A 288,358-nucleotide genomic window follows, 5' to 3' on the forward strand; every position below is an offset into this window, starting at 1 on the left:
CAAACCTATTACTGGAATGGAAGATGCTTTGCTGCAGGCACTGTATCTAAAACTTTTTTTGATTGTTATTTAATGAATAAGATATATTTTAATAAAAAATCTTTTAGTGAGCAAAAAAGTACCATCTTTGTGTATCTTTGGGGGCCTTGAAATCATCTTAATATCCTACCTCTCTCACCTATGTAGTTCTGTCTGGTATTAATCCCAGTACTAGAGGAGAGCAATGACTTTTCTTCATGACTATACTCAGAAATGGCAAACAGTTACAGGATAGACACCATGACAACTTTATTTTAATCTTTCACACAGAGCACAAACCACAGGAACTGATCTCTCTGGTTAGAAACCAAAAAAAAATTATAAAAATAGTTCCTGGAGACAGAGAGCAGTGACAGAGACGGGTGTCAAAGCTGGTATGAAATGCCTAAACTTCCTGTCCTGAGAGCAAGTATGTATTTAGCAGTATCACCCACACAGAGTCACTTTGAGAGCAGAAGACTGTAGTGGAGACTTCAAATCTGCAGATACAGCAAAAATCAAAGCAAAAATCCACTTAATGGCATCAACACGTTTACAGAAGATCAAAGGGCTGAAGATGAATGAGGATATATATGCAAATTCAGGAATTACAACAGACAACACATCAACTCATTCAGACGACAGCAACGATTATGAGGACATCTACGCCAATGAAGATGTCCCAGAGACGGGTGTGACCAGAAGCCGTAAAGAAACTATGACCTCAGGTACACACACACACACACACACACACACACTAGTCCTATACCAAATGGTTCCCTGTGATCCTCTTTCAAAGCAGGAATTTGCTGACGAGAACTTGCAGGCCACTAGCAGGTTTTAAAGCTTACATTTTAGATGGACTCGTGCAACATCACAATCGACAGGTCATACAAGTGCAGGAACTGGTAGCTAAATACATTTTAGCTAATTTGTTGATCTACAGCAGCTCACTGTCACTCAATCAAAATGATCGAATGATCCATATAACATGAACTTGTGCCAAAGTACTTCAAAGGTTTAGATGTGTTATCTGCATAACACTAATATATTGAATGACTTTGTCATTGTAAGCTCTGCTTGTGCGTTTAATGTGGCAATGGCCCTGGGGAAGACGCTGTCTCTGAGTGTGAAGGTGCGTGTTTTGGCGAGCATGTAGCGCCTGCCAGAGGGCAACAGCCCAAAGAGATGGTGACCAGGGTGTGTGGAGTCTTTAGTAATATTGGCAGCCCTGCTAAGGTAGCATGAGGTGGCGATGTCCTCTAGGGACACCAGCGGGAAGTCAGCCTGCGTACCATACTGAGATACAGTAGGACAAAAAGCTCCTAATGGTGGCTCTGAAAAAGGCCACCGACAGCTTCTTCTCCATGTTGTTCCTCCTGAGAACTCTCAGGAAATGGAATCTCTGCTGTGCTCTCTTGACAGTTGCTATAATGTTGGCAGGCCAGAAGAGGTCCTCAGAGATAAGGACCCCCAGAAATGTAAAATTCTACACCGTCTCTACACAAACCCTATTTATACAGAGTGGGGCCAGGTCTGCTTCACGTTTCCTCCTGAAGCCCAGTATGATTTCTTTAGTCGTTGTGATGTTCAGATTCAGGTTATTCACTGAACACCACTCTGACGGTCTGTACACCTCATCCCTGTATGCTGACTCATCGCCCTCTGAGATGAGCCTGACGGTGAGTGTGATCAGCGAACTTAATAATGGTGTTGGATGGGTGAGCTGGTGAACAGTCATAGGTTTAGAGAGAGTAAAGCATGGCCGGTGGAGGAGAGGTGGGAGCCTAGTTGAACACTCTGTGAGTGATTTGTGAGAAAGTTATTAATCCAGGTGCAAACTGGGTAACGATGGCAGTGGTAATGGCATTCTCAGTGGACCTGCTGGCTCTGTAAGCAAACTGATGTGGAAAGAAGGAGCGAGGCTTTGATGTAATGCAGGACTAGTTTCTCGAAGCACTTCATGAACACTGGTGTTAGTGCCACTGGTCTGTAGTCATTCAGATTCCCAGGGATTGGCTTTTTAGGAACAGGAATGATGGTGGCTGATTTTAAACAGGATGGAGTCATAGCTTGTGACAGTGAGACATTGAAGATCTTGGTAAAGACCCCTGTGAGCTGGTCAGCGCATGCCTGCCATACTCTGCTCGGTACCCCATCCGGTCCAGGATGGACTTGGATTTACTGATCTCAGCACACACCTCACCTCCTGTTCCTGCAGTGTTAGTGTTTTGATATTAGAGACGTGTGGAGGTAGTACAGCTGTGGCAGGCCTGCTGGTCTCAAATCAGGTGAAGAAACTGTTCAGCTCTTCAGCCAGAGAGGCGTCTGCCTTCACAATGTTGTTGGTGCAGCCTCCGTAGTTGGTTAACTGCTGTATCCCTTGCAACACCCTCTGAGGGTCGTTATGTATCAGATGAATCCCGATTTTTCTTCTGTTGGCTTCCTTAGCCTTCTTAATTCCTCTCTTCAAGTTGGCTCTGGCAGCGTTGTACTGTGCTCTATCACCTGTCCTGAAGGCGGTGTTATGGTTTTCAGAAGCCTCTGGACCTCACTTGTCATCCAGGGTTTCTGACTGGATGTTTGTTGGTGCAGTTGACATTGTCAACACAACTTTTGAGCACAGTCTCTGTGAACTCCTTGAGATACTGCGACAGAGAGAGAGGGAAAGAGACAAGAGAGAGAGAGAGAGAGAGAGAGAGAGAGAAAAGGAAGAGGGAGGGCACGATAGAGAGAAGGGAGTGAGAGAGCGAGCCCATCATGCAATAGAGACAGAGAGAGAGAGAGAGAGAGAGAGAGAGAGAGAGAGAGAGAAAACAAAAAGGAAGAGAGAGGGCGCGATAGAGAAAGAGTGAGTATGCGGGTGAGAGAAAATGTGTGAATGTGTGAAATTTCTGTAAAAAGCTAAATCTCCTACATAAAAAACACTCATTTTAAAACAAGCCTAACCTGAACTTGTACATTAGATGTTTACTCAGTGTTTTGTAGAACTGGGCTGAGCCCCAGATCTTTACATAGCCAGCCTTCGTCCCTGATTCATGTAGTTTCTGTAAAGCATTACCCAATTTCATATATCACAGAAAAGTCATGCTTTTAGGTAAAGTGAACACACTGAATTTGTGAATATTACTGTGTATTTTTCTAGTTTCTGGAATCAACACAGCAGGAAGCAGATACTACAGACTGGCTGCAGTGTGTCTGGGGCTGCTGTGTGTTCTCCTGCTGGCTGCCATCACAGTGCTGTGGGTCAAGTTCAACAACCTGACTACAGAGAGAGACCAGTTACAGACCAGTTACACCAGCCTGACTACAGAGAGAGACCAGTTAAAGACCAGTTACACCAGCTTGACTACAGAGAGAGACCAGTTACAGACCAGTTACACCAGCCTGACTACAGAGAGAGACCAGTTACAGACCAGTTACACCAGCCTGACTAGAGAGAGAAACCAGTTACAGACCAGTTACACCAGACTGACTAGAGAGAGAGACCAGTTACAGACCAGTTACACCAGACTGACTAGAGAGAGAGACCAGTTAAAGGCCAATAATGACAACATGAAGAATGAGAGAGGCCAATTACAGAAGGAAAAGGAAATGTTCCAGAAGAAGCTGTCAGAATTAGGTGGGTACATAAAGCTCAAGTTAGTGATCATAGGAAACTACTCTGGAATTACTCTGCTAAGAACAGAAGCATGATTTACATCAATGTTCTCCAGTTTAATGTTTTATGCCTGAAGCCGTCTGATTACTGTCAGAGGTGATTTAATCTGCTAGTGGGCCCTGTGCTACAGGTGACTGGTTAAAATCCATGAAATCATAATGTTTCAGTCTCATTTATTGAAATTTGAAAAGGCAGGGTACAACTGCATAAAAACAGTGTTAAAACAGTGAAACCTGAAATGCGTCAAACATTACAGCACATCATAAGCAGGAACAAGTTAAAATTAGGATAAAATTAAGAGCATAAACCTTAAAACAACTAGGTCATTTAATTAAGTATGAGGAATAAAAGAAAGTTCATGTCTTTCAGTTCTGCTTGTTTGCACTAGATATTCCCTGCATCAGCAAAGTGAGTAATTGGGTGTTGAGGCTGTAGGCAGAAAATCATACAGGTGATTGGGTGAATGACCTTTGATGATGTTGCTAGGAATATAAGTTGGAATGCTGATGATTCTACAGTATGGATTTTGTATTCTCTCCAGTCCCTCTGAGAGGCCTTTTGTCAGCCCAACCCAAACTGGGCTAGCATACTCAGGGACTAATGAAGGTCATGTATATCTGTTTTAGAACATCACATAGAAAACTCCCTCTTTTGGCAACACTACGGTAATGAATCCATGGCCTTGTCTTTGAGAGCAAATAGTTAATGTAGGCACCCCGAGATAAATCAGATGATATCTGACCTCCAAGCAGATTAAAGGAGGAAACTCTACTGATGTTTTTTTCCAGAAATCAATGAAGACGGTGGAGAGGGGATGTAGTCTTGGCTCTGATTACCATATCCAGTCTTGGTTCAATTCATTGTCAGTTGATTTTTTTGGGAAAAGCTTTGACCAAAGTATCTTTATGTTTTTGGGAAGTGATTGTGTTGGATATGTGTATGAAAAACATTACATAACACAGACGCAGTTCTTCATGAAAAGTCTTTAAAACCCAAAAGGGAGTGCAGTCCGGTGCTTTCCCTGGATTAATTTTGCAGAGTCATCCTCCTCAGGTGGAATATTGTAGACCACTTGGTCCCATACTGAAGCAAAATGTTTGGCCAGAGAGTTACAAGGTGTTGGGGTCTTGAAGTACCACAGCCCATACCACATCATCACCACTGTTTTGAGCTACAGCACTGCAATTCCCCCACCTCATTCTAGTAGTATTGCTGCTTTGCTGTCTTGATTTTTTTTCTGACAATAGTCAGAATCTTATTAGTAATTGATCCTCTCTTTAGTGGGATAGCTTTATAAAGGATGGACCCAGATATGGAAGTGAAGGGTCAGTGGCCTCATAAATAAGGGTAGAGTCGGTAGTGTTCATAAGAAGGCCCAACTGCCTCATTGCCTCTGGTGTACATTTTCAGCACGCTGCATGTACTGTATGGGCTTGGAGGGCCAGTTACCAGCATTCCACATAATGGCTGGATAGTCAGAGGTGCCAACAGAGGGCAAAAGCACAGGAAGCTCATGCATGAAAGAAATGTTAGTACAAATTGCTGGTTTTCTTGATGCACAGATGATTTCAGACTTATACCTATTTGTGTCTCCAAATTCCTGGTCTACATGAGTCAGAGCAAGAACTAATGGACTCCCTGAATATTTATTATCCTTTTTTGCTACTGAGGAGATTTGAATGTAAGATTTAAGCTGATGTTTTATATTCACTGGTGGACAACAGTGAAGACTGCTGTGATACAGACTAATATGACTGACTTGGATATCGACATTGTCAGTGCCAGTTCCTCAGATGCTACAGCAGCCTGCCCCATTAGTACATAGTAACAGTCACTGCTATGACTTAAAGCATTATATCTCAATCCAACCAATTTTAAATCTGAAAGCTGCTTTGTGAAGCTGACAACTTGAACTACATTTTGATATAACTGGTTGGAGGTTTGTGTAGGAATTATTTCACATTTTAATGAAACGTCTGTGCAAAAATGATTATTGATTATAAAAATTATTTTTGTAACCTTTTTTTTTTACTATAGAGAACAATGAATTAGGAACTTTATTCACTTACATTTCTCTCTAATGATGTGTTTGACATTTTCATATTAGCTTAACCTTTACACTATAACTGGGCTAGTAATGCAGGTGACAAGGCATACAGGCAATTACAGAATATATGAGAGCAACAACCTCTCATGCTATATATAGTTCCAGACTGTACCACATAGTGTGTAGTGTATGTAATTGCACTCACACTGTGCATTGAGACTTCTGAGGAAAACCTAATTACACTATGTGTGAGTGGATATTTATAATTCACTTAAACTGATTTATCAAAATCTGCATAATTCAGTCATTAAGATGTAAACAAAGTCATTCATAGTGGTTTAATGTGAAATTGTGGTTCATTGTACACAAACATACCCACTTGGTTTTCTTTGTAAGGGAGTGAGAAGAAACAGGTCACACTCTCTCCAACACAAATATTGCCATTTTTTGCTGTCCAAAGTGTCAGATTATATATATACTCTTGATAAGAGTAAAACAGTGGTAAATCTGGGACATTTTTCTTCTGGTATTCTTTTGCCTTACAAGGCACTACTAAAAATGTCTTAGATCCAAAGCTAATATCAAATCTATTGTTAAATAGTGTCTCAGACATCAAGCAGCATATTTACAACCATTTCATATAACAGCTTTCTGCGATGTAGCTTTTAGAGGCAGTAAACACTTTGAATGAATAGCTCCTGTCACCACCACTGTGAATACTTCTGACTCGGTAACATTCATAAAGATGGAGCATTAACTTCTCAATGACTGAATTATCCAGAAAATCTGAAGAATCAGATGGAAGTTCCATTTAATTGAACTGATCTACTAATGCATGATTTTCTCTATTAAAGAGCAAAAACAGAGGTGTTTCCAAAATAGTTTCTACCACATCTCTACTGAGAAGAAGAGCTGGAGTGAGAGCAGACAGGACTGCAGAGAGAGAGGAGCAGACCTGGTGATCATAAACAGCAGAGAAGAACAGGTGAGAGAGAGAGAGAGAGAGAGAGAGAGAGAGAGAGAGAGAGAGAGAGAGAGATACTACTCTTCAGCTGTATATATTCACATTATTCTATACTGCACCATGTCAGGAGTTCATCACTAAAGCATCTGGCAGAACTGAAGCTTGGATTGGTCTGACAGACACTGACACAGAGGGGGTCTGGAAATGGGTGGATGGCTCAGCACTGGCCACTAAGTAAGAGACCACTGAACTGATCTCTGCTCATGATGCAGTTATTCACTTATTCTAAGAAGTTCTAGAAATGCAATAGTGAAGATAATCTGATTCTCTGTGTTTCAGGTTCTGGTGGACAGGGGAACCCAATAATTATGAAAATGAGGACTGTGCTATGACTGGCTATAGAGGTGCTGGATCTGAACATGCGTCAACCTGGGCTGATTATCCCTGTGGTTACCTTTTAGTTGGAATCTGTGAGAAAAGTCTGTAATTTAGTCTACATGAGAGTGAACAGTAAAAAAATGATTTTTCCATGTTAAAAATATTGGAATCATATATTGTAATATTTCACACTGCTAGCCTATTAGTACAGCATTGCCCTTAACAATATTTTGAACAAGATAGGGATTTAAGTAGAGAGTTGAGTGCAAAAATAACATTCAACTTTTTAAATCTATCTGGATGCTTTTATTCAAGGACTTAAGTCTTTGCTAAGCCCTGAGCCCTCAGTTACTGTCTGACAAGCTTTCGAGCCTGGCATTTTAACTACTAGCCCCAGTAAACACACACAGCCCCATATACACACACGGCCCGCTGCAGCATGGACATTTTTTCTATGCTGTCTTATGAAATTACACATTAAACAGTGTAATTCTGATTAATTCAACAGTGTTTGAAAACTGTTTCCCCTCATTTTATGACTCAAACACATGCATTTTAGAGCTCCCGTTGTGTGGACAGGGTCAGTTTATGGGGAACCTAGCCACTTCCTATCTCTCCCATTATAACAAAAATATGAGTGGACCCACATGTGAGTCCTCAAAAAGGAATAAATGGAGCTATAAATCAAAATGTAATATGTTTATAGCCATTTATGCTGAAACTTTCTTTCATGAACATACATAAGGCACTATATGCGATTTCAGACTGTGCCTTCAACATGTGGTGGTAATATGAGGGAAGACTGATTGAGGGTGAGGGAGAACTCTGAGAACTGGGGCTGGAGTTGAGGTCTGTTGAAGGCTAGGACTGTGTGATTTTCACATGATGAGAAAGGACAGAGGTCCAGAAATCTCTCTCCTGCAACAGCTGATTCTGAGGTGACAAGAACTATAGCAGCTTGGGTAGAGAATCTGGTACGAGTGTATGCCAGTGGAATATGGAGGAGCTGGATTCAGAATCAGGTGTTGTTCAGATGGTCTTGCATTGGGGTATCTGAGTTAGACAGAGTGCGCTAGGGTTAACAGGGCTTGGTGGAGAAGTTTAGCCTAGGAAGAAAAGAGAAGAATGAGATGAGAAGAAAAATGGAGCAGATAAATTAGATTCAGTGTCATATCTTGATGGTGGCATGGTGACATGCTGCTTAACAGACATCCAGGTCTGAAGCCCTGATGAGCAAGCTGAGGGTGACAGTGGCAAGGAAAATTTCCTAGTGAGGAAAAAAATATCGTGAGGAACCAGGACTCGACAGGGGAACCCATCCTCCTCTGGTCGACACTGGATTGTGTAGATTGTGTTAAACTTGGCAGGCAAAGGGGCTGGATGAGAGTAAAGCAGACTGAATTCTCCTGAACAAAATAAACATGGAGCAGGAATGGCTGTTAGAGGGCAGTTGCTGAGTTGATGGGTGTGATGAAGGAGGCAGTTGGAAGATGCTCTAGTCACTTGGCATGGAGTATCCTGTTGGCAACAGCATGGTCGTTCAGTTATAACATTGGATGAAAATCACTTGCTTCAAATTTAAGGCCCCAAAAAGCCAGCGATGGCAAAAGGACATGGCTCCCAGGGACAGAGGGCTGAATGGGATGAAGAATGGTCAAAATGGCTAGGAGAGCAGCAGATTACCGTGGCACAGGCAGCATCGTCACAAACAAACCGATGTTAGTCCCGTCTGGGGGAGTCGAAATAGAGCTGATCCAGTGAGCACTGTATTGGGCCCATACTCGATACCTGCATTGGTATCGATATATCCCTATTAGGAACCCATTCATTTTGGATTTGCTTTTCAATGTTTTAATTTTACAGCACATCTTAACTTTCGGCACACTGAAGCTGTATGGAAAACGCTGAGAATGGTATGTTGTAGTCTAAGGAAACCCCCAGCAAAGACAGTGGACAATTCTCTACCATAGTCGAACTTTTTGTTGATGTCCCTTAATTGTCCATTGTTTTAACAGTAGAAGTAAATAAATCATTATGTAAAATTGTTATTCAAATTAGTCCTTTCTAGTTCTCTGTGTGTTCTCTTACCCAACACAGTTATTATCACCTGTGGAACATTGTCATCATCTTCCTTTCCATTGTGGCTCAGTGTCCACTGGCAGCCAGGATCCACTGACTACCACAAATTTTATTGTTACAACACAACCACAATAGGAAACTGCACATTAATAATTTTCATTTTCAAGAGGAATAGATTTCCATTGTTGCTAAAAAGTGCATGTTAAAGCCAGTCATGATTTTCTTTTAACTATTATCTGTATTTTTCATGATGTTTTTACTATAAATTGGCAGAGAAAGAATGCTGTTTGTATTTTCTATTGAGAGATTTTTTAAATAACTTTTTCTGCTGTTTTCTTCAGTTCAGTTTGAGTTGGTTGTGACTAAATTGGAGAGGAGCGAAGTTGTGTGTTTTGCTGCAGGAGGCTCAGCACTGCCACTGTGTACATACCAAAATGTATTTCAAAAACAGTCTAAGGTCTTTTTATCCATAATACAAAATAATACAGCTTTAAACCACGTTTTTTATGTTATCCGCTGATGTCTTGCCTTCAACAATTTGAAAATATGTATTTGTCACTAGACGACACTGTTTTAAACAAATGTTTATCACTGCTATGAAGAACGAAAAGCTTTTTACTTAACCTAAGAAATGCCTGGATGAGAAACTATAAATGATTTCAATAAAATAATAAAGTGAAATTATTTCATTTGAGTGTGCATCTTATTTCCATAACTTGCACAGCTTGCACAAACTCACAAATGTTTTCAGAGTATTAACATTTTTTAATACGTTGTATATGATAACAAAATGAAATCAAAAAGGTAAATGGATAGCGATAAGATATGCAAGTGTAACTTCTGCTCATACACATTTTAAAACTTGCTTACCTTTATAGGCTACAACAAACAAGTCACAGGCCATTCCTATTTCCTACCATAGCAGAACTACAGTGAGTAATGCAATGTGAACTGCACAATCTGTGCCATGTTTGGCTTAAACGCACATCCCTTATATTGGTAATAAACTGAGTACATTAACCACTGATGTTGACTGTGAATGATACATATGGGCTGGGCAACGGCCTTCTCTCAACAGGAGCGACTACAACGTATATCACAGTTTTGAGACCTGATCAATGTGGGAGGTTGGGACTGTTCAAATTTCAGCTTCATTCTTAAGTTTAGTGGTTGATTAACTTAATATACTTTTTTAAAACCCACCAAAATGATGTCAAGATAAATGTCGAGTTTCCCTAAATCTAGCATTTAGATAAGAGACCAGATCATTACAGGAGGGAGTCAGAACTGTATGCGATGAACTGTTGCAAATGTTTTTAAACTTCTGTTTGAGTCAATGTAACACTTTTTAAAATATTCAGGCACTTTCTTTCTTACTTCTAAATTGATTCGAAAGGAAATACAGAAATGATCTGATAAGAAAACATCAGAGATTAGGGACACGTTTGTGTTAAAATTTCTTGTGATTACCAGATCCTCCTTCAAATCAAATGTCTTTAGAATTCTAATGAATTCTAATGCATTACTGCCTGATGGGCTATCACTATGTAAGTTAAAGTCCCCAGAAAGAAGAATTTTATCATAGCTTGTGGATACAACTGACATTAATTTCTCTTGGGAGGTCTATATATCACAATTAGTAACATAAAAGTATCACTAAAATGTTGATTTAAGACATAAATTCACCAATAGTGGTATTTTTCCACTTAGTCACTATCATAAATACATGCCACTCCTCCTCCTCGCCTGCCCAGTCTTACTGTATGCATAAAGCTGTAGCTTTCAAGAGCAGCTTCAAGTTTTGTGCCATTTTCACTTTGCCACATTTCTGACAGAAACAAATTCAAGCTTATGCTCTCTGATAAGATCTCAAATCAGAAGCGTTTTGTTATTTAGTGACCTTACATTGAGTAAACCAATCACAGACAATATGTCATAATCAATACCTCCATTGTGTTTACTACTTACCTGTCTGTTGTTTATTGCCATTATGTCCAGTCAGGCCTGGTATAGTACCTTCTCTAATGATAGACCTATGGCAGATTGGGTGTAATCCATCCCTGCAGTAGAAGGCCGGTCACTCCCAGAAAGCACTCCAGTTGCTCACATAGCCAATGCCATTGTTCTCACACCAGCCTTGGAGCCAACAGTGAACTGTGCAGAGCCTGCTGCAACACCTTGCATCCACTCCAGTAGGTGGACAGAGGTCCCGAGATGATGATCCTGGCCTCAGTCCTCTTCTTAACGGTGTGTAGAAGTAATCCAAAATGCTCCTTGCGTCATTCATTCCCACTTGAACGACCACAGTGCCAATGTCCTCGTATTTGCTCAGAGCAGCGGGAAACTGCCTGGAAATATTCAAGACCCGGGCGCCTGGAAAACGAGATAGCAGCATTACCTCTAGAGCCAGCTGCTTTCAGATGTCTGACGATGGAATGTCCGATTATTAGAACACTGTCCTGAGTCATTCTCCAAGGCGCTAGAGCAAGTGGACAGCTGAGGGCTTTGAACTGGTTACTGGAGGCAAAGTCTGCCAAAGGAGAAGTTGGTGAAGACCTTCTCTTTCCCTGGCCATGCTGGCGTTCCCAGACTTGCTCTGGTGTGGTCATGAAGTTGGGGAATCCTGGTGTTAGCTGTGAATGTAGTGCTGCGTCTGGACAAGTGAAAGTTGCCACCAGATGTGAAACCGCCGTATACAGGGCTTCCCAGGCTGCTTCGAAATGCATTTTCCACTTGTGGGGCTCGGTCTCCCACCCCAGGCAAGTCCTGATTTGCCGATCCAGCTGCTGCAGTTCTCTGGTCAACATCCAGAGCATGTGTTTAGCAGCTACCCCCATTTTCTCAGCATCCACTGAGAAAAGTAAAGGTTGGTTCAAACTAGAAAAAACTAAAAAAACTGTATAAAGGGGTGCAGCTATTAATGAATAAAAGTAATATTTATATATTCAGTTGTGATAAACATTAGTAGATAGTGATTCTCAACTTATCAGTCTTTAACTGATAAGTGTCTGTGCTTTATAAATTCACAGGACCTCAATATCAATAGATTTTACCAGCCAACCAGTTTAGCAGTCGGGCCCCAGTTTTTATGATTCAAACAATATTAGTCTCATAGCTCCAGCACAAAACTAAACAAGCACAGTTCGGACACAAAACATGTCTAGGCTGACTGTAACTCCATATTAATGCCCATGGTTTCGGATTGCGATGTCCAATAAGCTCATAGATGCATGCTGGTCAGGTGTCCACATACTTTTGGAAATATAGTGTATGACCCATCCAACTGAAAACAAACCTTTTTCAAATGTACTTAGATCCAAAATGCCCACCAGATGATCAGTTTTCACTACAGCAGAAGATCTAAACTCAAAAATGTAATAAACATGGGATCAAGATAACAAGATCAAAACCTTTAATATATATATACAGCTCTGCTTGTTCCATACCTGACGCAGACTACGCACAAGCCTCATTCAACTGTAACACAAACACAACAGCCCAGCCCGGCTTCCTAACTGCCCTTTAGTGTTATTCTACTGCAGCTTGTATTTTACAACAGCATCCTTAAGGCAGACTGACTTCCATACTGCCCTCTACTGCCATCTGTAAGTCAGAGTAGTGTAGTAGCAACATGCTAAAAAAAATGTACACATGTACATTCAACAAATTAGTTCATTAATTAAAAAAGTGATTCTTTTAAACAGTAGTGTGTAGTATATATATATATATATATATATATATATATATATATACATATATATATCATATTTACACACACACACACACACACATATATATATATATATATGTGTGTGTGTGTGTGTGTATCTTATTATTAAAGACCTTTTTCTCAAAAGTGGGCCACAACTGTTGGCTAAGTCTAACTGAATTATATTTGCATTCAATTTTATGTTTTAAAGTTCACCTGACTGATTACGAAGACTTAAATGGTCAGACATGACTACTTCTTCAATGGAGTATCAGGTCAATAATTAAGAACTGGAGATTAACAACTGGAGATGTTAAGATCTTTGGGAAGAGGACGCCCTGCACAGTGATGAGGATGGAGAAGATGGAGGATTGTTGTTTATTTAGTGGCGATGGTGTTTAGATGTTGTGAAGAAAAACTCCGCTGATACTGAGTTGCTAGCAAAAGATTTATTACATAGTAAAACAGCATCATATCAAGCACTATAAAGCACCTGAGAGAGGATCCGTGCCAATTCTAAATGTCCTCCCCCGAACAGACTGACCAACAGCATATATATATGGTTCTTGTTGTTGAAACAGGAGACAGAACATATGGTTCTTTTTAAAATGATCTCATCTATTTGGACCTAAGAGAAGGGAGAAAGTAAGAGGCCCTCTCCCAATAGACCTTTAAATTAAGGGGCTTTAAACCCAGAGGCCCCCCTGGTTCACATTCCTATCCCCTGCACAAACAGAGCACACAGGGAACTCCTAGATACTTCAGACATCAGCTTATACTCAACGTTAAGAGTGTTGTTGCCTTCTTTTATAAAACTACTTTTCCAAATACACTTCATTCCTCCCTTCGAGACTTACTCAAAGTCTCGAAAAACCCAAAAAAGTAGCACCTACATATTTGTAGTTATAACAAAATAACCCTTCTTCTTATAGCATAACCTTAGCAATGCAACAACTTTCTGGAGTGTGAGAGCGAAAAAACCTGTCAGGCAGCTATCATTCCTGAAATGTCCCTCTAACAATCTAGACAGGAAAAATTCTCTCACGGTCCCTCTGCCTTAGGCGACCACATAAAGTACTCCAGACCACTTCAAAAAGGAGGTATTCTGACAAATTGTATATGGATATGACTTAAGCAAATACATATGGAAACCTCAGAAAATAAAATCAAACCAATGTCCACATTCAGGCTGGTCGACCCATCGGACCTTCCAATGGACCTTTCCCTGCCTAACACCCTTATCCCTAAGCATCCGAAAAAAGAAAAAAACATCTGAGGTCCCAATGTACTTACCCCCTAACAGAAACCATCAGTCTTCAATCAATTTAAACCCCCTTACCATATAATATACTAAATCCCATACTATGCAAATATATATGAAGACATAAAAATGTATCACACTGCAGCTCCTCAGCAGCGTCGACTCTCAGTGTAGTGTCGATGATGTGTTGACTCTTGGGCATCGTATCACTGTGTCCTTATTTAAAGTCCTTCAGTCCCATCTTATTGTCCATGAACATCAGGGTCCCCAAAGATCCAGCCACTCTTGCAGTGGTCTTCCCCCAACATTGTTCTTGAAGAAAAGAAAGAAAACCACCAACCAGTATCTTTTGCAAAAACAACAGATGCAAAGTGAAACATCACATATGGGTTAACACCTTATAAGTAAATGTGAAATTCACAGTGTCATACATTCACCTTATTCCAAGTTATAAATCCCCTTTTTCATTTCCCCCTGCTATCATCCCACTCTATAGTAAGAGACTACTGAATACCCTAAATAGTAAAAGAAATAAATGTTAGGATTATAATAAGAGTAGATATTCAGAATGGATATTTCTCCATCAGTTCTCCTTCTATCACCACTTCTTCGTCATCGTCTGTGTCAGTCCTATATAATAATGGCATCTGAACCTGATCTCCAGGCATCACAACTCCAACCCCTCTCAATATCATTGCCTTTGCAAAAGTTAACACCCATGTACAGAAACACTCAATGATATAAGAACTGCTACCATAATCTGAACCAACACTGCTCCCAATGGTCCTAATTTCTCCTGCAACCAAGCATTTACCGACCATCCAGCTCCTTCCGCTGGGCCAAACACCCCCCTTATATGCTTCAATGCATCTATGACACTAGTCATCTTATCAGTACTCTCAGGAATCAAAGTATAACAAGCATCACCAGTTAAGTTCAGAGCCACACATAGGCCCCCTTGTTTGGCCAAAAGATAATCAAGAGCCATGTCATGTTTCAGCATCGTCAGTCTGTGACTCTTTTGAGTATTTGACAAGTATTCAAAACCTCTTATAGTCTCCTTTGCAAAACCCTGTAGGGTGTAGGTAATATTATCTGTGTGATCTGCCCAAAAATGTCACCCCATACCATGGAAATAATCCTTCTCTCCTAGACTTATCCTCCGATGATAGGACTCCAGATTATGAAATTGTGCTAGTTCCCTTTTCTTCCTACTTCCAGAAATAGCCTCTGATTGAACCTCATCAGAAACTTTTCCCTTCTGGACAGTAAAAACCTCATATGGCAGCTTCAACATTGCCATATAACAGCATCCTATCCACCCATACGGTAGACATATATATGCCTTATCACCACAAACCCCCTTTGTTTCCTTCCAACTGATCAGGGATTGCTGTTATCATATTTTCCTACTGATTGTCATGCATCCCTATGGCTCAGCGGTTTCCCTGGACTCCATCTTCCAGAATCCTCTGGGAGATCACATGACTCCTGAGTACTGATCTATTACACCTGTGACCTCTCACCAGCTTCAGTATAAACCTGGGCTTTTAGAACAGTTCAGTGCAAAGTATTGCTTCTTTCTAAAGCTACTGAACTTTTATTTCCTGTGTTGTGTTTTCCCCCTTTTTGACTATTCATCTGTATTTTGACTCACTCGTTTTTGCCTCAACCCTTTTGGATTGTTTTTGTCTGCCCTTGGGTCTGCGATTTGTAACTCCTAGAAATCAAATCCATATGCCTTCCACTTAGTTTCTCTCTTCTGTAATACACCCTACTAGTCAGTCATGTCCTCTCGTGTCCAGTCAAAGTCAAAAACCCCTCTTCCTCGTCTAAAATAGTCCTCTGAGCTGTCACAGATTAATCTGCATCATGCTCTTCCCCCTTCTGTTCTCTAGCTTCCAAAATCTCCTTACTACTATTCACACTAAGCTCTATTTTTAGCTTAGGTTTCTGAGTTGTATTTACTCCTTCTTTAAAGTTCAAAGATGTCATACCAGGTGTCTGTATCACCTTTTCTTCTGGCTCTCTTGACCCTTCAACATCTCCTCTCTTCTCTACCTTCCTCTGTAATCTTTCTCCTAACTTCTCCCTTGCAACATGAGCTGACCCCTGTGCCTCCTCAATCATCAGACCTCCCTCTGTGTCAGCACTGGCCTGCTGCTTCCTCTCTCTCTCTCTCTCTCTCTCCACATGCACTTTTCTCTCTTTTTCTCTCTCCTTGTCTCTCTCTCCTTCTCTCCTCATTCTCTTTTTATCCCTCTTTCTGTTATTCTTCTCTTTCCTTGTTTCTTCTTCTCTCTATCTTTATTTATTTATTTTTTTTTCCTCCCTCTTTCTCTTCCCCAATTCTCACACACCCCATAGGTGGATAAAGGAAGAAACCTATCAGAATTAAATATCAAATAAACTCACTAGGTATTTTTTAACCCCACAAAAGCCAATCTAATATGATTCACCCCTTTATCTGCCAACACTTAGGTCATTTTTATCTACACCAAATGTTCTCCTCCTTTGCATACCCAGTTATCATCAATATAGACATTTCTGTTTATTTTACTCTAATAACACCTCACATACTTATTCAATTTTCCTTTACCCACACACACAAACATCCTCACTGGTCTCTCCACTCCTCTCCAAAATTATAAACGTCCTTCTTGGGAGCTCATGAATGCTTTTAAATTAATTTATAAAAGTCCTCTTATTCTTCATGAGGCTCATAAATCCTTATAAAAACTTTATCTTAAATCTAAAAATGTTCCCCAGGAAAGTTCATGATATTTTAACCATCTAAAAACCGTCCTCTTTAGAGGCTCATATGTTTTTTTTTAAATTATCATTTATATAGTCTTAAAGCCATTTACGCAGCTGAAGCACAGCCAAGTCAAGCAACTCACACTCACAGAACCCCAGGTCCGCACACACACTAAGGGGTGGCCACTCCCCTCACACAGAAACACACAGCGCGCTCAGAACACACAGAAGACAAAGAACAACACTCAATCTGAAAGTCGACTCATTCATACTGATCCTATAGCATGCTTTTTCCTGCCGCTCCTTCTTTCCCTTTTTCTTCTAAATTTTTGCTACCTTTATGAGGTGTGAATATTCAATAAAAAGCTGCTTCAGACACTGTTCGTCAACTAGTGTTCGAGTGGGAACTTTATAATTGAACTTTCCTTCCACACCTCCAGTTCCTTTGAACTGACCCAGAAATTCACCTAGTGATTTTCCCGGATTTTAGGCCCATCTAAAACCGCCTCCCAGAGGGCTTTGGTCCTAATCTGCGGCTCCTTTTCTCTTTTAACTCATATCATCTCTATTCTCTTCCCTTTTCTTATTTCTCTTTTCACTCATATCATCACTATGCTCTTTAACTTCTTTTATTCTCTTTAACTCTCATCCTTTTCTATTCTTTTTAACTCTTCACTTTTCTTCTCTATTTTCTTTAACTTCTTTTTTTCCAGTAAACTATTTTCCCCTTAATCCAATTTCCCAGGGCCCTGGACTGTTACTTTTCACTTTTCACTATTATACTCCCCCCTTTTATTGCGATGTGCACAACGCTATAAACCCCCCAAATTTAGAACGGAGAAGCACTCCAAACATCCACACAGCATCGCTCACACACACCCGAGTCTTTACGGTGCAGCTAGACAGCAACCACTCAACAGCCTCCACGAAAAAACCAGCGCTCACCTGAATCGCCGGCCTGGAGCGGGAGTTAGTGCGCTGAGGCTGTCGGCGACACAGGCAGCCACAACACGATCCCATCCTCTTCACCAAATAATGTTGTTTATTTAGTGGCAATGGTGTTTAGATGTTGTGAAGAAAAACTCCACTGATACTGAGTTGCTAGCAAAAGATTTATTACATAGTAAAACAGCATCATATCAAGCACTATAAAGCACCTGAGAGAGGATCCGTGCCAATTCTAAATGTCCTCCCCCGAACAGACTGACCAACAGCATATATATATGGTTCTTGTTGTTGAAACAGGAGACAGAACATATGGTTCTTTTTAAAATGATCTCATCTATTTGGACCTAAGAGAAGGGAGAAAGTAAGAGGCCCTCTCCCAATAGACCTTTAAATTAAGGGGCTTTAAACCCAGAGGCCCCCCTGGTTCACATTCCTATCCCCTGCACAAACAGAGCACACAGGGAACTCCTAGATACTTGGAACTTCAGACATCAGCTTATACTCAACGTTAAGAGTGTTGTTGCCTTCTTTTATAAAACTACTTTTCCAAATACACTTCAGGATGAAGAAGAAAGCCTCTGCTGTGAAGGACCCTGTCAAGAACAAACTCAAGTGCCTAGACTTAGCCAGATGTTACTGCAACATTCAGTGGGAGCGTGTTCCATGGTCAGATGAGAGCAAAGCAGAGATTTTTTAAATGAAAAGACCCACCAGAGCTGGGTTTGGTTTCTGCCATGCAGAAAAGTACCTCATCCCCACTGTGAGGTATGGTGGTGGATCTGTGATGATGTGGGGCTATTTTTTCCTTCAAAGACCCTGGACAACTTTTGCAGATACACAGAATCATGGACTCCATCAAGTAACAAAGGATATTAGATCAAAACCCGACTGCCTCAGCCAGAAAGCTTAAACTGTGCTGTGGTTGGATCTTTCCCTCTAAATCACCTCAAAATCAGCACAAAAATGGTCCACTGATCACAGAATCAAGGTTTGGCCATGGCCACTCCAGTTCCCTGACCTAAACCACATAGAAATGAGCTAAAGAGGAGCATCCACAAGCGTAGGCCTTGGAATCTCAGATCATTTGTCATGTGTTCTCCAGTCTCATTAAGTATTACAGGAGAAGACTCAGAGCTGTTAAAACAGAGGCTGCACAAAGTATTAAAACAAGGGGTGCCAACAATTGTGGCACACATACATTTCAGAAAAATATTTATATCATATTAAGAAAAAAAATTAAACAAACATAGCTTGATAATTGTGTATGTATACAGTCGTATGTGAAAGTTTTAATACCCCTGGTCAAATTACAGCTTTCTTTAGTTTTCTAAGTGAAAATAATGCAACACGTTTCTGCAGGTTAGTTTGTTCTCTGTAGTGGACGTATCAACTTATTTTCACTTAGAAATCAACAAAACATCATTTGACCAGAAGTGTCCAATCTTTTGCGTATAACTGTGTTATTATCATTAATGAGTCTTTTCTTTCTTTTGGTTGTTAGCAAGCATCTGGGTGAGGACCACTTCAGAGCCAGTGTGTTGCTGCCAGAGCTGCTTTTTAAAAACTATTTTTAACTCTTAAGCAAGTGATTTGCAGCAAATAGTTAACGGCTCACTTCTGTCAGACATTTTCCCAGAGTCACTAAAAACAGCAGCCATTAGGTCACTCTTAAAAAAGAGAACTCTGGATGCTTCTGTATTAACCAACTACAGACCTGCCTTATTTTGACAAACTTCAGTCAGGTTTTCTACCTCACCACAATACTGAAACTGCCCTTATACAAGTGTTAAATGATATATGGCTGAATACTGACTCAGGTAAAATATTAGTACTGAAATTATTATATCTTAGTGCTGCATTTGACACTGTAGATCATAGAGGACTTCTACACAGGTTGGAAAATGGGTAGGACTTTCTGGAGCAGTCTTTATTCGGTCCAGGTCTTATTTAGAAGAGTTACTTCATCACTACTGGCAGCTGTGAATCGGACAGGGTGGCTATGACATTCTGAGTTCCTCATCGACCTGTTCGCAAACCTCTTTTGTTCAGTCTCTATATGCTCCCTTTGGGCCAAATCCTACTGAATAACAACACTGATTACCATAGTTATGTAGATGATACACAGATATACCTGGCTGTCTCACCAGCTGATAAAGCCCAACAGACCAAGTCAAATAAATAATTGGATGAGAAATTTTCTTCAATTAAACAAGGACAAAACAGAAGTTATGTGTTCGGCAACAAAGAGAAGAGACTTCATTAGTGAATACCTCAATTACTGGGCTCTAAAAAACGCAAAATCGTAACGTTCTAGACTCGGACCTCACCTTCACTAGTCATATTGAAGCAATCACTAAAACTGTCTATCATCTAAAAAAATACACATTTAGAAGTCCCATTTTTTAATAATGCCTTGAACTCCAGTTTTGTTTATTTACTTATTTATTTTTTCCCCACTTATTTTTGTCTAAACTGGAAAATTAATAGCTTGTACTTACTGGAAATTTTGACGGGAAATGAAATAAATTAAGGGTGTCTCAGACTTTTGCAGAGTGCTGTATCAGCAATATTTACCATGAATACAGGGGAAGGTTACATCCTCTTTGTAGTTTCGATGCTTTAAATAAACGTTCCTGTGTGACTTCCTCAATCTGTGGCATAAATGGAATACTGCCTCACAAAGAGAGTCACTTTGAGCTGGAGGGTCATAGATTTAAACCATTCAACCCAGACAGTTTAAACTACATCCTTTAAAGCTAAAGTACCCTTCATTATAAGATCAGGATTACTAGAGAGAGCAGAATGGAGATGTGTGAAGACGATTATGTAAATGCAGAGGTCCTGAAGAATCATATGACCAGAGTCAACCAGGAACCCAAGACCTCAGGTGCAGTATGTTTACATATATAAGTGCTTGCAGAAACATATACACGCACCAAAGCGACAAAATATACATATTTGCTCATGTATTCTGCATCATTAAAACATATGCAAAGTTCAAACTGTGATGCTATTTTAACAAATTTATTTATTCTATTTCATCACATCACATACATTACATTACATTACATTACTTGTTTTGGATGTCTACAGTAGTTTGGAAAAGAACATTTTGGGTAATGCTTTACAGTAACTACATGCACATGAAGTATTCATGGCATATTTGTAAGCTGTACAGCATCACTCCATCACAATTACACATCACAAGGGGTGGGGGAAAAAATAAATTCTTAGATGTATCGCGATGCGGACGTGGACGATTCTGAATCGATTCACAAAAGTCAAAAATCGATGTTCTAAATATTTAATTTATAACGTAATGTTGACGGAACGCAAAGGGCGGAACTTGGAAGTGGGAAAGTGCAGCGCCCGGACAGTCTGTGGCGGCACATAACAAAAACACTACTGGACGAGAGAGAAATCCGACCGGCTCCCTCTGCATTAAAGCCAGGTTAGATCAGGAGTCACAACACAAATGATAAGAAGAGCCAATATTGTCCTTTCAACAAAAATCAAACCACCTTGGGGGCCGCAACATGTAATGTTCAGTATGAGATAATGTCCTAGTTTAGGCTAAACAATATAAATGAGAGCACAGATTTACTCTGCTCTGTTTTAAGCTTTAGCTATAGCCGCTTTCCTCCCATCTCCGCCAGAAAACTTTTCCTCAAAAGTTCAATAGTTTCTTGTGAAATGTCTCTCGTTGTTCGGCTGTTTTACGAGGCTGAAGTCGCTTTTCACTCACCAGCTTCTTGATGAACTTGCCCGTTCAGACTGAGGCGCCGAATGTAAATGCGGCACCATTCAAGGTGGAACGGGAAAATTAGAAAGAGAAGTGAGTTCATCTTCGCAACATTTTAGTGTTTGACAGTCTCTCGTCGCAGATTTAACGTACCAGGAAACCAACTGCGCTGCTTATAAATGCGAATAAGTCCATTCATCTCCAAATGTTCGTCTTTCTTTCTCTTTTCCTTTTTCGTTCGCTACTAGCTCGGCGAAACCTCGTTGCTACGTGAGAAACGCCAGTTCTCAGTCGTGGCGAAACAGGGCTTTCGCGCTCCCCCCCTCTATCACGAGACCAAAACCGAAGTTATAAAATCACTGAATTAAACTGGTAGGACGGCTGTAACACGCTGCGTGGTCATCCATCACCACTGGATCTTATTTCACTGTAACAGCGCATTTTATCACAGATGAGTGGCAGCAGCGTCTCCAAACAAGAGCAGTGAATGAGAGCCTTCTAGTTCACTTGCCACATCACTTCCATTTGATTTCTTAATAAAAGATATTGGACATAAATGCATTATGGGTCATTACAAATACTTTGTTTTAAAACTACCAAGTCCTCAGACCGTAGGAAAATAGAAATCATGTATAGAAAAAAAAAGATGCATCGAGATGCATTGATAATCGTTTTATAATCGCATCGCAGCCCTCTAAATCGTAATCGAATCGAATCATGAGGTGCCTAAAGATTCCCACCCCTAACAATTCACATCATTTTAACACCTTCATTAAATAAAACTTGAGAATGTTAAAAAAGCATTTATAAAATTCATACACATTCATACATTTATACACAAAAATAACAATGACATTTTAAATTCATATATGGACCATTCTACCATATTAATTCAAACTGTAGTCCCACAGTAAAAAAAAAATAATTTGAAAAAAAAACAGGTTTGTGTTCAAAGCTTAGATATTTACAAGGATTATGTTATCATCTTTTCAAACCTCAGGCTTTCATTCAGACGTAAACTAAACTAACCAAAAATAAACAAAAGAATTATAATATTGTATTTTCTGTTGTCTGGCAGTATATTTCAGACCTTTTTTAAATGCTAATTAAATTGTGTATTTGCTACTGCATTTGGATCCTCACAATCAAACACCAGCTATATAGCTGCAAGTTGTTTGGGGGGGGGGAGTTTACCAGTAGAAAGCTAAGGTCAAGGACCAACAAACTCAAACCCCTGCAGTTTGACACACATTACAGGAACTTTCAGTGGGACTGTGTTTTACGGTCAGATGGGACCAAAATAGAATTTTTGCAACGAACACCAGAAGTGAGTTTGGCATGGACACAAAGACAGCCAGGCTCAGAGTGGAAGCTTAAATTGGGCCATAGTTTGGATCTTCCAGCAGGACAATAATCGAAAATTCAAATGCAAAACATGTACTTGTGATGCAACCAGACGAATCAGACGCTTGCAGTAAAAATCAAAAAGAGAGGCTTTATTGTCAAAGGCTTGGGCGAAACCCGTGGTCGTGAAACAGGCAGAGGTCAAATCCAAAAAAAATCCAAAGACAGAAAAGAAAAATCATAACAAACAGGCAACCAAATCCAAAGGGGCAGAGACAAGAAGACAAAGTCGAAAAATTCCAGGCAGACAAATCAGTAACAAGAAGATAATCAGAAAAACGCTCAGTAGCTCTTACTCGAAAGAAGCCATACCTTGCAAAGTAACTAGTCTAAAAGCCCTGGGCTTTATACTAAATCTAACTAGACACATGACAGAACAGGTGTACAACATTAGTATTCAGGAGAATGAGATCAATGATTGGAGTGCTGAGAAGAGTCATCGGTCATGTGATCCCCCAGAGGGTTCTGGGAGATTGAGTTCGTGGGCATCTCAGAGCCAGAGGGATGCGTGACAGTAGTTATCTTTGTGCAAAAAAAAAAGTTATTGTTAAATGGAAACACACGCATTACAGTGAACACTCTTTCTACCAGTGTTAAGATGATTTTAAAAACACCATGATTTTAGAAAACTCTGACAGTCCTGTGAGTGTCTGCCCAAAACTGGTCACAATGTCACTAATGCTGACAGCCACAAGCTCTGCTAGTCATTCAAGAATCACTTCCACACTCATGTCTAGCTCTGTGTCAGCACCACCAAAGTTTAGTCTTTGTTCATCACATGTAACTGAAAAAGGATGATTGTTTTCCAGTTTTAATTTGTCAGCGTGATGCCGTTAAGAAAATGAAATGTCAAAAGCACTTTGAATTTCCGTACAAAATTCTTCCAGGCATTTTTCACAGAAATGCAAACATACATACATATTTTGAGTTTGAATTGTGTCTTAAGTCATGCACACTGACATGAACAGCACAATTGTAAACGCACAATTTAATTAACATTTTCAAATTTGCCACTGAACTTGAAAAAAGCCCAGAATGTGCGGCCATAATATTGGGAGGTGTCTCTCCCGAACACTTACCCCAAAATCTCAACCTGTGAAAATAATACTTATATTTTTCATATTTGTTCAATGTTGTTTTTTAAAAGATATTTTTATTTTCCTTTTTTAAAGTAAATGTGTCAAAATCGGAAAACAATAATCAATTTTCAGTTACATGTGATGAACAATGACTAAACTTTGGTGGTGCTGACACAGAGCTAGACATGAGTGTGGAAGTGAATCTTGAATGATTAGCAGAGCTTGTGGCTGTCAGCATTATTATTATATATATAAAAACATTATGGTTGCATGCAACTGTCCAAAGCTGTGTTTGCAAATGTTATTTTAATCACTAGCTCTCTTTAAGTTCTGCTCAAAATTTGCTAAAATTGTCACCACTGAATGACTTGGTAACATTTTGTTAGTGTTAAGACTGTATTGGTAGTAACAAATGGAATGTTCAATCATTTGTTTTAACAAAATAAACATAATTATGGTATGATGTCACTCAAAGAAAAGGATTTCAGTCCAAGTCAGTTGAAAGTCAAAAAATTGTTCCTACCTCTTGACAGTTTTGGTAGGATGATACATGATTTTGTGAGTTTTGTGAGATGATCAGTTTGAATGTGTTATCTGTGTAACACTGTAATATACTGCACATATGTTCTGCCACTGGCTGTGTTCTGGGAATTTTGGGGCTATGCAAATAAGGTTCATGGGAAATGTGCATAGAGCCCCTAAAGAAAGAACTAATTGTGTTCTATTTATTTTATTTACTTATTTATTTTGTTGTTCCTCAGTTTGAGCATGAGTTACTGGGGTTATTTCTTGTGTGGGTGTGTGGGTTGGTGGGTTTTTCGTGTCCTGGGAGGGAGGTCACCCGTTCCCCACCCTGTGAGTTCTGTGCATATATGTTCCATTTTCCTCTCATTCTCAGTAAAGAGCAAAAGGCAGAGAAGAGAAAATGACCTGACTCTTCTGAGCATTGCTCATATAATTTAAGAGAGATAACTGACACAGCTTACTTAAACAGTCCTCATTCTCTAGTACTGTGAGACAATACCCTTACAGCTTCTAACAGGGACAAATCGGGGAGAACTAAGAGACTGTACAGTGCTCTGCTTGTTACTCATTAATTCATAATTAATATATTTAATGAATGATTCAATGTAATAATGTATTTGAAAGTTATTGTACTGCTTTTATACTGCATTATGTACACTGTGTATACTTTTTAAGGACACTTATCTCTATTTAGCAGCTATTGCATAGAATTGCACAATGGTTTAATTTGCACTCATTGCACACAGAAAATACATTCGGTTCTTATGCCTGTTTAAATGTCGCAGCTGAAAACACACACAGACTGTTATACTATATACAGTGCCCTCCACAAATATTGGTACCCCTGGTAATCATTATTTCTTTGAATCTTTCATTCAAAACATTAGCAAGAATCTGACCTTTATTTAAGGAGTAATGACTGACGGAGAAAACTAAATCTTGTCATGAAATAAATATTTTTTCTTAAATCTATGCCATCCCAAAAAACTGAAATCTAACTGAAGTATATTTCCATTTATATTTTATGTATTTAAATTAAATGGTCAGCCATGATTTCCTATTTTACTGGGGAATATATATGAGATGAAACACAGGCCGAATATCCCTCAGTCATCCATCACTATGAAAGACCACAGAATACAGCAATAATGTACAACAAAAGGTTGTTGAGCTGCACAAATCAGGAAACGGCTACAAGAAAGTATCTAAACAGCATGCCCACTAACAGGGCAATAATTAAGATGTTTAAAATAACTGGAGATGTTAAGAATCTATGGGAAGCGGGGATGCATGTCTATACTGACCCCACTCGCAGTGAAGGAGGATTGTTCAAATGAACAAAGAATCTATAAAGATCACAGATGGGGAGTTGCAGACATTAGTTAGTTGGGATCAGTATGTCTCCCAAATCACAATCAACCACCACCTATATAACCACAAGTAGTTTCAGGGAGTTGTCAGAAGGACACCTCTGCTGTCAAGGACCAACTCAAAAACTTAAGCTCCTACAATTTGACAAACCTTACTGGAACTTTCAGTGGGACCATGTTCTGTGGTCAGATGAGACCAAAATAGAGGTTTTTGGCAACAAACACCAGTTTGGTGTGGACACAAAGATAGCCATGCAGAAAAGTTCCTCATCCCCACTGTGAAGTATGGTGGTGGATCTGTGATACTGTCGGGACCAAAAGCTGCTTTCTCTGTGCCCAAGGTCCAAACATATGAGGTTTAAACTAAACTATTCTATACTATGGTTTTGTTCAGGATATAATCTAATTTCTCACACTATGACCAACAAAAATAAAATGTGTTCAGCAAAAAGAAATAGAAAGACTTCAGCCGCTGAGTTCTTGGAAGGAAGGAAAAGGCCTTCTTCTTTATTAAGCTTCAGGTGGCAAGATGGTTCCCAGACAACTACAATGCAAAAATCATCACAAAACAGCCTTTTTTATATCCTGTTTGGGGTGATGAAGTAATCACCCCTCCTTTTTACATAATTCCATATCATCTTAGTCCCCATTATGTCCTGATTCTGCACCTTTCTTGGAAACCCTTATTTCTAAACATACATGACATCAATTTTTTTTAAAACTTTCCTAGCTTGGCTGTACCAAACCGTTCCATCCTCTGAAGGCTATCAATTTAACTCTTGCTTTATTAACTGGCTCCAAAAACTGGTTTCTTCCGGTTCTTATCAGCTTAGTTTGCTCTTTGAGGGTCAGCTCGCCCTCATCTTTTACTGTGTCAGCAATGCTTACTGGCTTCTGGACGCTTCAATAGCTTCAGGGGCTCTTCAGTGTCCAAACTCCCTTACACAAGCAAATCAAGGCCTATCCTTAGTGAGAGGATTAATATTCTTTCATTAATCAACTTTATCTTGTATGATTATAACTCATTTAGTAATTTAAGGTAGTGATTTAAGGAAATATTTTATCAAAACTCCAACAATACTATGGGGCTGTTTTTCTTCCAGAGGTCCTGGACAATTTATTCAGATGCATGGTATCACAGACTCCATCAAGTACCAGCAGAAAAAAAATCAAAATCTGACTACCTCAGCCAGGAAACTGAAACTCTGTGATAGTTTGGATTTTCCAGCAGGACAACGATCCAAAGCACACCTCAAAATCAACACAAAAAATGGTTCACTGACCACAGAATTAAGGTTTTGCCATGGTCATCCCAGTTCCCTGACCAAAACTCCATAGAAAACCTGTGGGATGAGCTCAAAAAGAGAGTCTGGAGATTTTGTTTATGGAGTCTTTGTCATGTGTTCTCCAGTCTCATTAAGTATAGGAGAAGACTCAGAGCTGTTATCTTTGCAAAGGGAGGCTGCACAAAGTATTAAATAAAGGGATGAATAAAGGGATGAAAATGTTTATTCCTAGTTTTTTTAATCACTGTACCTCAAATAAAGGTTAGACTTTTGTTAAGATTGTTTTTACAGCCTGTTTTACTCGTGTTTACCAGGAGTACCAATAATTTTGGAGGGCACTGTAACATGTATTCTATATTTCTTTAATTTATATATTTTTCCTATTCTTCTAGTTTTGTTCTCTCTTTACTTTGTACTTAGTGTTCATACTGTGTTTGTTCAATAGTCCAGGAGGTAGTGCAGAGTAAGAATTTCATTGTATAGTGCAACTGTGTGTTTCTGTGCATGATAATAAACTCTTGATTCTTGAATCTTATGAATTCATGTACATGTAGATCCTGAAAACTTTATATATGACAGAAATGTCATACTTTCAGGTGAAGTGAATACACTGAATTGGTGAATATTACTGTCTGAATATTATAATCTTTCTAGTTTCTGCAAAGAACACCGCAGGAACCAGATGCTACAAACTGACTGCAGTGTGTCTGGGGCTGCTGTGTGTTCTGCTGCTGGCTGCCATCCCAGTGCTGTGGGTCAAGTTCAAAGAACTGACTACAGAGAGAGACCAGTTACAGACCAGCTACACCAGCCTGACTATAGAGAGAGACCAGTTACAGACCAGCTACACCCGCCTGACTATAGAGAGAGACCAGTTACAGACAAATAATGACAACATGAAGAATGAGAGGGCCAATTACAGAAAGAAAAGGAAACGCTCCAGAAGAAACTGTCAGAATTAGGTGAGTAAATAAAGCTCAAGTTAGTATCATAGGAAACTACTCTGGAATTACTCTGTTAAGCACAGACAGCATGGTTTACATAATATAATATTGGGTAAGTCACCATCTTTTTGAAAACTATTTTATTTCTTATTTCAAAATTTCTACAAATAAATGCATTTGTGGCCGTTTCTTCTCTTTTTAAAGAGACACACAAAAGTGACTTGTGTGCTAACAGCACCCCCTGCTGGAGAAACTGTAGACCATGTGCTTTACATATTTTGAAAAATGATTTAAATTAGTCCTTTTCAGCTCTCTTTCCCAACACAGCAGTTATCGCCTTTGAAGGATCATCTTCAGCCTACTTCTCAGTCATCAAAGACATCTGATTAAATCACCTACTTTACTGCTTTTAGTTACACCCAGAACCCATAACAGATCAATTCCTTTAAAGAGCTGAAAAATGAGCAATTTGTAAAAAGCACTGGTCAGCAACTTTTTCTGTTTTTCTGAAAATGTCATCAAGTAAGCTAAGACTACCAAACTCTGTCATATCAGAGATGCTTGTTGACTCTGAAGTCACATTTATTTACAGACGCTTTAGTCGTCCCTCAAAGCCAAAGCAACAACTAATGGACTCCCTGAATATTTCTTACCGTTTTTGCTGCTGAAGAGATGTAAAAGAATTAAGGTGAAAATGTGTGTTTGGCTTTAAAATGTACACATTTCTTAAAAGCCAGATATTTGAAAATGTGCCACATCAGCACTGGTGAACAAGTCAAGATGTGATTGCTGTGATAGCAGCACCCTGTCCTTTTAGTAATTAGTAATATCATTACTTAAAGCATTATTTCTTAATCCAACCAATTTGAAATCTGAATGCTGCTTTGTGAAGCTGACAACCTAAGCTACATTTTGATAGAATTGTTTGAGAGGTTTGTGTGGGAATTTATTTCACATTTTAATGAAATGTCACTGCAAAAAACACCTCACCACCTCAAAATGGGTGGGAAGGGAACACTGTATATGTAATTTAACTGGTCAGAGAAGAGACCTGATTGATGATTTGAGGAAGGACAGTTTTAAATCTTATTACCATGACTAGATCATATTTATACTTGGATTATCTGTTATACATGACATTTTCAGTGCTTACTTTCAACGCAATGAAAGTTGCCTCAATGCCTATATTAGCCTGTTGAACATTACATTCCAAAACCATCAGAGGTGGGAACAAGTCTCTAAGTTGCAGGTAACAAGTAAGTCTCAAATCTTGACACTCAAGTCTCGAGTCAAGTCCAAAGTCAAGATAGTCGAGCCTCAATTCAAGTCCCGAGTCAGTACAGGCGAGTCTTAATTCGAGTCATAAGTCCTAATCTTCAAGTCCTAAACAAGTCACTACGCATTCTTCGCTAATTTAAGGCCACAACACTGAATAATGGTAACAGTACTGCAGCCTTTTAATGACAGCATGTTAGCAGTGTATGGCTGTACATCATTATTTCATTTTATTTTTTTACCCTTCCAACTAAAATACAAAATCCATGGTACACAGATAACCATGACAGGCATACTGGTATACACAGAGAGTAACTACACATGAAAAGAATTTGAAAAGTACTACTGAACTAGCTCAGCACTAAAACTAGTTCAGCCACCTAAAAACAACTGCTTGTTTGAATTCAATTTCAATTACAACAGAAACCAAAATGACTGAGCTGAATAAAGTTTACAGAAAAGACAGCAAAATGATGGTGAATAAACAAAGCTGAAGTTGACTTTTTTGCCAGCAGCTCCTTATTTGAATTTTCCATTCCACCTTAAATGGTGCAGCAGTTACATTCCAGCACCTCACTGCTGCACCATTTAAGGTGGAACAATAAATTCCAATACAAAGCTGGCGAATAACAAGTTAACTTCAGCCTCATGGTGAATTTTGCACTTGTTTTCAACCTCATACATCTATTATTATCTTTATTATTTTGAGATGAACAGTGGGCAGAGCAAGACAACAATCTTTTAAGCCTTTTTACAAAAGACTATTTTGGTAAATAACTGATTGTCTTTTTACTATTGATAATGAATTAGGAACTTAATTTGCTACCTTTCTCTCTACTGATGTGTTTGCTATTTTTATATTAGCTTAACTTTTACACTATAGCTGGTAATGCAGGTGACGGCATACAGGCAATTACAGAATGTAAGAGGGCAAAAACCAGTCATGCTATATGTTGTTCCTTATTGTACCACATATTGTGTAGTCAGTGTAATCACACTTTGAGTAACTGCACATTGAGACCACTGAGACAAGCTTTATTACACTATGTATGAGTGGATATTTATAACTTATTTGAACTGACTTTTCAAAATCAGTGCATGATTCAGTCATTGAGATGTAAACCAAGCCATTCGGAGTGGTTTAATGTGAAATGGTTCATTGCAGAAATACCAACTTGGATTTCTTTTCAGTAGTGGTGATAGGAACCAGGTCCCACTATCTATACTTTTAAAAAAGATGGTTCTTCAAGGGATCTTTAGTATCTTTAGTATCTTTTTATTTAGAACCATGCGTTCTGTATCCAACCATTTTATGCTTAAATGGGTCTTTACGCCCTGAAAACATTCTTCAGATTGATGGAGATTGTGTTCTATATTGTCTTATATAGAGCTTTTTTAAAAGATTGCTCAACATAGCACCAAAAATTGGTTCTTCTATTGTTACAAGCTTTACATCATAACAATTGAAGAACGCTTTTTGATGCTATATAGAACTATTTTCAAAAAGGTTCTAAATAGAACCACATACAAAACATTCTGCATCAATCTGAAGCACAATTTAACCATGCAAAGAACCATTTAAGCATGAAATTCTAAATAGAACGATCCATTTACTAAAGAATCCTTGAAGAACGATCTCTTTTAAAAATGTACAACAAAAATATTGTCATTTTTTTCTATCCAAAATGTCAGAGTTTTATATTTAATACTGATAATAGTAAAACATTAGTAAACCTGAAATAGAACATTTTTCTTTTGGTGCTTTTTTTGCCTTACATGGCCCTACATGGCCCTCTCTGCCATGAATATACTATAAAAAATGTCTTAGATCAAAATCTAATCTCAAATCTATTGTAAAATTGTGTCTCAGACATCAAGCTGCATATTTGTAACAATTTAATGTAACAGCTTTCTATGATGTAGCTTTAAAAAGCAGTTAACACTTCCTATCAACACCACTGTGAACAATTCTGACTCAGTAAGTTAAATAAAGACAGAGCATTAACATCTTAATGACTGAATCATACAGAAGATCTGAAGAATCACTGGAGTTTCCCTTTAAATTAACTGACCTATGAATGCATGACTTTCTCTATGAAAAGAGCAAGAAAAGAAAACTTCCAGATACAGTTTCTACTACACCTCTACTGAGAAGAAGAGCTGGAGTGAGAGCAGACGGTACTGCACAGAGAGAGGAGCAGACCTGATGATCATAAACAGCAGAGAAGAACAGGTGAGAGAGAGAGAGAGAGAGAGAGAGAGAGAGATAGATAGATAGCGCACAACTATTCTTTAGCTGTTATCTAATCACATTATTCCATACTGTACCATGTCAGGAGTTCATCAGTACAGTATTTGGCAGCACTGAAGCTTGGATTGGTCTGACGGACATTGACACAGAGGGGGTCTGGAAATGGGTGGACAATTCAGCACTGACCACTGAGTAAGAGACCATTGAGCTGAGCTCTGCTTATGATGCAGTTATTCACTCTGTCTAACAAACTCTAGAGGTGTAATAGTGAAGATAATCTGATTCTCTCTGTTTCAGGTTCTGGTGGACGGGGGAACCCAATGATTATAATAGAAATGAGGACTGTGCTGTAACTGGATATAGAGGTGCTGGATCTGAACGTGTATCAACCTGGGCTGATTATCCCTGTGATTATCCTGCAGTTGGAATCTGTGAGAAAAGATTTTAATGTAGTCTACATGAGAGTGAACAGCAACTGATTTGTCTATACCTTTAACATTATACATTATATATTTTACACTGTAGACTTACTCATACAGCATTTATCTGATCAATATTTTTGAAAGAATATGGATTCAAGTACAGCAAAGATAATAGTAAATGTTTTAATTCTACCTGAACCCTTGTACTCAAGAAATCGAGCCTTCGCCAAGTCCTGAGCCATCAGTCACTGCCTGACAAGGTTTTGAGCTGGTATTCCGTCTTTAACTTATAGGCCTTCTTAGGATTAACTGATGTAATCAAAATATTTCATAAAATAACACATTAAACAGTATAATACTGAATAATTCAACAGTTTTTGAAAACTTTCACCTCATTTTGTGACTCAAACGTGCCTCTGGGAACAACTTCTAGTGTGACTATTCTTGATGATTCTTACTCAAAACTTTTATACTTGTTTACTGTTTACCCTCAGAGTGTTGTCTTTCTCCTCTCCTTTATATTATGTAGACCGATGAGTGTTATTCATTATAAGGTTGGTGGACGATACAGTGATTGTTAATCATTTATGCTAATGGAGCTGTAGTTCAGGACGTTGTGTCATGTTGTAATTAGTCATTTCTTCATCTGAATGTTATGAAAACAGAGGATATGGTTGTTAATTTTAGGAAGTCTTTACAGCCCCATATCTACAATCATGATTCTCATGTTAGCAGTGTTTATCTACTACTGTCGTACTGAAGAGCTCAGAGACTTTAAACCTGCCACTGTCATAAGACGCCACTTTTGCCACAAGACAGTTCATTAAGATTCTGCCCTGCTAGAACTGCACTGGTTAACTTTAAGTGCTATTATTATCATATGGAAGCTCCATATTAATGGCTTTGGAAATCAGATGTCCACCAACCTTATATAAGCTCTTTCACAGAGTGGTGAACCCATCCCCATCTTTACTTCTGAAAGACTCTGCCTCTCTGGGATGCTCTGTTTATACACAATCAGGTTACTGACCTGTGGCCAATGAACATAATAGCAGTGAGATGTTCCACCAGGTCTATTTTTTAGCAACTTTTCCAGTCTTTTGTTGCCTCGTTTCAACTTTATTAAAATGTGCTGCTAGCATTAAATTTAAAATAAGCACATATAAAAAAAAACAATAAAGGTGTATTAGTTTCAACTTTTGATATGTTGTTTTTGTCCTATTTTCAATTAAATATAGGGTTTAAATGATTTGCACATCATTGCATTCTGTTTTACATTTTGCACAGTATTACATTTACAGCACTAAGATACTGAATTAAAACTCAGTGTAACTGCCTACAAATTGAGGGTGCTTTATTGCTTTTAATGTAAATTAGGCATAATGTACTGAATTTACAAAAACAGGATTCCTTCTTTATTGCCTTGTACTGGCTCCCTAAAGCAGCTTGTATTTTACAAAAGCATCATTTTCAAGGCAGACTGACTTCCTTACTGCCCTCTAGTGCCACCCCAGTGAAACTCAACCCTTTAATATGTTGGACTCAAATTGTTGCTATTGAGCAATCTCAAAGAAACAGTGGGTAAAAAGTCCCAAAACAACTTTAGAGGAAATAGATAAGGTACAAAACCATCTCAATGGCTCAACAATGGATACACAATATGTGTACAATATAGTGCTAAAGGAACACAACACTTAAACTGCCTTTATAGCATGCAGTATTAAGTACAGTGTTTTCACAGATTTGACAGATGTTCACTTTTTTACATTCTCCTGAGGTGAGTAGTTACAACCAGTTAAACATACTTAGTTACCTGTACAAAGAACATGGATATGATAGATTTATATTTTTGAAGTATTTTCAAATACTACTTTTATGTATGCTCAAGTATACGTCTGAGGAAAGAAGTCTATTTTTACTCAGTCTTATTTACTCATTTATACTTTAAGCTCTTTGCCAAATGTATACTGCTTCATGCCGTATGTATTAGTGCTGTTATGTCCCATGGAGTTCTATAGAGGAGGTTTCTGATTACTTCTTTAAAATCCTAGTCTTTTTTCATTTCTGCTTACTCTTACTCTTACGCTTACTCTTATTTACAGCTCTACTTCTACACTTCTACTGAGTCATTATTTCATGGTGTTAATTGAATATGGCTACTCTACCCACCTCTGTCCTCTATTGATTAGAGATGATCTGAAGAACTGCTTAGTGAAGCTGAAGAGAGAAGAACTAGAGGGCACTGTGGTGGTTGTCTATGAGTGCATTGATACTATAAGAGGCAATGACTCCAACACAGAGAATGAGTACGCCAGCACAAGAAAGAAGAACCATGTATTATTAGTGTACTGTAGTGATCTCTATGTACTCTAAAAGTGTCATTCTAAATATCCATCTATTTGGTCTTCCTAGAGAAACCACAAAAATAGTTGAGCCTAAAAGCAGTACACCACACAAACTAACAGAGTGGGGCCACCAAATGCTGAAGTGCACTCCGTGTAAAAATCATATTTTTTGCATCACTCACTACAAGTTCCAAACTGTCTCTACAAGCAAAAATCAGCACAAATACTGGGCGCCAGGAGTTTCATGTGACGGTTTCCATGGGAGAGCAACTGTACACAAGACTAAGATCACTATGTGCAATGCCAAGCGTCATGAATCTGTCTTACTTTGTATCAGTTATTGTTTCAGGAGAAATCACTGAATATTTTGCTTTCCTTTTGTTCTACAAATTGAAAATTGCAAAGGTCCTTACATTTTTTTTTATACCAAAATACAAGACAAATCAGTGATTAACTGATATTTGGGTTTAAAGACTTCTTATTCACACTAATTAGGCAATTTCTACTTCTAGAACCTAGAGCACTAGTTCATACACCCACCTTATTACGCAGATTCGTTGGTCAAGCCTAGAAGGAGGATTACACTAAAACTTAGCATGTTTGACCAGCAGGGGGCAGCGGGTTTTTTTTTCTCTTATCCTTCAGGGACCTGTGGAAAAAAATAATCTACCAACTTCGAGCTCAAGACACGGCAATCATTAGCTTATTAGGTCTGACAATAGAACACCATGTATAATAGTGGCATGATATGTGATTTTAGAAATTTTGCTCTTTGGTGACTGGCACTGTATATTTGAATAGATCATCATGTACAGACAAAGCCTGCGATTATACGTGAAACACAGCCTGAAACACAAACAGCTCTGTCTACAGACAGTTTCAAATACAGCTCTCATTCAAAATCACACACTGCGCACCGAGTACAGAGCAAACTGGCTGAGAAACTGGGAAGCGCTGCTAACACTGCACTGAAGCTAAAAGCCAGACAGTGATGTACACAGTAGGACACTACAGTCTCTCAACAGCCTGCGTTCACTGTATTAATGTTTATACCTCACTATTCTCCACTGAAAAAGGACCATTAGAAACTAAACCAGGAGATAAAGAAGCTGAAGCAGACTGACAGGGCTGAAGGAGCAGCTCTGATCAGGTACTAATCAATAGTCTTTGTATTTGAATAGCATATTTAGAAGCTGCAGCTCATCTAAGAGAGAGACAAACATTTCTTAACTTCAGTATTGTTAGATCTTGATCTATGCCTGCTGAAAGAGGATGGATAACTTTTAAATAATAATAGATGTGTAACTAGATGAATTTTCTGTGTGTCAACTTCACCAAATAGTCTTTTTTATATTTTATGCTTATTGCCAAGCTAAGAGTTACAATGAACAGACATTTTGTGGCCATTTAAAAAAAACAGTTTGTGCATCTCATAGCAGGTTTATTCTACCATTAGGGGGTTCTGCAAACGCATGGTTAGGAGTAGTTCTAGGTATACAAATATTTTCACACACAAGAATAAAACCTTCTAATGTGCTTATGCATGATTGATGAATGCTTTCTTAGGTTTCTCTTGCATCGTGCTGATGGAAGGATCAGAATTTGGTGCAAGCAACATCTGGTTTGGTCAACAATACATGTTGAAGGTGCAGGATTATGGTGTGGGGAATGGTTTTCCTGGCACACATTAGGACGTATGTAATTGCTAACTAACTTCATCCCTTTATAGCTACAGTTTATCTACACTTGGATGGACACTTCCAGCCTTATAATGGACCATGCTACAAAGCACCAATTCTCACTGCATGTAAACATATTTACATATGCTTCAGATTGCTTACATATGCAGACAGATTGCTTCAATGGCTTGTACAGTCCCCAGGGACCCACTGCACCAACAGGTCTTAACCCCTACATTGGTTGTAGCTAAGACCAGTTTTCAGAGAGGTCTTTACAGCCAACCAAACTAACCAAAGTTATGGCCCAGGGGCAGGTCAGTCTTAGCCGTGTCCTTTCATATGAAAACACATGTAACAATAATGGCTGCTAAGCAACCTGGGTTACTAAGCGTACCTACTACCGGCAACTGACCAATTCATAGGATTCTAATGACGTCACGCCATCATGCTACCACTATTTCGGTAGACTTCCAAGTTGTGATAGAACTTCACCGTTCCTTCAGCAGCAGAATGTAGGTTTGATATGAGATAAAGTCATAACCAATCCTTTTTTGGGAATATTTACTTTAAAACTTTTTTTTTTTTAATTAACCAATAAATTTGAGTGTATCATCTCGTATTAATTTGTGTTGAGGTGATTTGCTGTATGACTGCTAAAATCTAAATGGATGAGATTTCCCAATGCATTACTTCTGCAGTCTCCCAAACGTTAGCACTAGCACACTAAATACTACGCAAAAAACAGTGCAGCACCATCAGAAGTGCACTCATTAGTGTAGTAGATAAAGGACAGAAGTGTGTGGTTTGGGACGCAGCATTAGATCAGCTAATGAGACGTGTTCTACAGTCCAGCAGCTCCAGTGGATGATTTTAGCTCTGCTGTGCTGCTCCTTAGCTGCTCATTAAAAATCCCCAAGTTAAAGTTTAACATATTTACTGATTAAGGATTCATTTATTGAGGTAAACTGGACACATTTTTCTGTGACATGATGTTGGCTTTTTATTCGCCAGCTTCTTTTCAGAAATTTGCTTTATGTATGAGGCACCTAAATGTAACTGCTGCACCATTTAAAGTGGACAGGAAAGTTCAAACAAGAAGCTGCTGCATAAGAAGCCTACTCCAGCTAAGTGTTTATTGATTAAGAGCTTTGGCAGTGTTTGTAAACATTTTTATTAGTTTTTATAAAGTCTCATGAAATGGAAAGTTCTGAACTCTGGAAATATGTAGGTTACACGGATTCAGTCCAACAGTCAAGCTGATGATCTTATTGTAAGGTTTTCTAGAGGTTGTATCTAGATGTCGACATATCTTTTTTATGGTCATTCCGGTCCACTTTGCTTGGTCTTCATCCACCTGTAGGGCTGTAGCTGCAGCCACAGTGACGGGATAAGCGATATCAGAGCACATTCAGTTACAGCTTGGCTTCCAAAATGGCGGCGGGGCCTTCTTAATGATGTAAATGAATTGTAGCTTGCATGTTGACCCCCTCACTCTCAACTCAACCCTGAGCTACTAACCAGCTACTGTTGATACACCAGAGGTGGTAAGTAACAAAGTAGAAGTACTTTGTTACTGTATTTAAGTAACTGTTTCAGGTATCTGTACTTTGAGTATTTCTGTCACTTAATATCTTTTACTCACTACATTTCAAAAGAAAAATCTGTACATTTTACTCACTACACTTCAGAACAGGCTTGTTACTTTAGTTTTATTGATCTATTTATCTATTTTATCTCTCTATCTACTTATATATGTTTTTTTTTCAATCAGGCAATTGTATTAGGGCACCTAATGAAACGCAAATCGACTCCCTACAAGGTGTGAGCAGAGTGAACCCATGATTGACTACTCTCAAGGCCTACAGGCCCCAGCAGTGAACACGCGGGAAGAGGAAGAAAAATGAACAGATAGGACAACGAAATCCACAGAAAGTGATAGCGTTGAGTCAGCACTTCATGTGAAAAATGTGTCTAAAAAAACTACATTCATGGCCTTATTTGGCGCCAGAGTGGGAAATCAGGAGATTCAAGAGAATTCCCAGTAGGCCTGTAGTGTTTCAGGCCAGATACTGTGAGATAATGAATAAACTCACGGTACAAGAACGCTCAGACTGTAAATGTTATATATAAGTGTATATCTGAAGTAATTAGTTGGTTAAACCAGCGGCCCCATCCCAGTGATACAGCCCCGGTTTACAGACTGTAATTGAGACTCGTACAGTGAATAGAGAGTGGATTTCCCATTCCACCTTAAATGGTGTTGCGGTTACATTCAGATGCCTGTACAGATGTTACTTCAGTGCATCGAGTCATTACAGGCAAGACAAATAGACCATAAACATGTTTTATGCCCGCTGTGGCAAAATGCTTTAGCTAGGATGATTAGGTTTAGGTATTTAAGACTGCTGCATTGATTATCTTTGTCTTCGTACATCAGCTGTTTGATTTAACTTTCATGTCGTCTTCATTTGAGTCTGCCTGCTGTGGTAGTAACCTGTGTTTTTGTCTTCAGTAATTATCAGGTTTTAAGTTTGCACATCTTTATAGTTTAACATTGTACATCCCAGCTGTCCGATTTCAACCTAGTTTTGTCATCTTTTCTATGTAGAAGTTGTGTCTGTGGTGAGTGGAAGGTGCTGCAGTATTGGTTGTTTGTGTGAATCCAGCTTTCTGATTTGTTGCTATTGTTGTGTGTCAGGGCAGAAATGTTGGAATATGACTGAACTGATGTTAGGAATAGCCTATTGTGTGAGGTAATAACACTGCAGGACATTAGTGCATTTTGTGATTGTGTATATGTGTGTGGAGTGTGGGCTGGTCTGCATCACATAACTTCCAGTCTGAAAACCCACTCTGGCCTTGGCCACACTTAAAGGAATTATTTGATCTGGTCTTCCATATTTACTGCTAAAAAACAAAACCAATGTTACTTTTCTTAGTACAGATTCCATCAATGTCCATCTCAAATTCTCATACAGGAAGTCAAACACGTAAAAGTGTATAGGTGCTCTAGATGAGTGCATTTTTGTGGATGATGCATGCAGTTCTAGTATAGACCATTATGTATGCTTAGTTTGATGATGTGCACCTCGAACCCTCAGTAAAAAAAAATATATCCTGTTAAAAAAACTGAATTACAAATGATTTTCAAAGAAATACTTTTACTCTTTTACTTATATTTATGAGCATGTTCTTCTACACTTCTACTGGAGTAAAAAATCTAAGTCATATGTCAACTTTTACTTTAGTATTTTTTTTTACTAATTGCTAGTACTTTTACTTAAGTAAAGAACTTGTGTACTTCTGCCACCTCTGTGATACAAGTTCTCAGTTAGTGAAATTGGCTGTTGAAGCGTTGCTGCTCACTGCACCAGTTAGAGACTTGATTTGCAGCAGAACAAAGTCTCTTACAGGCACAGTGTGCAGCAGTACTTTGAAAAGCATAGAATTAGCTTGTCTAAAGTAGTTATCAGCCTAGAATAAGTCTAGAAATTACAAAATGATAATGTATTTTTAATTCAGAGTGATGCTTATAAACATGCCATGAAGGGGCATCACCTGGCCTTCCGGGGTTGTAGCCCCAAATATTTATCAACCAGCCTCAAACCTTATAAGGTTACACAGGTGAACATTCACCCACTCCTCAAACTCAGAGAGCGAGAGAAAGAGAGAAAAGAAGAGAGTGCACAATACAGAGAGACAGAGAGAGAAGGCTGCAGTAGAGAGCATGAGGTGCCTAATATGACAAAAGGTGTGCGAGAAGGCACAAGAGAAAATGAACCTTTAGGACACAAAGGAGGTTGAAATACTACAGGAGACTGAAACTGCGTGACTGAGGTCAGGTGCGCGTGCACAAGATTTGGCCTAGAGAAAAGCTGTTTGCAAATGTCTTTTTATTTCAGCTACAATAGTCAGTCTGTTGGTAATTTGCTGGTAACCTACACTCATACATCACAATTTCAAGTGCACTTTGATGGGTTCCTACTCTCCTGAGTATTTTCACATGTTAATACTGTAACGAGGGGGGTTCTCAGAAGTGGAGACAAGGTACAAACTCGAGACACAGAAACAAACTAGCTGTTCCACAGAATCTGTGTTCCACAGTTTTTTTTTCCATTTTTTCACACCTGCATAAGAATCCTATGGATTACATTAGGCTGTTGCTCTTATTCACATCAATCAGTCACACACAAAAGGCAATTTAGGCTAAACTAAAATGATGATACGACCCCTGTATGGTGGTGTTTATTTTGTCTTTCAAGAAAGTCCTTAGCGTGCACAACATTTGTTTGGACAACAACTAGAATAACTTTCTGGGATGTTTGACTATAAAAGCTGAGTTTGGTTCTGGAATGATTAGCAATTATAATTTCTTACCAGCATGAATCATGTTAAGTCAGCGCTGCACAGGGCCGCATTAACTCGCCCACAACCAATGTGAGCCTAAAGCAGAGTCATGGACTGTGACGTTAGTTGCTAGACTAGACAGTTGCGCAGCACTGACTTAACGTGATGCATCCTAGACCTTAAACAATGCAAAGAAAAATAGCATGAGAATGAGAGAGAGGCATGATCGAGAGAGAAAAATGAGAGCTAGAAAGAGCTTGTGGTGCAAGAAAGAGAGAGAGGCATGATATACAAAGATAAAGGTGTGATAGGAAAGGAGAGAGACAGGCGCGATGAACACCCAGTGAGAATATTAATACACCTCCTTGTATTTTCACTCACTGTTCATTTTATCAGGTCCATTTACCATATAGCTGCAGTATGCATTTCTAAGATTGTAGTTCATCTGTTTCTCTGCATACTTTGTTGGCCCCTGTAACATGACAGTTTCAGCAAGACACTCACAAATGAAAAGAGTAATAGAAGCTTTAATGGTCACTCCATTATCCAAAGTCATCATCACAAAACAGGCAAGGGTCAAATCCATTAAAGACAAAACACAAAATAGATGAGCATAAAAAAGACCAGGCAAACAAATCCTGTAGGGAAGAGGTAAAAGGCAAAGTCAAAAAACAGAGTAGTAAAGTCAGAACCGGTATGGAAACAAACACAAGGAAAGAACACTCAGTAGCTCATAATAGAAGCAACACCTTGCAACGTCTAAGGCTAAAGGCATTCTCAGCAGTAACACTGCTGCAGTGACGCCTTTGTGGCCTTGGTGTGTTAGTGTGTGTTGTGCTGGTACGAGTGGACTGGTGACTGCTTCCTCACATTCTCCAAACTAGAGCAGTACATGAAGGTTTCACTGGGGGAAGCATTGCAGACCTCCTGCAAAATGCAGCACAAGGATGAGAAATTGAGGACAAAAACCTGGTGGTTGTATTTGCAGTAAAAAAAAAAAAATAATAATAAATCAAAATATCGCAATAAGTTTAAAATTGCAATAATATTGTATTGTGACTTAAGTATCATGATAGTATCTTATTGTGGGACCTTTGACAATCCCCACCTCTAGAAATGTGCAGAGGACTGTAATATCAGTGTTACTGGGGAAACATCTGTTCTCATGTTTCTGTTACAGTGTTGTTTATTTTTTTTAAGACATGCAAATCAACGTTGCTGAATCGCTGCACATTTTGTTGATGCATTCTTACATCCTTACATAAAAAAGTAGCAACTGCACATTTTACAGGATCATTAAAAAAAGAAAAACTGAATTGGTGAATATTATTGTGTATCTTTCTAGTTTCCAGCATCAACACTGCAGAGAGCAGATACTACAGACTGGCTGCAGTGTGTCTGGGGCTGCTGTGTGTTCTTCTTCTGGCTGCCATCACAGTGCTGTGGATCAAGTTCATCAACCTAAAAGAAAAGGAAACGCTTCAGAAGAAGTTGTCAGATTCAGGTGAGTAAATAAAGCTTTAAAAAGTTAGTGATCAGAAGGAAATTACTGGAATTACTGCTTACTGCTTACTTCTCTTTTTAAAGAGACACACAAAAGTGTCTAAAAAGTGCCAACAGCACCCTCTGCTGGAGAAACTGTAGACTGCCAAATTTTTACATATTTTGAAAAGTGATTTAAATTAGTCCTTTTCACATACAGCTATTATTATCTTTATTATTTTGAGATGAAGAGCCAGTAAACAGCCTTCTGAAACCCCTGACTTCTGAACATCTACATAACACATATGATGTGTGTGTGTGTGTGTGTGTGTGTGTGTATATATATATATATATATATATATATATATATATATAATATAATATATATTCACGTTATGTTATATTGTACCATGTCAGGAGTTCATCAGTAAAGTATTTGGCAGCACTGAAGCTTGGATTGATCTGACAGACATGGAGAAAGAAGAGGTCTGGAAATGGACAACTCAACACTGACCACTAAGTAAGAGACCACTGAACTGAACTCTTCATGATGCAATTATTGACTAAGAAGGTCTAGAAGTGTAATAGTGAAGACAATCTGATTCTGATCCCTGCCATCCGGACAAATGGACAGGACCAACCAAGTATCGCCCCTTCCAGCGCTTGGCCAATCAACTTTAATGTCCTTCGCTCTCTTCCTCTCTCTTCTTCTCTGCCCACCCCAATCAGCTCCAGAACTCGCAACAGACTCAGACTTGCATTGCTTAACTATCGTACTATCACGGACAAACCTTCTTTAATAAAATGACCTTATTGTCCAGAACAACTTTGACATGTTTTTTTCTTTCTGAGTCATGGCAGAAACCTGGAGATTACCTCCATCTCAATAGCTGCGTTCCAAAGCCTATGCTGCATTTCTCGGCTGCTACGTCATAGCAGGCCATTCCAAATTAAGGGATCCTTCGCCTACAGCCTAGAAATGCAGGCTATGTTCAGAGTTATTTCAAGGACGCATTAGATGTATCCTTTCAGGCCTTTGGTTACCCACAGTTCTCTGCGCACAAACACAGAAAAAAGCACCTCAAAAATGGCGGAAATCAAAGCCATTGGAGCAGAGCTTGTTTTAAAATGTAAATTGTTCACATACTTAAATTTGTCTTCGTTACCTTATAAATCGTAAAATCACTGATTAATTAAAGAATTCGTCCATATATTGTATTTTATTTATATGTAGTTTATCAAACTACATAAAAACATCTCCATGAAGAAATGAAAAAGCAACAAACACAATGCAACAGGCTCCATTTTCTGTCACCAGTTCCCTCACAAGTTTTGGGCCACTCTGGCAACATCTCTACACAGCCTCCTTAGGACTGTTCCATTTGTGTGACCAATAGGCTACTAAGGAGGAGTCTTCACAGGACAGTCCTACCGAGGACCCGCACTACCTCGGCTGCAGCCTAGGCTTTGGAACTCAGCTAATATGTTGCTACCTAATGGCTATAGTTATCTCGCTAAGCCTAGGTGTAACCAGACGCTCACAGATAAAATGAGGAAAGTAGTATTCAGGTGAAGAGGAGCGACGACTATGTGTGGATGGTGGTGTGATGATTGTGTGATCATCAAGGGAGTTCTAGGAATTGGAGTTCTGTAAAAAGTCATTTCCGGATAGATGCGTGACACTAGGTCCCAGGGAGAAGGTGGTGGTCTGGCTGTTGTCTTTAATAGTACACTCAAAATTGACCTCTTTCAGTTTCATGAAGTTACTTCTATTAAGTTTATGGCCCTGAAATTGATTGGTTCTGTTCCTGTGCTGTTTCTGCTAATTTACCACCTGCACAAATCTTCCTCAAACTTTCTGTCAGCGTTTAGTGAGCTACTCACTCTAGCCAGCTCTGTGTGTCCAGCTATGATTGTGCTATCCATGTTGACACTGACTGCTCATTTTCAATAGACATTTTGTCTGTTCTTAATTGTTTTAGCTTGATACAACCTGTTGGCCTTTCTACGCATTCACATGGACACACACTGGATTTAATCTGCTCTGCTGGTCTGCTTGTCACCTGTTTCTGGTCCTCTTGTTGGTGTTTCTGACCATAAGCTTGTTGAAGCTACAGGTAATATCTTATTCTCGCACCCTTGTACCAAGTCCTCAGTCTCTTTTCATAATATCAAAGCCATTGATTCTCATACTTTTGCTGCTCTTTTTCAGCCGTCTCCCCTTCCCTCCATTTCTCAATTCTCTTGTCCTGATGGTATTGGATCTCTATTTAAAGGCACCATTTCTGACGTACTTGACCCCGGAACTTTGTGCTATTAAAAGCCAAAGGCAGGCGCCTTTATAAAAAAACTGGTCTCACTGTTCATGCGTTAGCACATTCAGACCATATGCTTCGATATAAATGCTGCCCATTAACTGTATATTCTTTTGTCATTAATAGTACTGGATATAAGCCCAAAATACTTTTCTCTACTAATAATAATTTACTACTTCTTTACCCTCCCTCTCCTACCCCTCCCTGCACTGTTGACCAATGTAAAGTCATACATTTTTCAGACAAAATTAGCAAAATTTACCAACAGTTCCCCTCAAACTCATCAACATCTATAGTAACATCCCTCTTAACTCTGCTGCCAAATCCCTGTCTGTTTTATCCCCGATCTGCCAATCCAGCCACTGCAGTTCTCTGCTCAGTGTCTGGAGCTCGCGTTCAGCGGCGGCCGCTATTTTCTCAGCATCCACAGAGAAAAGGGTTCGTTAAAAACAAGAAAAAACTAAGAAAACTGTTATTAGGTATGAATATTAATTAATTAATGAATTAAGGTAATAATGAAATATTCAGGGAAAGAAGGTAACTTGAATGATTAAGAGCAAGATAGAAAAAGAAAATAGAAAATAGACTGTGTACAGGACTCATTCAACTGTAACACAAACACAACAGCCCACGAACTGTCCAGCTGTTGTTTGACTTAGAAGATACTGAATTAGCTCAGTTAGCAGAGCCCTAGAATTAGCCTAGTTAAAAACTTGCTGGACAGTGAATAAGTTATGTGTTAAGCATTTAAGCAAAGCCAAATAAAGCATAATTGCTTACCCAATGAGGGTAGGGCTGGGCAATAAGTCAATATTTATCATTATTGTCATAAATTATGTCACAATACTGCTTTTCTGACCATATTGTGAATATTGTTAGTGCATCTACAACACAACAATTACATGTTTCTTTACAAAGAGAACATATTTAGGCCTGTTTAACTGGAATTAGTGTAGCACAGTAGGTCAGACGTTAAATAAAAATCATTTGTACTCATATTTCTAATAGTATGTTTTAAACATGGTATTTATAGTTTTTAGACCTCAGAAAAACAAAATACTGTGGCATATTGTGCATTGTGAAACACTGACTTCATTACTGCCCTCTAATGGTGCCCTAGTGCAGCTTGTATTTTACAACAGCATACTTTTTGAGGCAGACTGACTTCCTTACTGCCCTCTAATGTGCCCTAGTGCAGCTTGTATTTTACAACAGCATACTTTTTGAGGCAGACTGACTTCCTTACTGCCCTTTAGTTCCCTCTGTAAGCTAGAGTAGTGTCATAGCATCATAATAGAATAATTTGTACCTTTATATAACATGTGCCATATAACATATTTTATTATTTTATTATTTTAAGTTTTATATTATTTATAAATTATATTATACAGTGACTCCTTTCAACAGTAGTGTGTGAGTGGTAACTCAGACCAAGCTAGCACTTGTCTGCCACACAGGGTATATGTACTGTTGAGAGATATTACCTGTTGATTTCCTACAGAAAGCATTATTTTCTGCTATTTCCATTCTGAAGTCTGGGGGGATAGTTCAGTCCCTGATCATGATCCTTTATCATAGCAAACCGGTACTACAGTGGTACCATGATATCCCCTACTGACATCAAAAACAGCCTGACTATAGAGAGAATATTGCAAATGGTGATTGTAACATGATTTTCTCACATTTATTACATAAAAATCTCAAAAAGTCAAATTGCTTGTGGGAGAGGACCCCACATCTCCCTTTAAAATCCACCTACAATGCCCTCCATAAATATTGGCAACCCTGGTAAAGATGAGCAAAATGGGCTGTGAAATATATTCCTTACTGTTTATCCGATTGATTTTGAATTCAAATTATTAACCAAACATAGAACCCTTATTTGAATTACAAAGAATTAAAGAAAAAAAATATATCATGAAAGAAATATTTTTCTCAAATGTGGGCCACAATTCTTTGTACCCCTAGAAATTCATATGAGTGAAATCTAACTAACTAATGTTTTAAAGTTCACCTGACTGATTAGTCAGTTAAATGGTCAGACATGACTTCCGGTTTCAAGGGAGTATCAGGTCAATAATTAAAAGTTTAAAATAACTGGAGATGGTAAGATCTTTCAGGAAGAGGACCCATGTCTATACTGACCCCATGCACAGTGAGAAGGATGGTTTGAGTGGACAAAAAATCTGCAGGAATTGCTGACATTAGTCAGGTCCTGTGGTCAGAACGTCTCCCAAAGCACAATTAAACACCACCTAAATAAGTTATGTTTTGGGGGGCTTGCCAGAAGAAAGCCTCTGCTGTCAAGGACTCTGTTAAGAACAAACTTAAGTGCCTACAGTTTGCCAGATGTTACTGCAACGTCCAGTGGGAGCGTGTTCTGTGGTCAGATGAGAGCAAAACAGAACTCTTTTGGCAACAAACACCAGAGCTGGGTTTGGTGTAGACACAAAGATAGCCATGCAGAAAAGTACCTCATCCCCACTGTGAATGGTCGTGGATCTGTGATGTTGTGGGGCTATTTTTTTCCTTCAAAGCCCCTGGACAACTTTTCAGATGCAAAGAATCATGGACTCCATCAAGTAACAAAAGGTATTAGATCAAAACCCGACTGCCTCAGACAAAAAGATTAAACTAGGCTGTGGTTGGATCTTTCCCTCTAAATCACACCTTAAAAATCAACCCAAAAACGGACCACTGACCACAGAATCAAGGTTTGGCCATGGCCACTCCAGTCCACTGACCTAAACCGGGATCCCAGATCAACAGGATAAGCAAGAAAGTATGTTTTTACACCCTGTTTTGCTCTTTTCTTACCAAGGGTGTCATTATTTGTGGAGGGCACTGTATTTCAGAAGTATAAAGATTAGCAGGTATGCAATCTGGTTAAAAAACAATATTCCAGTATTGTCTACCTGTCTGTACACAATAACAGCACTGTGGCATTGTTTGTTTTATAGGATCTGAACACAGTCTTTTAGTGGAGTAAGATTAAACTGAAAGTAACAGCTTTAGGCTTTCACAGCTCAACCACAACCGCAATCTCTAACGCAACACATTTCAAGATAAAACCACTTTGTGACGTATAAGTTCTCAAAACTGGCTTGTGGTATGTCGACTGTTATGACTGGCTAGTAGTTTGTACTCACAGGCAGCTTGTTCCCTTAATTAATTAATTAATTAGACAAATATAGCTTGATAATTGTGTATGTATACAGTCGTATGTGAAAGTTTTAACACCCCTGGTCAAATGTTTTGTAGGTTTTCTAAGTGACAATAATGTAACACATTTCTGCAGGTTAGTTTGTTCTCTGTAGTGGACGTATCAACTTATTTTCACTTAGAAATCAACAAAACGTCATTTGACCAGAAGTGTCCAATCTTTTGCGTATAACTGTGTTATTATCATTAGAGTCTTTTCTTTCTTTTGGTTGTTAGCAAGCATCTGGGTGAGGGCCACTTCAGAGCCAGTGTGTTGCTGCCAGTGCTGCTTTTTAACTCTTAAGCAAGTGATTTGCAGCAAATACTTAATGACTTAGTATTAGTACTGACACTGTAGATCAGAGAGGACATCTACACAGGTTGGAGAATTGGTAGGACTTTCTGGAGCAGTCCTTAATTGGTTCAGGTCTTATTTAGAAGGCCAGCGTTACTTCATCACTATTGGCAGCTGTGAATCGGACAGCGTGGCTATGACATTCTTGCCCATCGACAAGTTCGCAAACATCTTTTGTTCAATGTCTATCTGCTCTCTTTGGGCCAAATCCTACAGAATAACAACATTGATTACCATAGCTAAGTAGACGATACACAGATGTACCTGGCTGTCTCACCAGCTAATTAAAGCCCAGCAGAGCTCACCGTGTCAATGTATGGAGCATAAATAAATAATTGGATGAGACATTTTCTTCAATTCAATAAGTATAAATCAGATGTTATTGTGTTTGGCAACAAAGAGAAAAGACTTCATATTAGTGAATACCTTGATTACTGGGCTCTAAAAACAGTCCACGTCTTGACAAAATCATGGGATTCTAGACTAGGACCTCAACTTCACTAGTCATATCAAAGCAATCACAAAAGCTGTCTTCTATCATATAAAAAAATATGTAGCCAGAATCAAAGGATTGGTGTCCCTACAAGGCCTAGAGAAGCTCATTTGTGCTTTTATCTCCACCAGGGTGGACACTACTATAATGGTCTCTTAACTGGACTTTCCTAAAAAAAACATTAAACAGCTACATCTCATTCAAAATGCTGCTACAAGAGTTTTCACCAGGACCGAGCACATTACTCCAGTCCCCAAGTCTTTACACTGGCGTAGTTACAGAATAGATTTTAAAATGCTGCTATTTGTCTGTAAGTCACTGAATGGTTAAGGCCATTCAGTCATTATAGAATATATACCTAGTAGATCCCTAGTAGATTAGATGCATGAATACAGGTCAGCTAATACAGCCCAAAGTAAACATGGTGAACCAGCATCTAGCTGTTATGCTACATACACTGGAACAAAATGCGAGATCTTTTCAAAACCCACATTTCTCTTCTTGTGTGCCTATTCTCATTGCACTTTACCCTTAATGAGCGGATTTTAATTACGCTTAAGCTGTCTGTAACTTTCTTTTGTTTTATTTGATGTAGTCTTTAATTTTTATTTTTTTCACATTTATTTTTTCTTTTTAATATTACTTTTGCTTTTAATTAATTATTATTACCATTATTATATGAAATGTACCATAAAAATAAACTTGGCTTGCGTTGCCTTGAAGGATCGTTCTGGCATGACCGATGTTTTTGTTAAACATTAGTTTCACTAAAATGTAAAAAGTGTGTTCTGGCCAGGCTTTCACAGGCTGCAACAACATAGTGCATGTGCCTTGCTCAACACCCAAAGACTTGAGGGTGCTGACCATGTGCTGTGGAAACACACTGCAGAATCATTCAAAGAAACCACTAGACATGTCCTAATTTCCACTAAAATGGCTGCACACTGAATACAAAAAGTGTATTGAAGTGTTTTCAATGTAGAAAGCAGAAAAAATACTGTAGCTGTGTTCAGAAGAATCAGAAGAGTCAGGAGACCACTTTTATTTTAAAGACAGCAAAAAAGCCACTTTCTAACACCTGAAATAGCTGAGTAGGTCACCTACAGCCACCACCCGTCAGAGAAACCCACATTAAACACAAACACATCTCAAACTAACAAACAAGAACAGTCCCTTTCACCGAGGGCTCGGGCCTCCCATGATCCTCTGCTTATGGCCCTTTTTGCATGCACACTTGCAAATTCCAAAGTTAGCACAGCCAGTGTTGGAATGCCACACAGGCCTCCCCCTGAAGATCACTTGTCCCATTGACCCATGTTGCTCGAACAAAATCTTCAAATGACCTGGAAGGCATCACCCCCTATCGTGGTCTTCTTGCAGCAGGTGTCTCAGAATGTTGACTTTCATTCTGAGACACCTGGGGGGATGGGGGATGGTGGGGTGCTTCTGACTCCTCTTTGGAGTGAGGCACATAACACGACGATTCCACCTGGACCAGCGGGGTCTCCTGTTCACGGGGATGATACTGGGCAGATATTCTTTTACCACACAGGGGCTCTCCCAGGGTGACTGCAGCCTGAGGGAGCCCCCTTTCCTGAGTTGAGTTTTCTCTCCTAAGGATGAACGCTTAAACGAAGTTTATCTAATTGTGACAGTTTTTGTGGTCAGCCAGGTCTTGCACATTTAGAAGTCCCATTTTTTTAATAATGCCTTGAACTCCAGTTTTGTTTATTTACTTATTTATTTTTTCCCCACTTATTTTTGTCTAAACTGGAAAATTAATAGCTTGTACTTGTACTGGACATTTTGACGGGAAATGAAATAAATTAAGGGTGTCTCAGACTTTTGCACAGTGCTGTATAAGCAATATTGACCATGACTGCACAGGAAGGTTACGTCCTCTTTGTAGTTTCAATGCTTTAAGTAAATGTTTGTGTGACTTCCTCAATCTGTGGCATAAATGCAACACTGCCTCACAAAGAGAGTCACTTTGAGCTGGAGGGTGCATCATAGACTTAAACCATTCAAGACAGACAGTGTGAAACTACATCCTTTAAAGCTAAACTACACTTCATTATAAGATCAGGATTACTAGAGAGAGCAGAATGGAGATGCGTGAAGATGATTATGTAAATGTGGAGGAACTGAGGAATCATATGACCAGAGTCAACCAGGAACCCAAGACCTCAGGTGCAGTATGTTTACATATATAAGTGCTTGCAGAAACATATACACGCACCAAAGTGACAAAATGTACATATTTGCTCATGTATTCTGCATCATTAAAACATATGCAAAGTTCAAACGGTGATGCTATTTTAACAAATTTATTTATTCAGACTATTTCATCACATCACATACATTACATTACATTACTTGTTTTGGATGTCTACAGTACATTTTGGGTAATGCTTTACAGTAACTACATGCACATGAAACATTCATGGCATTTTGTGAGCAGTACAGCAACTCTCCATCACAATTACGCTGTCATTTTGAAACATTTATTAAATATATTTGTTATGAACTAATTGTTTATTAGTTGAGTTTTTAATGTAATGGACTGAAAACACAGTAAAAGATTTTGGCCCATATTTCATTAATTATTGTTTCCTTGAGAATGTTAAAAAAGCATTTATAAAATTCATACACATTCATACATTTATACACAAAAATGACATTAATGACATTTTAAATTCCTATATTCTACCATATTAATTCAAACTATAGTCAAACAGAAAAAAAAACTTTAAAAAAACAGGTAAGTATTCAGAGCTTATATATTCATATATATGTTATATGTCATCTTTTTAAACCTCAGGCTTTCATTCAAATGTAAACTAAAAATATACAAAAATGTATCATTTATAGTGTACTTTGTTGTATCGCAGCATATTCCAGACCTTTTTTAAATGCTAATTAAACTGTGTATTTGCAACTGCATTTGGATCATCACAATCAAACACCATCTGCAAGTTGTAACTGTAACAAACTCAAGTCCCTACAGGTCGACACACGTTTCTAGAACTTTCACTGGGTCCGTGTTCTGTGGTGTTATGGGACCAAAAATAAAGGGTTTTTGGCAACAAACAACAAAGGTGGGTTTGGACACAAAGATAGACAGACATTCAGAAATAATAAAGTACCTCATCCCACTGTGAAGTATGGTGGTGGATCTGTGATACGGTGGGGCTGTTTTTCTTCCAAAGACCCTGGACAATTTATTTGGATGATATCACAGACTCCATCAAGTATCAGCAGAAATAAATTTAAAACCTGATTGCCTCAGCCAGGAAGCTTAAACTGGGACATAGATTGGGTCTTCCAGCAGGACAATGATCCAAATTCAAACGCAAAACATGCAGTTATCTTTGTGCTAAGAAGGTTACTGCTAAATAGTAGTATTAGAATCACAGTGAACACTCTTTCTACCAGTGTTAAGATGGTTTTAGAAAATTCTGACAGTCCTGTGAGTGTCTGCCTGAAACTGGTCACAATGTCACTTACTTTTAAAAGAGCTCAAGTGTGATGAGGAAATGTAACTGAAAACGGATGATTGTTTTTCCGGTTTTAATATGTCAGAATAATACTGCTGAAACAATGAAAATATCAAAAAAGCACTTTGAATTTCACAGAAATGCACACATAAATACATATTTTGCATTTGAATTTGATTTGTGTCTCAAATGATTCACACTCACATGAGCAATGCAATTGTAAACACACAACTTAATTAGCATTTTCAAATATGCCACTGAATTTGTCCAGAATATGCTGCCATAATATTGGGGGGTGACTCTCCCAAATCCTAACCCCGAACTTTCAACTTGTGAAAATAATACTAACATTTTATCATATTTTTTTTCAAATGTTGTTTTTTAAAAGATATATTTTTAATTCCTTTTTTGAATATTAGGCGTTCTGGGGCTATGCAAATAAGGCTCATGGGGAATGTGCGTATGGCCCCTAAAGAAAGGACTAATTGTGCTTTTATATGTTGTTCCTTAGTTTAACCATGTGTTATTGGGGATACTTCTTATCTAGGTGTGTGGGTTGGTGGGTTTTTCATGTCCTGGGAGGGGGGGGTCACCAATGGCATGAAGCATTTGGTATGTTTTAACCCCCCCTCGACCACGCTGTGAGTTCTGTATGTTCCATTTTCCACTCGTTCTCAATAAAGAGCAAAAGGTCGAGAAGTGAAAATGATTTTTAATCAACTCCTTTAAGGTCTGCAGGCCCTTTTTCCCTTTTTTTGCCCTTTGTCTTGCACATTAAGTACGTAATTTAAGTCACTGTCTTTTATTAGTAAAAACCTATAAAAAAGCAATAAAATACACTTTGCATTAAAAGAGATAACTGACACAGCTTACTTGAACGGTCTTCAGTCACTAGTACTTGAAGACAATTCTTTGATTTAGCTTTTACAGCTTCTAACAGGGACAAATCAGGGAGAACTGAGAGACTGTACAGTGCTCTGCTTGTTACTCATTAATGAACATATCTAATGAATGCTTCAATATGATAATGTATTTGAAATATTCAGTGTTATTGTACTTTTATACTACATTATTTACACTATGTATATGATACGTATATATACGCACGTATACTTTTTTAAGGACACTTGAAACTCCATTTAGCAGCTATTGCACAGAATTGCACAGTGTTTGAATTTGCACTCATATTGCACACTGTATGTAGATTCTGTTCTTGTGTCTGTTAGAATGTTGCAGCTAAAAATGCACACAGACTGTTATAGTATATACAGTGCCCTCCACAAATATTGGCACCCCTGGTAATCATGAGTAGAATGAGCTGTAAAAAATATTCTTAATTACTTAATTCTTTTGATCTTACATTCAAAACATTAACAAGAATCTAACCTTTAGTTAAGGTATAATCTTTCCTAAATCTATGTGTGCCACCCCTAGAAATACTTAAAAGTGACATCTAACTGAAGTATAATTCCATTCGTATTTTATGTATTTAAGTTTATCTGAGCAATTAAACTCAAGCCCCTACAGTTTGACGAACCTTACTGGAACTTTCAGTGGGACCGTGTTCTGTGGTCAGATTTTTGGGAACAAACACCAGTTTGGAGTGGACACAAAGATAGCCATGCAGAAAAGTACCTCATCCCCACTGTATGGTGGTGGATCTGTGATACTGGGTGGCTGGTTTTCTTCCAAAGACCCTGGACAATTTATTCAGATACATGGTATCACAGAATCCATCAAGTAGCAGCCGAAAAAAAATCAAAACCTGTCTGCCTCAGCCGGGAAGCTTAAACTTGGCGATACTTTGGATGTTCCAGCAGGATAATGATCCAAAGCAGGCCTCAAAATCAACACAAAAATGGTTCACTGACCACAGAATTAAGGTTTTGCCATGGACACCCCAGTTCTCTGACCAAAACTCCATAGAAAACCTGTGAGACAAGCTGAAGAGGGGAGTCCACAGTGCGGAATCTGGAGAGGTTCTGTATGGAGGAATGGTCTCAGCTCCTTTGCCAGGTGTTCTCCAGTCTGTCTTTAAGCATTAAAGAAGACTCAGAGCTGTTCTCTTTGCAAGGGGAGGCTGCACAAAGGATTAAATAAAGGGATGCTACAATTGTGGCACATAAAGATTTGAGAATAATGTTTCTTGATAAATTTTATCAATCACTGTACTTCTAATAAAGGTTAGACTTTTGTTAATATTTTGAATGCTTTTACATGCTGTTTCACTCAAGTTTACTAGGAGTATAAATAATTGTGGAGGTCACTAACATATATTCTATATTTTCAGAATTTATATATATTTTTCTCTCCTGTTTTTGTGCTCTCTTTACTTAGTACTTATATTGTGTTTGTTTAGTAACTTGTAGTCCAGGAGGTAGCGCAGAGTAAGAATTTCACTGTACATAGCAACTGTGTTTTTCTGTGCATGACAAACTCTTCATTCTTGAATCTTATGAATTTATGTACATGTAGATCCTGAAAAGCATTGCCCAACTTTATAGTACAGAAATGTCATACTTTTAAGTGAAGTGAATACACTCAATTGGTGAATATTACTTTCTGAATATTATAATCTTTCTAGTTTTTGCAAAGAACACTGCAGGAACCAGATGGTACAGACTGGCTACAGTGTGTCTGGGGCTGCTGTGTGTTCTCCTGCTGACTGCCATCCCAGTGCTGTGGATCAAGTTCAACAACCTGAATACAGAGAGAGACCAGTTACAGACCAGCTACACCAGCCTGACTATAGAGAGAGACCAGTTACAGACCAGCTACACCAGCCTGACTATAGAGAGAGATTACAAACTAGTTACACCAAGCTGACTGCGGAGAGAGACCAGTTACAGAGCAGTAATAACAACATGAAGAATGAAACGGGCCAATTACAGAAAGAAAAGGAAACGCTCCAGAAGAAACTGTCAGAATTAGGTGAGTAAATAAAGCTCAAGTTAGTGATCATAGGAAACTACTCTGGAATTACTCTGCTAAGAACAGACAGCATGGTTCACATCCATATTGTACAGTTTAATGTTTCATGTCTGTCATGCATTCCTCCAAGTGAGTCTATTGCTGTCCACCACTCCAGCCCCCTGATTACTGTCAGAGGCAATTTAACCTGCTTGCGGCCCCTGGAACAACTTATGATTGGGGGCCCTTAGATCGAGATAAAACCCATAAAATCAGTATAATGCAAAAAGGCATAACAGAGCTCCCTCCTGACTGATATGGACACATTACACAGGAATCAAAAGCACATGAAAGCTGCTGTTTTATATAAAGATACACGCAACACCAGGTATGGTCAGAGTTTTCCAGTACCGCTCAGTGTTCTCATCTCTCTATTACTGCATTGTAGACCTGGGCAATATCTAAAAATAATTATTATATTATAATACACACACACACACACACATACATACACACACTATACATATATATATATATATATATATATATATATATATATATATATATATATATATATATGCATGCAGCAACCTGTCCCATTAATAATTAGTAATAATAATTGCTCTGATTATGTCTCAAGCAAACCAATTTTAAATCTGAAAGCTGCTTTGTGAAGCTGACAACTTAAGCTACATTTTGATATAACTGCAAAAATGCCTCACCTTCTCAAAATAGGTGTAAAAGTAATTTAACCAAGGAAAGACCTGGTTGATGAATTGATGGACAGTTTAAAATCTGATTGCCATGACTAGATCATATATATACTTGGATCTGCTATACATGACATTTTCAGTGATCACTTTCAATACAATGAAAGTTGCCTCAATACTAGATGGTTGGACGTCCCATTCCAAAACCATGGACATTAATATGGAGTTCTATCACTTAAGGCTTTTTCTCTGATGCACCTCTGAATAGTAGCTGTAATGGCTTTAGTAAAAGTGTATGTTTTTATCTGTATTTACAGTTAATACCATGTGGGTCTATTTTTGAGGAATTACATTACTGGCACCTCATATATCTATTATTATCTTTTTTTTACTATCAATAACAATGAATTAGGACCATTATTTGCTTACCTTTCTCTGTACTGATGCTTTTGACATTTTCATATTAGCTTAACTTTTAAACTATAACTGGACTGGTAATGCAGATGACAGGGGATACAGGCAATAACAGAATATAAGAACACAACAACCTCTCATTCTCCATTCCTTATTGTACCACATATTTTGTAGTCAGTGTAATTGCACTTTGAGTAACTGAACATTAAGATCATCAAGACAAGCCTAATTACATTTTTATGTATAATATTGATAATAGTAAAACAGCGGTAAATCTGCAATGTTTTTCTTTTGGTACTAGTTTGCCTTAAACAGTCCTGCCTGTCGATCTCTGCCATGAATGTGCCATTAAAAATATGTCTTAGATCAAAATCTTCTTAAATCTACTGTAAAATAGTGTCTCAGACAACAGACAGCATATTTCTAACTATTTCATTTAATGGCTTCTGTGATGTAGCTTTTAGAGGCAGTAAATTGCACATGGTTCTGGTTCCTATCACCACCACTGTAAACAATTCTGACTCTGTATGCTTCATAAGAATGGAGCATCAACATCTTAATGATTGAATTATGCAAAAAATCTGAAGAATCAGATGGAAGTCCTATTTAATTGAACTGATCTACTAATGTACTACTTTTTCTGTGAAAAGAGCAAAAACAGAGGTGTTTCCAGAACAGTTTCTACCACATCACTGCTGAGAAGAGCTGGAGTGAGAGCAGAAAGGACTGCACAGAGAGAGGAGCAGAACTGGTTATCATAAATAGCAGAGAAGAACAGGTGACAGAGAGAGAGAGAGAGAGAGAGAGAGAGAGAGAGAGAGAGAGAGAGATACACTACTCTTTTTCAGCTGTATATATTCACATTGTGCCACATGTACCATCTCAGGAGTTCATCAGTACAGTATTTGGCAGCACTGAAGCTTGGATTGGTCTGACGGACATGGACACAGAGGGGGTCTGGAAATGGGTGGACAACTCAGACTTGACCACTGAGTAAGAGACCACTAAACTGAACTCTGCTCATGATGCAGTTATTCACTCTCTCTAAGAAGGTCTAGAGGTGTAATAGCGAAGATAACCTGATTCTCTGTGTTTCAGATTCTGGTGGGAGGGGGAACCCAATGATGATGAAAATGAGGACTGTGCTATAACTGGCTTGAGGTTTGCTTCATCCAAGATCATACGAACCTGGGCTGATTTTCCCTGTGATCACGCTAGAGTTGGAATCTGTGAGAAAAGTATTTAATGTAGTCTACATGAGAGTGAACAGCAGAAAGTGATTTTTTTTGAATACTTTTAGAACTATATATATTTTACACTGCAGGCTTACTCGTACAGCATTTACCTTATTAATCTTTTTGGAACAATATGGATTCAGGTGCAGCAAAGACAGTGATAAAATTTTTGATTCTACCTGAACCTTTGTACTCAAGCAATTGACCCTTCACCAAGTCCTGAGCCCTCAGTTACAGCCTGACAAGCTTTTGAACCCAGCATGTTAAATACTAACCCCCTGGCAAACACACACACACACGGCCCACTGCAGCTTAGAGCTCCTTTCTTTGCTGCCTTTAGCTTAAATGCTGTCTTAGCATTAACTTAGCATTTAATACGAATGTTTATGAAAATGACACATTAAACAATATAATACCAAATACTGTAACAGTTTATGAAAACTATTTCACCTCATTTTGTGACTCAAACACGTTTATTTGGAAGCTTCTTCTGGTGTGAGGATTCTTGATTCTTACTCAAAACTTTTGTACTCTTCTACTGTTTCCCCTCAGGGGTGTTATCTGTCTCCTCTCCTTTATATTATGTGTAGAAATGAGTGTTAGAGCAGTGGTGAAAATAGGCAAATTATTACAGTTTTGGATAATAAATTCTTATTTTTCCTATTTTTTCTCAGTTCTCTTCAGTTTTGTATTTTAACCAATTTATTTTTCTTATTTTAGCTGTAATAAACACAAGTAGGTGAGGACTCTCCCTTTAGTCGTCTTGACATGACTAAATGATTCTCATGTTAGCAGTGTTTAGCAACTACTAAGTTAAACTGTACTTTATACCAATAGATTCACAAGAACTCAATATTGGACAATATTATCAGCTAATCAATGTATTGGTCAGGCCCTAGTTTCCACAATCCAAACACTACATTAGCCTCGCAGCTCCAGCACAAAACTAAACAAGCATGGTCTGGACACCAAACATGTCTAGGCTCATTGACTGCATTAGGGGATTTAGTGGGGAAACCATGCACATTTGATTTTTAGAACAATTGTCACTTACACTTTGGTAATTATTTCAGGTCAAGCAAACAGAAGACAAAATAAATTAGTGTAGAAATCTAGACACTGGAACATATGGCCTCGATATGGACAAACGTATGTGGACACCCCTCCTAATTATTGAGTTCAGGTGTTTGAGCTACACCCATAGGTAACTATGTCAAATAAGACTTGACATAAACACAAATGTTATGCCGCAGCAATTTTTTTTTTTAAACCATGAAGTCATATTTGCAGAAAATATGAATAAACAAACAATCTAGAAGATGAAGAATATTAAAATATCTTTTATTTTGTCAAGTATGTAGTTGGTTTCACTTTCACTCCAAAGGCGTTTTGTTGCCATCTTGTGGGTTCAGACTGAAAAAACTGAAAGAAATCAGAGGAAAGGTAGACATGCTCTGGAAAACCTGATTACTGGGCCAAAATCAGATTTTAAAAATTTGATTTCTAGGCCTTTATCCGATCTAAGAAATTGCAGTTTATGTTTACATGGCCACTTGAATAATCAGATAACTGCCAAAATCTGATTACATAGTATTATTTAGTGCATGTAAACACACTCAGTGACTTATGATGTCATGTGTCATATAATGCCACCCTGATGACAAGTCAGTTCTTGAAATTTCTGCCCTGCTAGATCTGCCCTGGTCAACTGTAAGTGCTATGACTGTCAAATTGCAGCTCAATATTAATGCCCGCCAAGCTCATAGAGGTGTGAGGGTCAGATGTCTGCATACTTTTAGTCATATAGGGCGGGTGTGTCTCAAAACCTAGTGAGCTCTCTACACAGACAGCATTTTACGTCACAATATGCGCGCTCCCGACAAGTAGGCTGTCCCAAATCTTAGATATCTCAAACATGCTGCCTACTGAGGTACCTCATTTTGGCCCAATATCGAGAGAGCATCGGATGCTTCCTCAGCCGCTGAGGCAATCCCGCGATGCAGCGCGGCGCAACTTTCGTTGGAAGATGGCGGATGGAGGCGACGCGGCAAGCAGCGAAGTCATCTTCAAATGTAAGTTATTCTGATTTTCTGCGGTATTTTGGGTGTGTCTCAAAACCTAGTGAGCTCTCTAAGTAGCCACTGTCTACCTAGGCAGCTGCGTTCCAACCGTCATCTGTCCTTATAAGGCAGATAAGTGAGACGCTCTAGTTAGACAGCAGTGACGTCGCCGCTTGTTCCCGCCCACTGCACGAGACCGGCGTTTACTTACCTCAGCCGTCAGAATCACAGTCAGCCAACATGGATCCCGCTCTGGCTCTGGCGGTTTATATAGCGATTTTAATTGTATTTGCTCTGAATGAAACAGCAAAATAGACAATAGTTGTGGTCAAACGCGGAAAGTATAGGTTATTTGTGCACCTTTATGACTAGAAAACAGATAAATACCCCAGAAAATCAGAATAACTTACATTTGAAGATGACGTCGCTGCTTGGTGAAGCTTCTGCCCATCATCTTCAAACGAAAGTTGCGCCGCGCTGCATCGCGGGATTGCCTCAGCGGCTGAGGAAGCATCCGATGCTCTCTCGATATTGGGCCAAAATGAGAGACCTCAGTAGGCAGCATGTTTGAGATATCTAAGATTTGGGACAGCCTACTTGTCGGGAGCGCGCACATTGTGACGTAAAATGCTGTCTGTGTAGAGAGGTCACTAGGTTTTGAGACACACCCTTTATTTGTTTTCTTGTCATAAATCTGTATAAATAGCTAATTTTTGCTATTTATGTCCGTCATTGATCATTTTCCAGTTTTTGGAACACCAAAAAATCCGCTAGCATGCATGCTAACGGATTTTGAAGCATCAGGCTATTGTTTTCAGTAGCCAGCTGGCTAATAACCACACTGGCTAACAGCTTAGCAGGATGTTTTGTCAAACGTTAATGAAGAGGTGGCGCTAGCTTATCTAATCGCTGATCTGTTTATGTGTCTTGAATAATTTGATAGAATTACGGGGGTTATATGGTGCTTTTCTGTAACTTGCTAGCGTTAGCTAACCAGCTATTTAGTTCTCCGTGTTCCCATACACGAGTTGTTTTCACTGTTTCAGGGACCAGATCAGCGCTTGAAGCTTTCATTAAAGCTCGTATAGAGAAAGAGAGACTGTTCACCGGGGAGAAAAACTCTGCGTTGTCAGCTTGGAAGTAAAAAAGTTAGGGTGTTGGTTGACAAGTTAGATCAGGGGTGTCCAATCTTATCCACAAAGGGTGGCTGTAGGTTAACTAACTGCAGGTTTTCATTGCAAACGTGTAGGAGCTCACCTGATTCCCCTTAATCAGGGCAAACAAATAAACCCTGAAAACCTACAGCATCGACTGTTTGCGGAAACAATTGGACATGAATGAGTTAGGCCTTCATGTTTTTAACTTAACAGTATGTAAAAGTAAGTGATTTGCTTGTGTGGTAATGCATCTTCCTAAACTGGTTAAAAATTCAGTTGGAAAGATTCAACATTTTTAATTTATTTATCTAGTCTCAAAAAATAAAAGTCCTAATTTGGTTTTGTTTGCTTGTTGATAGGACTATTCTTATGGAACTGGGGCTACAGCATAAAGTGACCCCTCAACAAGCCTGAAAAAAAGGGGACAATTTAAAGTAGAAATACAGGGTAAGTTCTAAGACAGAGTTGCGGTACATTATTTGAAAGACTAAGGATTTATCTATTTCAAACATTTGTGTATTTCAAACCTAATTCAAATATAAAAGTATTCTTAAGCATAATTCAGCCAGGCAAAAGATAGCAGAGTGAGGTTAGATTACAGGTTTGCATTTATTTTAGGAGCCGAAGTGACCACCATCTGGAAGTGGGACAGACAACGGGGAAGCCACTGCAGCCTCTTGGCCCTGGTTCAGCCTCATGGACGAGGCTCTTGGTAACCGGCCCTCGATTTCACCACCTCTGCTAATAGCCTTGTCAGATGAGGCGGAACCAGGGCCATCTCCTGCTGTGGCTTCCCCGTTGTCTGAGGAAGGACCAAAGAAGAGGCAGGGAACCCTAATCAACCTCTTGCGAGAGGACATGGAGAGGGAGAAGGAAAGAGAAGAGAGGAGAGAGCGAGCGGAGCAGGAGCGGTCTGACCGCTTGTACGGCCTTCTTGGGAACTTATTAGCAAGATTAACTAATGCATTTTAAAAATAAAGCTTTTTTTGGAATAATTCTGGATTTAAAATTTTTTTAGACGTTTTAATATTAATCTTGAAATGTGGTAAACTAATCATAACAGCCTTTCTCTTTGGATGAGTTAAGTTCTTTATTGATGACCCTATTAGAAACCCAGTGTTGTCCTTAAGAATGCTTCATGCTATACCTTTCACAAATTTAACCTTAGACTGTTCAATGATTAAGGTCAGTTCTTTATTTTATAATATCTTGACGTTTTCCTTTAATGAAGGTCATTCTTGTTGTAAAATCACTCTGAACTGTTTTTACAGTGTAATCACTAACAAAACAATATTTTAATTTTAATCTTAAATAAAAATAAATAAACTATAATGAATTAATAACAGAATTATCCTAAAGCTCTTATTTTGAGATTGAAAAACACTTATCTGTACACATTTTTACGTTTTAAGCTATTTTAGCATAGTGCCAAAAAATTAACACTTCGACTACACATAAATTGCCTAACAAGTAAAAATGTATAGAATCTTATTTACCTTCTAACAACAATCAAGACTAGAATTATACGTTTAGACTAGATTTAAGATGTCACTTTCAAAGATGTTTTTCTCAGTGCTAATATAACATTCGAAAATGTGAATTAACTAATTAAACTCTTTCAGTTCCTGGACCATCAGTACATGTCAGCGATGGCAGCGCAAAGCTGCTCCCGTAGACGATGACCACTGACTACATCTGTGACACCTTCCTCCTGCCCATCCTCTTCCTCCTCTCCATCTGCTTCCTCCTCAGGCTGAATGAGGTCTCCTGCTCCCATGCAGATGTCGTGCAGGGTGACACAGGACGAAATCACTTGTGGCACAAACTGCGGGTGTACTTTGAGGGCATGCAGGAAGATGGACCTCCACCTGGTCTTCAGCATCCCAAAGGCACTTTCAATTACAGAACGTGCTTTTACATGATGCCTGTTGAAGGTTACCCGCTCTTCTCCTCTTATAGGCTTTTTAAAAGGGGTGATGAGGGCGACGGGGTGTGCGATGCAGGGATATCCCCCATCACCAAGGATCATGAAGCCTCTGGGTGGGAATGCTGCCCGCTGGTAGAGAGTACTGTGTCAAAGGACCCTTGCATCATGCACAGATCCAGGGAAGCCTATAAAAACATCCAGAAACTTTGCCTGATGAACGCATATGGCCTGCATTTGCACAGATGGGTAAAGCTTCCGGTTTCGATAGCACTGTATCAGGTTGTCCTGGAGCTTAAATTCATACATGGCAGCCATTTATAGCGCCGACTACACATCGGAAAGCTGCATGATTTCCCAGCCTCGCAAAACCTTGTGAGATCCTCTGTAATTCTTCATTTTTTGGATGCTGAACGACTTTTGGGAGAATTCGCCTCATTTCATTGGCCACCAGGTGAATTACACGATGGATAGTGGAACAGGGCATTGAAAACGCACGAGACACAACACGGTAGGATGTGCCACAAGCCAGCCAAAACAAGAATACTGCTATTTCAATGCTTGACCCCCATCCATGAGTGCTCTCGTGATGGACCAGCTGATGAAGTACCTTCAGGGATTCTCTCTTGAGCCGGAAGTCAGGCCTGGTGTCTTGTGTCTCATCAAAATAGACCCGCAGTAGAGGTACACTGACATTCAGGGCGCAGTATTTATTTGGTCTTTCTCCCTGCAAGAAAAAAATATGAAAAAATGTCTGTGTCTTTAAAATGCTCTATAGAATGTGGAGGTGATTAAATGGATAAGGAGTGCAGAAACGGGAAGGTATACTGAACCTGCTCGTTGGTGTGTATGTATATGAATATGTAAGTTTATTATAAATTAATGAATTACTTCAGTATTAATAGTGTAATGATGAATTACTGTACAGAGTTGCATAAATTGATTGCAGATATGTTTAGTTATATAGTGTATGACCCATGCAACTGGACACAAACACGTTTTGAAATATAGTATGACCCACAATGTCCACTAGGTGATTCACTGCAGCAGAAGAGCTAAACTCAAAGACAAACGCAATCAAGATACAAGGATCAAAATTTAGCAAATAAGATGCTTTTTTAACAAGGATGAGAACATTAATTATTGTACAGGTTTCCTGAGTGGATTGTACAGGGTTATAAGCAGCTGTGCTTGTTCCATGCACAAGAATGCAATGATTTGCAAATCAAGTAAACCATTTTTTGAAGTAAAGTACTACCAAGACAACATATCAAATGTTGAAACTGAGAAATGTTATTGTTTTTTTGTTTTTAATTTATTCCCATTTTGAATTTAATGCCAACACGCTCCAAAAAAGTTGGGACAGGGGCATGTTTACCACTGTGTTTCATCACCTCTTTTTTTAACAACACTTCTAACACTCTGTGTTTGGGAACTGAGGAGACCAACTGCTGTAGTTTTGGAAGTTTTCAGGATTTCAGCTGATTTCAGCTGATAAACAGTTCAGGGTTTCCTTTTTCCGTTTTGCCGTATTTTCCATTTCATAATGCAGCAAATATTTTCAGTGGTGAAAGGTCTGGACTGCAGGCAGGCCAGTTTAGCACCCAGACTCTTTTAAAATGGAGCCATGCTCAGGGGTGTAAAGAGTACTGAAAATTCCTACTCAAGTACAAGTACTGTTACTGTAGTGATAATTTACAATTTAAGTACAAGTGAAAGTATTAGTAAATAAATTACTTAAGTACGAGTAAATGAGTAGTTCATTAAAAACTACTTCAGTACCGAGTTACTTAGTTACTTTTTCGTATTTCAGCTGTCACAACCTGAACATATTTCTTAGCTGACTCGGCTACATCACTGGACATAATCTGTACAGAAAAACATTAAAGCTAAAGTTCTGAGAGCTGAGACTGATCACAGTTCGCTCTGCTAGAGCAACGTTTACATTAAACTGCATGTATTTCATGGTTAGATGATTATATAGGACTTCCTAGTTTATCTGTTTCCAATAAAGTATTTTAGAATCCCTGAAAGGCTGTGCAGATGTTGTTATTGTTTAAGTTCATTTAAGAGAAAAAACTGAGTCAAAATTATGAGCAGATTGCTTAATTAATGATGTAGTGAGATTCCTGTTGTCCATCAGCTCCCTGGACTCTAGCTTACGTTAGTAGGTGTGACCCTCTACAGACAGTAAACACATTCACAGCCTTCCAACTGTATATTTTCACTGATATCTGTTCTACCATTAAATCAGCAGCAACATCAGCAATTTACCCAGCTTTGATCATTTACTATAACATATTTCACCAGTCATCATGCTGATCACTTCATACAGAATCAGAGATTATTGCTCCATTGCACAGTCACACAGCTACACAGCCTCTCACAGTTAAAGCCAAACACCAAGACCAGAATCACTGTCCAGAGTTTACAAAGAGCCTGGTTTCGTGTTTGGTCGCTGATAATAATGCCATTTTCTTTAGTTCATGTTAAATGAATACAGATGACCGTTTGGACGCGGTCTTTTCCTCCTGTGTGCTGGTTAAGTCCTCCTCTGTCCTTCTCCACTAAACCAGACATCTCTGTAGTGTCTTTCCTGCTGGAGCGGCTGTGTTTTGATTGGTGAATATTTTAAATTAAACCATGCTTCGTTCGTATTGGTTTCTGAGCTGATACGCTCAGAATATATTTTTACTCTGTAACATTAAGAAAATTAAAGTAGCGAAGTAAAAGTATTTAATTAAAAAAATAAGTAAGAGTAAAAGTAATATTATTTAATTCTACTCCAAAAAGTACCGTTACAGGGAAAACTGTACTCAAGTAAAGTAACGAGAGTAAATGTAATTCGTTACTTACACCTCTGGCCATGCTGTGGTAATACATGCAGAATGTGGTTTCGCATTATGTTACTGAAATAAGCAAGGCCTTCCCTACAAAAAAAGATGTCGTCTGCATGGTAACATGTTGCCAAAACATGTATATATAGATCAGCATTAAATGGTATCTTCACAGACGTACACGTCACCCATACCATGTGCACTAATGCACCCCTATACCATCATGAATACTGACTTTTGAACTCTGTTCACTGATAACAAGCTGAGTGGTCTTTAGCCCAGAGGACACAGTGTTCATGATTTCCAAAAAGAATTTAGAATTTTGATGCGTGTTCCGCTTCACCTCAGTCCATTAAATGAGCTTGGGCCCAGAGAAGGTGGCAGCATTTCTGGATCCTGCTTATATATGTTTTTTTCTTTGGGTTTTAGAGTTTTAACTTGCATTTGTGGATGCAGTGATGAACTGTTTTCACAGACAGTGGTTTTCAGAAGTGTTCCTGAGCCCATGCAGTGATTTCCACTACAGAATCATGTCTGTTTTTAATGCAGTGCTGCCTGAAGGCCCAAAGATCATTGCCATAGATTTCTCCAGATTCTCTGAATCTTTTTTTTTTTTTTTAAATTTTTACCCCGATTTTCTCCCCAATTTAGTCGTAGCCAATTCCACCCCGCTAGTTAGGACTCCCCCAATCACACGATGCTATCAATGCTAGGAGGGTGAAGGCTAACACATGCTTCCTCCGAGAACTGTGAAGCCAGCCACCGCTTTCTTTTCGAGCTGCCGCTCACGCAACGTCACTGGACAGCTGAACACGCTCGGAGGAAAGCGCCAACCGCCAGATCTGTTACGTCAGCTAACAGACGCCTGCGCTGACTAGCATCGCGCTGAGTGAGTGATGGCGGGAGAAGGGGGCCATTCTACCCACTCAGAGAGAGCGAGGCCAATTGTGCTCTCTCGGACTCCCGACTACGGATGGCTGTAGCATCACCAGGGATCGAACTCGCGGTCTCCTGATGATAGGGCCAACGCTTAGACGGTTGCGCCACTCGGGAGCCTATTCTCTGAATCTTTTAATGAAATTATGTACTGTAGATGATGAAATCCCCAAATTCTTTGCTATTTTACGTTGAGAAACGTTCTCTTGAATTGTTGCACTATTTGATTGTGCAGTCTTTTACAGAGTGGTGAACTCCTCCTAATCTTTACTTCTGAAAGATTCAGCCTCTCTGGGATGCTTTTTTATACCCACTCATGTTACTGACTTGTTGCCAATTAACACCAGGTGTTTTTTTTTTCGCATTACACAACTTTACCAGCCTTTTGTTGCCCCGTCCCAACTTTTTTTGGAAGATGTTGTTGGCATTAAATTCAAAATGGGCATATATTTTTCACAAAACAATAAAATTTATCAGTTTAACATTTGATATGTTGTCTTTGTACTATTTTCAATGAAATATAGGATTTAAATGATTTGCACATCATTGCATTTTGTTTTTATTTACATTTTGCACAGCATCCCAACTTTTTTGGAAATGGGGTTGCATGCAAAGAATTTACATAGAAGGTTTTTAGTAATTGAGTTACTCAAGTTTCTTCATGAATCATTTCAGCACACATCATGGTCTGGGATATAGTAGACAGAAAGTGAACAGTTGATTCTGGATGTGGGAGAAATGGGCAAGTGTGAAGACCTGAGCAAAATCTGACAAATCGTCATAGCCAGACAACTGGGTTAGAGCATCTTCAAAACAGGAAATCTTGTGGGGTGCTCCCATTTAGAAGTAGTGAGTACCTATCGACAGTTTCAGGAGAGACAGACCATAAACTGGCAACAGTATGTCAAGCATCCAGGGCTCATCAATGAGGCCACATGCATCATCAGCAAACAGACTAACGGTCAGAACGAGCCTTCACTGTGAAGATAAAGAAATCTGATCAGCTCTCAGCTGCTCATTATTAGAGCGAGACAAAGGTTGCTTTTCCACTGTTTACAGGCTTTAACTTCTGTTTGGCACTGCAGTCATGGTAACGCTGAATGATGGTGCACGCGCAGTGGAAAAAAGCCCATAAATTCTGATCTGAGTGTTCACATTAAGGCCGTATGGCGACGAATCAGATACGCATCTGATCTAGGACCACATATGAAAGCAACTCAGGTCAGATTTGAAAAAATCAGATTTGTGTGTCCACACAGCCCTGAAAACATCAGATCTGAGTCACATTAGGGCAAAAAATCTGATGTGTGCCACAACCTGCTAATGTGAACATAGCCTTAGGAACTTGAGCTGCAGCACAACAAAGTCTCTAACAGGCACAGTGTGCAGCAGTACTTTGAAATGCGAAGGGCTAGCTTGTCTAAAGTAGTTATCAGCCTAGAATAAGTCTAGAAATTGACTCTGCGTCTGCTCCCAGCTAGGCATAAAAGTTACACCCCAGTCTTGGTAAAAATTTGTATGATGGCCAGTTGGTGCAATGCTCTTAAAATTACTGCCAGAAAGTTATGACCGACTTACAACCAGGCGTAAAAGCTATTGGTGCAAAAGGCCCCAATCATTTCTGTGTAGCGCAGTATTCCTGAATATTCCAGCATCTTGGCCAGGCAAATTTGTGCTGTTCTAAAGACCAAAGTATGTGCAGCACTAGCATGAAAGTCTGTGCTGCATTGAATTCACATTTCAACCACGTGGTGTCCCTCTGCATAAAACAACCATGTGACTGGTAGACCAACCACAGAGGGTCTTATCTGTCACACTCTCCCTTCTTTAGTGAGCTCACAGGTCAGTTTCTAATGTACTCTTATTAATATTGATGATGAGGCCACCTGAACACATAGCAGTACACAGGCCAGCACAGAGGCACTGGTCGGTATTTTGGGCTTCCTGAGGCCCTCTGAATCATCCTAATCACCTATGCAGTTCTGTCTGTTATTAATCCCAGTCCTAGAGGTGACTGTATCTGAGCATCTTTTCTTCATGACTATACTCAGAAATGGCAAACAGTAACAGGATGAACACAATGACAACTTTATTTTAACCTTTTACACAGAGCACAAACCACAGAAACTGATCTCTCCACTTAGAAACCAAAAAAAATTAAAAGTAGTTCCTGTAGACAGACAGCAGTGACACAGATGAGTGTCAAAGCTGGTATGAAATGCCTAAAGTTCCTGTCCTGAGAGCAAGTATGTATTTAGCAGTATCACCCACACAGAGTCACTTTGAGAGCTGAAGACTGTAGTGGAGACTTCACATCTGCAGATACAGCAAAAATCCACTTAATGGCATCAACACGTTTACAGAAGATCAAAGAACCGAAGATTGATTAGGATATATATGCAAATTCAGGAATTACAACAGACAACACATCAACTACACCAGTGAAGATGTCCCAGAGACGGGTGTGACCAGAAGCCGCAAACAAACTATGACCTCAGGTACACACACACACACACACACACACACATATATATAAGGCCTATCCCAAAAAGCACTCTGTGATCCTCCTTCAAGAAAGGAATTTGCTGACAACAACATGCAGATCTAGGGGGCTCAAGGGAGGTTTTAAAGCATACATTTCAAATGGAGTTGTGTGATGTCACAACATGTAGGTCACATAAGTGTAGTAACTGGCATCCAATTCAGCTAAACGTCTGAAAAGTGTTTTGTGCTGAGTTTCATAAAATATTCACTAATATTTCACAAGGTGAGCAGTTTGAATGTGTATCTGTGTAACGTTGTAATATACAATATACATATACATGCGCACTCATCTATCTTCATGATAGCTTTAAAAAGTTTACACAGCTTATGGTCTTCAGTCTCTTGTACTGTGTGACAAATCACTGATCTAGTTTTTACAGGTTCTAACAGTGACAAATCAGGGTGAACAGACACTCTACATTGCTCTGCTTGTTGCTCATTAATGAATAAATATTACAAAATGATAATGCATTTTGTAATGTATTCAGAGTGATGCTTATGAACATGCCATGAAGGGGCATCGCCTTTGATAACCAGCCTCAAACCTTAGAAGGTTACACAGGGGAACGTTCACCCGATCAGCAAACTCAGAGAAAGAGGAAGAGAGTGCACGAGAGAGAGAGTGAGAGAGAGAGAAAGAGAGAGAGAGAGAGAGAAAGAGAGAGAGAGAGAGAGAGAGAGAGAGAGGCAATAGAGAGTATGAGCGCCTAATATGACAAAGGATGTGCGAGAAGACGCAAGAAAAAATGAACCTTTGGAAATTTGAGATTGAAACTGTGCGATTGAGGTCGAGTGCACCTGCACGAGAGAAAGACTGGCCGCGAGAGAAGCTGTTTGCAAAGGGCTTCTTATTATGCTACAATAGTCAGTCTGCTGGTAATTATACAGAAGTAACATCATAATTTCAAATGCACTTTTGATGGGTTCCTAGTTTCCTGAGTATTTTCAAATGCTGTTCTGTGTTCAGGAAATGAATGTGTTCTTTACATTAAAAGGGTTCAAGCGTGTATAAAATGTTTACTGCTAGGCTCGCACTATTTTCCTAAGCACACAGTCCTGCCTATCAAAATTCCCAGCAACAAAAGACTATAATTATACTTATGAAATATATTATAAAATAACACATTAAACTGTATAATACTGAATAATTCTACAGTTTTTGAAAACTTTCACCTCATTTTGTGACTCAAATGTGCCTTTGGGAACAACCTCTGTTGTGACTATTCTTGATGATTCCTACTCAAAACATTTATACTTGTTTACTGTTTACCCTCAGGAGTGTTGTCTTTCTCCTCTCCTTTATATTATGTACACCAATGAGTGTCAGAACAGTCATGAAAATAGTCATATTATAAAGTTAGTGGACGATACAGTGATTGTTAATCATTTATGCTAATGGAGCTGTAGTTCAGGAGGTTGTTTCATGGTGTAATTAGTCATTTCTTCATCTGAATGTTATGAAAACAGAGGATATGGTTGTTGATTTTAGGAAGTCTTTACAGCCCCATATCTACAATCATGATTCTCATGTTAGCAGTGTTTATCTACTACTGTCGTACTGAAGAGCTCAGAGACTTTAAACCTGCCACTGTCATAAGACGCCACCTTTGCCACAAGACAGTTCATGAAGATTCTGCCCTGCTAGATCTGCCCTGGTTAACTGTAAGTGCTATTATTATCAAATGGAAGCTCCATATTAATGCCCATGGCTTTGGAATGGGATGTCCACCAACCTCATATAAGCTCTTTCACAGAGTGGTGAACCCCTCCCCATCTTTACTTCTGAAAGACTTTTTTTTTTACAAAAGCATCATTTTCAAAGCAGACTGACTTCCTTACTGCCCTCTAGTGCCACCCCAGTGAAACTCAACCCTTTAGTATGTTCCACTCACATCTGCTTTTTAGGATCACTCCTTACACTTTCTCATTTATTTGCTTGACAGTTGACTCAAATTGTTGCTATTGAGCAATCTAAGAAACACTGGGTAAAAAGCCCCATAACAACTTTAGAGGAAATAGATAATGTACAAAACCAAACATGGCTCAACAATGGATACACAATGTGTGTCTTATATTCACAAATCAGGTTATCAACAAATTGATTTTACATCAATATTTGTAGAAACAAACCAGCACAATACTGGCAACCCTGCCACATTCATACCTAATTTCTATAAAGCACAAAGATACTGCTAAACGAACACAAGGCTTAGACTGCCATTAAAGCATACAGTTGTAACGGGTTTTGCAATTTTAATGTTATTATTGCTAGAACCTCATGTGAGGGTGTGAGGTAACCCGGATTTATTTGAAGTCTACAGACCAGGGCAAGAGAGAGAAACGCTCGCACCAAGGATGCTTCAGAAAAGGGAATTTATTGGCTAAATATCAAACTACTTTTGGACTACATTCAATGATAAACAATAGAAAATAAAACCAGAAAACAAAACAAAACAAAGTGATAGTAATGAAAGACAAAATAGCTCGAGTAAGTTAGAGTGATTCACGGCTAAACGGTATGAGGCAGTGTGGTTTTGGGAAGTCGCTTGGGAGAGCCTCTAGAGAATTAACCTAAGCCTGGACGGGAAGAACTATATGGCTGGATGTAGCTATTAAAAGTTCTCTTATTAAATAAATTGGCGTCAGGGCCCTGACTGCAAATTGATGGAACCAGCTTACTTTGGAGTCGGGGGCTGACTTCGGGAGGGGTCGTCTCAGGACGGACTCGATTGAAGGCTGGAGCTCACGCGGTGGTTCCTCTCCTCGCTGGCCGTGGATGCTGCATCTCCGTGCGGGCACGCGCCTTTCCGTCAGTGATTGGTGGAGGCGTCTCGTGGCCGTCTGACGGTGGAGCTTGGGCAGCCTTTCGATAGTCGATCTGTTCACAGATCACTGCGTGGCTCTGGGTGCGATGCTGGGTCTCCGTGGCGACAGAACCACTCCCACTCCGCTGGCGAGGTTCAGGTTGCAATCAGGGTTCTGAGGCTGGTGATACTAATTTAACTAACTACCTCTCTTTAGCAGAATCGAAAGTTATGGATATATTCTCCCTGGCCAGACAAGAAACATCCACCTTTCTTCTCTGAGCGTGGTTCAAACTTAAGGTGTGTAGACGAACAGGCAAGTTACAAAACAAACAAAGGTTTCAGATCTGAAAATTTAGCATTCTAATACTTCTGACCTGTCTTTCTGACCAAGGCCGGCACAAACCTTTTAGATATCCTCTTGTTGAGAACGGTGCACTCTGGTTTTGCTCGGCTGGAGGCCCTACCCTTTGGAGGTGGAGCCAGAGTGCTGATAGGTTTTCCTCACCTAAGGTTAACTAGCTACCCATTGTTTCCAACTCTGATTAGTTGTGTATAGTTTTAGGAATGCCTTCCCCAGAATCACTGCCTCCTTTGTTTCAGCTAGTTTAAACAAAGAAAAGAAACATTCCTATATCATCAAATTGGTTTAACTTTCAACATCAAGGAATGGACAACTAGGATATTCAGACATGTTTCTAAGAGAGAGTTTAACCCTTGTTACCTGATACACAACACAAAAAAGGAACAAAAGGAAGAAAAGAAAAGAAAACCACATTCAGGATACATATTGGTCAATGGTCTAAACTCATAGCAATGAAATGGTTGGGTCTGTCTGTTATCAAAGTTATACACTACGTATTTCTAGCACTTAATAGTAGAAAAAGATACAGGTAATATTTAGGTACTAAACAACAACAAGATTAATAACACAAGTAGTATTGCTTACAGATTATATAAATGTTGATAATCAAGCAGACAAAGCAAGAAGTTTCTTGGGTTCCTTATAAGCACAAGTCCTTATGGTGGTGATGTGGTAATTCTCGTTTTCACCCCTTGGGGGTGCAGTGGGTCCATGCTTGAGATCCCCAGGGAATTTAGAAAGTTTAAATTTGTAGTCCAAATTGTCGTATCAGTTCTGTTCTTGGTATGTCTAGTTTAGTTAAAAAGAGTTCTAATGAATGGTTGCAGTTTGGAGTGGACATATACCTTAGAAATGCACTTTCTGTTACTTAAAGATAAAGTTGTCCACAGGACTTTGGAGAGCCATGTGGCCAATATTCCAGGGAGGTGTTCTGTTGCCCCCTGGGTCGAGGGAGAGGGGTGCTGGTTCTTGATTCAGTCGTAAATTTGACTGAGTTTGGGGTTGGGAGTGTTAAGTCGACAGATTTACACTTTCAACTCCAGATTCGCTGGAGCAAAGAGGCCCTTAACTTTTGGGCTGTTGATACATTAGAAACACTCAGCTTGGAGGTAAAGTTTCAGCCAGTGTTCGCTACACAGTGAAGAAGTACAGTGTTTTCACGGACAGAGATATGTTCACTTTTTTACATTCTCCTGTCAGAGATGAGTAGTTATAAATCAGTATACTCAGTTACCTGTACAAGTACATGGATTTAAAAGATTTATATTTTTGAATTTATTTTCAAATGTTACTTTTATGTATGCTCAAGTAAACGTCTGAGGAAAGAAGTCTAATTTTTACTCAGTCTCATTTACTCATTTATACTTCCAGCTCTATGCCAAACATATGCTGATTCATGCTGTATGTATAAGTGCTATTATGTTCACTGGAGTTCTGTAGAGAAGTTTTCTGACTACTTCTGACTAATCCTAGTCTTTTTTCCATTTCTGTTTACTTTTACTTCAGCTCTACTTCTACTTCATTATTTCATAGTGTTAATTAATTATAGGCTACTCTACCCACCTCTGTCCTCTATTGATTCAAGAGTCGTCTCAGAGTGATCTAAAGAACTGCTTAGGGAAGCTGAAGAGAGAAGAACTAGAGGACATTGTGGTGGTTGTCTATGAGTGCACTGATACTATAAGAGACAATGACTCCAACACAGAGGAGTATGTCGGCACAACTACGAACCTTCAAATTCACCACCCAGGTATTATTAGTGTACTTTATCTAAAATGGTCATTCTAAATATCCATCTACTTGGTCTCTTCACTTCAGCATAAGTCGGGGTCAATTTACCAGGAGAACAGAAGTTAGTGTTTCCTGGGAAATTGCCATTTACCAATATCAACACAGTACTGACATTTTTAAATGATGTGTTCTTTTGGATTTTTGGGTAAACAAACTGCGCTGATTCACCTCAGATTCATTTTGTTCAGCTAGCTTGCTTAGCTATAGGCATTAGCATACAATAACACATGATGTACAACAACACGGGACGAACATTGAGGATTTTCTGTTGTGTTGGTAAAGAAGGTTCAAAAATTTCTTTAAAACATAGTTAAAGTCTGTTTTAAAGTCGTTTACTTGTGCTTTCTCTCATTGCACACATCTGATTCAACTCATTAACTCATTAACAAGCTCCTCGTTCACTGAGTCAGGTGTGTAGAGAAACCACAAAAATGTGCAGAGTCTCAGCAGGACTAGGATAGAAACTCCTCATCTACAGCACCAGCACATGTATTTTATTTTTTTTTATTTAATTTTTTAAATAATGTTTGCGGTAGGCTGGTATAAATTAAAGTACGTAGCAAGGAAATCTCCATAGACAAACACTGAATATAGAAAGGGAGCAACAACAGCTCAGTCAATAAGCAGTACACCACACAACTAACAGAGTGGGGCCAACAAATGCTGAAGCGCATTGTGTGTAAAAATCACTTGTCATCTGTTGCATCACTCACTACAGAGTTCCAAACTGCCTCTGGAAGCAACATCAGCACAAGAGCTAATTTTTTAGGGTTTGGGCTCGGCTCCTCAGTTAAAGTGAAGGGACAATTATTACACAATTCTACAACAATTACATGCTTTCAACTTTGTGGCAACAGGTTTGGGAAGTTTCTTTCCTGTTCCAGCATGACCCTGTATGACCCTGTATGACCCTGTGCACAAAGTGAGGTCCATAAAGCCATTGTTTGACAAGTTTGCTGTGAAGGAACTCCAGTGACCTGTGCAGAGCCCTGACCTCAACACCACTGAACATCTATGGGATGAACTGGAACACTGATTGTACGCCAGGCCCAACATCACTGACTGTCCTCACAAATGCTCTTTTGAATTTGGCAGAAATTCCCACAGGCACACAATCTTGTTGAAAGTCGTCCCAGAAGAGTGGAGACTGTTACAGCTGAAAAAGTACACCCACCTTATTACGCCAATTTGTTGGTCAAGCCTAAAAGGAGGATTACACTAACTCTTAGCATGTTTGACCAGCAGGGGGCAGCTGTTTTTTTTCTCTCATCCTTCAGGGACCTGTTGGGGGGAAAAAAAAAATGAATAAAAAAATAAAAAAGTGGTAGGCCTTCATTTTTTATAAATCTTTATTAAAACAGCTCTGAAAGCAATCATTAGCTTATTAGGTCTGATAATAGGAGATCATGTATAATAGTGATATGCTATCCCAGCCTGTTTCAACCTACGAGTTTCAACCTAACTGCAGCTCAGGCATCATGTAAGCCTTTATATTTAAAGGCTTATTTATACGATATATTGGAAGGAATTGTGGCATTTGTAGGAGGCAAAAAAGGAACTTGTACATTTAATTAGCCATTACATACAGTTATAATCAACATACATTCTTTACTAGCCTTCATCTCAACTAGCAATCATACTGATTTACGTTAAATACTAATGATAACATTATCTTGTGTCGGGTCTGTTCAGTGGACTGGACGTTTTCTGCTGAGAAGCTGAAGCGTTGACGTGGTGTTATTGTGGTAGGCTAGTCTAGTTTTACAATAGACTGATGATACTAAATGATGCTGAACTTTAGTCTCTTCTGTACACCCTTTGCTATTTTTTCCCTTTTTCTCCATTTTTCACTCTGCATCATCAAATCACATCTCCCTAACGTCACCTGTCCACAGAGTAAGCACCATGTTTGACAGTAATAATCGTCCGTGTGAAACACAGTGAGCTCAATACAGTTATTTGTCGGGATACATCGATTCATCATTTCAGGCCGAGTACAAGTATATATTTTTACTACTCACCAATACATAGGTATACAGGTATATACATAGGACATTGGAAAGTATACATAAGACAGCAAAACCCCTGAGACCTTGTCTGTGTGTTGGAAAATACCAGAACCTTTCTAAGCAGCAGAGGCCTTCAAGTGAACCTTCTGAACCTTAAGCCACAAGGAGGCCAGTGTATAAAACAGGTGTTTGATAAGAAACAAGGGAGCTGCTGGGTACCAGAGATGCAGCTTGCTCTTTTTAATGAGTAGATACGAAAAAGACAACTAGAACTTTTTAATAGGTCAAATTTAACTGGAATCAAAAAAAGTGATAAATCTTTGGTTTAAAGCTGAGCAAAACGGCTATGACACAGTAAAAGAAAGAGAGGGGATTACCTAAATCTAGCTGATTTTAAATGATGTGCATTAGCTGACTATGCTACATTAGTTACCTTGGACTGAGTAGCATTGCAGTGGAGAAGAGCAGGCAGAAAAGCACTTCTGTACAGCTACAAGTAAAGTACAAGTCATTGTATGGCTCCTCACCTGTCTCTTTCAACAACAGTCTCTGAAGCACAGTGGCAACATAAATCACTTCAACCATATTTTTTAAAGGTAAATACTAAAAGACAACATATCAAAATGTTGACAAAACATGTATATATTGTTCAGCATTAATGGTGCCTTCACAGATGTGCAGGTCACCCATGCCATGTGCACAAATGCCCTACCACACCATCATGAATACTGGCTTTTGAGCTGTGCACTGATAACAAGCTGAGTGGTCTTTAGCCAAGAGGACACGGTGTCCATGATTTCCAAAAAAATTTCAAATGTTCATTCATCAAAACACAGGACACTTTTCCACTTCACCTCAGCCCATTTTAAATGAGCTCGGGCCCAGAGAAGGTGGCAGTGTTTCTGGATCCTGTTTATATATGGTTTCTTCTTTGTGTTTTAGAGTTTTACCTTGCATTTGTGGACACAGCGACGAACGGTTTTCACAGACAGTCGTTTTCAGGAGTGTTCCTGAGCCCGTGCAGTGATTTCCACTACAGAATCATGTCTGTTTTTAATGCAGTGGCACCTGATGGCCCAAAAGATCATGACCAGCAAATACTGGTTTTTGGCCTTGTCCCTTGCATACAGAGGTTTCTCCAGATTCTCTGTATCTTGTAAAGATTATGTTCTGTAGATGATGAAAAGCAAAGGTTTTTTGCTATTTTCCGTTCTCTTGAATTGTTGCACTATTTGATCGTACAAAAAGGAGGGATGAACTCCTCCTTTAAACTTCTGAAAGACTCAGTCTTTCTGAGATGCTCTTTTTGTATTCAATCATGTTACTGGACTGGCCTGTTGCCAATTAACCACCAGGTGGTTTTTTTAGCATTACACAACTTTACCAGCCTTTTGCTGCTCCGTTCCAACTTTTTTGGAACTTTGTACTATTTTCAATGAAATATAGGGTTTAAATGATTTGCACATCATTGCATTTTGTTTTATTTACATTCTGCATAGCGTCCCAACTTTTTTGGAAATGGGGTTGTATGCAAAAGAATTTACATAGATGATTTTTAGTAATAGTTAAAGTTTCTTGATGAATCATTGGTGAATCACATCATGGTCTGGGATGTAGTAGACAGAAAGTGAAAGTGGGCATCTCCAAAACAGGAAGGCTTGTGGGGTGCTCCTGGTCAGAAGTAGTGAGTACCTATCAACAGTTCAAGGAGAGACAGATCATAAACTGGCAACTGGTGTCAGGCTTCCAAGGCTTGTCAATGTGCCAGGTGCAAGCAACATCTGGTTTGGTCAACAATACATGTTGAAGGTGCAGCATGATGGTGTGAGGAACAGTTTTCTGGCACACATTAGGATCTCTGATATCCACTAAAGAATTTCAGAACAGCACGTTGTATTTTAATGTAATTGCTGACTAATTTCATCCCTTCACAGCTACAGTTTATCTACACAGAGGGTTTGGTATGAAATAACTTAGCCATAACCAATCCAGTAAAGAAGTCTTTTTAGGGAATACTTACTTTAAAACTTTTTGACCAATACATTTGAGTGCACTGCCTTGTATTCATTTGTGTTGAGGTGACAATGACAGCTAAAATCGAAATGGGTGAGATTTCCCAGTGCATTACTTCTGCTTTGTCCCAACCACTAACACTAGCACACTAAATAGTACATAAAAAACAGTGCAGTACCATTAGATGTGCACTCATTAGTGTAGTAGATAAAGTACAGAAATGTGAGGTTTGGGATGCAGTATTAGATTAGTTAGCGAGACGTGTTCAACAGCCCAGCAGCTCCAGTGGATGATTATAGCTCTGCTGTGTTGCTCCTTAGCTGCTCATAAAAAAATCTCCACGTTAAACATATTAACTACTGAAGGATTCGCCAGCTTCTTTTCAGAAATCTGTTCAACGGATGAGTCACCTTAATGTAAAGGCTGCACCATTTAAAGTGGAAGAACACCCTTGAACAGCTTGAACACCCAGGATCATATGCAAGAATTCTGTTCTTGGACTTCAACTCAGCCTTTAATACGATCATCCCAGGACACTTACACAACAAACTGCTCAAAAGCGTGCCAACCCCCACCTGTCAGTGGATCACCAACTTCCTCACTGGCAGAGAGAAGCAGGTGACGTTGGGAAAGTTCACTTCAAACACCCAGATCATCAGTACAGGCGCTCCACAGGGTTGTGTACTCTCACCATTGCTCTTCTCACTGTACATGAACGACTGTACCTCCACGGACCCCTCAGTCAAAATCTTGAAGTATGCAGATGACACTACAGCCATTGGTTTCATACAAGATGGTGACGAGTCTGCTTACTGACAGGTGGTTAGATCAGGTGGTCCTTTGGAGCAGCTACAACAACCTGGTGCTGAATACAGGGAAACAGTGGACTTCAGGAGGAGCCCTCCAACCCTGCAAGCACTCACCATCCTGCAAGTTCCTGGGAATCAGCTCCATCACCAAGAGAGCCCAGCAGAGGATGTACTTCCTGCGCCAGGTGAGGAAGTTCAACCTGCCCCAGGAGCTGATGGTGCGGTTCTACACAGCATCACAGAGTCTGTCATCACCACGTACATCATACTGTGGGGCAGCTCAGCCAACAAGCATGACTTCCACAGACCGCAGCGCATCATCAGGTCTGCAGAGAGGACAATTGGGGTTAAGCTGCCCACATTGCTGGAACTGCATGCCCCCCAGAACCAGGAAGTGTGGAGAGAAGATCGTCACTGACTCGTCCCACCCTGGACACGACCTGTTCCAGCTCCTTCCCTCAGGCCAGCGCTTCAGCCAGATGAGGATCAGGACATCCAGGCTACAAAGGAGCTTCTTCCCACAAGTCACCACTCTCTTGAACAGTTAAAATATTACACATTAAAATATTCCAGTTTCTAAACCGCACTTCTAAAATACTGGTATATAGTATCTGAGTCAACTCCATCCTCTGAAACTACCATCTCAGACCAGTGTTTATTCTAGCATCTTACCTGCCATATTACCCCACTTATCTGACTGTCACCTCACTGATCCCTTTCTCTGCCACTATACACACTTTAACTGCTGCTGCACTCAGCACTTTAACTTTAGACCCATACTTTGCACAATGTAAAGGTTACAGGTATGACTGTGTGTGTGTGGAGGAATCCATCATCTAAACCGCTTATCCTTCTGGGTCGCGGTGGGGTGCTGGAGCCTATCCCAGCTGTCATTGGGCGGAAGGCAGGATACACCCTGGACAGGTCGCCAGTCCATCGCAGGGCAGACAGACAGACATACACATTTCACACACACACACTCACACCTAGGGGCAATTTAGCACGTCTAATCAGCCTGACTGCATGTTTTTGGACTGTGGGAGGAAACCCACGCAGACACGGGGAGAACATGCAAACTCCACACAGAAATGACCCTGGTCACCCGGCCGGGAATCGAACCCAGGCCCTTCTTGCTGTGAGGCGACAGCGCTACCCACTGCGCCACCGTGCCGCCCGCTGTGGAGGAATGCATGTTTTATTTTTTTTATTTTGTTTTATTCTATATTTATTTTATTTTATTCACTACATGTAAATGTCTGTCTGATACTGTGCACTGTGAGCTCCTGCAACCAAAACCAAATTCCTTGTATGTGTAAGCATACCTAGCCAATAAAGCTTGATTCTGAAAATTCAAACCAGAAGCTGGCGAATAAGAAGCTTAATTGTGTTTGTTGTTTAAGAGCTTAGGCAGTGTTTGTAAACATTTGTACTAGTTTTTGTAAAATCTCGTGAACTGGTTCTGACAGGTTCTGAAACATGTAGGTTATATGGATGCAGTCCACCAATCAAGTTAGTAAACTTATCGTAGGGTTTTCTACAGGCTGTATCTAGGTGTCTACATATCTTCATCTTCATCCATTTCTACTTTGTCTACTTTGCTTGGTCTTCATCCACCTTTAGGGTTGTAGCTGCAGGAACAGTGACAAGATAAGCGATATCAGAGCATATTCAGAGCTACAGCTTGGCTTCCAAAATGGCAGCAGAGCATTCTTAATGATGTAAATGAACAGAATGAAGTGACACTATCAAAATAAAAAAAAAAAAAGCATTTTACCAACTTTGACGCTTCCATGTTCATTTTATTATAAAAAGTCTTCTTTAAGTCACTCTGATTAACAAACATCTTAAGTTAAAAAAGAGAAAAGGGTCAGTATGGGAAGGTTTGAAAGGACAGCACACGTTAAATGAAGACAACAACAACAACAACAACAACAACAACACCCCCACTCTGGTTTTAAAATGCGGGACTACTTGTGGACATCCAACAGCTCTTTCTAAACTCTCTAAATCATTCTAAAGGAAATAATATGTCTGCTTTTTGTAACGGGTTTTGCAATTTTAATATTATTATTGCTAGAACCTCATGTGAGGGTGTGAGGTAACCCGGATTTATTTGAAGTCTACAGACCAGGGCAAGAGAGAGAAACGCTCGCACCAAGGATGCTTCAGAAAAGGGAATTTATTGGCTAAATATCAAACTACTTTTGGACTACATTCAATGATAAACAATAGAAAATAAAACCAGAAAACAAAACAAAACAAAACAAAGTTATAGTAATGAAAGACAAAATAGCTCGAGTAAGCTAAGAGTGATTCACGGCTAAATGGTATGAGGCAGTGTGGTTTGGGGAGTCGCTTGGGAAAGCCTCTACTGAATTAACCTAAGCCTGGACGGGAATAACTATATGGCTGGATGTACCTATAAAAGTTCTCTTATTAAATAAATTGGCGTCAGGGCCCTGACTGTGAATTGATGGTTCCAGCTTACGTGGGAGTCGGGGGCTGATTTCAGGAGGGGGCGTCTCAGGACAGACTCGATCGAAGGCTGGAGCTCACACGGTGGTTCCTCTCCTAGCTGCCCGTGGATGCTGCATCTCCGTGCGGGCCCGCGCCTTTCCGTCAGTGATTGGGCGGAGGCGTCTCGTGGCCGTCTGACGGTGGAGCTTGGGCGGCCTTTCGAGGGTTGATCTGTTCACAGATCGTGGCTCTGGGTGCGATGCTGGGTCTCCATGGCGTCTGAACCGCTCCCACTCTGCTGGCGAGGTTCAGGTTGCAATCAGGGTTCTGAGGCTGGTGATACTAATTTAACTAACTACCTCTCTTTAGCAGAATCGAAAGTTATGGATATATTCTCCCTGGCCAGAGAAGAAATATCCACCTTCCTTCTCTGAGGGTGGTTCAAACTTAAGGTGTGTAGACGAACAGGCAAGTTACAATACAAACAAAGGTTTCAGATCTGATAATTTAGCGTCCTAATACTTCTGACCTGTCTTTCTGACCTAGGCCGGCACAAACTTAGAAACTTTTGTTGCGAACGCAGGAACTCTCCCAAATTTGCGGTGCACTCTGGTTTTGCTCGGCTGGAGGCCCTACCCTTTGGAGGTGGTGCCAGAGTGCTGATAGGTTCTCTGATTGGTTGTGCATAATTTGAGGAATGCCTTCCCCAAAATCACTGCCTCCTTTGTTTCAGCTAGTTTAAACAAAGAAAAAGAACATTTCTATATCATCCAATTGGTTTAACTTTCAAAATCAAGGAATGAACAATTAGGATATTCAGGCATGTTTCTAAGAGAGATTTTAACCCTTGTTACCTGATACACAATACATGTCAAAGAACACAGGTACTACTTGCCTATCATCTCTGAACATGACCCAATGCATGAAAAAAAATAAAATCAACAATAAAAGGAAAGGAACACAGGAAGAAAGAAAAAAAAACACATTCAGGATACATATTGGTCAATGGTCTAAACTCATAGCAATTAAATGGTTGGGTCTGACTGTTATCAAAGTTATACTCTACGTATTTCTAGCACTTAACGATAGAAAAAGATACAGGTAATATTTAGGTACTACCCAACAACAAGATTAATACCACAAGTAGTATTACTTACAGATCATGGAAACTTTGATAATCAAGCAGACCAAAGCTCGAAGTTTTCTTGCTTTTTTATAAGCACAAGTCCTTATGGTGGTAATTTGCGGTTTCACCCCTTGGGGGTGCTGTGGGTCCATGCTTGAGATCCCTAGGGAATTTAGAAAGTTGGAATTTTGCCGTCCAAAGTCATACGAGTTCCGATTTTGGTATGTCTAGTTTAGTTAAAATAGTTCTAATGAATGGTTGTAGTTTGGAGGGGACAAGTACCTTAGAAATGTACTTTCTGTTACTTAAGATAAAAAGTTGTCCACAGGATTTTGGAGAGCCGTGCAGCTGAATTCCAGTGAAGGGTCCTGTTGCCCCCTAGGTCGAGGGAGAGGGGTGCAGCCTCTTGATTCAGCCGTAAATCTGACTGAGTCTGGGGTTGGGGGTATTAAGCCGACAGCTTTCCACCTCACTCCCAGACTTGCTGGAGCCAAAACGCCCTTAACTTTTGGGTAAACACTCTGCTTGAAGTAGAGTTTCAGCCAGTGTTCGCTACATTTGCTTGCATGTTTTGTAGTGTAGTTAGCACCAGAGGTGCTAAGTAACAAAGTAGAAATACTTCATTACTGTATTTAAGTAAGTGTTTTAGGTATCTGTACTTCGAGTATTTCTGTCACTTAATACCTTTTACATCTATTTACTACATTTCAAAAGAAAAATCTGCACAATTTACTCACTACATTTTCAAAACAGGCTCATCACTTTAGTTTTAGTGATCTGTTTCCAAAGAAGTTGGGATGCTGTGCAAAATATTAATAAAAACAAAATGCAATAATGTCCACAACATTTAAACCCTATATTTATTTAAATTGAAAATAGTACAGGGAGATTCACTCAAAAGAGGCCCCGAATATTCGGTAATAACTCTTGCTAAGATAAAGCAATCTGAACAAAACAACATTCAATGTGCTCCTCAGTATATGGAGCTTCAAACAAGCTGGGATGTCCCTGCTTCAGAGCGATGAGGTAGGCGCTCGACAGCTGTCACGATGTTTAACCTCCATTTGCATCTTGCGGGTGCACACCCCCATACCCCTTCATGTGTCTGGGAGAAAATGGAGATCACTTCCAGCATAGCATGTAGTGCATTCAATTACACATACGTCAAGGTATGTAGCGTAATTTTTTTGGTTCAGACTGTTTCATCCTAATGGAAGTTAGAACTTTTGCTTTTCACCATCTACGGTACATAATAACATTAAAAGATTCAGAGAATCTGGAGAAATCTCTGTATGCAAGGGACAAGGCCAAAAACCAGTATATACACTGGCCATGATCTTTGAGCCCTCAGGTGGCACTGCATTAAAAACAGACATGATTCTGTAGTGGAAATCACTGCATGGGCTCAGGGACACTTCTGAAAACCACTGTCTTTGAAAACAGCTCGTCACTGCATCCACAAATGCAAGGTAAAACTCTAAAACCCAAAGAAGAAACCATCTATAAACAGGATCCAGAAATGCTGCCACCTTCTCTGGACCAGAGCTCATTTAAAATGGACTGAGGGGAAGAGGAAGTGTCCTGTGGTCTGACAAATCAACATTTGAAATTCTTTTTGAAAGTCATGGACGCTGTGTCCTCCAGGCTATAGACCACTCAGCTTGTTGTCAGTGCACAGATCAAAAGCCAGTATTCATGATGGTACAGGGTTGCATTAGTGCACATGGCATGGGTCAATTGCACATCTGTGAAGGCACCATTAATGCTGAATGATATATTCATGTTTTGGGAACATATGCTGCCATCCAGACGACATCTTTTTTCAGGGAAGGCTTTGATTATTTCAAGACAACGTCAAACCACATTCTGCATGTATTACAACAGCATGGCTCCATATTAAAAGAGTCTGGGTGCTAAACTGGCCTGCCTACAGTCCAGGCATGCCACCCACTGATAACATCTGGCACATTATGAAATGAAAAATACCACAAAGGAGACCCTGAACTGTTGAGCAGCTGAAATCCTGTCATACAAGAATGAGAAAATATTTCACTTTCAAAACTACAGCAGTCGGTCTCCTCAGTTCCCAAATGCTTTTTCTGTAATTTTTTTAATCAGGCAATTGTATTAAGGCAACTAATGAAGCGCAAATTGACTCCCTTCTGGGTGAAGCGGGGGAGCAGAGCGAACCTGTGGCTTCTTTCACAGTCTACAGGCCCCAGCAGTGAGCATGTGGGAAGAGGATGAAAAATGAACAGATGAGACAACGAAATCCAGAGAAAGTGACAGAGTCAAGTCAGCACTTAATACGAACAGTGCATCTGAAAAAATCTACATCCATGGCCTTATTGGTGCCAGAGTGGGAAACCAGAAGAGTCTGAGAATTCAGTGTGGGCCGGTCAGGTTTCAGGCTGGTTACTGTGAGCTAATAAATAAACTCAAGCACAAGAACACTCAGACTGTAAATGTTATATACAAGTGTATATCTGTAGTAATTTAGGAGTTGAACTAGAGGCCCCATTTTAGTGATACAGCCCTGGTTTAATGACTGTATGAGACACTCATACAGTGGATACAGACTAGATGAAGCTGAAGTTAACTTCATTTCATGATGTAGCGGTTACATGCAGACGCCTGTACAGACGTTTCTTTAGTGTATCAAGTCATTACAGCTAAGACCAATATAAATCATAAATGTGTTTAATGCTCGCTGTGACAAAATGCTTTATCATAAGATGATTAGATTTAGGTATTTAAGATTGCTGTGTTCGTTTTCCTCGTCTTTGCACATCAGCTGTTTGATTTAACTTTCATGTCGTCTTCATTTGGGTCTGCCCGCCGTGACAGTAACCTGTGTTGTTGGCTTTGATAATTAGTAGGTTTTATGTTTGTTTATCTTTGAAGTTTTGTGTGAGTAGACTGTGGGCTGGTCTGCATCATCTGACAACTTACTCCGGCCCTGGCCACACTTAAAGGAGTTATTTGATCTGGTGTTCTGTATTTACTGCCAAAATAAAAATCAGCGTCTAAGTACAGATTCCATCAACATCCATCTCAAATTCTTGTAAAGGAGGTCAAACGTCTAAATGTGTATGGGTGCTCTAGAGGAGTGCATTTTTCTAGATAATGCATGCAGTTCTAGTATAAACCATTATATTGTTATGGGACAGAAGCGAGGTGGAACCAAGTGCAGAGAGGAGAACCCGTGATAAAGGGTCTTAAATGAATGAATGAGGTGATGGAGTGCAAATGGAGTGATTCTGCACGTTGGGGTTGAGGAGGCTCAGAGCCACCGATGTGCTGAATCCGAGGAGTTATCACTGCACCACCGGGAAGCACAAGCAAAAACGGGAAAAACACCTCAATGAATGGGAAGGAAAACGGCAGGAAAGAGCAGACAAAAGAAGTAGCGTGCTCAAACAAAGGCTGAGCTACAAAAGTAAAATAAAGAATCAGAAAACAAAAGACACTTCCTCTGTGATTATGAGAGGAAGATCAGCTTTATGTTTCACCTGTTTGTTCTTTGTAGAACAAACACTTTTTGTTTGGCTTGGAGCTGTTTCTCTGCTGTCGCCCTCTGCTGGTGGCTGGCGGCACAGGCTGGACCCTTACATATAGTATATGCTTAGTTTGATGATGTGTACCTCCAACCCTCAATAAAAGAAATATCTTGTTTAAAAAAATGCATTAAAAATGATTTTTAAAGAAATACTTTTACTGTTTTACTTATATTTATAAGCATGTTCTTTTACACTTCTACTGAGTGAAAAATCTAAGTCATACTTCAACTTTTGCTTAGATACAAGTTATAAGCTTGTCTACAGTAGTTATCAGCCTAGAATAAGTCTAGAAATTGACTCTGCGTCTGCTCCCAGATAGGCATAAAAGTTACATCCTAGTCTTGGTGAAAATTTGTATGATGGCCAGTTGGTGCAATGGTCTAAAAATTATGCCCACAAAGTTATGACTGACTTAGTTTACGTCCAGGCATAAGCCCTATTGGTGGAAAAGGCCCCAATCATTTTTGCGTGGTGCAATATTCCAGGATATTCCAGCATCTTGGCCAGGTGAATTTATGCTGTTCTGAAGACCAAAGTATGTGCAACTCTAGCATGAAAGTCTGTGATGCACTCAATTCGCACCTCAACCACGTGAAGTCCCTCTGCATATACAACAACCATGTGACTTGTAGACCAACCACAGAGGGTCTTATCTGTCACACTCTCCCTTCTTTAGTGAGCTCACAGATCAGTTTCTAATGCACTCTCATTTATATAGATGATTAGGCCACCTGAACGCATAGTGGTAGACAGACCAGCACAGAGGCACTGGTCAGTATTTTAGGCTCCCTGAGGCCCTCTGAATCATTCTAATCACCTATGCAGTTCTGTCTGTTATTAATCCCTGTACTAGAGGTGACTGTATCTGAGTGTCTTTTCTTCATGACTATACTCAGAAATGGCAAACAGTTACAGGATGAACGCAATGACAGCTTTATTTTAGCCTTTTAACCTTTTACACAGAGCACAAACCACAGGAACTGATCTCTCTGGTTAGAAGGCAAAAAAAAAAAATAGTTCCTGGAGACAGAGAGAGGTGACAGAGTCACTTTGAGAGCTGAAGACTGTAGTGGAGACTTCAGTTCTGCAGATACAGCAAAAATCAAAGCAAAAATCCACTTAATGGCATCAACACGTTTACAGAACATCAAAGAAGCCAAGATTAATCAGGATATATATGCAAATTCAGGAATTACAACAGACAACATATCAACTCATTCAAACGACAGCAACGATTATGAGGATATCTACGCCAATGAAGATGTCCCAGAGACGGGTGTGACCAGAAGCTGTAAAGGAACGACCTCAGGTACACACACACACACACACACACACACACACACACACACATACATATAAGGCCTATCTCCCAAAAAGCACCCTGTGATCCTCCAAGAAAGGAATTTGCTCTCAACAACATGCAGATCTAGGGGGCTCAAGGGAGGCTTTAAAGCATACATTTCAGATGGAGTTGTGTGATGTCACAACATGTAGGTCACATAAGTGTAGTAACTGCCATCCAATTCAGCTAAACATCTGAAAAGTGTTTTGTGTGAGTTTCATAAAATATCCACTAATATTTCACAAGGTGAGCAGTTTGAATGTGTATCTGTGTAACGCTGTAATATACAAATATACATATACATGCGCACTCATCTATCTTCATGATAGCTTTAAAAAGTTTACACAGGTTATGGGCTTCAGTCTCTTGTACTGTGTGACAACACACTGATCTAGTTTTTACAGGTTCTAACAGTGACAAATCAGGGTGAACAGACACTCTACATTGCTCTGCTTGTTGCATTAATCAATATATATTACAAAATGATAATGCATTTGATTCAGGGTGATGTTGCTTATGAACATGCCATGAATGGGGATCGCCTGGCTTTCCGGTGTTGTAGCCCCAAATGTCTAGTCAAGAGAGAGAGAGAGGAAGAGAGTGCATGACAGAAAAACAGAGAGAGAGGGCCGCAATAGAAAGTATGAGCACCTAATATGACAATAAGATGTGCGAGAAGATGCAAGAGAAAATTAACCTTTTGAAATTTGAGATTGAAACTGTGCGATTGAGGTGAGTGCGCCTGCGCAAGAGAAAGTTTGGCCGCGAGAGAAGCTGTTGAAAATGTTTTTTTTTATTCAGCTACAATAACCAGTCTGCTGGTAATTATGCAGAAGTAACTCACACTTATACATTATAATTTCAAATGCACTTCTGATGGGTTCCTAATTTCCTGAGTATTTTCAAATGTTAATACTGTAACGAGGGGTCCACAACTTACAGTCCACAACTTAGCATAAATGAATAACTCAGGAACGGTATACAAAACCAAGGGAAAAATGGTGCTGTGTCTCACGGTAGCACTCGGCTCTGCTGCTAGCTGGATGGGCTACTGGAGCTGCTTTATGAGGAGCCTGGCCGGTTAATATGTTTTATGCTGTTCTGTGTTCAGCAGATGAATGTATTCTTTACATTAAAAACATTCAAGCGTGTATAAACTATGGTTTTGCTTAAATGTTCCATCTTAACCATTCATTTTGGACTTGCGCTTGAGTGCCATCTAGTGTTCTAGAAATCCAGAAGACATTACAGAGTGGTAATTCTCTACAAGTTCTCTGGGGCTACTCTGTTTACAGCTAGGCTTGCACTGTTTTCCTAAGCACACAGTCCTGCCCATCAAAACTGCCAGCAACAAAAGACTAAATAACTGATACTGAACTGAATAATTAAACTAACTAACAGAACTAGGTGTGCAACAATATTTTTATCTTTACTTTTTTACTTATTACTAAGTAATAAAAATACTCAGCTACATTTTGTTCATGTAGTAAATTTAGGTGTTCATTTACATCTCCAATTCCAAAAAAGTTGGGATGCTGTGTAAAATGTAAATAAATGTAAATAAAAACAGAATGCAATGATTTGCAAATCTCATAGACCTATATTTTATTCACAATAGAACACAGAACACATATCAGATATTAAAAGTAAGAAATTTGACCATTTCATGAAAAACATTAACTCATTTAGAACATGATGGCAGCAACACATCTCAAAAAAAGTTGGGACAGGGCCACGTTTACTATTGTGTAGCATCCCCTCTTCTTTTAGCAACAGTCTGTAAACGCCTGGGAAGTGAGGAGACCAATTGCTGCAGTTTTGGGAGAGGAATGTTGTCCCATTCTTGTCTGATGTGGGATTCTAGCTGCTCAACAGTCCCGAGTCTTCTTTGCCAGATTTTTAATTTCATGATGGGCCAAATGTTTTCTATTGGTGAAAGGTCTGGACTGTAGGCAGACCAGTTTAGCACCTGGACTCTTATTCTGCAAAGCCATGCTGTTGTGATTGATGCAGTATGCGATTTAGTATTGTCTTGCTGAAATATACAAGGCCTTCCCTGAAAGAGACGTGGTCTGGATGGGGCATATGTTGTTCTTAAACCTCTATATACTGTTCAGCATTGATAGTGCCTTTCCAGATGTGTAAGCTGCCCATGCCATAGGCATTAATACCAATCAATCAATCAATCAGAGATGCAGGCTTCTGAACTGTGCGCTGATAGCAAGCTGTATGGTCCCTCTTCTCAGGACACAGCGTCCGTGGTTTCCAAAAAGAATTTACAATTTTGATTAATTTGACCACAGAACAGTTTTCCATTTTGCCTCAGTCTATTCGTTTCTGGATCTTGTTGACATATGGCTTCTTCCTTGCATCATACAGCTGTAGCTTGCATTTGTGGATTGCATGGTGAACTGTGTTCAGAGACAGTGATTTCTGGAAGTGTTCCTGAGCCCATGCAGTGATTTCCAGTACAGAATCATGTCTTTTTTCAATGCAGTGCTGTACTGTAACTTGCAATGCAGTACTGCACTGCCTGAGGGCCCAAATATCACGAGCATCCAGTATTGACCATCGGCCTTGTCCCTTGTGTACAGGGATTTCTCCAGATTCTCTGAATCTTTTGATGATATTATGTACTGTGGATGGTGGGATGTCCAAAGTCTTTGCAATCTTATGTTGAGGAACATTTTTCTGAAATTGTTCCACAATTTTTAGATGCAGTTTTTTGCAAATTGGTGAACCTTTTTGCTTCTGAGAGACTCTGACTCTCTAAAATGCTCTTTTTATAAACAGTCATGTGAGTTAGTAGTAAATTGCTCCCACAAGTTCCCACATCTTTTCCATGGCAAAATTCATTTCTCTGAATTTGTCTGTCCACATTATTTAATTCTAACAATTAGACACAAGAAGACAGAAACAAACTGGGAGTTCCACAGAATCTGTTTGTATTCCAGTTTTTTTTTTCCATTTTTTCACACTTGCATTAGAATCATGTGGATTATATTAGGCTGTTGTTCTTATTCACATCAGTCAGGCACACACAAAACACAATTCAGGCTACAGTAAACTAGAATATTGATACGCCCTGTACGGTGGTGTTTATTTCGTCTTTCAACAAAGTCCTTAAAGTGCACAAGAAAGTCTGGAAAACAAATAGAATAACTTTCTAGGATGTTTGACTACAAAAGCTGAGTCGGGTTCTGGAATGATTAGCAGTTATAATTTCTTACCAGCATACATCACGTTAAGTCAGCGCTGCACAGGGCCGCATTACCTCGACCGCAACCTATGCGAGCCTAAAGTAGTTATGGACCGTGAAATTAGTTGCTAGACTGTGACCTAATGCAGCCCTGCGCAGCACTGACTTAACGTGCTGCGTCCTAGACTTAAACAATGCAAAGAAAAATAGCGTGAGAATGAGAAGTGCAATTAAGAGAGAGAGAAAGAGGTGTTAATGAAAGTGAGAAAGATCGTGTGGTGTGAGAAAGAGAGAGGCGCAAAGTACACCTTGCATTTTCACTCTGTCCATTTTATCAGGTCCCCTTACTATATAGGTGCACTTTGTAGTTCTACAATTACAGACTGTAGTCCATCAGTTTCTCTGCACACTTTAGTAGCCCCCTTTCACCCTATTCTTTAATGGTCAGGACCCCCACAGGACCACCACAGAGCAGGCATTATTGGGTGGTGGATCATTCTCAGCACTGCAGTGACACTGACGTGGCAATGCTGTGTTTTAGCGCAATCTTTTATATTTCAAACATTGTCTAAATTATAGATTTTTGTTTGTGTGTTATCAGGGCATTAGAAAGGAGATGTGGTTGATGTGGAGAGAGACAGAAAATGGGTAGGTGTCACACAATCCTTCAGCATGGACTACAATTCCCAGAACTCCTTGGGTGATCATGTGACCCTGTCTTCATCACACACCTGTCAGAGATCAGCTGGCCTGAATACTGATTATTTGAACCAGTTTGTGCTGTCATGTGATCTGGTTAGTTAGTCTTTTAATCCTGGGCTTCAGTGTAGACACTTTGAGATACTGCTACTGTTCACAGAGCTACTGAGTGTTCCTTTGTACATTCTGGTTTGTTTTTCTTGTGTACTGACTTTTGCCTGTTGATTTCACCTCTGCCTTCTGCTCTCTCCCTTTAACTTGGTTACGTCGGTGTGTTTTTTGGGTTTGAACTGTTTTGCAACTGACCTTGGCCTGTTTTGTGACAAGTTCTCTAACTAGTAAAGCCTCTCTTTTTTCTGAATCCGCATGAGTCTAGTTTATTCTGTCCCGTTACAGTAGGTTTAGGGGATACAGCATGTTATCACAATATTTTGCATGGCAATATTGTTTCAATACATGGACGCCTAGTATATAAATTTTATTATACATACATACACACACACACACACACACACACACACACACATTATATATATATATATAGCAAAAACAAATGTTTTTGGTACTAGAATAACAATCAATCGCTTTTTCAGTCTACTATATGGTGCTGAGTTTATTTTCTTATGAGGTCAGCAGAGGGATGAGAAACAAGGATATGGGGCTCACCTCATGCACCACCTTTCAGAGACAGCATTAACCGATGACGGCAAATGAGGCTGAAACTGGCTTCCTATTTATTCGCCAACTTCTTGTTTGAAATTTCCCGTACGTTTCTAAGGCGGAACAGGAAAATGCCAAATAATGGTGGAACAAGAAGCTGACGAATAAGAAGCTGACTTTTGTTTCGCTGACGGCAAAGATAATGTTACATTAGCTTCACCAAAAAAGTCAGCTTGACAAAGCTTCCGTCTAATTCTGAGGGAAATAGCATGATCCATCACCTACCTCATGTGCAAACACCTGCGTCCATACAACTCTGTGGAACACGAAGGCTTTTGTCACATGCTCAAGTGTAACGGGACAGAATAATTCAGATGAGTGCGGATTGTAAAAACAACAAAGGCCTTACTTAAATCAGGGATTTCCAAAGTTGTGGTCAAAAAACAGGCCAAGGTCAGTTCTAACACAGTCATTACCAAACCAAGGGGAGGCGCCAAAAGGCAGAGTCAAATCAAACAAAAGTTTAGTATACAAGAAAAACTAACCAGAATACACAATGAAACGCCCCATAGCTCTGAAAACAGTGGCAATACCTCACAAAGTCCCTACTCTGAAGTCTGGGCTTATAAGGCTAAACATATGGCAGAAAAAACAGATGCAAATAATCAGTATTCAGGTGAGGCAGATCAATGACAAGTTGTGTGCGGTGGAGACAGAGTCACATGATCACCCAAAGGATTCTGGGAAATGGAATCCATGCTGGAAGGCTGCATGACACAAAACACTGGGAAGCCAGGTGTGACTAGGTTTTTACCGACACAGTCGTCCCTAAGCTCAACAGAGACATGAATCTTAAAAAATCTTTGAGTGCAGCAGAAAGGACTGCATTAAGTTGTGATGCATGGACATCAAGGGCAGTGGACTCCTATGTGACTACAACAGCACATTATCTCACAAAGGACTGCCGACTGCTGCCTCGTTTGAATCGCTGATTCCTATATTACTCGGCTACGTTGTAAATGAGGGTCTCCCTCAATGTATTCAAAGTTTAAATAAAGGTTGATTGATACGCAAAGTTGCAATGGGGGAAGCATTGCAGACCTCCAGCAAAGTGCAGCACAAGAATGGGAAATTGTCAACAAAAAACCTGGTGGTTGTATATACAGTCGAAAAAAGGTAATAAATCACAAAATATTGAAATTTATTTAAAATCGCAATAATATTGTATCGTGACTTAAGTATCAGGATAGCTGTCGTATTGTGGCACCACTGACAATTCCCACCACTAGTAATTTGCAGAAAATTTAATAACGGTGTTCTGGGGAAACATCTCTGTTTTTATGTTTCTGTTACAAACAGTGTTTTTACTCCTCTTTTCTTAAGACATTCAAATCAGTGTTGTAGAATCACTGCACATTTTATTGAAAACAAAAGTGTGTGTATAAATAAATAAATAAATGAATAAATAAGTTTATTTATTTACTTTGTATATCACAGAAATGTCACCCTTTTAGGTAAAGTGAAAAGACTGAATTGGTGAATATTATTGTGTATCTTTCTAGTTTCCAGCATCAACACGGCAGACAGCAGATGCTACAGGCTGGCTGCAGTGTGTCTGGGGCTGCTGTGTGTTCTCCTGCTGGCTGCCATCACAGTGCTGTGGATCAAGTTCATCAACCTGACTACAGAGAGAGACCAGTTACAGACAAGCTACACCAACCTGACTATAGAGACAGACCAGTTACAGACCCATTACACCAACCTGACTACAGAGAGAGACCAGTTACAGACCAATAATGACAATATGAAAAATAAAACGGGCCAATTACAGAAAGAAAAGGAAACGCTTCAGAAGAAGTTGTCAGAATTAGGTGAGTAAATAAAGCTCAAGTTAGTGATCATAGGAAACTACTCTGGAATTACTCTGCTATGAACAGACAGCATGGTTCACATCTATATTGTACAGTTTAATGTTTCATGTCTGTCATGCATTCCTCCTATAGTCTATAACTATCCACCACTCCAGCCCTCTGATTACTGTCAGAGGCGATTTAACCTGCTTGCAGCCCCTGGAACAACTCATGACTGGGGGCCCTTAGATCGTGATAAAATCCATAAAATAAGTACTATGCAGTAAGACATAACAGAGCTCCTCCCGACTGATATGGACACATTACACAGGAATCACAAGGCTAACAAAGCCCAAAAACTGAAAGCTGTTTTATATAAGGACACAGAACACAAGGTGTGGTCAGAGACGTTCAGCACTGCTCTGTGTCTCTGAGTGCCACTCATCTATTACTCAACTCTCCATTACTGCATTCTAGACCTGGGCAAAATCTAAACATAATGAATTTGATATAAAAAAAAAACCATCAGAATGAGTGATAAATTGCATGTATAAACACAAATAATATAATATTAAGTAAATCAATCTTTTTGAAAACTATTTCATTTCTTATGTTAAAGGTCTGCAAATAAATGCATTTGTGGCTGTTTCTTCTCTTTTTAAGGAGACACACAAAAGTGACTTGTGTGCTAACAGCACCCCCTGCTGGAGAAACTGTAGACTGCTAAATACTTTTAAAAAGATGGTTCTTTAAGGGATCTCTAGTATCTTTAGGATCTTTCTGTTTAGAACCATGAGTTCTATATCAAACCTTTTTATGCTTAAATGAGTCTTTACACCTTGAAAACATTCTATAGGTTGGAGGAGATTGTGTTCTATATGGTCCTATATAGAACTTTTTTGAAAGTGGCTCTACATAGCACCAAAAAATGGTTCTTCTATTGTTACAAGCTTTACATCATAACAATACATGGTGCTATATAGAACTATTTTCAAAAGGCTTCTAAATAGAACCACATACAAAACATTCTCCATCAATCTGAAGCACAATTTAACCATGCAAAGTACATTTAAGCATGAAATTCTAAATAGAACAATCCCTTTACTAAAGAATCCTTGAAGAACGATCTCTTTTAAGAATGTACAACAAAAATATTGTCTTTATTCCAACTATCCAAAATGTCAGAGTTTAATATTTAATACTGATAATAATAAAACTCTGCCATTAATGTACTATTAAAATATGTCTTAGATCAAAATCTAATCTCAAATGTACTGTAAAACTGTGTCTCAGACATCAAGCAGCTTTAACAGGCAGTTAACACTTCCTATCACCACCACTGTGAACAATTCTGACTCAGTAAGTTAAATAAAGACAGAATATTAACATCTTAATGACTGAATCATGCAGAAGATTTGAAGAATCATTGGAGTTCCCCTTTAAATTAACTGACCTATTAATGCATGAATTTCTCTATGAAAAGAGCAAGAAAAGAAAACTTTCAGATACAGTTTCTACTACACCTCTACTGAGAAGAAGAGCTGGAGTGAGAGCAGACAGTATTGCAGAGAGAGAGGAGCAGACCTGATGATCATAAACAGCAGAGAAGAACAGGTGAGAGAGAGAGAGAGAGAGAGAGAGAGAGAGAGATTGGACACCACTCTTCTTTAGCTGTTATCTAATCACATTATTCCATACTGCACCATGTCAGGAGTTCATCAGTAAAGTATTTGACAGCACTGACGCTTGGATTGGTCTGACGGACATGGAGAAAGAGGGGGTCTGGAAATGGGTGGACAACTCAGCACTTACCACTGAGTAAGAGACCACTGAGCTGTTATTCACTCTCTCTAAGAAGGTCTAGAGGTGTAACAGTGAAGATAATCTGATTCTCTGTATTTCAGGTTCTGGTTGACGGGGGAACCAAATGATTATAATAGGAATGAGGACTGTGCTGTAACTGCCTATAGAGGTGCTGGATCTGAACATGTATCAACCTGGGCTGATTTTCCCTGTGATTATCCTGCAGTTGGAATCTGTGAGAAAAGATTTTAATGTAGTCTACATGAGAGTGAACAGCAACTGATTTTGTCTATACATTTAACATTATATATTTTACACTGTAGACTTACTCGCACAGCATTTATCTGATCAATATTTTTGAAAGAATATGGATTCAAGTACAGCAAAGATAATAGTAAACTTTTTAATTCTATCTGAACCCTTGTGCTCAAGGAATTGAGCCTTCGCCAAGTCCTGAGCCATCAGTCACTGCCTGACAAGGTTTTGAGCTGGTATTCCATCTTTAGCTTATAGGCCTTCTTAGGATTAACTGATGTGATCAGAATATTTCATAAAATAACACATTAAACAGTATAATACTGAATAATTCAACAGTTTTTGAAAACTTTCACCTCGTTTTGTGACTCAAACGTGCCTCTGGGAACAACTTCTAGTGTGACCATTCCTGATGATTCTTACTTAAAACTTTTATACTCTTTTACTGTTTCCCCTCAGAGTGTTGTCTTTCTCCTCTCCTTTATATTATGTACACCAGTGAGTGTCAGAACAGTCATGAAAATAGTCATATTATAAAGTTAGTGGACGATACAGTGATTGTTAATCTTTTATGCTAATGGAGCTGTAGATCAGGACGTTGTTTCATGGTGTAATTAGTCATTTCTTCATCTGAATGTTATGAAAACAGAGGATATGGTTGTTGATTTTAGGAAGTCTTTACAGCCCCATATCTACAATCATGATTCTCATGTTAGCAGTGTTTATCTACTACTGTCGTACTGAAGAGCTCAGAGACTTTAAACCTGCCACTGTCATAAGACGCCACCTTTGCCACAAGACAGTTCATGAAGATTCTGCCCTGCTAGATCTGCCCTGGTTAACTGTAAGTGCTATTATTATCAAATGGAAGCTCCATATTAAAGCCCATGGCTTTGGAATGGGTTGTCCACCAACCTCATAAGCTCTTTCACAGAGTGGTGAACCCCTCCCCATCTTTACTTCTAAAAGACTCAGCCTGTCTGGGATGCTCTGTTTATACACAATCAGGTTACTGACCTGTGGCCAATGAACATAATTAGCAGTGAAATGTTCCACCAGGTGTTTTTAGCAACTTTTCCAGTCTTTTGTTGCCTCGTTTCAACTTTTTTCAAATGTGTTGCTAGCATTAAATTTAAAATAAGCATATTTAAAAACAAATAAATTAAATTCATGAGTTTCAATGTTTGATATGTTGTTTGTCCTATTTTCATGTAAATATAGGGTTTAAATGATTTGCACATCATTGCATTCTGTTTTACATTTTGCACAGCGTCCTGACTTTTCAGAAATGAGGTTGTAGTATTACATTTACAGCACTAAGATACTGAATTAAAACTCAGTGTAACTGCCTACAAATTGAGGGTGTTTTATAGCTTTTAATGTAAATTAGGCATAATGTACTAAATTTACAAAAACGGGATTCCCTCTTTATTGCCTTGTGCTGGCTCCCTAAAGCAGCTTGTATTTTACAAAAGCATCATTTTCAAAGCAGACTGACTTCCTTACTGCCCTCTAGTGCCACCCCAGTGAAACTCAACCCTTTAATATGTTCCATTAACGTCTGCTTTTTAAGACCACTCCTTACACTTTCTCATTTATTTGCTTGACTCAAATTGTTGCTATTGAGCAAACTCAAAGAAACAGTGGGTAAAAAGTCCCAAAACAACTTTAGAGGAAATATATAAGGTACAAAACAAACTCAGTGGCTCAACAATGGATACACAATATGTGTACAACACAGTGCTAAGGGAAAACAACACTTAAACTGCAGTATTAAAATATTAGAAAGTGAGTCAGCACAGAGCTTTAAGGTGGCTGGAAAGACTTTCTGCAGTTTGGCTCCAAGAGCAAGGATTCTTCATATTCCTTAATATAGTAAAAGTCTTATCTTAGTTAGGAAGCAAACACACTGTGAAAAATGTATGTGATGTAACTGTGTCTGCAAGCTCTCCTAAATCAGCATTACATGTATCTCTAGAGACATTGCAATTTGTTGTACTTAAGCGGTGACTCAAGCGCTTGTGGGGACCACTAATTCACTTGCCCTGTGCCCTTTCTGATTGTCTTCAATCTCTGGCAATACTGTGGGATAAGAAAGATCATATTATGATCAGACTGTCCCAGGACAGCACGAGCTACTGTGTGAAATGCTCTAGAGATAGCGCTGAAGCACTGATCCAAAATCTTGTCTCCTCTGATAGGGGATATGAATCTGCTTACATCCTGCTAATGATTTACTGAGGCTAACATGATTAAAATCTCTCAAAATAAAAACAGCAGAGCTGAAATAAGAGTTCTCAATCTGCATTTTGTGTGTGGCCAGACGCTGGGTCGCAAGGAGGGCACTGGCTTGTGGTAGAATGTAAATGGTGACCAGAATGACTGAAGAAAAATCTCTTAGTAAATGAAAAGGTCAACATCTCATAGTAAAGGCTTCCATCTCAGGAGAACATATGCCTGAAAGCTGTTTTGTGTCAGTGCACCACCCCGATTACCATAAAATCACAGTCCGCTGCCTAACGGCTCAATACAGAGTAAAGCCTTTTTGGTGAAGCGCAGAGTCAAGAAAGTTCTCATACAGCCATGTTTCTATAAAACACATCAAAGAGAAGTCAGCAAAACTTAATCTGCTGCTCGTTATGGCTATTTGAATGTTCTTGGCCAGTCCTCAAAACAAAGTCCTCTGTTGAGAAATCAACGCAGGCCTGAAGCTGAGGCATACTTTCTTGAATATGCAACAGTTCAAGTCGCTTGTACAGGAATAAGTTATCAACATTCAATACATTCAAACAAGAAGCAACCAAACACACCAACAAAAAGAGCAACACCTTGTCACCATATCTGGCGTCACCTTTAAAGCCACATGACCTCATGACCCCGTAGCTCCTCCCTAGCTAGCCGCCTAATGCATCAAATGAGCTTACATTTCTAGTTTTACGTCTCGCAGCAGCATTTTGTTTGGTAGTTCAATGTCCTCTAAAGCCAAACATACACTGTGATTTTAGAAGTTTTGCTCTTTGGTGACTTGCATTGTATGTTTGAAGAGATCATCATGTACAGACAAAGACTACAATTATACGTGAAACACAGTCTGAAACACAGGCAGCTCTGTCTAGGGGCTGGTTCAAACAAAGCTCTCATTCAAAATCACACACTGCGCACCGAGTACAGAGCAAACTGGCTGAGAAACTGAGCAGCGCCGCTAACACTGCACTGAAGCTAAAAGCCAGGCAGTGATGTACACAGTAGGACACTACAGTCTCCACTGAAAAAGGACCATTAGAAACCAAACCAGGAGATAAAGAAGCTGAAGCAGACTGCCAGGGCTGAAGGAGCAACTCTTTAGAAGCTGCAGCTCATCTAAGAGAGAGAGAACATTTCTTAACTTCAGTATTGTTAGATTTGAAGAGAATGGAGAACTTTTAAATAGTATTAAATGTGTAACTAAATAAATCCTCTGTGTGCCAACTTCACCAAATTGACTTTTGTTTATTTTATGCTTATTGCCAATCCATAATGTCTGTCCAAGTTCACAATGAGCCATTAAAAAAACAGTCTGTGCATCTCATAGCAGGTTCACCTGTGATTACACTATTCTACCACTAGGGGGTTCTGCAAACGCATGGTTAGGATAGGTTCTAAGTATACAAATATTTTCATGCACAAGAATAAAATCTTCTATGCCTAAAATGTGTATGTAAGGTTCACGCATGAAAATGTGTGTATGCATGATTGATTAATGATTCCTCAGGTTTCTCTTGCGTCGTGCTGATGGAAGGATCAGAATTTGGTGCAAGCAACATCTGGTTTGGTCAACAATACATGTGGAAGGTGCAGTATGATGGTGTAGGGAATGGTTCCTGGCACACATTAGAACCTCTGATAAGAATTTCACAACAGCACAGTGTAATTTAAAAAACTCATTTAATCCCTTCATAGTTACAGCTTATCTACACTTGGGTGAACACTTACAGCGTGATAATGGACCAGGCTACAAAGCACCTATTCTCACTGCATGTCAACATGACAGATTGCTTCAATGGCTTGTACAGTCCCCAGGGACTTTACGGCCAGTCAAACTAACCAAAGTTATGCCCAGGGGCAGGTCAGTCTTAGATGTGTCCTTTCATCTGAAAACACATGTAACAATAATGGCTGCTAAGCAACCTGGGTTACTAAGCATACCTACTACCGGCAACTGCCAATTCATAGGATTCTAATGATTTTTGTAGGCTTCCAAGTTGTGATAGAACTTCCAAGTTCCTTCAGCAGCAGAATGAAGGTTTGATATGAGATAATAAAGCCATAACTGATCCAGCGAAGGGAGTAAAAAATCTTTTTTGAGAATACTTACTTTAAAACCTTTTTTTTTAAATTAACCAATAAATTTGAATGTATCGTCTCATATTAATTTGTGTTGAGGTGATTTGAAGTGCAAATCGACTCCCTACAAGGTGTGAGCAGAGTGAACCTATGATTGACTACTCTCATGGCTTACAGGCCCCAGCAGTGAACATGCGGGAAGAGGAAGAAAAATGAACAGATAGGACAACAAAATCCACAGAAAGTAATTGAGCATTGAGTCAGTCCTTAATACGGACGATGTGTCTAAAAAAACTGCATCCATGGCCTTACTTGGTGCCAGAGTGGGAAATCAGGAGATTCGGGAGAATTCCCAGTAGGCCTGTAGTGTTTCAGGCTGGTTACTGTGAGCTACTGAATAAACTCACAGTACAAGAACGCTCAGACTGTAAATGTTATATATAAGTGTATATCTGTAGTAATTTAGGGGTTAAACCAGCGGCCCCATCCCAGTGATACAGCCCCGATTTACTGACTGTAATTGAGACTCGTACAGTGGGTAGAGAGTGGATTTCCCTTTCCACCTTAAATGATGTAGCAGTTACATTCGAACGCCTGTACAGATGTTACTTCAGTGCACTGAGTCATTTGAGGCAAGACAAATATGAACCATAAACATGTTTCATACCCATCTTGGCAATATGCTTTCGCTTAGGATGATTAGGTTTAGGTATTTAAGATTGCTGCATTGGTTTTCCTCATCTTCGCACATCGGCTGTTTGATTTAACTTTCATGTCGTCTTTATTTGGGTCTGCCTGCTGTGGCAGTAACCTGTGTTTTTGGCTTCAATAATGATCAGGTTTAAGTTTGTACATCTTTAACTTTGTAGGTTTTTAACATTGAATCTGTGGTGAAGGTATTGGCTGCTTGTGTGAATCAGGCTTTTTGATTGGATGCTACTGTTTTGTGTTAGGGTGGAAGTGTTGGGATATGTAGGGTGATGACTGCACTGATGGTAGGAGTAATGACACTGCAGAACATTAGTGCATTTTGGTGGGGGGGGGGTTGATTTGGTGTTCTGTATTTACTGCTAAAATAAAAGTCGTTTTTTTTCTTAGTACAGATTCCATCAATGTCCATCATCTCAAATTCTTGTAAAGGAAGCCAAACAGGTAAAAATGTATGGGTGCATGTTTGTGGATGATGCATGCAGTTCTAGTATAAACCATTATATATGCTTAGTTTGATGATGTGCACCTCCAACCCTCAATATAAAAATATATCCTCTTTAAAAAACTGAATTACAAATGATTTTTAAATACTTTTACTTTTTTACTTTTATTTATAAGCATGTTCTTTTACACTTCTACTGAGTAAAAAATCTAAGTCACACTTCAACTTCTACTTCAGTATTTTTTTACTGCATCACTAGTACTTTAACTTAAATAAGGAACTTGTGTACTTCTGACACCTCTGTCATAGAAGTTCAACGGCCAGTTTGTGGTCTTAAAGTTACGCCTTGAAAGTTATGACAGATGTTTACGAGCAGGCATAAGCCCTATTGGTGCAAAAGGCCCCAATCATTTCTGTGTGCGCAATATTCCTGGATATTCCAGCATCCTGGCCAGGTGAGTTTGTGCTGTTATGAAGACCAAAGTATGTGCAGCACTAGCATGAAAGTCTGTGCTGCATTGAATTCACACATTAACCATGTGATTTTCCTCTGCATGTACAACAACCACATGACTTGTAGACCAACCACAGAGGGTCTTATCTGTCACAATCTCACTTCTTTAGTGAGCTCACAGGTCTGTTTCTAATGCACTCTAGATGAACCTGAACACACAGAGGTGCTAGTCGGTATTTTGGGCTCCCTGAGGCCCTCTGAATCATTCTCCTCCTAACCCTGTTCGTGACGGACTCATGCAGTTCTGTCTGTTATTAATCCCAGTCCTAGAGGTGACTGTATCTGAGCAATGACTTTTCTTCATGACTATACTCAGAAATGGCAAACAGTTACTGGAGGGACAACTTTATTTTAACCTTTTACACAGAGCACAAACCACAGGAACTGATCTCTCCAGTTAGAAACCGAAAAAAATAGTTCCTGGAGACAGAGAGCAGTGACAGAGATGGGTGTCAAAGCTGGTATGAAATGCCTAAACTTCCTGTCCTGAGAGCAAGTATGTATTGAGCAGTATCACCCACGACAGAGTCACTTTGAGAGCTGAAGACTGTAGTGGAGACTTCAAATCTACAGATACAGCAAAAATCCACTTAATGGCATCAACACGTTTACAGAAGATCAAAGAGCCGAAGATTGAATGAGGATATATATGCAAATTCAGGAATTACAACAGACAACACATCAACTCATTCAGACGACAGCAACGATTATGAGGACATCTACGCCAATGAAGATGTCCCAGAGACGGGTGTGACCAGAAGCTGTAAAGGAACTGTGACCTCAGGTACTCACACACACACACACACACACACACACACACACACACCTTCTAAGCCACTTATCCTTCTGGGTCACTTGGGTGGCTGGAGCCTATCCCAGCAGTCAGTGGGCTTTTCATTTCAGCTACAATAGTCAGTCTTCTGGTAATTACGTAGACCTAACTTGCACTTATACTTCATAATTTCATATGCGCTTTTGATTGGTTCCTACTTTCCTGAGTATTTTCAAATGTTAGTACTGTAACCAGGGGGGCTTTCAGAAGAGACAAGGTCACAGTCCATAACTCGGCCTTAATGAATAACTCAGGAACGGCATACAAAACAAAGGGAAAAATGGAGCTCTGCCTCAGGGTAGCACTCGGCTCTGCTGTTAGCTGAATAGGCTACTCTGTTTACTGCTAGGCTCGCACAGTTTACCAAAGCACGCAGTCCTGCCTATCAAAATAAATCTCTCCATCAAAAGTCTAAATAACTGCTACTGAACTGAATAACTAAACTAAACAGAACTAGGCTCTGATGCAACAATACTTTTATCTCTTCTCAAATAGCATTAGTAAGAACAAATACTCAGTTTGTGCATGTAGTACATTTAGGTCTTCATTTATTTTTTCAGGTCATGGACTGATTTGCAGTTATTCACACGTTACTTGAAATCTTAGCCATTTTAGATCAAAATGATGTACTAAGAGTCTCACTGCTGTTCTATGTTGCTCTAACATGACACTGTACTACTTTAACTTGAGTCATTACTGCATCAAAGTAACAGTAGTTGAGTGTAGCCTCCTGCACACACCTTTTAACATGAGAATTCAGAAGACAGATCTAAAGACTACTTCTGAACTATTGACTTGATCTGCAATTCATTCACACGTGCATTTTGCAGTGTGGACTAAAAAAAATACAACAAAACTAGAAAACAGTCCTTTTATAGGAGCATAAATGGAAAAAAGACTCGGGGTTCCCACATCTTCTCCATGGCAAAATACTTTACCCTTCGTATTCATCCGTGCACATTATTACCTAATACTTACGAGTAGACACGAGCAGACACAGAAACAAACTGGGAGTTCCACAGAATCTGTCTGTATTCCACTGTTTTTTCCCATTTATTTTCACACTTGCATAAGAATCCTGTGGATTACACTGGGGTGTTGCTCTCATTAATTACATAAATCAGGCAAAAACACAATTTAGGCTAAACTAAATGCGCCCCTGTATGGTGGTGTTTATTTTGTCTTTCAACAAAGTCCTTAGAGCGCACAAGAATGTCTGGACAACTAAAACAACTTTCTAGGATGTCTGACTACAAGAATCAGGCTCTGGAATTAGCAATTAGAATTTCTTACCAGCATGCATCACGTTAAGTCAGCGCTGCGCAGGGTCGCATTACCTCGACCACAACCAATGAACTGTGACCTGTTGCTAGACTGGTTGCTAGACTGGGACCTAATGCAGCCCTGGCAGCACTAACTTAACGTGATGCATCCTGGACTTAAAACATATTTTGCAATGCAAAGAAAAAGAGCATGAGAATGAGAGAGAAAGAGGTGTTAATGAAAGAGAGAAAGAGCGTGATAGAGGAAGAGAAAGGTGTGAAAGAAAGGGAGAGAGAGCGCCTGGTGTCGAGAAAGAAAGACAGGCGCACTCAGCTAGAATATTAATACACCTCCTTGTATTTTCACTCACTGTCCATGTTATCCGGTCCATCTACCATATAGGTGCAGTATGTAGTTCTAAGACTGTAATTCATCTGTTTCTCTGCATACTTTGTTGGCCCCTGTAATGCGACAGTATCAGTGAGATGCTTGCGGAAGAAAAGAGTAAGTTCTAATAGTCAGTCCGTTATCCAAAGTCATCTTCAGAAAACAGGCAAGGGTCAAATCCAGTGAAGACAAAATACAAAAATAGATGAACATAAACAAGATCATGAAAACAAATCCAGTAGGGAAGGTAAAAGGCAAAGTCGAAAAACAGACCAGCAAAGTCAGAACCGGAATGGAAACAAACACTAGGAAAGAACACTCAGTGGCTCGTAATAGAAGCAACACCTCGCAAAGTCTAACGCTAAAAGTATTCTCAGCACTGCAGTGACACTAATGTGGGGGAGGGATGTTAGTGTGTGTTGCGCTGGTACGAGTGAATCAGACACAGCAGTGCTGCTGGAGTTTTTAAACACTCACTGTCCACTCTGACACTCCTACTTTGTCGGTCCAACTTGTAGATGTAAAGTCAGAGACAGTAGCCCGTCTGTTGCTGCACAGTTTGTGTTGGTCATCCTCTAGTCCTTCATCAATGGTCACAGGATGATGTTGGCTGGATATTTTTGGTTGGTGGACTATTCTCAGTCCAGCCGTGACACTGAGGTGTTTAAAACACCAGCAGCTCTGCTGTGACTGATCCACGAGTACCAGTGCAACACACACTAACACACCACCACCACGTCAGTGTTACTGCAGTGCTTAGAATGATCTACTACCCAAATAATACCCGCTCTGTGGTGGTCCTGTGGGGGTCCTGACCATTGAACAACAGGGTGAAAGGGGACAAACAAAGTATGCAGAGAAACTGATGGACTACAGTCTGTAATTGTAGGACCACAAAGTGCTCCTATATGGTAAGTGGAGCTGATAAAATAGACAATGGGTGTAAATACAAGGAGGTGTTCCCAATAAAGTGTAGTGGACTTCTATGTGGCTATAACAGCACATTATTTTACAGAAGACTGGCAATTGCTGCCTCACGTTCTCCAAATAGAGCACTACATGAAGGTTACACTGGGGTAAGAACTGCAGACGTTGTGCAAAATGTTGCACAAGGATAAGAGATTGACAACAAAAACCTGGTGGTTGTATTTGCAGTCAAAAAAGGTATTAAATCACAAAATATCGCAATATGTTTCACATCGCAATAATATCATATTGTGACATAAATATCATGACTTAAGTATCGTCATAGTATTGTATCGTAGACCTTTGACAATCCCCACCTTTAGAAATGTGCAGAGGACTTTAATAACGGTTTTACTGGGGAAACATCTCTGTTTTAATTTTTCTGTTAGTGGTTTTTTTTTTCATTTTTTTATTAGACATGCAAATCAATGTTGTTCAGTCGCTGTACATTTTGTTGATGTGCTCTTACATCCATTAAAAAAGTAGCAACTGCACATTTTACAGGTTAATTAAAAAAATCAGGGATATTTCAAATCTATTTGACAACGAAATAATCAGCCAACGTTGTATAACAAAGAAATTTTATGCTTTCAGGTAAAGACAAATGCATAGAATTGGTGAATATTATTGTGCATCTTTCTAGTGTCCAGCATCAACATGGCAGAGAGCAGATACTACAGACTGACTGCAGTGTGTCTGGGGCTGCTGTGTGTTCTCCTGCTGGCTGCTATGACAGTGCTGTGGATCAAGTTCAACAACCTGACTACAGAGAGAGACCAGTTACAGACCAGCTACACCAACCTGACTATAGAGAGAGACCAGTTACAGACCAGCTACACCAGCCTGACTAAAGAGAGAGACCAGTTACAGACCAGCTACACCAGCCTGACTATAGAGAGAGACCAGTTACAGACCAGCTACACCAGCCTGACTACAGAGAGAGACCAGTTACAGACCAGCTACACCAGCCTGACTACAGAGAGAGACCAGTTACAGACCAGCTACACCAGCCTGACTACAGAGAGAGACCAGTTACAGACCAGCTACACCAACCTGACTATAGAGAGAGACCAGTTACAGACCAGCTACACCAGCCTGACTATAGAGAGAGACCAGTTACAGACCAGCTACACCAGCCTGACTATAGAGAGAGACCAGTTACAGACCAGCTACACCCGCCTGACTATAGAGAGAGACCAGTTACAGACAAATAATGACAACATGAAGAATGAAACGGGCCAATTACAGAAAGAAAAGGAAACGCTTCAGAAGAAACTGTCAGAATTAGGTGAGTAAACAAAGCTCAAGTTAGTGATCATAGGAAACTACTCTGGAATTACTCTGCTATGAACAGACAGCATGGTTCACATCCATATTGTACAGTTTAATGTCTGCCATGCATTCCTCCAAGTGAGTCTATGACCAACCATACCAGCCCTCTGATTACTGTCAGAGGCAATTTAACCTGCTCATGGACCCTGAAACTACTTGTGATCAGGGGCTCTAAGATCGAGATACAATCCTGATACTATACTGATAAAATTAGTATAAGGCAATAGGTCATAATTGAGCTCCCTCTCGACTCACCGGAAAACTGAAAGCTGATTTTTTATATAAAGATATTCACAACACCAGGTGTGATCAGACTCTACTGGCACTGCTCACTGTCTGGGTGCCACTCATCTGTCTATTACTGTATTCTAGGCTGGGGCAAAATCTAAATATAATTAGTGTGACATTTAAAAGAAAAGAAAAAAAAAAACAGGGTAAGCAATTAAATTGCCCTGTTGAATGAAAATCACATATTGAATGATATAATATTCAGTAAATCAACATCTCTTTGAAAATTATATAATTTTTCATTTTAAAAGTCTGCAAAAAATGCATTTGTGGCTGTTTCTTCTCTTTTTAAGGAGACACACAAGAGTGACTTGTGTGCTAACAGCACCCCCTGCTGGAGAAACTGTAGACTGCTAAATCCGCTCTAAATGACTGTGTCAAAACCATGCGCTTTACATATTTCAAAAAAACAATTTAAATTTGTCCTTTTCACCTCTCTGTGTGAAAGAAATAAGTTAAAAATGGATAAATTACATTAAAGCCATGTATTCGAAAATGTCAGCACTGGTGAATAACAGTGAAGATGTGATAGCTGTGATAGCAGACTGCAGACAGTAACTGCTGTGATTGAACTGCAATGAATGTTGCCTCAATACCTATATTATCTTGTTGGACATCTCATTCCAGAACCATGGACATTAATATGGAGCTCTATCACTGATGGCTTTTTCTCTGATGCACTTCAGAATAGCAGCTGTAATGGAAAGTGTGTCTTTTTATCTGTGTTTACAGTAAAATAGGATGATTTAGAGTGAATATCATGTGGATCTATTTTACTTTTTTGATGAATTACAGTACTGGCACCTCATACAGCTATTATTATCTTTATTATTTTGAGATGAAGAGCCAGTGAACAGCCTTCCAAAGCCCCTGACTTTTAATCTTTTAGTATTTTACCTTTTTACCTTATTTTTGTAAACTTTTTTTTACTGTTGATAACAAAAAATTAGCATTTCTCTCTACTGATGTGTTTGACATTTTTATATTAGCTTAACTTTCACACTATAACTGGACTGGTAATGCAGAGGAGACAGGGCATACAGGCAATTACAGAAATATCAGAGCGCAACAACCACTCATGCTATATGTAGCTCCTTATTGTATCACATCTTGTGTAGTCAGTGTAATTGCACATTGAGTCTATTACGACAAGCTTAATTACACTATGTATGAGTGGACATTTATAACTTACCTAGACTGATTTTTCAAAATGTCTGCATAATTCAGCCATTGAGATGTAAACAAAGTCATTCATAGTGGTTTAATGTGAAATGGTTCACTGTAGAGAAACATACCGAATTGGTTTTCTTTACAAGGTGGTGATAGGAACCATTCACACTCTCTCCAACACAAATATTGCCATTTTTTGCTGTCCAAAGTGCCACCTACACATTTCTAGAGTTTTTATGTATAATACTGATAAAAGTAAAACAGTGGTAATCCTTCAACATTTTTTCTTTTGGTGCTATTTTGCCTCAAACTGGTCCTACATGTCCCTCTCTGTCATGAATGTACTATTTAAAATGTCTTTGATCAACATTTTATTAAATCTTTAGTAAAATTGTGTCTCAGACATCAGACAGAATATTTCTAATTATTTCATGTAACGGCTTACTGTGATGTAGCTTTTAGAGGCAGTAAATTGCACATGGTTCTGGTTCCTATCACCACCACTGTAAACAATTGACTCTGTACACTTCATAAGAATGGAGCATCAACATCTTACTGATTGAATTATGCAGAAATCTGAAGAATCAGATGGAAGTTCCATTTGATTTAACTGATCTACTAATGCATGACTTTTTCTGTAAAAAGAGCAAAAACAGAGGTGTTTCAGAAACAGTTTCTACCACATCTCTACTGAGAAGAAGAGCTGGAGTGAGAGCAGAAAGGACTGCAAAAAGAGAGGAGCAGACCTGGTGATCATAAACAGCAGAGAAGAACAGGTGAGAGAGAGAGAGAGAGAGAGAGGAGAGATACACTACTGTTCCTCAGCTCTATATATTCACATTGTGCCATATGTACCATCTCAGGAGTTCATCAGTACAGTATTTGACAGCACTGATGCTTGGATTGGTCTGACGGACATTGAGAAAGAAGGGGTCTGGAAATGGGTAGACAACTCAGCACTGACCACCAAGTAAGAGACCACTGAGCTGAGCTCTGCTCATGATGCAGTTATTCACTCTCTTTAAGAAGGTCTAGAGGTGTAATAGTGAAGATAATCTGATTCTCTGTGTTTCAGGTTCTGGTGGAAGGGGGAACCAAATGATTATAAAGGAAAGGAGGACTGTGCTGTGACTGGGTATAAAAATACTGGATCTGAACGTGTATCAACCTGGGCTGATTTTCCCTGTGATCATCCTGCAGTTGGAATCTGTGAGAAACGTATTTAATGTTGTCTACATGAGAGTGAACAGCAGAAAGTGATTTTTTGTATACTTTTAAAATTCTATATATTTCACACTGCAGGCTTACTGGTACAGCATTTACCTTATCAATATTTTTTTTAAAAGAATATGGATTCAGGTGCAGCAAAGATAGTCAACTTTGATTCTACCTGAACCTTTGTACTTAAGCAATTGACCCTTCGCCAAGTCCTGAGCCCTCAGTTACAGCCTGACAAGCTTTTGAACCCAGCATGTTAAATACTAACCCCCTGGCAAACCCACACACACACGGCCCACTGCAGCTTAGAGCTCCTTTCTTTGCTGCCTTTAGCTTAAATGCTGTCTTAGCATTAACTTAGCATTTAATACGAATTTTATGAAAATGACACATTAAACAATATAATACCAAATACTGTAACAGTTTATGAAAACTATTTCACCTCATTTTGTGACTCAAACACGTTTATTTGGAAGCTTCTTCTGGTGTGAGGATTCTTGATTCTTACTCAAAACTTTTATACTCTTCTACTGTTTCCCCTCAGGGGTGTTATCTGTCTCCTCTCCTTTATATTATGTGTAGAAATGAGTGTTAGAGCAGTGGTGAAAATAGACATATTATTACAGTTTTGGATAATAAATTCTTATTTTTCCTATTTTTTCTCAGTTCTCTTCATTTTCGTATTTTAACCAATTTATTTTTCTTATTTTAGCCGTGACAAACACAAGTAGGTGAGGACTCTCCCTTTAGTAGTCTTAACTATCATATATTGCTGTGACAGACATGAGTAAATGATTCTCATGTTAGCAGTGTTTCACTACTAAGTTAAACTGTACCTTATACCAATAAATTCACAAGAACTCAATATTGGCCAATATTATCAGCCAACCAATGTATTGGTCAGGCTTAGTTTTCACAATCCGAACACTAGTTTTGTGCTGGAGCAGCAAGACTGTAAACAAACATATTCTGGACACCAAACATGTCTAGGCTGATTGACTGCATTAGGGGTTTGGGAGAAAAACATGCACATTTGATTTTTGGAACAACTGTCACTTACAATTTGGTAATTATTTCAGGTCATGAAAACAGAAGACAAAAAAAATAGTGTAGAGGTCTAGACACTGGAACATATGGCCCCTCCTAAGTACTGAGTTCTGGTGTTTGAGCCACACCCATTGGTAACAGATGTTTTGTTGCCAACTTGTGGGTGCTGTTCTTGTTTCCGGTACAGCGATCTGTTTTCGCACATGCTCAGACTAACAAACACTGAAATTGATGAAGTGCTGAAAAATCAGATTACTGGGCCAAAATCTAGCTCTCTTTATCAGATTTTTAAATTTGATTTCTAGGCTTTTATCCCATCCAAGAAACTGCAGTATACTGTTTACATGGACACTTGAATAACCAGATAACTGCCAAAATCTGATTACATTGAATTATTTAGTGCATGTTAACACTCAGTGACTTTAAACTTTGCACTGTCTTATGATGCCACCTTTACAAAAAGTCAGTTCCTGAAATTCTGCCCTGCTAGATCTGCACTGGTCAACTGTAAGTGCTATTATTGATCGAAGTGAAGCTCCATATTAATGCCCGTTCCAAGCTCATAGAGGTGTGATGGTCAGATGTCTGCATACTTTTGGTCATATAGTGTATGACCCATGCAACTGGACACAAACACATTTTGAAATTGTTGTCCACCAGGTGATTCACTGCAGCAGAAGAGCTAAACTCAAAGACATAAACATGATCAAGATATGAGGATCAACATTTTGTAAATAAGGTGCTTCTTTAACAAAGATGAGAACACATTAATTATTGTACAGGTTTTCTGGGTGGATTGTAGAGGTTATAAACAGCTGTGCTTGTTCCATACATGACCCATATTCCAAGTCTTTATACATCTAAAACAAAAACACCACAGCCCAGAAGCTGCCTGGCGGTTGTTTGACTTCATAGTATTAAATTCACAGCACTAAAACACAGAATTAAAACTCAGCTTAACTGCTTACTGAATGAGGGTGTTTTATTGATTTAATGTGAATTCTGTATAATGTACTTCAGAAACAGCATCCTTCTTTATTGCCCTCTAGTGGCAACCTAGTGCAGCTTGTATTTTACAAAAGCACCACTCTAAAGGCAAACTGACCTCCTTACTGCCATCTAGTGCCAGCCTAGTGCAACTCCTTTAGTATGTTCCACTCGTCTGCTTTTTCAGACCATTCCTTACCCTTTTTAATACATTTGCTTGACAACTGACCCAAAATGTTGCTACTGAGCAATCTAAGAAGCAGCAAGTAAAAAAGTCTAATAACAACTTGGTGCATAAGGATAATGTACAAAACCAAACAGTGCTGAACAACAGACATCATACAACCCATTTCCAAATAAGTTGGGATGCTGTGAAAAATGTACATGAAGCAGAAGACACTGATGATTTAAACCCTATATTTAATTGAAAATACTACAAAGACAACATATTAAATGTTGAAACTGAGAAATTTTATTGTTTTTTTTAATAAATATACGTTACTGATGCCAAAAAGTCGGGACGGGGCAACAAAAGACTGGTAAAACTGTTTATTGGCAACAGGTCAGTAATGTGATTGGGTATAAAAAAGCAACCCAGAGAGCCTGAGTCAGAACTAAAGATGCAGAGGGGTTCACTACTCTGTGAAGGACTGCATGATCAAATAGTGCAACAATTCAAGAAGATGCAGCAGAAAACAGCAAAGAACTTGGGGATTTCATCTTCTACAGCACATAATATCATTAAAGGATTCAGAGAATCCAGAGAAATCTCTGTATGCAAGGGACAAGGCCAAAAACCAATACTGGCTAGCCGTGATCTTTGAGCCCTCAGGTGTCACTGCATTAAAAACAGACATGATTGTGTAGAGGAATTTTGGGTAAACTGTACTGATTCATCTCAATGAAAGATACATTTTGTTCAGCTAGCTTGCTTAGCTGTAGGCTTAGACATGGTAACATACAATAACATGTGATGTACAGTAACAGGATTTTCTGTTATTTTGATTCACCAGAGAGAACGAGGTCAAATGTGCTCTCTTGCACTCCTGGCCACTGATGACTGTAGCATCACCAGGGATTGAACTTGCGATCTACTGATGTGGTTAAGAATGTTTAAAAATTAGTTTTAAAATAGTTATAGTCTGTTTCGTAAGTAGATTTTTGTGCTTTGTCTCACTGCACCCGATTCAGCTCATTAACTAATTAAAAACCTCCTTGTTGGCTGAGTCAGGTGTGTAAAGCAGAGAAACCACAAAAAAGCGCAGAGTATCAGCAGGACTGGGATTGGGAACGCCCACTTTTTTTTTTGTCTTGGACAGCCAAAGTGCAATGTTTGTGAAGGACCAAAAAGACAAAACAAATGTACAAAGGAAAAAAGATTCATTTTACATCAAATTATACTTTGTTACTAAAATGCTTTAAAAATACATATTTTAAAGAAAATTAGAACATAAGTTATGTATCATATAAAAGTATGTTTGTTCTCACTGGATGAGAGGGTGGGGCAGGCTAACTTTCTGGCATAATGCATCATTCGCTCACATAAACAGTACAAAGACAAGATATTTAAATGTTTTACCGTTTCAAAAGCATTGTTTTTTGAGAATACACACTTCTTCTGAAATTGAGGCCTGCAGCACATTCCCAAAAATTTGGCAATATAGGGCAATATAAGACTAGGAACACTGTGAAATGTTCATAGCGTATAAAAGCAGCACTCAGGAAGGGCCTAGTCCTTTAAAAGCAAGGACGGGTCGAGGCTCACCTCTATGCCAAAATGCATCAGCAAAAAATCCAACAGTTAAAAAATAACATTCCTCAGTGAGCGACAGAATGGATTTTAGGTATGTCACCCTCTACAGGGTTTAATATTCTGGGAAAATCGGGAGAGATCAGTGTGCCTAAACAACAAGGCTGAAAACCACAAATGAATGCCCTTGACCTTCGATTCCTCAGACTACCCTGCATTAAAAACTGGCATGCCTCTGTGATGGATATCTAAACAAGGGCTTTAAGAATGCTTTAACAACCCACTGTCAGTAAACACTGTCCATCACTGCACTGACAAATGCAAGTTGAGACTGTATGATGCACAGTTGTAGCCATATGTCAACAACATCCAGAAACGCAACAGCTTCTCTGGGCTAAAAGTCATCTAAAATAGACTGATGCACAGTGGATGTATTGTAGACTGAAGAGTTTACTTTTAGATTGTTTATGGAAATAATGGACGTTGTGTTCCCTGAGCCAAAGAATAAAAGCACCATCCAGGTTGTTACCAGCATAAAAGTCCAAAAGGCAGGGTCTGTCATGTTATGTCAGGTACGAGTGGGTATTAGTGGGTAACTTGCACATCTGTGAAAGCATCATTAACACTGAACACATTTTAGAGCAACCTATGCTGTGTTAGGTGTGTTAGTGTAGTGCAGGTGCTAGACTGGCCTGCCTGCACTCTAGACTGAAAAGGTGTGCAAAACAAAACACTGAAGGCTCTGTATGGTTGCACAGCTGAAGACTCATGTGACAAAAGATTACGGTCCCTAAACTTATTATAAAGTGTTGCTAAAAGGAAAGGTGACACAGTGGTAAACATACTCCTGGCCCAACTTTTTTGGAACATGTCACATGCATTAAATTTGGAATGACCATATGAAGTTAATAAGGTACAACATAAAATATTGTGCTTTTGTCTCATTTCACTTACTATTTGTACTAATTCAGTTTGTAGTATAGCAAGCTCTACGCTGTATGTGACCAGTGTGCTTTTTATCAGATGCAACAATCAGGTAATAATTCCAAATTGGTGGGTTTCTCATCCAGCTCTTTTTTGCATATTTTGAAAATGCAGATACTCTTGGGTGTGCTCCAGTATCCACCTGGTACATATGCCAGTTGAGCCATGAGTGTGCTTTTTACTCCATTTATAAGCCATACATGGCTGTCTATAGTGCTTTTGCTTCCTAAAAGCTGCGGCTCAGTCGGTTAAGGTGCAACCTGTCATTACAAACTCTATGTGGGAAATCATAGAAAAACAATGAAAAAATTGAAACATACTTTCTGAATCCACAAGTGAAAACTGGTCCTCAATAAGGACAGCTACCACACTTTCTGGTGACATTTTTCTTTTTTTCTTTTTTTTGAAGTGCCAATGACGCTCCATTAAATGGGTTTCTCTGCTATTGTTGCTACATTAAAAGAGGCGAGGCACACTGGTTAATGGAGCGCACCACATGATTTGAAATAGTGATTAATTCAGTTATTTTCTTTTACTGGTGTTTCAAAAATCCATTTAAAAGTTGCAAAATGTTTGATTGGAAAACCTGTTAATGAAGATGTCCCTGTCTCATTTGAACTTTTTTGAACAGTTTTTTTTTTTTTATCCTTGGTGAACAGTTAGTAAGACAACAGTAGAGAAAGCCAGCAGCACTAAGGAGAAAATGTGTGAAAGTGCACAAATTTATGCAGGCATATTCCTTCAAATAAAAACTGCTGACATTGAGGCCTTAAATATAGATATATAAATGTAGTTTCCCTGTCTACGGAAAAGACTGCATGTATTGTGAAGTGTTGAAATTACTTTTAAGAATTAAAACTGCAGGAAGCAGATGGTACAAGCAAACTACACAGTGGAATAAGAGTAAATGTCTGTATCCATTCCCCACCAACAGGACACATCACAGTAAACAGATGTTACAGACTGACTGCTGTAATGTTTTGAAATTTTCTTTTTTAGAGGTCACATGATTTATTTTATTTGTATAAATGACATGTCATATGAAAAACAGAGCAATCTAACATGCTTGAAAAAAAAAAATCACCTCCAAAAACTAATGGCACACTGCCAATAACAAAGATGCTAGGAAAAGTAGTCATTACAGTGACAATGACTGACCTGGTAGGACATATACAAAATAAGGTACTACAAACATTCATTTTACAAATAAGTTAGTGGACTAAAGTGTTTGCAGCTGTTTATACTTCTATTTTCCCCCTGAATAGCTTTGTTTTTTTCCTTTAATAAGTGTTGAAACAAGTTAAGCCCCCCTGTACTGCCACCTAGTGGATAGAGGAGGAATTATGCCAGAGAAAAGGACTGTCATTTTTCCCATTCCAATACTTATCAGAAACACAAAAAACAGGGAGTGCATGGGTCCGTGTACCATCTGTTCTTTTTTAAAAACCAGTATTGAAAAACGGCAAATGAGTCGATTCCCGTTTCTGGTTCTGATATTGTCAGCGGAAAAATGAAGAACTAGCTTTGTCTTACAATTTCACAATCTAATCATAAAATCAAATAACAAGCAACCAGCAATGGAATAAAGGGTCGTATTCTAGTGATCTAAACTTAGAAATGAACGTGCACAGCGCAGGTGTGGAAGCTCAGAAATCACAGAAATCAGACCTGTGGTTCTGGTGTATCGGTCGGCTATATTACTTTTTGTATAAGCGTTTGTATATTTGACATGCACCAACTATATATGAAAAATTATATAGGGAAAAACAGAACTGCTGCCATTTGACGGGGGCTTCGTGCCCCCCAGATCAGCTGCAGAGGCGCTCACGTTCAAGAAGTGTTCTGTCAGTATTCTGCTGAACTCCTCCTATGCGTGCGTGCATCACACAGGCATATGGACACTAGATTACATTCTGTCTTTCAGTCATAATGACCAGTACTGTAGCCTCTTGATGCAGAAGGAGACTGAGGCTGTCTTTCTGCTAGGGAAGCGCTCTTTATTGACACCAACAGAAAAGGCTCACACAGGGCAGCCTGAACTGAGGGCAGCATGAACTGAGACATCTAATGAGTTTGCATACTTTAACACTAAAGTCCATATTATACAACAGTTAGTTCCGGCCACGCAAGCTGATTGGTTGAGAAGCGTTCTAATTGCGCTGTTATTTCGCCATGACATCACGTTTTTTTCACAAACACTGTATCACTGCTAAGCAACGACTTTCACCGCTGTAGGAGACGCTCAAGCTATTTGAACGTTTTTACTTCTTACTTTGTCACAAACAGAAAATGGATACTTTAAAAGATCACATTTGACCGACAGCCGATTTGGTCAGACTCTGAAGATGAGACTACACTAAATTCCCAAACTGTCAGTTGGTCTGTGTGGAGCTGGAGAACGAACTGCCGGCTGTGCAGCGAGTGAGCGGAGCTCGTTACTCTGATGTAGCAACGAGCTGCTTGTTAAGGAACTATAATTTGGTGGAAGGAACTGCTGACATTAAAACATAATAAATGCCACATTCACGGCCCAATTTATTCATTTCTTACTTTATTTATTTAACTGTTGTATGAAAGCAATAAAACACTTGAGGCTGTGTGTTATCGCTATAACATCACGCCTTTGGCTCGTGCCTGCGACCAAATCACAGCCGTGATGTTATTTAGTGATAACACACTCAACACTAAACACCACTATTGTCCAATCAATGATTTGTGGCATCATCAGCCTGCGCCTTTGCTCATGCAGAGCAACAGGTAACTCCACAAATACATTGTCTATGAGCTTTTTCTATACTGAAATCTATTAGGATAAAACAAATGGGTACAAACTTTTACTAAAGTCATTTCATCAACTGACAGATAGTGTGGATGAATAATGTTGAGTTTCTCGTACAGGCTAGTCAGTTATCTTACCATGTAGCATTGCTAAGTGGCTATCTGGCTAATTAGGTTGCATTTAGCGAACAGTAAAACTAAGAAGTGTGATTTTTTTAAGGATATGTTTGACAACATTCACAAATACCAAACAGATCATCTTATCTAGTTAGCATGCTAGCAAACTTAGTAGTACTTTTCCCAGCATGATGAGCAGCTTGTCCTGGGTAGCCAATAGCTGCTGATCCTGGATAGTCAACTGAATATTGTTCATGACTGTATTTCTTCTGGAACCTGCATGAAATCTTTTTTAATGACTTGTGTTAATGTGAGATTTAGATCTAGCAAATGAATCCTGCTATTGACTGTATTAATCTTTGACAGCCAGTCAATCCTACTACTTACTGTATTGATTGTGGATAGTTAGTTAATCCAGTTAATGACTGTAATGATCCTGTACAGTCAGTTAATCTAGTTCATGACTATATTAATTTTGGATAGTCATTTAATCTTATGACAGACTCCACTGATCCTGGATAAACATTTAATCCAGTTCATGACTGCATTGATCCTGGATAGTCATTCAATCCTGCATAGATCCTGGATACTAAGTAAATCCAGTATCTGACTGCACCGATCCTGGATAAGCACTTAATCCACTTCATGACTTTATTGGTCCTGTGTAGTTAATCCAGTTAATGACTCTTTTGATCCTGGATAGTCAGTTAATCTAGTTCATGACTATTAATCTTGGATAGCCAGTTAATTGTATTATGGACTACATTGATCCTGGATGAACATTTAATCCAGTTCATGACTATCTTGATCCTGGATAGTCATTCAATCCTTTTCATGACTGCACTGATCCAGGAAAGTCATTCAATCTAGCTCAAGACTGCATTGATCCTGGAACATCAGTAAATCCAGTATCTGACTGTACTGATCATGGGTAGCCAATTAATCTAGTTCATGACTGTATTGATCTTGGATGGCCTATTAATCCACTTACAGACTGCATTGATCCTGGGTGATCACTTAATCCAGTTCTTGACTTAATGATCCTGGATAGTCAGTTAATACATTTCAAGACTGTATTAATCCTGGATAGTCAGTTTATCCAGTTCATGACTGTATTGATCCTGCATAGCCTATTATTCTATTATTGACTGAATTGATCCCAGAGAGTCAAGTGATCCTGTTCATGACTCTAACAATCCCAGTCAGTCAGTTAATCCTGTTCATGAAGGCATATATCCTGGAAAGTCAGTTAACCTAGTTATTGACTGTATTGATCCTGGATAATCAGGATTTGACCTAATTGATCCTGGGTAGCAGTAATCCAGTTTATGACCGTAGTGATCCTGGTCAGATAGTTAGACATATTATTGTCTGTATTGATCTTGGATAACTAGTTAATCAGGTTTATGACTATATTGATCCTGGATAGTCAGTTACTCCAGTTTATGACTGTATTGGTCCTGGATAGAGTGTTAACCCCATTTATGAGTGTACTGATTCTTGATAGTCAATAAATGTAGTTCATAACTATTGATTAGCCAATTGGTTAGCCAATTAATCCATTTGATAATTTTATTGATCCTGGATGTTCAGTTAATCTAATACATGTCTGTATCACTCCTGGCTAGTCTATTAATTCAGTTCATAAATGTTCAAGACACCTATTTGGTTTGACCATTATGTAAGCATTACTTATAAAATTCCAGAAGATGTGTTCACTGGTTTGGATTGTAAATAATATGACTATATGCTACCTTGTAGACCTTGTGACCCCTGGTTCCTGTCACCACAGCTGTAAAGAAATCTGAGTCTTTAAGTTTCTATGCAATGAACAACATTAGATCAAACAACTCTGAATCCACTGAAATATGCATTTTAAGTGAGTCTAGGGTTCTCTGTTATAAACTTAAAGTCTGTTAATTATTATTTTTATTTTTACCAAGACATCTGTCAGTGCATGGTTCATCACCATTATTCTGTGTAGTGATTTGTTTTTAATCAATCATTCAATATTATCAAATTGTAATTCCATGTGTGCTTCTTATATTGAATCATTAATTTAAAGATTTTTGATTTTAAAATTATTTTTTCTGTTGATCAAGTGATTACTGAGTGGAATGAATGGTGACTTATTGATTCAGTTGAATGACATTGATTTAGTATCATAACAAAACAATGAGTTGAAACAATGAGTTGTGTAAGGGCAGAAAAAATGCAAAACTATGCAGAGCTCTGGCCCTCCAGGATCTGACTTTGAGATTATGGTTTATGATAATATGTGATTTGTGAAATGCTAACTAAAAACAGAAAGCAGTGATTTGTAAATTATGTTTGACCTGTATTAAATAAAAATGGTACAAAAACAGTGTTGTATGTTGTGCCTGATAAACTCCATTGTTTTTTGTAAATAAATGCTCATTTCAAATGTGATGCCTTCAATACATTCCAAAAAAGTTGTGACAGGAGCATGTTTATCACTGTGTTAAATCGCCTTTCCTTTTAACAACACTGAAAACACAAATTGTTCCAGTTGTGAAAGTGTAATTTTTTGACAATCTTCTGTTTTACGAGTCTTCAGCTGTGCAAATGTACAGGGTTGTTAGTCATATTTTGAGCTTAATATTGAGACATATTTCCCATAGTTACTGAATAATTTATATAAGTTACTGAGTCACTCAAATTAGTTACTGTATCATTCATAGTATTTACTAAACAAGTCATAATAGATACTAAATAATTCTTAGCAGTTACTGAGTTATTCAGAGTAGTCACAAAATAATTCATAACAGTCACTGAGTAATTTATTGCATTTACTGAATGATTCATAATAGGTTCTTAATTCAAAGTAGCTACAGAAAAATTCATACTATAATGCAAAAGTTTGGGGGCAAGTACAGTAAACTCAGCAAATAAATAGAACTGAAGTGCTAAAACTTGTAGAAAAAATACCCTGTATTTGTGTTCCCTGTAGAAGATGTTATATTAGATTATTTTGTTTTATTTTCACTTAGAAAATCAACAAAACCTCATCTGAACAGGAGTATTCAAACTTTTGCACATGCCTGAATCATGGTATCATGTACATAATATGCACTGCAATGTCAAATATTAATTATAACAGTGTGTCCATTAAAGTGCACCTAGGAACATGCAAAAGACACTGGATTATGTTTTATCGCTCTTAGTTAGCATAAGGATTAAAAATACATCATCACACAGATATCTTACACTGCAATCTCTTACTATACTGTCAGTGTCTAAAGCATATAGCTGAATAAATATATTGAATATCCTATGACAATTTCAGGTCATTCATAGTTGACAGATATATGTGAAATCACACACAAAAGTTTTTCACAGCATGTGTAGATCTGATTATTGTAGTATTTTATAAAAAGAAATGCTAACATAGCTTTCTCCTTTACAAGTACGTTGGCTGATGAAGTCCGATTCAGGAGTCAGTGGACCCTTCAGTGCAGGCTCTAGAAAAGCAACAATAGAGTTCTTCAGAAGAATATAAGCCTACTTTACACATTTCTCAATTTTTTGACTTTAAGTATTTTTTAACAAATTAAAAACAGACAAACAAAAAATTATATACCACATTTGAACATCCATGTCATCAAGCCATCTTCCATCTTTAAATGACTGGAGCGATGTCTTGACAATCATCATTCCACTAGGAATGTGATCCAATCTGTAGAGATAATTAAATACCCAAGAAAACACATGATACCATTATGCTTGATCAGAATACATCCATTGCTGAGAATCACCATCATGTAGTCAGAGATTACAGGCTATCAATGTAAAATGGAATGCATGTGTTAGCCATCCTCTAGCTCTATATAACTGTTCAGTAATAATTTTGAACAAGAACATTTTTTGGATGGTGGACTATTCTCAACAGCAGCGGTCTTGATGTGTAAAAATCCAGCAACACTGTTAGATCCAACATACGAGTACCATATCAGTGCCTCTATTGTACTGATCTACCACTGTCTAGTCAACAGCAGTCCCAGAAACTGACCAATAATTACAGGGGTTAAAGACAGCTGATAAAATATGCATGACAACATATGGCTACAGCATCTACAGTGGACTATCAAAATGAAGTGTAACTAAACATTTTTACAAGCAACATCGAAAATAGAAAAAGAATACACATAGTCCATTACAAAGCTATTTTCTAGGCCTATTTCTATTTTCCTATTTATCCACCTAAAAAATCTACAATTATTTCTTTCAATAGTTTTTACTGTTAAAACTGCAACGGTTTATGATATCCGTGGGTTTTCCTTACACTTTTTGAACTGATTAGCCTTATGTATTTTAATGTAGCAAATGCACAATATTTCCAATTTAAGGTAAGGGCTGTAAGCATATTCCAAACAAATATGCTTTGGCTGGCACTTTCGGAATGCTTTGAAAAGAATAGTTTGGCTGGCAATTGAATGAAGAGATGTTAAACCTACATATATTTACACTATGATATAGACTATATTTTGATGTCAACAAAGTCATGTTTATCATATATTATATTAATATACTGGATTTTATAGTTTGTTTAAAGCTTTATCATTTTGAGCTTTATCATTTTTAATACTTGGATACAAATCATTTGACCGCCTGAATCTGGAACTCACAGACTAACTGCATATCCAGAATGGATACATCCATGAACTGGATTAACTGGCTAAACAAGATCAAAACAGTCAATAATATTACTGACTGGTTAGCCAGGATCGGTACAGTCATGAACTAGATTAACTGGCTATCCAGAAAAAAAAGTCAATACAGCAAGTAACTGGCTATCCAGGATCAACACTATCAGTAACAGGATTAAATGGCTATCCATGATCAATACAGTCATGAACAAGATTAACTGGCTATCCGGGATGAACACAGGCAATAATATGACTAACTGGCTATCCAGGATCAATATAGTCATGAACTGGATTACCTACCCATCCAGGATCAGTATAACCGTTAACTGGATTAAGTGCTTATCCAGGATCAGTACAGTCATAAACTAGATTAACTGGCTATCCAGGATGAACACAATCAATAAAGTAAGTAACTGGCAATTCAGGATCAACACCATCAGTAAAAGGATTAAAATGTTATCCAGGATCAATAGTCATGAACTAGATTAACTGGCTGTCGAGGATCAATACAATCAATAATATGACTAACTGGCTATCCAAGATATATACAGTCAAAAACCAGATTAATTTATTAATAAGGATTAAAACAGTCAATAATAGGTCTAACTGGCTATCCAGAATGGATATAGCCATAAACTGGATTAACTGGCTATCCAAAATCAAAACAGTTAATAATATGAATAACTGGTTATCCAGCATCAATACAGTCATGAACTGGATGACCTTCCTATCCACGATCAACACAGTCATGAACTGGATTAACTTCTTATCCAGGATCAGTACAGTCATGAACTAGATTAACTGGCTATCCAGGATCAATAGCATCAGTAGCAGGATTAAAGTACTATCCAGAATCAACACAGTCAATAACTGGATAGTAACAATTTATGACTGTATCGACCCTCCAATAAATCTAGTCATCAACGAGATTGACAATCTAGGATTAATACCATCAGTAATAGGATTAAGGACTTTCCAGGATCAATACTGCCAATAAAAGGATTAATTTGCTATCTCAGATTAACACAGTCATTAATTGACTATCCAGGATCAGCAACTATTGGCTACCCTGGACAAGCAGCTCATCATGCTGTGAAAAGTTTGCTAGCACTCTAACTAGATAAGCTTTAGGTAGCTCATAAGTTGATCTGTTAGTTATGTGTGAATGTTGTCAAACATATCCTTAAAACACTTCTTAGTTTTACTGTTCGTTAAACACAACCTAACTAGCAAGATAGCCAGTTAGCAATGCTACATGGTAAGATAACTGACTAGCCTGTATGAGAGACTCAACATTATCTATACACACACACACACACACACACACACACACACACACACACTCTCTATCTGTTAGTTGATGAAATGACTTTAGTAAAATTTTGTACCCATTTGTTTTATCCTAATAGATTTCAGTATAGAAAAAGCTCAGACAATGTATTTGTGGAGTTACCTGTTGCTCTGCACAAGCAGGAGAAGAAAATAAATGATTGTCCAGGATGAGGCGCCACTTATGGAAATCACAGCATGCAACAATGCATACACAATATATGTCTCTAATATTCACAAATCAGATTATTAACAAATTGATTTGATATTAATATTTGTAGCATATTGACATGGTAGAAACAAACCAGCACAATACTGGCAAACCAGCCACATTCACACCTAAACCACTGAGTGTTATTTCTATAAAGCACAAAGATACTGCTAAAGGAGCACAACGCTTAAACTGCCATTAAAGCATATAGTAAAAAAGAAGTGTTTTCAAAGATTTGACAGAGATATGTTCACTTCTTTTACATTCTCCTGTCAGAGGTGAGTAGTTACAACCAGTTTACTCAGTTACTTGTACAAGTACATGGATTTGAAAGATGTATATTTTTGGAGTATTTACAAATACTACTTTTATGTAGGCTCAATTATACTTGTGAGGAAAGAAGTCTATTTGTTACTGAGTCTCATTTACTCATTTATACTTCAATCTCTATGCCAAACATATGCTGGTTCATGCTGTATGTATTAGTGCTGTTATGTCCACTGGAGCTCCGTAGAGAGGCTTTCTGACTACTTCTTTAAAATCCTAGTCTTTTTTTCATTTCTGTTTACTCTTACTTCAGCCTTACTTCTACTTCATTATTTCATAGTGTTAATTGAATATGGCTACTCTACCCACCTCTGTACTCTATTGATTCGAGAGATGTCTGAGTGTTTATTAAGATCTGAAGAACTGCTTAGTGAAGCTGAAGAGAACTGAAGAAGAACTAGAAGACATTGTGGTGGTTGTCTATGAGTGCATTGATGCTATAAGAGGCAATGACTCCAACACAGAGGAGTATATCAGCACAAGTACGAAGCTTCAAATTCACCTTTAGCTATAGGCATTAACATACAATAACACACGATGTACAATAAAACGGGATGAACATTAAGGATTTTCTGTTACGTTGGTAAAGAATGTTCAAAAATTTCTTTTAAAATATAGTTATAGGCTGTTTTTGTGCTTTTTCTCAGTGCACACACCTGATTCAACCCATTAACTAACCAAGCTCCTTGTTCACTGGGTCAGGTGTGTAGAGTAGAGAAACCACAAAAATATGCAGAGTTTCACCAGGACTTAAATGGGAACCCCTCATGTACAGCACAAGCACGTGTATTTTTTATTTATTTATGTCTTGGACAGCCTAAGTGCAATGTTTGCAACTGCATTTGGATCATCACAATCAAACACCACCTATATAACTGCTAAGTTGTTATAAGTTGTAAATTAAGTTGTTTGGGGGGGTCGGCAGAAGAAAGCCTCCATCAAGGCGTCAAGGACCAACAAACTCAAGCCCCTACAGTTTCCTACAAGTTACTAAAACACTGTTCTATGGTCAGGTGAGACCAAAATAGAGGTTTTTGGCAACAAACACCAGAGGTGAGTTTGCCATGGACACAAAGATAGCCAGGCTCAGACTGGAAGCTTAAATTGGGCCATAGTTTGGATCTTCCAGCAGGTCAATAATCCAAATTCAAATGCAAAACGTGTAGTTATCTTTGTGCAAAGAAAGTGTTTGTTAAATGGAAGCCACACATTACAGTGAACACTCTTTCTACCAGTGTTAAGATGATTTTAAACACCATGATTTTAGAAAACTCTGACAGTCCTGTGAGTGTCTGCCCGAAACTGGTCACAATGTCACTAATGCTGACAGCCACAAGCTCTGCTAGTCGTTCAAGAGTCACTTCCACACTCATGTCTAGCTCTGTGTCAGCACCACCAAGTTTAGTCTTTGTTCATCACAAGAAACTGAAAATGGATGATTGTTTTCCGATGATTTTAATTTGTCAGCGTGATGCCATTACGAAAATGATATGTCAAAAGCACTTTAAAGTTCCATATAAAATTCTTCGACATTTTTCACAAAAATGTAAAACATACATATTTTGCATTTGAATTTAAATTGTGTCTTAAACGATGTACACTCACACGAGCAGCACAACTGTAAACACACAATTTAATTAGCATTTTCAAATTTGCCACTGAATTTGGAAAAAAAGCCTAGAATGTGCTGTCATAATATTGGGAGGTGTCTCTCCCAAACACTTAATTTAAAAATATTTCGGGGTAAATGTGTCAACGTCAGTATGTGCCATTACGAACACTTTCTGAAATTATGTAAACAAGGATTTTAATGTTTTATTATTATAATTTTGTAGTGTGCAACTGTCCAAACGGTTGTGTGCAACTGTCCAAAGTTATGTTATTGTTATCAATAGCTTCCTTTAAGTTCTCCTCAATATTAGCTAAAATTGTCATCACTGAATTGTTTGGTAAAGTTTTGTTAGTGTTAAGACTGTATTGGTAGTAACAAAATGGAATGTTCAATTATTAGTTTTAATAAAATAATTATAATATGGTGTCACTCAAAGCAAAAGGATTTCAGTCTCAAGTCCAAGTCAGTGGAGAGTCAAAAAAGCGTTCAACTCTTGAAAGTTTCGGTCGGATGATACATGATTTTGTGAGTTTCATGAAATATTCACTAATATTTCATGAGGTGATCAGTTTGAATGTGTTATCTGTGTAACACTATAATACACTGCAAATATGTTCTGCCACTGGCTGCGCATTGAGTGTCTTGGGGTATGCAAATAAGGCTCATGGGAAATGTGTGTATGGCCCCTAAAGAAATAACCAATTGTGCTTTTGTTTTGTTGTTCCTTAGTTTGAGCATGTGTTACTGGGGTTATTTCTTATCTGGGTGCTGGGTTCAGTGGGTTTTTCATGTCCTGGGAGGGGGGTCACCCCTTCCCCCCACGAGTTCTGTGCATATACGTTCCATTTTCCCCTCGTTCTCAGTAAAGAGAGGTAGAGAAGAGAAAATGACTTCATCTGACTCTTCTTTCGAGCATCACCACAGTATTATTCAATGATATATGTACAGTCATCTATTTCATATAATTTTAAAGAGATAACTGACACAGCTTACTTAAACAGTCTTCGGTCTCTTGTACTGTGAGACAATACTTTGATTTAGCTCTTACAGCTTCTAACAGAGACAAATCAGGGAGAACTGAAAGACTGTACTGTGCTCTGCTTGTTACTCATTAATTCATATATTTAATGAATGTTTCAAAATGAACATGTATTTGAGTGTTACTGAACTGCTTTCATACTGCATTATGTACACTGTGTATGATACATATATACATTATATTTTTAAGGACACTTGAATCTCTATTTAGCAGTTATTGCACACTGTATACATTGTTCTTATACCTTATACCACACACAGACTGTTATACTATATACAGTGCCCTCCACAAATATGCTTACCCCTGGTAAGCTTGAGCTGTTATGGGACGGCAGGGTGGCAGACCCAAGTGCAGAGGAGAAATCCCATGAGAAAGGGTCTTAAATGAATTTAGTGAGGTGGAGGAGTTGTTGACTGTGCGCGTTGGAGTTGCGGTCACCGAGAGCCAGGCTCCAACTGCCAATGTACTGACTGGATGCTGAAAGCAGCGTGCTCAAACAAAGGCTGAACTAAAAAGTGAAATAAAAGATAATCAGAAAACAAAAATTACTTCCTCTGTAATTATGAGAGGAATACAGACTTTATGTTTCACATGTTTGCTCTTTGTTGAGCAAACACCTTCTGTATGGCTTGGAGCCGTTTCTTGCTCAAGCCTTCTTGTGGTTTTTAAGTAATTTTGGGGCAATTTCTTTCTTTTGGTTTTTCCAGCCCTCTTTCCTTTTCTTTTTCCTTTCCTTATTGTTTTTAATACCCACCTGGGCTAAGTACCATACCGGTCACCCCTCTGCAAAGGTGTGACAAAGGGCTGCTGCTTGCCACAGCCTTAAGTAGAGAAGCCCACAGGTGTGCCAGGTTGGGCCTAATCAGCCCGAGGGCCTCTGGGAAATGGAGTTCCCTGAACTTATGGCACCTTGCCGCCATCGCCCTCTGCTGGCGGCTGGCAGTGCAGGCTGGGCCCTTACAGCTGTAAACATAAGCGAGAATCTGACCTTTATTTAAGGAATAATAATTGTAAGAGAAAACTAAATCTTGCCATGAAATAATTTTTTTTCTTAAATCTATGCCATCCCAAGAAATGTAAATCTAACTGAAGTATATTTCCATTTATATTTTATGTATTTAAATTAAATGGTCAGCCATTACGTCCTATTTTACTGGGGAATATATATGAGATGAAACACAGGCCAAATATCCCATCAGTCATCCATCACTATGAGAAAGACCACAGAATACAGCAATAATGTTCAACAAAAGGTTGTTGAGTTGCACAAATCAGGCTACAAGAAAGTATCTAAACAGCATGCCCACTATCAGGGCAATAATTAAGATGTTTAAAATAACTGGAGATGTTAAGAATCTATGGGAAGGGGATGCATGTCTATACTGACCCCACGCACAGTAAGGAGGATTGTTCGAATGAACAAAGAATCTATAAAGATCACAGATGGGGAGTTGCAGACATTAGTTAGTTGGGATCAGTATGTCTCCCAAATCAATCAACCACCACCTATATAACCACAAGTAGTTTCAGGGAGTTGTCAGAAGGACACCTCTGCTGTCAAGGACCAACTCAAACTTGAGCTCCTACAATTTGACAAACCTTACTGGAACTTTCAGTGGGACCATGTTCTGTGGTCAGATGAGACCAAAATAGAGGTTTTTGGCAACAAACACCAGTTTGGACACAAAGATAGCCATGCAGAAAAGTTCCTTATCCCCACTGTGAAGTGTGGTGGTGGATCTGTGATGTGGGGCTGTTTTTCCTCCGAGACCCGGGACAATTTATTCAGATACATGGTATCACAGACTCCATCAAGTACCAGCAGAATTAAAATCAAAATCTGACTACTTCGGCCAGGAAGCTTAAACTCTGCTATAGTTTGGATCTTCCAGCAGGACAGTGATCCAAAGCACACCTCAAAATCAACACAAAAAATGGTTCACTGACCACAGAATTAAGGTTTTGCCATGGACACCCCAGTTCTCTGACATAAACCCCATAGAAAACCTGTGAGATAAGCTGAAAAAGAGATTGTGGACCACATAATCTGAACAATCTGGAGAGACTGTTTATGGAGGAATGGTTTCAGATCCTTTGCCAGGTGTTCTCCAGTCTCTTTAAGCATTAAAGACTCAGAGCTGTAATCTTTGCAAAGGGAGGCTGAACAAAGTGTTAAACAAACGGATACCACATCCCTTTAAAGCCATGCAGAGATTTGAGAAGAATGTTTATTTCCTGTACTTCAAATCAAGGTTAGGCTTTTGTTAATATTTTGGATGAAAGTCCAAAAGGATAAGCAATAAACGATGTTTTTACAGCTTGTTTTGTTCACGTTTACCAGAAGTACCAATAATTGTGGAGGGCACTGTAACATATATTCTATATTTCCTTGAGATATATATATATATATATATATATATATATATATATATATATATATATATATATATATATATATATATATATATATATGGCTGGCTGCAGTGTGTCTGGGGCTGCTGTGTGTTCTCCTGCTGACTGCCATCACAGTGCTGTGGATCAAGTTCATCAACCTGACTACAGAGAGAGACCAGTTACACCAAACTAACTAGAGAGAGAGAGACCAGTTAAAGACCAGTAATAACAACAACAACATGAAAAATGGCATGAACCAATTACAGAAAGAAAAGGAAACGCTTCAGAAGAAACTGTCAGAATTAGGTGAGTAAATAAAGCTCAAGTTAGTGATCATAGGAAACTACTCTGGAATTACTCTGCTAAGAATGATTCACATCCATATTATACAGTTTAATGTTTCATGTCTGTCATGGGTTCCTCAGAGAGTCTATAACTATCCACCACTCCAGCCCTCTGATTACTATCAGCGGCGATTTAACCTGCTTGCGGCCCCTGGAACTACTTGTGATTGGGGGCCCTAAGCTAGAGATAAAATCCATAAAATCAGTATTATGCAGTAAGACATAAAGCTCCCTCCTAACTGATATGGACACATTACACAGGAATCACAAGGCTAACAGAGCCCAAAAACTGAAAGCTGTTGTTTTATATAAAGATACACACAACAGCAGGTGTGATCAGAGACTACCAGCACTGCTCAGTGTCACTGCTCATGAGTGCCACTCATCTATTACTCAACTCTCTATTACTGCATTCTAGACCTGGGCAATATCTTAAAATAATTAGTACGATATTTAAAACAAAACAATTACATTGCTCCATTGAATGAAAATCATGTTTTAAATAATATGTAATGTTGAGTAAATCACTATTTTTTTGAAAACCATTTCATTTTAAAAGTCTGCAAATAAATGCATTTGTAGCTGTTTCTTCTCTTTTTAAGGAGACACACAAAAGTGACTTGTGTGCTAACAGCACCCCCTGCTGGAGAAAATTTAGACTGCTAAATCCGCTCTAAATGACCATGTGCTTTACACATTTTGAAAAATGATTTAAATTAGTCCTTTTCAGCTCTCTTTCCTAACATACAGTTATCACCTTTATAGCATCATCTTCAGTCTACTTGTTAGACATCTGATTAAATTGCCCTATCGCCCATATCTACTGCATTCAGTTACATCCAGAACCAATAACAGATCAATTCCTTTAAAGAACTTTTTTAAAATTTGTAAATTTGCAATTTGTAAAAGACACTGGTTAATTTAGCACATTTTTCTGAAAATGTCATCCACTGAGTGAACACTATTGAACACTGTTTTGCTGTCATATCAGAGATGCTTGGTGACCCTGAAGTCTGCACAATGACATTAAAGCACAGATATTTACAGATGCTTTAGTCGTCCCTTAAAGCCAAAGCAACAACTCCCTGAATATTTCTTACTGTTTTTTGCTACTAAAAAGATGTGAAGGAATTAAATTGAAAAATGTGTGTTTGGCTTTAAGATGGATAAATTACTGAAAAGCCAGATATTTTGAAAATGCGCCACATGTCAGCACTGCTGAACAACAGTGAAGATGTGATAGCTGTGATAGCAGACTGCAGACAGCAACTGCTGTAATAGCAGACTACTTTGACGGTCTTGAAAATCAACATGGTCAGTGCCAGTTCTGCAGATTCTGGAAGAACCTGTCTCTTTAGTAATTAGTAATAGTAATTGCTTTTAATTTAGAGCATTATATCTCAATCCAACAAATTTAAAATCTGAAAGCTGCCTTGTGAATCTGACAACCTAAGCTACATTTTGAAACAACTGCTTGGAGGTTTGTGTGGGAATGTATTTCACATTTTAATGAAATCTTACCAAAAACACAACATCTCTCCACCTCAAAACAGATGGGAAGAGAACACTGTATATGTAAATTAAACTGATTAGAGGAGAGATGTGGTTGATGAATTGAGGTAGGACAGTTTTAAACCTTATTACCATGACTAGTTCATATTCATACTTGGATTATCTTTTATACACAACATTTTAAGGGCTAACTTTCAATGCAATAGAAGTTGCCTCAACACCTATATTAGCTTGCTGGACATCCCATTCCAAAACCATGGACATACATATATATATATATATATACATATATATATATATATATATATATATATATATATATATATATATATATATACACACACATACACACACACACACACACACACACACACACACATACATATATTATGGCAAGCCAAACAGGAAATATTTAATGAACATTGATATATATGGAATGAACATTGATATATATTGAATGAGCATTGATATATATGGAATGAACATTGATATATATATTGAATGAAAGTCACTATTGAAGGGTTGAGGATGGCCAAGAAAAACTGTACATCAATAAATGGGCATTAACAAACTCCAGGTAGAGCTTAAAGGAAGGGAATTCTGATAAAGTGACCAGTATCTATACACATTGATCCTGTGGACAGAGTGACCTGAGAGTGGCTGATATATGATGTGAAGACACAGATGGGTGGAGTTTCAATATATACATAATTTGACATGGTGCGGAAGAAGAGTCAGATGAGGCCATAATTTCTGTTCGAAAAATGCTCTTTTATTGAGAGCAAGGGAAAACAGTGCCAATTGAAAAGCAACTGAAAATTGAGGTAGGTCACTCCTAGCCCTACTCTTTCTTCTGAGGGTTACCAAACACAAACACACTCTCCATAACTCTGAGCTGGACACAAAATAAGAGTAAATACAAACACACTGTAACTGAGGAACAACAACATAGCAACATTAAATAACAATGTAAACAGTCTTTTTTGGGGTTGTGTAAACACACAACCCCAAAAGTCCCTCTCTGTCTAAACAAAACATTTTATGAATTATATTATTTTTTATATATATCATTTTTTCATCTCAATGTTCGATCCATGTACATCAAGGTTTATTCAATATATATAAATTTTCATTCAATATATGTCAAAGTTCACCGTATATATATATATATATATATATATATATATATATATATATATATATATATATATAATATATATATATATATCTCAAAGTTCATTGTATATATATATCAATGTTCATTAAATATTTCCTGTTTGGCTTGCCATAATATATATGGTGGCTTTTTCTCTGATGCACTTCAGAATAGCCATAATGGCTTTAGTAAAAATGTATCTTTTTATCTATATCTTTTTATCTATATTTACAGTAAAACAGGATGATTTATAGTTAATACAATGTGGGTCTATTTTTTGAAGAAATACATTATGGACACCTCATACAGCTATTATTATCTTAACCTCTTATTCTCCAGGGTATATTTTGGTTTTTCCATCTGAATTTATATGATCAAATCATAAGGCAAATTATTCAGTAACTGCATTAAATAAATGCTATTTTTTATTTTATTTATTTATTTTTTTAAAGCTTCCCTCAAATTAACAGAACATGTTTTATGATCATGCACATATTGCTATATGCTTACAATTTACTGCTGAAAGCCAAAAATCTTAGACACTCTTTGTATTATTTTATTAAAATAATTTTTACAGAGCAGATCACTGAAGAGACGCCATCTGTTTATAGTTTATAGCCCAGATTTGTGGAAAAATGGGTCGACTTTCAGTAGACAATAAATTGTGAGTTCAACTTCTTATAAGGGTTTAAAATTACATTACCCATCTATTTGACTGGAAAGAAGACAGTTACAGCTCTCATATGACACCCACTTTTTCAATGTAGCTTATGAAATATGAAAGTTATGAAGAATGACAAAGTGCATTTTGGAACCACCGGTGGTTCCAAGGAGTTTAAGAAGATTGTTGTTTTGCTCTGCCCACTTTTCATCTCGAAACAACAATATTTTAAGCCTTAATACAAGAGATTATTTTGGTAAACTGAATGTCTTTTTACCATTGAAAAGGAATTGGGAACTTTATTTGCTAATTGTTCTCTCTATTGATGTGTTGAATTTTCATATTAGTTTAGCTTTTAAACTGGAGTGGGCAATTGCAGAATATAAGAGCGCAATAAAAATATCACATTGTATCACATATCGTGTAGTCAATGTAATTGCGCTTTGAGTAATTGCACATTGAGACTACTGAGACAAGCTTTATTGCACTATGTACATGTGAATATTTAGAACCTGAACTGATATCTCAAAATGTCTGCATGATTCAGAGTGGTTTAATATGAAATGGTTCACTGTAGAAAAACGTACTACCTTGGTTTTCTTTTCAGTGGTGGTGAGTGGAACCAGGTTGCACTGTCTATATTCTTGGCTGAGAAGTTTCTCCAAGGAATCTTTAGTAAAGGAAAAGGTTCTGTTTAGAACCATGAGTTCTATATGGAACCATTTTATGCTTAAAATGGTTCTTTGCACAATGCAAAGGTTCTTCATGATGATAAAGATTGTGTTCTATATGGTCCTATATAGAGCATTTTTGAAAATCGTTCCATATATCACCAAAAAAATGGTCCTCCTATTGTTACAAGCTTGACATCATAACAATAGAAGAACGCTTTTTGGTGTTATATAGAACTAATTTTCAAAAAGGTTCTAAATGGAACCCTATACAAAATTTCCATCAATCTGAAGAACAACTTGACCATGCAAAAGAACCATTTTAGCATGAAATGGTTCTACAGAGAACTCACAGTTCTAAATAAAACCTTTCCCTTTACTAAAGAACCCTTGAAGAACGATCTCTTAAGAGTGTACAAAACAAATATTGCCATTTTTTGCTATCCACAATGTCAGCTTCACATCTCCAGAGTTTTTATAGTGAGTAGTAAAACAGTGGTCTCATTTAAGATTTACATTTTTCTTTTGGGACTATTTTGCCTTAAATGGCCCTGCATGTCCCTCTCTGCCATGAATGTACTATTAAAAATGTCATAGATTAAAATCTAATCTCAAATCTATTGTAAAACTGTGTCTCAGACATCAGGCAGCATATTTCATGTAGCTGTTTCATGTAATGATTTTCCATGATGTAGCTTTTAGAACCATTGTGAACAATTCTGACAGGTGAGAGAGAGAGAGAGAGAGAGAAAATATTGCACACCACTCTTCTTTAGCTGTTATCTGATCACATTATTCCATACTGTACTATGTCAGGAGTTCATCAGTAAAGCATTTGGCAGCACTGACACTTGGATTGGTCTGACAGACAGCCAAACAGAGGGGGTCTGGAAGAGACCACTTAACTGAACTCTGCTTATGATGCACTTATTGACTTATTCTTATAAGGTCTAGAGGTGTAATAGTGAATATAATCTGATTCTCTGTGTTTCAGGTTCTGGTTCAAGGGGGAACCCAATGATTATAATAGAAATGAGGACTGTGCTGTATCTGGCTATAGAGATGCTGGATCTGAACGTGTATCAACCTGGGCTGATTATCCCTGTAGTAACCGTTTAGTTGGAATCTGTGAGAAAAGTTTAGTTTAGTCTACATGAGAGTGAACAGCAACTGATTTGTCTATACATTTAACACTATATATTATATATTTTACACTGTAGACTTACTCGCACAGCATTTATCTGATCAATATTTTTGAAAGAATATGGATTCAGGTGCAGCAAAGATAACAGTAAACTTTTTAATTCTACCTGAACCCTTGTTCTCAAAGAATCGAGCCTTCGCCAAGTCCTGAGCCATCAGTTACTGTCTGACAAGGGTTCAAGCTCTGGCATGTTAACTACTAACACCTGGCAAACACACATGAACACATGGCTCACTGCAGCTTAGACTTCCTTTCTTTGCAGTCTTTAGCTTATATACCTCCTTAGCATTAACTGCCTAAATTAGACTATTTCATAAAATAACACATTAAACAGTATAATACTGAATAATTCAACAGTTTTTGAAAACTATTTCACCTCATTTTGTAACTCAAACGTGTCTTTGGGAACAGCTTCTGGTGTGACTATCCTTGATTCTTACTCAAAATTATTTAAATTAAATTTTTATACTTGTTTACTGTTTACCCTCAGGAGTGTGGTCTGTCTCCTCTCCTTTATATTATGTACACCAATAAGGGTTAGAACAGTTGTGAAAATAGGCCAATATGTGTTAACATGGAGAGAACGAAAGTCATGTATCTGGTTCTTTTAGAACTGTTTGTCCCAGTGGTGTTTGCAGGGTGGGTGACTGAAGTGACACTTAAGCCCTCATTACATGGGCCATTGTCCACTCTGCTCTGTCTACTGTCTCTAGACCGTTGCAGATATAGCCTGGTACAGACAGAGGACTGTCAAAATTACACTACAGAGAGCTAATAAAGGATCAAATGCCTCTACTTTATACGCCACACACAGTGAGCAAGACTCTTGGGTTCGTTCTGGTATCCGCTCGTTACGTGTTGGTCGTGCAGTGTCAATGTGGTTTCCACTACATTTACAAGATACACATGATCCGGTATATACACACCACTTTTGCTGCCTGAAAGCTCCGGCACGGTCGGTGAATCTTATCATTAACAACACTATGTGAGAAATCACAGCAAAGAATGATAAAAGTGAAACATACTTATCTACAATCTACAACTGACAACTGGTCCTCAGTAAGGCCAGCTACAGCAGTTTCACTGTCAATGGCACTCTACTGCTGCTGCCTTGTAAAAAGCGGTGAGAAGAACCAAGAGCATGCATAAGAGAGAACATGTGAAAGTGTGCAAACTTTATAGAGGCGTTTTCCTTCAAATAAAATCTACTGACATTTAGGCCTTAAATGTGTAGCTGTTATGAACCCAGAGATAAACCTGCCCTGTCTAAGGAACAGACTGCATGTACTGTGAAGTATCGCAATTACTTTCAAGAACTGAAATTGCAGGAAGCAGGTGCTACAGGCTGACTACACAGAATAAAATGAAAGTTTTAAATAAGAGTAAGTCACATCGGTCTGTATCCATTCCTCACCAACAGGAAACATTGCAGGAAGCAGATGCTACAGACTGGGGTGGCTGTGGGTTCTGCTGACTGCCACTACAGTGCTGTATATAAAGTTTAACCACCTGGCTACTCAGCGAGACCAGCTAAAATTCCTCAACACAGGGTTTCAGTGGGCTAAAGTGTAACGCGGCTGTTTACATTTCAATTTTCCTGCTAAATTGTTGTTTTTCCCCTTTAACAGGCATCTAAAATTAATTTAGCTTAATTAACTTAGTAGATGGAGGAGTAATTACGTCAGAGAAAAATATGATCTAGTATGTCACAATGTGTGGTCTGGCATTGAAATGCTTATCTGAGTGGAAGGCAGGCCGTTTTTGATTATTATTGAGATTAATGATGAATGTCTGGGGGGCAGTGGGCGTGATATCCTCTCTCCCTCTTTGCTTACTCACCTACTGCTCCACTGCTCGCTGCAGCGCTCCCACACTGAAGCCTTCAGCAGTTTCATTTTTGTTGGCCTTTCTCACCAAACCCCACCAACGTGCCCTGCTGTCAAGACTTCTTGCGCGGGCCTCCAGCCTCACCGCTGGCCTTGGCGTCCAGTATCACCGTGCATTCTTCGCAACAACACTGTCAATCCACTCCACACTGTAATGCCAGTATGTCGAGGGTTGGCACGACAATACATCAAATCTAGTTAAGCATTTAAAGAGAAACCATGCCAATATGCACGCAAGCACAAAGAAGCAAACTACCACAGGTCAGCAACAATCCTTAGAAGATGCTTTTCATAGATGTGACAAATGTGTCCTCAAGTGAAAGCAATAACTGAGAAATAAGTTGAATTCATCATTTTGGATGACCAACCCTTACTGGTTGTTGACAATGTGGGTTTTCGTTGACTGACTGAACATTTAGAACCAAGATACATGTCTCATTGGCACTATCTAACTGAGACAGCTTTACCACAGGTCTACAAGTGAGTTTATGAACATTTAAAGGAGTGCCCCACTGGTCAGCATCACCACAGACATTGAGTTTGAACATGTGTCTGATGACACGATTAATTTTGAGTGCTTCTTGGGTGGAAAAGGATTTTACTGAAAAGCACAGTTCTGCAAGCTCAACAGTTCATATACTGGATAATATACTGTGAACACTATTGTGGTAGCTTTCGAAGACAAGCTTAAGGAATGGAATATTCTGAAGAACCATATATATGCAGTGTTGAGAGACGATGGAAAGAACATGAAGGCCATGAATGATTTGTAGCTACCTAGTTTAGGATGTGTTGCTTGTCACTAAAAGCTCTTTCTTCATGAAGGTCTCTCGTCATAACACACCACGGGTGATGCACTGGCTAGTGGGCTATTTCAATAAATCTTTGCTAGCATACTCACATCTGGGGGATATTCAGACTGACCTGACAATGCTTGTGATACGACTGCAACAAGTTGTACAAACCAGATGGAACTGTTCTAGTGCCCTTTGAGGAAGTCTTCGTCTGCCTCAGCTAATGACGTGATCCCTGCTGTCACTGTACTCAGCTGCAACTCTACTGGATCTTAAATACAAAGACAAGTCGGTATTTACCAACTTATGTAGTCATAGCATACGTTTCCTCAGTTTTTATAAAGTAGCTATGGGCCTATAAATAAAACTGTTCTTGACAAGTTATCCAACCTTGTAGTTTTTTAAAAAAATAAGGAAATATATTTTTTAGAACTTACAGAATTCAGCCTTTTTAGTATGAAGTCCTCCATTGCTTAAGAAAAGTGTTGGTACAAAAATATATTGCTGTCTTTGACTGATCATGAATTATCAGGCATTTCGATATAGGTTTTTTGTTATAGGTACATCACAAGCTGAGACACCTTGCAAAAGGCAAAGATTACCCTGACACATATGGTTGAGAAGATGGAGGAAAAAGGTCCTGTTACTGCCTTATCTGAGGCAGTTTAAAAAAAATAAATAAAAACAAACCAACACACCATTTAGATGTAGGAAATCTGCACAAAAAGCTGTCTTGGCATATTTGATGAAATCCTGAGGCAAAATAATAAAAAAACTGTCACTGTTCAAATACAACAAACAGTCAGGTCTTTTTGTAAGTTTTTCTTGCCAGTGTACTTTTATGAACTTTAATCTATTTGAGATATCCATCCTCCAGCCCTTCAACTATAGTCAGTTTCTCACCATAGAACCACTCTTGGCTGGACATTCTTGGGTAGCAGACCACTCTCAGCCTAGCAGTATGTGTGTAAAATCCCCACCAATGTTGCTGGTGCAGACACACTCATGTTAATCAAGACATGTCTGGACCAACATTGTTGGTGGGGATTTCACACACGTTAGTATCACTCTTGAGCATGTTGCTAGTTCTCAGCGTTGGCCTGCGCATACAGGTAAATTAGGTAACTTTTTTACTTGTAACTTCATAGTAAATTCATAGTAGCTGCTAGTATTTACTTAATATGATCTTAAGATTAATATCTGAATAATAAGCCAGTGGTTTAAGGGGTTAGCTCTTTTTAAACAGTAAAACGTAAAAACAGTAAAAGGAGAAAGAGAGGCTTTACTATTAGAAACACAATCCAGGTTTGTGGTCAATAAACAGGCATAGGTCAAATCCAAAAAAGACAGACAACACAGAAAGACAAACATAACAGAAGGCAAAATATGCAAAAAGGGTCAGGCAAAAGGCAGAGTCGAATAACAGGCAAAAAACGGTTATACACATGAAAGATGCAGGAAAACGCTCACTAGATCCACAAAGATACAATACCTCACAACTAGTCTATGCTAAAGCCCGGGCTTATATACTAAACTATACCGGTCATATGCCAACAAGACAGGTAAACAGAGTTAGTATTCTGGTGACTGGGACCGCTGATTGGAGCGCTAAGGGAAGGTCAGGAGTCATGAGAGTCATGTGATCTCCCAGAGGATTCTGGGAAATGGAGTCCAAGTGCGTCTCAGAGCCGGAGGGATGTGTGACACTTACATGAGATCTGATCGACGTTACGATTTGATAGCAAATGATAGTAGGTACCAGTTTTTGGGCAAATTATTAGTGTGGTTGTAACATGACAGAATGACGCAGACGCTCGTGGGTAAAAGTAGAAGTAGAGGCTTTACTGATGAAAACACAACCCAAGATCGAAGTCAATAAAACAGGCATAAGTCAGATCCAAAAAGGGCAAAAAACACAGAAGCACAAACATAACCAAACAAACAAACAAACAAACAAACAAACAAACAAACAAACAATCTGAAAAGGGGACAGGCAAAAGTCAAAAACAAAATAACACAAACGCTCAGTAGCTCTAGAGACAGAAGCAATACCTCACAAACAACCTATCCCACAAGCCCAGGCTTTATACTAAACTAAATCAATGAACTGCAGGTGGACATGTTCAGTACTCTGAAGAGCTAGAGTGCCTATTGGAGCGCAAAGGTGAGGCAGGAGTCCCGTGATCCCCCAGGGGGTTCTGGGAGATGGAGTCCACAGAGACCACAGAGTCAAAGGGAGTCTTGACAGTGGGCATAAATCTAGTCAATGAAATTTTTCAAAATAGTTTCACTCGAACAACTAAGTGATTTTATTTTGTTTTCCATTACATTGTGTAAACAATATTGTTCCCTGTTCTATTTCTACTCTGTGGGGAACACTTAAAATCTTAAATTACAGTAATTTTACAGTAATCTGCATAGAGCACAGTGTGTAACATTGTATGAAAATACTGTAATACACTAATGTAGAGATTTTTATTTAGGTGCTTTCAAATGGTTTCCTAATGCAGAAAGCCAAAGTTAGCTGCATCCTTAAGCAAAAAGAACTAGGGTAACATTAAGGTTTTGACGTAGTAAAATACTTAACTAAAGTGAACCAAACTTTCTAAAAATGAATCCTTTAAAATCCCAGACTTAATACATACTCAGACTTATTAATCAGTAACTACAGGGAACCTGTCTGTCTAAAGTTGCTATGTTAGTTGTAGAATTCTTAGTCATGTAGGCTGGCATTGTAGGCGAAGTATACAGCTACATACATGTGTACATGTATAATGTTAGCTAGCTGTTAGCTTCCTAATGCAGAAATCCCATCACAGTGGTGGCATAACAATTGTTTTCTGCTCTGTAACTATTTCCAAAATGAAGAGGAAAAGTGTTATATATTTGTATGGACATTCTGGCAGCGAGGCTGAGGGCGAGCTGGAAGTTGAGTGAGAGAGAAAAAAAAAGTGTGTGTTCACAACCATATCACCATCAGGTTTGTGATGTTAAACACACATATACATACATACATACATACATACATACATACATATTTATGAGAGAGATCCATAAATATTTGTAGGTTTGTGATGTCTAGAAAATAACGTAAACATGCATGTAATATTTTGATCTATATAAGGCTGAACATTTCTGTAGTGTTGCTTTGCTATAGAGAATTTCTGTGGTATTACTTAAAGATTTTAACTTTATTACTCTAGATATCAGCAAATGTACAGATGATCTTCGGCCGCAGCCAATTTTGAAAAAGTACCCAGATACTGGGAGACAGGAGGAGTTTCAAGATGGCCTGGTACAATATACACCCCTGGCTTAAATATTCAAATAAACTGACTCAGCATTTTGCTTTGCATGCAGAAATTTTAGTCCTCCCAAAAGCTCACAGAAAAGAGGGAAAATGTAACTGAAAACTGCACAAAAAAAATGCTGAATGATATCGAACATTGACTTTTGCCTCTTAAATGCCCGAGTTGCACAATAAGGTAAAAAGTAATTGGACCCGCCCTGCGATAGACTGGTGACCAGCCCAGGGTGTTTCCTGCCTTCCGCCCAGTAGGCTTCAGCTCCCCCTACGGCCCAGAGGGATAAGCAGCTTAGAAAATGTGTGTGTGTGTGTGTGTGTGTGTTGTGTGTAATTGGCCCCTCTAACAGTCACAGGCCCCAGCCTGCACTTTTCTCTGGTCTGTCCCTTTCCCTCTTTTTCTCCATTTTGCAACCTGCACCATCCAGTCATGTCTTCTTCACGTCACCTGCCCACAGCGTAAACACCCTGTGCGACAGTAATAACCATTCATGTGAAACACAATGAGCTGAATATACAACCTCATTGGCAAAAAAGTTGGGACGCTGTGCAAAATGTAAATAAAAAAGACCATCAGGCTGTCAGTGTGCAGTTCAAAAGCCAGCATTCATGATGGTATAGGGGAGCATTAGTGCACATGGAATGGGTGACGTCCACATCTGTGAAGGCATCGTTAATGCTGAATGCTATATACATGTTTTGGCAACATCTGCTGCCATCCAGATGACGTCTTTTTCAGGGAAGGCCTTGATTATTTCAGGAAGACAATGTCAAACCACATGCATGTATTACAGCAGCATGGCTCTGCAGTAAAAGAGTCCAGGTGCTAAACTGACCTGCCTGCAGTCCAGACCAGTCACCACTGAAAACATGTGGCGCATTATGAAATGAAAAATACCACAAATGAGACGCCGAACTGTTGAGCAGCTGAAATCCTACATCAGACAAGAATGGGAAAACGCATCACTTTCAAAACTACAGCAGTGTCTCCTCAGTTCACAAACGCTTACAGAGTGCTGTTAAAAGAAGAGGTACTGAAACACAGTGGTAAACTGTAAAAGTATGCTAAAAGTAGCATTGCAGTGGAGAACAGCAGGCAGAAAAGCTCTTAACCGCTAACACTGTGCACTGAAGCCAAAAGCCAGCCTAATGGTTTTGCTTTCTAATGGGAATGGGCTTAATGGTTTCCAGTAGACACCACTAGTGTCCTGTAGAAAACCTTTAGATTGGATTAGGAAATTAACAAATGCATTTAGAATCAGCCATTAGGTCACCCATTAAACCAGTTAAATTCTTTATATTGTGATATTAACTCAGGCATGAAGACCTGAGCAATCTGACATGGGCCAAATAATTATAGCCAGACAACTGGGTTAGAGCATCTCTGAAACTGGAAGGCTTGTGCTCTCAGGTCAGAGGAGGGGGTACCTATTGACAGTCCAAGGAGAGACAGACCATAAACTGGCAACAGGGTGTCGGGCATCCAAGGCTCAATAATGTACAAGGGCAATGTAGGCTATCCAATCTTGTCTGAGCCAACAAAAGAGCTACTGTAGCACAAGTCCAGGCATTCATGTGGACATCAATTTGACATTAGCCACTTTCCTAAATATCATTGTGTACCAGATACCCTCCTTCAAGGTAATTGTTTTCTCTGATGGCAGCGGCATCTTCCAGTAGAATAATGCGGCCCGCTACACTAACACAATGTTTGTGAATGGTTTCAGGAACATGACAGACAGTCTGAGGTGTTGTCCTGGCCTCCAAATTCCTCAGATCTAAATCCTGTAAAATGCATGCCTCAGAAAATGAGATTTTTGCCAAGTCAATTTTAAGATCTCACTAGTAGTAAGTTACTAATCAGACATGGAGAGAAAGAGAAAGAAGCTGAAGGAGACTGACAGGGCTGAAGGAGCAACTCTGATCAGGTACTAATCAATAGTCTTTGTATTTGAATAACATATTTAGAAGCTGCAGCTCATCTAAGAGACAGACAAACATTTCTTAACTTCAGTATTAAGAAGAAAGGGATGGATAATTTTTAAATAATAATAAAATGGGTAACTAGATAAATATCTTCTGTGTGCCAACTTCAAATAGTCATTTTTTAAATTTTATGCTTATTGCCAAGCTAAAAGTTCACAAGGAATAGACATTGTGCCCATTAACAAACAAACACACACAAACACAACACACACACAAAAAAATCTGTACATCTCATAGCAGGTTTGCCTGTGATTACACTATTCTACCACTCTACGATTCATTCTACGGTTCTGCACATGCATGGTTATGAGTAGTTCCAAGTATACAAATATTTTCACTCACAAAATCTTCTATGCCTAAAAACATGTATGTAAGGTTTACGCATGAAAGTGTGTGTATGCATGATTGATGAATGATTCCTTATGTTTCTCTTGCGTCATGCTGATGGAAGTATCAGAATTTGATGCAAGTAACATCTGGCTTGGTCAATAATACATGTTGGTGGTGCAGTATGATTGTGTGGGGAATGATTTCCTGGCACAAATTAGGACGTCTGATATCCACTTAAGAATTTCAGAACAGCACAATATATTTTAATATAATTGCTGACTAACTTCATCCCTTCATAGCTACAGTTATCTACACATTAGGCTTAAAATAACATAGCCATAAACAAACCAGCAAAGTCAGTAAAAAAGTGTTTTTAGGGAATACTTTAAAACTAATTTTAAAGCATATTAATGCAACAATCAAGTTAGTGATCATATCATAGGGTTTTGTAGAGGCTGTATCTAGGGGTGTACACATCATCATCTTCATCTGTTTCTACTTTGTATACTTTGCTTGGTCTATATCCACCTGTAGGGTTGTAGCTGCAGGAACAGTGACAAGATAAGAGATATCAGAGCATATCCAGTTATGGCTTGGCTTCCAAAATGCCGGCAGGGCGTTCATGATGTAAATGAACAGAATGAAGTGACAATATCAAAGCACACACACACACACACACACACACACACACACAACCATTTCACCAACTTTGACGCTTCCATTTTCATTTAATTCTGAAGTTTTCTTTAAGTCAGATAGACAGCTTAAGAGAAAAAGGTCAACCTGGGAGAGTTTGGAAGGACAGCACACAGTACAATAGCATATCCTAAACAACAACAACAACAACAACAACAACAACAACAACAACCACCCACTCTGGTTTTAAAATTGTGGGAATACTTGTGGACATCCGACAGCTCTTTCTAAACTCAGACATTCTGAAGGAAATAATATGTCTGCTTTGTTTGCATGTTTTGTAGTGTAGTGAGCTGACCAGATACTGTTGATACACCAGAGGAGGTAAGTAACGAAGTAAAAATACTTTGTTACTGTATTTAAGTAAGGGTTTTAGTTATCTGGACTTTGAGTACTCACCAAATTTCAAAAGAAAAATCTGTACATTTTACTCACTAAATTTTCAAAACACACTTCTTAATTTAGTTTTATTGATCTATTTATCTATTTTATCTCACTATCTACTTATTCATGTATTTTTCTTTTTTAATCAAGCAATTGTGTTAGGGCACCTAATGAAGCACAAATTGACTCCCTACTGGATGTGAAGCGGGGAGCAGAGTGAACCCGTGATTTGCTTTTTTCACGGCCTACAGGCCTCAGCAGTGAGCATGCGGGAAAAGGATGAAAAATAACAGATGGGACAACATGACAGCGTTGACTCAGCGCTTTTTACAGACAATGCGTCTGAAAAAACTACATCCATGGCCATACTTGGTGCTGGAGGGGGAAATCAGGAGAATCACAGGTAAGACAAATATAAATCAAACATGTTTCATGCCCATTGTGGCAATATGCTTTAGCTTAGGGTGATTAGGTTTAGGTATTTAAGATTGCTGCATTGGTTTTCCTCGTCTTTGCACATCGGCTGTTTGATTCAACTTTCATGTCATCTTTATTAGGGTCTGCCTGATGTGGCAGTAACCTGCGTTTTTGGCTTCGATAATTATAAGGTTTTAAGTTTGTACATCTTTAACTTTGAAGTTAACACTGTGAAAGGTTGAAGGTGAAGGTGCTGCACTGTTGCTGCTTTGTAAATCCAGCTTTCTAACTGGTTGCTATTGTTGTGTGTCCAGGTGGAATGAGTGCATTTTTGTAGATGATGCATGCAGTTCTAGTATAATCCATTATAGTGTTACAGGATGGCAGGGAGGCGGACCCAAGTGGAGAAAGGAAAACCCATGAGAAAGGGTCTTAATTAATGAGGTGATGGAGAGCAAATGGAGTGATTCTGCACTTTGGAGTTGAGGTGGCTCAGAGCCAGGCTTGACCTGCCAATATATTGAATGGTGGAAAAGGGCAGACAAAGGGGACAAAAGCTGAGCTAGAAAAGTAAAATAAAGAATCAGAAAACAAAAGACACTTCCTCTGTGATTATGAGAGGAAGATCAGCTTTATGTGTTTCACCTGTTTGTTCTTTGTAGAACAAACACTTTTTATTTGGCTTGGAGCCGTTTCTTGTTTAAGCCTTTTTTTTGTCTTTTAAGTAGTTTTGGGGCAATTTATTCTTTTTTAGCCGTCTTTTTCTTCTTTCTGTTGTTTTGGGGCAATTGCTTTTTTTTTTCAGCCCTCTTTTCTTTTTGTCTAAATACCTGCCTGGGCTAAGTACCGTAGCAGTCACCCCTTTACAAAGGTGTGACAAAGGGCTGCTATTTGCCATTGGCTTAAGTAGAGGAGTCCACAGGTGTGCCATGTTGGGCCTAATCAGCCCAAGGGCTTCCGGGAATTGGAGTTTCCTGAACTGGTGGTGCCCCTTCACTGTTGCCCTCTGTTGGCTGGCAGCACAGGCTGGACCCTTACATATATATGCTTAGTTTGATGATGTGTACCTCCAACCCTCAATAAGAAAGATATCTTGTTTAAAAAAATGCATTAAAAATGATTTTTAAAGAAATACTTTTACTTTTTTACTTATATTTATAAGCATGTTCTTTTACACTTCTACTGAGTGAAAAAGTGAAGTGAAGTTAGCTGTTTAAGCGCTGCTCACTGCGCCAGTTAAGCTACGTTCACATTACAAGCCTCACTGCTCAAATCTAATTTTTTGCTCAGATCCAATCTCTCTGACAGGATGGTTCACACTCGTTTAGGTAATTGATTCCAATCTATCATTAATATGAAGGAACCAGTGTTCTCAAATGACCTGCATGCACACATCCTACTCAGTAACATCACGTGAATGAATCGTGTGCATCACATGCATCATCAGCAAACAGACTAACGAGTAGAACGAGCCTTCACTGCAAAGATAATTAACTCTGATCAACTCTCAGCTGCTCATTATTAGAGTGAGACGAAGGCAAAAAGGTGAGATGTGTTGCTTTTTCACCGTTTACAGGCTTTAACTTCTGTTTGGCGCTGCTGCCATGGTAACGCTGAATGATATCACATGCACAGTGGGGAAAAAAAAGCCCATGAATTCCGATCTGAGCGTTCACATTAAGGCCATATGGCCACGAGCCAGATACGTACCTGATCTAGGACCACATTTGCAAGTGACTCAGGTTGGATTTGAAAAGATCAGATTTGCGTGTCCACACAGCCCTGAAAACACCAGAACTGAGTCACATTAGGGCAAAAAATCTGATTTGTGCCACTTCAACCTGGTAATGTGAACGAAGCCTTAGAGACTTGAGCTGCAGTCTCTAACAGGCACAGTGTGCAGCAGTACTTTGAAAAGCAAAGAGTTAGCTTGTCTAAAGTAGTTATCAGCCTAGAAAAGGTCTAGAAATTGACTCTGCGTCTGCTCCCAGCTACGCATAAAAGTTACACCCCAGTCTTGGTGAAAATTTGTATGATGCCCAGTTGGTGCAATGGTCTAAAATTACTCCAAGAATGTTATGATCGACTTACAACCAGGCGTAAAACCTATTGGTGCAAAAGGCCCCAATCATTTCTATGTGATGCAATATTCCTGGATATTCCAGCATCTTGGCCAGGCAAATTTGTGCTGTTGTGCAGACCAAAGTATGAAAGTGCTGCATTGAATTCACACTTCAACCACGTGAAGTCCTTCTGCGTGAAGTCCTTCTGCAACAACCATGTGACTTGTAGATACACCGCAGAGGGTCTTATTAGTCACAATCTCACTACTTTAGTGAGCTCGCAGGTCAGTTTCTAATGCACTCTCATTAATATAGATGATGAGGCCACCTGAACACATAGCGGTACACAGGCCAGCACAGAGGCGCTGGTCGGTATTTTGGGCTCCCTGAGGCCCTCTGAATCATCCTAATCGCATATGCAGTTATGTCTGTTAGTAATCCCAGTCCTAGAGGTGACTGTATCTGAGTGTCTTTTCTTCATGACTATACTCAGAAATGGCAAACAGTAACAGTTACAATGACGACTTTATTTTAGCCTTTTACACAGAGCAAAAATAACAGGAACTGATCTCTCCAGTTAGAAACCAAAAATTATAAAAATAGTTCCTGGAGACAGAGAGGGGTGGTCAGATGGGTGTCAAAGCTGGTATGAAATGCCTAAACTTCCTCTCCTGAGAGCAAGTATGTATTTAGCAGTATCACCCACACAGAGTCACTTTGAGAGCTGAAGACTGTAGTGGAGACTTCAAATCTACAGATACAGCAAAAATCAAAGCAAAAATCCCCTTAATGGCATCAACACATTTACAGAAAATAAAAGAGCTGAAGATGAATGAGGATATATATGCAAATTCAGGAATTACAACAGACAACACATCAACTCATTCAAACGACAGCAACGATTATGAGGACATCTACGCCAATGAAGATGTCCCAGAGACGGGTGTGACCAGAAGCTGTAAAGGAACTATGACCTCAGGTACACACACACACACACACAAGGCCTATTCCAAAAAGCACCCTGTGATCCTCCTCCAAGAAATGAATTTGCTCTCAACAACATGCAGATCTAGGGGGCTCAAGGGAGGCTTTAAAGCATACATTTCAGATGGAGTTGTGTGATGTCACAACATGTAGGTCACGCACGTGTAGTAACTGCCATCCAATTCAGTTAAACATCTGAAAAGTGTTTTGTGCTGAGTTCATAAAATATCCACTAATATTTCACAAGGTGAGCAGTTTGAATGTGTATCTGTGTAACGCTGTAATATACAATATACATATACATGCGCACTCATCTATCTTCATGATAGCTTTAAAAAGTTTACACAGCTTATGGGCTTCAGTCTCTTGTACTGTGTGACAATTCACTGATCTAATTCTTACAGGTTCTAACAGCGACAAATCAGGGTGAACAGACACTCTGCATTGCTCTGCTTGTTGCTTATTAATGAATATATATTACAAAATGATAATGTATTTTTATTCAGAGTGATGCTTATGAACATGCTATGAAGGGGCATCGCCTGGCCTTCTGGGGTTGTAGCCCCAAATGTTTGTTAAGCAGCCTCAAACAATATAAAGTTACACAGGGGAACGTTCACCCACTCAGCAAACTCAGAGAGAGAGAGAGAGAGAGAGAGAGAGAGAGAGAGAGAGAGAGAGAGAGACGCAACAGAGAGTATGAGCGCCTAATATGACAAAAGACGTGCAAGAAGACGCAAGAAAAAATGAACCTTTTGAAATCTGAGATTGAAACTGTGTGATTGAGGTGAGTGCACCTGCACGAGAGAAAGTTTGGCCGCGAGAGAAGCTGTTTGCAAAGGGCTTTTTATTCAGCTACAATAGTCAGTCTGCTGGTCATTATGCAGAAGTAACTCACACTTATACATCATAATTTCAAATGCACTTTGATGGGTTCCTACTTTCCTGAGTATTTTCAAATGTTAATACTGGGTTCTCAGAAGTGGAGACAGTCCACAACTTAGCTTAAATGAATAACTCAGGAATGGCATACAAAACCAAGGGAAAAAATGGCGCTCTGCCTCACGGTAGCACTCGGCTCTACTGCTAGCTGGATGAATGTATTCTTTACATTAAAAACGTTCAAGCATGTATAAACTGTGGTTTTGTTCAAATGCTCCATCTTAACCCGTTCATTTTGGACTTGCTCTGGAGCGCCCTCTGGTGTTCCAGAAATCCAGAAGACATTACAGAGTGGTAATTCTCTTCACGTGTTCTCTGGGGCTACTCTGTTTACTGCTAAAATTCCCAGCAACAAAAGACTAAATAACTGCTACTGAACTGAATAACTAAACTAACAGAACTAGGTGTGCAACAATACTTTTATCTTTACTTAAATACATTAGTGAGTAAGAAAAATACTCAGCTACATTTTGTTCATGTAGTACATTTAGGCCCAGTCCCATTTCTTCTTTTTACCCCTACCCCTTGTTTTCGAGTGTCACCCTTACCCCTTGGAACGGACTTACAAAGGGTAGTGGTTCAAATCTTGCCCTAGGAAATGGGACAACAAAAAAAACATTGCTTCATTAAGAGGCTATTAGTGGTGCTCTGTAGGCAACCCAGCCTGTCATCAGTGATAGCAGAGAAGGGAAAAGTTCAGCTCCTCACTGCTGAGCTTTAGTTATATTTAGGGCATCATATGCTTTCAAAGAGGGGCAATAAGACAATTATTTATTACAAAATTCTTTCCTCTTCTCTGAATTCATCTGTCCACATTATTTAATCCTTAAAATTAGACACAAGCAGACACAGAAACAAACTTCCACAGAATCTGTCTGTGTTCCACTGTTTTTTCACACCTGCATAAGAATCCTGTGGATTATATTAGGCTGTTGCTTTTATTCACATCAATCAGGCACACACAAAATGCAATTTAGGCTACAGTAAACTAAAATAATGATACGCCCCTGTACGGTGGTGTTTATTTTTTCTTTCAGAAAAGTCCCTAAAGTGCACAAGAAAGTCTGGAAAACAAATAGAATAACTTTCTGGGATGTTTGACTATAAAAGCTGAGTTTGGTTCTGGAATGATGACCAATTATAATTTCTTACCAGCATGAATCATGTTAAGTCAGCGCTTCACAGGGCCGCATTAACTCCACCGCAACCAATGCGAGCCTAAAGCAGAGTTAGGGACTGTGACATTAATTGCTAGACTGGGATCTAATGCAGTGCTGCACAGCACTGACTTAGCATGATGCATCCTAGACTTAAATCAATGCAAAGAAAAATTGCGTGAGCATCGAGATGAGAGAGAGGATCGAGAGAGAGAAAGAGGTGTTAATGAAAGCGAGAAAGAGCGTCTGGCGTGAGAAACAGAGAGAGAGGCGCAAAGTACATCTCATTGTATTTTCACTCATTGTCCATTTTATCAGCTTCACTTACCATATAGGTGAACTTTGTAGATCTACAATTACAGACTGTAGTCCATCTGTTTCTCTGCATACTTTGTTTGTCCCCTTTCACCCCATGTTTTTAATGGTCAGGACTCCCACAGGACCACCACAGAGCAGGTATTATTTGGTTGGTGGACTATTCTCAGTCTAGCAGTGACAGTGAGGTATTTAAAAACAGCTGTTCATATATATATATATATATATATATATATATATATATATATATATATATATATATATATATATATATCTCACACACACACACACACACACACACACACACACAAAACTAACTTTCTATTTCTTCGCCAAATTCTTGTTCGAATTTTTCAGTTTCAGCTTAAAATGGTGCAGCAGTTACATTCTGGCATTGAAGGCGGAACCATTTAAGGTGGAAGAGGAAAATGGCGAATAATGGTAGAACAAAAATAATGGAAGAAGAAGCTGGCGAATAAGAAGCTGACTTTTGTTTTGCTGACGGCAAAAATAATGTTACATTAGCTCCACCAAAAAAATCACAATGTTACTGTACAATTCTGAGTAAGTTAAGAAAATAGCATAATCCATCACCTACTTCATGTGCAAAGACCTGCGTCCATACAACACTGTGGAACACAAAGGCTTCTGTCACATGCTCAAGTGTAACAGGACCGAATCATTCAAACACGTACAGATTGTAAAAACAACAGAGGCTTTACTTAAATCAGGGATTTTCAAAGTCATGGTCAAAAACAGGCCAAGTTCAGTTCCGACACAGTCCAATACCAGACAAACACAGTCATTACCAGATCAAGAGTTCAGTATATGAGGAAAAACAAACTGGAATACACAATGAAACGCCCCGTAGCTCTGAAAACAGTGGCAATACCTTGCAACATCCCTACTCTAAAGCTTGGGCTAACTAAACTGGTCATATGGCAGAACAAACAGGTGCAAATAATCAGTATTCAGGTGAGGCAGATCAATGACAAGCTGTGTGTGGTGGAGACTGAGACACATGGTCACCCAAAGGATTCTGGGAAATGGAATTCATGCTGGAAGGCTGCACAACACAAGACTCTGGAAGTCAGGTGTGACTAGGTTTTTACGGACACAGTCGTCCCTAAGCTCAACAGAGACGTGAATCTTAAAAAATCTTTGAGTGCAGCAGAAAGGACTGCATTAAGTTGCGATGCATGAACATCCAGGACAGTGGACTCCTATGTGACTACAACAGCACATTATCTCACAAAGGACTGCCGACTGCTGCCTCATGTTCTCCAAACTAGAGCAGTATACGAAAGTACAATTAGTAATTAGTATGATATTAAAAAAAACAGGTTAAGCGATAAATTGCCCTTTTGAATGAAAATCACAAATAATATAATATTAAGTAAATCAATCTTTTTGAAAACTATTTCATTTCTTATTTTAAAAGTCTGCAAAGAAATGCATTTGTGGCCGTTTCTTCTCTTTTTAAGGAGACACACAAAAGTGACTTGTGTGCTAACAGCACCCCCTGCTGGAGAAACTGTAGACTGCTAAATAGTCTTAAATAGATGGTTCTTTAAGGGATCTCTAGTATCTTTGGGATCAAACCTTTTATGCTTATATGGGTCTTTGAGCCTTGAAAACATTCTTCAGATTAAAGGCGATTGTGTTCTGCATGGTCCTATAGAATAGAACTTTTTTAAAAATGGCTCTACATAGCGCCTAAAATGGTTCATGGTTCTTCTATTGTTACAAGCTTTACATCATAACAATAGAATAACTTTTTGGTGCTATATGAAACTACTTTTTTTTTTAAGACATGCAAATCAGTGTTACTGAATCACTGCACATTTAGTTGATGGGGAAAATATGGTATATAATGATATCCCATAAGAACTCTACAATGAAAAACTGTAAGGTTTTAGCCAATTTTGTGTATCACAGAAATGTCATGCTTTTAGGTAAAGTGAAAAGACTGACTTGGTGAATATTATTGTGTATCTTTCTAGTTTCCAGCATCAACACGGCAGAGAGCAGATACTACAGACTGGCTGCAGTGTGTCTGGGGCTGCTGTGTGTTCTCCTTCTGGCTGCCATCATAGTGCTGTGGATCAAGTTCATCAACCTGACTACAGAGAGAGACCAGTTACAGACCAATATTGACAACATGAAGAATAAAACGGGCCAATTACAGAAAGAAAAGGAAACGCTCCAGAAGAAACTGTCAAAATTAGGTGAGTAAATAAAGCTCAAGTTAGTGATCATAGGAAACTACTCTGGAATTACTCTGCTATGAACAGACAGCATGGTTCACATCTATATTGTACAGTTTAATGTTATGTCTGTCATGCATTCCTCCAAGAGAGTCTATAACTATCCACCACTCCAGCCCCCTGATTACTGTCAAAGGCAATTTAACCTGCTTGCGGCCCCTGAAACAACTCATGACTGGGGGCCCTTAGATCGAGATAAAATCCATAAAATCAGTACTATGCAGTAAGACATAACAGAGCTCCCTCCTAACTGATATGGACACATTACACAGGAATCACAAGGCAAACCGTGCACAAAAACTGAAAGCTGCTGTTTTCTATAAAGACACACACAACACCAGGTGTGAGCAGAGACTTTCAGCACTGCTCAGTGTCTCTGAGCGCCACTCATCTATTACTCAACTCTCTATTACTGCATTCTAGACCTGGGCAAAATCTACATATAATTAGTATGATATTAGTTTAAGCGATAAATTGCCCTACTGAATGAAAATCACAAATGATAACAGCACCCCCTGCTGGAGAAACTGTAGACTGCTAAATAGTCTTAAAAAAGATGGTTCTTTAAGGGATCTCTAGTATCTTTGGGATTTTTCTGTTTAGAACCATGAGTTCTATATCAAACCTTTTATGCTTAAATGGGTCTTTGAGCCTTGAAAACATTCTTCAGATTGAAGGCGATTGTGTTCTGTATGGTCCTATATAGAACTTTTTTGAAAATGGCTCTACATAGCGCCGAAATGGTTCGTGGTTCTTCTATTGTTACAAGCTTTACATCATAACAATAGAAGAACCCTTTTTGGTGCTATGTGGAACTACTTTCAAAAAAGGTTCTAAATAGAACCACATACAAAACAATCAATCTGAAGCACAATTTAACCATGCAAAGAACCGTTTAATGACATTTTAAACAGAACTATTCCCTTTACTGAAGGATCCTTATTATAATATTGTCATTTTTTACACATAATAGTAAAACAGTAAATCTGAAACAGAACATTTTTCTTTTGGAACTATTATGCCTTACCCTACATGGCCCTCTCTGCCATGAATGTACTAATAAAAATGTCTTAGATCAAAATCTAATTTGAAATGTACTGTAAAACTGTGTCTCAGACATCAAGCAGCTTTAACAGGCAGTTAACACTTCCTATCACTACAACTGTGAACAATTCTGACTCAGTAAGTTAAATAAAAACAGATCATTAACATCTTAATTATGCAGAAGATCTGAAGAATCACTGGAGTTCCCTTTAAATTAACTGACTTATTAATACATGACTTTCTCTATGATAAGGGCAAGAAAAGAACACTTTCAGATACAGTTTCTACTACACCTCTACTGAGAAGAAGAGCTGGAATGAGAGCAGACAGGACTGCAGAGAGAGAGGAGGAGACCTGGTGATCATAAACAGCAGAGAAGAACAGGTGAGATAGATAGATAGATAGATAGATAGATAGATAGATACATAGATAGATAGAGCACCACTATTCTATAGCCGTTATCTAATCACATTATTCCATACTGTACCATGTCAGGAGTTCATCAGTACAGTATTTGACAGCACTGACGCTTGGATTGGTCTGACGGACACAGAGAAAGAGGGGGTCTGGAAATGGGTGGACAACTCAGCACTGACCACTAAGTAAGAAACCACTGAGCTGAGCTCTGCTTATGATGCAGTTATTCACTCTCTCTAACAAACTCTAGAGGTGTAATAGTGAAGATAATCTGATTCTCTGTGTTTCAGGTTCTGGTGGAAGGGGGAACCCAATGATTATAGAGGAAATGAGGACTGTGCTGTAACTGGATATAGAGATGCTGGATCTGAACGTGTATCAACCTGGGCTGATTATCCCTGTAGTAACCATAAAGTTGGAATCTGTGAGAGAAGTACATGAGAGTGAACAGCAATAACTGATTGTCTATACATTTAACATTATATATTATATTTTACACTGTAGACTTACTCGTACAGCATTTATCTGATCAATATTCAAGTACAGCAAAAATAAAAGTAAACTTTTTAATTCTGAACGCTTGTACTCAAGGAATTGAGCCAATCCTGAGCCATCAGTTACTGCCTGACAAGGTTTCGAGCTGGTATTCCATCTTTAGCTTATAGGCCTTCTTAGGATTAACTGATGTAATCAGAATATTTCATAAAATAACATTAAACTGTATAATACTGAATAATTCAACAGTTTTTTCTAGTGTCACCCCAGTGAAACTCAACCCTTTAGTATGTTCCACTAATGCCTGCTTTTTAAGACCACTCCTTACACTTTCTAATTCATTAGCTTGGCGATTGACTCTTGAGCAATCTCAAAGAAACACTGGGTAAAAAGTCCCATAACAACTTCAGAGGAAATAGATAATGTACAAAACTCAACAATGGATACACAATATGTGTACAATATAGTGCTAAAGGAACACAACACTTAAACTGCCTTTACAACATGCAGTATTATGTACAGTGTTTTCACAGATTTGACAGACATGTTCACTTTTTACATTCTCCTGTCAGAGGTGAGTAATTACAACCTGTTAAATATATTTAATTACCTGTACAAAGAACATGGATTTGACAGATTTATATTTTTGAAGTATTTTCAAATACTACTTATGTATGCTTAAGTATACGTCTGAGGAAAGAAGTCTATTTTTTACTCAGTCTCGTTTGCTCATTTATACTTTAAGCTCTTTGCTAAATGTATGCTGGTTCATGCTGTGTGTACTGTAATGTTCACTGGAGTTTTGTAGAGAGTTTTCTGACAATATACTTCTTTAAAATCCTAGTCTTTTTTCATTTCTGCTTACTCTTACTCTTATTTACAGCTCTACTTCTACTGAGTCATTAGTTTAATCAGGCAATTGTATTAGTGCACCGAGTGAAGCGCAAATCGACTCCCTACAAGGTGTGAGCAGAGTGAACCCATGATTGACTACTCTCACGGCTTACAGGCCCCAGCAGAGCACACGGGAAGAGGAAGAAAAATAACAGATAGGACAACGAAATCCACAGAAAGTAACAGCATTGAGTCAGTCCTTAATACGGACGATGTGTCTAAAAAAACTTACATCCATGGCCTTACTTGACACCAGAGTGGGAAATCAGGAGATTCGGGAGAACTCCCAGTAGGCCTGTAGTGTTTCAGGCCAGATACTGTGAGATAATGAATAAACTCACAGTAAAAGAACGCTCAGACTGTAAATGTTATGTTATATTAAGTGTATATCTGTAGTAATTTGAGTTAAACCAGCGGCCCCATCCCAGTGATACAGCCCCGGTTTACTGACTGTAACTGAGACTCGTACAGTGGATAGAAAGTGGATTTCCCATTCCACCTTAAATGATGTAGCGGTTACATTCAGACACCTATATGGACGTTACTTCAGTGCATTGAGTCATTTGAGGCAAGACATATAAACCATAAACATGTTTTGTGCCCGCTGTGGCAAATGCTTTAGCTTAGGATGATTAGGTTTAGGTATTTAAGATTGCTGCATGGATTTTCTTTGTCTTCGCACATCAGCTGTTTGATTTAACTTTCATGCAGGTGCTGCAGTATTGGTTGTTTGTGTGAATCCAGCTTTCTGATTTGTTGCTATTGTTGTGTGTCAGGGCAGAAATGTTGGAATATGACTGAACTGATGTTAGGAATAGCCTATTGTCTGAGGTAATAACACTGCAGGACATTAGTGCATTTTGTGAGTGTGTATATGTGTGTGGAGTGTGGGCTGGTCTGCATCATATGACTTCCGGTCTGAAAACCCACTCTGGCCTTGGCCACACTTAAAGGAATTATTTGATCTGGTCTTCCATATTTACTGCTAAAAAACAAAACCAATGTTACTTTTCTTAGTACAGATTCCATCAATGTCCATCTCAAATTCTTGTACAGGAAGTCAAACATCTAAAAGTGTATGGGTGCTCTAGATGAGTGCATTTTTGTAGATGATGCATGCAGTTCTAGTAAAAACCATTATATATGCTTAGTTTGATCAGTCATACTTCAACGTTTACTTGAGTGTTTTACTAATTGCTAGTACTTTTACCTAAGTGAGGAACTTGTGTACTTCTGCCACCTCTGTGATACAAGTTCTAAGGGACTTTGTGTCTCGGTGAAAATTCATATGACGGCCAGTTGGTGGTCTTAAAGTTACACACGGGAAGTTATGACCGACTAAGGCCCAATCCCATTTCATCCCCTGCCCCTACCACTTAACCCTTAGCCCTCTGTTTTGCACATTCATGTCTAGGGTTAGGGTGTCCCAATGTTTGTTGAGATAGAGGGGTAGGGTGAAGTGTTAGGGCTACATGGCCCTCCAAACGGAGGTTTTCAGAGTCACACTCCAAACGGAGTTTTATGAGAAAAAAAGGAAAACCGGCAAGATGGCTGCGCGAGCGACCAAAGAAACCCACAAATGTGAGTATTTTCTCTGTTAAAAACTACAATAACCATTTTATTATGTTAGTTTAATGTTGTTTCAATGTATTATGGTTGTTTTCTACATAACAAGCATAAAAATATGATAATAACATGATATTGTCTCGGTAACTAGCTATATAGGTGCAAAAGGCCCCAATCATTTCTATGTGGTGCAATATTCCTGGATATTCCAGCATCTTGGCCAGGCAAATTTGTGCTGTTATGAAGACCAAAGTATGTGAAACACTAGCATGAAAGTTTGTGTTGCTGAATTCACACCTCAACCATGTGATGTTCCTCTGCGTGTACAACCACAAGACTTGTAGACCAACCACAGAGGGCCTTGTCTGTCACAGTCTCACTTCTTATCCTTCTGATATCCACTTAAGAATTTCAGAACAGCACAGTGTATTTTAACGTAATTGCTGACTAACTTCGTCACCTTCATAACTACAGCTTATCTACACTTGGATGGACACTTCCAGCATGATAATGGACCAGGCTACAAAGCGTCTATTCTCACTGCATGTAAACATGACAGACTGCTTCAATGGCTTGTACAGTTCCCAGGGACCTGCTGCACCAACAGGTCTTGATTAAGACAGTCTTAACCCTTCAGTCGTACCCAAGACCAGTTTTCAGAGAGGACTTTATGGCCAACCAAACCGACTAGTGTTATGCCCAGGCGCAGGTCAGTCTTAGTCGTGTGCGTTCATATGAAAACATTTGTAACAATGACGGCTGCTAAGCAACCTGGGTTACTAAGTGTACCTACTACCGACAACAGGCCAAATCATAGTGTTCTGATGAAGTCATGCCATCGCGCTACCACTATTATGGTAGACAACTTCCAGGTTCTTTCGGCAGTGCAGTGAAGGTTTGATTTGAGATATCAAAGCCATAACCAATCCAGCAAAGGCAGTAAAAAAAGTCTTTTTTGGGAATACTTACCTTAAAGCTAATTTGTAAAGCATAATAACCAGTACATTTGTGTGTACTGTCTTACATTAAATTGTTTTGAGGTGATTTGCTGTAGTGATAACCAATGACAGCTACAATCTAAATGGGTGAGATTTCCCACTGCATTACTACTGCTGTGTCCCAACCGTTAGCACTAGCACACTAAATAGTATGTAAAAAAAAAACAGTGCAACACCATCAGAAGTGCACTCATTAGTGTAGTAGATAAAGGACAGAAGTGTGTGGTTTGGGACGCAGCATTAGATCAGCTAATGAGACGTGTTCTACAGTCCAGCAGCTCCAGTGGATGATTTTAGCTCTGCTGTGCTGCTCCTTAGTTGCTCATTAATAATCTCCAAGTTAAAGTTGAACATATTTACTGATTAAGGATTCATTTATTGAGGTAAACTGGACACATTTTTGTGACATGATGTTGGCTTCTTTTTGCCAACTTCTTTTCAGAACTGCTGCACCATTGAAAATGGAATGGAAAATTCAAACAAGAAGCTGCCGAACTAGAAGCCAACTCCAGCTTAATTGTGTTTATTGATTAAGAGCTTTGGCAGTGTTTGTAAACATTTGTATTAGTTTTTGTAAAGTCTCATGAACTGGAAAGTTCTGAACTCTGGAAATATGTAGGTTATATGGATCCAGTCCAACAGTCAAGCTAATGATCTTATCGTAGGGTTTTCTAGAGGCTGTATCTAGATGTCGACATATCTTCATCTTTTTCATGGTTATTCTGGTCTACTTTCCACCTGTAGGGTTGTAGCTGCAGCAACAGTGATGAGATAAGCGATATCAGAGCATATTCAGAGTTACGGCTTGGCTTCCAAAATGGCGACGGGGCCTTCTTAATGATGTAAATGAATACTATGAAATGCCCCTACCAAAATAAAAAAGCATTTCACCAACATTGTAGCTTGCATGTTGACCCCCTCGCTCCCAACTCAACCCTCAAACTCTCCACAGCTTTTCACATTTCTCTGCATGGGGTGAAGCAGACTTTAGAAAAATGGTTCAGCAGTTTGATTCTGTTGTAAATACTTGCAACATTAACAGCTGTGCTTCTACCTGTAGTGTGTCCAAGGTGAGGACTTAGAAGAAAATGAGAAAAAGGCATTTCTCACCCTAAATAAACAAAACAACAACTACCCACTCTGGTATTAAAGTGTGGGTATTGTGTGGGAATACTGTGGACATCCGACAGCTCTTTCTAAACTCAATCATTCTGAATGAAGGGATATGTCTGCTTTGTTTGCACGTTTTGTAGTGTAGTTAGCTGACCAGATACTGTTGATACACCAGAGGTGGTAAGTAACAAAGTAGAAATACATTATTACTGTATTTAAGTAACTGTTTTAGGTATCTGTACTTTGAGTATTTCTGTCACTTAATATCTTTTACTCACTACATTTCAAAAGAAAAATCTGTACATTTTACTCACTACACTTCAGAACAGGCTTGTTTACTTGTTTTATTGATCTATTTATCTATTTTATCTCTCTATCTACTTATTTATGTGTTTTTTTTAATCAGGCAACTGTATTAGCACACCTAGTGAAGGGCAAATAGACTCCCTACAAGGTGTGAGCAGAGTGAACCCATGATTGACTACTCTCACGGCCTACAGGCCCCAGCAGTGAACACGTGGGAAGAGGAAGAAAAATACACAGAAAGTGATAGCGTCGAGTCAGCACTTCATGTGAAAAATGTGTCTAAAAAACCTACATCCATGGCCTTACTTGGTGCCAGAGTGGGAAATCAGGAGATTCGAGAGAATTCCCAGTAGGCCTGTAGTGTTTCAGGCCAGATACTGTGAGTTTATTCAAGAACGCTCAGACTGTAAATGTTATGTTGTATTAAGTGTATATCTGTAGTAATTTAGGGGTTAAACCAGCGGCCCCATCCCAGTGATACAGCCCCGGTTTACTGACTGTAATTGAGACTCAAACAGTGAATAGAGAGTGGATTTCCCGTTCCACCTTAAATGATGTAGCGGTTACATTCAGATGCCTGTACGGATGTTAATTCAGTGCATCGAGTCATTACAGGCAAGACATATATAAACCATAAACATGTTTTATACCCACTGTGGCAAAATGCTTTAGCCTAGGATGGTTAGGTTTAGGTATTTAAGATTGCTGCATGGATTTTCTTTGTCTTCGCACATCAGCTGTTTGATTTAACTTTCATACAGGTGCTGCAGTATTGGTCGTTTGTGTGAATCCAGCTTTCTGATTTGTTGCTATTGTTGTGTGTCAGGGCAGAAATGTTGGAATATGACTGAACTGATGTTAGGAATAGCCTATTGTCTGAGGTAATAACACTGCAGGACATTAGTGCATTTTGTGAGTGTGTATATGTGTGTGGAGTGTGGGCTGGTCTGCATCATATGACTTCCGGTCTGAAAACCCACTCTGGCCTTGGCCACACTTAAAGGAATTATTTGATCTGGTCTTCCATATTTACTGCTAAAAAACAAAACCAATGTTACTTTTCTTAGTACAGATTCCATCAATGTCCATCTCAAATTCTTGTACAGGAAGTCAAACATCTAAAAGTGTATGGGTGCTCTAGATGAGTGCATTTTTGTAGATGATGCATGCAGTTCTAGTAAAAACCATTATATATGCTTAGTTTGATCAGTCATACTTCAACGTTTACTTGAGTGTTACTAATTGCTAGTACTTTTACCTAAGTGAGGAACTTGTGTACTTCTGCCACCTCTGTGATACAAGTTCTAAGGGACTTTGTGTCTCGGTGAAAATTCATATGACGGCCAGTTGGTGGTCTTAAAGTTACACACGGGAAGTTATGAACGACTAAGGCCCAATCCCATTTCATCCCCTGCCCCTACCACTTAACCCTTAGCCCTCTGTTTTGCACATTCATGTCTAGGGTTAGGGTGTCCCAATGTTTGTTGAGATAGAGGGGTAGGGTGAAGTGTTAGGGCTACATGGCCCTCCAAACGGAGGTTTTCAGAGTCACACTCCAAACAGAGTTTTATGAGAAAAAAAGGAAAACCGGCAAGATGGCTGTGCGAGCGACCAAAGAAACCCACAAATGTGAGTATTTTCTCTGTTAAAAACTACAATAACCATTTTATTATGTTAGTTTAATGTTGTTTCAATGTATTATGGTTGTTTTCTACATAACAAGCATAAAAATATGATAATAACATGATATTGTCTCGGTAACTAGCTATATAGGTGCAAAAGGCCCCAATCATTTCTATGTGGTGCAATATTCCTGGATATTCCAGCATCTTGGCCAGGCAAATTTGTGCTGTTATGAAGACCAAAGTATGTGAAACACTAGCATGAAAGTTTGTGTTGCTGAATTCACACCTCAACCATGTGATGTTCCTCTGCGTGTACAACCACAAGACTTGTAGACCAACCACAGAGGGCCTTGTCTGTCACAGTCTCACTTCTTATCCTTCTGATATCCACTTAAGAATTTCAGAACAGCACAGTGTATTTTAACGTAATTGCTGACTAACTTCATCACCTTCATAACTACAGCTTATCTACACTTGGATGGACACTTCCAGCATGATAATGGACCAGGCTACAAAGCGTCTATTCTCACTGCATGTAAACATGACAGACTGCTTCAATGGCTTGTACAGTTCCCAGGGACCTGCTGCACCAACAGGTCTTGATTAAGACTTAACCCTTCAGTCGTACCCAAGACCAGTTTTCAGAGAGGACTTTATGGCCAACCAAACCGACTAGTGTTATGCCCAGGCGCAGGTCAGTCTTAGTCGTGTGCGTTCATATGAAAACATTTGTAACAATGACGGCTGCTAAGCAACCTGGGTTACTAAGTGTACCTACTACCGACAACAGGCCAAATCATAGTGTTCTGATGAAGTCATGCCATCACGCTACCACTATTATGGTAGACAACTTCCAGGTTCTTTCGGCAGTGCAGTGAAGGTTTGATTTGAGATATCAAAGCCATAACCAATCCAGCAAAGGCAGTAAAAAAGTCTTTTTTGGGAATACTTACCTTAAAGCTAATTTGTAAAGCATAATGACCAATAAATGTAAGTGTATTGTCTTACATTAAATTGCGTTGAGGTGACTTGCGGTAGTGATAACCAATGACAGCTACAATCTATATGGATGAGATTTCCCACTGCATTACTTCTGCTGTGTCCCAACTGTTAGCACTAGCACACTAAAGAGTATGTAAAAAAAACAGTTCAACACCATCAGAAGTGCACTCATTAGTGTAGTAGATAAAGGACAGAAGTGTGTGGTTTGGGACGCAGCATTAGATCAGCTTATGAGACGTGTTCTACAGTCCAGCAGCTCCAGTGGATGATCTTAGCTCTGTTGTGTTGCTCATTAAAAATCTCCAAGTTAAAGTTTAACATATTTACTGATTAAGGATTCATTTATCGAGGTAAACTGGACACATTTTTCTGTGAAATGATGTTGGCTTCTTATTCGCCAGCTTCTTTTCAGACCTGCTGCACCATTGAAAAGGAATGGAAAATTCAAACAAGAAGCTGCCGAACTAGAAGCCAACTCCAGCTTAATTGTGTTTTTTGATTAAGAGCTTTGGCAGTGCTTGTAAACATTTGTATTAGTTTTTGTAAAATCTCATGAACTGAGTGTGTATATGTGTGTGGAGTGTGGGCTGGTCTGCATCATATGACTTCCAGTCTAAAAACCCACTCTGGCCTCGGCCACACTTAAAGGAATTATTTGATCTGGTCTTCCATATTTACTGCTAAAAAACAAAACCAATGTTACTTTTCTTAGTACAGATTCCATCAGTGTCCATCTCAAATTCTTGTACAGGAAGTCAAACACCTAAAAGTGTATGGGTGCTCTAGATGAGTGCATTTTTGTAGATGATGCATGCAGTTCTAGTATAAACCATTATATACGCTTAGTTTGATTAAGTGTACCTCCTAATTGACTGTGTGTTTGCTCCCAGCTAGGCATAAAAGTTATGCCCCAGTCCCATTTTACCCCCTGCCCCTACCACTTAGCCCTATGTTTTGCATGTTCATGTCTAGGGTTAGGAGGAGGATGATTCAGAGGGCCTCAGGGAGCCCAAAATACTGACCAGTGCCTCTGTGCTGGTCTGTGTACCACTATGTGTTCAGGTTCATCTATATGCATTATAAACTGGCCTCTGAGCTCACTAAAGAAGTGAGACTGTGACAGACAAGGCCCTCTGTGGTTGGTCTACAAGTCATGTGGTTGTTGTACATGCAGAGGAACATAACATGGTTGAGGTGTGAATTCAGCAGCACAAACTTTCATGCTAGTGTTTCACATACTTTGGTCTTCATAACAGCACAAATTCGCCTGGCCAAGATGCTGGAATGTCCAGGAATATTGCACCACATAGAAATGATTGGGGCCTTTGGCACCAATAGGGCTTATGCCTAGTCGTAGACTTAGGCCCAATCCCATTTCTTCTTTTTATCCCTACCTCTTGATTCGAGTGTCATCCTAGCCCCTTGAAACTGAGTTACAACAGGTAGTGCTTGAAATCTTCCACTACGAAATGGGACAACCCTCAAATTAAAAAAAGAAAAAAAACATTGCTACCCAGACAATAGCATGCTAGTAGCGATTTTTATGCTTATGTAGAAAACGACCATAATATATTGAAACAACATTAAACTAACATAATAAAATGGTTATTGTAGTTTTTAACAGAGAAAATACTCACATTGTGTGTTTCTTTGGTCGCTCGCACAGCCATCTTGCCGGTTTTCCTTTTTTCCCCTTTTTGCCGTTTGGAATGTGACTCTGAAAAACCTCCATTTGGAGGGCCATATAGTCCTAAAACTTCACCCTACCCCTCTCTCTCAACAAACACTGGGACACCCTAACCCTGTTTATGTCACACCTATGCAGTTCTGTCTGTTATTAATCCCAGTACTAGAGGTGACTGTATCTGAGCAATGACTTTTCTTCATGAATATACTCAAAAATTGCAAACTGTAACAGGATAGACACAATGACAACTTTATTTCAGCCTTTTACACAAAACACAAACCACAGGAACTGATCTCTCCAGTTAGAAACCAAAAAAAAGTTCCTGGAGACAGAGATGGGTGTCAAAGCTGAAAAAAAATTAAGAAATGTCTAAACTTCCTGTCCTGAGAGCAAGTATGTATTTAGCAGTATCACCCACACAGAGTCACTTTGAGAGCTGAAGACTGTAGTGGAGACTTCACATCTGCAGATACAGCAAAAATCAAAGCAAAAATCCACTTAATGGCATCAACACGTTTACAGAAGATCAAAGGGCTGAAGATGAATGAGGATATATATGCAAATTCAGGAATTACAACAGACGACACATCAACTCATTCAGACGACAGCAACAATTATGAGGACATCTACGCCAATGAAGATGTCCCAGAGACGGGTGTGACCAGAAGCCGTAAAGGAACAATGACCTCAGGTACACACACACACACACACACACACACACAATCTATACATATTATATATATATATATATATATATTGCTCTGCTTATTGCTCATTAATGAGTATGTATTACAAAATGATAATGTATTCAGAGTGTATTCAGAATGTAATTATTCAGAGTGCTGCTTATAAACATGCCATGAAGGGGCATCGCCTGGCTTTCTGGGGTTGTAGCCCCAAATATTTGCTAAGCAGCCTCAAACATTATAAGGTTACACAGGTGAACATTCACCCACTCCTCAAACTCAGAGAGCGAGAGAAAGAGAAAAGAAGAGAGTGCACAATACAGAGAGAGAAGGCTGCAGTAGAGAGTATGAGACGCCTAATATGACAAAAGACGTGTGAGAGGACGCCAGAGAAAATGAACCTTTAGGACATGAAGGAGCTTGAAATGCTGCAGGAGATTGAAACTGCGTGACTGAGGTCAGGTGTGCATGCACGAGAGACAGAAAGTTTGGCCACGAGAGAAGCTGTTTGCAAATGGCTTTTTATTTCAGCTACAATAGTCAGTCTGTTGGTAATTTGCTGGTAACTTACACATCATAATTTCCAGTGCACTTTGATGGGTTCTTACTTTCCTGAGTATTTTCACATGTTAATACTGTAAAGAAGGGGGTTCTCAGAAGTGGATGTACAAACTCGAGTCACAGAAACAAACTGGATGTTTCACAGAACCTGTCTGTGTTCCACAGTTTTTTTTTCTATTTTTTTAAACCTGCATAAGAATCTTGCGGATAACATTAGGGTGTTGCTCTCATCAATTACATCAATCAGTCACACACAAAAGGCAATTTAGGCTAAACTAAAATGATGATACGACCCTGTATGGTGGTGTTTATTTTGTCCTTCAAGAAAGTCCTTAGAGTGCACAAGAAAGTCTGGAAAACAACTAGAATAACTTTCTGGGATGTTTGACTATAAAAGCTGAGTTTGGTTCTGGAATGATTAGCAATTACACTTTCTTACCAGCATGCATCTGTTAAGTCAGCGCTGCGCAGGGCCGCATTAACTCGACCGCAACCAATGCGAGCCTAAAGCAGAGTTATGGACTGTGACAACAGTTGCTAGACTGGTTGCTAGACTGGGACCTAATGCAGCCCTGAACAGCAATGACTTAACATGATGTATCCTAGACTTAAAACAATGCAAAGAAAAACAGCGTTAGAAAGAGAGAGAGGCACGATCGACACAGAAAGAGGTGTTAATGGACGAGAGAAAGGGCTTGTGGTGTGAGAAAGAGACAGAGGCGCGATAGAAAGAGAGAGAGAGCGCGCCTGTTGTGAGAAAGGCGCACTGTCTCACTCACTGTCCATTTTATCAGGTCCATTTACCATATAGGTGCAGTATGTAGTTCTACAACTACAGACTGTAGTTCATCTGTTTCTCTACATACTTTGTTGGCCCCTGTAACAGGACAATATCAGCAAGACGCTCACAGATGAAAGGAGTAAAAGAAGCTTTAATAGTCAGTCCATTATCCAAAGTCATCTTCAGAAAACAGGCAAGGGTCAAATCCAGTAAAGACAAAATACAAATATAGCCGCAAGCGGCAATCTGCGGGGTCCAAGCACCAGGAAATCATCGAGGAGTAAAGTAGTGGCCCCTGGTCGTAGAAGGCAGCAGATCTTTAAGAAAGATCTTCTTTTCCTATGATACATCTGCTACAATCTACACAACTCATTTTAAAATCCTTGACAGGGATTCAAACCCACAACCTTAGAGTATAAAGGCGGAGGCTCTAATGCTGAGCCACAAGACATCTGCGGCAAAATTGCACTTTTTGAAACAATTTATTGAAAGGAAGCAACAAGGAACCATGCACCATTTTAGGACAAAGTAGCAGCATATATAAATTTTATGTCTCTGGACATAGAAGGCAGCAAATCGTTGGATTTTTAAGAAAGACCCTTCATTAAGATAATTAAGCATGTGTTCACAACAACTGCTACAAAACCATCCAACATCTGTGACAGGGAATCACACCCACAACCTTAATCTTCAAAGGCACATGTTTTCATGGTGAGCTACAAGACACCCACAGCAGACCTGTTTTTTTTTGAGAGAATTTATTGGTACGGAGCAATAAGGAACCAAGCACCATTTTGGGAATTAGTTCACACCTTGCAATTACTGTGACTACTGAGAAGTACAATTCCAAATGAAATCATCATAATACACTCTTAATTTTTCATTTGGTTATATACAGACAATTACTGGTGTATTAAGCAGAATAAGCCAATTCACACCAATTTATTCAAATCTTCAGCCACACTGTGCTTAAGTCATGATATTTCCAATATGATTGTTTTAAATTTGATTCAAACTCAAGAATTAGTAAGAAACGTCTATTCTCCATCTTTTTTCAACTGTGATATTACTGAAAGTTTTTTAAGACTTGTATTTGCAAAATTGTTAGGCTTAGTGGAAAACACAACATTCAGAAATACTCTTCGCTTAAAGACATACAGTAAAGCTTTCCATGTATATGTCAACAATGACGTGCACTTACTGATTTGGCTCCATCTGGTGGCCAGAGAAAAACTGTTGCTCTGAACAAAATTTGCTGAAATCAAATAATAGGATTTCCTGTACAGTACAACCTACACATATTTGCAAAGTGACTATTCTCATTAAGATGCATAATTTGAAACAATTGTTATGTTTTTATTGTTTTTATTCTTAGGAATAATTACATTTTAGATTTTTGCCAGTTAATTGAACATTGTAAGAGCTAACATAGGCAGAATCAAGCCAAATGATTTTTCCATAACTTGCAATAACATTGTGCTTAATAGGCAAGATTTTTTAAACAATTATTGATCTTGAGACTTCAACGGTTGTTTTGAAACCAAGTTTGAGACAATGCAAGAAAAACAGAAAAACAATAGAGTTTTTTAAAAGACTTGTATTTGCAAAATTGTCAGGCACGGTGGAAAGCATAAAACACAGAAATGGTCTTGACCTAAAGACATACAGTAAAGCTTTCCACTAATTGTATATTTTTTGTTAATTAGTTCAACATTGACATGTGCAGTTACTGATTTGACTTTCTCTGGCCACCAGAGGGATATAAAAAACTTTTCGTGCAATTAAAATTTGTTGAAATCAAATTATATGATTTCCTGTACAGTTAAGCAACCTACACATATTTGCAAAGTGTTAATTCTCATTAAGATGCATAATTTGAAACAATAGTCATGTCTTTATTTTATTCTTAGACAGGAATAATTACATTTTAGATTGTTGGCAGTACATTGAGCATTGTAAGAGTCACAGTCAGAGAATGAGTGACAGACTTGTGGTCCCTTGTTTCCGAATAGGCTGGACTGCACTGACTGATCCATAACTTGCAATAATATTGTGCTTAAAAGGCGAGAGTTCAGAGACCAAGTTTGAGATGTTGCAAACACATTGCAGCAAGCAGTATGAATACATCAGTTTTTGATGATTTACAGAAAAACAATACAGTTTTTTAAAAGACTTGTATAAGCAAAATTGCCTGGCTCAGTGGAATACATAAAATTCAGAAAGTTCCTTTGCCACAAGATAGATGTTGCAAAGACTATGACCATAAATATGTTTGAAGTCATAATTTGCATTTAATGCTGATGCTCGCTCTGCTGGGCAGAAAAGATATTACCCTTATTAATTGCGTGGCCAACCTGGGTTTAAGTCAAATTTCCACATTTCCTGTGCAATTCTGGAACACACATATAATTGCAATGTTTTAGATGCTAATGAGATGTGTAATTTGATACCACTATCTTTTCTTTATTTCATCCATAGAAGAATATAATGACATTTTAATAATTACGCACTAGATTAAGTATTGTAGGGGCGTATGACAATCAATTTAAATGAAACTACGCTCATTGTCCATTTTATCAGCTCCACTTACTATAAAGGTGCACTTTGTACTTCTACAATTACAGACTGTAGTCCATCTGTTTCTCTGCATACTTTGTTAGCCCCCTTTTACCCTGTTCTTCAGTGGTCAGGACCCTCATAGACCCTCTCAGAGCAGGCACTATTTGGGTGATGGATCATTCCCAGCACTGCAGTAACACTGATATGGTGGTGGTGTGTTAGTGTGTGTTGTACTGGTCTGAGTGGATCTGAGTGCTGGAGTTTTTAAACACCTCAGTGTCACTGCTGGACTGAGAATAGTCCACCAACCAAAAATATCCAGCCAACAGCGTCCTGTGACCACTGATGAAGTACATGTCATGCTTTTAGGTAAAGTGAAAAGACTGAATTGGTGAATATTATTGTGTATGTTTCTAGTTTCTGGAGTCAACACTGCAGAGAGCAGATACTACAGACTGGCTGCAGTGTGTCTGGGGCTGCTGTGTGTTCTCCTGCTGGCTGCCATCACAGTGCTGTGGATCAAGTTCATCAACCTGACTATAGAGAGAGACCAGTTACAGACAAGTAACACCAACCTGACTACAGAGAGAGACCAGTTACAGACCAGTTACTCTCACCTGACTACAGAGAGAGACCAGTTACAGACCAGTTACACCCAGCTGACTATAGAGAGAGACCAGTTACAGACCAATAATGACAACATGAAGAATGAAATGGGCCAATTACAGAAAGAAAAGGAAACGCTTCAGAAGAAACTGTCAGATTCAGGTGAGTAAATCCTGAAAGCTGTTGTTTTATATAAAGACACACACAACAGCAGGTGTGGTCAGAGACTTCCAGCACTGCTCTGTGTCTCTGAGTGCCACTCATCTATTACTGCATTCTAGACCTGGGCAATATCTAAAAATAATAAGTGTGATATTAATAAAAAACTTTAAGCAATTAAATTGCCCTATTGAATGAAAATCGTATTTTAAATAATATGGAATGTTGAGTAAATCACCATCGTTTGAAAACTATTTTATTTCTTATTTTAAAAGCCTGCAAAGAAATGCATTTGTGGATGTTTCTTCTCCTTTCAAGGAGACCCACAGTAGTGACTTGTTTGCTAACAGCACCTCCTGCTGGAGAAAGTGTAGACTGCTAAATATGCTCTAAATCACCATGTGTCAAAGCCATGTGCTTTACATATTTTGAAAAATTATGTAAATGAGTGCTTTTCAGCTCTCCTTCCCAACACACAGTTGTCACTGATGAAGCATCATCTTTCACCTACTTGCCTTTTCACCCAGGTCAACTGCATTTAATTACATTCAGAACCAAAAATAGATCAATTCATTTAAAGAACTGAAAAATGAAGAGCAATTTGTAAAAAAATTGATTTAGCACATTTTTCCATTTTTCTGAAAATGTGTGTTTAGCTTTAAGATGGATAAATTACATTAAAGCCGAATATTCAAAAAGGTGCGACGTCAGAACTGCTGAACAACAGTGAAGATGTGATAACTGTGATAGCAGACTGCAGACAGCAACTGCTGTGATTGACCTGGATATCGAATTAGTCAGTGGTAGTTCTTCAGATTCTGCAGGAACCTGTCACATTAATAATTAGTAATAATAATTGATCTGACTTAAAGCATTGTATCTCAATCCAACCAATTTTAAATCTGAAAGCTGCTTTGTGAAGCTGACAGCCTGAGCTACATTTTGATATAATGGGTTGAGAGGTTTGTGTGGCAATGTATTTCACATTTTAATAAACTGTCACTGCAAAATGCCGCACCACCTCAAAAGGGGTATACATATAATTTAACCTCATCAGAGGACAGGCTGGCTGATAAACTGAGGAAGGACAGTTTTAAAACTTATCAACATGACTAGTTCATATTTATACTTGGATTATCTGCTATACAGGACATTTTTCAGTGCTAACTTCCAATGCAATGAATGTTGCCTCAATACCTATATTATCTTGTTGGCCATCTCATTCCAAAACCATGGACACTATCACTGATGGCTTTTTCTCTGATGCACTTCAGAACAGTAGTTTTAATGGAAAGTGTATCTTTTTATCTGTGTTTACAGTAAAATAGGATGATTTAGAGTGAATATCATGTGGGTCTTTTTTTTGAACAAGAAGAACTACATTACTGACACCTCATACAGCTATTATTACCTTTATTGAGATGAAGAGCCAGTATGCAGCCTTTTGAAGCCCTGACTTTTGAACATCTACACCACACAAATGACGTATATGAAAATCTCAAAGTCAGTCAGTGGGCCGGGCAAAACAACAAACGTTTGAGCCTTATTTTTGTAAACTTTTCTTTTTTACTACTGATAACAATGAATTAGAAATCGGCGACGTTATTCTTTTGGTGCTGTTTTGCCTTAAACTGGTCCTGCATGTCCCTCTCTGTCATGAATGTACTATTCCAAATATGTCTTAGATCAAAATCTTAAATCTACTGTAAAATAGTGTCTCAGACATCAGACAGAATATTTCTATTTCATGTAACAGCTTTCTGTGATGTAGCTTTTAGAGGCAGTAAATTGCGCATGTTTCTGGTTCCTATCACCACCAATGTAAACAATTCTGACTCTGTACGTTTCATAAGAATGGAGCATCAACATCTTAATGACTGAATTATCAGAAGAATCAGATGGAAGTTCTATTTAATTGAACTGATCGACTAATGTATAATAATTCTATGAAAAGAGCAGGGACGGTGGTGTTTTCAAAACAGTTTCTACTACATCTCTACTGAGAAGAAGAACTGGAGTGAGAGCAGAAAGGACTGCAAAAAGAGAGGAGCAGACCTGGTGATCATAAACAGCAGAAAAGAACAGGTGAGAGAGAGAGAGAGAGAGAGAGAGAGAGATACTACTGTTCTTCAGCTCTATATATTCACATTGTGCTATACTGTACCATGTCAGGAGTTCATCAGTACAGTATTTGGCAGCACTGAAGCTTGGATTGGTCTGATGGACATCGACACAGAGGGGGTCTGGAAATGGGTGGACAACTCAGCTCTGACCACTGAACTGAAGTAAGAGCACTGAACTGAACTCTCTTCATGATGCAATTATTGACTTATTCTAAGATGGTGTAGAGGTGTAACAGTGAAGATAATCTGATTCTCTGTGTTTCAGGTTCTGGTGGGAGGGGGAACCCAATAGCCATGGAGGAAATGAGGACTGTGCTGTAACTGGCTTGAGGTTTGCTCCATCCAAAACCATATCAAGCTGGGCTGATTTTCCCTGTGATCACCCTGTAGTTGGAATCTGTGAGAAAATGATTTAGTATAGCCTACTTGAGAGTGAACAGCAGAAAGTGATTTTTTTTTGTATACTTTTAGAATTTTATATATTTTACACTGCAGACTTACTGGTACAGCATTTACCTTATTTTTTTAAAATATGGATTCAGGTGCAGCAAAGATACTTCGGAGCTTCTTCTGGTGTGAAGATTCTTGATTCTTACTAAACTAACTTTTGTACTCTTCTACTGTTTCCCCTCAGGGGTGTCATCTGTCTCCTCTCCTTTATATTATGTGTAGAAATGAGTGTTAGAGCAGTGGTGAAAATAGACATACTATTACAGTTTTGGTTAATAAATTCTTATTTTTCCTATTTTTTCTCAGTTCTCTTCATTTTCGTATTTTAACTAATTTATTTTTCATATTTTAGCTGTGATAAACATAAGTAGGTGAGGACTCTCCCTTTAGTAGTCTTAACCATCATATATTGCTGTAACAGACATGACTAAATGATTCTCATGTTAGCAGTGTTTCACTACTAAGTGAAACTGTACTTTATACCAATAAATTCACAAGAACTCAATAGTGGACAGTATTATCAGGCCCTAGTTTTCACAATCCGAACACTACATTAGCCTCGCAGCTCCAGCACAAAAATAAACAAGCATATTCTGGACACCAAACATGTCTAGGCTGATTGACTGCATTAGGGGTTTAGGAGAAAAACATGCATATTTGATTTTTGGAACAACTGTCACTTACAATTTGGTAATTATTTCAGGTCATGAAAACAGAAGACAAAAAAAAAAAATAGTGTAGAGATCTAGACACTGGAACCTATGGCCCCTCCTAATTATTGAGTTCTGGTGTTTGAGCCACACCCATTGGTAACAGATGTTTTGTTGCCATCTTGTGGGTGCTGTTCTTGTTTCCGGTACAGCGATCTGTTTTCGCACATGCTCAGACTAACAAAACTGAAATCACTGAAGTGCTGAAAAATCAGATTAATGGGCCAAAATCTAGCTCTCTTTATCAGATTTTTAAATTTGATTTCTAGGCTTTTATCCAATCCAAGAAACTGCAGTATACTGTTTACATGAATAAACTGAATTTGCCACTTGAATAACCAGATAACTTCCAAAATCTGATTACATTGAATTATTTCGTGCATGTTAACACTCAGTGACTTTAAACTTTGCACTGTCTTATGATGCCACCTTTACAAAAAGTCAGTTCCTGAAATTCTGCCCTGCTAGATCTGCACCGGTCAACTGTAAGTGCTATTATTGTCGAAGTGAAGCTCCATATTAATGCCCTTCCACGCTCACCAAGGTGTGATGGTCAGATGTCTGCATACCTTTGGTCATATAGTGTATGACCCGTGCAACTGGACACAAACACGTTTTGAATTATACTATGATCCAAAATGTCCACCAGGTGATTCACTGCAGCAGAAGAGCTAAACTCAAAGACATAAACGTCTGATTAAGATATGAGGATCAACATTTTGTAAATAAGATGCTTCTTTAACAAAGATGAGAACACATTAATTATTGTACAGGTTTTCTGGGTGGATTGTAGAGGTTATAAACAGCTGTGTTTGTTCCATACATGACCCATATTCTGTGTATAAGTCTTATACAACAAAAAACAAAAACACCACAGCCCAGAAGCTGCCTGGCAGTTGTTTGACTTCATAGTATTAAATTCACAGCACTAAAACACAGAATTAAAACTCAGCTTAACTGCCTACTGAATGAGGGTGTTTTATTGATTTAATGTGAATTCTGTATAATGTACTTCAGAAACAGCATCTTTCTTTATTGCCCTCTAGTGGCAACCTAGTGCAGCTTGTATTTTACAAAAGCAACACTCTAAAGGCAAACTGACCTCCTTACTGCCCTCTAGTGCCAGCCTAGTGCAACTCCCTTAATATGTTCCACTCAAGTCTGCTTTTTCAGACCATTCCTTACCCTTTTTAACTGACCCAAATTGTTACTACTGAGCAATCTAAGAAGCAGTAAGTAAAAAAGTCTAATAACAACTTGGTTTACAAAGATAATGTACAAAACCAAACAGTGCTGAACAACAGATATCATACAATCCATTTCCAAATAAGTCGGGATGCTGTGAAAAATGTACATGAAACAGACGGCACTGATGATTTTAGCCCTATATTTAATTGAAAATACTACAAAGACAACATATTAAATGTTGAAACTGAGAAATTTTATTGTTTTTTTTTTTTTGTAAATATACGCCCAACTTTTTTGAAACGTTACTGATGCCAAAAAGTTGGGACGGGGCAACAAAAGACCGGTAAAACTGTTTATTGGCAACAGGTCAGTAATGTGATTGAGTATAAAAAAAGCAACCCAGAGAGCCTGAGTCTTTCAGAAGTAAAGATGCGGAGGGGTTCACCACTCTGTGAAGGACTGCATGATCAAATAGTGCAACAATTCAAGAATAAAATTTTGCAGCAGAAAACAGCAAAGAACTTGGGGATTTCATCTTCTACAGTACATAATATCATTAAAGGATTCAGAGAATCCAGAGAAATCTCTGTATGCAAGGGACAAGGCCAAAAACCAATACTGGCTAGCCGTGATCTTTGAGCCCTCAGGTGTCACTGCATTAAAAACAGACATGATTGTGTAGAGGAATTTTGGGTAAACTGTACTGATTCATCTCAATGAAAGATACATTTTGTTCAGCTAGCTTGCTTAGCTGTAGGCTTAGACATGGTAACATACAATAACACATGATGTACAGTAACACAAGATGTACATTGAGGATTTTCTGTTATTTTGATTCACCAGAGAGAACGAGGTCAAATGTGCTCTCTTGCACTCCTGGCCACTGATGACTGTAGCATCACCGGGGATTGAACTTGTGATCTACTGATGTCGTTAAGAATGTTTAAAAATTAGTTTTAAAATAGTTATAGTCTGTTTTATAGTAGATTTTTGTGCTTTGTCTCATTGTACACACCCGATTCAGCTCGTTAACTAATTAAAAACCTCCTTGTTGGCTGAGTCAGGTGTGTAAAGCAGAGAAACCACAAAAAAGTGCAGAGTATCACCAGGACTGGGATTGGGAACCCCTGATAAGGAGCGCCCACTTCTTTTTTTGTCTTGGACAGCCAAAGTGCAATGTTTGTGAAGGACCAAAAAGACAAAACAAATGTACAAAGGAAAAAAGATTCATTTTACAACATCAAACTATATTTTGTTACTAAAGTGCTTTAGAAATACACATTTTAAAGAAAATTAGAACATAATAAGTTATGTATCATATAAAAGTATGTTTGTTCTCACTGGATGAGAGGGTGGGGCAGGCTAACTTTCTGGCATTTGCTCACATAAACAGTACAAAGACAAGATATTTAAATGTTTTACCCTTTCAAATGCATTGTTTTTTGAGAATACACACTTCTTCTGAAATTGAGGCCTGCAGCACATTCCCTAAAATTTGGCAATATAGGGCAATATAAGACTAGGAACACTGAAATGTTCATGGCGTATAAAAGCAGCACTCAGGAAAGGCCTTTAAAAGCAAGGATGGGTCGAGGCTCACCTCTTTGCCAAAATGCATCAGCAAAAAATCCAACAGTTAAAAAATAACATTCCTCAGTGAGTGATGTCACCCTCTACAGGGCTTAATATTCTGGGAAAATCTGGAGAGATTGGTGTGCCAAAACAACAAGGCTGAAAACCACAAATGAATGCCCTTGACCTTCGATTCCTCAGACTACCCTGCATTAAAAACTGGCCAGTAGCCAGTTTTTTTTTTTTTAAAAAGCCAGCAGCACTAAAGAGAAAATGTGTGAAAGTGCACAAAATATGCAGGCATATTCCTTCAAAAAAACTGCTGACATTGAGGCCCTAAGTATAGATATATAAATGTAGTTGCCCTGTCTACGGAAAAGACTGCATGTATTGTGAAGTGTTGAAATTACTTTTAAGAATTAAAACTGCAGGAAGCAGATGGTACAAGCAAACTACACAGTGGAATAAGAGTAAATGTCTGTATCCATTCCCCACCAACAGGACACATCACAGTAAACAGATGTTACAGACTGACTGCTGTAATGTTTTGAAATTTTCTTTTTTAGAGGTCACATGATTTATTTTATTTGTATAAATGACACGTCATATGAAAAACAGAGCAATCTAACATGCTTGGGAAAAAAAAATCACCTCCAAAGACTAATGGCAAAAAAAAACACTGACACTCAATAACAAAGATGCTAGGAAAAGTAGTCATTATGGTGACAATGACTGACCTGGTAGGACATATACAAAATAAGGTACTATAAACATTCATTTTACAAATAAGTTAGTGGACTAAAGTGTTTGCAGCTGTTTATACTTCTATTTTCCCCCTGAATGGCTTTGTTTTTTTCCTTTAATAAGTGTCGAAACAAGTTAAGCTCCCCTGTACTGCCGCCTAGTGGATAGAGGAGGAATTATGCCAGAGAAAAGGACTGTCATTTTTCCCATTCCAATACTTATCAGAAACACAAAAAACAGGGAGTGCATGGGTCCATGTACCTTCTGTTCTTTTTTTTTTTTTATTTTAAAAACCGGTATTGAAAAACGGCAAATGAGTCGATTCCCTGTTTCTGGTTCTGTTATTGTCAGCGGAAAAATGAAGAACTAGCTTCGTCGTACAATTTCACAATCTAATCATAAAATCAAATAACAAACAACCAGCAATGGAATAAAGGGTCGTATTCTAGTGATCTGGACACTAGATTACATTCTGTCTTTCAGTCATAATGACCAGTACTGTAGCCTCTTGATGCAGAAGGAGACTGAGGCTGTCTTTCTGCTAGGGAAGCGCTCTTTATTGACACCAGCAGAAAAGGCTCACACAGGGCAGCCCTTTAGCCCTTTAGCACCTCCGCTCCCTCAAGCTGCGTGTTGGCGCAGTTTTGCACATGCTTGATATTTCATTAATGTAAATGAGTAAAATCAACCCCTTATTCTATTGCTGTTTGTTATTTGAATTTATGATTAGTCTGTGAAACTGTAAAATGAAACTATTTCTTGTTTTTTGACTGACAATAACAGAATCAAAAATGACACTTGACCCATTTGACCCGTTTTTCAATACTGGATTTTGAAATGAAAATAAAATGAACAGAAGGTACACAGACCCACATGTGAGATAATGTGAATATATTCAATCTGCAGTATGTAAAGTCACAGCATTTGGAACAAACACATGTTACTAAGTAAGCTCTTCTCAATATTAAATCTCTCATTAATGAGTCTTATTTGATTAATGGTTTTACCGCAGGGCACAGGCTTGATTTTATACTTTTAACAGAAAAACGGTTAAATGAATGTAATGCTGATACTGTATTAATTGAGGTGGCTCACCTACCTTTAACTTTATGTGCCACGTGCCAACAAGAAAGGTGGAGGTATGCCTGCTTTATTTGATGATTCTTTCCAATGCAAGCAGTTATCATTCAGTGACTTCACATCCTTCGAGTATTTCTGTGCAGTTCTGAGAAGCACACCAACAATATTACTAGTGATTGTCTACAGGCCTCCAAAGTGCTAGTTTTATTGAAGAATTTACAGATAAATATTTTTTTCTTTTCACCGATTTTGATCTCCTGCAGAAAGAGGAGGGGGTGTAGGAAGGCTGAACACAGATGGTGTAAAACCAGGCTTCAGATCCACAAAGAAATCTCCAAAAACAGATGGTGTGCTTACAATAAAGTGCAAAGCTCCTTTTCTCTAGCATTATCAACAATATTAAAGTACTCTTTGCTATGATTGACAAACTAACAAAGTCACCTACATATATGGCCCCTAAATTAGTATGAACTGAGACATCTAATGAGTTTGCATACTTTAACACTAAAGTCCATATTATACAACAGTTAGTTCCGGCCACGCAAGCTGATTGGTTGAGAAGCGTTCTTATTGAGCTGTTATTTCACCATGACATCACATTTTTTTCACAAACACTGTATCACTGCTAAGCAACGACTTTCACCGCTGTAGGAGACGCTCAAGCTATTTGAACGTTTTTACTTCTTACTTTGTCACAAACAGAAAATGGATACTTTAAAGATCACATTTGACCGACAGCTGATTTGGTCAGACTCTGAAGATGAGACTACACTAAATTGAACATAATACACTAAACTGTCAGTTGGTCTGTGTGGAGCTGGAGAACGAACTGCCGGCTGTGCAGCGAGTGAGCGGAGCTCGTTACTCTGATGTAGCAACGAGCTGCTTGTTAAGGAACTATAATTTGGTGGAAGGAACTGCTGACATTAAAACATAATAAATGCCACGTTCACGGCCCAATTTATTCATTTATTACTTTATTTATTTAACTGTTGTAAAGCAATAGAACACTTGAGGCTGTGTGTTATCGCTATAACATCACGCCTTTGGCTCGTGCCTGCGACCAAATCACAGCCGTGGTGTTATTTCGTGATAACACACTCCTTCTCGTCTTCTATTGCTTAAATATCAGACAAGCCATTAGTACATCTTTATCCACAACAAATTATCACCACATAAAGATGTCATGGGTAAAATGTCCCAGTTTAGTGCTATTAAAAATGAAATTCTAATGAATACAGTTAGTCATCTCAAATCATCCAGCTGTAGTCTTGACACGTTATGAGCCAACTTTTTAAAGAATGTGTTTGTCAATATCAGCAGACATACTTCAGATAGTAAACACCTGGAGTTGGACTCTTGGGATCCCCGCTGTACCAGCCAGACACAATTTCCTTCACTAGCAACTCTAGCAGCCAGTTTCCAATGTGCCCCATGTAGAACAAACTGAAAGAACTCAGAGCCAGGATAACATCACAACATAAAATAAGGAACTGTTGTGCTCTTATATTTATGGAGACTTGGTTATCAGGAAATATTCCAGACACTGTGGACCACACAGCCATGACCGGGAATAAAAAATAATGTGGTATTTGTGTTTACATTAATAACATAAAACATTCACCATGCTTTGAAAGGCTCATTTTGGCCTATATACAGAACATTATACTGGACACTCTAGACCCTCTCCAGTTTGTGTATCAACCAATCGGATCCACAGAAGACGTCATCTGCACTTCCATCTATACAGCTCTAGTACACCTGAAGAGCAAACACAGCTACATGAGACTGCTGTTCATTGACTCGGCATTCAACACTATCGAATTAACCAAGTTGACTGAAAAGCTCTGCACCCTTGGACTGACACCCTCTTTGTGCTAATGGGTGCTTGATTTTCTGACAGGAAGACCCCAGTCTGACAGGATTGGAAACCACACCTCCAGCACACGGATTATAAACTCAGCATGCACCCCTGGGGGAGGCCCTGAGTCCTATGCTGTACACCCTGTTCACCCATGACTGTGGAGCATTCCACAACTGTCACAGGAATGAAAGGTGGCAAACCTGGTGTCATGGTGTCAGGTCAACAATCTTTTCTTAAATGTTGACAAACCAAAGGAGATGATTCTGAGCTATCAGAGGTGGTCAGAGCAGCCCAAACCACTGCTCATTCATCAGAGGGAGATAGACACTCAAGAACACTTTTAAATTTGTCAACATCACTGAAGATCTCACCTGGTCTCATAACACAACACACTGTGTTAGGAAACCACAACAATGACTGCATTTCCTGCAAAGGCTCAAGAAATCTGGCATATAAGCCAGAATTCTAAAGAACTTCTACAGCTGCATCTTTTAAAGTATTCTCAGTCTTTTTTGGTAACTGCTCTGCCCAGAAAAGCAAGTGTCTGCAGCGGGCAGTCAGGACAGCCCAGACAATCTCAGGAGTGGTCTTATCTCCACTAGAGGACATTTACCACTTCAGGGCCCTCCTAAAGGCCCACATGATAATCAAGGACAAAACCTACCCTCAACACAATCTCTACACACTTCTCCCATCTGACAGGCAATACAAGACGTGAAATCAAGGACCACCAGATAATGGAACAGTTTCTACCCCGGCCATCAGGGCTTTGAACACCTCATAACCAATGGCCATTCCTCCTACCGCCATAACACCTCACACTCCACTGACATAAGCATCTGAGCAGTGAGGTAGTCCTAAAACCTTCATCCCACATCCACATGTAAAAATGTAACATTTCAAAAACAAGCTTCAGAAAGTGCCTACAAATGTGTGTGTGTGTGTGTGTGTTTGTAATTGAGACTGTATATACAGTATGTATCAGTATAAAATAATATACAGTTCTGTCATATCGAAGTGATACACTGAAATAGCCAGAGTATACAGGTGTGCGTTTGCACAACTATACAAGTCACTTTCTGAAGCTTGTTTTTGAAATGTTACATTTTTACATTAGCACTTTTTTTTGTTTGCACATTGTTCTGAAACCAAATGCATGTTTAAACAAATAGTTAAAAGCCACTCATTAAAGATCAGTACTTTTATACATAGAGAAATGTACTTGTGTTAAATGTTAATTGCTGCATAAGCATTTTTTCCTTCTTAACTGTGGAAATTCTTGAATTTAACCAGCCATTAAAAAGCTTTTAATTCCAGCTTTGTATGATCATGTTTTCTTACTCATACCTGTTTCTACACTGTGGCACTTTAGTAAGTACCTGTCATCCCTAGTCTGCACAAACTGTATGCATTTGTATATAGGTTCTAAATACAGTCTTTTGGAGGAATAAGAAAGACACAGCAAGAGGCATTCACAGCTCAACCACAACCACATCAGGATGGTCTCTACACCAACACATTTGAGACAAACCACTTTGTGACTTCAAAGATCATGAAACTGTCTAGCGTTATGCCGTCTCTTTGTTATGACTGGCTAGTAGTTTGTGCTCATAAGCAGCTTGTTTGAATAATTACACATAGGTATGATAATTGTGTATGCATACAGTAATGAGAAAGTTTGAATGCTCCTGGTCAAATGACCTGTTTTGTTAACACATTATATACAGGCAAACTAAAATGTGACATTTATTTATTTATTTGCTGAGTTTAAGATATTTGGGGGGCGGGGGGTGCAGGGAGAACATAAAATATAAAATGTGGCCTGTGCAAAAGCTATGGCAACTTTTTTTAACCCAATATGTTACTCTCAGTAAATAATAATAAAAAATACAGAAGTGTGTTTTGTTAAAAATGAAATCTTCACTAGTGTGAAAAGTGTGTTCCAGCCAGGCTGTTTCAAGAACACAATGCATGTGCACTGCTCAACACCCAAAGAGTAATGTACTGACCACATGCTATGCAAACCCACAGTAAAATCATTTAAAAACTGCTATGCATGTCCTTATTTCCAGTAAAACAATCAGATTCTTTAATATGCACATTTTTGTGTCATTCTCTTCTCAGTAAGGGCTTCTTGACAGATATGCATTCTTTCAGAGCCATACAGGGTTCGTACAGTCACGAGAAATCATGGAATATAGAAATTTGTTTTTCCAGGCCTTGAAAAATTACAGGAGAAAGGATTTTGGGTAAAAGCTCAGTAAAATACACTGTTGAGCCAAAACATTATGGCCATCACAGATGAAGCAGAACCACTGATTATTTTGTAACAATGGCACTAAGACTGCAGCTATCAATTATTTTAGTAGTCAAGTATACTATCAATTATGCCATTGATTAATTGAGTAATTGGATAATAAATACTTTTGCTTTATCAAAGAGCAATAGTTAATATACAAAAGAAAAAGTAAGCCAGGTCTCTTCCAGAAAATGTTCGGGACTCAGACTCAGTCGCAATCTTCAAAAATCTAGGCTGAAAACTCACTTGTTTAGTTTAGCTTTTGGTAGTTAATGTTTCCCCTTGGATAAAGGCAGCAGATCCAGGGGTCCATGGGCGTAGGGAATTATAGTAAACTGAGACGCTGCTGTTGTCCCGCCGCTCGCACGCAATCACTCAGGTTTGTGGACGGTGGAGCGGAGAGATGCCAAATTGTCTCAGGGTGCTCCCGTGTCTGTGTGCCCTTTTGGTTCTCTCCTTTTAGTTAAGCTGCTGTAGTCAGATCTGCCGGAGTCGTTAGCCACACTCTGGAAATGTTTTACATATTATTATACATACACCCATACAGAACAAAACTAACTCCATTTCCCTACCTTTCTTCCGAGAAAAACGACTGCCCACCTGTCCGGCCGGAAACTGCTGGATGATTGTTTGTAGAGCTCTCCGGCTACCCGCTTCAGACCAGTTGCCCACACCCCAGTCACCACCACCTGCCTTGGACTGGCTGCCCACTCTACACTGAAGTGGACTTCTAACTATTACTACCTCCTAACTATTACTACTACTACTACTACTACTAATATTAGTAGTATAATAATTTTTAGGTAGTTTGACCAGAGGAGGATGGGTCCCCCCTTGTGAGCCTTGGTTCCTCCCAAGGTTTCTTCCTCAGCTCTGAGGGAGTTTTTCCTTGCCACTGTCGCCCCTGGCTTGCTCACCTGGAGGATTTACATTTCATGTTGAAACTTTGTCCTAAATGGATTTCTGTGAAGCTGCTTTGTGACATCAGTTGTAAAAAGCGCTATACAAATAAATTTAACCTGACTTAAAACGAACAAAGTGATTTCCTTTTTAGAAAAATCAGAAAATCATTTTCACTGTAATATTATCTGTCAAAACTAACCAATTTAAGTGCATTTAAATGTCATATGACACTGAATTTCAAAGAAAACATTTTCTGAAATGCCAAAAAACGGCATACATTAAATAAGAATGATAATAATAATAATAATAATAATAATAATAATAATAATTACATTGCCTTTAAGTTGTGCAACTTCACTTTCAGAATTACAAATTTCAACCTAACTACAGCTCAGGCATAATGTAAGCCTTTACTGTCTGTCTGGAAGGATTTCTGGCCTTTGTAGGAGGCAAAAAAAAGAGTTTGTATGTTCTTAACTAGCCATTACATACTGACATAATCAACATACGTTCTTCACTAGCCTTCATCTCAACTAGCAATCATATTGATTTATGTTAGATGCTAACGTTAGTGTTGTACTGTGTCAGGTGGACTGGATGCTTTCTGTTGAGATGGTGAAGCATTGATGTGTTATTATGATAGGCTAGTTCGGTTTTACAAAAGACACACTGTACGGAGTTCTCAGGTGTGAAAGCCTGAGCAAATCTGACAAGGGCCAAACTGTCATAGCCAGATGACTGGGACACAGCATCTCTGAAACTGAAAGGCTTGTGGGGTGCTCCCGGTCAGAAGTGCAACCAACAGTGGTCCGAGGAGAGACAGACCACCAACTGGTGACAGGGTTTTGGGCACCCAAGGCCTTCAGTGTGGCACAAGTCAGATAAATTTGCAGTGATGGTTATGGGATGGTCACAACACATAGTGTATGGGGCTGCATAGCCACAGAGCGGTCAAAGTGCTAACCTGTCCACTGTCACAAGCAGCTGCAGTGGGCAGGCAAGTGTCAGATGGACTTTGGAGCAATGGAAGAAGTTTGCTGGTCTGATGAGTCCCGTTTTCTTTTACAACACATTTTTCTAGCTTTTAGCTTGACCAGGCTAACTAGCCATGTTTTTATTTGTATTTTTAATCTCTGTTTTAAGTCTTGAGTTTAATTTCATGGAGCTCCTGCACTCACTGGCCCAATATACAGACTCTTTATTTCTATGGTCTATTTTAAATCTAGCAAGATACTTTTCACCATGCCTCCACTCAGCTCTCAAGCCAGATGTGATGGCTGTGTATGGCTAAGTCAAAAGATTTTAGAGCTTAAAAGAAGGGTTTTTGTGTTTTATCAAATAAAAGACAACAAGGATCTTCTTGACTCTTTGCTGACATCAACACAGGTGATTACCAGTGGGTTGGACGGATGTACCCCCATGTGGCTGCTGCGGCAGACCAGGCTAAGCATCAATGGCCTCTGCTAAAGACTAAACCCAAAGCTAAGGTGGTGCGCTGCTTCACGCTGCACCTGGCTGAGCCATGCTCTGCCCGCCACCTGGAACCAGGAAAAGCCCAGCTGAGTAACAGGTTCTTCGTGCTGGACGAGCTGGAATACACCACTTCTTCCTCTCCTATCCATTTGACAGACAAACAGCCATCACATTGGTTCACAGATTTTAGGACACAACATATTTTACTCTGTTTTTAAGTCTAGATGACCATGCAATTGTTATTGATGTAAATTTTTTTTAATTTTATGCCTAGTGCTAATCTAAAAGTTCACAATTAACAGTAATTTTGGGGCAATTCAAAAAAGCCTGTGCATCTCCTAATAGGTTTACCTGCTATTACACTTTTGCTGTATGCACATGGGTAGGAGTAGTTAGTACACAAATATTCTCACACACAAGAAGCATGTTTTTATTTTCTGAGGTTTCCAAATGTATTTGCCTAAGTCATATCCCTACACAACTTGTCAAAATTCCTCCTTTTAAATAGGTCTGGAGTACTCTGTGGTTGCCTAAGGCAGAGGGACCGTGAGAGAATTTTTCCTGTCTAGATTGTTTGATGGACATTTCAGGAAAGATAGCTGCCTGACAGGTTTTTTCGCTCTCACACTCCATAAAGTTGTTGTATTGTTAAGGTTACACTGTAGGAAGCATGTGTAGGAGGAACTGTAATTTTTGTATGTGTTACTTGCGTAAGTCTCAAAGGGGGGGAATATGTGGTATCTGGAGTTCCATGTGTTATCTGTTTTTACAGGTTTGGAATGTTTAAGTTAGGGGCCCCCTGGTCCAAAGGTCCAAGGGTCAAGGCCCCATAGGGAATGGGCCCCTTTCTCAACAACCACCCTATATAAGCAGTTGGATATACTGTTCTAGAGGGGACACTTCAGAATTGGCACTGATCCCCTCTCAGGTACTTTATGGTGCTTGATATAATACTGTTTTACTTTGTAATAAACATCTTATACAAGCAAGACGGTGTCAGTGGAGACTTCATCTTCACATCATCGCTATTTAATAAACAACAGGAGCGCAAAGGGAACAGAGAGAGAGGGATGAGCAGCAACTGTAGTAAGGACTGGCAATACAGTCAGAAACAGTCACCTCTGGTACAGAGATTAATAACAGACAGAACTGCATATGTGTGCCAGAAATGGGATTAGGAGATTAGGATGATTCCAAGAGCCTCAAAGCGAGAGAAAGATTGTATGTTTTTTGCTCAATGAAAGATTTTTAATTTAAATGCACATGCTCATACATTATCTAAGCGATGATTTGGCTTCAACGTTGCCATATAACAGCATCCTATCCACACATATGGTAGAAATATATATGTCTTATCACCACAAACCCACCAAATATCCTTAAAATTCCCTATAGTCACGTTTCCAGGCAACTTTTGGTTCCGCACCATCAAAGTTCTACTCAGTTTGCGAGGTGGTACCTGAAAAGTCACTTTATACAAGTCATCCATAGCCTCATGTTTACGCTCGCCCAAGTCCATAATATAGTTGTTACAGTCTGATATTCCCATAAACATTCCAGGCCCATTATGCGTATCATCTTAACAAAAACAGTCTTTAGCCCCCACAGATTTCACTTCCAATGGATCAAGGATTGCTGTTATCATATTTTCATGCTGATCAAGTAAATTCACATATGGCAACTCCCTCTACCAAGAACAATTATGTCTAGGTCTAAACAGATGCACTGACAGAGCCATCACCTTATCTTCTGCTGATTGCTGCTGATATTACAGCCACGATAATGTATAAGATTGACATTTAGCACTTAATGGTTCTGGTACTGTCTCTAAAATTGAAGGCCATGTGCCTGGTGTTGGAAATTTCACCACACACGGACAATTCAGTTTCTTAACCGATCTTACAGAATGAGTTAACTGCTGGAACCAGAAGTTCCTACCTGCCCATGGGTCTGCGATTTGTAACACTGAGGAATCAAATCCATATGCCTTTCCACTTAGTTTCTCTCTTCTGTAATACATGATAATGGTCAGACATGTCTTCTGATGTCCAGTCAAAGTAAAAAAACTCATCTTTCACATTTAAAATAGTCCTCTGAGCTGTCACAGATGAATCTGCATGATTCTCTTCCACCATCTGTTCTCTAGGTTCAAAAATCTCATTACTACTATTCACGTATCTTTAACATAGGTTTCTGGGTTATATTTACTACTTCTTTAAAGTTCAAAAGATGTCATATCAGGTGTCTGTGTCACATTTACAAATTTCATAGGTGACAAAAATGTCGTCGCCATCCCTGTAGTAGCATTCATCTCCTCCAAAATTATAGCTAAAGTAATAGCCTGAATTGATGTATTAATGCTCTTAGTTGTTTCCAGAGCTAAAGTAGTAAGCCTCAGCGATGCAATATTCACCCTTGGAGTGGTTGCTGTGGTGAATCGTTCCTGAACCCTTTTAGCAACCATGAAAACTCCAGTAGAACTCAAATCTTCTATCATAACTACTACCTTACGAGTTATATAACCCTCTCTCCACACATTTTGAAATGGAACAAATTTAAACTCTGGCTCTAAATAAGTGCATGTGTATTCCCCTTGGTCTTCCCATGTAACATTACGCACAACAAGTGAACAATCATCCCTAACTTTCAACCACCTCGTCATTAAACAAAAGATACTTCCTCTGATCACGAGGCACAGTATCAACTTCAGGTCCTGTTATTAACACATCTTCACCACAACAATTTTTCCACTTAGGAGGATTATTACCGCCAACATTAAATCTTCCACATGGACAGGGGAGATGAACCGCTCTTCCTAACTTAGCTCTGAAGACCGCCTTCAAAGGAGTTGACGTCGTCAAAATCATCTGAGGCGCCAATATAATTAAATAATTACAAATTTCTACCTTCAGTAACCTTCAATGCTAAAAGAGTAGAATTCCCTAAGGCCACTTCAACCCTAGTCCTAATCCATCATGAAAATCTATCCACAACGACTAGCATATATCTCTTACCTTCAACTGGTTATCATGTCAACAAAGTCCACAACTAACTCATGCATAGGACCCCTCGGAGTTGGAATGTGACCAGGAGGAACCATCACACCCCTTCGAACATTATTTTTCAAGCAGATAGTGCACCTGCCTATAACATAATCAATCTGTTCAAGCAAGCATGGTGCCCAAAAACCATACTCCTTTGTAATCTTTCTCCTAACTTCCCCCCTTGCAACGAGCTAACCCATGTGCCTCCTGAATCATCAAACCTAACAGGTCTGGAGGTGCTATTATCAGCCCCTCATGATTTCTCCAAAGACCAGTAGAATCTCGAGTGGCACCTCAGTCTAGCCACAACTGTTTATCCATTGCAGGAGCAGCTTCCTGCATTAAAATCACATCCCTAAGTGTGATTTTGTCTTCCAAGTTTACTTCATGAGTGACCGAAAAAACTGCCCAATTTATCTGCTCCTTTAACTGCTTTTGCAGCTTCATCAGCTGCTTTATTCCCTTGTGTAACCTTCGACACATCTATTTTATGTGCTGCACATTTAGCTATCGCTATTTCTTTAGGCTTCATCATAGCATGCAACAATCTGAGCGTGATGCTGTATCGGAGAACCATCTGTTTTCTTAAACCCTCGGGTCTTCCACACCGATCCAAACAAATGACACACATTATGTGCATAGGCAGAGTCAGTATATATTGTCACTTGCTTACCTTCCGCTAACAAACATGCTTCAGTTAGCCCCACAAGTTCAGCAAGCTGTGCAGATGCAGGCTGTGGTACTACTCCAGCCTTCTCAATGACGAATTCAGTTCCTTGGGCTTTTACTACTGCATAACCAGCACTCAATTTATCTCCCACACGATAACAGGACCCATCAGTCCAATACTCCAAGTCCGCCTCACGCAGTGGGAGGGCTTGCAAATCTGATCTAAGCCTCGAGCATTTCTCTGCTTCTTGAACACAAGAACACAAATTCTCAGCTGGATTCACCGTGACACACCTCGCTAGGGTAACATCTTCCTGCTCTAAGAGCCTATGATAGTCTCTAAGCCTAGGCATAGTCAATGTGTATTTGCCATAATTCAAGAAATTTCTAAGAAATTTCTTGTGTCCCTTTTCTGCCATTATCTGTAGTAATTTAATTGAATCATTATGATATGTTTCCTCATCTGGTGAACAAATAAAAATGTCATCCACATACTGTACCACAGTGCTTTTTAATATCTGATCTATTCCTGCCAAATCATCCTTCAATACTTTATTGAAAATGTGAGGATTATGCTTAAATCCTTGTGGTAATCTCTTATATTCAAAGAACTGTCCATTGTATGTGAACCCAAATAAACCCTGACTTTCTATGCTAAGTGGAACACTGAAAAATGCACCACATAAATCTAACACTGTGAAATGTGTTGCATCCAGAGGAATTTGGGCTAACAAAGTATGCAGATCCGGCACTTCTGCTGAAAAATCAGCTACCACTTCATTCACCGCTCTCAAATCATGTACCAGGCGATAAGAATCATCTGGCTTCTTCACAGGCAACAAAGGCATGTTACTCTGAGGATTCTGTGTATCTTCAAAACATCTGCTTTCAAAAGTCCTTCAATCTGTGGTTCAATCCCTCGGATTGCCTCTTCTTTCAGTGGATACCGGTTCTTCCAAGGAGGTTTGACTTCTGGTCGAAGTTCAAATTTCACTGGTTGGGCTGACTTCACAAGTCCAATATCAGTACTATGCCAAGACCACAAACATTCTGGAACTTGTCGCACCATCTCCTCTTTCATAGAGTCTGAATCCATCTTAACACTGCAAATTGACTCATGTGTCATCCGCACAGTTTGTGGCTGTCCCTGTCCTCAAGCAGAAATCATAATCTTAATAAATCACTGATCCTTACTCATCCAGATGGCAAGATTCTCTTTCACCGGTTCAAAAACAGCTTCCTCTGCTTCTGCCATCATTTCTCCTATGTGCTTCTGCTCATATTCTTCAGACACCAACAAAGTCACGTGTGGCACACTCTTCTCAACGCCACACTCTTTATCCAAATAACCATCTTTATCTATCTTCATAGCTGCTCCTTGTGGTCCCAAAATGATACAGTACGAACGAAGTTGAACTTGCTTTGGTTGATGACTCAACCATTCCTCTGAGTTCGATTGGGCAGCATCCTTGAAATACTTGAGTGTGCAGTGAAATGGATACTCTGGAAGCTTTGCATCAGGCATGTTTGCTACAAGAAACTTCTCCCACAACTTAGCTGGCTCTAAGAAATCTGCACTAAGATTTCCAATCCAAAATGCTGAAAAAGCTTCAGTCTCCGTTGTCATCAATAATTGGTGAGCAATTTCATTTGGCACTTCCACCAGACAGCCAGCTGGTGTACACTTTATTATACAGTTCAATCTACACAAAGCATCTCTTCCCAAAATGCAATAGGTGTATGTTCTGATACCAGTATAGGTATTGTAGTCTTCATATTTTTATAGCAGAGCTCAACTGGTTCCGTGAGAGGAATCAGCTGTTTCACTCCCTCAAACCCGATTGTCTGAATCCATTGGCCAGACATGGGGAGATGTATAGCATCTTCAGGCTGAATACAGGTGAAAGCAGCTCCAATATCCGCCATCACTTCCAATGGTCGATTATTTACCTTCACCTCTATTGTTGGATCTCTCTCCGGCCCTGATGCTACCAGCTGACACCCCCCTCTCGGGTCCTCTGGGCACCTCTAGAATCCCAGTTCCAGACCCCTGTAAGGGTTCACCAGTCCCCCAAATGGCCTTGATTGGCCCCTGAATCCTCCTCTGAAATTTCCTCTGAAATTTCCTCCTGGCCTGTTGCATTCACGGGCAAAGTGACCAAACTGTCCACAATTATAACACACTTCTAAAGACTGTTGAAAATTTGGATTAAACCTTCCTCCTCTTCCTTTTCCTAAATTTCCTCAACCTCTTCCTCTCCAGGTCTGTGCTTGACCAAAAATTGGCTGTGGGCAGGCAGCAACTGGAACCACTGATGATGGCTGGAATAATTGGGGCTGAACCTGATTCGACTGCGGTTGTGGTAATGGTTGATGTAGCGGAGACTGACTTTGTATAACCAGGGCTTGCTTCTTCTCCTTCTTCTCCTACTTCTTGTTTTCCACCAATTGTATTTGATTAAGTTTTCTGAGGGTTTCTTGGTCCTGTTCTTTTTGGTTATGTTCCTTTTTCCTATATAGCTCCACTAGATGGGCTATGTGATCTGTATAAACACCCTTTGCCATGCTTCCAAGACCAACCACCTCTGCCAGTTTACTCTTCACTGGTAGAGGCAGCCCCTTCTGTATCTTGGCTCACAAAATTGACTGCTCTATTTGATTCAAATCCGGGTCATTTCCTGTAACATTTCTCCACACTTGATGGGCTCTTGACACATAGGCCCTCAGGTTTTCTTCCTGTCCCAGTGGCTCAATAAGAATATTATCAGGATGTACATTTGTCGGAAATGTATCTCTCAGAGCTCTCCACACTCAACCTCCTGAGTCCTCTTTCCTCCATGTTATATATCTCCCCTCTATTCCGCTCTCACCAATATTCGCCTGACTGCAGGGTCATATCCACCCATGATCCCTTCCAGGTCACTTTGATCGCCATCATCTCCAAATTCCATCCTCTCGATCCTCAGTTCACCCTTAGTTTCCAAATGTGCCATTTCTTCTTACTTTTGGAACTTGGGTACATCTTTATAGTTGTTTCCGCTTGACCCGTTTCTGTTATCCGATCATCCTCATCTCTTATGCGATATTCACGTTCCTGACTAATCACTGGGAGCTGGGGATAGATTTCCTTAAACTTCACCTCCTTCTCATAAGGTGGGGGTCTCTTCACTGGATCCATATGTGAGAAAGGTACATTAATTTCTGCCACTAATTTTTCTATTTCCTTTGCATTTTCTCCTATTTCTTCTGCACCTCTATCTCTCACATCTTTTGCAGCTTTTATCAGTTTCTGTCTGTTTTTGTTTTCAAATAACTGGAGAATACCAAGCTCTACTTGTCTCTTTTCTTTACATTTTTCCCCCTTCTTACCCTTCCTTTGATCTGCCTTATACATGGACACAAGCACCTGCGTTGTTTTAATTACATCTGGGTTAAGGGTCCCCTCCACTGGCCATGGTTGGTCAATTTCAGACCAACGCTTACGCCATTTCTCCGATATCTTTGCGATGTCTTTAACTAAAGGATTATTCTTCTGTACTACATCAACAGGAGTAATTACTTTCGAAATTTTAATGTCTTTTTTCGACATTGTAATGGCTCCCTTATGTTCCTTTATTGTAAATTAAGACTAATTACTAAGATTAAGACTACTTAAAACTATTTAGATTACTTCTCCCTCTTTTTTTTAAACCACTAATTTACCACATCAGTAAAAATGAAAGAAATCTGCCAACTTCAAAGAAATCGGAAACATATTAATGTAATAGCAATTCACAACACTAAGTCCACCTATAATATTGACTAAATACACAAATAATTTACCTAATTGTAAAATTTCCTCAAATATCCAGCAAATTAAACTAAATCTAATCCTATATAAAGCTCAAAGAAATCATACACTCCCACAAGGGACCAACTATCACTAAATGTGTTTCTATTTGCAGCAAGACAATCACCTATTTACCACCCATTGTTCACACCCATGCACCTCAAATCATCAAATAGTCTCAATATTGAATCCCCAGCACAGCTCAAAATCAGAATAAACCATGTACAAACAATAAAATTCAGATTTGCAATTCTTAACGGGGTTTAAACCAAATAAGTATATTCCATTAATTAATTAAATGCATTGCTCAGTCAGTCTGTTGCCAAACCTTTCTTTTAAAAGAGTACAACAGATAGTATCGTATAAACAAATGGATATACTCTATTAACCCCAAATTAAGAAATATTCTTATAATAACCTATAAGTAAAAGCAGATTACATATGTATCAACAATAATGACTATAAATAAGTATACATACATATATTTAGAATGCAGGTATTTGTCAAAAAAGAGTTTCATGGATTAAACACACTGGCCTTAATCAGATTGGAGTCAGATGGGCATGCGGCCGTCAGCAGACCTCAATCCGTGTCAGCACCGACCAGCTGCCTGCTCCCTCTTCTCTTTCTCCCCTCCAATTCTCACACACCATAGGTGAGTAAAGGAAGAAACAGATCAGAATTAAGTATCAAATGAACCCACTAGGTATTTAACACAATAAGCAATTCAATATGATTCACGCACGTTATCTGCCAACACTTAGGTCATTTTTATCTATAACAAATGTTCTCCTCCTTTAAACACCAAGTTATCATCAATAAAGAAATTAATTTATTTCACTCTAATAACACCTTAAATAATTATTACATTTTTCTTTACCCATGCACACAAAATCTAAATAGGGGCCAATCCCCCTCACACAGGAACACACAGCAAGTTTAGAGAACACAGAAGACACAAACAACATCCAATCCTAAATGCTCAAAGTCGACTCATTCATACTTATCCTATAGCATGCTTTTTCCGCCGCTCCTTTTTCTCTTTTTCTTCAAAATATATGCTACCTTTATGAGGTGTGAATATTCAATAAAAAGCTGCTTCAGACACTGCTCGTCAACTAGTGTTCGAGTGGAAACTTTACAATTAAATTTTCCATTCCACACCTCCAGTTCCTTAGAACTGACCCGAAATTCACCTAGTGATATTCCAGGATTTTAGGCCCATCTAAAACCGCCTCCCAGAACACTTTGGTCCAAATCTGTGGCTTTTCTCTTTAACTCTTATTTTCTCTATTTTCTTTAAATTCTCTTTTTCTTGCCTCTTTTTTCCCATTAATCTAATTTCCCAGGTCCCTGGGCTGTTACTTTTCACTTTTTTCCTTTTTAACTTAATCTGACTATTTCTCCAAACCAACTTTCATGCAGTGACTAATATACACGTCTTACCGTTAAGATGATAAGGGCCCAACCTTCATTAATCTCGCATGGTGTTATTTAGCTCACCTTATTGCTACTAATTAGGCTATTCTACACTTTTACATCAGCTTTCCTTTTCCCTATTATACTCTCCCTTATTGCGGCGTTTACAACGCAATAAAACCCCAAATTTAGAACGGAGAAGCACCCCAAACATCAACACAGCATGGCATGCACACACACGATTCTTTACGGTGCAACTAGACAGCAAACACCCAACAGCCCCAACGAATGAACCAGTGCCCAATCATGCGAGAAAAGCTCACCTTATTTGCCGGCTTGGTGCGGGAGTAAGTATGCTAAGACTGTCAGCGACGCAGCAGCCACACCATGTCCAGAGTTCGTGACGCCAAATTCTTGTTGTTTATTAAATAACGATGATGTGAAGATGAGGTCTCCGCTGACACTGTCTTGCTTGTATAAGATGTTTATTACAAAGTAAAACAGTATCATATCAAGCACCATAAAGTACCTGAGAGAGGATCCGTGCCAATTTTTAAGTGTCTCCTCCAGAACAATATAACCTACTGCTTATATAGGGTGGTTGGTTTCAAAAAAGGAAACAGAACATATGGTCCTTTTTAAAATGATCATCTATCTGGAACTAAGAGAGGAACGGAGAGGAAGGGAAAGGGGCCCATTCCCTATGGGGCCTCGACCCTTGGACCTTTGGACCAGGGGCCCCCTAAATTAAACATTCCAAACCTGCAAAAACAGATAACACATGGAACTCTAGAAACCACATCACCACTTCTTTTAACAACACTCTGTAAGCGTTTAGGAACTAAGGAGACCAACTAATGTGTTTTGAAAAGGAAATGTTTTCCTGTTCTTTGTTGATATAGGATTTCAGTTGTTCAACAGTTCAGGGTCTCCTTTGCCGTATTCTTACTTTCATAATGCGGCAAATGTTTTCAGGAGACAGGTCCTGACTGCAGGCCGGCCAGTTTAGCGCCCGGAGCCATGCTGTGGTGATACATGCAGAATGTGGTTTTATATTGTCTTGCTGAAATAAGCAAGGGCTTCCCTGAAAAAGATGTCGTCTAGGTGGCGACAAAATATGTATATATACCTTCAGCATTAATGGTGCCTTCACAGATGTGCAGGTCACCCATGCTATGTGCACTAATGCACCCCTATACCATCATGAATACTGGCTTTTGAACTCTGCACTGATAACAAGCTGAGTGGTCTTTAGCCCAGAGGACACAGTGTCCATGATTTTCGAGAAGAATTTCAAATGTTGATTTGACGTACCACAGGACACTTGTCCTTTCACCCTCAGTCCGTTTTAAATTAGCTTGGGCCCAGAGAAGGCAGCAGCATTTCTGGATCTTGTTCACATGCGGTTTCTTCTTTGCGTTTTAGAGTTTTAACTTGCATTTGTGGATACAGCGACAAACTGTTTTCATAGACAGTGGTTTTCAGAAGTGTTCCCATGCAGTGATTTCCACTAGAGAATCATGTCTGTTTTTAAATGCAATGCCCAAAGATCACAGCCAGCAAATACTGGATTTTAGCCTTGTCCCTTGCATACAGAGATTTCTCCAGATTCTCTGAATCTTTTAATGAAATTACATACTGTAGACGATGAAATCCCCAAGTGCTATTTTATGTTAGAAATGTTCTCTTGAATTGTTGCACTATTTATCATGCAGTCTTTTACAGAGTGGTAAACTCCTCCTCGTCTTAACTTCTGAAAGACTCAGCCCCTCTGAGATGCTCTTTTAATATTCAATCATGTTACTGTCCTAGGGCGGCACGGTGGCGCAGTGGGTAGCGCTGTTGCCTCACAGCAAGAATGGCCTGGGTTTGATTCCTGGCCGGGTGACCAGGGTCATTTCTGTGTGGACTTTGCCTGTTCTCCCCGTGTCTGCAGGGGTTTCCTCCGGGTACTCCGGTTTCCTCCCACAGTCCAAAAACATGCAGTCAGGCTGACTGGACATGCTGAAATTGCCCCTAGGTGTGAGTGTGTGTGTGACTGTGTATGTCTGTGTGTCTGCCCTGTGATGGACTGGCGACCTGTCCAGGGTGTATCCTGCCTTCCGCCCAATGACAGCTGGGATAGGCTCCAGCACCCCACCGTGACCCAGAAGGATAAGCGGTTTAGATGATGTATGTATGTATATATGTATGTATGTCCTGTTGCCAATGAACCACCAGGTGTTTTTTCAAGCATTACACAACTTTATCAGCCTTTTGTTGCTCCTTTTTTGGAACGTGTTGTTGGCCTCAAATTCAAAACGGGCATATACTTTTCAAAGAACAATACAATTCCTCAGTTTCAACATTTGATATGATGTCTTTGAACTATTTTCAATGAAATGTAGGGTTTAAATGATTTGCACATGATTGCATTTTGTTTTTATTTACATTTTGCACAGTGGCCCAACTTTTTATGCAAAGAATTTGCATAGATGATTTTTAGTCATTGAGTTACTCAAGTTTCTTGATGAATCATTCCAGCACACATCATGGTGTGGGAGAAATGGGCAGGCGTGAAGTCCTGAGCAAATCTGACAAGGGCTAAATGGTCATAGCCAGACAACTGGGTTAGAGCATTTCCAAAACAGGAAGGCTTGTGGGGTGCTCCCGTTCAGAAGTAGTGAGTACCTATCAACAGTTCGAGGTGAGGCTATCCAATCTTGTCTGAACCAACAAAAGGGCTTCTGTAGCACAATTCATATAAATTTACAGTGATGGCTACCCGATGGCATCAATAAATACTGCATTGCACCTTTCTGCTTATGGGGCTGTGAAGCCACAAAGCGGTCAGAGTGCTAACCTGTCCACTGTTGAAAGTGGCTACAATGGGCAAGCAAGCTTCAGACTTGGAGTTTAAAACAACCCAACTAGTCTCTCATTAAGCCTTGTTTGAGAACATGTTAGACTTTTTGAATCATAGTTTATTAACATATTTTTTATTAAGAGGAGAGACAAGGAGAGGGAGAGAAAGAAGCTGAAGGACACTGACAGGGCTGAAGGAGCAACTCTGATCAGGTACTAATCCATAGTCTTTGTATTTGAATAACATATTTAGAGAGGATGCGGATCAGCACCTCCAAGTCTGAGTCCATGGTCTTAGCCCGGAAAAGGATGGTATGCCCACTCCAGGTAGGGGGAAAGGACTTGCCCCAGGTGGAGGAGTTTAAGTATCTCGGGGTCTTGTTCACGAGTGATGGGAAGAAGGATCGTGAGATCGACCGCAGGCTGGGACAAGCGGCAGCAGTAATGCGGTCGCTGTACCGGACTGTAGTGGTTTACCGATCGGTCTACATCCCGACCCTCACCTATGGTCATGAGCTGTGGGTAATGACCAAAAGAATGAGATCGCGAATACAAGCGGCAGAAATGAGCTTTCTTCGCAGGGTGGCGGGCTACACTCTATTTGATAGGGTGAGGAGCTCGGCCATCCGGGAGGAGCTCGGAGTAGAGCCGCTACTCCTCCGCATTGAGAGGAGCCAGCTGAGGTGGTTCGGGCATCTGATCCGGATGCCCCCGGGATGCCTCCCAGTGGGGGTGTACCAGGCACGGCCTACCGGAATAAGACCCCGGGGTCGTCCTAGGACCCGCTGGAGGGATTATATCTCCAAGTTGGCCTGGGAGCGGCTTGGGGTCCCCGGGAATGAGCTGGAGGAAGTTGCGGGGGACAGGGTCACCAGGGATTCTCTGCTCTCCCAACTGCTACCGCGACCCTATCTGGACTAAGCGGTTAACGATGATGATGATGATGATTTAGAGAGAGAGAGATATTGCTCCTTAGCTGCTCATCTGTGTTGCTCCTTAGCTGCTCATTAAAAATCTCCAAGTTAAACATATTTACCGATTAAGGATTCACCAGCTTCTTTTTAGAAATCTGTTCTATGGATGAGGCACCTAAATGTAACTGCTGCATCATTTAAAGTGGAACAGAAAATTCAAACCAGTAGCCGGCGAATAAGAAGCCAACACCAGCTTAATTGTGTTTAAGGACTTTGGCAGTGTTTGTAAACATTTTTATTCATTTTTGTAAAGTTCTAAATCCACCAATCAAGCTAGTGATCTTATCGTAGGGTTTTCTATAGGCTGTATCCAGGTGTCTACAAACATCTGTTTCTACTTTGTCTACTTTGCTTGGTCTTCATCCACCTGTAGGGCTGTAGCTGCAGCAACAGTGACAAGAGATATCAGAGCATATTCAGAGTTACAGCTTGGCTTCCAAAATGGCAGCAGGGCGTTCTTAATGATGTAAATGAACATAATGAAGTGACACTATCAAAAAAAAACAAACAAAAAAAAAAACACAACTTTGACACTTCCATGTTCATTTAATTGTAAATACTTCTTTAAATCACTCTGTTAGACAGCTTAAGTTAAAAAAGAGAAAAAGGTCAGTATGGGAGAGTTTGGAAGAACAGCACACAGTACAATAGCATATCCTAAATAAAGAAGAAAAACAACAACTACCCACTCTGGTTTTAAAAATGTGGGAATATTTGTGGACATCTGACAGCTCCTTCTATTTGATCTGGTGTTCTGTATTTACTGCCAAAATAAAATTTGATGTTTTTTTTTCTAAGTAGAGATTCCATCAACATCCTTCTCAAATTCTTGTAAAGGAAGTCAAACATCTAAAAGTGTATGGGTGCTCCAGAGGAGTGCATTTTTGTAGATGATGCATGCAGTTCTAGTATAAACCATGTAGCGAACACTGGTTGAAACTCTACCTCTGGCAGAGTGTTTACCCAAAAGTTAAGGGCCTTTTGGCTCCATCAAGTCTGGGATTGTGGCATAAAGCTGTCGGCTTAATACCCCAACCCCAGACTCAGTCAGATTTACGGCTGAATCAAGAGGCTGCACCCCTCTTCTTTGACCTGGAGAAAAACAGGACCCTTCACTGGAATGCAGCTGCACTGCTCTCCAAAATCCTGTGGACAACTTTTTATCCTAAGTAACAAAGTACATTTCTAAGGTGTTTGTCCCCTCCAAACTGCAACCATTCGTTAGAACTCTTTTTAACTAAACTAGACATACCAAAACGGAATTTGTACGACTTTGGACGGCAAAATTACAACTTTCTAAATTCCCTAGGGATCTCAAGCATGGACCCACAGCACCCCCAAGGGGTGAAAACGAGAATTACTACGCCACCACCTAAGGACCGTTACTCACAAAGGACTCCAGGAAAACTTATTGATATGCATGTTTGACTATCAACCTTATCTAATTTACAAGTGATGATGCTTGTATTTTTATACTCAGTTTCTTAGTGTGTATTCATCCTTTCTTTTACCAGATGTTAGGAATGTGTGGGATAACCGTCTGAAAGTTACCTAAATAACCATTTAAAGTAGTGATTTTAGAACACTATGTATTTAGAACACTGAAAGTATGCACCTAGGTTTCCTTTTCACTTGTTTTATTTAGCCTTCTATTTTTTTTTACTCTTTTCGTTTACTTGATTTGGTCATTTGAAGTAATGATTTTACTGTGTTGAAAGTTCCTGCAATGAAAAGACATCCAAGGATTATCTATAAGATTGTTTCTGCCTTTGCCATAGTTGTTCTCAGATAATGTGGGTAGAAACTGCACGTAGATACCTAAATGTTAGGTTTGTAGGTTATGGATTTTAGTAACCTAATTGATCTGAAAACTGTTTCAATCGAATTAAACTTTTAAACCTAGAAGGAACAAAGGAGGGAGTTCCCTGGTAGGACAGAGAAACCCCCACCAATCAGGACCAAGAATTAGGAATAGCTAATTACCCGTTAGGTGAGAGAACCTATCAACACCTGGGTTCCACCCCTGAAGGGAAGGGCCTCCAGCTGAACAAAACCAGAGCGCACCGCAAAATTTAGAGAGTTCCTGCATTCGCAACAAGTTTCTAAGTTTGTGCCGGCCTAGGTCAGAAAGACAGGTCAGAAGTATTAGGACGCTAAATTATCAGATCTGAAACCTTTGTTTGTTTGCCTGTTCGCCTACACACCTTAAGTTTGAACCACACTCAGAGAAGGAAGGTGGATATTTCTTGTCGGGCCAGGGAGAATATATCCATAACTTTCGATTCTGCTAAAGAGAGGTAGTTAGTTAAATTAGTATCACCAGCCTCAGAACCCTGATTGCAACCTGAACCTCACCAGCGGAGTGGGAGCGGTTCTGACGCCACGGAGACCCGGCATCGCACCCAGAGCCACGCACTGATCTGTGAACAAAGCGACCCTCGAAAGGCCGCCCAAGCTCCACCGTCAGACGGCCACGAGACGCCTCCGCCCAATCACTGACGGGAAGGCGCGTGCCCGCACGGAGATGTAGCATCCACGGCCAGCGAGGAGAGGAACCACCGCGTGAGCTCTAGCCTTCGATCGAGTCTGTCCTGAGACGACCCCGCCTGAAGTCAGCCCCCGACTCCCACGTAAGCTGGAACCATCAATTTGCAGTCAGGGCCCTGACGCCAATTTATTTAATAAAAGAACTTTTATAGGTACATCCATATAGTTCTTCCCGTCCAGGCTTAGGTTAATTCTCTAGAGGCTCTCCTAAGCGACTTCCCAAACCACACTGCCTCATACCATTTAGCCGCGAATCACTCTAACTTACTCGAGCTGTTTTGTCTTTCATTACTATCACTTTGTTTTGTTTTGTTTTCTTGTTTTATTTTCTATTGTTTATCATTGAATGTAGTCCAAAAGTAGTTTGATATTTAGCCAATAAATTCTCTTTTCTGAAGCATCCTTGGTGCGAGCGTTTCTCTCTCTTGCCCTGGTCTGTAGACTTAAAATAAATCCGGGTTACCTCTCACCCTCACATAAGGTTCCAGCAATAATAATATTAAAATTGCAAAACCCGTTACAACCATTATATTGTTACGGGATGGCAGGGAGGTGGACCCAAGTGCAGAGAGGAGAACCCGTGATAAAGGGTCTTAAATGAATGAATGAGGTGAGCGCAAGTGGAGTGATTCTGCACGTTGGGGTTGAGGTGGCTCAGAGCCAGGCTGAAACCATCGATGTACTGAATCCGAGTCCAGTTATCACTGCGCCACCAGGAAGTACAAGTGAAAACAGGAAAATACCTCAATGAATGGGAATGAAAAACGACAGGAAAGAGCAGAAAAAGAAGCAGCATGCTCAAACAAAGGCTGAGATAGAAAAGTAAAATAAAGAATCAGAAAACAAAAGACACTTCCTCTGTGATTTTTGTTTAAGTAGTTTTGGGGCAATTTATTCTTTTTGCAACCCTCTTTGCAGAAGGGTGACTGGTATGGTACCAGTCACCCTTCTGCAAAGAGGGCTGCAAAAAGAATAAATTGCCCCAAAACTACTTAACTACTACTTCTGCAAAGGTGTGACAAAGGGCTGCTGCTTGCCATGGCCGTAAGTAGAGGAGTCCACAGCTGTGCCAGGTTGGGCCAAATCAGCCCAAGGGCTTCTGGGAATTGGAGTTCCCTGAACTGGTGGCGCCTCTACACTGTTGCCCTCCGCTGGCAGCTGGCGGCACAGGCTGGACCCTTACATATATACGCTTAGTTTGATGATGTGTACCTCCAACTCTCAATAAAAAAGATGTTCTGTTTAAAAAAATTAAAGAGATTAATTAAAGAATTAAAAATGATTTTTAAAGAAATACTTTCACTATTTTACTTATATTTATAAGCATGTTTTTTTACACTTCTACTGAGTGAAAAAGTCATACTTCAACTTTTGCTTTGATACAAGTTCTAAGCTTGTCGAAAATAGTTATCAGCCTAGAAAAAGTCTAGAAATTGACTCTGCGTCTGCTCCCAGCTAGGCATAAAAGTTACACCCCAGTCTTGGTGAAAATTTGTATGATGGCCAGTTGGTGCAATGGTCTAAAAATGACACCCAGAAAGTTATGACTGATTTAGTTCATGATCACACATAAGCCCTATTGGTGCAAAAGGCCCCTATCTTTTCTATATAGTGAAATATTCCTGGATATTCCAGCATCTTGGCCAGGCAAATTTGTGCTGTTAAGAAGATCAAGGGATGTGCAACACTAGCATGAAAGTCTGTGATGCACTCAATTCACACCTCAACCACGTGAAGTCCCTCTGCATATACAACAACCATGTGACTGGTAGACACACCACAGAGGGTCTTATCTGTCACAATCTCCCTTCTTTAGTGAGCTCACAGGTCAGTTTCTAATGCATTCTCATTAATATAGATGATGAGGCCACCTGAACACATAGCGGTACACAGACCAGCACAGAGGCACTGGTCAGTATTTTAGGCTCCCTGAGGCCCTCTGAATCATCCTCCTCCTAACCCTGTTCATGTCACACCTATGCAATTCTGTCTGTTATTAATCCTAGTACTAGAGGTGACTGTATCTGAGCATTGTCTTTTCTTCATGACTATACTCAGAAATGGCAAACAGTTACAATATAGACATGATGACAACTTTATTTTAACCTTTTTACCTTTTACACAGAGCACAAACCATAAAAACTGATCTCTCTGGTTAGAAACCAAAAAATAACTAAAAACAGTTCCTGGAGACAGAGAGCAGTGACACAGATGGGTGTCAAAGCTGATATGAAATGCCTAAACTTCCTGTCCTGAGAGCAAGTATGTATTTAGCAGTATCACCCACACAGAGTCACTTTGAGAGCTGAAGACTGTAGTGGAGACTTCACATCTACAGATACAGCAAAAATCAAAGCAAAAATCCACTTAATGGCCTCAACACGTTTACAGGAGATCAAAGAAGCAGAGATGAATGAGGATATATATGCAAATTCAGGAATTACAACAGACAACACATCAACTCAGTCAAACGACAGCAATGATTATGAGGACATCGATGCCAATGAAGATGTCCCAGAGACAGGTGTGACCAGACGCTGTAAAGGAATGACCTCAGGTACACACACACACACACGCACACACACACACATAAGGCCTATCCCAAAAAGCACCCTGTGATCCTCCTCCAAGCAAGGATTTTGCTGACAACATACAGATCTAGGGGGCTCAAGGGAGGCTTTAAAGCATACATTTCAGATGGAGTTGTGTGATGTCACAACATGTAGGTCACATAAGTGTAGTAACTGCCATCCAATTCAGTTAAACATCTGAAAAGTGTTTTGTGCTGAGTTTCATAAAATATCCACTAATATTTCACAAGGTGAGCAGTTTGAATGTGTATCTGTGTAACACTGTAATATACAATATACATATACATGCGCACTCATCTATCTTCATGATAGCTTTAAAAAGTTTACACAGCTTATGGTCTTCAGTCTCTTGTACTGTGTGACAATTCACTGATCTAGTTTTTACAGGTTCTAACAGTGACAAATCAGGGTGAACAGACACTCTACATTGCTCTGCTTGTTGCTCATTAATGAATTTATATTACAAAATGATAATGTATTTTTATTCAGAGTGCTGCTTATAAACATGCCATGAAGGGGCATCGCCTGGCTTTCCAGGGTTGTAGCTCCAAATGTTTGATAACCAGCCTCAAACCTTATAAGGTTACACAGGGGATCGTTCACCCAATCATCACACTCAGAAAAAGAGGAAGAGAGTGCACGATAGAAAGAGAGAGAGGGAGGGGGGGGAGAGAGAGAGAGAGAGAGAGAGAGAGAGAGAGAGAGAGAGAGAGAGAGGGCCACAATAGAGAGTATGAGCACCTAATATGACAATAAGATGTGCGAGAAGACGCAAGAAAAAATGAACCTTTTGAAATCTGAGATTGAAACTGTGTGATTGAGGTCGAGTGCACCTGCACGAGAGAAAGTTTGGCCGCGAGAGAAGCTGTTTGCAAAAGGCTTTTTATTCAGCTACGATAGTCAGTCTGCTGGTAATTATGCAGAAGTAACTCACACTTATACATCATAATTTCAAATGCACTTCTGATGGGTTCCTACTTTCCTGAGTATTTTCAAATGTTAATACTGTAACGAGGGGTCCACAACTTACAGTCCACAACTTAGCATAAATGAATAACTCAGGAACGGCATACAAAACCAAAGGAAAAATGGCGCTCTGTGTCAGGGTAGCACTCGGCTCTACTGCTAGCTAGATGGGCTGCTAGAGCTGCTTAATGAGGAGCCTGGCCGGTTAAAATGTTTTATGCTGTTCAGGAAATGAATGTACTCTTTACATTAAAAATGTTCAAGCATGTATAAACTATGGTTTTGCTCAAACGCTCCATCTTAACCCATTCATTTTGGACTTGCTCTGGAGCGCCCTCTAGTGTTCCAGAAATCCAAAAGACATTACAGAGTGGTAATTCTCTCTACAAGTTCTCTGGGGCTACTCTGTTTACTGCTAGGCTCGCACTGTTTTCCTAAGCACACAGTCCTGCCCTTCAAAATTCCCAGCAACAAAAGACTAAATAACTGCTACTGAACTGAATAACTAAACTAACTAACAGAACTGTGCAACAATACTTTTATCTTTACTTAAATACATTAAAAAATTTTCTTACTCACTAATGATTCATTTACAACCCCAAATCCAAAAAGTTGTGATGCTGTGTAAAATAAATGTAAATAAAAACAGAATGCAATAGACATATATTTTATTCAAAATAGAACACAGAACACATATCAGACGTTAAAAGTGAGACATTTTACCATTTCATGAAAAATATTAGCTCATTTAGAACTTGATGGCAGCAACACATCTCAAAAAAAGTTGGGACAGGGCCACATCTACCATTGTGTAGCATCCCCTCTTCTTTTAACAGCAGTCTGTAAACGTCTGGGAAGTGAGGAAACCAACTGCTGGAGTTTTGGGAGAGGAATGTTGTTCCATTCTTGCCTGATGTAGGATTCTAGCTGCTCAACAGTTCTGGGTTTTCTACGCCGGATTTTTGTGTCTCATGATGCGCCAAATGTTTTCTATTGGTGAAAGGTCTGGACTGTAGGCAGGCCAGTTCAGCACCTGGACTCATTTTCTTCAAAGCCATGCTGTTGTGATGAATGCAGCATGTGTCTTGCTGAAATATACAAGGCCTTCCCTGAAGGAGACGTTGTCTGGATGGGAGCATATGTTGTTCTAAAACCTCTATATACTGTTTAGCATTGATGGTGCCTTTCCAGATGTGTAAGCTGCCCACGCCATAGGCACTAAGGCAACCCCTTAGTTGTAGGCTTTTGAACTGTGCACTGATAGCAAGCTGGATGGTCCCTCTTCTCTCGAGTCTGCCGGACACAGCGTCCGTGGTTTCCAAAAAGAATGTTAAATTCTGATTCATCTGAGCACAGAACAGTTTTCCATTTTGCCTCAGTCTATTTTAAATGAGCTTTGGCCCAGAGAAGATGGCGGCGTTTCAGGATCGTGTTGACATATGGCTTTTTATTTGCATGATACAGCTTTAACTTGCATTTGTGGATTGCACAGCGAACTGTGTTCACAAACAATTTCTGGAAGTGTTCCTGAGCCCATGCAGTGATTTCCAGCACAGAATCATTCCTGTTTTCAGTGCAATGCCGCCTGAGGGCCCGAAGATCACGAGCATCCAATATTGGATTGGATATATATATATACAATTTTTACATGCAGTTTTTTGCAGATTGGTGAACCTCTGCCCATCTTTGCTTCTGAGAGACTCTGGCTCTCTAAAATGCTCTTTTTATACCCAGTCATGTCAGTTGTTGCAAATTGCTCCTCCAAGTTCCCACATCTTTTTCATGTGAAAATTCTTTCCTCTTCTCTGAATTTCTGTCCACATTATTTGATACATTATTTAAGACACAAGCAGACACAGAAACAAACTGGGAGTTCCACACAATCTGTCTGTGTTCCACAGTTTTTTTTTTCCATTTTTTCACACTTGCATAAGAATCCTGTGGATTATATTAGGCTGTTGCTTTTATTCACATCAATCAGGCACACACAAAATGCAATTTAGGCTATAGTAATAATGATACGCCCCTGTACAGTGGTGTTTATTTTGTCTTTCAAGAAAGTCCTCAGAGAAGGGGCTTCCGGTGTGTTGATGTTGGAGTAGCATGTAGAGAAAGGGGGCTCCCGACTTCGTGCTCTTTTATTTCATTAAGCGTTTAATTTACAACAAGTAAACTTTTAGAACAATAAAGTACAAGTCTTTGTTGTCTTTGTTCGCGTTAAAAAATGAGCATGCAATCTGCACCACTGGCAACACCGGGAAACACTAGCATTGCTAGTAAGCTAGCGGCTATGGCTTCCTCTGCTAACAACGGCGAGGGAACATCTGAGAACTCCGAGGGCGTCTCCATGAGTCAGTTGGTTTCCGAGCTAACTAAACAACGCATCAGTCTCAAAGAAGACATCTCTCTCCTAATTCAAGACTCACTTGGCCCTTTACAGCGATGGTGAATGCCTTAAGAGAAACCGTCGATAGCTTCCAAAGTCGCCTGGCAACAACCGAATCTCTGGCTGGTGAGAACTTTGAAAAACTTGTGGTAGCTGAAGCAGCCATTGAGGCTCTGCAAAAGCAAAACGCACTCCTCACAGACCAACTCGAAGACATAGAAAACCGCTCGCGCAGAGCTAACTTGAGAATTGTGAATGTTCCCGAGGGTAGCGAAAATGGCCAAGATACGATTACTTTTGTCTCAGACATGCTGATGGAAATTACCGGCAAAGAACTGTTCGACAAGCCACCCAAGTTGGAAAGAGCACATTGGAAAGCTCCCCTGGTCAGAAACCACACGAAGGATGACCACCTCAACCATTCGTGGTGTGCTTCCATTGATTTCAGGAGAAGGAGCGCTTGCTACGATGGGCCAGAAAACACGAGTTGAAATATAAAGGAGCATCTGTGAGGGCATACCCTGATCTCAGCGCTAACCTGGCAAAGAAGCGCGCTGCCTTTCATGAGGTAAAGCAGGCACTATACCACAAAGGAATACGATTTCAGCTACTCTACCCAGCCCATCTGCGAGTCAGTTACGAAGGGGAAACGTTTATATTTCACTCGTCCGAGGAAGAAAAAGTGTTCTACAAACAATGCATGACCACTTAAGTCCAAGTAAGTTAACACGGCCTGGTTAACTTTGCTCTGCTTGCTTCCACCACAAAACACCTGGTACTCAATGGACTAACAAAGATGCCACCTATCACCTATAACGGCTGTATTGACTGATATTCAATTGATCTTAAGAAGCTCTCCTTATTTTGAACTGCAACCTTACCCCAGTCAGTGCGGAAATAACAATGCTATGTCAGACAAAAACAATTTCCAGTCAGTTTCCCAAATGACTGTCCGGAGAACAGGATTATATTTTTGTTTCAGTGCCAGTTTGCCATTAATACAAATTACTAGTCTGAATTTTATTTGATGTTGATGGACCACACAGTAGGCTTACAAATTTTCATGTTCACATATACGCTTTTCTGATTGTTGATAGATAATTTTCTGAGGTCGATGGCCCTTCTGACTTCAGCGATCTTAAGGGATGGGGTACCGGGAGACATTCAATTTAAGTTTGGGCCTGTGGTTTGTCTCATCTCAAGAGGCAAGCCTAGGAGATGTTTGGGTTATTTTTGCTGCCTTATGGACCATTTATTTGATTGTTGTTTTTGATTTAATGTGTGAAGACAAAGTGTTATTTATCTGTTATAGGATGTTTCATAAGATGAGTGGGTTTGAATTGGGCGACAGTTATCACAGCCTGTTTAAACTGACTGTCATTAAACTTAAATGGCTAAGTTAGGAGGTACAGCAGTCCGTTTAATTGGAATGTCAGGGGTCTAAACAGACCAGTTAAAAGAACTAGGATATTTAGCCATATGAAAAGGTTAAACACAGAAATTGCATTCTTGCAGGAAACACACATGCGTATAGTAGATCAAATTAGACTGAGAAAACCGTGGATAGGACAGGTGTTTCATTCAACTTATAATACAAAGGCAAGAGGAACAGCAATTTTAATTCACAAAAAGCTACAATTTACTGCATCAAAAAAGTCATTCCAGATTCCAATGGACGATTTATTATAGTATCAGGCCATCTTTTTCATGTGCCATTTGTTTTAGTCAGCGTGTATGCTCCCAACTGGGATGATGCGGGTTTTATTAACAGGCTAACCTCCTTGCTACCCGATTTGAATTAACACCGTCTGATTTTGGGTGGAGACTTGAATTGTGTGATGGATTCGGTCTTGGACCGCTCAAACCCTAAACCTTCATGCCCTCTAAAATGTCTCAAGCACTGTCCAGCTTCATGACTGAAACTGGTTGTCTAGACCCATGGAGATTTTTTAATCCAGATAAAAAGGAATTTTCATATTTTTCTCATGTTCATCATTCTTATTCAAGGATTGACTATTTTTGTCTAGATAAAACACTTCTTCCTGCCGTTAAAAAAAAAAAAAAAGAGTATTCTGGTATTGTGGAATCTGACCATGCACCTCTTTTACTTGATTTATATTTCTCATTTAACTGCTCAGAAAAACCTGCCTGGAAATTAAATACAAACTTGTTGGCAGATAAAGATTTCTGTGAATTTATTTCCAAGGCAATTGATAATTTTTTGATAACTAATAAATCTGAATCTGTGTCACCATCCACTCTATGGGAAACGCTTAAAGTTGTAATCAGAGGAGAAATTATATCATTCTCTATAGCACGTAATAAAGCAAGAAAACAGAAACAACAACTTATAGACTCTATATGGAAGCTAATCCATCACCAGAATTATTCAAGGAGAGATTAGTTCTTAAAACACAGTATGAATTATTATCAGCTGAAAAAACTGAACAGTACCTGCTTCGCGAGGACAGTCCTATAAACAACTAAAAAATAAATCAGCATCTCGGATAATATCAGGAATTCGTAATGCAGCCCAAGAAGTGACAGTAGACCCCTATAAAATTAATGATGCTTTTAAAAAATACTACTCATTTATACTCTTCTGAATTCACTGATGATGATTTGGCTATGTCCAGATTCATGGAAGAATTAGATATCCCAGTTATAAATTCAGATCAAAAAGAAAGAATGGATCAACCTTTGCAATTGCAGGAAATAGTAGACACCATAGGAACAATGCAAAATAGCGGGATATAAATTAAACCTTTCTGAAAGTGAGTGTTACCCTGTTAATAGTCTAGCCATGCAAATCAAAGAGACAGAGCTGCCTTTTCATGTGTCTAAAAACGGTTTTAAATATTTAGGAATTAAGATCAATCCAACTATTCATGCCTTATTCAAGGGAAATTTTGTACCCCTTATTTCTAAACTTAAATCAGACATTCAAAGATGGAATATGCTACACGTGTCTCTTGTAGGCAGAATTAACTGTGTTAAAATGAATATATTACCCAGATTTTTATACCTATTTCAATGTCTTCCCATCTTTTTGCCAAAGTCTCTTTTTCTGTCAGTAGATAAGCTGATAGTGGCATTCTTATGGAGTGGTAAACACCCTAGAATACATAAAGAATGCCTAGAAAGTGGTAGGCTGCAAAGAGGTTTATCTCTTCCACATCTAAGGTGTCATTACTGGGCTGCAAACTTACAAAAAATTGTTTATTGGTTCCAATTCCCAGAGACTAATTGGTGTAAAGCGGAGGCAAACTCCTGCAAAGCATCGTCTCTTGCTGCCCTTATTACAACAAAATTACCTTTCTCCCCATCACAATATGCTTGGTCCCCAATTGTATGCTCCACACTTAGAATATGGTCACAATTCAGACAACATTTTAACCTTACAGATTTTTCAGTGTTGGCCCCCATATGTGATAATCACCTTTTTCCAGCAGCTAAACTGGATCATACTTTCGCACAATGGCAGAGATTGGGTATTACTAAGTGTAGTGATATTTACATTGATGGTACTTTCGCCAGTTTCAATGCTCTCACTGAAAAATTTTTGTTACCACAATCTAGCTTATTTCATTATTTTCAGATTCGTCACTTAATTCAGAATGAAAGTTCAACTTTCCCCTGCTTACCACCAGCTTCAGCTTTAGATAATATCCTGCAAACCCCCATGCATCTTAAAGGCCAGATTTCGAGTATACTAAACACAATTTCTCTTAAAAGTGTGTCACTGGATAAGATTAGAACGGACTGGGCAGAAGAACTAGGCATAGAAATATCTGATGAAACTTGGCAAAGTGCTCTGAATAGAGTGAATGGTACAGCTTCATGTTCTCGTCTTAGTCTGATGCAGTTTAAAGTTCTTCATCAAACTTATTACAGAAAAGCAAAATTATCTAGGATATTCTCTAGCTTAGATGATATATGTAACTGATGTCATGTTGCTAAAGCACATTTGACTCACGTGTTTTGGTCCTGTAATAGGTTGAGGGACTTCTGGTCATCCATATTCAAAATCCTGAATGAGGCTTTGAGTCAGATGTTCAAGCTAGTGCTGAAATAGCCATATTTGGTGTACTGCCAGATAAAACTTCAATGACAAAAAGCAAGAAAAGTGCCTTTTCTTTTGTCTCTCTGTTAGCTCGCAGAAGAATACTACTTAAATGGAAATCACCCAAGCCACCAAAAACATCAGTATGGCTTAATGACATGATGCTATTTTTTAAAACTAGAAAAAATAAAATACACCATTAGAGGAACAACCAACACATTTTTTACAGTTTGGAGTCCCCTAATAAAGTACTTTAAATGTATTAAGATTCTCCCTGCAAACTGACTTTCAATTTTAGTATGTTATGCTCATCCAAGTCCATGCCACTGCAAAGTCTTACAAGGTCTAGTAATTCTTAAACTCTGTGTAAATATATATTTTACTTTGTCACCATCCTTGGATTTGTTGACATTATAACTTCCTTTTATTTGTTTTATTTGTTTTTTTTTTTTGGTAATTTATTTATTTATTTTCTATTGTGTATGTGTATCTCATAGACAGCAAGGGTTGGGAGGCACTGTTGTGTGGGGAAATGGTGTGGGGGAAATGATGAGGGGGTGAGAAAAAGGATATGACTGTATTGTGATATACCATCTTTTTTTCTTTTTTTTTTGTCTTGTTGAATAACAAAAGAAAGTCCTTAGAGTGCACAAGAAAGTCTGTTTGACTATAAAAGCTGAGTTTGGTTCTGGAATGCAATTATAATTTCTTACCAGCATGCATCATGTTAAGTCAGCGCTGCGCAGGGCCGCATTAACTCCACCGCAACCAATGCGAGCCTAAAGCAGAGTTATGGACTGTGACATTAGTTGCTAGACTGGTTGCTAGACTGGGACCTAATACAGCCCTGCACAGCACTGACTTAACATGATGCATCCTAGACTTAAAACAATGCAAAGAAAAATAGCGTGAGAATCGAGATGAGAGAGAGGATCGAGAGAGAGAAAGAGGTGTTAATGAAAGCGAGAAAGCGTGCGTGGCATGAGAAACAGAGAGAGAGGCACAAAGTACACCTTGTTGTATTTTCACTCACTGTCCATTTTATCAGCTCCACTTACTATATAGGTGCACTTTGTAGATCTACAATTACAGACTGTAGTCCATCGGTTTCTCTGCATACTTTGTTAGTCCCCTTTCACCCTGTTTTTCAATGGTCAGGACCACCACAGAGCAGGTACTATTTGGGTGGTGGATCATTTTCAGCACTACAGTGACACTGACGTGGTGGTGGTGTGTTGCACTGGTACTCGTGGATCAGACACAGCAGCACTTCATCGGTGGTCACAGGACACTGTTGGCTGGATATTTTGGATATTTCTCAGTCTAGCAGTGACAGTGAGGTGTTTAAAAACAGCTGCTCTGCTATGTATATACACACACACACACACACACACACACACACATTATATATATTAAATTAATATTATATATATTAAATATTATTTATATATCTTTTTTTATTTATTAATTTACTGTCCCCATCAACAAAATGTGTGGAGAGTGATATCCCAAAAGAATTCTGCAATGAAAAACTGTAAAGCATGAGCCAATTTTGTGCATCACAGAAATGTCATGCTTTTAGGTAAAGTGAAAAGACTGAATTGGTGAATATTATTGTGTATCTTTCTAGTTTCCAGAATCAGCACTGCAGAGAGCAGATACTACAGACTGGCTGCAGTGTGTCTGGGGCTGCTGTGTGTTCTCCTGCTGACTGCCATCACAGTGCTGTGGATCAAGTTCATCAACCTGACTATAGAGAGAGACCAGTTACAGACCAGATACACAAACCTGACTAGAGAGAGAGACCAGTTACAGACCAGCTACACCAACCTGACTGTAGAGAGAGACCAGTTACAGACCAGCTACACCAACCTGACTACAGAGAGAGACCAGTTACAGACCAGCTACACCAACCTGACTACAGAGCGAGACCAGTTACAGACCAATAATGACAACATGAAGAATAGAACAGACCAATTACAGAAAGAAAAGGAAACATTCCAGAATTTGTTGTCAGAATTAGGTGAGTAAATAAAGCTCAAGTTAGTGATCATAGGAAACTACTCTGGAATTACTCTGCTATGAACAGACAGCATGGTTCACATCCATATTGAACAGTTTAATGTTTCATGTCTGTCATTCCTCCAAGAGTGTGTACTGCTGTCCACCACTATTTAACCTGCTTCTGGCCCCTGAAACAACTCATGACTGGAGGCAGTAAGATCAAGACAAAATCCATAAAATCAGTATGATGCAATAAGACATAACAGAGTTCTCTCCCGACTGATATGGACACATTACACAGGAATCACAAGGCAAACCGTGCACAAAAACTGAAAGCTGTTGTTTTATATAAAAGATACACACAACAGCAGGTGTGATCAGAGACTTCCAGCACTGCTCAGTGTCTCTGAGTGCCACTCATTTGTCTATTACTCAACTGTCTATTACTGTATTCTGGGCCTGAGCAACATCTAAATATAATTTGTATGATATTTAAAACAAAACAAAAAAACAGGTTAAGCAATTAAATTGCCCTATTGAATAAAAAATCAAATAAATAATATTAAGTAAATCAATCTTTTTGAAAACTATTTCATTTCTTATGTAAAAAGTCTGCAAATAAATGCATTTGTGGCTGTTTCTTCTCTTTTTAAGGAGACACACAAAAGCGACTTGTGTGCTAACAGCACCACCTGCTGGAGAAACTGTAGACTGCTAAATAGTCTTAAAAAGATGGTTCTTTAAGGGGTCTCTAGTATCTTTAGGATCTTTCTGTTTAGAACCATGAGTTCTATATCAAACCTTTTTATGCTTAAATGAGTCTTTACACCTTGAAAACATTCTATAGGTTGGAGGAGATTGTGTTCTATATGGTCCTATATAGAACTTTTTTGAAAGTGGCTCTACATAGCACCAAAAAATGGTTCTTCTATTGTTACAAGCTTTACATCATAACAATACATGGTGCTATATAGAACTATTTTCAAAAGGCTTCTAAATAGAACCACATACAAAAGCATTCTCCATCAATCTGAAGCACAATTTAACCATGCAAAGAACATTTAAGCATAGGATACTAAATAGAACAATCCCTTTACTAAAGAACGATCTCTTAAGTTCGTTCTTAAAGGACAAGCTTTCGATAATAGTAAAACATTAGTAAATCTGAAACAAGACATTTTTCTTTTGGTACTATTTTGCCTTACATGGCCCTGCATGTCCCTCTCTGCCATGAATGTACTATTAAAATATGTCTTGGATCAAAATCTAATCTCAAATCTATTGTAAAACTGTGTCTCAGACATCAAGCTGCCTATTTGTATCCATTTAATGTAACAGCTTCCTGTGATTTAAAAGGCAGTTAACACTTCACCATCACTGTGAACAATTGTGACTCAGTAAGATAAATAAAGACAGAGCATTAACATCTTAATGACTGAATTATGCAGAAAATCTGAAGAATCACTGGAGTTCCCCTTTAAATTAACTGACCTATTAATGCATGAATTTCTCTATGAAAAGAGCAAGAAAGGAACACTTCCAGATACAGTTTCTACTACACCTCTACTGAGAAGAAGAGCTGGAGTGAGAGCAGACGGTACTGCACAGACAGAGGAGCAGACCTGGTGATCATAAAAAATAGAGAAAAACAGGTGGTGAGTGAGTGAGTGAGTGAGAGAGAGAGAGAGAGAGAGAGAGAGAGAGAGAGAGAGAGAGAGAGATTGCACACCACTCTTCTTTAGCCGTTATCTAATCACATTATTCCATACTGTACCATGTCAGGAGTTCATCAGTACAGTATTTGGCAGCACTGAAGCTTGGATTGGTCTGACGGACATTGACACAGAGGGGGTCTGGAAATGGATTAACAACTCAGCACTGATCACTGAGTACGAGACCACTGAACTGAACTCTGGTCATGATACAGTTATTCACTCTCTGTAAGAAGGTCTAGAGGTGTAATAGTGAAGATAATCTGATTCTCTGTGTTTCAGGTTCTGGTGGAAGGGGGAACCCAATGATTATAGAGGAAATGAGGACTGTGCTGTAACTGGCTATAAAAATACTGGATCTGAACGTGTATCAACCTGGGCTGATTATCCCTGTGATTATCGTGCAGTTGGAATCTGTGAGAAAAGATTTTAATGTAGTCTACATGAGAGTGAACAGCAACAACTGATTTTGTCTATACATTTAACATTATATATATATTTTACACTGTAGACTTACTCGCACAGCATTTATCTGATCAATATTTTTGAAAGAATATGGATTCAAGTACAGCAAAGATAACAGTAAACTTTTTAATTCTACCTGAACCCTTGTGCTCAAGGAATTGAGCCTTCGCCAAGTCCTGAGCCATCAGTCACTGCCTGACAAGGTTTTGAGCTGGTATTCCATCTTTAGCTTATAGGCCTTCTTAGGATTAACTGATGTGATCAGAATATATCATAAAATAACACATTAAACTGTATAATACTGAATAATTCAACAGTTTTTGAAAACTTGTGACTCAAATGTTCCTCTGGGAACAACTTCTAGTGTGACCATTCTTGATGATTCTTACTTAGAACTTTTATACTTGTTTACTGTTTACCCTCAGGAGTGTTGTCTTTCTCCTCTCCTTTATATTATGTAGACCAATGAGTGTTAGAACAGTCATGAAAATAGTCATATTATAAAGTTAGTGGACGATACAGTGATTGTTAATCTTTTATGCTAATGGAGCTGTAGATCAGGACGTTGTTTCATGGTGTAATTAGTCATTTCTTCATCTGAATGTTATGAAAACAGAGGATATGGTTGTTGATTTTAGGAAGTCTTTACAGCCCCATATCTACAATCATGATTCTCATGTTAGCAGTGTTTATCTACTACTGTCGTACTGAAGAGCTCAGAGACTTCAAACCTGCCACTGTCATAAGACGCCACCTTTGCCACAAGACAGTTCATGAAGATTCTGCCCTGCTAGATCTGCCCTGGTCAACTGTAAGTGCTATTATTGTCAAATGGAAGCTCCATATTAAAGCCCATGGCTTTGGAATGGGATGTCCACCAACCTCATATAAGCTCTTTCACAGAAAGGTGAACCCCTCCCCATCTTTTCTTCTGAAAGACTCAGCCTGTCTGGGATGCTCTGTTTATACACAATCATGTTACTGACCTGTGGCCAAATTAACATAATAGTGAGATGTTCCACCAGGTGTAGCATTACACAACTTTACCAGTCTTTTGTTGCCACTGTCCCAAGTTTTTTCCAAATGTGTTACTGGTATCAAATTTAAAATAAGCATATATTAAATAAATTGATAAATAAATAAAATTTCAGTTTTAACCTTTGTTATTTTTGTCCTATTTTCAATTAAATATAGCATTTGCACATCATTGCATTCTGTTTTTATTTACATTTTGAAAGGAGGTTGTAGTTTATTGAATTGATACTCAGCATAACTGCCTACCAACTGAGGGTGCTTTATTGCTTTTAATGTAAATTAGGCACAAATGTACAGAATGTACAAAAACAGCATTCCTTCTTTATTGCCTTGTGCTGGCTCCCTAAAGCAGCTTGTATTTTACAAAAGCATCATTTTCAAGGCGAACTGACTTCCTTACTGCCCTCTAGTGCCACCCCAGTGAAACTCAACCTTTTAGTATGTTCCACTCGCGTCTGCTTTTTAGGACCATTACAAGCACAGAGATACTGCTAAAGGAACAGAACGCTTAAACTGCCATTATAACATATAGTAAAGAAGTAAAGTGTTTTCATAGATTTCACAGAGACGTTCACTTTTTTACATTCTCCTGTCAGAGGTGAGTAGTTATATTCAGTATACTCAGTTACCTGTATAAGTACATGGATTTGAAAGATTTATATTTTCGAAGTATTTTCAAATGCTACTTTTATGTATGCTCAAGTATACGTCTGAGGAAAGAAGTCTATTTTTTACTCAGTCTCATTTATTTATTATTATTTATTTATTTATACTTCCAGCTCTATGCCAAACATATGCTGGTTAATGCTGTATGTATTAGTGCTGTAATGTCCCATGGAGTTCTGTAGAGAAGTTTTCTGATTACTTTTTTAAAATCCTAATCTTTTTTCCATTTCTGCTCTTCAGCTCTACATCTACTTCATTATTTCATAGTGTTAACTGAATATGGCTACTCTACCCACCTCTGTCCTCTATTGATTCAAGAGACATCGCAGAGTGATCTAAAGAACTGCTTAGGGAACCTGAAGAGAGAAGAACTAGAGGACATTGTGGTGGTTGTCTATGAGTGCACTGATACTGTAAGAGACAATGACTCCTACACCGAGGAGTATGTCGGCACAAGTACGAACCCAGGTATTATTAGTGTACTTTGTCTAAAATGGTCATTCTAAATATCCATCTACTTGGTCTTCCTCACTTCAGCATAAGTCGGGGTCAATTTACCAGGAGAACAGAAGTTAGTGTTTCCTGGGAAATTATCATTTACCAAATATCAGCACATTGACATTCTTAAATGATGCGTTCTTTTGGAATTTTAGATAAACAAACTGCATTGATTCACCTCAGATTCATTTTGTTCAGCTAGCTTGCTTAGCTATAGGCAATAACACATGATGTACAACAACACGGGACGAACATTGAGGATTTTCTGTTGTGTTGGTAAAGAATGTTCATAAATTTCTTTAAAACATAGTTAAAGTCTGTTTTAAAGTCGTTTATTTGTGCTTTGACCCTGTATGACCCTGTATGACTCTGTGCCCTCTGCACAAAGTGAGGTCCATAAAGACCTCGTTTGACAAGTTTGCTGTGAAGGAACTCCAGTGACCTGTGCAGAGCCCTGACCTCAACATCACTGAACATCTATAGGATGAACTGGAACACTGATTGCACGCCAGGCCCAACATCACTGACTGTCCTCACAAATGCTCTTTTGAATTTGGCAGAAATTCCCACAGGCACACAAAATCTTGTTGAAAGTCGTCCCAGAAGAGTGGAGACTGTTACAGCTGAAAAAGGTGGGTGGCCAACTCAACATTATACAGATGGTTTTAAAATGGTATGTAAAACAAACACATGTAGGTGTACAATTGTGATTATCAGATGTGAGTTTGACTGCCCCCAAATGGCAGATAAAGATTAACACCACGTTGTTCTGGATATTGCTTGAGATTTTTGATTACTTTTTCAATGTTTTTATCTCAAATTGTGCTATTTTTAGGGTAACATAGTGTTTTTAAAAATCACTTATGTGAAACAGGGGCATGATCAGAACCTTTTAAACAGGGTGGGCAGGTAAGACCCACCGATTTTATTGGGGCAAAAAGGTGTAAGGTAAGTTTAGATGAAAATAATATTTGGCTTTATCAGGAACTTCTACTCAGCACTGGATTCTCCTCTGAAGAAATCTAGCCTGCACTGTATGTGCGTACATAGTTCATAGTTCATTTAGCTTACATGAGATCCAGTAAATCTTCTGATTTGATAGTAAATGATAGCAATTACCATTTTTTGATAGCTACCTTACCATTTTATAGCCTACTTCAGATAATGTAGTTCACAGAGCAGCACTGCTGAAGTGTCCTGGGCGAATTATTAGTGTGGTCATAATTCTATTAACTACATTTTTCAATATAGTTTCACTCTGGAACAATTTAAGTGATTATGTTGTTTTCCATTAAGTTATGTAAACAATATTGCTCCCTGTTCTACTTCTACTTTCTGGTGAACATTGTTTAAATCTTAAATTACAGTAATGTTACAGTAATCTGCATAGAGCACAATGTGTAACAACACTGTATAATATACTGTAATACACTGATGTACAGATTTATGTAGGTGCTTTTAAATGGTTTCCTACTGTAGAAAACTGTTTCCTGAAGCAAAACGAACTAGGGTAACATTAAGGTTGACTTAGTAAAATACTTTTAACTAAAGTGAACCAAACTTTCTGAAAATTTTTCCTATGAGCTATTATTAGGTTATATAAGTGTGTATTAAAACTTTGGGCCAGTCGGTGGGATTAAAGGAGGGATTGAAACCCTTTACATAAATTTGCAAACTTAGAAAAACTAAAAAAAATAAGTAAATAAGGTAAAACAATTTGAAAGGAATCTCTTACTTTGTATCAGTCATTGTATCACTGATTATTTTGCTTTACTATCTTTTCTAAAAATCAAAAATGGCAAAAGTCCTTGATTTTTTTTTTTGATACCAAAATACAAGACAATAAGTGATTAACTGATTTTTGGGTTTAAAGTCTTCTTATTTACCCTAATTAGGCAATTTTCTACTCCTAGAACCTAGAGCACTAGTTCATACACCCTCCTTATCACGCAGATTCGTTGGTCAAGACTAGAAGGAGGATTACACTAACACTTAGCATGTTTGACAAGCAGGGGGCAGCTGTTTTTTTCCCCTCATCCTTCAGCGACCTGTTTGGGGGAAAAAAAAAAAAAAAGCTCAAGAGAAGGTAATTCAATTCAAAAGGCTGCCAATCCAGAGGCAATTAAAAGAAATGCACACAGTTAAGAGAGTGAATCAGTTTTTTTCAGTGGTAGGCTTTCATTTTTTATAAATCTTTATTAAAACAGCTCTGAAAGCAATCATTAGCTTATTAGGTCTGATAATAGGAGATCATGTATGATAGTGATATGCTATCCCAGCCTTCTTCAACCTACAAGTTTCAACCTAACTACAGCTCAGGCATCATGTAAGCCTCTACTGTCTTCTTGATAGGAATTGTGGTATTTGTTGGAGGCAAAAAGGAACGTCTATGTTTTAACTAGCCATTACATATTAGAAATAAATCAACATACATTCTTTACTAGCCATCATCTCAGCTAGCAATCACACTGATTTACATTAAATACCAGTGGTGGACAGTAACGAAGTAAATGTAATTCTTTACTGTACTTAAGTTGTTTTTGTGTATGTGTACTTTACTGAAGTATTTCCATTTTTGGTGACATTTTACTTTCACTCCACTACATTTCAAAGTCAAATATCTTTTTACTCCACTACATTATGTGAAATCTGTTGTTCCTTTTGGCTTATCTGTGCAAAAAAAAAAGGTAACGTCAAAACGAAAGAAGCGTGAAGCAAGAACACCAATCAGGGCACAGCGCGCACTTTGTTTTGACCTCTTGGACATAGCTACCCAGTGTAAGCATACAGTTCAACGACAGTGCATTTCATTTTATAGTAAATATTTTTGGCTAGCTTATGTTTATGAACAGAGACCTACAGATGCAATATAGTAAAGGAAAACACATTTGTGAACCTGTGAACTAGTTTTTATTTTAACTAAGTTGCAAATAAATCTTAAACGGAAACTTTGCTTGTTCGCAGAAGGTTATTTCATAGACACTCTGTTTTACCTAATGGAAGCCGTTTGCCTTGTTTTGTGCTTATGATCATTATAATAGACATCAGTGTCAGACTAATCAATGACATTCTATTAAAATATTGGTGTTACAAGAGTGACAAGTATTTTCACCTAAAATCAGTTGATAAAGCAAGAGTCTTGTTACAAAAATGGTAATAGGACATCAGAGCCATAATTAATCTTAGTACTTTTACTTTGATACTTAAGTACATTTGAAGGCAAATACTTTTGTACTTTTGTACTTTTACTCAAGTGGAGGTCTAAAGGGAGGACTTCTACTTTTACTGGAGTAATATTTTACCTTGGGCATCTCTACTTTAACTCAAGTACATGATTTGTGTACTTCATCCACCGCTGTTAAATACTAATGTTAACGTTATCTTGTATCAAGTCTGCTCAATGGACTGGACGTTTTCTGCTGAGATGCTGAAGCGTTGATGTGTTTTTTGTGGTAGACTAGTTTGGTTTTACAATAGACTGTTGATACTAAATGATGCTGAACTTTAGTCTCTTCTCTACACCCTTTGCTATTTTCTCTTTTTCTCCATTTTTCACTCTGCACCATCAAATCACATCTCCCTAACGTCACCTGTCCACAGAGTAAGCACCATGTTCGACAGTAATAATCATCCGTGTGAAACACAGTGAGCTCAATACAGTTATTTGTCGGGATGCCTCAATTTGTTATTTCAGACTGAGTACGAGTACATATTTTTAGTACCCACCAATACATAGGTATACAGGTATATACATAGGAGTTTGGAAAGTATACATAAGACAGCAAAGCCCCTGAGACCTTGTCTGTGTGTTGGAAAATACTAGAACTTTTCTAAGCAGCAGAGGCCTTCAAGTGAACCTTCTGAACCTTAAGCCACAAGGAGGCCAGTGTATAAACAGGTGTTTGACAAGCACCAAGGGAGGTGCTGGGTACCAGAGAAGCAGTTTGCCCTTTTTAATGAGTAGATACAAAAAGACAACTAGAACTTTTTAATAGGTCAAATTTAACTGGAACTATAAAAAGTGATAAATCTTTGGTTTAAAGATGAGCAGAACAGGCTATGACACAGCAAAAGAGAGAGAGAGAGCGCGAGGGGATTACCTCATCTCTGAAAAGTGTATAAAACCATGGAACTCTGTACATTGTATTCACATTTGGGTCCAGAGCCTAATGCCCAGGCTGAATGCACTTTGCCTGAAATAAAAACTGAAGCCTTTTTTCTCCAACTGAGCCCAGCATCCAAATTCTTCTTTGAATACTTTAGATAGAGTACTTGTAAGGCATAAGTGATATGTAAGACTTGCAGGTAAGTAATTAGTTTAAGGAATTGTCTGGCATGGGTGATTGGAGTCATTAGGCAACGACAGTACCTTAAAAATTAAATCATTAAAATCTAGTAGATTTTAAATGATGTGCATTAGCTGACTATGCTACATTAGTTACGTTGGACTGGGTAGCACTGCAGTGGAGAATAGCAGGCAGAAAAGCACTTCTGTACAGCTACAAGTAAAGTACAAGTCATTGTAGTGCTCCTCACCTGTCTCAACAACGGTCTCTGAAGTACAGGCGCAACGTGAATCACATCAACCATATTTTTAAAAGGAACATACTAAGAGAGAACATATCAAATATTGAAACTGAGAAACTTTGTTTTTTGAAAAATATGCGCCCATTTTGCATTTGACGCCAGTAACACGTTCCAAAAAAGTTGGGACGGGGGCAGGTTTACCACTGTGTTTCATCACCTCCTCTTTTAACAAAAAGTGTTTGGGAACCGAGCAGACCAATTGCTGTAGTTTTGAAAGTGAAATGTCTTCTGTTCTTGTTTGATGTAGGATTTCAGCTGATCAACAGTTCAGGGGCTCATTTGGCCTATGAATCATTTAACAATGCATGCAACAACGCCAATTTTCAGTGGGTGACATATCTGGACTGCAGGCAGGCCAGTTTAGCACCTAGACTCTTAATATGGAGCAATACTGTTGTAAAACATGCAGAATGTGGTTTGGCATTGTCTTGCTGAAATAAGCAAGGCCTTCCCTGAAAAAGACGTTGTCTAGATGGCAGCATATGTTGCCAAAACATGTATATATATCGTTCAGCATTAATGGCGCCTTCACAGATGTGCAGGTCACCCATGCCATGTGCACTAATGCCCTACCACACCATCATGAATACTGGCTTTTGAGCTGTGCACTGATAACAGGCTGAGTGGTCTTTAGCCAGGAGGACACGGTGTCCATGATTTCCAAAAAGAATTTCAAATGTTGATTCATCAGAACACAGGACACTTTTCCACTTCACCTCAGCCCATTTTAAATGAGCTTGGGCCCAGAGAAGGTGGTGGTGTTTCTTTGCTATTTTATGTTGAGGAATGTTCTCTTGAACTGTTGGACTGTTTGATCATGCAGTCTTTTACAGAGTGGTGAATTCCTCCTCGTCTTAACTTCTGACAGACTCAGCCTCTCTGAGATGCTCTTTTTGTACTCAAACCATGATACTGACCTGTTGCCAATTAACCACCAGGTGGTTTTTTAGCATTACACAACTTTACCAGCCTTTTGTTGCCCCATCCCAACTTTTTTGGAACATGTTGTTGGCATAAAAGTCAAAATAGCCATATACTCCACAAAACAATAACATTTCTCAGTTTCAACATTTGACATGTTGTCTTTGTACTATTTTCAATGAAATATAGGGTTTAAATGATTTGCACATCATTGCATTTTGTTTCATTTACATTTTGCAAAGCGTCCCAACTTTTTTGGAAATGGGGTTGTATGCAAAGAATTTACAAAGATGATTTTTAGTAACAGAGTTACTTAAGCTCCATGATGAATCATTTCAGCACATATCATGGTCTGGGATGTAGTAGACAGAAAGTGAAAGAGGGCATCTCCAAAACAGGAAGGCTTGTGGGGTGCTCCTGGTCAGAAGTAGTGAGTACCTATCGACAGTTCAAGGAGAGACAGACCATAAACTGGCAACAGGGTGTCGAGCATCCAAGGCTCATCAATGTGCCAGGTACAAGCAACATCTGGTTTGGTCAACAATACATGTTGAAGGTGCAGCATGATGGTGTGAGGAACAGTTTTCTGGCACACATTAGAACCTCTGATATCCACCTAAGAATTTCAGAACAGCACAGTGTATTTTAATGTAATTGCTGACTAATTTCATCCCTTCACAGCTACAGTTCATCTACACAGAGGGTTTGATATGAAATAACAGCCATAACCAATCCAGTAAAGAAGTCTTTTTAGGGAATACTTACTTTAAAAACTAATTTTCTTAGCATATTAACCAATGCATTTGATTGCACTGCCTTGTATTCATTTGTGTTGAGGTGACAATGACAGCTAAAATCTAAATGGGTGAGATTTCCCAGTGCATTACTTCTGCTTTGTCCCAGCCGCTAACACTAGCACACTAAATAGTACATAAAAAAACAGTGCAGTACCACTAGTAGCACACTCGTTAGTGTAGTAGATAAAGTACAGAAGTGTGGTTTGGGATACAGTATTAGATCAGCTAGTGAGACGTGTTCAACAGCCCAGCAGCTCCAGTGGATGATTATAGCTCTGCTGCGTTGCTCCTTAGCTGTTCATTAAAATCGTATTTACCGGTTAAGGATTCGTCAGCTTCTTTTCAGAAATCTGTTTGACGAATGAGGCGCCTTAATGTAACTGCTGCAGCATTTAAAGTGGAACGGAATATTCAAACCAGAAGCTTAATTGTGTTTATTGTTTAAGAGCTTTGGCAGTGTTTGTAAACATTTGTACTAGGTTTTGTAAAATGTCATGAACTGGTTCTGACAAGTTCTGAAATACGTAGGTTATATGGATGCAGTCCACCAATCAAGTTAGTGATCTTATCCAGAGTTTTCTACAGGCTGTATCTAGGTGTCGACATATCTTCATTTTCAACCGTTTCTACTATGTCTACTTTGCTTGGTCTTCTGCTTTTTACCATATACAGTACATAATAACATTAAAAGATTCAGAGAATCTGGAGAAATCTCTGTATGCAAGGGACAAGGCCAAAAACCAGTATATACTGGCCATGATCTTTGAGCCCTCAGGTGGCACTGCATTAAAAACAGACATGATTCTGCAGTGGAAATCACTGCATGGGCTCAGGGACACTTCTGAAAACAACTGTCTGTGAAAACAGTTTGTCGCTGCATCCACAAATCCACAGAAATCCATGAAGAAACCATCTATAAACAGATCCAAAATTCTGCCACCTTCTCTGGGCCAGAGCTCATTTAAAATGGACTGAGAAGAGGGGGAAAAAAAAAAGTGTCCCTGTGGTCTGACAAATCAACATTTGAAATTCTTTTTGGAAGTCATGGACACTGTGTCCTCCAGGCTATAGACCACTCAGCTTGTTATCAGTGCACAGTTCAAAAGCCAGTATCCATGATGGCATAGGGTTTGCATTAGTGCACATGGCATGGGTGACGTGCACATCTGTGAAGGCACCATTAATGCTGAACGATATATTCATGTTTTGGGAACATATGCTGCCATCCAGACGACATCTGTTTTCAGGGAAGTCCTTGATTATTTCAAGACAATGTCAAACCACATTCTGCAACAGCATGGCTCCATATTAAAAAAGAGTTCAGGTGCTAAACTGGCCTGCCTACAGTCCAGACCTGTCACCCACTGATAACATCTGGCACATTATGAAATGAAAAATACCACAAAGGAGACCCTGAAACTGTTGAGCAGCTGAAATCATATGTTAAGCAAGAAAGGGAAAATATATGACTTTCAAAACTATAGCAGTCGGTCTCCTCAGTTCCCAAACGCTTAGAGTGTTGTTAAAAGAAGAAGCAATGAAACGCAGTAGTGAAATACAACTTTTTCTGAACGTGTTGTTGGCATTAAATTCAAAATGGGCATATATTTTTCAAAAAACAATACAATTTCTCAGTTTCAACATTTGATATGTTGTCTTTGTAGGATTTTCCTTTAAAAATATGGTTTACATGATTTGCATTTCATTGCATCCTATTTTTATTTACATTTTGCACAGCATCCCAACTTTTCTGGAAATGGGGTTGTATTTTATCTCATCTTATTCATGTCATTTTTGTAATCAGGCAGTTTTATTAAGGCAACTAATGAAGCGCAAATTGACTCCCTTCTGGGTGAAGCGGGGGAGCAGAGTGAACCTGTGATTGTCTTCTTTCACAGTCTACAGGCCCCAGCAGTGAGCAGGTGGAAAGAGAATGAAAAATAACAGATGAGACAGAGTCGAGTCAGCACTTAATACAAACAGTGCGTCTGAAAAAATCTACATCCATGGCCTTATTGGTGCCAGAGTGGGAAATCAGAAGAGTCAGTGTGGGCCGGTCAGGTTTCAGGCCGGTTACTGTGAGCTAATAAATAAACTCAAGCACAAGAACACTCAGACTGTAAATGTTATATACAAGTGTATATCTGTAGTAATTTAGGAGTTGAGCTAGCAGCCCCGTTTCAGTGATACAGCCCCGGTTTAATGACTGTATGAGACACTCGTAGATGAAGCTGAAGTTAACTTCATTTCATGATGTAGAGGTTACATTCAGATGCCTGTACAGACGATTCTTCAATGCAGAGTCATTACAGCTAAGACCAATATAAATCATAAACGTGTTTAATGTCAACCGTGGCAAAATGCTTTAGCATAAGATGATTAGATTTAGGTATTTAAGATTACTGCGTTCGCTTTCCTCATCTTCGCACATCAGTTGTTTGATTTAACTGTCTGCTGTGACAGTAACCTGTGTTTTTGGCTTTGATAATTGTTAGGTTTTAAGTTTGTATATCATTAACCTTAAAGTTTTGTCTGGGGGTTGGGATTGAGGAGGCTCAGAGCCGCCGATGTACTGAATCCGAGGAGTTATCACTGCACCACCGGGAAGCACAAGCAAAAACAAGAAAACACCTCACTGAATGGGAAGGAAAACGGCAGGAAAGAGCAGACAAAAGAAGTAGCGTGCTCAAACAAAGGCTGAGCTACAAAAGTAAAATAAAGAATCAGAAAACAAAAGACACTTCCTCTGTGATTATGAGAGGAAGATCAGCTTTATGTTTCACCTGTTTGTTCTTTGTAGAACAAACACTTTTTATTTGGCTTGGAGCCGTTTCTTGTTTAAGCCTTTTTTTGTCTTTTAAGTAGTTTTTCTTCTTTCGTTGTTTTGGGGCAATTTCTTTTTTTTCTTTTCTTTATCTTTTCCTTTTCAAAATCCACCTGGGCTAAGTACCATACCAGTCACCCCTCTGCAAACGTGTGACAAAGGGCTGCTGCTTGCCATGGCCGTAAGTAGAGGAGTCCACAGCTGTGCCAGGTTGGGCCAAATCAGCCCAAGGGCTTCTGGGAATTGGAGTTCCCTGAACTGGTGGCGCCTCTACACTGTTGCCCTCCGCTGGCGGCCGACGGCACAGGCTGGACCCTTACATATATATGCGTAGTTTGATGATGTGTACCTCCAACTCTCAGTAAAAAAGATATCTTGTTTGAAAAAAATGCATTAAAAATGATTTTTAAAGAAATACTTTTACTGTTTTACTTATATTTATAAGCATGTTCTTTTACACTTATACTGAGTGAAAAATCTAAGTCATACTTCAGCTTTTGCTTAGATACAAGTTATAAGCTTGTCTAAAGTAGTTATCAGCCTAGAATAAGTCTAGAAATTGACTCTGCGTCTGCTCCCAGATAGGCATAAAAGTTACACCCCAGTCTTGGTGAAAATTTGTATGATTGCCAGTTGGTGCAATGGTCTAAAAATTATGCCCAGAAAGGTATGACTGATTTAGTTTACGACCAGGCGTAAGCCCTATTGGTGCAAAAGGACCCAATCAGTTCTATGTAGCGCAGTATTCCAGGATATTCCAGCATCTTGGCCAGGCAAATTTGTGCTGTTCTGAAGACCAAAGTATGTGCAACACTAGCATGAACGTCTGTGATGCACTCAATTCACACATCAACCACGTGAAGTTCTTCTGCATATACAACAACCATGTGACTTGTTGACACACCACAGAGGGTCTTATCTGTCACAATCTCACTTCTTTAGTGAGCTCACAGGTCAGTTTCTAATGCACTCTCATTAATATTGATGATGAGGCCACCTGAACGCATAGTGGTAGGCAGACCAGCACAGAGGCACTGGTCGGTATTTTAGGCTCCCTGAGGCCCTCTGAATCATCCTAATCACCTATGCAGTTCTGTCTGTTATTAATCCCAGTACTAGAGGTGACTGTATCTGAGCATTGTCTTTTCTTCATGACTATACTCAGAAATGGCAAACAGTTACAATATAGACATGATGACAACTTTATTTTAACCTTTTACACAGAGCACAAACCACAGAAACTGATCTCTCCTGTTAGAAACTAAAAAATAAATAAAAATAGTTCCTGTAGACAGACAGCAGTGACACAGATGGGTGTCAAAGCTGGTATGATATGCCTAAACTTCCTGTTCTGAGAGCAAGTATGTATTTAGCAGTATCACCCACACAGAGTCACATTGAGAGCTGAAGACTGTAGTGGAGACTTCACATCTGCAGATACAGCAAAAATCGACTTAATGGCATCAACACGTTTACAGAAGATCAAAGAGCTGAAGATTGATGAGGATATATATGCAAATTCAGGAATTACAACAGACAACACATCAACTCATTCGGACGACAGCAATGATTATGAGAACATCTGTGCAAATGAAGATGTGACCAGAAGCTGTGAAGGAAAGACCTCAGGTACACACACACACACACACACACACACACACACACACACACACACACACACAAGGCCTATCCCAAAAGCACCCTGTGATCCTCCTCCAAGTAAGGAATTTGCTGACAACAACATGCAGATCTAGGGGGCTCAAGGGAGGCTTTAAAGCATACATTTCAGATGGAGTTGTGTGATGTCACAACATGTAGGTCACATAAGTGTAGTAACTGGCATCCAATTCAGTTAAACATCTGAAAAGTGTTTTGTGCTGAGTTTCATAAAATATCCACTAATATTTCACAAGGTGAGCAGTTTGAATGTGTATCTGTGTAACGCTGTAATATACAATATACATATACATGCACACTCATCTATCTTCATGATAGCTTTAAAAAGTTTACACAGCTTGTGGTCTTCAGTCTCTTGTACTGTGTGACAACACACTGATCTAGTTTTTACAGGTTCTAACAGTGACAAATCAGGGTGAACAGACACTCTACATTGCTCTGCTTGTTGCTCATTAATGAATATATATTACAAAATGATAATGCATTTGATTCAGAGTGATGTTGCTTATAAACATGCCATGAATGGGGATCGCCTGGCTTTCCGGGGTTGTAGCTCCCAAATGTTTGATAACCAGCCTCAAACCTTATATGGTTACACAGGGGAACGTTCACCCAATCATCACACTCAGAGAGAGAGGAAGAGAGTGCACGATAGAAAGGAGAGAGAGAGAGAGAGAGAGAGAGAGAGAGAGAGAGAGGGCCACAATAGAGAGTATGAACGCCTAATATGACAATAAGATGTGCGAGAAGACGCAAGAAAAAATGAACCTTTTGAAATTTGAAATTGAAACTGTGCGATTGAGGTTGAGTGCACCTGCACGAGAGAAAGTTTGGCCGCGAGAGAAGCTGTTTGCAAAAGGCTTTTTATTCAGCTACAATAGTCAGTCTGCTGGTAATTATGCAGAAGTAACTCACACTTATACATCATAATTTCAAATGCACTTCTGATGGGTTCCTACTTTCCTAAGTACTTTCAAATGTTAATACTGTAACGAGGGGTCCACAACTTACAGTCCACAACTTAGCTTAAATGAATAACTCAGGAACGGCATACAAAACCAAGGGGAAAAATGGTGCTCTGTCTCACGGTAGCACTCGGCTCTACTGCTAGCTGGATGGGCTACTGGAGCTGCTTTATGAGGAGCCTGGCCAGTAAAAATGTTTTATGCTGTTCTGTGATTAGGAAATGAATGTATTCTTTACATTAAAAACGTTTAAGCGTGTATAAACTATGGTTTTGTTCAAATGGTCCATCTTAACCCATTCATTTTGGACTTGCTCTGGAGCGCCCTCTAGTGTTCCAGAAATCCAGAGGACATTACAGAGTGGTAATTCTCTCTACAAGTTCTCTGGGGCTACTCTGTTTACAGCTAGGCTCGCACTGTTTTCCTAAGCACACAGTCCTGCCCATCAAAATTCCCAGCAACAAAAGACTAAACTAACTAACAGAACTAGGTGTGCAACAATACTTTTATCTTTACTTAAATACATTAGTGAGTAAGAAAAATACTCAGCTACATTTTGTTCATGTAGAAAATTTAGGTATTAATTTACAACCCCAAATCCAAAAAGTTCTGATGCTGTGTAAAATAAATGTAAATAAAAACAGAACGCAATGATTTGCAAATCTCATAGACCTATATTTTATTCAAAATAGAACACAGAACACATATCAGATGTTAAAAGTGACATTTTACCATTTCATGAAAAATATTAACTCATTTAGAACTTGATGGCAGCAACACATCTCCAAAAAAGTTGGGACAGGGCCACATCTACCATTGTGTAGCATCCCCTCTTCTTTTAACAGCAGTCTGTAAACGTCTGGGAAGTGAGGAGACCAACTGCTGCAGTTTTGGGAGAGAAATGTTGTCCCATTCTTGCCTGATGTAGGATTCTAGCTGCTCAGCAGTTCTGGGTTTTCTACGCCGGATTTTTGTGTTTCATGATGCGCCAAATGTTTTCTATTGGTCAAATGTCTGGACTGTAGGCAGGCTGGTTCAGCACCTGACTCTTGTTCTGTGAAGCCATGCTGCTGTAATGGATGCAGTGTGTAGTTTAGCATTGTCTTGCTGAAATATACAAGGCCTTCCCGGAAAGACTGCTGTCTGGATGGGAGCATATGTTGTTCTAAAACCTCTATATACTGTTCAGCATTGATGGTGCCTTTCCAGATGTGTAAGCTGCCCATGTCATAGGCACTAATGCAACCCTATACCTATCAGAGATGCAGGCTTTTGAATCGTGCCCTGATAGCAAGCTGGATGGTCCCTCTTCTCTCGAGTCTGCAGGACACAGCGTCCATGGTTTCCAAAAAGAATTTCAAATTTTGATTAATTTGACCACAGAACAGTTTTCCATTTTGCCTCAGTCTATTTTAAATGAGCTTTGGCCCAGAGAAGACGGCGGCATTTCTGGATTGTGTTGACATTTGGCTTCTTCTTTGCATGATACAGCTTTAACTTGCATTTGTGGATTGCATGGTGAACTGTGTTCACAGACAATGATTTCTGGAAGTGTTCCTGAGTCCATGCAGTGATTTCCAGTACAGAATCACGTCTTTTTTCAATGTAGTGCCGCCTGAGGGCCCAAAGATCACAAGCATCCAATATTGACCGCCGGGCTTGTCCCGTGCGTACAGGGATGTCTCCAGATTCTCTGAATCTTTTAATGATATTATGTACTGTAGATGGTGGGATATCCAAAGTCTTTGCAATCTTATGTTGAGGAACATTTTTCTGAAAAAAATTGCTAGATGCAGTTTTTTGCAGATTTTGTGAACCTCTGCCCATTTTTGCTCCTGAGAGACTCTGACTCTCTAAAATGCTCTTTTTATAAACAGTCATGTGAGTTAGTAGTAAATTGCTCCCACAAGTTCCCACATCTTTTCCATGGCAAAATTCTTTTCTCTGAATTCATCTGTCCACATTATTTAATTCTAACAATTAGACACAAGAAGACAGAAACAAACTGGGAGTTCCACAGAATCTGTCTGTATTCCACAGGTTTCTTTCCATTTTTTTCACACTTGCATAAGAATCATGTGGATTATATTAGGCTGTTGTTCTTATTCACATCAGTCAGGCACACACAAAACACAGTTTAGGCTACAGTAAACTAGAATATTGATACGCCCTGTACAGTGGTGTTTATTTCGTCTTTCAAGAAAGTCTTTAAAGTGCACAAGAAAGTGTGGAAAACAAACAGAATAACTATAGGGTGAGAATGAGAGAGAGGCGTGATCGAGAGAGAGAGAAAGAGGTGTTAATGAAAGTGAGAAAGATCATGTGGTGTGAGAAACAGAGAGGCGCAAAGTACACCACCTTGTATTTTCACTCATTGTCCATTTTATCAGGTCCCACTTACTATATAGGTGCACTTTGTAGTTCTACAATTACATATTGTAGTCCATCGGTTTCTCTGCACACTTTGTTAGCCCCCTTTCACCCGTTCTTTAATGGTCAGGACCCCCACAGGAGCACCACAGAGCAGGTATTATCTGGGTGGTGGATCATTCTCAGCACTGCAGTGACAGTGACGTGGCAATGCTGTGTTTTAGCGCAATATTTTATATTTCAAACATTGTCTAAATTATAGATTTTTGTTTGTGTGTTATCAGGGCATTAGAAAGGAGATGTGGTTGATGTGGAGAGAGACAGAAAAGGGGTAGGTGTCATGCAGTCCTTCAGCATGGACTCCAATTCCCAGAACTCCTTGGATGATCATGTGACCCTGTCTTCATCACACACCTGTCAGAGATCAGCCGGCCTGAATACTGATTATTTGCACTAGTTTGTGTTGTCATGTGATCTGGTTAGTTAGTCTTTTAATCCCAGGCTTCAGTGTAGACACTGTAGCAGAGGGACGAGAAACAAGGATATGGGGCTCACCTCATGCACCACCATTCAGAGACAGCATTAACCGATGATGGCAAATGAGGCTGAAACTGGCTTCCTATTTATTCGCCAACTTCTTGTTCGAAATTTCCCGTACGTTTCTAAGGCGGAACAGGAAAATGCCGAATAATGGTGGAACAAGAAGCTGACGAATAAGAAGCTGACTTTTGTTTCGCTGACGACAAAGATAATGTTACATTAGCTCCACCAAAAAAGTCAGCTTGACAAAGCTTCCGTCTAATTCTGAGGGAAATAGCATGATCCATCACCTACTTCATGTGCGAAAGACCTGCGTCCATACAACTCTGTGAAACACGAAGGCTTTTGTCACATGCTCAAGTGTAACGGGACAGAATAATTCAGACGAGTGCGGATTGTAAAAACAACAAAGGCCTTACTTAAATCAGGGATTTCCAAAGTTGTGGTCAAAAAACAGGCCAAGGTCAGTTCTATCACAGTCCAACACCAGACAAACACAGTCATTACCAAACCAAGGGGAGACAGCAAAAGGCAGAGTCAAATCAAACAGGCAAAAGTTTAGTATACAAGAAAAACAAACTCGAATACACAATGAACGCCCCATAGCTCTGAAAACAGCGGCAATACCTCACGAAGTCCCTACTCTAGGGATCTATAAGGCTAACTAAACTGGTCATATGGCAGAAAAAACAGGTACAAATAATCAGTATCAGGTGAGGCAGATCAATGACAAGTTGTATGTGGTGGAGACTGAGACACATGATTACCCAAAGGATTCAGGGAAATGGAATCCATGCTGGAAGGCTGCATGACACAACACTGGAAGCCAGGTGTGACTAGGATTTTACCGACACAGTCGTCCCAAAGCTCAACAGAGACGTGAATCTTAAGAAATCTTTGAGTACAGCAGAAAGGACTGCATTAAGTTGCGATGCATGGACATCAAGGGCAGTGACTACAATACTATGTGACTACAACAGCACATTATCTCACAAAGGACTGGCGACTGCTGCTTCATGTTCGAATCGCTGATTCCTATATTACTCGGCTACGTTGTAAATGAGGGTCTCCCTCAATGTATTCAGAGTTTAAATAAAGGTTGATTGATTGATACGCAAAGTTGCAATGGGGGAAGCATTGCAGACCTCCAGCAAAGTGCAGCACAACCTGGTGGTTGTATATACAGTCGAAAAAATGTAATGAAATTTATTTAAAATCGCAATAATATTGTATCGTGACTTAAGTATCAGGATAGTATGGAATTGTGGGACCACTGACAATTCCCACCACTAGTAATTTGCAGAAGATTTTAATAACAGTGTTCTGGGGAGACATTTCTGTTTTCATGTTTCTGTTACAAACAATGTTTTTACTCCTCTTTCCCTTTTTTTTTTAGGACATGCAAATCAGTGTTGTAGAATCACTGCACATTTTATTGAAAAAAAGTGTGTATAAATAAATAAATACGTTTATTTATTTACTTTGTATATCACAGAAATGTCATTAGGTAAAGTGAAAAGACTGAATTGGTGAATATTATTATGTATCTTTCTAGTTTCCAGCATCAACACGGCAGAGAGCAGATGCTACAGGCTGGCTGCAGTGTGTCTGGGGCTGCTGTGTGTCCTCCTGCTGGCTGCCATCACAGTGCTGTGGATCAAGTTCATCAACCTGACTATAGAGAGAGACCAGTTACAGACCTGCTACGCCAACCTGACTATAGAGAGAGACCAGTTACAGACCCATTACACCAACCTGACTATAGAGAGAGACCAGTTACAGACCAGCTACACCAACTTGACTACAGAGAGAGACCAGTTACAGACCAATAATGACAACATGAAGAATGAGAGGGGCCAATTACAGAAAGAAAAGGAAACGCTCCAGAAGAAACTGTCAGAATTAGGTGAGTAAATAAAGCTCAAGTTAGTGATCATAGGAAACTACTCTGGAATTACTCTGCTAAGAACAAACAGCATGGTTCACATCTATATTGTACAGTTTAATGTTTCATGTCTGTCATGCATTCCTCCTATAGTCTATAACTATCCACCACTCCAGCCCTCTGATTACTGTCAAAGGCGATTTAACCTGCTTGCGGCCCCTGAAACAACTCATGACTGGGGAGCCCTTAGATCGTGATAAAATCCATAAAATCAGTACTATGCAGTAAGACATAACAGAGCTCCTCCCGACTGATATGAACACATTACACAGGAATCACAAGGCTAACAAAGCCCAAAAACTGAAAGCTGTTTTATATAAGGACACACACAACACCAGGTGTGATCAGAGACTTTCAGCACTGCTCAGTGTCTCTGAGTGCCACACATCTATTACTCAACTCTCCGTTACTGCATTCTAGACCTGGGCAAAATCTAAACATAATGAGTATGATATTAAAAAAAAAAAATCAGGATGAGTGATAAATTGCTCTTATGAATGAAGATCACAAATAATATAATATTAAGTAAATCAATCTTTCTGAAAACTATTTAATTTCTTATGTTAAAGTCTGCAAATAAATGCATTTGTGGCTGTTTCTGCTCTTTTTAAGGAGACACACAAAAGTGACTTGTGTGCTAACAGCACCCCCTGCTGGAGAAACTGTAGACTGCTAAACTACTCGTAAAAAAGATGGTTCTTTAAGGGGATCTCTAGTATCTTAAGGATCTTTCTGTTTAGAACCATGAGTTCTATATCAAACCTTTTTATGCTTAAATGGGTCTTTGCGCCTCCTCAGATTGATGGAGATTGTGTTCTATATGGTCCTATATAGAACTTTTTTGAAAGTGGCTCTACATAGCACCAAAAATGGTTCTTCTATTGTTACAAGCTTTACATCATAACAATACAAGAACTTTTTGGTGCTATATAGAACTATTTTCAAAAGGCTTCTAAATAGAACCACATACAAAACATTCTCCATCAATCTGAAGCACATTTTAACCATGCAAAGTACATTTAAGCATGAAATTCTAAATAGAACAATCCCTTTACTAAAGAATCCTTGAAGAACGATCTCTTTTAAAAATGTACAACAAAAATATTGTCTTTTTTCCATCCAAAATGTCAGAGTTTAATATTTAATACTGATAATAATAAAACCTTAGTAAATCTGAAACAGGACATTTTTTGGTACTATTTTGCCTTACATGGCCCTGCATGTCCCTCTCTGCCATTAATGTACTATTAAAATATGTCTTGGATCAAAATCTAATCTCAAATCTATGGTAAAACGGCGTCTCAGACATCAAGCAGGTTTAACAGGCAGTTAACACTTCCTATCACCACCACTGTGAACAATTCTGACTCAGTAAGATAAATAAAGACAGAATATTAACATCTTAATGACTGAATCATGCAGAAGATCTGAAGAATCATTGGAGTTCCCCTTTAAATTAACTGACCTATTAATGCATGAATTTCTCTATGAAAAGAGCAAGAAAGGAACACTTCCAGATACAGTTTCTACTACACCTCTACTGAGAAGAAGAGCTGGAGTGAGAGCAGACAGTACTGCACAGAGAGAGGAGCAGACCTGGTGATCATAAACAGCAGAGAAGAACAGGTGAGAGGGAGAGAGAGAGAGGAGAGAGAGAGAGAGAGAGAGAGAGAGAGAGAGAGAGAGATATTGCACACCACTCTTCTTTAGCCGTTATCTAATCACATTATTCTATACTGTACCATGTCAGGAGTTCATCAGTACAGTATTTGACAGCACTGACGTTTGGATTGGTCTGACGGACACAGAGAAAGAGGGGGTCTGGAAATGGGTGGACAACTCAGCACTGACCACTCAGTAAGAGACCACTGAACTGAGCTCTGCTTATGATGCAGTTATTCACTCTCTCTAACAAACTCTAGAGGTGTAATAGTGAAGATAATCTGATTCTCTGTGTTTCAGGTTCTGGTGGAAGGGGGAACCCAATGATTATAATAGAAATGAGGACTGTGCTGTAACTGCCTATAGAGGTGCTGGATCTGAACGTGTATCAACCTGGGCTGATTTTCCCTGTGATTATCCTGCAGTTGGAATCTGTGAGAAAAGATTTTAATGTAGTCTACATGAGAGTGAACAGCAACTGATTTTGTCTATACATTTAACATTATACATTATATATTTTACACTGTAGACTTACTCGTACAGCATTTATCTGGTCAATATTTTTGAAAGAATATGGATTCAAGTACAGCAAAAATAGTAAACTTTTTAATTCTATCTGAACCCTTGTACTCAAGAAATTGAGCCTTTGCCAAGTCCTGAGCCATCAGTTACTGCCTGACAAGGTTTCGAGCTGGTATTCCGTCTTTAGGTTATAGGCCTTCTTAGGATTAACTGATGTAATCAGAATATATCATAAAATAACACATTAAACAGTATAATACTGAATAATTCAACAGTTTTTGAAAACTTTCACCTCATTTTGTGACTCAAACATGTGTTGGAAACAACCTCTGGTGTGACTATTCTTGATGATTCCTACTCAAAACTTTTATACTTGTTTACTGTTTACCCTCAGGAGTGTTGTCTTTCTCCTCTCCTTTATATTATGTATACCAATGAGTGTTAGAACAGTCATGAAAATAGTCATATTATAAAGTTAGTGGACGATACAGTGATTGTTAATCATTTATGCTAATTGAGCTGTAGATCAGGACGTTGTGTCATGGTGTAATTAGTCATTTCTTCATCTGAATGTTATGAAAACAGAGGATATGGTTGTTGATTTTAGGAAGTCTTTACAGCCCCATATCTACAATCATGATTCTCATGTTAGCAGTGTTTATCTACTACTGTCGTACTGAAGAGCTCAGAGACTTTAAACCTGCCACTGTCATAAGACGCCACCTTTGCCACAAGACAGTTCATGAAGATTCTGCCCTGCTAGATCTGCCCTGGTCAACTGTAAGTGCTATTATTGTCAAATGGAAGCTCCATATTAATGCCCATGGCTTTGGAATGGAGTGTCCACCAACCTCATAAGCTCTTTCACAGAGTGGTGAATTCCTCCCCATCTTTACTTCTGAAAGACTCTGCCTCTCTGGGATGCTCTGTTTATACACAATCATGTTACTGACCTGTGGCCAATTAACATAATTAGCAGTGAGATGTTCTACCAGGTGTTTTTTAGCAACTTTTCCAGTCTTTTGTTGCCTCGTTTCAACTTTTTTCAAATGTGTTGCTGGCATTAAATTTAAAATAAGCACATATTAAAAAAAACAAATAAAATGTATGTTTCAACGTTTGATATGTTGTTTTTGTCCTATTTTCAATTAAATATAGGGTTTAAATGATTTGCACATCATTGCATTCTGTTATATATTTTGCACAGCGTCCCGACTTTTTCAGAAATGAGGTTGTAGTATTACATTTACAGCACTAAGATATTGAATTAAAACTCAGTGTAACTGCCTACAAATTCAGGGTGCTTTATTGCTTTTAATGTAAATTAGGCATAATGTACAGAATTTACAGAAATGCCATTCCCTCTTTATTGCCTTGTGCTGGCTCCCTAAAGCAGCTTGCATTTTACAAAAGCATCATTTTCAAGGCCGACTGACTTCCTTACTGCCCTCTAGTGCCACCCCAGTGAAACTCAACCCTTTAATATGTTTGACTAATGTCTGCTTTCTAATTAATTTGCTTGATAATTGACTCAAATTGTTGCTATTGAGCAATCTAAGAAACACTGGGTAAAAAGTCCCAAAACAACTTTAGAGGAAATAGATAAAGTACAAAACCAACTCAATGGCTCAACAATGGATACACAATATGTGTACAATATAGTGCTAAAGGAACACAACACTTAAACTGCCTTTATAGCATGCAGTATTAAGTACAGTGTTTTCACAGATTTGACAGAGACAACATGTTCACTTTTGACATTCTCCTGAGGTGAGTAGTTACAAACTGTTAAATATACTTAGTTACCTGTACAAAGAACATGGATATGATAGATTTATATTTTTGAAGTATTTTCAAATACTACTTTAATGTATGCTCACATATACGTCTGAGGAAAGAAGTCTATTTCTTACTCAGTCTCATTTACTCATTTATACTTCAAGCTAATGCCAAACATATGCTGGTTCATGCTGAATGTATTAGTGCTGTTATGTTCACTGGAGTTCTGTAGAGAAGTTTTCTGACTACTTCTTTAAAATCCTAGTCTTTATTTCATTTCTGCTTAGCCTTACATCAGCTCTACTTCTACAGAGTCATTATTTCACAGTGTTAATTGAATATGGTTGCTCTCCCACCTCTGTCTTCTACTAATTCGAGAGACGAGTGTTTACGACGATCTGAAGAACTGCTTAGTGAAGCTGAAGAGAGAAGAACTAGAGGGCGCTGTGGTGGTTGTCTATGAGTGCATTGATACTATAAGAGGCAATGACTCCAGCGCAGAAAATAAGTACGCCAGCACAAGAAAGAACTTCCAAATTCACAACCAGGTATCATTAGTGTACTGTAGTGATCTCTGTGTACTCTAAAAGTGTCATTCTTAATATCCATCTATTAGGTCTTCCTAGAGAAACCATAAAATTAATTATTTTGCTTTCCTTTTTTTCTACAAATTGAAAATTGCAAAGGTCCTTACATTTTTTTTTATACCAAAACACAAGAGAATCAGTGATTAACTGATATTTGGGTTTAAAGTCCCCTTATTCACCCTAATTAGGCAATTTCTACTCCTAAAACCTAGAACACTAGTTCATACACCCACCTTATTAAGTAGCTTTGTTGGTCAAGCCTAGAAGGAGGATTACACTAACACTTAGCATGTTTGACCAGCAGGGGGCAGCTGTTTTTTTCTCTTATTCTTCAGGGACCTGTTGACCAACTTCGAGCTCAAGAGAAAGCAGTTCAATTCAAAAGGCTGCCAATCCAAAAGGCAATTAAAAGAAATTCACACAGTTAAGAGTGAATCAGTTTTTTCAGTGGTAGGCCTTCATTTTCTATAAATCTTTATTAAAACATTCTCAACTAGCCATTACATACAGTTATAATCAACATACATTCTTTACTAGCCTTCATCTCAATTAGCAATCATTTGATTTAAGTTAAATCGCTCTATAAAAGCTTATCAAACAGTCTCTAGTCACACTAAATTTCTTAACTGACTCATAAATGGAAGCTCCTGATCAGCTTTCCCCCGCAAGACACCAGTGTTGCTCTTCCTTTTAAGAGATGAGCTGAGGGTTGTCCCCAGGAACTTAAAGGAGGCAACCCTCCCCACCATTGCTGGTCAAAGGCAGCATTTCCCCTCTCTGTCTCCTAAAGTCAACCACCAACTCCTTTGTCTTTCCAATATTCCAAGTTATTCACCCTGCTCCACTCCACTAAAGCTCTGTCCTTGTATGCTGTTTCATCATCATTCCAACAATGTTGTATGATCTGCAAACTTACACAATTTGACAGAATCAGAGTTTAATATACAGTCACTGGTATACAGAGAATATAACAGAGGAGACAGAACGCAGCCCTGGGGGGCAGCAGTATTGAGAATTCAAGGAGTGGAAACCACATTGTTCATTTTAACAACCTCCTTTCTATTAGACAGAAAATCCAGAATCCAATAGCATGCATATATGCCTGCTGCCTGCAAGTGTTGCAAAATAGAACGTAAGTAAAGTGACACTGCATCCTCAGCAAAGCTACTCAACCTATATGCAAACTGGTAAGTATCCATCACAACACCTGAAAGATGACTACAAACCAGTTTTTCAAAAACCTTTATAATAACAGAAGTAAGAGGTCTGTAGTCATTAAAAGAGGTTACACTGGACATTTTAGGAACAGGGACAATGGTTGTTTTTCTAAAACATAATGGGACACCACATGTTTTCAGTGACCAATTGAAAATATATGTTAAAATATTAGAAAGTGAGTCAGCACAGAGCTTTAGGGTGGCTGGAAAGACTTTCAGTTCAGGTTCAAGAGCAAGGATTCTTCATATTCTTCTTAACATCATATTCCTTAATAGTAAAAGGTAGTTCAGACATGGCCACTGATGGAGCAGTAATTTGCTGAGGTGCTTGTAAATCAAATCTACAATAAAAATCATTAAACTGATCAGGTAGCAAAGAAGCAAAAACATGAACATCATTTTTAATCTTATAATCAATCTCTTGAAAACACCCCCATACACCCCTCTACCTTCTATTTGCAGCGCATCCTCTAATTTAACCTTATGCTTTGTCTTTACCTGCCTCACTGCCCCTCCAAACTCATACTTAGCTTTCTTATATAGCTCTTTATCATCACTGTTAAAAGCAGAATTCCTTGCCTTATATAAAATCTTAACCTCCTTAAACTAAGCCCTATTATTACTAAAAATGGTTATTGTCTTGGTTAGGATGCAACTAAGTGAAAAATGTATGTGATGTAACTGTGTCTGCAAGCTCATCTAAATCAGCATTACATGTATCTCTAAAGACATTCCAATTTGTTGTACTTAAGCGGTCACTGAGCATTTCTGTTGCTTGCGGGATCCACTCATTCACTTGCCTGGTGCCCTTTCCGATGGTCTTCAATCTCTGGCGCTATCGTGGGAAAAGAAAGATCATATTATGATCAGACTGTCCCAGGACAGCACGAGCTACTGTGTGAGCTACTTCACCAATGCATATGCATGGTTATTAGTAGTTCTAAGTATACAAATATTTTCACGCACAAGAATAAAATCTTTCATGCTTAAAACATGTATGTGAGGTTTACGCATGAAAATGTGCATATGCATGATTGATTAACGATTCCTCAGGTTTCTCTTGCGTCGTGCTGATGGAAGGATCAGAATTTGGAGCAAGCAACATCTGGTTTGGTGAACAATACATATTTGTGGTGCAGTATGATGGTTTCCTGGCCCACATCAGAACTTCTGATATCCACTTAATAATTTAAGAACAGCACAGTGTATTTTAATGTAATTGCTGACTAACTTCATCACCTTCATAACTACAGCTTATCTACACTTGGATGGACACTTCCAGCATGATAATGGACCAGGCTACAAAGCGCCTATTCTCACTGCATGTAAACATGACAGACTGCTTCAATCGCTTGTACTAAGACAGTCTTAACCCTTCAGTCGTAGCTAAGACCAATTTTCAGAAAGGACTTTATGGCCAACCAAACCAATTTATGTTATGCCCAGGCGCAGGTCAGTCTTAGTCGTGTGCGTTCATATGAAAACATTTGTAACAATGATGCCTACTAAGCAACCTGGGTTACTAAGTGTACCTACTACCGACAACAGGCCAATTGATAGTGTTTTGATGAAGTCACGCTATAGTGAGAACTGGAAAGTTCTTAACTCTGGAAATATGTAGGTTATATGGATTCAGTCCAACAGTCAAGCTAATGATCTTATCGTAGGGTTTTCTAGAGGCTGTATCTAGGTGTCGACATATCTTTATCTTTTTTATGGTCATTCTGGTTTATTTTACACCTGTAGGGTTGTAGCTGCAGCAACAGTGATGAGATAAGCGATATCAGAGCATATTCAGTTATGGCTTGGCTTCCAAAATGGTGGGGGGGGGGCTTCTTAATGATGTAAATGAATACTATGAAATGCTGTTGTAGCTTGCATGTTGACCCCCTCGCTCTCAATTCAACTCTCAAACTCTCCACAGCTTTTCACATTTCTGTGCATGGGGTGAAGCAGACTTTAGGAAAAACGGTTCAGCAGTTTGATTCTGTTGTAAATACTTGCAACATTAACAGCTGTGCTTCTACCTGTAGTGTGTCCAAGGTGAGGACTTAATCACACTAGACGGCCACTAAACACACAGAAGAAAACAAGATAAAGGCATTTCTGACCCTAAATAAACAAAACAACAACAACTACCCACTCTGGTTTTAAAAATGTGGGAATACTTGTGGACATTCGAAAGCTCTTTCTAAACTCAAGCATTCTGAATGAAGGAATATGTCTGCTTTGTTTGCATGTTTTGTAGTGTTGATACACCAGAGGTGGTAAGTAACAAAGTAGAAATACATTGTTACTGTATTTAAGTAAGTGTTTTAGGTTTCTGTACTTTGAGTATTTGTCACTTAATACCTTTTACTTTTACTCACTACATTTTGAGTGAACCCATGATTGACTAGTAGACCAGCAGTGAACACGTGGGAAGAGGAAGAAAAATAACAGATGAGACAACAAAATCCACAGAGAGTGACAGCATTGAGTCAGTCCTTAATACGGAAGATGTGTCTAAAAAACCTACATTCATGGCCTTACTTGGTGCCAGAGTGGGAAATCAGGAGATTCGGGAGAATTCCCAGTAGGCCTGTAGTGTTTCAGGCCAGATAAAATGAAGAAACTCACAGTACAAGAACGCTCAGACTGTAAATGTTATGTTACATTAAGTGTATATCTGTAGTAATTTATGAGTTAAACCAGCGGCCCCATCCCAGTGATACAGCCCCGGTTTACTGACTGTAATTGAGACTCGTACAGTGGATAGAGAGTGGATTTCCCATTCCACCTTAAAGGATGTAGCGGTTACATTCAGACGCCTATATGGACGTTACTTCAGTGCATTAAGTCATTTGAGGCAAGACAAATATAGACCATAAACATGTTTTATGCCCGCTGTGGCAAAATGCTTTAGCTTAGGATGATTAGGTTTAGGTATTTAAGATTGCTGTGTTGATTTTCTTCGTCTTCACACATCAGCTGTTTGATTTAACTTTCATGCAGGTGCTGCAGTATTGGTTGTTTGTGTGAATCCAGCTTTCTGATTTGTTGCTATTGTTGTGTTCTAACGCACACTTATTAATATAGATGAACCTGAACACAAAGTGGTACACAGACCAACACAGAGGCACTGGTCAGTATTTTGGGCTCCCTGAGGCCCTCTCAATTATCCTCCTCCTAACCCCGTTTATGACACACCTATGCAGTTCTGTCTGTTATGAATCCCAGTACTAGACGTGACTGTATATGAGCAATGACTTTTCTTCAAGACCAAAGAAATTGCAAACTGTAACAGGATAGACACAATGACAACTTTATTTTAGCCTTTCACACAGAGCACAAACCACAGGAACTGATCTCTCCAGTTACAAACCCAAAAAAAAAAGGAGACAGAAAGGGGTGACAGACATGGGTGTCAAAGCTGAAAAAAAATAAGAAATGCCTAAACTTCCTGTCCTGAGAGTAAGTATGTATTTAGCAGTATCACCCACACAGAGTCACTTTGAGAGCTGAAGACTGTAGTGGAGACTTCAAATCTGCAGATACAGCAGAAATCAAAGTAAAAATCCACTTAATGGCATCAACAAGTTTACAGAAGATCAAAGAACCGAAGATTGATGAGGATATATGTGCAAATTCAGGAATTACAACAGACAACACATCAACTCATTCAGACGACAGCAACGATTATGAGGACATTTAGAGAGAAAAGTAAAGGAACGACCTCAGGTACACACACACACACACACAATTTTATAATATATATATGCACACTCACCTACTATCTTCATGATAGCTTTAAAAAGTTTACACAGCTTATGGTCTTCAGTCTCTTGTACTGTGTGACAACACACTGATCTAGTTCTTACAGGTTCTAACAGGGATAAATCAGGGAGAACAGACACTCTACATTGCTCTACTTGTTGCTCATTAATGAGTATATATTACAAAATGATAATGTATTTTTATTCAGAGTGATGATTATAAACATGCCATGAAGGGGCATCACCTGGCCTTCTGGGGTTGTAGCCCCAATTATGTGTTAAGCAGCCTCAAACATTATAAGGTTACAAAGGTGACCATTCACCCACTCCTTAAACTCAGAGAGCGAGAGAAAGAGAGAAAAGAAGAGAGTGCACAATACAGAGAGACAGCGAAAGAAGGCTGCAGTAGAGAGTATGAGACGCCTAATATGACAAAAGGTGTGCGAGAAGGCACAAGAGAAAATGAACCTTTAGGACATGAAGGAGCTTGAAATGCTGCAGGAGATTTAAACTGCGTGACTGAGGTCGAGTGCGCATGCACAGGAGACAGAAGAAGAGAGAAGCTGTTTGCAAATGGCTTTTTATTTCAGCTACAATAGTCAGCCTGTTGGTAATTTGCTGGTAACTTACACATCATAATTTCCAGTGCACTTTGATGGGTTCCTACTTTCCTGAGTATTTTCACATGCTAATACTGTAAAGAAGGGGGTTCTCAGAAGTGGATGTACAAAATCAAGACACAGAAACAAACTGGGTGTTCCACAGAACCTGTCTGTGTTCCACAGTTTTTTGTTTTTTTTTCGTTTTTTGTTTTACACCTGCATAAGAATCTTGCAGATAACATTAGGGTGTTGCTCTCATTAATTACATCAATCAGTCACACACAAAAGGAAATTTAGGCTAAACTAAAATGATGATTTATTTTGGCTTTATAGAAAGTCCTTAGAGTGCACAAGAATGTTTGGACAACAACTAGAATAACTTTCTGGGATGTCTGACTGTAAAAGCTGAGTTTGGTTCTGGAATTATTAGCAATTATAATTTCTTACCAGCATGCATCTGTTAAGTCAGTGCTGCGCAGGGCCGCATTAACTCAACCGCAACCAATGCGAGCCTAAAGCAGAGTTATGGACTGTGACAACAGTTGCTAGACTGGGACCTAATGCAGCCCTGGCAGCACTGACTTAACATGATGTATCCTAGACTTAAAACAATGCAAAGAAAACCAACGTGAGAATGAGAGAGAGGTGCGATATACAAAGAGAAAGGTGTGGTAGAAAGGGAGAGAGAGCGCCTGGTGCGAGAAAGAAAGACAGGCGCAATATATACTCAGCGAGCACTTCAATAACACACCTCCTTGTATTTTCACTCACTGTCCATTTTATCAGGTCCATTTACCACATAGGTGCAGTATGTAGTTCTACAACAACAGACTGTAGTTCATCTGTTTCTCTGCATACTTTGTTGGCCCCTGTAACAGGACAATATCAGCAAGACGCTCACAGATGAAAAGAGTAAAAGAAGCTTTCAGTCCATTATCCAAAGTCATCTTCAGAAAATAGACAAGGGTCAAATCCAGTAAAGACAAAATACAAAAATAGATGAACATAAACAAGATCAGGCAAACAAATCCAATAGGGAAGGTAAAAGTTGAAAAACAGAGTAGTAAAGTCAGAACCGGAATGAAAACAAACACTAGGAAAGATCACTCAGTAGCTCGTAATAGAAGCAATACCTCACAAAACCTAACGCTAAGAGCACTACACAAATGTTACACTGGGGTAAGAACTGCAGACCTCCTGCAAAATGCAGCACAAGGAATTGAGGACAAAAACCTGGTGACACCAACTAATGCATACACCTGGTGACAAAATATCGCAATATGTGTAAAATCGCAATAATGTTATATTGTGACTTAAGCATCGTGATAGTATGTTATTGTGGGACCTTTGACAATCCCCACTTCTAGAAATGTGCAGAGGACCTTAATATCGGTGTTACTGGGGAAACATTTCTGTTTTCATGTTTCTGGTACAAACAGTGTTTTTACTCTTCTTTTCCTTGTTTATTTTTTTTAAGACATGCAAATCAACGTTGCTGAATCGCTGCACATTTTGTTGATGCATTCTTACATCCTTACATAAAAAAGTAGCAACTGCACATTTTACAGGTTCATAAAAAAATTATATATATATATATATATATATATATATATGATATATATATATATATACCCCGATCCATTTTATCAACTCCACTTACCATATAGGAGCACTTTGTAGTTCTACAATTACAGACTGTAGTCCATCTGTTTCTCTGCATACATTGTTACACTGTTACCCTGTTCTTCAGTGATCAGGACCCCCATGGACCCTCACAGAGCAGGTACTATTTGGGTGGTGGATCATTCTCAGCATTGCAGTAACACTGTCGTGGTGGTGGTGTGTTAGTGTGTGTTGGTGTGTGTTGCGCTGGTCTGAGTGGATCAGACACAGCAGTGCTGCTGGAGTTTTTAAACACCTCAGTGTCACTGCTGGACTGAGAATAGTCCACCAACCAAAAATATCCAGCCAACAGCGTCCTGTGAAGGACTAGAGGATGACCAACACAAACTGTGCAGCAACAGAGGAGCTACTGTCTCTGACTTTACATCTACAAGGTAGACTGACAAGGTAGGAGTGTCTAGTAGAGTGTCTAGTAGTGTGTGGACACGGTGTTTAAAAACCCCAGGAGCACTGCTGTGTCTGATCCACTCAGACCAGCACGACACACATTGGACAATGAGCATAGAAACAAGGAGGTGGTCATAATGTTTTGCGTGATACATATGAACTCTACAATGAAAAACTGTCAAGTTTTAGCCAACTTTGTATATCACAGAAATCTCATGCTTTTAGGTAAATGTGAAAAGACTGAATTGGTGAATATTATTGTGTATCTTTCTAGTTTTCAGCATCAACACGGCAGAGAGCAGATACTACAGGCTGGCTGCAGTGTGTCTGGGGCTGCTGTGTGTTCTCCTGCTGACTGCCATCACAGTGCTGTGGATCAAGTTCAACAACCTGACTATACAGAGAGACCAGTTAAAGATCAGTTACACCAACCTGACTATAGAGAGAGACCAGTTACAGACCAGTTAAACCAACCTGACTATAGAGAGAGACCAGTTACAGACCAGTTACACCCACCTGACGACAGAGAGAGACCAGTTACAGACCAGCTACACCAACCTGACTACAGAGAGAGACCAGTTACAGACCAGTTACACCCACCTGACTATAGAGAGAGACCAGTTACAGACCAGTTACACCCACCTGACTACAGAAAGAGACCAGTTACAGAACAATAATGACAACATGAAGAATGAAACGGGCCAATTACAGAAAGAAAAGGAAACGCTTCAGAAGAAACTGTCAGATTCAGGTGAGTAAATCAAGCTTAAAAAAGTTAATGATCAAAAGGAAACTACTCTGGAATTACTCTGCCAAGAACAGACAGCATGATTCACATCCATATTGAACAGTTTGATGTTTCATGCCTGTCATGCGTTCCTCAGAGCGTCTATTGCTGCCCACCACTCCAGTCCTCTGATTGCTGTCAGAGGAGGTTTAACCTGCTTGTGGCCCCGGAACAACTCATGACTGGGGGCCCTATGTTTAAGATAAAATCCATAAAATCAGTGTATCGCAGTAAGACATAACAGAGCCCACAAGCTGAAAGCTGTTGTTTTATATAAAGACACACACACACACACACACACACACACAACACCAGGCATGGTCAGAGACTTACAGCACTGCTCAGTGTCTCTGAGTACTCATCTGTCTGTTATGCAACTCTCTATTACTGCATTCTTGGCCTGGGCAATATCTAAAAATAATAAGTGTGATATTAATAAAAAAAATTAAGCAATTAAATTGCCCTATTGAATGAAAAGCACATTTTAAATAATATGTAACATTGAATACGTCACTTTCTTTTGGAAAACTATTTTTTATTTAAAAAGTCTGCAAAGAAATGCATTTGTGGCTGTTTCTTCTCCTTTTAAGGAGACACACAGAAGTGACTTGTGTGCTAACAGCACCCCCTGCTGGAGAAACTGTAGACTGCTAAATATGCTCTAAATCACCATGTGTCAAAGCCATGTGCTTTACATATTTTGAAAAATGATGTAAATGAGTGCTTTTCACCTCTCCTTCCCAACACACAGTTGTCACCTATGAAGCATCATCTTTCACCTACTTGCCTTTTCACCCAGGTCAACTGCATTCAATTACATTCAGAACCAAAATTAGATCAATTCATTTAAAGAACTGAAAAATGAAGAGCAATTTGTTAAAAAAAAAAAAAGCCTTGTTGATTTAGCTAATTTTTCAGTTTTTCTGAAAATGTGTGTTTAGCTTTAAGATGGATAAATTACGTTAAAGCCGAATATTCAAAAAGGTGCGACGTCAGAACTGCTGAACAACAGTGAAGATGTGATAACTGTGATAGCAGACTGCAGACAGCAACTGCTGTGATTGACCTGGATATCGAATTAGTCAGTGGCAGTTCTTCAGATTCTGCAGCAACCTGTCCCATTAATAATCAGTAATAATCATTGATCTGACTTAAAGCATTGTATCTCAATCCAACCAATTTTAAATCTGAAAGCTGCTTTGTGAAGCTGACAGCCTGAGCTACATTTTGATATAATGGGTTAAGAGGTTTGTGTGGCAATGTATTTCACATTTTAATAAACTGTCACTGCAAAATGCCTCACCACCTCAAAAGGGGTATACATATAATTTAACCTCATCAGAGGACAGGCTGGTTTATAAACTGAGGAAGGACAGTTTTAAAACTTAACATGACTAGTTCATATTTATACTTGGATTATCTGCTATACAGGACATTTTCAGTGCTAACCGCAAATGCAATGAATGTTGCCTCAATACCTACATTATCTTGTTGGCCATCTCATTCCAACACCATGGACATTAATATGGAGCTCTATCACTGATGGCTTTTTCTCTGATGCACTTCAGAACAGTAGTTTTAATGGAAAGTGTATCTTTTTATCTGTGTTTACAGTAAAATAGGATGATTTAGGGTGAATATCATGTGGGTCTTTTTTTTTTTGAAAAATTACATTACTGACACCTCATATATCTATTATTACCTTTATTGAGATGAAGAGCCAGTATGCAACCTTTTGAAGCCCTGGCTTTTGAACATCTACACCACACAAACGACGTATATGAAAATCTCAAAGTCAGTCAGTGGGCCGGGCAAAACAACAAACTTTTGAGCCTTATTTTTGTAACTACTTTTTTACTACTGATAACAATGAATTAGAAATCGGCGACATTATTCTTTTGGTGCTGTTTTGCCTTAAACTGGTCCTGCATGTCCCTCTCTGTCATGAATGTACTATTCCAAATATGTCTTAGATCAAAATCTTCTTAAATCTATTGTAAAATAGTATCTCAGACAGAATATTTCTATTTCATGTAACGGCTTTCTGTAATGTAGCTTTTAGAGGCAGTAAATTGCACATGGTTCTGGTTCCTATCACCACCAATGTAAACAATTCTGACTCTGTATGTTTCATAAGAATGGAGCATCAACATCTTAGTGACTGAATTATGCAGAAAATCTGAAGAATCAGATGGAAGTCCCATTTAATTGAACTGATCAACTAATGCATAATAATTCTATGAAAAGAGCAGGGACGGTGGTGTTTTCAAATCAGCTTCTACTACATCTCTACTGAAAAGAAGAGCTGGAGTGAGAGCAGAAAGGACTGCAAAAAGAGAGGAGCAGACCTGGTGACCATTCTTCAGCTCTATATATTCACATTGTGCCATATGTACCATGTCAGAAGTTCATCAGTACAGTATTTGGCAGCACTGAAGCTTGGATTGGTCTGACTGACATAAACACAGAGGGGGTCTGGAAATGGGTGGACAACTCAGCACTGACCACTGAACTGAAGTAAGAGACCACTGAACTGAACTCTGCTCGTGATGCAGTAATTAATTCTCTCTAAGAAGGTCTAGAGGTGTAACAGTGAAGATAATCTGATTCTCTGTGTTTCAGGTTCTGGTTTAATGGGGAACCCAATAGTCATGGAGGAAATGAGGACTGTGCTATAACTGGCTTGAGGTTTGCTCCATCCGAAATCATACCAACCTTGGGCATACCAATCTTCCCTGTGATCACCCTGTTGTTGGACTCTGTGAGAAAAGTATTTAGTGTACATGAGAGTGAACAGCAGAAAGTGATTTTTGTATACGTTTAGAATTATATATATATTTCACACTGTGGGCTTACTCAACAACATTTACCTTATTAATATTTTTTAAAAGAATATGGATTCAGGTGCAGCAAAGATAGTAAACTTTGATTCTACCTGAACCTTTGTACTTAAGCAATTGACCCTTCACCAAGTCCTGAGCTCTCAGTTAAATACTGTTAGTTAAATACTAACCCCCCAGCAAACACACATACACACACAGCCCACTGCAGCTTAGAGCTCCTTTCTTTGCTGCCTTTAGCTTAAATGCTGTCTTAGCATTAACTTAGCATTTAATACAAATATTTTATGAAAGGACACATTAAACAATATAATACCAAATATTTGATGATTCTTGATTCTTACTCAAAACTTTTGTACTCTTCTACTGGTTCCCCTCAGGGGTGTTGTCTGTCTCCTCTCCTTTATATTATGTGTAGAAATGAGTGTTAGAGCAGTGGTGAATATAGGCATATTATTACAGTTTTGGTTAATAAATTCTTACTTTTCTTATTTTTTTCTCAGTTCTCTTCATTTTCGTACTTTAACCCATTATTTTCATATTTTAGCTGTGATAAACATAAGTAGGTGATGACTCTCCCTTTAGTAATCTTAACCATCATATATTGGCTTGACAGATGTTTTGAAAGGAACTCTTAATGCTGGGAGCAGTTTGGGGACGGCCCCTTCCTGTTCCAACATGACTGCACACCAGTGCACAAAGCAAGGTCCATAAAGACATGGATGAGTGAGTTTGGTGTGGAAGAACTGGCCTGCACAGAGTCCTGACCTCAACCTGATAGAACACCTTTGGGATGAATTAGAGTGGAGACTGCGAGCCAGGCCTTCTCGTCCAACAACAGTGTCTGACCTCACAAATGCGCTTCTGGAGGAATGGTCAAAAATTCCCATAAACACACTCCTAACCATTGTGGAAATCCTTCCCAGGAGAGTTGAAGGTGTTATAGCTGCAAAGGGTGGGCCGACATCATATTAACCCTTATGGATGAAGAATGGGATGTCACTCAAGTTCATATGTGTGTGAAGGCAGATGAGCGAATACTTTTGTTAGATCTTGATCTGTGCCAACTGGGTGAGGATGGATGACTTCTAAATAATAATGAATGTGTAACTAGATAAATCTTCTGCGTGCCAACTTCACCAAACAGTCATTTGGGGCCTTTAAAAAATCTGTAGATCTCATAGCAGGTTTACCTGCGATTACACTATTCTATCACTAGGGGGTTCTACACACTCAGGGTTATGAGTAGTTCTAAGTACACAAATATTTTCACACACAAGAAAATCTATGCCTAAAAACAAGTATGTGAGGTTTACGCATGAAAGTGTGTGTATGCACGATTGATGAATGATTCCTTATGTTTCTATTGTATTATGCTGATGGAAGCATCAGAATTAGGTACAAGTAACATCTGGCTTGGTCAACAATACATGTTGGTGGTGCAGTATGATGGTGTGAGGAACAGTTTTCTGGCACACATTAGAACACGTCTGGCACACATTTCATCCCTTCATAGCTACAGTTTATCTACACAGAAGGTTTGATATGAAATAGGTGTTTTGGGAATACTTATTTTAATTTTAAAGCCTTTTAACCAATGAATTTGAGTGCACTGCTTTGTATTCATTTGTGTTGAGGGGACAGTGATGGCTAAAATCGAAATGAATGAGATTTCCCAGTGCGTTACTTCTGCTGTGTCCCAACAGCTAGCACTAGCACACTAAATGGTACGTAAAAAACAGTCCAGTACCATTAGCACTCATTAGTGTAGTAGATAAAGTACAGTGTGTGGTTTGGGATGCAGTATTAGATCAGACAGTGAGACGGAACACCAGCTTAATTGTGTTTAAGGACTTTGGCAGTGTTTGTAAACATTTTTATTCATTTTTGTAAAATCTCATGAACTGGAAAGTTCCAAATCCACCAATGAAGCTAGTGATCTTATCATAGGGTTTTCTACAGGCTGTATCTAGGTGTCTAAATATATTCTTCATCTATTTCTACTCTGTCTACTTTGCTTGGTCTTCATCAACCTGTAGGGTTGTAGCTGCAGCAACAGTGGCAAGATAAGCGATATTAGAGCATATTCAGAGTTACTTAATGATGTAAATGAATAGAATGAAGTGACACTATCAGCATTTCACCAACATTGACGCTTCATGTTCATTTAATTATAAAAAGTCTTCTCTAAGTCACTCTGAAAGACAGCTTAAGTTAAAAAAGAGAAAAAGGTCAGTATGAGAGAGTTTGGAAGAACAGCACACAGTACAATAGCATATCCTAAATAAAGAAGAAAAACAACAACTACCCACTCTGGTTTTAAAAATGTGGGAATATTTGTGGACATCTGACAGCTCTTTCTATTTGATCTGGTGTTCTGTATTTACTGCCAAAATAAAAATTTATGTTTCTCTCTAAGTAGAGATTCCAACATCCATCTCAAATTCTTGTAAAGGAAGTCAAATCTAAATGTGTATGGGTGCTCTAGATGAGTGCGTTTTTGTAGATGATGCATGCAGTTCTAGTATAAACCATTATATTGTTACAGGATGGCAGGGAGGTGGACCCAAGTGCAGAGAGGAGAACCCGTGATAAAGGATCTTAAATGAATGAATGAGGTGAGCGCAAGTGGAGTGATTCTGCACGTTGGGGTTGAGGTGGCTCAGAGCCAGGCTGGAACCATTGATGTACTGAATCCGAGGAGTTATCACTGCGCCACCAGGAAGCACAAGCAAAAAAACGGGAAAAATACCTCAATGAATGGGAACGAAAAACGGCAGAAAAGAGCAGACAAAGGGGACGCTGAAAGCAGCGTGCTCAAACAAAGGCTGAGCTAGAAAAGTAAAATAAAGAATCAGAAAACAAAAGACACTTCCTCTGTGATTATGAGAAGATCAGCTTTATGTTCTTTGCAGAATATGCACTTCTTGTTTGGCTTGGAGCCATCTTTCAAGTAGTTTTGAGGCAATTTATTCTTTTTGTAGCCCTCTTTTCTTTCTTTTCTTTTTCCTTTCCTTCTAAATACCTGCCTGGGCTAAGTGCTGTACCAATCACTCCTCTACAAAGGTGTGATAAAGGGCTTCTTTTTTGCCATGGCCTTAAGTAGAGTCCACAGCTGTGCCAGTTTGGGCCTAATCACCTAATCAAGGGCTTCTGGGAATTGGAGTTCCCTGAACTGGTGGTGCCTTGCCACCATCGCCCTCTGCTGGCGGCTGGCGGCACAGGCTGGACCCTTACATATATATATGCTTAGTTTGATAATGTGTACCTCCAACCCTCAATAAAAGATATTTTGTTTAAAAAATGTAACTAGAAATGATTTTTAAAGAAATATGTTTATTTTTTTACTTCTATTTATAAGCATGTTCTTTTACATAGAAGTCTTACAAGTAGTTATCGGCCTAGAAAAAGTCTAGAAATTGACTTTGCGTCTGCTCCCAGCTAGGCATAAAAATTACACCCCAGTCTTGGTGAAAATTCATTTGACAGCCAGTTGGCACAATGGTCTTAAAATTACGCCCAGAAAGTTATGACTGACTTAGTTTACAACCAGACGTAAGCCCTATTGATGCAAAAGGCCCCAAACATTTCTGTGTAGTGAAATATTCCTGGATATTCCAGCATCTTGGCCAGGCGAATTTGTGCTGTTATGAAGACCAAAGTATGTGAAACTCTAGCATGAAAGTCTGTGCTGCACTGAATTCACACCTCAACCACGTGAAGTCCTTCTGCATATACAACAACCATGTGACTGGTAGACCAACCACAGAGGGTCTTATCTGTCACAATCTCACTTCTCTAGCGAGCTCACAGGTCAGTTGCTAATGCACTCTCATTAATATAGATGATGAGGCCACCTGAACACATAGCAGTACACAGACCAGCACAGAGGCACTGGTCAGTATTTTAGGCTCCCTGAGGCCCTCTGAATCATCCTAATCACCTATGCAGTTGCATAGTGCTGTCTGTTATTAATCCCAGTCCTAGAGGTGACTGTATCTGAGCACTGTCTTTTCTTCAGACTATACTATACTATAACAATCACTTACAATATAGACATTATGACAACTTTATTTGAACCTTTTTAACCTTTTACACAGAGCACAAATCACAGGAACTGATCTCCCTGGTTAGAAACCAAAAAAAAATTAAAAACAGTTCCTGGAGACAGAGAGCAGTGACAGAGACGGGTGTCAAGGCTGGTATGAAATGTCTTAACTTCCTGTCCTGAGAGTAAGTATGTATTTAGCAGTATCACCCACACAGAGTCACTTTGAGAGCTGAAGACTGTAGTGGAGACTTCACATCTGCAGATAAAGCAAAAATCCACTTAATGGCATCAACACGTTTACAGAAGATCAAAGAGCTGAAGATTGATGAGGATATATATGCAAATTCAGGAATTACAACAGACAACATATCAACTCATTCGCACGACAGCAACGATTATGAGGACATCTACGCCAATGAAGATGTCCCAGAGACAGGTGTGACCAGAAGCTGTAAAGGAACGACCTCAGGTACACACACACACACACACACACACACACACACAAACACACACATACATATAAGGCCTATCTCCCAAAAAGCACCCTGTGATCCTCCTCCAAGTAAGGAATTTGCTGACAACAACATGCAGATCTAGGGGGCTTAAGGGAGGCTTTAAAGCATACATTTCAGATGGAGTTGTGTGATGTCACAACATGTAGGTCACATAAGTTTAGTAACTGCCATCCAATTCAGTTAAACATCTGAAAAGTGTTTTGTGTGAGTTTCATAAAATATTCACTAATATTTCATAAGGTGAGCAGTTTGAATGTGTATCTGTGTAACGCTGTAATATACAATATACATATACATGCGCACTCATCTATCTTCATGATAGCTTTAAAAAGTTTACACAGCTTATGGGCTTCAGTCTTTTGTACTGTGTGACAATTCACTGATCTAGTTTTTACAGGTTCTAACAGTGACAAATCAGGGCGAACAGACACTCTACATTGCTCTGTTTCTTCCTTATTAATGAATATATATTACAAAATGATAATGTATTTGATTCAGAGTGATGTTGCTTATGAACATGCCACGAAGGGGCATCGCTTGGCCTTCCGGGGTTGATTACCAGATGTTTAATAACCAGCCTCAAACCTTATATGGTTACACAGGGGAACGTTCACCCACTTATCATACTCAGATAAAGAGAGGAAGAGAGTGCACGATAGAAAGCGTGAGAGAGAGAGTGAGAGAGAGACACACGATAGAGAGTATGAGCGCCTAATATGACAATAAGATGTGCGAGAAGACGCAAGAAAAATGAACCTCTTGAAATTTGAGATTGAAACTGTGCGATTGAGGTCGAGTGCACCTGCACGAGAGAAAGTTTGGCCGCGAGAGAAGCTGTTTGCAAAGTGCTTTTTATTCAGCTACAATAGTCAGTCTGCTGGTCATTATGCAGAAGTAACTCACACTTATACATCATAATTTCAAATGCACTTCTGATGGGTTCCTACTTTCCTGAGTATTTTCAAATGTTAATACTGTAACGAGGGGTCCACAACTTACAGTCCACAACTTAGCATAAATGAATAACTCAGGAACGGCATACAAAACCAAGGGAAAAATGGCGATCTGTCTCCCGGTAGCACTCGGCTCTACTGCTAGCTGGATGGGCTACTGGAGCTGCTTAATGAGAAGCCTGGCCGCTTAAAATGCTTTATGCTGTTCAGGAAATGAATGTATTCTTTACATTAAAAACGTTCAAGCATGTATAAACTATGCTTTTGCTCAAATGCATCTTAACCCATTCATTTTAGACTTGCTCTGGAGCGCCCTCTAGTGTTCCAGAAATCCAGAAGACACTACAGATTGGTAATTCTACATTAGAAGAACATACATTAGTGAGTAAAAAAAATACTCAGCTACGTTTTGTTCATGTAATAAATTTTTAATGATTCATTTACAACCCCAAAGCCAAAAAGTTGTGATGCTGTGTGAAATAAATGTAAATAAAAACAGATTTTAATGATTTGTAAATCTCAAAGACCCATATTTTATTCAAAATATGCTTAAAGATGCAAGGCCTTCCCTGAAAGAGACGTTGTCTGGATGGGAGCATATGTTGTTCTTAAACCTCTATATACTGTTCAGCATTGATGGTGCCTTTCCAGATGTGTAAGCTGACCACGCCATAGGCACTAATGCAACCCCATACCTATCAGAGGTGCAGGCTTTTGAACTGTGCGCTGATAGCTGTATGGTCCCTCTTCTGTCGAGTCTGCAGGACACAGCGTCCGTGGTTTCCAAAAAGAATGTTAAATTCTGATTCATCTGAGCACAGAACAGTTTTCCATTTTGCATCAGTCTATTTTGAATGAGCTTTGGCCCAGAGAAGACGGCAGCATTTCTGGATCGTGTTGACATTTGGCTTCTTATTTGCATGATACAGATTTAACTTGCATTTATGCATTGCATGGCGAACTGTGTTCACAGACAATGATTTCTGGAAGTGTTCCTGAGCCCATGCAGTGATTTCCAGCACAGAATCATGCCGGTTTTCAGTGCAATGCCGCCTGAGGGCCCAAAGATCACGAGCATCCAATATTGGATTGGATATATATAATCCAATTTTTAGATGCAGTTTTTCGCAGATTGGTGAACCTCTGCCCATCTTTGCTTCTGAGAGACTCTGGCTCTCTAAAATGCTCTTTTTATACCCAGTCATGTCAGTTGTTGTAAATTGCTCCTCCAAGTTCCCACATCTTTTTCATGTGAAAATTCTTTCCTCTTCTCTGAATTTATCTGTCCACATTATTTGATACATTATTTAAGACACAAGCAGACACAGAAACAAACTGGGAGTTCCACAGAATCTGTCTGTGTTCCACAGTTTTTTTTTCCATTTTTTCACACTTGCATAAGAATCCTGTGGATTATATTAGGCTGTTGCTCTTATTCACATCAATCAGGCACACACAAATCACAATTAAGGCTAGAGTAAACTAAAATGATGATACGCCCCTGTATGGTGGTGTTCATTTTGTCTTTCAAGAAAGTCCTTAAAGTGCACAATAAAGTCTGGAAAACAAATAGAATAACTTTCTGGGATGTTTGAGTATAAAAGCTGAGTTTGGTTCTGGAATGATTACCAATTACACTTTCTTACAAGCATGCATCACGTTAAGTCAGCACAGTGCAGGGCTGCATTAACTCCACTGCAACCAATGCGAGCCTAAAGCTCTGTTATGGACTGTGGACTGTGGAGTTATGGACTGTGACGTTAGTTGCTAGACTGGGACCTAATGCAGCCCTTAACTTGATGCATCCTAGACCTAAAACAATGCAAAGAAAAATAGCATGAGCATCGAGATGAGAGAGAGAAAGAGGTGTTAATGAAAGCGAGAAAGCGTGCGTGAGAAACAGAGAGAGAGGCGCAAAGTACATCTCATTGTATTTTCACTCACTGTCCATTTTATCAGCTCCACTTACTATATAGGTGAACTTTGTAGATCTACAATTACAGACTGTAGTCCATGTGTTTCTCTGCATACTTTGTGGATCATTCTGAGCACTACAGTGACACTGACGTGGGGGTGGTGTGTTGCACTGGTACTTGTGGATCAGACACAGCAGCACTTCATCAGTGGTCACAGGACACTGTTGGCTGGATATTTTGGTTGGTGGACTATTCTCAGTCTAGCAGTGACAGTGAGATATTTAAAAACAGCTGCTCTGCTCTATATATGAAACTAACTTCCTATTTCTTCGCCAAATTCTTCTTCGAATTTTTCTGTTTCACCTTAAAATGGTGCAGCAGTTACATTCTGGCATTGAAGGTGGAACCATTTAAGGTGGAAGAGGAAAATGGCGAATAATGGTGGAACAAAAATAATGGAACAAGAAGCTGGCGAATAAGAAGCTGACTTTTGTTTTGCTGACGGCAAAGATAATGTTACATTAGCTCCACCAAAAAAATCACAATGTTACTGTACAATTCTGAGTGAGTTAAGAAAATAGCATAATCCATCACCTACTACAACACTGTGGAACACAAAGCCTTCTGTCACATGCTCAAGTGTAACGGGACCGAATCATTCAAACACGTACAGACTGTAAAAACAACAGAGGCTTTACTTAAATCAGGGATTTTCAAAGTAATGGTCAAAAACAGGCCAAGTTCAGATCAATGACAAGCTGTGTGTGGTGGAGACTGAGACAGATAGTCACCCAAAGGATTTAGGGAAGTGGAATCCATGCTGGAAGGCTGCACAACACAAAACACTGGAAGCCAGGTGTGACTAGGTTTTTACAGACACAGTCGTCCCTAAGCTCAACAGAGATGTGAATCTTAAAAAATCTTTGAGTACAGCAGAAAGGACTGCATTAAGTTGTGATGCATGAACATCAAGGGCAGTGGACTCCTATGTGACTACAACAGCACATTATCTCACAAAGGACTGGCGACTGCTGCCTCATGTTCTCCAAACTAGAGCAGTACACAAAAGTTACAACGGGGGAAGCACTGCAGACCTCCAGCAAAATGCAGCATAAGAATAGGAGATTGTTGACAAAAACCTGGTGGTTGTATTTATAGTCGAAAAAAAGGTAATAAATCACGAAATATTGAAATTTATTTAAAATCGCAATAATATTGTATCGTGACTTAAGTATCAGGATAGTGTCGTATCGTGGGACCATTGACGATTCCCACCACTAGAAATTTGTATAAGATTTTAATAACCATGTTCTGAGGAAACATCTCTGTTTTCATGTTTCTCTCTTGTTTTCACTCTTCCCTGTTTTTGTTTTTTAAGACATGCAAATCAGTGTTGCTGAATCACTGCACATTTAGTTGATGGGGAAAATATGATATATAATGATATCCCAAAAGAACTCTACAATGAAAAACTGTAAAGTTTTAGCCAATTTTGTGCATCACAGAAATGTCATGCTTTTAGGTAAAGTGAAAAGACTGAATTGGTGAATATTATTGTGTATCTTTCTAGTTTCCAGCATCAACACGGCAGACAGCAGATGCTACAGACTGGCTGCAGTGTGTCTGGGGCTGCTGTGTGTTCTCCTGCTGGCTGCCATCACAGTGTTGTGGATCAAGTTCATCAACCTGACTACAGAGAGAGACCAGTTACAGACCAGCTATACCAACCTGACTGTAGAGAGAGACCAGTTAAAGACCAGCTACACCAACCTGACTATAGAGAGAGACCAGTTAAAGACCCATTACACCAACCTGACTATAGAGAGAGACCAGTTACAGACCAATAATGACAACATGAAGAATGAACAGGCCAATTACAGAAAGAAAAGGAAACGCTCCAGAAGAAACTGTCAGAATTAGGTGAGTAAATAAAGCTCAAATTAGTGATCATAGGAAACTACTCTGGAATTACTCTGCTAAGAACAGACAGCATGGTTCACATCTATATTGTACAGTTTAATGTTTCATGTCTGTCATGCGTTCCTCAAAGACAGTCTATGACTATCCATCACTCCAGCCCCTGATTACTGTCAAAGGCGATTTTATCTGCTTGTGGCCCCTGGAACAACTCATGACTGGGGGCCCTTAGATCGAGATAAAATCCATAAAATCAGTATTATGCAGTAAGACATAACAGAGCTCCCTCCTAACTGATATGGACACATTATACAGGAATCACAAGGCTAACAAAGCCCAAAAACTGAAAGCTGCTGTTTTCTATAAAGACACACACCAGTCGTGGTCAGAGACTTTCAGAACTGCTCTGTGTCTCTGAGTGCCACTCATCTATTACTCAACTCTCTATTACTGCATTCTAGACCTGGGTTAACCAGGTTAAGCAATAAATTGCCCTACTGAATGAAGATCACAAATAATATAACATTAAGTAAATCAATCTTTTTGAAAACTATTTAATTTCTTATTTTAAAAGTCTGCAAATAAACGCATTTGTAGCTGTTTCTTTTTAAGGAGACACACAAAAGTGACTTGTGTGCTAACAGCACCCCCTGCTGGAGAAACTGTAGACTGCTAAATAGTCTTAAAAAAGATGGTTCTTTAAGGGATCTCTAGTATCTTTGGGATTTTTCTGTTTAGAACCATGAGTTCTATATCAAACCTTGTATGCTTAAATGAGTCTTTACACCTTGAAAACATTCTTCAGATTGAAGGAGATTGTGTTCTATATGGTCCCATAGAATAGAACTTTTTTGAAAATGGCTCTACATAGCACCAAAAACGGTTCGTGGTTCTTCTATTGTTACAAGCTTTACATCATAACAATAGAAGAACCCTTTTTGGTGCTATGTGGAACTACTTTCAAAAGGGTTCTAAATAGAACCACATACAAAACAATCAATCTGAAGCACAATTTAACCATGCAAAGAACCATTTAAGCATGGCATCCTAAATAGAACTATTCCCTTTACTGAAGGATCCTTATTATAACATTGTCAATTTTTTTGCTATCCAAAATGTCAGAGTTTTATATTTAATACACATAATAGTAAAACAGTAAATCTGAAACAGAACATTTTTCTTTCTCTATGATAAGGGCAAGAAAAGAACACTTTCAGATACAGTTTCTACTACACCTCTACTGAGAAGAAGAGCTGGAGTGCGAGCAGACGGTACTGCAGAGACAGAGGAGCAGACTTGGTGATCATAAACAGCAGAAAAGAACAGGTGAGATGATAGGTAGGTAGGTAGGTAGGTAGGTAGGTAGGTAGATAGATAGATAGATAGATAGATAGATAGATAGATAGATAGATAGCATACCACACTTCTTTAGCTGTTATCTAATCACATTCTATACTGTACCATGTCAGGAGTTCATCAGTACAGTATTTGGCAGCACTGACGCTTGGATTGGTGTGACGGACACAGAGAAAGAGGGGGTCTGGAAATGGGTGGACAACTCAGCACTGACCACTCAGTAAGAAACCACTGAGCTGAGCTCTGCACATGATACATTTATTCATTCTCTGTAAGAAGGTCTAGAGGTGTAATAGTGAAGATTATCTGATTCTCTGTGTTTCAGGTTCTGGTTTAAGGGGGAACCCAATGATTATAGAGGAAATGAGGACTGTGCTGTAACTGGGTATAGAGATGCTGGATCTGAACGTGTATCAACCTGGGCTGATTATCCCTGTAGTGACCATAAAGTTGGAATCTGTGAGAGAAGTACATGAGAGTGAACAGCAACAACTGATTTTGTCTATACATTTAACATTATATATTTTACACTGTAGACTTACTCGTACAGCATTTATCTGATCAATATTTTTGAAAGAATATGGATTCAAGATCAGCAAAGATAATAGTAAAGTTAGTGGACGATACAGTGATTGTTAATCATTTATGCTAATGGAGCTGTAGTTCAGGACATTGTTTCATGGTGTAATTAGTCATTTCTTCATCTGAATGTTATGAAAACAGAGGATATGGTTGTTAATTTTAGGAAGTCTATACAGCCCCATATCTACAATCATGATTCTCATGTTAGCAGTGTTTATCTACTACCGTTGTACTGAAGAGCTCAGAGACTTTAAACCTGCCACTGTCATAAGACGCCACCTTTGCCACAAGACAGTTCATAAAGATTCTGCCCTGCTAGATCTGCCCTGGTTAACTGTAAGTGCTATTATTATCATATGGAAGCTCCATATAACTGTCCATGGCTTTGGAATGGGATGTCCACCAACCTCATAAGCTCTTTCACAGAATAGTGAACCCGTCCCCATCTTTACTTCTGAAAGACTCAGCCTGTCTGGGATGCTCTGTATATACACAATCATGTTACTGACCTGTGGCCAATTAACATAATAGTGAGATGTTCCACCAGGTGTTTTTTTAGCAACTTTTCCAGTCTTTTGTTTCCAGTCTGTTTCAACTTTTTCAAATGTGTTGCTGCCATTATATTTAAAATAAGCATTTATTAAAAAAATAAATAAAATTTATGAATTTCAACTGTTTGATATGTTGTTTTTGTCCTATTTTCAATTCAATATAGGGTTCAAAGGATTTACACATCATTGCATTCTGTTATACATTTTGCAGTGTCCCAACTTTTTCAGAAATGAGGTTGTAGTATTACATTTACAGCACTAAGATACTGAATTAAAACTCGGTGCATAACTGCCTACAAATTGAGGGTGCTTTATAGCTTTTAATGTAAATTAGGCATAATGTACTGAATTTACAAAAACAGGATTCCTTCTTTATTGCCTTGTGCTGGCTCCCTAAAGCAGCTTGTATTTTACAAAAGCATCATTTTCAAGGCAGACTGACTTCCTTACTGCCCTCTAGTGTCACCCCAGTGAAACTCAACCCTTTAGTATGTTCCACTAATGCCTGCTTTTTAAGACCATTCCTTACACTTTCTAATTCATTAGCTTGGCGATTGACTCTTGAGCAATCTCAAAGAAACACTGGGTAAAAAGTCCCATATAACTTCAGAGGAAATAGATAATGTACAAAACTCAACAATGTAGACACACTATGTGTACAATATAGTGCTAAAGGAACACAACACTTAAACTGCCTTTACAACATGCAGTATTATGTACAGTGTTTTCACAGATTTGACAGACATGTTCACTTTTTACATTCTCCTGTCAGAGGTGAGTAATTACAACCTGTACAAAGAACATGGATTTGACAGATTTATATTTTTGAAGTATTTTCAAATACTACTTATGTATGCTTAAGTATACGTCTGAGGAAAGAAGTCTATTTTTTACTCAGTCTCGTTTGCTCATTTATACTTTAAGCTCTTTGCTAAATGTATGCTGGTTCATGCTGTGTGTACTGTAATGTTCACTGGAGTTTTGTAGAGAGTTTTCTGACAATATACTTCTTTAAAATCCTAGTCTTTTTTCATTTCTGCTTACTCTTACTCTTATTTACAGCTCTACTTCTACTGAGTCATTAGTTTAATCAGGCAATTGTATTAGTGCACCGAGTGAAGCACAAATCGACTCCCTACAAGGTGTGAGCAGAGTGAACCCACGATTGACTACTCTCACGGCTTACAGGCCCCAGCAGTGAGCACGCGGGAAGAGGAAGAAAAATAAGATAGGACAACGAAATCCACAGAAAGTAACAGCATTGAGTCAGTCCTTAATACGGACGATGTGTCTAAAAAAACTTACATTCATGGCCTTACTTGGCACCAGAGTGGGAAATCAGGAGATTCGGGAGAACTCCCAGTAGGCCTGTAGTGTTTCAGGCCAGATACTGTGACGAATGAAGAAACTCACAGCACAAGAACGCTCAGACTGTAAATGTTATGTTATATTAAGTGTATATCTGTAGTAATTTGAGTTAAACCAGCGGCCCCATCCCAGTGATACAGCCCCGGTTTACTGACTGTAATTGAGACTCGTATAGTGGATAGAAAGTGGATTTCCCGTTCCACCTTAAATGATGTTGCGGTTACATTCAGATGCCTGTACAGATGTTACTTCAGTGCACTGAGTCATTACAGGCAAGACATATAAACCATAAACCATTTTGCCCGCTGTGGCAAAATGCTTTAGCCTAGGATGATTAGGTTTAGGTATTTAAGACTGCTGCATTGATTGTCTTTGTCTTCGTACATCAGCTGTTTGATTTAAGTTTCATGTGGTCTTCATTTGAGTCTGCCTGCTGTGGTAGTAACCTGTGTTTTTGTCTTCAGTAATTATCAGGTTTTAAGTTTGCACATCTTTATAGTTTAACATTGTACATCCCAGCTGTCCGATTTCAACCTAGTTTTGTCATCTTTTCTATGTAGAAGTTGTGTCTGTGGTGAGTGGAAGGTGCTGCAGTATTGGTTGTTTGTGTGTTTCCAACTTTCTGATTTGTTGCCATTGTTGTGTGTCAGGGCAGAAATGTTGGAATATGACTGAACTGATGTTAGGAATAGGCTATTGTCTGAGGTAATAACACTGCAGGACATCAGCGCATTTTGTGATTGTGTATAGGTGTGTGGAGTGTGGGCTGGTCTGCATCATATGACTTCTGGTCTGAAAACCCACTCTGGCCTTGGCCACACTTAAAGGAATTATTTGATCTGGTCTTCCATATTTACTGCTAAAAAACAAAACCAATGTTACTTTTCTTGGTACAGATTCCATCAATGTCCATCTCAAATTCTTGTACAGGAAGTCAAACACGTAAAAGTGTATAGGTGCTCTAGATGAGTGCATTTTTGTGGATGATGCATGCAGTTCTAGTATAAACCATTATATATGCTTAGTTTGATGTGAACCTCCAACCCTCAATAAAAAAAATATATCCTGTTTAAAAAACTGAATTACAAATGATTTTCAAAGAAATACTTTTACTCTTTTACTTATATTTATGAGCATGTTCTTCTACACTTCTACTGGAGTAAAAAATCTAAGTCATATGTCAACTTTTACTTTAGTATTTTTTTTACTAATCGCTAGTACTTTTACTTAAGTAAGGAACTTGTGTACTTCTGCCACCTCTGTGATACAAGTTCTAAGTTAGTGAAATTAGCTGTTTAAGCACTGCTGCTCACTGCACCAGTTAGAGACTTGATTTGCAGCAGAACAACATCTCTTTCAGGCACAGTGTGCAGCAGTACTTTGAAAAGCAAAGAATTAGCTTGTCTAAAGTAGTTATCAGCCTAGAATAAGTCTAGAAATTGACTGTGCGTCTGCTCCCAGCTAGGCATAAAAGTTATGCCCAAGTCTTGGTGAAAATTCATATGACGGCCAGTTGGTGGTCTTAAAGTTACACACGGGAAGTTATGACTGACTAAGGCCCAATCCCATTTTACCCGTTGTCCCTACCACTTAACCCTTAGCCCTCTGTTTTGCACGTTCACGTCTAGGGTTAGGGTGTCCCGATTTTTTTTGAGATGGAGGGGTAGGGTGAAGCGTTAGGGCTACATGGCCCTCCAAACGGAGGTTTTTCAGATTCACACTCCAAACGGAGTTATGAGAAAAAAAGAAAACCCGGCAAGATGGCTGTGCGAGCGACCAAAGAAACACACAAATGTGAGTATTTTCTCTGTTAAAAACTACAATAACCATTTTATTATGTTAGTTTAGTGTTGTTTCAATGTATTATGGTCGTTTTCTACATAAAAGTATAAAAATCACTACTAGCATGCTATTGTCAGGGTAGCTGTCTAGCTAACTTTCCCGTTCCACCTTAAGTAGTCCAGCAGTATTGATGCCTGAAGCGCCAGAATGTAACTCCTGCATCATTTAAGGTGGAACAGGAAAATTCGAACAAGAACCTGGTGAACAGCTGACTTCAGCTTTGTATCACCAAAGAAATAGCGGTGGGTGATAATAAATAATTGTCTTATAGCCCCTCTTTGAAAGCATATGATGCCCTAAATGTAACTAAAGCTCAGCAGTGAGGTTGTTGAACTTTTCCCTTCTCTGCTGTCACTGAAGACGGGCCGGGTCGCCTACAGAGCAGCACTAGTAGCCTCTTAATGAAGCAATGTTTTCTTTTTTTAATTTGAGGGTTGTCCCATTTCGCAGAGGAAGATTTCAAGCACTACCCCTTCTAACTCAGTTCCAAGGGGCTAGGGTGACACTCGAATCAAGGGGTAGGGGTAAAAAGAAGAAATGGGATTGGGCCTAAGTCTATGATCAGGCGTAAGCCCTATTGGTGCAAAAGGCCCCAATCATTTCTATGTGGTGCAATATTCCTGGATATTCCAGCATCTTGGCCAAGCAAATTTGTGCTGTTATGAAGACCAAAGTATGTGCCGCACTAGCATGAAAGTTTGTGCTGCTGAATTCACACCTCAACCATGTGATGTTCCTCTGCATGTACAACAACCACATGACTTGTAGACCAACCACAGAGGGCCTTGTCTGTCACAGTCTCACTTCATTAGTGAGCTCACAGGTCAGTTTATAATGCTTCATTAAAATAGATGAACCTGAACACATAGTGGTACACAGACCAACACAGAGACACTGGTCAGTATTTTGGGCTCCCTGAGGCCCTCTGAATCATCCTAATCACCTATGCAGTTCTGTCTGTTATTAATCCCAGTACTAGACGTGACTGTATCTGAGCAATGACTTTTCTTCAAGACCAAAGAAATTGCAAACTGTAACAGGATAGACATTATGACAACTTTATTTTAGCCTTTCACACAGAGCACAAACCACAAGAACTGATCTCTCCAGTTAGAAACCAAAAAAAATAGTTCCTGGAGACAGAGAGCAGTGACAGACATGGGTGTTAAAGCTGAAAAAAAAAATTATGAAATGCCTAAACTTCCTGTCCTGAGAGCAAGTATGTATTTAGCAGTATCACCCACACAGAGTCACTTTGAGAGCTGAAGACTGTAGTGGAGACTTCAAATCTGCAGATACAGCAGAAATCAAAGTAAAAATCCACTTAATGGCATCAACACGTTTACAGAAGATCGAAGAACTGAACATTGATGAGGATATATATGCAAATTCAGGAATTACAACAGACAACACATCAACGCATTCAAACGACAGCAAGGATTATGAGGACATCTATGACAATGAAGATGTCCCAGAGACGGGTGTGACCAGAAGCCGTAAAGGAACTGTGACATATATATATATGCACACTCACCTACTATCTTCACGATAGCTTTAAAAAGTTTACACAGCTTATGGTCTTCAGTCTCTTGTACTGTGTGACAACACACTGATCTAGTTTTTACAGGTTCTAACAGGGACAAATCAGGGAGAACAGACACTCTACATTGCTCTGCTTGTTGCTCATTAATGAGTATGTATTACAAAATGATAATGTATTTTTATTCAGAGTGATGCTTATAAACATGCCATGAAGGGGCATCGCCTGGCCTTCTGGGGTTATAGCCCCAAATATTTGTTAACCAGCCTCAAACATTATAAGGTTACACAGGTGAACATTCACCCACTCCTCAAACTCAGAGAGCGAGAGAAAGCGAGAAAAGAAGAGAGTGCACAATACAGAGAGAGAAGGCTGCAGTAGAGAGTATGAGACGCCTAATATGACAAAAGACGTGCGAGAAGGCACAAGAGAAAAGTAGCATGCTATTGGCTTTTTAATTTCAGCTACAATAGTCAGTCTGTTGGTAATTTGCTGGTAACTTACACATCATAATTTCCAGTGCACTTTGATGGGTTCCTACTTTTCTGAGTATTTTCACATGCTAATACTGTAACGAGGGGGGTTCTCAGAAGAGGAGGTACAAACTCGAGACACAGAAACAAACTGGGAGTTCCACAGTTTTTTTCCCATTTTTCACGCCTGTTTAAGAATCTTGCGGATAACATTAGGGTGTTGCTCTCATTAATTACATCAATCAGTCACACACAAAAGGCAATTTAGGCTAAACTAAAATGATGATACGACCCTGTATGGTGGTGTTTATTTTGTCTTTCAAGAAAGTCCTTAGAGTGCACAAGAATGTCTGGACAACAACTAGAATAACTTTCTGGGATGTTTGACTATAAAAGCTGAGTTTGGTTCTGGAATGATTAGCAATTATAATTTCTTACCAGCATGCATCTGTTAAGTCAGCTGCTGCACAGGGCCGCATTAACTCAACCGCAACCAATGCGAGCCTAAAGCAGGTTATGGACTGTGACAATAGTTGCTAGACTGGTTGCTAGACTGGGACCTAATGCAGCCCTGAACAGCAATGACCTAACATGATGTATCCTAGACTTAAAACAATGCAAAGAAAAACAGCGTGAGAATGAGAGAGAGGCGCAATCGAGAGAGAAAGAGGTGTTAATGAAAGTGAGAAAGAGCGTGTGGTATGAGAAAGAGAAAGAGAGAGAGGCGCGACTGACAGAGAAAGAGGTGTTGATGAAAGTGAGAAAGAGCGTGTGGTATGAGAAAGAGAAAGAGAGAGAGGCGCGACCGAGAGAGAAAGAGGTGTTAAGGAAAGCTAGCAAGAGCTTGTGGTGTGAAAAAGAGAGAGGCGTGATATACAAAGAGAAAGGTGTGATAGAAAGGGAGAGAGAGCGCCTGGTGTGAGAAAGAAAGACAAACGCAAAATACACTCAGTAAGCACTTCAATAATACACCTCCATGTATTTTCACTCATTGTCCATTTAGCATATAGGTGCAGTATGTAGTTCTACAACTACAGACTGTAGTTCATCTGTTTCTCTACATACTTTGTTGGCCCCGTAATGCGACAATATCAGCAAGACGCTCACAGATGAAAAGAGTAAAAGAAGCGTTAATGGTCAGTCCATTATCCAAAGTCATCTTCAGAAAACAGGCAAGGGTCAAATCCAGTAAAGACAAAATACAAAAATAGATGAACATAAACAAGATCAGGCAAACAAATCCAAAAACCTGGTGGTTGTATCTGCAGTTAAAAAAGGTAATAAATCACAAAATATTGCAATATGTTTAAAATTGTATTGTGACTTAAGCATCGTGATAGTATGTTATTGTGGGACCTTTGACAATCCCCACATCTAGAAATGTGCAGAGGACCTTAATATCAGTGTTACTGGGGAAACATGCTAAATCGCTGCACCTTTGGTTGATGCATTCTTACATCCTTACATAAAAAAGTAGCAACTGCACATTTTACAGGTTCATTAAAAAATTATATACAGTATCTCACAGAAGGGAGTACACCCCTCACATTTCTGCAAAAATATTATTATATCTTTTCATGGGACAACACTATAGAAATGAAACTAGTCATTAAAAGTAGTCAGTGTGCAGCTTGTATAGCAGTATAGATTTACTGTCCTCTGAAAGTAACTCAAAACACAGCCATTAATGTCTAAATAGCTGGCAACACAAGTGAGTACACCTCACAGTGAACATGTCCAAATTGTGCCCAATTGTGTCGTTGTCCCTCCTGGTGTCATGTGACTCGTTAGAGTTACAAGGTTCCTGGTGTGAATGGGGAGCAGGGCTGTTAAATTTGGTGTTTTGGGTACAATTCACTCATACTGGCCACTGGATATTCAACATGGCACCTCATGGCAAAGAACTCTCTGAGGATGTGAGAAATAGAATTGTTGCTTTCCATAAAGATCGCCTAGGCTATAAGAAGATTGCTAACACCCAGCGTCGACCAAAGAAGTTGGGTCCACGTGTTCAGCGTCATATCCAGAGGTTGGCTTCAACAAATAGACGCATGAGTGCTGCCAGCATTGCTGCAGAGGTTGAAGAAGTGCGAGGTCAGCCTGTCAGTGCTCAGACCACACGCCGCACAATGCATCAACTCGTCTGCATGGCCGTCGTCCCAGAAGGAAGCCTCTTCTGAAGCTGACACACAAGAAAGCCTGGAAACAGTTTGCTGAAGACAAGCAGTTCAAGAACATGGATTACTGGAACCATGTCCTGTGGTCTGACGAGAACAAGATAAACTCATTTGGCTCAGATGGTGTCCAGCATGTGTGGTTGCGCCCTGGTGAGCAGTACCAAGACAACTGTCTCTTGTCTACAGTCAAGCATGGTGGTGGTAGCATCATGGTCTGGAGCTGCATGAGTGCTGCCGGCACTGGGGAGCTGCGGTTCATTGAGGGACACATGAATTCCAACATGTGCTGTGACATTCTGAAGGAGAGCACGATCCCCTCCCTTCGGAAACTGAGCCGCATGGCAGTTTTCCAACGTAATGACCCCAAACACACCTCCAAGACGACAACTGCCTTGTTGTGGAAGCTGAAGGTAAAGGTGATGGACTGACCAAGTATGTCTACAGACCTAAACCCATTCGAGCACCTGTGGGGCATCCTTAAGCGGAAGGAGGAGGAGCGCAAGGTGTCTAACATCCACCAGGATCACAATGTCATCATGGAGGAGTGCAAGAGGATTCCAGTAGCAACCTGTGCAGCTCTGGTGAATTCCATGCCCAACAGGGTTCAGGCAGTGCTAGATAATAATGGTGGTCACACAAAATATTGACGCTTTGAGCACAATTTGGACATGTTCACTGTGAGGTGTACTCACTTGTGTTGCCAGCTATTTAGACATTAATGGCTGTGTGTTGTAATTGATAGAGGACAGTAAATCTATACTGCTATACAAGCTGCACACTGACTACTTCAAGTTATATCCAAGTTTCATTTCTATAGTGTTGTCCCATTAGGAGATATAATAAAATATTTGCAGAAATGTGAGGGGTGTACTGACTTCTGTGACTGTAGTCCATCTGTTTCTCTGCATACTTTGTTAGCCCCCTTTTACCCTGTTCTTCAGTGGTCAGGACCCCCATGGACCCTCACAGAGCAGGTACTATTTGGGTAGTGGATCATTCCCAGCACTGCAGTAACACTGATGTGGTGGTGGTGGTGTGTTAGTGTGTGTTGTGCTGGTCTGAGTGGATCAGACACAGCAGTGCTGCTGCAGTTTTTAAACACCTCAGTGTCACTGCTGGACTGAGAACAGTCCACCAACCAAAAATATCCAGCCAATAGCATCCTGTGGGCAGTGTCCTGTCACCACTGATGAAGGACGTTACAGACATGTCATGCTTTTAGGTAAAGTGAATACACTGAATTGGTGAATATTATTGTGTATCTTTCTAGTTTCTAGAATTAACATGGCAGACAGCAGATGCAGCAGACTGGCTGCAGTGTGTCTGGGGCTGCTGTGTGTTCTCCTGCTGGCTGCCATCACAGTGCTGTGGATCAAATTCATCAACCTGACTACAGAGAGAGATCGGTTACAGACCAGTTACACCAACCTGACTATAGAGAGAGACCAGTTACAGAACAATAATGACAACATGAAGAATGAGATGGGCCAATTACAGAAAGAAAAGGAAACGCTTCAGAGGAATTTGTCAGAACTAGGTGAGTAAATCAAGCTTTAGAAACTACTCTGGAATTACTCTGCCAAGAACAGACAGCATGATTCATATCCATATTGAACAGTTTAATGTTTCATGCCTGTCATGCGTTCCTCAGAGCGTCTGTTGCTGCCCACCACTCCAGTCCTCTGATTGCTGTCAGAGGAGATTTAACCTGCTTGTGGCCCTGTAACAACTCCTGACTGGGGGCCCTATGTTTGAGATAAAATCTATAAAATCAGTGTAATGCAATATAACATAACAGAGCTCCCTCCCGACTGATATGGACACATTATACAGGAATCACTAGGCTAACAGAGCCCACAAGCTGAAAGCTGCTGTTTTCTATAAAGACACACACAACAGCAGGCGTGATCAGAGACTTACAGGTCTACTCACTGTCTCTACCACTCATCTGTCTGTTATGCAACTCTCTATTACTGCATTCTTGGCCTGGGCAATATCTAAAAATAATAATGTGATATTAATTAAAAAAATTAAGCAATTAAATTGCCCTATTGAATGAAAAGCACATTTTAAATAATATGTAACATTGAATACGTCACTTTCTTTTGAAAAACTATTTTTTATTTAAAAAGTCTGCAAAGAAATGCATTTGTGGCTGTTTCTTCTCCTTTTAAGGAGACACACAGAAGTGACTTGTGTGCTAACAGCACCCCCTGCTGGAGAAACTGTAGACTGCTAAATATGCTCTAAATCACCATGTGTCAAAGCCATGTGCTTTACATATTTTGAAAAATGATGTAAATGAGTGCTTTTCACCTCTCCTTCCCAACACACAGTTGTCACCTATGAAGCATCATCTTTCACCTACTTGCCTTTTCACCCAGGTCAACTGCATTCAATTACATTCAGAACCAAAATTAGATCAATTCATTTAAAGAACTGAAAAATGAAGAGCAATTTGTAATGTGTGTTTAGCTTTAAGATGGATAAATTAGGTTAAAGCAGAATATTAAAAAATGTCAGAACTGGTGAACAACAGTGAAGATGTGATAGCTGTGACATCTGTGATAGCAGACTGCAGACAGCAACTGCTGTGATTGACCTGGATATCGAATTAGTCAGTGGCAGTTCTTCAGATTCTGCAGGAACCTGTCACATTAATAATTAGTAATAATCACTGATCTGACTTAAAGCATTGTATCTCAATCCAACCAATTTTAAATCTGAAAGCTGCTTTGTGAAGCTGACAGCCTGAGCTACATTTTGATATAATGGGTTAAGAGGTTTGTGTGGCAATGTATTTCACATTTTAATGAACTGTCACTGCAAAATGCCTCACCACCTCATATAATTTAACCTCATCAGAGGACAGGCTGGTTGATAAATTGAGGAAGGACAGTTTTAAAACTTAACATGACTAGTTCATATTTATACTTGGATTATCTGCTATACAGGACATTTTTCAGTGCTAACTTCCAATGCAATGAATGTTGCCTCAATACCTACATTATCTTGTTGGCCATCTCATTCCAAAACCATGGACATTAATATGGAGCTCTATCACTGATGGCTTTTTCTCTGATGCACTTCAGAACAGTAGTTTTAATGGAAAGTGTATCTTTTTATCTGTGTTTACAGTAAAATAGGATGATTTAGGGTGAATATCATGTGGGTCTATTTTTTTTTTTTTGAAGAATTACATTACTGACACCTCATATATCTATTATTATCTTTATTGAGATGAAGAGCCAGTATGCAACCTTTTGAAGCCCTGACTTTTGAACATCTACACCACACAAATGACGTATATGAAAATCTCAAAGTCAGTCAGTGGGCCGGGCAAAACAACAAACTTATGAGCCTTATTTTTGTAAACTTTTCTTTGTTACTACTGATAACAATGAATTAGAAATCGGTGACGTTATTCTTTTGGTGCTGTTTTGCCTTAAACTGGCCCTGCATGTCCCTCTCTGTCATGAATGTACTATTCCAAATATGTCTTAGATCAAAAATCTTCTTAAATCTGCTGTAAAATAGTGTCTCAGACATCAGATAGAATATTTCTTGAACTACTTATTTATAGAACTATTTCATGTAATGGCTTCTGTGATGTAGCTTTTAAAGGTAGTAAATTGCACATGGTTCTGGCTCCTATCTACCACTGTAAACATTTCATTAGAATGGAGCATCAACATCTTAATGATAGAATTATGCAAAAAATCTGAAGAATCAGATGGAAGTCCCATTTAATTGAATTGATCTACTAATGCATGACTTTTTCTATGAAAAGAGCAAAAACAGAGGTGTTTCAGAAACAGTTTCTACCACAAATCTGCTGAGAAGAACTGGAATGAGAGCAGAAAGGACTGCAAAAAGAGAGGAGCAGACCTGGTGATCATAAACAGCAGAGAAGAACAGGTGAGTGAGAGAGAGAGAGAGAGAGAGAGAGAGAGAGAAAAGAAAGAAAGAAAGAAAAAAGAACTACTGTTCTTCAGCTCATATATTCATATTGTGCCATATGTACCATGTCAAGAGCTCATCAGTACAGTATTTGACAGCACTGACGCTTGGATTGGTCTGACGGACATGGAGAAAGAAGGGGTCTGGAAATGGGTGGACGACTCAACATTGACCACTGAGTAAGAGACCACTGAACTGAACTCTGTTCATGATGCAGTCATTCACTTATTCTAAGGTCTAGAGGTGTAACAGTGAAGATAGTCTGATTCTATGTGTTTCAGGTTCTGGTGGGAGGGGGAACCAAATAGTCATGGAGGAAATGAAGACTGTGCTGTAACTGGCTTGAGGTTTGCTCCATCCAAAATCATACCAACCTGGGCTGATCTTCCCTGTGATCACCGTGTTGTTGGACTCTGTGAGAAAAGTATTTAGTGTACATGAGAGTGAACAGCAGAAAGTGATTTTTTGTATACTTTTAGAATTCTATATATTTCACACTGTGGGCTTACTCAACAACATTTACCTTATCAATATTTTTTAAAAGAATATGGATTCAGGTGCAGCAAAGATAGTAAACTTTGATTCTACCTGAACCTTTGTACTTAAGCAATTGACCCTTCGCCAAGTCCTGAGCCCTCAGTTACAGCCTGACAAGCTTTTGAACCCAGCATGTTAAATACTAACCCCCCAACAAACACACACACACACGGCCCACTGCAGCTTAGAGCTCCTTTCTTTGCTGCCTTTAGCTTAAATGCTGTCTTAGCATTAACTTAGCATTTAATACGAATATTTTATGAAAGGACACATTAAACAATATAATACCAAATACTGTAACAGTTTATGAAAACTATTTCACCTCATTTTGTGACTCAAACACGTTTATTTGGGAGCTTCTTCTGGTATGAGGATTCTTGATTCTTACTAAACTAACTTTTGTACTCTTTTAGTGGTTCCCCTCAGGGGTGTTGTTTATCTCCTCTCCTTTTTATTATTTGTCCTAGTTAGTGTTAGAGCAGTGGTGAAAATAGACATATTATTACAGTTTTGGTTAATAAATTCTTATTTTTCCTATTTTTTCTCAGTTCTCTTCATTTTCATATTTTAACTAATTTATTTTTCTTATTTTAGCTGTGATAAACATAAGTAGGTGAAGACTCTCCTTTTAGTCGTCTTAACCATCATATATTGCTGTGACAGACATGAGTAAATGATTCTCATGTTAGCAGTGTTTCACTACTAAGTTAAACTGTACTTTATACCAATAAATTCACAAGACCTCAATGTTGGCCAATATTATCAGCCAGTCAATGTATTGGTCAGGCCCTAGTTTTCACAATCCAAACACTGTATTAGCCTCGCAGCTCCAGCACAAAACTAGGACACCACACATGTCTAGGCTCATTGCCTGCATTTGGGGTTTAGGGGGAAACCATGTACATTTGATTTTTAAAAGAATTGCCACTTACAATTTGGTAATTATTTCAGATCAAGCAAACAGAAGACAAAATAAATTAGTGTAGAAATCTAGACACTGGAACATATGGCCTCGATATGGACAAACGTATGTGGACACCCCTCCTAATTATTGAGTCCAGGTGTTTGAGCCACACCCATTGGTAACAGGTGTATAAAATCAAGCACATAACTATGAAATCTCCATAGACAAACACTGGCATGCAGTAGAATGGGTTGTGCTGAAGAGCTCAATGAGTGTCTTTACATGCACTTAATAAGGTGATAACCGCAGAAAATTAGATTTGTTTGTCAGTAATTTGTTTAACATTTTTACATGCACTTGGGTAATCAGATAATAGGAAAACTCTACAAAGGTCTACATGAGTCAGGGAATAATGGGATTTCTGTTTTACACCCAGCCAATAAACTTGCAGAATATGACGTGATGTAAACGCAACATAAAACTCAAATGTCATGCTGCGGCTTTTTTTTAATTAGCAGAAAATATGAATATATGTAATCTAGAAGATGAAGAATATTTAAATCCTTCATTTCGTCAAGTATGTAGTTGGTTTCAGGCTTGCTCAAAAAGTGTTTTGTTGCCATCTCGTGGGTGCTGTTGTTGTTTCCGGTACAGCGGTCTGTTTTCACACATGCGCAGACTAAGAAGACTGAAATCAGTGAAGTGCTTAAAAAATCTAGCTCTCTTTATCAGATTTTTGATTTCTAGGCCTTTATCCAATCTAAGTAATTGCAGTATACTGTTTATACGGCCACTTGAATAATCAGATAACTGCCAAAATCTGATTACATTGGATTATTTAGTGCATAACACTAAATAACACTCAGTGACTTTAAACATTTCTGCCCAGCTAGATCTGCACTGGTTAACCGTAAGTGCTATTATTGCCAAATTGAAGCTCCATATTAATGCCCACCAAGCTCATAGAGGTGTCATGGTCAGATGTCCGCATACCTTGATATAGTGTATGACCCATGCAACTGGACACAAACACATTTTGAATTATACTATGATCCAAAATGTCCACCAGGTGATTCACTGGAGCAGAAGAGCTAAACTCAAAGACATAAACGTGTGATTAAGATACGAGGATCAACATTTTGTAAATAAGATGCTTCTTTAACAAAGATTAGAACACATTAATTATTGTACAGGTTTTCTGGGTGGATTGTTGAGGTTATAAACAGCTGTGCTTGTTCCATACATGACCCATATTCTGTGTATAAGTCTTATACAACTAAAACAAAAACACCACCGCCCAGAAGCTGCCTGGCGGTTGTTTGACTTCATAGTATTAAATTCACAGCATTAAAATACTGAATTAAAACTCAGCTTAACTGCTTACTGAATGAGGGTGTTTTATTGATTTAATGTGAATTCTGTATAATGTACTTCAGAAACAGCATCTTTCTTTATTGCCCTCTAGTGGCAACCTAGTGCAGCTTTACAAAAGCACCACTCTAAAGGCAGACTGACTTCCTTACTGCCCTCTAGTGCCAGCCTAGTGCAACTCCCTTAATATGTTCCACTCAAGTCTGCTGTTTCAGACCATTCCTTACCCTTTTTAATACATTTGTTTGACAACTGACCCAAATTGTTGCTACTGAGCAATCTAAGAAACACCAAGTAAAAAAGTCTAATAACAACTTGGTGTACAAGGATAATGTACAAAACCAAACAGTGCTGAACAACAGACATCATACAACCCATTTCCAAAAAAGTTGGGACGCTGTGCAAAATGTACATAAAAAGGAACGCAATGATATGCAAATTATTTAAACCCTATATTTAATTGAAAATAGTACAAAGACAACTTATTAAATGTTGAAATTGAAAATTCTTTTTTTTAAAATATATATGCCCATTTTGAACTTAATGCCAGTAACATGTTATAAAAAAAAGTTGGGATGGGGGCAAAAAAAAGGCTGGTAAAGTTGTGTAATGCTAAAAAAAACACATCTGGTGGTTTACTGGCAACAGGTCAGTAACATGATTGGATATAAAAAGAGCATCCCAGAGAGACATCTTTCAGAAGTAAAGACGGGGAGACTGCTCAAACAAATAGTGCAACAATTCAAGACTAACGTTTTGCAGAATAAAACAACAAAGAACTTGGGGATTTCATCATCTATGATACATAATATTATTAAAAGCTTCAGAGAATCCAGGGAAATCTCTGTATGCAAGGGACAAGGCCGAAAACCAATATTTGTTGGCTGTGATTTTCAGGCCCTCAGGTGGCACTACATTAAAAACAGGCATGATTCTGTAGCGGAAATCACTGCATGAGCTCCCATGAGCTTCCAAAAGCCACTGTCTGTGAACACAGTTCGTCACTGCATCCACAATTGCAAGTTAAAAACTCTACCATGCAAAGAAGAAACCATCTATAAACAGGATCCAGAAACGTCACCGCTTTCTCTGGGCCCGAGCTCATTTAAGATGGACTGAGGTAAAGTGGAAAAGTGTTCTGTGATCCAACCAATAAAAATTTATAATTCTTTTTGTGAATCGTCGTCTGGGCTGAAGATCACTCAGCTTGTTATCAGTGCACAGTTCAAAAGCCAGCATCCGTAATGATATGGGGGTACATTAATGCACATGGCATGGGTGACTTGCACATCTGTGAAGGCACCATTAATGCTTAACAAAATATACAAGTTTTGGCAACATATGCTGCCATCAAGATAATGTCTTTTTCATGGAAGGCCTTGATTGTTTCAGCATCTGTAGTAAAAGAGTCCAGATGCTAAACTGGTCTGCCTGCAGTCCAGACCTGTCACCCATTGAAAACATCTGGAACATTATGAAACAAAAATACAACAAAAGAGACTCTACTGACCATCTGAAATCCTATATCAAGCAAGAATGGGAAAACATTTCTATTTCAAAACTACAGCAACTGGTCCCCTCAGTTCCCAAAAGCTTATAGAGTGTTGTTAAAAGAAAAGTTGATGCAAGACAGTGGTAAACACATTTTTGGAATGTGCTGCTGGCATCAAATTCAAAATGTACATATATTTAAAAAAAAATAATTAAGTTTGTCAGTTTCATATGTTGTCTCTGTATTATTTTCAATTAAATGAAATAAAATAAAAGGGTTTAATAAATGGGTTTACATGATGCGTGTATCATTAACATTCTGTTTTTATTCATATTCTGCACAGTGTCCCAACTTGTTTGGAAACAGGGTTGTATATTTCGACAATATTCATAAATCAATCACATCAATCACACAATACCAATAGGAATAGAATTGTGAAGGCTAGAACATGCTTCCTCTGAGTCATATGAAGCCAGCCACCGCATCTCTTCGAAATGCTGCTAATGCAACATCATTGGTCAGCTGAACACTCTTGGAGGAGAACGCTAACTGCCAGCTTGTCGGCTAACAGATGCCTGCACTGGTTAGCAACGTGCTGAGTGATGGAGGTGAGTAAGGGCCATATTACCCAACCAGAGAAAGGGAAGTCAACTGTGCCCTCTCGGTCTAGCCACAGATCACTGTAGCATCACCAGGGATCCTGAAGCGGTTAAAAACGTTTAAATTAGTTTTAAAACAGTTATAGTCTGTTTTCAAGCAAATGTGTGCTTTCTCATGGCACACACCTAATTCAACTCATTAACTAATTAACAAGCTCCTTGAGTCACGTGTGTAAAAGTAGAAAAAACACAAGCAGATTTTTGCCAGGACTAAAATTGGGAACCCCTAAACTAGAATACCCACTAAAAGTGCCCACTTTTATGTGTTGGACAGCCACAGCTCAATGTTTTTGGATGACCAAAAAGACAAAACAATGCACAAATAAAGAAGATTTTTTTTTATTTTATGCTATATTTTGTTAGTAAAATAGTTTAGAAAATACAACTTTTAAGAAAATCAGGACATAGTAAGTTAGATAACATAAAAGTATGTTTGTTCTCATTGATGAGAGGGTGGGGCAGGTTAACTTTCTGGCATAAGACATCATTTGCTCAGTACGCACAGTGGTGGCCATATGTCACCACTGTCCAGAAATGCAGACAGCTTCTTTGGGCTAAAGGTCTAAAATGGACTGATGCACAGTGGAAACATGGTCTGATGAGTTTACCTTCCAGATTGTTCATGGATATAATAGATGTCGTGTTCCCTGAGTAAAAGAATAAAAGGAACATCCAGGTTGTTACCAGCATAAAGGTTCAAAAGCCTGGGTCTGTCTTGTTATGTCAGGTATGGGTGGGTATTAGTGGGTAACTTGCACATCTGTGAAGGCATCATTAACACTGAACACATTTTGGAGCAACCTATGCTGCCTTATAGATGATGTCTGTTTCAGGGACACCCATGCTTATTTCATCATGACAAGCCACAATTTTCACGTTAACACAGCATGGCTGCATAATCAGAGTGCGGGTGCTAGACTGGCCCGCCTGCACTCCAGACCGGTCTCCTAAAATATGCAAAACACAACATTGAAGCCTGTATGGTTGCACAGCTGAAGACTCACGTAATGAAAGAATGGCAAAACATTCTGCTTGCAAAGCTGGCTCAGTTTGTGTCTTCAGTCCCCAAATGATTATTAAGCGTTTTTAAAAGGAAAGATGTGCAACACAGTGGTAGACATACTCCTGTCCCAACTCTTTTGGAAGGCATCAAATTTGAAATGACCATATGAAGGTAAAACATAAAATCTCATTTTCATTCTCATTTTAAAACAGATCAAACAGAATTTACTAATCACTGCTTCCTGCTTTTTTCAGCATTCGCTTACTACTCACTTTCAACTTTTTGAGAATTCAGTTTGTAGTATAGCAAGCTCTACGCTGTATGTGACCAGTGTGCTTTTTATCAGATGCAACAATCAGGTCATATTTCATCCAGCTCTTTTTTGCATATTTTGAAATTGTCCTGTAACAGTGGTTTCTACTCCATTCATAAGCCATACATGATTCAGTGTATATTGCTTTGCTTGGTTAAGGTGCAACTTATCATTACAAACTCTATCTGGGAAATCACAGCAAAGAATGTAAAAATTGAAACATACTTTCTGAATCCACAAGTGAAAACTGGTCCTCAATAAGAGCAGCTACAACACTTTCTACTAGGGGTGTAACGATACATCGACATGATACATCGTAATGCGGGCGCATTTGATTTTGCCCACACCAGCACACCACACGTCATGCTCCCTTAGGCTAGAGTCTTTAGCCTCAGTTGGTGTTTTTTTTACTGCAAATGACATGAGGCCGTTTTCTGTAGTGAACAACATAGGAAAAATCTCACTGTTCAAGAGAGAGAATACAAATGTTAATACTAAAATTTGACTCCCATCGCAGGCACTAAAACAGAACAAGTAAGCAAAAAGTGCCAGGTTTTGAAAACAGAAGCTGTTTGTTCATAAAAAAAAAGCTAGAGCTGCTGAACGGTGCCACTAGAGGGCACCTAGAGAGTTTGTGTACTTGGAGAGTAGTGATGTGGTAGAAGCAGCTGGCAGAAGTCTAATAGTATCCCACATTTTAGCTGACCAAGAGGTACAAATGTTTTTTTTTTTTAATTGATCCTTTTTACTTTTTCACAGGGGTACCAAAGTAATCTTTCCTCTGTTCAGAGGTCTGGATTTGTTTATTTTTTGTGTATTGGGTGGGAAAAAATGTGGGCTGATTTCGGCCTGTTTTAAAAAATTGTACAAAATTAAATCTAAGTTCTGGGGATTTTGGGACCACACTGGTAGAAATGGGAAATTGAACAAAATACACGGAGAAACATTTTGTAACGCGAGTTTTGCTTTGGACACTTTGGACATTTGCGAGTTCGTTGAACTAATTATCATATACAATTGATAAACAACTCAACTCCATAAAAAGCTAAAGGGCACTGAAAAGAAAACCATTTCCTCATACATTTTTTCCTTTACATTTAACTGTCATTAATGAATTCAGTTTACGAAGCCAGGCGTGTTGCTACCCCAGCTTTAAAATGTTAGCCCCCCTTATAAATGTACATCGATGTGCAAGGGCTTTCCTATCTGGGCCAAACCGACAAAAGGGCTATTATGGCACAAGTCAGATAAAATTACAATGATGGTTATGGGATGGTGACAACACACAGTGCATTGCACCCTTCTGCGTATGGGGCTGCATAGCCACAGAGCGGTTAGAGTGCTAACCGTCCACCGTCAAAAGCGGCTACAGCAGGCAGGCAAGTGTCAGCTGGACATGGAGCAATGGAAGAAGTTTTCCTGGTCTGATGAGTCCTGTTTTCTTTTACAACACATGGAGACCCATGTATGTGAGTGTCACTACTAAGCCAAGCTGTTTTTTTCCTAGATTTTAGCTTGACCAGGCTAAGTAGCCATGTTTTTATTTGTATTTTTAATCTCTGTTTTAAGTGTTACTCCACAGAGCTCCTACTCTGACTGGCCTAATATACAGACTCTTTATTTCTTTAGAGTATTTTTAAATCTACCAAGATACTTTTCACCATGCCTCCACTCAGCTCTCAAGCAGGATGTGATGGCTGTGTACAGCTAAGCCAAAATATTTTAGAGCTTAAAGGAAGAGTTTCTGTACTATATCTAATAAAAGAAAACAAGGATCTTCCTGACTCTTTGCTGGCATCAACACAGGTGATTACCAGCAGGTTGGATGGCAGTATCCCCCCAGACTAGGCCAAGGATCAATGGCCTCTGCTAGTGACTAAACCCAAAGCTAGGGAGGTAGGCGTGCTGCTTCACGCTGGACCTGGCTTAGCCATGGTCCGCTGCCTGTGGGGGTATATGTGGTGCTAGGCGCTCTGCCAGCCACCTGGAATCATGAAAAGCCCAGCAGAGTATTAGGTTCTCTGTGCTGGAAGATACACAACTCCTTCCTCTACTATCCACTTGGCAGACAATCAGCCATCAGCACTGTGCATCCAAGTGAGCTCTCCAGCTGATCACTTCACCCCAAATCTGTCCTGGAACCACACTGGACAGAAAACCTGCCGCTCCACCTCTCAGCTGGAGGGTGCCACATGGCCGGCCCACCAATCCCTTCAGCTGGATTCGGCTGGGCAACAGAAATGCACCCCCGCTGGTCCTCGACAGACAGCCTGAGTGCCACCGCCCGCCTGTGAACAATGCTAAGCAACCCACCGACTACACCCTGCCACTGGACTCTGCTGGGCAGAAGGAGCACCGCTCTCCGCATCTGGATATTGCCGCATAGTGCTCACCACCCCCAACCGCAGAATGCCGAGCAACACACTTATCGACCATCTGCATCTCAGGATCCTCTCAGACAACTGGCCCACCAACCCCCACCAACTACTTTGATAGTAGATGATTCTATTATCACAAACATTAAACATCACACAGCCGTTTTTTACTTTCCGGTGCAGAAGTCTCGGGCATTACATTGCAGCTTCCTTCTCTTTAAAGAGATACCATTCTATGCAGAAGGTAATCATACATGCTGGATGCAATGATATCAGAGCTCAAAGAACTGTTGAAAAGAGATTTTACATCCTTATTATCTTCTATAATAAGGAAAATGGGAAAGCTGTTTTTATCTCTGGCCCAATCCCGCCCCTGGGTAGAGGTGCAGGACATTTTAGTCACATTTTAAACCTTCATAGCTGGCTTCAAAAAACTCGACTATGTACTGGCTTGACTTTTATTGACAATTTTAACCTCTTCTGGAACCGGCCATCATTCTACGGATTTGACAGAATTCATCCCAGGCTTGGTTCACAGGTTTTAGGACACAACATATTTTACTGTTTTCAAGTCTAGATGACCATGCAATACCAAAAACATTTGACATCAAGACAGTTGCATCCCCTGAAGCAGTGGCCTCTTCCAGCAAGATAATGCACCCTGCCACGCACAACATTGTTTGTGAATGGTTTGGGGAACATGACAGAATTCAAGGTGTTGTCCTGGCCTCCCCAGATCTTAATCCAATCAAGCCTCTGTGGCATGTGCTAGAACAACAAGTCTGATCTGCAGCAGCTCTCTCTCTCTCAACTTGCAGGATATCACAGGACACCTTTAGAGATTTTGTAGCGTCCAAGCCTCGGTGGGTGAAATTTTTGCCAAATCAAATAAAAATATTTCTTGACTTCAGTATCGCTGCTTGATCTGTGCCCACTGGTAGGGGATGGATAACTTTTAAATAATAGGATAACTTTTAAATAATATTAAATGTGTAACCAGATACCTTTTCTGTGTGCAAACTTCACCAAATAGTCATTTTTTTACATTATGCCTAGTGCTAATCTAAAAATTCACAATTAACTGTAATTTTGAGGCCATGGGTATTCTGTATGCACATGGGTAGGAGTAGTTCTAAGTACACAAATATGCTCACACACAAGAATAAAATCATCTATGCCAAAAAATGTGCATGTGAGGTTTATGCATGAAAATGTGCATATGCACAGTGGTTTGGTGAACAATACATGTTGGTGGTGCAGTATGATAGTATGAGGAAAGGTTTCCTGGCACACATTAGAACTGCTTTTAAAGGCGCCCACACTGCCAAAGCCAAATCATCGCCCCCCCAAGCCTTCACGGTTGTCATCCTCCCCCTGCGGTCATCACAGCCTTTAGTCTGAGCTCTGTGTTCAGGCCCAGACTTCCTGCCAGCTCTAGTGGCCATCATCGGAAGCCACGGGATGTGTGCCTGGCACATAACCCCATCAAACAACTCAGGCCAGGGACATGGTCCGAGTCAACACCCCCCACCACCCGAGGAAAAGACCAAACACAGGGTGAGAGAGCAAAACTGCGTTCAGGGTAAAGCCTCGGAAGTCTGGGGAGGCTGTGCCAGCAGCAGGCACAGGCAGGGCTGACGTCTTTGGGTGCAGACAGGGTTACATCGATGTCCTCAAGAGTGTGGAGGCAGGGCTCAGGACTCAGGCACTGTCTCCCCCAGCCCTTGTGGTTGTCAGCCCCCAGCACTGATAACAGCTTTGCTGTGCCGCACGTTAGCTGCTCATTTCAAGTGAAAATTTAAGGTGTTAAGGTTACATAAACTGGATGTCTACAATTTTTTTCTGTGACATAATGTTGGCTTCATTCTACATATTAGGCGCATAATGTAACTGCCGCACCATTTAAGGTGGAACAGAAAATTGTATGTGTTGGAATGTTCTGGAATGTTTGCTCTGTAATGTTCTACACTCTGAAAACATGTAGGTTATACAGATCCTGTCCACCAATCAAGCTAATGTTACCATAGAGTTTTCTAGTGGCTGTATCTACGGTTTCCCCATATTTTTCATGGTTATTTTGGTCTGTTTTACTTGGTTTCCATCCACCTGTGGGGTTGTAGCTGAAGCAACAGTGACAAGACAAGCAATATCAGAGTGTAGTTAGAGTTACAGCTTGCCTACCAAAACGGTGGCTAAAGACTAAAAGATGTGCAACACTAGCATGAAAGTTTGTGCTGCATTGAGTTCACATCTCAACCACAAGATATACCTCTGCATATACAACAACCATGTGACTTGTAGACACACCACAGAGGGTCTGTCACAATCTCACTTCTTTAGTGAATTCACAGGTCAGTTTCAAATGCATTCTCATTTTCTAACACAGTGATACACAGATCAGCACAGAGGCACTGGCAGGTAATTTAGGCTGCCTGAAAACTTTACTTACAGAATCCCTGCCTCACCTCATTTCCCTTAGCAGAATCCATCACAACATTAAAATATGCCAACATTTTCTTGACCTTACTCTGTTTTGTTATAGCTCCATATTTCTTTAACCTCACATCAATATACTGTATTCAGCTGGCTGGATTTTTGAAATGCTTCTCCAAAGCAGCTGTAGCAAAACTCTGTCTCTTTGGGGCTCTTGGAATAATCCTAATCTCCTAATCCCATTTATGGCACACCTATGCAGTTCTGTCTGTTATTAATCTCTGTACCAGAGGTGACTGTTTTTGACTGTATTGCCAGTCCTTACTACAGTTGCTGCTCATCCCTCTCTCTCTCTGTTCCCTTTCCGCTCCTTTTAAAAGGTGGCCACACTGCCAAACCCAAATCAGCCTCCCCCCGCGGTCATCACAGGCTTTAGTCTGCGCTCGGTGTTCAGGCCCTGCCTGCCTGCCAGCTCTTGCGGCCGTCATCAGAGCCTGGGTGACAGGCGCCTGGCACATACCCCTATAATCCCAACTCAGGCCAGGGACATGGTCTGAGTAAACACCCCACCCTCCCCCGACGAAAGACCAAACACAGGGTGGGAGAGCAACACTGCACTCAGGGTAAAGTCTCGGCAGTCAGGGGAGGCTGTGCCGGCAGCAGACACAGACAGGGCTGACGTCTTTGGGTGCAGACAGGGTTATATCGATGTCCTCAAGTGTAGGGAGAGGAGGGGAGTAGGGCCCAGATGGCTTCCTCCTCTGCTGTGGAGACAACCACTGCATGTCTGCGTCCTTCTCCCACTAGAGACCGATGCAGCAAACACTAACTTTATTTTCATATGAAAAATACAAAAAAAAAAACCAAACAAACCCCAAACTCACCACTTTTCCTGTGGCTTCCAAGCTAGACTTTTCCGTTCTTTACTCTCTCACATTCAAGTTCCCCAGCTCGCCAGTCCTTACTACTGCTGCTCATCCCTCTCCTCTTTCTGCTCCTTTTAAAAGGCATCCATGCTTCAAAGCCAAATCAGCTTCAGCTGGCTTTCATGAAGGGCAGCGTGAGCATCTGAGCTGAGAAAGAAAGAGAGTTCACTGGCCCTGCCCCTGCTCCACAGCTTCGACCACTGGAATCAAACATAAGGTCTATTAACGTGGCCTACTGCAGGAACAGAGAGACGGTGTCCAGGAGGCAGGGCTCAGGACTCAGGCACCGCCCCCCCAGCCTCTGTGGTTGTCAGACCCCAGCACTGATAACAGCTTTGCTATAAGCAATATCAGAGTGTAGTTAGAGTTACAGCTTGCCTACCAAAACGGTGGCTAAAGACTAAAACCTGTGCAACACTAGCATGAAATTTTGTGCTGCATTGAGTTCACATCTCAACCACATGGTATACCTCTGCATATACAACAACCACGTGACTTATAGACACACCACAGAGGGTCTTATCTGTCACAATCTCTTATTGAGCTCACGGGTCAGTTTCAAATGCATTCTCATTTTCTAACACACAGTGATACACAGATCAGCAAAGAGGCACTAGCAAGTAATTTAGGCTGCCTGAAAACTTTACTTATAGAACCCTTGGCTCATTTAATTTCCCTTAGCAAAATCCGTCACAACATTAAATTATGCCAACATTTTCTTGACCTTACTCTGTTTTGTTACAGCTCCATATTTCTTTAACTTCATATCAATAAACTGTGTTCAGCTGGCTGGATTTTTGAAACGCTTCTCCAAAGCAGCTGTAGCAAAACTGTAACTGGAAGGGTTACAGAATGGAAGATGCTTTGCTGCAGGCGCTATATCTAAAACTAGTCTTTAATTATTATTTAATGAATGAAGCATTTCAGACTGGCGACCTGTCCAGAGTGTTTCCTACCTTAGGCCCACTGAGCGCTGAGATAGAGTCAAGCACCGCCTGCGACCCAGGAGGATAAACGGCTTAGATCATGTGTGATTGTGTGTGAAGCATTTCAATTAAAAATCTTTCATTGAGCAAAAAGAGTACAATCTTTGGGGAGTCTCTTTGGGGCTCTCGGAATCATCCTGATCTCCTAATCCCGTTTACGGCACACCTATGTAGTTCTGTCTGTTATTAATCCCAGTACTAGAGGTGACCGTATCTGAGCACTGTCTTTTCTTCATGACTATACTCAGAAATGGCTAGCAAAGAGTTACAGGATAGACACAGTGACAACTTTATTTTAACCTTTTACACAGAGCACAAACCACAGGAAATGATCTCTTAAGAAAGCAAAAAATAGTTCCTGGATACAGAGAGCAGTGACAGAGATGGGTGTCAAAGCTGGTATGAAATGCCTAAACTTCCTGTCATGAGAGCAAGTATGTATTTAGCAGTATCACCCAGGCAGAGTCACTTTGCGAGACCGTGGTGGAGACGCCACATCTTCAGATAAAGCAAAAGCTTATTCAGAAAACCACTCAATGGCATTAACACATTTACAGAAGACAAAAGGGCTGAAGATGAATGAGGATATATATACAAATTCAGGAATTACAACAGACAACATATCAACTCATTCAGACGACAGCAACAATTATGAGGACATCTACGCCAATGAAGATGTCCCAGAGATTAGTGTGACCAGACACCATAAAGGAACTATGACATCAGGTACACACACACACACACACACACACAAAGTCTTATCCCAAATAGCACCCAGTGATCCTCTTTTAAGGCGGGAATTTGCTGACGAGAACTTGTAGATCTATGAGGTCCATGGGAGCTTTTAAAGCGTACATTTGAGATGAACTTGTGCAACGTCACAATAAACAGGTCATGCAAGTTTAATAACTGGTAGCTAAATAATTTTTGTTAGCTAATTTGCTTATTAGCAGTAGCTCATTGCAAGCATAATGCAGCTCAATGACAAGGTAAATTAAAGAAATGCATTTTAACTCAGAATCCCTGTTCTATTTGGTGCACTTATATTTCTGTAATCCTCTTTTGAGGATGGCGAGGCCTTAGGGCAGAGGTTGCCAAATTTAAAACATACATACAATATATATGTAATGTGTCATGTTTTAAGAATATGAGGTAAATATATTTAACTGTGCCATTCTATATTATTTAAAAAATTGCCAATATATGCATCCACACCATTCAGGCATGGCATTATGACCACCCCCTTGTTTCTACGCTCATTGTCCATTTGATCAGACACAGCAGTGCTGCTGGAGTTTTTAAACACTTCAGTGTCACTGCTGGAATGAGAATAGTTGACCGACAAAAAATATACAGCCATCTGCGTCCTGTGGGCAGTGTCCTGTGACCACTGAAGAAGGACTGGAGGATGACCAACACAAACTGTGCAGCAGGAGATGAGCTATCGTCTCTGACTTTACATCTACAAGGTGGACTGACAAGGCAGGAGTGTCTAATAGAGTGGACAGTGAGTGGACACAGTGTTTAAAAACTCCAGCAGCACTGCTGTGTCTGATCCACTCGTACCAGCACAACACACACTAACACACCACCACCACGTCAGTGTTACTGCACCACTCAAATGGTACCTGCTCTGTGAGGGTCCATGGGGGTCCTGACTACTGAAGAATAGGGTAAAAGGGGGCTAAGAAAGTATGCAGAGAAACAGATGGACTACAGTCTGTAACTGTAGAACTATATAGTAAGTGGAGCTGATAAAATGGACAATGAGCGTAGAAACGAGGTGGTCATAATGTTATGCCTGATTAATGTATATGTATCTGTCAATAAATTGACACTGATCCACACGTAACAGCATAACACACACTAACACACCACCACGTTTGCGTGTGAGGAAGTTCACCATAGGGTGGCAGCCTATGGCTATTGGTGACCTATCCCCCGCTTGGCTGTGTTGTCACAGGCCCTTGTGCTGGTGTTTGAATAAAAGAACACTACTCGCTGCAGAATCATGACCTCTCCTTATCGTCACGGGCTCACTGATATTCCTACAGCAAGCAGGCATGCAGGAGGCGTAGCCATGTGTAGCCACTGGGACAGTCAACCTTTGAAGGGAGGGCTATGTAGCATGCTGCTAGCACGACGGAGCGACGTTTGTGTTTACGAGGACGGTGGACTTTCCAAAACCCCTGCTGCAGTGAGACCAGTGGGGTGTTTTTTTACGTACAAGTAAAGCTACTGGCTTTGTTTGTGTCAATAAGTTGTTAGTGTTAGCTTAAAGATGTGGGCTTGTGGTGAGTGTGTGAGTGGAGTGGGGGTGGGTGTCACTGTGAGCCTACTGGTGGTTACTTTCATGTGCCTTTCCACTGTATTTCAATAACAGAGCACTAGAATAAACAGCCTCTCCTGTGTCTTACTCTATGCCAACACCACAATATTTGCATATGTGACAAATGTAAAAGGAAATATATTACAAATTACACATTCTGACAATATATACGTAAATATATTTTCCATATTTGTATATGGGTCTGGCCTAGTGTGTCCCATTTCTCATTTTGGCACTCAAATGGCACTGACGAGCACCCTTTAGTCACCCTTGCTGCAGTCTTTGGTGAAGATCGCGTCTGTGACCTCTTACAAACAAATACCTTGCGATACAGGCTAGGACCATTCAGAGTGAATGTGTTTCTTTACAGCTATCTAGCAGAGAAGCCATTGTTCAAGCGTAAGCTAAAATTAATTTGTTTATTAATTTAACTTGTAACTGAGATGCATCATGCTTGTAATCTTTACTGAGCCACTGCTGATAAGCAAATTAGCTTATTTAAAAAAAATGAGTATGTCTGATATTTCACTGAGTAAAATACATGTACAGCCTGTATGATGCCTGAGTTCGTGCCAAATGCTCACTTTTAAACCAAGAATTCATGGTGTTGTCCACAACATGCAGTGAAGACTTTGAGGAAGGCCGGCCATTTCGGAACAGGCCCATAGCGTAAAATATTATTCTCTGCCTTGTTAGAATCAGTTGTAAACAACCTGCTTCTGCTGTGCTGCCATGTTTGGTCCAAGTCTGTATTGCAAAGGAGTCCAAGTCCATGTATCTTTGACAAACAAAGCATGGAGAGTGCTACATAGAAAGAGCACAGAATGTGCTTGTGAGAAGGCACTGCATACTGTATAGGAACACCCAAATGAGGAACACAAAACCAAAAGTGCCCTATACCACGATCGCCTACGTGTGAATTTGGATCATTCTACCAAATTGCTTCAAGGTCAGAGTTTAAGTCACATTTCGGACTTTTAACAGACTTAGACTTTAATTTGTTTGTTTTAGGTGATCCTCTACCTTATGTTTATTTCACTAAAATAAATGGTTAAACAAATGTTTCAGTAGTGAATGTTTTGGTAGTGTCAATTTTAGCTAATCTTGAGAGTAACTCAAAAACACTAGCCAGTACATGACTAGCAAACAGAGCTTTCAACAGCTGCACACACTTAAAGTGATAATGTTTTAACTGTAACACACAAAAAGTTAGACTTTCAGACTATATATCTATATATACATACACACACACACACACACACACATCTTTATACATATATATATATATATATATATATATATATGATGTTTCCTACCTTAGGCCCACTGAGCGCTGAGATAGAGTCAAGCACCGCCTGTGACCCAGGAGGATAAACGGCTTAGATCATGTGTGATTGTGTGTGAAGCATTTCAATTAAAAATCTTTCATTGAGCAAAAAGAGTACAATCTTTGGGGAGTCTCTTTGGGGCTCTCGGAATCATCCTGATCTCCTAATCCCGTTTACGGCACACCTATGTAGTTCTGTCTGTTATTAATCCCAGCACTAGAGGTGACTGTATCTGAGCACTGTCTTTTCTTCATGACTATACTCAGAAATGGCTAGCAAAGAGTTACAGGATAGACACAGTGACAACTTTATTTTAACCTTTTACACAGAGCACAAACCACAGGAAATGATCTCTTGAGAAAGCAAAAAATAGTTCCTGTAGACAGAGAGCAGTGACAGAGACGGGTGTCAAAGCTGGTATGAAATGCCTAAACTTCCTCTCATGAGAGCAAGTATGTATTTAGCAGTATCACCCAGACAGAGTCACTTTGCGAGACCGTGGTGGAGACTCCACATCTTCAGATAAAGCAAAAGCTTATTCAGAAAACCACTCAATGGCATTAACACATTTACAGAAGACAAAAGGGCTGAAGATGAATGAGGATATATATGCAAATTCAGGAATTACAACAGACAACACATCAACTCATTCAGACGACAGCAACAATTATGAGGACATCTACGACAATGAAGATGTCCCTGAGATTAGTGTGACCAGACACCATAAAGGAACTATGACATCAGGTACACACACACACACACACACACACACAAAGTCTTATCCCAAATAGCACCCAGTGATCCTCTTTTAAGGCGGGAATTTGCTGACGAGAACTTGTAGATCTATGAGGTCCATGGGAGCTTTTAAAGCGTACATTTGAGATGAACTTGTGCAACGTCACAATAAACAGGTCATGCAAGTTTAATAACTGGTAGCTAAATAATTTGTTAGCTAATTTGCTTATTAGCAGTAGCTCATTGCAAGCATAATGCAGCTCAATGACAAGGTAAATTAAAGAAATGCATTTTAACTCAGAATCCCTGTTCTATCTGGTCCACTTATATTTCTGTAATCCTCTTTTGAGAATGGCGAGGCCTTAGGGCAGAGGTTGCCAAATTTAAAACATACATACAATATATGTGTAATGTGTCATGTTTTAAAAATATGAGGTAAATATATTTAACTGTGCCATTCTATATTATTTAAAAAATTGCCAATATATGCATCCACACCATTCAGGCATGGCATTATGACCACCCCCTTGTTTCTACGCTCATTGTCCATTTGATCAGACACAGCAGTGCTGCTGGAGTTTTTAAACACTTCAGTGTCACTGCTGGAATGAGAATAGTTGACCAACAAAAAATATCCAGCCATCTGCGTCCTGTGGGCAGTGTCCTGTGACCACTGATGAAGGACTAGAGGATGACCAACACAAACTGTGCAGCAGGAGATGAGCCATCGTCTCTGACTTTACATCTACAAGGTGGACTGACAAGGCAGGAGTGTCTAATAGAGTGGACAGTGAGTGGACACAGTGTTTAAAAATTCCAGCAGCACTGCTGTGTCTGATCCACTCGTACCAGCACAACACACACTAACACACCACCACCACGTCAGTGTTACTGCACCACTTAAATGGTACCTGCTCTGTGAGGGTCCATGGGGGTCCTGACCACTGAAGAACAGGGTAAAAGGGGGCTAACAAAGTATGCAGAGAAAAAGATGGACTGCAGTCTGTAAATGTAGAGCTACAAAGTGCACCTATATAGTAAGTGGAGCTGATAAAATGGACAATGAGCGTAGAAACGAGGTGGTCATAATGTTATGCCTGATTAATGTATATGTATCTGTCAATATACTGACACTGATCCACACGTAACAGCATAACACACACTAACACACCACCACGTTTGCGTGTGAGGAAGTTCACCATAGGGTGGCAGCCTATGGCTATTGGTGACCTATCCCCTGCTTGGCTGTGTTGTCACAGGCCCTTGTGCTGGTGTTTGAATAAAAGAACACTACTCGCAGCAGAATCATGACCTCTCCTTATCGTCACGGGCTCACTGATATTCCTACAGCAAGCAGGCATGCAGGAGGCGTAGCCATGTGTAGCCACTGGGACAGTCAACCTTTGAAGGGAGGGCTATGTAGCATGCTGCCAGCACGACGTAGTGCTCAGAAAGGGCACGTCCCAGAGAGCGACGTTTGTGTTTACGAGGACAGTGGACTTTCCAAAACCCCTGCTGCAGTGAGACCAGTGGGGTGTTTTTTTACGTACAAGTAAAGCTACTGGCTTTGTTTGTGTCAATAAGTTGTTAGTGTTAGCTTTAAAGATGTGGGCTTGTGGTGAGTGTGTGAGTGGAGTGG

At 39.3% G+C, this 288,358-nt stretch overlaps 3 protein-coding genes and 2 long non-coding RNA genes across 5 annotated transcripts in view; 4 read left to right on the top strand and 1 right to left on the bottom strand.

Annotated features, from left to right (window-relative positions):
• LOC118816803 (C-type lectin domain family 4 member F-like) overlaps window positions 1–7,453 on the top strand; it is a 31,382-nt gene extending 23,929 nt beyond the window's left edge. The window contains exons 6-11 of the mRNA XM_036583398.1: window positions 657–746; window positions 1,444–1,700; window positions 3,559–3,640; window positions 6,581–6,711; window positions 6,818–6,924; window positions 7,030–7,453. Of these exons, the coding sequence (XP_036439291.1) occupies window positions 657–746; window positions 1,444–1,700; window positions 3,559–3,640; window positions 6,581–6,711; window positions 6,818–6,924; window positions 7,030–7,177 (815 nt within the window). The 3' untranslated portion in view covers window positions 7,178–7,453. The remainder of the gene's footprint in view (window positions 1–656; window positions 747–1,443; window positions 1,701–3,558; window positions 3,641–6,580; window positions 6,712–6,817; window positions 6,925–7,029) is intronic.
• Window positions 7,454–20,485: 13,032 nt separating this feature from the next.
• Window positions 20,486–33,006, top strand: LOC118816867. Its single transcript, XR_005007907.1, has 5 exons — window positions 20,486–20,709; window positions 27,883–28,190; window positions 31,550–31,680; window positions 31,784–31,890; window positions 31,996–33,006. It is a non-coding gene; the product is annotated as an uncharacterized LOC118816867 (long non-coding RNA).
• Window positions 33,007–119,251: 86,245 nt separating this feature from the next.
• LOC118816493 lies at window positions 119,252–235,195 on the bottom strand. Its single transcript, XR_005007874.1, has 3 exons — window positions 235,090–235,195; window positions 120,013–120,108; window positions 119,252–119,893 (listed from the first exon to the last, which is right to left on the bottom strand). It is a non-coding gene; the product is annotated as an uncharacterized LOC118816493 (long non-coding RNA).
• Window positions 230,166–232,717, top strand: LOC118816492 (C-type lectin domain family 4 member E-like). The gene is made up of 4 exons (XM_036582897.1): window positions 230,166–230,267; window positions 231,802–231,932; window positions 232,057–232,163; window positions 232,269–232,717. Exons 1-4 carry the CDS (start codon window positions 230,201–230,203, stop codon window positions 232,417–232,419), a joined length of 456 nt encoding a protein of 151 aa, XP_036438790.1. The 5' UTR covers window positions 230,166–230,200; the 3' UTR covers window positions 232,420–232,717.
• A 51,197-nt stretch (window positions 235,196–286,392) lies between the features above and the next one.
• LOC118816491 (CD209 antigen-like protein C) overlaps window positions 286,393–288,358 on the top strand; it is a 9,202-nt gene continuing 7,236 nt past the window's right edge. Inside the window, exons 1-2 of the mRNA XM_036582896.1 lie at window positions 286,393–286,401; window positions 286,560–286,728. Coding sequence (XP_036438789.1) covers window positions 286,578–286,728 — 151 coding nt within the window. The 5' untranslated portion in view covers window positions 286,393–286,401; window positions 286,560–286,577. The remainder of the gene's footprint in view (window positions 286,402–286,559; window positions 286,729–288,358) is intronic.

The sequence above is a fragment of the Colossoma macropomum genome, unplaced genomic scaffold (genome assembly GCF_904425465.1).
Source record: "Colossoma macropomum unplaced genomic scaffold, Colossoma_macropomum, whole genome shotgun sequence".
NCBI lineage: Eukaryota > Metazoa > Chordata > Actinopteri > Characiformes > Serrasalmidae > Colossoma > Colossoma macropomum.

What these genes read in the sequence shown, in the direction of transcription:
- LOC118816492 (XM_036582897.1), top strand. Translation starts at nt 230,201, where the DNA reads ATGAAGAATGAGAGGGGCCAATTACAGAAAGAAAAGGAAACGCTCCAG. An exon ending in GAAGAAACTGTCAGAATTAG is followed by an intron (nt 230,268 to 231,801) that starts GTGAGTAAATAA and finishes CTCTATGAAAAG; the next exon opens with AGCAAGAAAGGAACACTTCC. An exon ending in TAAACAGCAGAGAAGAACAG is followed by an intron (nt 231,933 to 232,056) that starts GTGAGAGGGAGA and finishes GTACCATGTCAG; the next exon opens with GAGTTCATCAGTACAGTATT.